The sequence below is a fragment of the Homo sapiens genome, chromosome 1 (assembly GCF_000001405.40).
Source record: "Homo sapiens chromosome 1, GRCh38.p14 Primary Assembly".
NCBI lineage: Eukaryota > Metazoa > Chordata > Mammalia > Primates > Hominidae > Homo > Homo sapiens.
In genome coordinates, this window is record NC_000001.11 from 238,209,739 (window position 1) to 238,498,096 (window position 288,358).

Genomic DNA, 288,358 nt, shown 5'->3' on the forward strand with positions numbered 1-288,358 from the left:
TGAACAATGAGAACACATGGACACAGGAAGGGGAACATCGCACTCTGGGGACTGTTGTGGGGTGGGGGGAGGGGGGAGGGATAGCATTAGGAGATATACCTAATGCTAAATGACGAGTTAATGGGTGCAGCACACCAGCATGGCACATGTATACATATGTAACTAACCAGCACATTGTGCACATGTACCCTAAAACTTAAAGTATAATAATAATTTAAAAAAATAAAGAAAGAAAGAAAGAAAAAGAAAAATTTTAAATGTTTTTTTGATATTGTGTACGAAAGTTATAGAAAAAATTTGAGACTTTAGATGATGTCAGGCCTTCTAGATGACTTTAAGTTGCTGGCAGTCAAAGTAGGGGAAGACTATGAAACATGGAATTTCAGTGGTTTGATGATGTATATCACTTTTTTTGAAGGCTTATGTATTTCAAACTTACTGCATTTTTTAGGGTATAGCTTTGCCAGGGTCCTAACTGGAATTCTGCTTTTTGTTTGCTTTATGCCTAGTAATTCTCCTCCTTCTTGACCGGCTCTGTTTTGTCTCAAGAGCCATATGAAATTACCAAATGCTCTGCTCATCTTCCTATCCTCTTGGCTGAAACATCTCAGCTTCATTACTTCTCGGCCCTAAGTCACAACCACCTCAAGAGGAAAAGTAGAACAAAATATTGGGTTTATCTCAATGCTGTTTTAATCTCTCTGAATCTCATTCTATCACATTTACAAACGATTGATTCTATAAACATGTGAGACTGCCAAAGCTTTTAGCCACTGCTTAGAAATCAGCAGATGACTCCAAAATCATTTGGCTCTTGATAGTTGCGGGGAAAAAATTGAAAAATTTCAATACATATTTATGATTAAAACAACAACTGGTTTATAAACTTGTTTTATAAAAGAATTTCTTTGATTTGGTGAGGGTTATGTACCAAAATCCACATCAAATACTCTTAATGAAAAACAGTAGTTAAATTCATTATTTTTAAGACTGGGGCTGGGTGCGGTGGCTTACGCCTGTAATCCCAGCACTTTGGGAGGCTGAGACAAGCAGATCACCTGAGGTCAGGAGTTCAAGACCAGCCTGGCCAGCATGGCAAAACTCTGTTTCTACTAAAATTATAAAAATTAGCCAGGTGTGGGGCACGCCTGTAATCCGAGCTACTCAGGAGGCTGAGAAAGGAGAATTGCCTGAACCTGAGAGGTGGAGGTTGCAGTGAGCCGAGATTGTGCCACTAACTCCAGCCTGGGCAATACAGCAAGATTCCATCTAAAAAAAAAGACTGGGAGCAAGAGTAGAATGCCCATTATTTTTCCTTCTGTTATACATATTGTTAGATATCTTGGACACTGAAAATTAAAAAGAATTATATTTGAAATGAATATCTAGATAGAGAATACAACCAAATCAATAAGTAATAGACCTCATAAATGAATTAAGCAAGGTTGCCGTATTTGAATCAATAAAAATTAATATTTCTCTACACCAGAAAAAACAACTAAAAATTGTAATGAAGCATGTCACCTTTCTTACTAGCAAGAAACAATAAAAGTGCCTAGGTATTAACTTACTCTATAGTGAATAGGACCTCAGTGGACAAAATGTTAATCCCTAAAAGATACATGGCAAATAATTTGAATAAGTGGGCCGGGCACGGTGGCTCACACCTGTAATCCCAGCACTTTGGGAGGCCAAGGCAGGTGGATCACGAGGTCAAGAGATCGAGACCATCCTGTCCAACATGGTGAAACCCTGCCTCTACTAAAAATACAAAAAATTAGCCAGGTGTGGTGGTGGGCACCTGTAGTCCCAGCTACTTGGGAGGCTGAGGCAGAAGAATCACTTGAACCCGGCAGGCAGAGGTTTCAGTGAGCTGAGATTGTGCCACTGCACTCCAGCCTGGCGACAGGGTGAGACTCCGTCTCAAAAATAATAATAATAATAATAATAATAATAATAATAATTTGAATAAGTGAAGAACTGTTTATTTTCTTACATGAGATGACATCATATTATAAAAAGACCAATTTTTCTCAAATAATTTTATAAGTGCAACTCAATTCCAGATCACATTTCAGTTGTATTTTTTGAGGAGTTTCACAAACATACTTTAAAAGTTCTATTGAAGAATGAAGTCCAAGAGTAACTCAATGCATCTTAAAAATGGAAAGTTTGAGGGAGAATCAGGGCTACCAGATATTATATACTTATATGAAGCAATGCAAGTGTGACAGTGTAAAATTGGCACCAGAACAGACACATGAAAAAAAAAGGAAGACAACTGATAGCCAACAGATAGAATCATTTATATTTGGAATTAAACATCACATAAACAGGGCATCTTCCTCAAATCCATAAAAAAAGACAACTTGTCAAGGAGATCAGGGTGCCCAACCCTTGGGCCATGGATTGGTACCAGAAAGTTATACAGATAAAACAAATATCAAATATGGTTTATTCCATGGAACATGTTAGACCCTCAGCAATCACCTTTCTTTTCCTTTTCTTGATATTCTCCTTTCCCATCCAGTATGGCACTTCATTCAACCACAACTGCTGGAAATGGAGACTAAAGTCACACACCACTATTTTAGACATTAAGACACCTATTTCTTTGGGAATATACAAGTTTACCCTAGTAGTCTGAAACCGGAAATAGTACCAGTCCATGGCCCATTGGGAACTGAGCCGCACAGCAGGAGGTGAGTAACAGGCAAGTGAGCATTACCACCTGAGCTCCACCTCCTGTCAGATCAGCAGTGGCATTAGATTCTCATAGGAGCAGGAACCCTACTGTGAACTGCGCATGTGAGGGATCTAGGTTGCATTTTCCTTATGAGAATCTAATGCCTGATGATCTGAGGTGGAACAGTTTTATCCCAAAACCATCCCCCACCCCAACCCTGTCCATGGTAAAATTGTTGTCCATGAAACCAGTTCCTAGTGCCAAAAAGGTTGGGGACTGCTGTGGAAGATGATAATAAGAAAACTATTTACTAGATTAAGAAAAATAAAGCTGGCTCCTCACTTAACACATACAAAATGTGAGCTCTAAAGGATTAGGTACTCAAATTGAAAGGTAATTTATAGGCCTAATAGATTATGTATGCAGTTATCTATGTGGGCTAGAAAACAAAGATTTCTTCAAAGAAATGACTCCCAGAGTTCAAACACAAAAGCAAAAAGTTGATTAATTTTATTTTATCAAAACTAAGGACTTCTATTACTATTACACAAAACTCCATGAAGAAAGATAATTTTTTGAATTAAAGAAAATATTTTCAATGTCTAAATTAAACAAAATATCCATATCTACAATCTCCAAGGCACTCCTGCAAACCACAAGAAAGACAACAAACAATCTCAACAGGGCAAAGGACATGAATAGGCAATTTATACAGAAAAAAATTCAAGGCCATTAAGCACATGTTATAAGTCATTACTAATTTGAGATATTGAAATAAAATATATAATAATGTATACATTTTAGGCTGGTGAAAATTAGTAATCTTTGTGTTGGCAGTTATGTGGGCTATAGCAAGTCCCCTGCACTGCCCTTTTGATTGTGACCCATGCATTCCTTCTGGAGAGGTACAGTCTTGCCAGAGCCCTACTGAGTTTATTAAATATGCACATATTGTTTTCCTGAGTATATGTATTAGTCTGCTTTCACACTGCTATAAAGAAATACCTGAAACTGAGTAATTTGTAAAGAGAAGAGTTTTAATTGACTCACAGTTATGCATGGCTGTGGAGACCTCAGGAAACTTACAATCATGGTGGAAGGTGAAGGGGAAGCAAGGCACGTCTTACATGTTCACAGGCAAGAGAGAGTGAAGGAAGAACTTCCAAACACTTATAAAATCATCAGATCTTGTGAGAACTCACTATCATGAGAACAGCATGGGGAAACTGCCCACATGATCCAAACACCTACCTCCCTCAACACATGGGAATTACAATTTGAGATGAGTTTTGGGTGGGGACATAGAGCCAAACCATATCATTCCTCCACTCACCCTTTCCAAATCTGATGTCTTTTTACATTTCAAAAACATTCATCCCTTCCCAACAGTTTCCCAAACTCCATTTCAGCATTAATTCAAAAATACACAGTCTGAAGTCTCATCTGAGACAAGGCGAGTCCCTTCCACTTATGAGCCTCTAAAATCAAAAGCAAGTTAGTTACTTCCTAGATAGAATGGCAGTACAAGCATTGGGTAAATGCTCCCATTCCAAATAGCAGCAATTTGCCAAAACAAAGGGCCTACAGGTCCCATGCAAGTCCAGAATCCACTGGGGTGGTCATTACATCTTAAAGCTCTGAAATAATCTCCTTTGATTCCATGTCTCACATCTGGGGCACACTGTTGAGTAGGCTCCCACTGCCTTGGGCAACTCCTTCACGGGCTGGTGTTGAGTGCCTGTGGCTTTTCCAGGTGCACAGTGCAAGCCATTGGTGGATGTACCATTCTGGGGACTGGAGGATGGTGGCCCTCTTTTCACAGCTCCACTAGACAGTGCCCAGTGGGGACTCTGTGTGGGGGCTCCAACCCCACATTTTGCCTTTGCGCTGCCCCAGCAGAGGTTCTTCACGACGGCTCTGCCCCTGCAGCAGACTTCCACCTGGACATCCAGGTGTTTCCATACATCCTCTGAAATCTAGGTGGAGGTTCCCAAAGATCAACTCTTGTGTTCTGTGCACCTGCAGCCCCAACACCATGTGGAAGCCACCAAGGCTTGGGACTTGTACCTTCTGAAGCAATGGCCTGAGCTGTACCTTGACCCCTTTTAGCCACGGCTGGAGGTGGAGCAGCTGGGATCCAGAGCACCATGTCCTGAGGCTGCACAGAGCAGTGGGGCCCTGGGCCCAGTCCAGTAAACCATTATTCCCTTCTGGGCCTCCAGGTCTGTGATGGGTGGGGCTGCCATGAAAGTCTTTAACATGCCCTGGAGACGTTTTCCCCACTGTCTTGGCAATTAACATTTGGCTCCTAGTTACTTATGCAAGTTTCTGCAGCCTTGAATTCCTCCCCAGAAAATGGGTTTTTGTTTTCTACTACATGGTCAGGCTGCAAATTTTTCAAACTTTTATGCCTTGCTTCCCTTTTGAACATAAGTTCCAATTTCAAACCATTTGTCTCAAGTTGAAGGTTCCACAGATCTCTAGGGCAGGGGCAATAGGCCACCAGTGTCTTTGCTAATGCATAGCAAGAGTGATCTTTGTTCCAGTTCCCAATAAGTTCTTCATCTCCATCTGAGACCACCTCATCCTTGACTTGGTTGTCCAAATCACCAACAACATTTTGGTCAAAACCATTCAACAAGTTTCTAGGAAGTTCTAAACTTTTCCACATCTTCCTGTCTTCTTCTGAGCCCTACCAAACTGTTGTAACCTTTGCCCATTACCCAGTTCCAAAGTCACTTCCCCATGTTCAAGTATCTTTATAGCAGTGCTCCACTCTCTGTGGTACCAATTTCCTGTATTAGTCTATTTTCACACTGCTATAAAGAAATACCCGAGACTGGGTAATTTATAAAGGGAAGAAGTTTAATTGACTCAAAGTTCTGCATAGCTGGGGAGGCCTCAGGAAGCTTATAATTATGATGAAAGTTGAAGGGGAAGCAAGGCATGTCTTACATGGTGGCAGTTGAGAGAGCAGGAAGAACTTCCAAACACTTATAAAATGATCAGCTATCATGAGAATCCACTCCCTATCACAAGAACAGCATGGAGGAAACTGCCCCCATGATACAGTCACCTTCCTCCCTCAACATATGGGGATTACAGGTCCTTCCCTCGACACATGGAGATTACAATTTGAGATGAGTTTTGGGTGGGGACACAGAGCCAAACCATATCAGTATACATCCTTGTGAGAAATCTCACATTTGTCCATAAAGGACATGCACAAGAACATGTTCATAAAAGAAATGGGGAGGGAGTGACAGTCTAGGACTCTGTCATTGGGAGTGGATATGGTGGATGCACCTAATTGCAGGAGTATGTGGGTTAGCCACCTGCTATTGTAAAGTTTATTGCCACAAAGCCAAATCTATTTGTTCATGTATTGTCTATGACTGCTTTATGTTACAATGGCAGAATTCAGTAGTTGTGACAGAGACCAAATGGCCACAGAAGCCTAAAATATTTAATATCTGGCCCTTTCAGCAAAAGTTTACCAATCATTTTATCATTCTTAACCCTGATCTTTATTAACTTACAGTTGGCCTAAATTACTGAGGATAATTCCTCTGCTAGATAATTATCTAGTAGGGTAAAAGCATGAAGAGAAAGTAAAAAGTACCTTTTATTTGAACACTTACAGTGTTGCTGGCATTGTACTAAGAGCTTTACCACTATTACACTATCAGATGCTCACACTCCATATTACACAGGAAGAAATGAAAACACAGCAAGGTTAAGTGCATTGCCCAGGGTTAAACAGCTAGTGTGGTGTAAACAGGACTATAATTTAAGCAGTTCCAGAAACAACAGGTTTAATCACTAAACTACATTAACATTATATACATTTTCCTTAGGGGACAAAGTGAATGTTAGACAAGAACGCATGGCTGTAGATTAAATCGCTGTGTCATTACTACACAAGTTATGCTGTGATCTATCTCTGGGGCCTCCAAAATAATTTAAGGGTACAAAAAGTAATCTCTTTAAAATGTGTGTTAGTAGGCACTATTCCTTGCAAAGCAAAAAGATCCTCCTATTCAAGTTTACAACCATGGGTCCTACCTTGGCAGAAACTGATAAACGGTAGTTTCCTAATTGGGAGCAGGAAGGTACTGAAATGAGAGGGGCTACTGCAGTGGTCATCTATTTATGTAGAAGAGCACAAATAAAAGGAATCTTAGCAATGGCTCATTTCAAATCCCTCATTTACTAGATGAAGAAAAGGAAGTCCCAAGATAAGAATTGCCAAAAGCTTATTACTATAGTGCAAAAGCTGGGGCAAGAACAAGGTATCCCAATGTTCACTGTATTGACAGTGGGGAAGGAGTAGAGTAGGGGGGAGTTCTGGAGAAAAAACCAACTACCTAATATGGTATCTGGTAGGACTAGAACAAGATATCCTGCTTATTCCATTGAGAGGATGGGGAGGGAGTGGAGAAGGAGAAAGTTATATAGATAAAATAAATACCCAATATGGTGTCTTGCTTGGAACATGTTAGACTCTCTTTTTTTCCTTTCCTTGATATTCTCCTTTCCTATCCAATATGGCACTTCATTCAACCTCAACTACTAGAAATGCAGACTAAAGTCACTCACCACTATTTCAGACTTTATGATACCTATTTCTTTGGGAATATACAAGTTTACTATAGTAGCCTGAAACCAGAAATAGTTTGACATTTAATAAAAAGATATTACTATAAAATAAAACCTATAGATTATAGGACTTGACAAAACTATAGGTCATATACACTTAAAAATAAATATCAAGCCAGAGTTTATAAATGCTTTGCCACAAACCAGGTTTAAAATGGCTTTCCTTGGTATGCTTGCATAGTTACATTAACAGAAAAATCAGCATATCATTTACTTGCTTAGTGCCCATAGTCATGTTGATAATTTCAATTCATTTTAATTTCTGAGTTGAACTGATTAGTTTCTGATGCTTGAATGGGCTGTCAGCATGTAAACATTGGGTAAAAAGATAAACTGTATGGCATGGGTTATTATGTTTTTGTAATGCTATCTGTTTAATTCTGTTTTATACTTTCCAGGGAAAGCCTCACAGGTAATACTTCTCTTCAAATTTCTGTGTGTTTTAGTCTTTTTGTGCTGTTATAATGGAATGCTTGCAGTTGGGTAATTTATAAAGAAAAGAGGTTCATTTGGCTCTCAGTTCTGAAGGCTGTACAACAAGCCTAGTGTAGCATCTGCTTCTAGTAAGGGCCTCAGGAAGCTTCCAATCATGGCAGAAGGTGAATGGGAGCCAGTGTGTGCAGAGATCGTATGGTGAGAAAGGAAGCAAGTTGGGGGGAGGTGCCAGGCTCTTTGTAACAATCAGCTCTTAGGGGAAGTAAGGGAGCAAGAACTCACTCATTCTCTCCCTCCTCCCAGGGAAGACATTAATTTATTCATGAGAGATCCACCGTCATGACCCAAACACCTCTCATTAGGCACCACTTCCAACATTGGGATCAAATTTTAGCATGCAGTTTGGAAGGACAAACATCCACACTGTAGCACTGTGCAAATAAATTACTACCATGGAATAATGTATTTTATGTTAAAATATTATAAGAAAATCATTTTAAAGGCTACTATAATAAAATAAAACTACCCACCCAGGTAATGTTTTAAATTCTTTTTTATTTTAAAACAATAAGTTAATTGGCACTTTTTCAATTTACTTTATTATTTTAACATTTAGACTCATTAGGAGGTAATAATTGTCTAGTGAAAAGATGTTATTCCAAGAGGTAGTGACTTCTTCCAACTTCCTTCTTCTCAATTTGTCTTCTCTGTCCACGTTATCTTGGATGTCTGAAGAGAATTCTGGTGGAGACCTATTTTTCTGTGTTCGGTGTGAATAAACAATTTAAAGGGCAACACCTAGAGCTTTCTATATAAGGGGTGAGGGATAATTAGTCATTTAGAAAGGTGCTTTGCAACACTGCGTAACACTAAAGAAAATGGGCATAGCAATAAGTGTAAAAGGTCAGAGCACTAAAATGGAGGCAAGGAAAAAGGCTGAGTAATTCTGCAAGCTAAGTAACTTTGTAACTTTGGTGAGAAGCTTATCCTTCGTGGCCGTATTTTTTCACCTCTAAAATAAAGGAATTAGGATAGATCATCTCAGTGAGCCTTTTGGTTCTAGAATTCTAAGATTCTCAACTGAACAAAAAAGTAAACTATTAGTAGAGATTTTAGCAGTTGAATTTATACTAGGATGCAAGTGTCTTTCTAATGCTATTTACCTTTAATCAGATCCTGAATGTTTTTGTGTAAACTTTCAGGTAAAACTAAGTTGAGTCTTCAATATAACTTGGTTTGTGTGAACTTCTTACCATTATCTGTTTTTGATTTTTATATGTAAGGAAAAAAGAGAAAGAAGACAGCTTGCCTTCTCTTTATCCAGTCTCTGGAGAGAAATTAAAGTGGGCACATGAAATGCATTGATTAGTAAATATAGCCGATACCCACATATTCCAGCTGGTCTTCTCTCAGCTTCTTGTATTCCAGTTCCACTGAAAAAAAGTTTGACATTGGGTATATATGTAGTAGATTGAAAAATGGTCTCCCGAAAGATATCAGGTCCTAATCCCTGGAAACTATCTGTTACCTTACTTGAGATACAGGGTCTTTGCAGATGCGATTAAGCTAAGGATCTTGAGATGGGGCAAGTGTTCTGGATTATCCTAGTGGGTCCTGAATGCCATCACAAGTGTCCTTATAAGAGAGAGGCAGGCTAGATTTCATAGACAGATGAGAAAAAGGCAATGTGAAGATAGAGGCAGAGATTGGGCTGATGTGGCAATGCAACAAGACATAGCAACAGCCACCTGAAGCTGGAAGAAGCAGGCAACAGATTTTCCCCTCAGTCCTCCTCAGAGACCATGCAGAGACAAAGCAAGAGACTTGAAGATTGGAGTGATGTGGTACAGACGAAAAGAATGCTGGAAGTCACCAGAACTGAAAGAAAGCAAGGGGATGGACAGAGCCTCTCCTAGACCTCTGAAGAGAGTGAAGCCCTGCAGACACCTGGATTTCAGCCCAGTGATACTGATTCCAACTTCAAGTCCCAGAATGGTGAGAGAATAAGTTTCTCTTAAAAACTAAATTGGTGATTGTTTGTTACAAAAGCCGTGAAAAACTAACACTGTGTGTAGAGAAACAAGTGATTCAAAAGGTTAGACAGAGGGCAGATGCTGAGACATGGTGGTATCCCAAGCAAATTCCCAATCCCTAACTCTATACTAGAACCGACAGAACACCTGGGACTAACTCAAAGGGGAAAGTAAGGACCTGGATCAGCTGGAAGGACCCTTTCTAATTGCAGATGTGTTGCGAATTTTGTTTCTGAAGAGTTCCAATAGTTGAGAGAACTCTCTGTAGAGCAACAGACTTCAGTAGTCTATGGGGGTAGTGGGGATGGGACTGTCAGGAAGAATGCTTTTGGAGACCAGACTGAGAAGCTTTTTTCACTATGTTTTTAGAAAGAAGAGTCTGACCCAAATTCTTAAAAAAAATCAGAATAGATTTGCCAAATTTCTTTATGTGTCTGGGACTATGTGAAATGTACGTAAGTAGATTTACATTTGCGGAATCAAGCTTTCTATTACTTAAAAGCTGCAGCAAATACCCTAAATGAAGACATATAAATAATCATTTGGTGATATGATAGAGACTGTTAGTTGTTTACCAAAATCTAAAACGAATCTATTTCTTCTACTGGAATACGAATAGATTACATTTCCCTGCTTCAACTGAACTTAGATGTGAGACCCAACTCATGTCATTGAGTTCTACTGAGTGGATGCAGATCAAGATAAATAGTAGAAGGAGAAGAGATCAGGAGAAGACACACAAAATGACAGTCATTTCCACTCAGATTCTATTAGATAGAACTCAAAGATGATGGAGCCACAGGTGGATGAGATGTAGGTCTCTAAATCACCATTTGGAGCAAAACCACTGATGACCTGGAAAACCTGCAGCAGAGTATCGTAAAATAATAAATTTCTATTGTAATAAGACACACAGGTATTTTAGGTTCATTTGCTGCTACAGTCTTGCCTAATATACAGAAATAGGCATTTTTATATAAGCCGCTGCTCTAACAATAACAATATGGATAACTGAAAGTGGAAATGGATATCATACTCTGAAAAGTTGACAAAGTTTGGTCTAATGTTTAGTAAAACAGTCACGTGTACTAACTTGCAAGGCAGGCTGGGTGACTCTAGGAGAAGTGGTTGGAAAGTGTAGTATGGACTTTTACTTTTTACTTTAGTAAGGCATTACATCTAAGGTGAGGTGAAGTGGGAATTTGCAGGTTTGTGGAAGAAGAAATAAAGAGTAGAGATATTTGGGGCCTTACACAATTGGAAAACAAAGTACTTTGAACTTCCAAACAGTGGGAGTTAAGGAAGCTTTCTCTCTTTACCAGCCTATGTTTTAGATGGTTTTAAAGTAGCTGCCATTAAGGTGAGAACTAGAAAGGTAGAGATGGGGCAAAAAAAAATCAGGATAATAGAGAAGACCTATTATCTTTTTCCAGAAAGGTAATTTGATTATGGATAATGAAACATGGAACTGATTGGAAGCACAGAGGAAATCTACTAAACTTTAGAGGGATTCACATTGCTAAAGAGACCACAAGCCTGGCTTTAAAATCTTGTGACTGCTTAAGCCTTAAAATAATCTGTAGGCCTTTGTACTTGCACAGGGTCACTTAGAGACATCATGAAAATGCAGATTCCCGGCCTCAACCACCAAGGATACTACGTGGCACATGAAAAATGCTGCCCTTCTCACCCCAAAGATGTCCAGAACCTAATCCCCAAAACTGTGACCATGTAATATATAATATGTAGTAATTTATTTTTAATTTCTCCCAAACCTCCAATATTCAAAAACTAAACTAACCTCTTCTTTTTTTTTCTTTTTTCTTTTTTTTCTTTTTTTTGAGACGGAGTCTCGCTCTGTCACCAGATTGGAGTGCAGTGGCATGATCTCGGCTTACTGCAACCTCTGCCTCCCAGGTTCAAGTGATTCTCCTGCCTCAGCCTCCCCAGTAGCTGGGATTATAGGCACCTGTTGCCGCACCCAGCTAATCTTTATATTTTTAGTAGAGACGGGATTTCACCATGTTGGCCAGGCTGATCTTGAACTCCTGACCTCAGGTGATTTACCTGCCTCGGACTCCCAAAGTGCTGGGATTACAGGCATGAGCCACCGTGCCTGGCCACTAATCTCTTCCTTATACCTGTAACAGCTCTGTGCCAACTACATGCATATATCTGTGCATACACAGGCAGACACACGTTGCCTTTCTTGTACATTTCAACACTATTAGCACCCAATTTCTTGTGATCAGTGCCACATAGACACAAACCCACTGCTGAATGGCTTTTCTTCACAACAATCTATGGCTCGTGCCAGCATGAGGAGAAGCCCATGCAGACAGCTGTGCTCACTTCACTCAGTGATCTGAACACTTCACTGACTGTCTTCGGCTCATTTGTTGAACACTAAACCTTTTGGTCATGCATTGAAGATCCTCTGCCATCTAAACGTAAAACATTCTTCCAGTTTCATCTCTCATAGTAGTTTCTAAAAACATAGCTAACATTGTAGCCAAATTTGATGACTCTCAAGTTCAACCAAAATTCCTTTCCTGTCTCTGCATTTTCTTAAGTCATTTTCTCTAGTTCAATTATTTTTAAATTTACTCAAGTTAAACTTTCTCCTTTCGCCTTTGGAACTGTACACATTTTTTAAGCCCTAGCTTAGGTGCCACATTCTCCATGAGCATTTTTGAAATTTCATTTATTTGAAAGAACAGTACTCCCTTGGCACAGTCAGTTGGCTTGTAATTATTCTGGCTTTCATAATAGTTGGTTGTATAACTGTCTTATGTCCTTTAATGGATTGTAACCTCTTTTTGGACAAGCACCAGTCTTAATTATTTTTAAATCCATCAATCAGCCCAATGGCTTACACAAAAAGCTCAACAAATATTTGTTGAGTAAATTAATTGTTGGATGAGTAAATCTATAAATGAACTTAATGAAGGCTGGAATTTTGTACCAGCAGCCAGTTTTTATGGTGTTCAAATGTAATGACATTATAGTTATATGTATCCATGTATGTGGATATATTATATATCCACATATGTGGGTATGTATGTACACATGCACACACATCTATATGCATACTTATATATACATATGCATACATATATTTACATATTTGTAAGGTGACATTGAGGAAGTTCAAGTTTTTCAAAACATATTGTAAAACTTATTAAACATTACTTGTATTTCATGTATAAATTAGTTAATAATTTTAATAACATTTTTTGACCATATGATATAGTCTGTAAATATGAATACATGTTTAAAAGTGTATTTCTTTTAAAATGGTCTCTTTTAAACTGTTATGTAAATAATCACATAGGAGATATCAGAAGTGAGGACACGTTCCACCCAGTGTCCTTGTTTTCTCACTTGTCTTGATTAAGAGAATGGGGCTCATTTATTAGTCCCTTTCTTTCTTCCTTTATGGAAAGTGTAGCATTTGTAGAAAATAATCATGTATCACTGAAGCAACTGAAACTGAAGCAAAATGTATAGCCTATTATGACAGTAATAGTCCAGAAGGGTAATGCAGTCCTGATAAAATAAATATGAGATTGCTGTTGTTTTGTGTCACAGAAAATGTAAAGTCCCCTTTCTATAGCTGGGCTTATAGCCTTGTTTATCTCTTGTGCCATTTTGCCGTTCAATTTACTGTGTAGTGATTGTCTAATACAATGAAAACCAGAAAATCTTCCACTGAGCAATGCCATGCTGTCACCTAGCTCTTTCCAGGGAGAAAATAGGATTGGAAGAGATGATTACAGTGAAGAAGCACTGTTATATATTGGAAGATGGTGAATATGGCATTTTTTCAGCTACATTGTGTGACTAACAACAGCATAAAACCTTAGGCTTTGCCCTAGCAGAATGAGTGACATATATGACTCACTAACTGCGTGGTATGTCCTAATTTCTCCTGCCTGCTTGAAAACCAGACTGCCTAAAACAGTAAAATGGGTTATTAGAGCACGTCTGAGTTACAATTAAGTAAAGTGAGAAACACTGAAGTGGAAAGCAGACCAAGTTCACCCTTACTTTGACTGGCTGTTTCACATCACAAAGATACAAAGCAATTTTATATTCTTTAATATTGAGAAGGACTGTAAACTGTTTGTTCTTTTATACCAAATCTCCCATGGCCTGCAGAATTTGGTAACCCGTAATTCGTTTATATGCCTTGCTAGTCCAACCCAAGACTGGGGCTTGAATCCCTCACTGAAGTGTTCATTAGCATTATAATCAGCCTCACTCTCAATTTATGTGTTGATTTGTTTGTATTTTAGTCTCTCTTTACTTTGAGAAGTAACTTGAAACAGTTTATAATGTAAATACACATATGGGAGTTAAAAATAAAGACTAAAGGTAAGAAAATATCGAGAAAAAAGTAAAATAAATACTAGAGCTTCCAAAGTTTCACCAGGAAATGAGGAATTCAGGCAAGGGATGGTTTTTTCCCTCATGGAAAAAGAAGCAGAATGAGATCAGAGATCTTGGGAGTAAACAGACCTTGATTTGAGAGGATCTGAAACCACCATGTTGTAAGACACACTGCTGGGAACATTTATACATTTTCTTTATTTTCTCTTTGGTCTTAGTATCTAGTTAACTATTTTAATGAAAATATCCGTCATGACTAGACTCAGGCATGGCACACCAAGGGGATAGCTGTGGTGACTGGCCAAACTGGGAAATGTCTGCACATCACTCTCTTCCTATCTCCAGAGACTATTTTCAGATTGAAATCTGCAGGGTCTGAATTCCCGTCTATTTTGGGAAGCCACATTCCACTATTAAGGTGAAAGACCACCCCTAAGCGATTGATAACAGAAGGTTATTAGCTTTGTGTTTCCTGGCAGCCAACAGATAGCAACACAGCTTGCAAGAGTTATCTGATAAAATACACCGTAACACTTTAGAAGAAACAAACTTTTACTTGGCACTACATTCTAGTAGAATTTACCTTATATTTTACTGACTTTATGAAAAGGATTCTCCATCTCCAATAGCAGGTTTGCAGGATATGCAAACATCTTTGATTTTGGTTTTAATTTTAATAAAGTCGAGGGTCACACTGTTAAATTATAATTTACTAACCTCCTTTGCTCTGTTATTATTGGCTGTGTCTTAGACCAGCAGTCTCCAACATTTTTGGCACCAGGAACTGGCTTCATGGAAGACAATTTCTCCATGGACTGGTAGGGGGGCGGGGTATGGTTTCAGGATGATTCAAGTGCATTACATTTACTGTGCACTTTATTTCTATTATTATTCCATTGTAATATATAATAATTATATAACTGACCATAAAGTGGAATCAGTGGGAGCCCTGAGCTTGTTTTCTTGCAACTAGATGGTCCCATATGGGAGTGATGGGAGGCAGTGACAGATCTTCAGGCATTAGATTCTCATAAGGAGCATGCAACCTAGATCCCTTGTATGCACAGTTCACAACAGGGTTTGCACTTCTATGAGAATCTAATGCTGCTGCAAATCTGACAGGGGTCAGAGCTCAGGTGGTGAAGGGAATGATGGGGAGCAGCTGTAAATACGGATGAGGCTTCACTCACTCACCCACTGCTCACCTCCTGCTGTGTGCTCCTTAGACCATTGTTCCTAGAGGCATGTGTATTTAGCAGGCACTTTAAATTGTCTTTCTTGAATATTAATTATCTCATCAGCACTTAAGGATAACTTATTTATGAGAAAGAAAAAATAAATTAGGAAATAAACATTTCCTTAATTACAACAAAGACTACATATAAAAAAGATATTGGAGAAAGTGCGAGAAAGAGAGATAGGTGGGAAACAGGTTTTAATAATATTAATATTTAAATGCTTTATTGTCACATGCAATCTCTTTCTCCAGATCTGCTATTTTTTTCTTGGAAGTCTTCCTGGTTTGGCATGCTCCAAGGAAGATCAACAATATAGTATTAGCATATTTCCAAAAGCCTATGGACAAGATAGATTTCTGAGAAGTGCTGCTTATTTCTAAGTGAGTACTCTCTTATAATATTGGCTCTTTCCATTACTATTTATCCAAAGCCTATTTAGATGAATATCCTTTCCTTACATTCTCTAAAATAGCTGCATTTAAAATATAACACCCCAGTATACCCAAAGCCTCTATAAGGTGAATATGAATAAAATCAATTTAAAGTATAATTACTGCAATTTCACAGTGAAGACTCTTTGCATCAAGATTTCAGTTTTTGAAGACTATAAATGTTGAGGGGATCATAAAATAACAATCATTTGGTGAAGGCCCAGATTTTATGCTTTCGAAATAGCATGAGGTTTATGACAACATTACACCAAAGGTATCTAAAACGAAAACCAAAATTTTTGCCAGAGTTGATTGTCTCATCAACAGGTGTCCTAATAAATTCAGTTAGTTTTCCCTGAAGGTGGTGAGCAGTGGGATACTAATTTTATGCTAATTTTGACTTTGATTCCTTTATATCATTAATTTATTCCTCAGCAGTGACATGTCCTGAACTTCACAGTAAAGTCAAAGATCTCTAGAGATTGAGTTAATTAGGTCAACAGAAAGGAGAGTATGTAAAGCTTAGTTTTAGGTGTGAAAACTCATAATTAACCCCACTTATTTTAAAGGTACTAGTATCCAAGTTTTTTCTTTGTAGAATAATTGTATAATGCATTATTGAAGAAAAATTCCTACTTCTTTACAAAATCTTTCCAGTAAGGGGTAATATTTACAAAAGTTGTTATCAGTGGCCACAATAAACAGAATTCTTCTTTGGTTTCATATTTTCCCCTATGGACAATATATGATGTATTAAGCTATTCTCAGGCTGCTGATGAGGACATACCTGAGACTGGGTAATTTATAAAGAAAAAGAGGTTTAATGGACTCACATTTCCACGTGGCTGAGGAGGTCTCACAATCATGGCGGAAGGTGAAAGTTACATTTTACATGGCGGCAGACAAGAGAATGAGAACCAAGTGAAAGGGGTTTCCCCTTATAAAACCATCAGCTCTCCTGAGACTTATTCATTACCATGAGAACAGTATGGGGGAAACCTCCCCCATGATTCAGTTTTCTCCCACTGGGTGCCTCCCACAACATGTGGGAATTATGGGAGCTACAATTCAAGATGAGATTTGGATGTAGACACAGCCAAACCATATCATATGTCTTACAAGTGGGCTTCAAGTGTGAAAGGTTTTGTTGTAGCTCTCTCTCTCTCTCTCTCTCTCTCTCTCTGTGTGTGTGTGTGTGTGTGTGTGTGTGTTTTGTATAGTAAAGAATTTAATCTTATTCAAGGAGAGATATGGCTTTGTCCTTGTCTTCTGGAAGGTAATATCTAAGCCCTTGGAACATTGTTTCTGACAGGAGTGTAACAATGTGATTTAGGGCAGGGGGTTGGCTATGCCAGGCATTCCAACAATGTGATTTGATGTGGGAGCCTTGGGTCACCGAGTAACAGCTTGACCTCTAGAGGGGCTGGACACTGGATGAGCCATGTGTGTAGTCAGCTGTGCCTGCAGATGGAGTGCCAGCAAGGACTCTGGGCACCAAGGCCTGGGTGAGCTTCCCTGGTTGGCAACACTCTGACCTTATTGTCACACTTGAAGACAACACTTTCCATGACTGTGCAGAAAGGACAACCGGAAGCTCTGAATTTGGAACCTTCCTGGACTCTGCTCTATGTGCCTCTTCATTTGGCTGATTTTATTCCCTATCCTTTAGCTGTGATACACTGTAGCCACGTGTATAGCAGCTTTATGGAGCCATCTATCATTCACCAGAAGCTGTGTCCAAGGATACATAATTTCACTCTTAAAATCATCTATGGTTTCGGCTGGGGTAGGTATTGTTGAAGCATTTCTGTTCTGAACTCAGAGTGCATAAAATAAAGATTAAGAGTAATGGCTTTAAGAATTCACTAAAAATTCTTGAACTTTACGCCTTCCTCAGTTTCATATTGTAGTTTCCTTCTTTCTTTCTTTTTGTTGGGGGACAGGGTCTGGTGCTATCGCCCAGGCCGGAGTACAGTGGCCCAATCATGGCTCACTGCAATCTCTGCCTCCTGGGCTCAACAGATCCTCCTGCCTCAGCCTCCTGAGGAGCTGGGACCACAGACAAGCACACTCAGCTAATTTTTGTATTTTTTTGGTAGAGATGGGGTATTGTCCAGGCTGGTCTTGAACTCCTGGACTCAAGCAATCTGCCCACCTCGGCCTCCCAAAGTGCTGGGATTACATGTGTGAGCTACCATGCCCAGCCTGTAGTTTCTTTTTGATGATTATCCGGGAAGGGATTCGAGAGGAGCTACAGTCAGCACATCTAAGTCTGCAACTAGTCCTGAGTGGGAGCAGCTTATTCAGGGGAGAAGTAGGGTGGCTGAGTCCTTTCCCTTAGCAGCAAGGTGGATATTGGAGCACAGAACAATTGCCACGACATGGCTTTAAGGCTTAAGTCTAGGAAGAATTGGGAGGATTTCCCAAAGGAAGTTCGGTGGCAAAAATGTGTGAGTTTTAATGTACAGGAAAAAAATTACAAAATAACAAAAATCTGTCTGTGGTTATCAATCAGCCTCCTATTTGTATTTTCATCCCTACTTTCTGTTATCCAGTTTAAGGGTCATGCATGCATGTGGCTCATGGGACATTGAAGCCACACCTATCACCAGAGCTTCACTTCATATCACGAACTTTATTCCCACACATATTCTTCAGAGCATAGTATAGCTTCTCAGGTAATTTAAAATCAGTGGTTAATTAGATAACAGACTATTCGTAGGTGATTCTCCCATGGAGATTTAAACTCAAAGATGTTTGTGTTGTTAAATACTCTTGGCACTTCTCCTTCCAGGTACACAGTAGGTTTGTATTTTCTAGCCGTATTTGGTGAGGAGGGGGCATGTAACTAGTTCCGGCTCAAGGTGTGAGCCGAAGAGTTGGGTGCCGCTACTTGGCTAGAGAATGTAATTACCAAAGTAAAACCATCAAGACCTCTACCTCTAAGGCATTAACTGAAGGAAATCATGATAGTAACTGGCTAATGACACTGTTGTAAAGATTGAATTTTCACAGTGTCTACTAAGTGGTTAGCATAGAGTTCAACAAATATTAACTATTTAATAAATATTAGTCATTAACCTGTCACAATTTGATATGATAATATAGCAACATTTTATAAATAAGCTGTCACAAAAAATTTATTCCATACATCCAATCATGTCTTTAGAGTGAAGTCATGATTTTCCACTGTCAAACAATTGAATAATTTTAAAAATATTAATGTTGGGTGAATAAATTAGTAGTAAGTAAATATGTACAAAAAAAGATTTTTTGGGCTTTATGAATAAGTTGACTCTTTGAATCACCCCCGCACACATTCTCTTGTCCTCCCTGGGAGGCTGCCTGACAAAGTTGAACTCAGAACCTTCAAAGTTGAACTTAGAGGCATATAAATGCAGCTCCCTAAATTAATAGTTTTGTGATGCTGGGAAAGTTGCTTAAACTCTTTGACAGGTAGATTCCTCCTTTTTTAAATTTGGCTGATTCAAAATGTATTGTGATGTTTATATTAAATATATAAGCACACACACACATTAAATTTGCCAAGTACATCTCCTGTCTTCTGAAAACAAAATCTCCTACATTATGTTTTGGGACCCATTCTTCTCCCTAGTCCAACCATGATTCAGGTGGCCCCTGCCAATCACAGAAGCCATTCCTAACTCTACCTCTCCCATCCCCAATCCTGGCCACAAAGACAGCATATTACCCAAGATGAACCAGTCTTTCCCTGGCATTTTTTACATTAGAATAATGGAAGAGAGTCTCTTCCTTTCTGATAACAGAGTTAGAAAGATGAACCAGTAGCTGCCAGCAGCCAAAGTCCCAACTTCATGGCAACAGTCGGTCAGAGATCGAAGTCCAAGGGAGAGAGATGGAGAGGGCGTGAGCGTGTGTGTTTTCCAACTTTCTTTTTTTTTTTTTTTTTTTTTTAAGACGGAGTCTCGCTTCTTCGCCCAGGCTGGAGTGCAACCGCGTGATCTCAGCTCACTGAAACCTCTGCCTCCCGGGTTTAAGCAATTCTCCTGCTTCAGTCTCCCAAGTAGCTGGGATCACAGGCATGTGTCATCCACCACGCCTGGCTAATTCTTGTATTTTTAGTAGAGACGGGGTTTCACCATGTTGGCCAGGCTGGTCTCGAACTCCTGACCTCAAGTGATCCGCCCGCCTCGGCCTCCCAAAGTGCTGGGATTACAGGCGTGAGCCACTGCACCTGGCGCCAACTTTCGATTATTCTTGGGTTCCTGTGGTACCCCTTCCCTGGCCTCAGTTTTGTTGTGTGAACTAATGCAGTCCCTTTTTGCCTTAGCTAATTTATTAAGAGTTTTATTTTTTGTTTGGTTTATTTTAATTGTTTTCATTTTTTGATAATTTTCATGTTTTGATCAGTTAAACTAAATGAACTGTAATGCTCTTTAGTCCCTGGTACATAGAGGTTGCTCAGTAAATTTCCTTTTTCATGTTTCTTTTGTTCTATTTTTAATTTTATTTAGAACAGCTGTTCCAAAGGATGGTATTCAAGACCCACGCAGGGGGTGTGCACAATCAAAGCTGGGCATTATTGGCCCTTCTGCTATGTTGGAACTTGCACCAACGGTTCAAAAATAGTGGTGGTTAAAATAGCTGGGGCCTGAGCACCAATCAAGGCAGAAGTACCCAACTATGCATGGGGCCATTATATTCTTCTGCACACACTGCAGAAAGGAAACAACAACAACAAAAACAAAAAAACAACAAAAAACCCAGCCAGTTTCACGTAAGAATGTCCTGAAAAAAGTAGTATAAAATTACTAATTTTATGTAATCTTGAGTACATGCTTTAAAAATATTCTGTGTGGTGAAATGGGACGTACACATTAAGTACTTCCGCTACATACCAAGGACAATGATGGTCCTGGGGAAAAGTACTTGTAAGATTGAGTTGCAAGCTGTGCTTGCTGCTACTTTTCATGGAACACCATTTTTACTTTAAAAACATGACTGACAGACAAACTAGGTATTCAGATGTGGTTTGTCACTGTAAGGGAAACAACTGATAAAATTAAAACTTTCAAGCAAAAATTAGAATATTGCAGAACTCATATCAACCACTGAACTTGACAGTTTCTCAGCACTAAAAGACTTTTTCTGATAAAATTAGTGGCGACTTTAGCAAATGTGACTTTTTAGTATTGTACGATTAATATGACAACATTTGGAAGATCTGCTTAACTGAGTGAAACAGTATTTTTCCAATGACCAATGTGTGATGTTACAAAATCATTCATGGTAAAATGTCCATTCACAGTGCAGAACAGACCAGTGGATTTTAATGTAACTGAGTTTAAAATGCCTTTGCATATAGTTTCACATTTTTATTGCAAAAATATTAAGAAACTACCACTTGTATAATTTTTGGGTCATATTGAAGAAGAATAATCACAGTTATCTGTAAAGGCAATTGAAAATCTCATCACTTTTCAGCTACCTGTATGTGTTAGACTAGATTATTTTTTACATACTTGAACCAAAACAACATATTGCAACTATTTGAATGCAGAAGCAGCTATATGAATCTAATTCAGTTCTTAAGCAAGAAATTAAAGAAATTTTCAAAAATATAAAGCAGTGTGACTCTGTGCTATTTTACTCCCATTATGGAAATACAGTTATTTCCATGTGTTAACATGTTATGTGTGTTTAAAAAATGTCTGTTTAAATTTACTTAAATTTAAAATACAGTAAATAGCATAGGTATAACCCACATAAACAGAAGCTCTTTGGTGTCCCCAGTAATAGCAGTGTAAAGATGTTCTGAAGCCACAAAGTGTGGTAACCACTTACATAGAACATCCTTTCCTTGTCTGGTCATTCCTTTAATGTATGCCTAATGCCCACAAATGCATTATTGTCCCTCCCTCTGTTTGTTCCTTACTGGGATAATATTCCTTCACTTTTGTGCCCAAATGAATTATTTTGATCTTTAAATAGTCAACTAAAACTTCTTTTTCCAGATTTCCCCTATTTTCTGCCATAATAATTTGTACAAGTGCTTATTATAAAACTTGCTGCATGTAATAATCTGTTCACATAGCTGATGCTTCACTGGACTGTGAGATCTTAAAGGACAGACACTCTTTTAGTCATTAATGCATCAGGACCTGGAAAAAGGTCCAGATCCCCGTAAGCACTCCACTGAAATTTTGTTCTTGAAAGACTGAGTTTTTCAGCTTCAGAACTCCATGCTCTTTTGCTCCCTTGCCATAGAGCACAGTAAGCAAGATGCCAGGAATGGAGGCTCATGGCCAGGCTTCAAAGAGAAAGCAATCAGAAGGAGAAAAGCCATATTTTGGCTCTAGGGATTCTGGAGATCCTCAAAGATTTCCAGCATTTCTCAGGTGCCTGTGGTAGGCAACATCCACTTTCCATTGACAGCTTCTACCCATAAAATTACAACAAACAAGAGCTATCCCGAAATATTCGGAGCAGCTAATGAAAACAGGAGCTATCCTGAAACACTCAGACCAGTTTATGAAAAGATAACTGCCAACTGGCATTATCTACTGGAAGCAACACAGCCGCATGGCACGGGGGCTTTTCCAAAACTTTTCTAATTGGATGAAAGTGAGAACATTTCTCAAGATTAATAAGGGTGTCAAATCATGTCCAGCTGGCAGCCCCAGGGCCTCACCAAGTGTTTAATCACACAACATGTGAGCATAAAAGCAGCATTAAGCAGCAGCCTAGAGACCTTACTTCTAGGAAGTCAGCACCTCTTCCCAGATGCCACGTTTACTCTTACCTGTCATTACTAACCACTGTCTAAGACTGAAATTGAGAGTAAATAGCAACCTCTTTTCTGCAGAAAACCTTGTCCAAAAAAAGCAAATATTACTTACACCACAAGCAAATCTGACATCTTCCATGCTGTTCCCATCTGCTTCAGATATTCATACTGGACAGTTTTCAAATGACAGCAGATGTCCCAGCTAGAAAAAAAAATTTAATCAGCTGAAAAGTATGTCATTACCTAGCTAATTTTATAGTTTCAGAAGCCAGAAATGGTATTGCTTTTGGTTATCACCCTGATTCCTCAAATTATAATCAGCTCTTTTAAAAAATGAATGGTGTTTGCTTAGACACCTAGAGTTTATTTTATAAATACATCTTTACACATAGGTTCCAGATGAGGATGCTGCACTGAATGTTTGGTCTTTAAGTAAGCTTAGGAGAAAATTCTTCAAATCCGTAAAAAATTGTGTATAATGACAAAAGAAGGCAGTGTCAGATGTAAAAGACAATAACTTTTGATTATTTAGTGTAGCTCATGCCTAATAATCAACTATAGAAAACGTCCTCTTTCTTTCTTTTTGTTTATTTATATTTAGCCACCATTAATCAATATCTTTCATTTGTGTTTTGTGTAAAATGAAAGTGATCATCAATAGGCAAAGCTGATATATCCTCTCCTCCTTTTTTACTTGCATTAATTTGAACAATTTGGCTACAGTAAAGCGGTGAACCCCACACCTACTTGAGAACATGTAGTAGACAAAAACTGCTTAAAATGGACCGAATGTTCTTTTGGATGTTGTATTTCCTAATAACCAATTGTAATAATATGATGTCATATGGGCACTGTTGTGTAACTCAGGATAAGTTGAAAATAATCTATTGTTTTGCTATCAGGTTGTGGTCTGGGAACCAGCAGGCAGGACCACCATACATACCAGCAAAATAATGAGACTAGATGGGATATATAAAAAGAGATGAAGCCAATGAAAGGAAGTAGCTTAGTTCATATCACTTAGTAGGTACAAAATAGATAGTTCTAAGTTGCAAATTCTATCAAGCCCACAATATACAAGGTTTGATAATTCAGGTACAATATAGTGGAAGGCCCCAAATCTACCTGGTTGGGCGTGTATAAACAAAGACTGCTTAATGTCTAGCAAGTGTTCTTTCTGACATTGAGTTAAGGGTCCACTCCTTTGGAAGGATGGTGAGGAACAATGGCTTTTACCTACAGAATGGGGGAAGGTTCATTCTTAATAGACTGCTATGGGTTTTCCTCAATTCTGTATTTGTCAGTTTGGCGTCTATTTATCACAGGATCAATTATATTAGCTATATTTTCTGACTCTTTTGTATTGTCGATGATCTAGCATTTGAGGGCCTTGCAGAACAAGGAAAGACTAGCCTTCCCAGAGCTAGCTAACTCCTAAAGAGAAGAACAAACTGCCTAAGAGCACATCCATGATATGCAAAGCACTCAATCCTGAGTCTATAGTCCCAACAATCCCCTTACCTCACCCTCACACACCAAGCCAATATTTCCTCCATCCAAATCATCCTAGGGCCAGGTACAGGCCACTAGAGACCACTCCTGTAGCCCCAGTCCTGCTGGAATTCATTCAAACTAACCAACCCAAAACTCTTTTCCCTGCCCTGCCTTACATTTCCCACCAAAACCTCAATTAAGGCTCTGGTATTGACTGTTTCCTGTCTTGTCTTCTGCTACCTGATCAAAACCTGGTGCTTCCTTTGAGACACTGTATGGTGTCCAATGACCCCCTCTTCAGGTAATGTCAGAAATACGTTATCTGAAATAAGAAACACCTCAAACAGCGTTAACAACACATTAGGCACTGTGGATCAGTGAACATAAAGCCATAGCAAGATAAAGTATCAAAAATGAAGCTCCGAAAGATGAAAAAGTAAACAAAAAGTGAAACAATCGTCAGTGAGCTGTGGTATATCAAGCAGGTAATCATTTATAAAATTAGAATACCAGCATAAGAGGCAGAGGAAATATAGTTTTAAAAATAATGCTCCCAAATTTACAAGATTAATAAAAACTGTAAAACTACAGATTCGAGATGCTCTAGTGAAACAGGATAGTTTTCTGACCCCTTTGCAGGCAGGAACTGGAGTACATGAGTGCTGGAGTCAGCTGGTCATTCTGGCACCAGCAGGGAGAGACTCCACCCACCCGAACCTGCTGTGTTCCACCCCTCATGGGAGGGAAGACACAGGTGAGCAGGTGCAGGACCTGGGGCAAGTGCTTTTGGGTGCCGGCTTGAGCCAACTCTGTAGCAGCCCTGCAGCAGCATCTGGGAGGTACCTGCGCCTCCTGAGGCCCCAGAGGAAGTGTTACAGTGCTCTTTTAGCTTGGCCATCCATGGACAACTTAACTGACAACAGCTCAGTGGACCCTCTGCCTTTTCATGTGAGGCAGCTGCCTTCCACCAGCGAGAGCAAAGGGTTAGTGTGAGAGCCTTTTGCATCCACATTCTTGGCCCCTGAGTTCTTGTCCAACATCCAGGAAGAATGAGGTTGCACAAACGAATTGAAGATGGTAAATATGAGGGATTTTATTGCTGATGAAAATGGCTATCAGCAGAAAGAGGAGCTGAAAAGGGGACGGAGTAGGAAGGTAATCTTCCCCTGAAGTCCGGCTGTCCCCAGCCAGACTCCTCTCTGAAGCTATGCCATCAAACTGTCCCTCTCAAGTCAAGCTACTTCTCTCTGGCATCCAACCGTAGCGTCTGATGTCCAGTGACTTCTCTTCTCTGCCAACTGAGTTCTGGGATTTTTATGGGCACAAGATGAGGGGTGGGGCAGGCCATGGATGGTTTTGGAAAAGGCAACATTCGTGTGGGAAAACAGGGATATAAGTTTTCACTTTGGGCTGTGGTATCACACTTGAGGGTGGGATTTTTTCAGGGACCCGCCCTTTTCTACCTAGAATTTCCCTGCCTCCTGCCTCTATCATTGTATCACTGGGACCTCCAGGTGCAATAATTGTCTTCCTTCCAAGCCTCATTCTCAGTTTCTCCTGTGGCCTCACTAACTTTCCTATTCTATATCAAACATTTACATGCTTAGAATAAGACTAATAATATGTGTCCACTTATGGTGAACAAAATACACCCACCCACTCCCCCCACAACAAGAGAAGTTAATGCCCTAATCCCTGGAAACTTCAAATATGTTACCTTACAGGGCAAAAAGGACTTAGCAAATATAAATAAGGTCACAGACCTTAAAATAGGGAGAAAATCCTGGATTCTCCAGGTAGGCCATATTTAATCTGTGGAGTCATCAGAAACAGAGAACTTTCTCTGGTTCTCTGGAGTAGAAGAGACACAGCAAAAGAGGAAGTCAGAGAAATCCAAAGCATGAAGAGAACTCAGCCCTGTGCCATTGCTTGTCTGAAGATGGAGAGGTCAATGGGACAAGGAATGCAGGCTGCCTGGAGGAGCTGGGAGAGACTCCCATGTGACAACAGCAGGCAAAAAAAAAAAAATGGAACCTCAGCCTTATAACTGCAAGGAACTGAATTCTGCCAACAACCTGAATGAGCAGCTTGGAAGTGGATTCTCCCCAAGAGCCTCCAGATAAGAGCCCAGGCTGGCTGACATCCAGAGTAAGGAAATCAGTCAAGCCAATGCAGACCTCTGACCTGCAAAGTTCTGAGATTGTACATTCATGTTGTTTTAAGCTTCTAAATTTGTAGTAATTTGATACAATAGCAATAGACAATGATATGCCATTCTTAAAGGCAAAAACAAAAACAAAGAAATCCAACAACTCCAGGGCAGGCAAATCCTATGTTTCTCTTAAGGGTCATGGTTTCTTTGGGAATTATGCTTTAATTTCTAGGCATAAGAACAATATTATTTTCTTATTGGGTACCATTGCACACATTTAGAAAAAGAAGAAATGAATATGGAATATTGATGTGGTCAATGATCTTGTCTGTTATTAGATCACATTTCCAGTGGGCAGTGTGGAAGGAGGTATTGTGAGATAATAAAACCCTGATTAGTATATGAATATAATATTTACACAAAAGTTATCATTAAGGTGCAATCTCAGTGTAAATTGGAGACTAGACTGTGCCCTACCACATGAAAATGGGATATGGGCTGTAAGCTTTTATATTTCTTTGTGGCAGACACCATAATCCCATTCAGCTTCTGTATATGAAAAGTTTAAGAAGTAGAATTAGGTATGAAGACATTAAGTAAGTAAAGTGACAAAGCATTATTAGGATGCTCAAAGGGTGTTTCTCAGTGGTGAGAAGGGGATGAGTTTCAGCCAGGGATAGAGTGGAAAAGCAGACAGCCCAGTTATAACCTACGAGTCTCTTTTTTTTGGCTAGAATGGAATATACCTCCCACACCGTCAGAAATTCAAATATAACTTTTGATTCCCCTAAAGCTTTACTAATAGCCTACTGTTGACCAGATGACTTGCCAATAACATAGTCAATTAACACATATTTTTATGTGTTATGCATCGTATACTATATTTTTACAAAAATGTAAGCTAGAGAAAAGAAAATGTTACCAAGAATATCCCAAGGAAGGGAAAATACACTTACCATTCGTTAAGTAGAAGTTGAGCATCCTAAAGGTCTTCATCCTCCTTGTCTTGACATTGAGAAGGCTGAGAAGGAGGAGGAAGAGGAGGGGTTGATCTTGCTGTCTCAGAGGTGGCAGAGGCAGAAGAAAATCTGCATGTAAGTGGGCCTGCACTTTCAAACCTGTGTTGTTCCGAGGGTCAACTGTGTATATATTTTCAAAGATTTACTTTGAAAATCCTTTGTAAACTATTTGTATTGTTTTCTATGGTTTTCTTTTTTTCTTCCTTTTTGTTATTAATGAATTTTCCATTTAAAAATACCTTTTGGTGGCTGGGCACGGTGGCTCACACCTGTAATCCCAGCACTTTGGGAAGCCGAGGCGGGTGGATCATCTGAGGTCAGGAGTTCGAGACCAGCCTGGCCAACATGGCGAAACCCCATCTCTACTAAAAATACAAAAATTAGCTGGGTGCGGTGGCGGGCACCTGTAATCCCCAGCTACTCGGGAGGCTGAGGCAAGAGAATCAGTTGAACTTGGGAGGCAGAGATTGAGGTGAAGTCGTGCCACTGCACTCCAGCCTGGGCCACAGAGTGAGACTCCGTCTCAAAAAAAAAAAAGTAAAGCAATTTTCAGTGAGCTGTGGCATATAAAACAGGCAATCATTTATGAAGCTGGAGTACCAGCATGAAAGGTTAAGAAAATATAGTTTTAAAAATAATGGTCCCAAATTTACCAAGGTTAATAAAAACTGTAAAACCACAGATTCAAGAAGCTCAGAAACTCTATATAGAAAAATAACAACAAATTCAGGAGAATCACAATCAAATTTCTAAAAACTAGCAATAAAGAGAAAAGTCTTACATGTAGCTCAAGGAAAAGGACATATTACAGAAAGGGAACAGAGTTATGAATGAGAGCAGACTTATCAGGAACTAAGCAAGCCAACAGAAAATTGGGTGACACTTTCACAGTATTGAAGGAAAAATATTAACAATATGCATTGTGGGCTGTATAGCAAATATAAAAATAAAATATGCAACATAATAATACAAAAGATAGGATAGGGTGCATGGAAGTATACCATCATAAGGTTCCTAAACTGTAGTGAAATGGCTTAATATTATTTGAAGGTGGATTATGATAAGTTAAAGATGTATATTATAAACCCCAGTGCAGCTATAAAAAATAAAACGAGAAGATCTAACTAGTGAGCCCCTAGTGGAAGTAAAATGAAATCACAAAAATTACCCAATTAATCCAAAGGAAGGCAGGAACAGTGAAAAAATAAAAATTGGGCCAATAGAAAACAAATGGCGATACGATAGATTTAAATTCAATTGTATTGATAATTAAATTATATTTAAATGATTTAAATGCGCTAATTAAAAGTAGAGATTGTACGATTAGATAAGAAAGAAGTTACAAATATATGTTACCTGCAAGAAACCCAATTTATAAAGACAAAGGTAGGCTAAAAATGAATGAAAGGAAAACGAAACGTGCACACACTAATGAAAATCGGTTAGCTATATTATTATCAGACAAAACTATTTCTGTTGTATTTTCCTCTAGTTTGATCTTGAGTTCTTTCTGGAGAGTGGCAGTAAACTCTAGCCCTATGCAGAGCGTTTAGAATTTAGCCATGGAGGAGTGTACCTTTGTAGGATACTTCTTTATTCTGGTGCATGGCCTAATGCCCGTGTCTGACCAATGACCAGGCGTCTCTTTCATAGGAAGCTTGTTTAAACTGGCAGACCCTCTGGTGGCTCTTGTCCTAGCCACTCTCTGAAAGAGTCCTGACCCAGAGAAGCTATGTCTGGGTGTGTGTGTTAGGTGAGACACAGAGGGGGGCAACTGAACAAAACACATGAAATAACAGAAGCAGGGTCTTCCTTACAGATCCCAGCCAGCAGAGGGCAGCACATCTTGCAAGGCAACAGGAAGAGGGGCGCTGTCTGAGACACAGGCCCTCAACCATTGAGTGGGGAGCAAGAGAGAGAGCAAGGGACTACAACTTTATTGGGATCCCGGGCATTATCCAAGCAGGTAACTACCCATGCATGGGAGTTCTTTTTTTTTTTTTTTTTTTTTTTTTTTTTTTTTTTTTTTTTTTTTTGAGACGGAATCTCGCTTTTTGGCCCAGGCCAGAGTGCAGTGGCGCTATCTCGGCTCACTGCAAGCTCCGCCTCCCGGGTTCACGCCATTTTCCTGCCTCAACCTCCCGTGTAGCTGGGACTACAGGCGCCCGCCACGGCGCCTGGCTAATTTTTTGTATTTTTAGTAGAGACGGGGTTTCACCGTGTTAGCCAGGATGGTCTCGATCTCCTGACCTCATGATCCGCCTGCCTCGGCCTCCCAAAGTGCTGGGATTACAGGCGTGAGCCACTGCCCCCGGCCGCATGGGGAGTTCTAATTGGTGAGTTTCCATCAAGCCTGCACGAGCTCCATGGAGTCACAGTGTGATTGAGGGTGGTTACTGTGGCAAAACTCTACAGTCCATGTCAGGTATGGGGATCAGTGGGTCAAGTCAAGTAGGTTGTATCTAGCTCTCCCACAGAAAGGTGGTCACCACGAAGTGGTTGTATAAGGCAGATAACTTGAGGAACTGAGAATGTCAAGTATAGTCATATGCTTCATCTCAGTCAATGATGGACTGCATATGTAACAGTGGTCTCAAGATTATACATACAGTATAAAATACATTTTACTATACCTTTTCTGGGTTTAGATACACAAACACTTACCATTGTGTTACAGTTGCCTACAGTATTCAGTACAGTAACATGACATACAGGTTTGTAGCCCAGGAGCAATAGGCTATGCCATATAGCTTAGGTGTGTATTAGGCCATACCATCTAGGTTTGTGTATACTCTATGATGTTTGCATAACAACAAAATCACCCAACGACACGTTTCTCAGAAAGGATTCCTGTTTTAAGCAGCGGATGGCTGTATTTGTGTATGAAATATCTAAACATAGAATAGGTGATGAATTGCATTACTAAGTTATGATAGCTATTACATCAACAGGTAATAGGAATTTCCAGCTCTGTTTTAATCTTATGGGACCACTGTTGTGTATGTTGTCTATTGTTGACTGAAACGTCATTATGTGGTACATGACTGTGTTTTGGATTTTCTCAATAATCCACAAATAAGGAGGTATATAGTTTTTTCAGTGGTTTTATCTTTTTATCATATCTCAGTGGCTAGGACTTCCTATACAAAGCTGAATATAATTGGTGAGAATAGGCATCCTTGTCTCATTTCCAATATAATGAAGAAAAATTATTTTATTATTGGCACAATGTTTGTTATAGAGTTTGTGGTGGTTCATCGTTATCACAATAAAGGAGATCCCTTTATTTCTGATTTGTTAAGAAATTTTATTATAAATATGCACTAAATTTTATCAATAATTTTTTGCATCTATTAGAAAATCTATATGATTTTTGTCCTTTCTGTTTTACGGTGTGAAATTACACCGATTACCTTCCAATGTCAAACCAATCTCTTGTAGAAAAGGAAGAGAAGGCATAAAGCATGATGGTGTCAGAGGAAAATAAAAATAAAAAAAGACTAGAGCTAGAGATCTGTCTATCTATCTGTCTATCTAGAAGTAAAACCACATGGTAGTAGACAGTAGAGAGAACCCATGGAAAGGCTGAAACAGAACCAGTTCTAAAACCAATCCTGTTAAGTTTCAGTTATAACTCGGTAATCTATCTTGCAGTTAATGCAGTCCTGCTATTTGGAATGCACACATATTAATTTAATTTTATTTTATAACATTTTATTCAACATATATTTACTGAATACATACTAACTACCATGTCCTTTGTTAAAAGTGATGGTTTCTGCCGAAACAACTTTCCTCTGAGAAAAGATATCATGCAAATCACATAATCATGTAAGCAAAGGTAAAATTGCAGTTGAGACACGTGGTCACAATATGCTACACTGAGGGCTACACAGAGCAATTTGAGCCCATAGTGGGTGATTTCAACTGGTTTGAAGGTTAAGGAAGGCTTTAACAGAGAAAGAGGTATTTGAATTGAGATCAGAAGTATGGGCAGGTATTAACTAAGTCAAGAGAGGAGGGTAAATATTGCAGACATGGGGGATAGCATATTCAATGACCCCGTGAGGGAGAAATGTCAAAAAAAAAAAAGCGGGGGTAAGTGATGAAGTAAATAATGTGACTGAATCAGAGAGAACAAAGTTGCATGTTTTCAGCTAATGCTAATGAGGAAAGTAGGGACTAGATCATGTGGGGGTTCATAGGCAAAGTTAAGACTTTTTTGCATGCCAAATTGCACTGGAAAGCCTTTGATAGATTTGAAAAGAGGTGTATCATCATCAGATTTATGTTTTGAAAAGATGATTCTGATTGAATTGTGGAGTAAATTTAGTTAGGCATTCAAACTGGTTGTGTGTAGACAGTAAAGAAGCTATTTCTAGAGTTGAAGCCACGGAACACAGACATTTATAGTAGGTGATGTGGAAATGGAGAGAATGGGGTGGATGCTCAAGGTACATTGGGGTAAGAGCAATAGCACTTGGTGGAGGATTTATGTTGATGTGAGTTTCTGGCTTGCACAAGAATCGTTTTTCATGGACACAGGGAACTTTAGAAGAACTCCAGATTTGGAGTGAGGGGTGATGATGGGTTTGATTTTGGACATGCTGAATTTGACATGCTGATGTCACTTCACACAAGGCATATCAAATATGCAGTTCATTAATGTGTCTGATGGTCCAAAGAGAGGTCTGGGCTTGGAATAAAAATAAATGTGAGTCATTTATGTAGATGTGGTAATTGAAGCTACAGGTGCAGATGAGATCATTTACAGAAGCCGATTCGGAGTGAGATAAAAAGAGATTATAGAAACTAGACTTGTAGATCTTTAGCATCCAAAGGCCAGTTAGGGAAGCATGAACCTTAAAAATAGAAAGAGAAGAAATAACCAGAAAGGTCAGAAGAAAACCAGAAGAACGTGTTATCAGAAACCAAAGGGGGAATATTTCAATCATTGAATGAAGACAAAACAACAGGGTTGAATTTTGATGACAAAAAGTGAAGTTGGATCATATTGGTCAATATTTTAAAGTATTTATTATGTATTAGACACTGTTTAGAGAGTTTTTATTTGCATCAATTCTTTTAATCCTCACCAATGCTCCACACCCAGTAATCCAGAGCTTTCACATTATAATAAAATATTGTTTGGTGTTTTTTGTGACATATAGTTATTGGCCATCTTTGCTAGCACTCTTTTAGTGGATTGGTGGATTTAAAAACCTGTTTCAATGAATTAAGAAGTGATTCACAGGCAAAAACTGGGAGGCAAGTAATATAGACAACTCACATGAAGGTTGACTATAAAAGGATTGAGGAGATGAGTAATAGATGTTGAAATCTAAGACATTATTTTTATTTATTTGTCTGTTTAAAGCCAGTGGGTCCTGACCAAGGTAATGAGCTAGTTTGCATTCTCTCTCCTTCCCACGTGATTTGCCCTGAGGAAGTAGAAAGGAGAAACAGAGAAAATGTCAGAAATATGTGGTGGTGGTAGTGGTGGTGGTGATGGTGTGTTTGTGTGTGTGTGTGTGTGTGTGTGTGTGTGTTGTTTGTGTGTGTATTTAGAGAGACAGAGAAAGAAAGAGAAAGATTTTATGTACATATTTATAGAGTATCGGCTTTGTCTTGGGGCAGGAGTCAACCCTGCACTTCTGTGTTGTATAAAATAAAAGAATTTTTGGAAGCATTTGTTTCTCCTCTGACCCTGCCTTGGAACAAATAAGACTGGCCTCTACATTTGCTCTAAACAACTCTAGTCCACGTGTCCTCAGGAATAAACTTAGCATGGTGCAGAAGCCCTCATTTTCTCACTGTGAGAAAATGAGAAAAACCAGAAAACCAGTAGTCAATAACTATATACAATTGCTTTCTGACTCTCTTCTTCTCCAAACTGGAGGATTTTAATCTAGCCTGAGCTACCTGAAATGTGGTCTAGGACCAGCAACATATAAGCACCATCTAGGAGGTTGTAGAAATGCAGAATCTCAGGCTTCACCAGGGCCTCCTGGAGTAAAATCTGCATTTTCTCCTGGTGCCATAGGGATTTACTTGCCTCTGGTGAAGCACAGGTCTAAGGAGTAATCCTCCTGTGGCTGCTTCTTCCTGTGGGAGCAAAGGATGGAACTGGACCTAAGAGTTTTTACAGAATATAAGTATTTCTCTGGTAGGTCATGTGTACTTAGCGGTATACACAGGTACATAAGGGTACCATTGGGCTCATCTGTCCCATACATATGCTTGAAAGAGTAGCTGCCATAATTTCTTGTTTCAAATTTTCTTATGTCTCTTAATATGTTTGTTAAGATAATCTGAAGTTGCTGGTCTCTTTCCTGCAGCTATTCAGGCAATAATTCCAGAGTAAATCTTTCCCCGTTCCATAGAAACACAGACACGTATTTCCGCAGATTCCACACTTTATCTCCTGGGATAAAAATGTGCTGATGGGTCAAAATAACAAGACATTGGAGGAGCACAATCAGTTAAAAATAGTGCTGGATTACAAATTTGAACAGAAGCAGAAATATTAGAACAGATGGACTATGTGTTTTTAAAATAGAATTGAAAGAGCATAAAAGAGATTTATGCATTCAACAATGAAAGAATGCACATTTTATTTTAAGCACACATGGAATATTTATGAAATTGATTAGGTATTAAGACATAAAAGCAATTTATATTTCAGAAAATAAATTTCATACAGATCATCACTTTTGATCACAAAATAATTGAGAATTTAAAAATAAAAATTAAACTTAAAAAATCACTGAATATTTAGGAAGAAAAAGAAAGCTCTTAACTAAGGCATGAATTTAAGAAGAAATCATCATGAAAATTAAAAAATATTTAAAACTGAATGATAATTAAAATTGTGTGCATCGGCCGGGCGCGGTGGCTCATGCCTGTAATCTCAGCACTTTGGGAGGCCGAGGCGGGCGGATCATGAGGTCAAGAGATCTAGACCTTCCTGGCTAACATGGTGAAACCCTGTCTCTACTAAAAATACAAAAACTTAGGCGGGCGTGGTGGTGGGCGCCTGTAGTCCCAGCTGCTCAGGAGGCTGAGGCAGGAGAATGGCGTGAACCTGGAATGCGGAGCTTGCAGTGAGCCGAGATCGTGCCACTGCACTCCAGCCTGAGCAACAGAGCGAGACTCCATCTCAAAAAACAAACAAACAAACAAACAAAACCTGTATGCATCAAAATTGGGAAGGGCTATAAAGTAGTATGAAGATAGAAAGTTATAGCTCTAAATACTTTATAAAGTAAAGAAGAAAGCCTCCAAGTTAGCTGTGTCTATATTTAAGTTTACATGGAAAATCATAAAGAATACACAGATATGTTATTTGAAAGAATGAGAGTTTGCAATATTGGTAGGATATATGATTAATATAGAAACACTAATAAACTTATGTATATATCAGCATCAAACTACTAGAAAGTATAATTAAAAAGGAGGCACCATTATGCAACTACAACTTAATATGAAATACCCAGGAATTAATTTAACAAAATATGTTGAAGACCTTTCCTGTGGAAAATTATAAAAGCATTATTGGGAGATACAAAAGGATTATTGAGAAAAAGACTAAATAAATTGAGAGGTAAGCGATGTATATATATATATATATATATATATATATACATATATATATATATACATATATATATATACACATATATGTGTGTGTATATATATATATATAAAGACTTTAAATTATAGAGATCCTGTTTCTTTTTAAATTGATCTCTGGACTCAATGCAATTTGAAACAGGATTTGTCAGGGAATTTAAGAAGATAATTGTAGAATGGCCTAGAAGTAAGAGAGGAAGAGAGTGTGTGTGGAAGAATTAGAACAGTTACCATGACTTTTATGAAGTGGTGGCAAATATGACAGTGTGGTTTTGGCTCACAATAAGCAAACTCTGCACCATAATGGATTCCAGAAAATGACCAATGCATGTATGTATTGAGTTGTATTGAGTAGGAAGAAATAATTTACATGAAAAAAGTTGAAACTGGATTTCTACCTCACACCATTTAGAACCGTCTCCTCTATATAGATTTAGGAATAAATGTAAAAAATATAACATTCAAGCACTGAAAAAAAGTGAGTACTTTTAGACTTCAGTATATGAGCAGTGTCAAACAAGGCATAAAAAGAATTTTCTTTAAAATGGAAGATTACTAAACTTAAAATATTAAAATTAATCCCTTTTCTATATCCAAGGTTAATTTTGAAATTAAGTGAATTTCAACTCTAAGTTGCAAACTCAAAAAATATTCAAAACACACACAATTAAATGAGTATTGACAAAATATAAGCACAAATAATGCAACAGCAACATTGGCGGAAGATATAAACAGACATTTCACCAAAAATATATGTTAAGAAATGTATGGAGAAAAGTTAATATTATTGGTCATGAGGGGAATGCAATTCAAGACTGCAATTATATATGATTTTATGGCCATCCTATTGGAAAAAATGAGAAATTATGTCCATACCAAGCATAGGAAAAGATGTGGATCCACAGGATCTGCTGTTGGGAAAGTGGATAGATGCAGCCACTATGAAAACATTTTGAAGTTGCTGCCTAAAGTCAGGATTCACATATGCTATGGTTTAACCATTCCATATCTGGGAACATATTCAAGAGAAATTCTTGCATATGCTGATAGGAGATATATAAGAATGTTGATAGAAATGTTTTTATAATGGCAAAAACCTATAAGTAACTTCATTCTTCTAAATGGAAAAATGGAAGAATAAAAATGTGATAAATTCTTACAATGGAATATTATACAGGTAGTCAATATGTGTAAGCTACAATGAAACACAATAAAATACTAGCTCCATAATTTAAGTGGAGGAGGCATTGGACTTGAACTACATCTTAGACCAAATGGACTAATAGACAAATACAGGATATTCCAACTAATGGCAGCAGCATACACATTCTTCTCAAGTGCACCTGAAACATTCGCTAAGACTGATCATATGTTGGGTCACAAAACAAGCCTTAACAAATTTAAGAAGATTGAAATCATATCAAGTATATTTTCTAACCACAATGACATGAAACTAGAAATCAACAACAAAAAGAAATTAGGAAAATTCACACATACATGGGAATTAAAAACATGCTCCTTAACAGCAGATGGGTCAAAGAAGAAATTAAAAGGGAAATTTAAAAATACCTTAGGACTAACAGAAATGTGAACACAACAAGACAATTTATGGGATGCAGCAAAAACAGTTTGAAGAGGGAAGCTTATAGCTGTAAACACCTACATCAAAAAGAAAGAAAGCTCTAAAACAACATAACACTATACTTCAATGAACTAGAAAAAAAACAAACTAAACCCAAGTTAGTAGAAAGACTGAAACAAGAAAGATAAGAGCAGAAATAAATAAATAAATAGAAACAGCAGAAAAGCTCAATGAAATGAAACATATGTTTTCAAACCTAAACAAGATGGATAAAACTTTAGTTGGACTAAGAAACAAAAAGAGAAGAGACACAAATAAAATCAGAAATATATGAGGAGACATTGCAAATGATACCACAAGAATACAAAGAATCCTAAGACACTACTATGAACAATTATTAGTTAACTTAGAATAAATGAATAAATTCCTAAAAATATGCAACCTACCAAAACTGAATCATGAAGAAATTTGAACTGACCAAAATGGGTAAGAAGATCAATCAGTAATAAAAACCACCATCAAGGAAAAGCCCTGGACTAGATGGCTTAAACTGTTAAAGAACTAATGCTAATCCTTCTCAAAGTGTTCCAGAAAATTTAAGAGGGGGAAATACTTCCAAACTGTTTTTATAAGGCCTGTATTACCCTGATACCAAAGCCAGACCAGGACACTACAAGAAAAGAAAATTACAACCTAATGTCCCTGATGAACATAGATCCAAAAATCATTAGCAACAATAGTAAATAGAATTTGCCAGCACGTTAAAAGGATCATTTGCCAAGATCAAGTGGGATTTATTCCTGGGAGGTAAGGAGAGTTAAACGTACCCAAACCAATAAATGTGATGCCACATTTACAGAATAAAGGGCAAAATTATATGATCATCTTAGTGGATGCAGAAAAAGCATTTGACAAAATTCAACATCCTTTCATGATAAAAACTGTCAACAAATTATGTACAGAATGAATGTAACTTAATACCATAAAGGCCATATACAACAAGCCCACAGATAGCATCGTACTTAATGGTGAAAAGTTGAAAGCTTTTCCTCTAAGATCAGGATCAAGATAAGGATGCCCACTCTCACCACTTCTATTCAATGTAGTACTGGATGTCCTAGTCACAACAATTAGGCAAAACAAACAAACAAACAAAGACATCCAAATCAGAAAGGAAAAAAAAATTGTCTCTGTTTGCAGATGACATAATCTTGTATATAGAAAATGCTAAAGACTCCTCCAAAAAGCTGCTAGAACTAATAAATGAATGTTGCAAGTTACAACAACATACAAAACTTGCAGCATTTCTATGCACTAACTGCAAACTATCTGAAAAAGAAATCAATAACTATTTAAAATAGCTAAAAATAATTAGAAATAAATTTAACCAAAGAGGTGAAAGATAATGTGTACTGAAAAATTGTAACACATTGATGAAAGAAATTAAAGAAGACACCAATAAATGGAAGAATATACCACGCTCTTGGACTAGTAGAATTAATATTATTAAGATGTCTTTATTACCCCAAGGGATCTACAGATTAATTGCAATCTCTATCAATATTCCAAAAAGATTTTCATGAAAATAGAAAAAAATTCTAAAGTTTGTATAGAACCACAAACGACCCTAAATAGTCAAAGCAATCTCAAGCAAAAAGAACAAAGCTGGAAGCATCTCATTACCTGATCTCAAAATCTACTACAAAGCCATAGTAATCAAAACAGCATTATACTGGCATAAATAAAAACAGATGACTAGGCCAGTGGAACAGGATAGAGAGCCCAGAAATAAACCCATGCATTTATAGTCAATTTTAGTGTTTACAAGTAAACTTGTATTGGCACACAGTCATGGCCATTCATTTACTTATTTTTTATGGCTGCTTCCCACCACTATGGAGTAGTTGCAACAGAGACTCTGTGGCCTGCAAAACCCCAGGTATTACTCTCTTGCCTTTTTACAGAGAAAATTTGCCTATCCTTGATTGAGGGGATTCAAATTTCAGATATTGTGCATAGAAAAGATTACATTTTTAATCAAGCTTTCTTAGGACAAAAATATGTCACTTAAAAGATTGAAGGTATCCCATTATTTCCTTGTGGAATGCCCTTTTATTCCTTAGGTTGCTGAGCTTCAATATCAGGGTCTCTTGGCTACTTTATGTTTCAGACTTGAAAATTATGATGGTGGGTTTGTTCTTATAATTTTATATAGATACTTCCTGAATCAATTTCTCCAACCCAAATGTTTGTATCTGTTTTTAACCACCTTCCCACTCACATCATTACACAATAAATTCTTCCTCTTTTAGCTATAATTATTACCATCCAAATGTAGCTCCATTTCACAATGCATGTTATCCTGTTATCCATCATCAACTCGGCGGTCCTATCTCGTCCATCAATTTTGTTTTTTTTTTTAAGAGGATCTGGCTCTGTTGCCCAGGCTGGAGTGCTGTGGTGCAATCTCAGCTCACTGCAGCCTCCACCTCCTGGGCTCAAACAGTCTTCCTACTGCAGTCTCCTGAGTAGCTGGGACTACAGGTGTGTGCCACCGTGCTCAGCTAATCAAAATTTTTATTCAACACTAAATTTACATATAAATGTTTCTCTTTTTTCACATCCTTTTACAAATTTTTATTTTTATTTTTTAATTTTTTGGGAGATAGAGTCTCGCTCTTTTGTCCAGGCTGCAGTGCAGTGGCACAATCTTGGCTCACTGCAACCTCTGCCTCCCCAGTTCAAGCAATTCTCCTGACTCAGGCTCCTGAGTAGCTGGGACTACAGGCGCCTGCCACCACGCCTGGCTAATTTTTGTATTTTTTAGTAGAGACAGGATTTCACCATATTGGCCAGGCTGGTCTTGAACTCCTGACCTCAAGTGATCTGCCCTCCTCGGCCTCCCAAAGTGCTGGGATTACAGGCGTGAGCCACCATGCCCGGCCTACAAGTAATTTATAACACATAAAGGATAGGGCTATAATGGTGATCACACTTTTCTTATGGGGGCTTTAACATTTGTATGATATCAGTTGCTGATTATACTCTAATCATATCCTGAAGATATTGTTCACTGACTTGTAGTCTTCGTTTAAAGAAAAATACCTAGAATAAATATTTTACTTCACACTGGAAATAGTTGAGTTTCTACGTAGCAGTTATTCTGCCCCGGTGTTATAGACACTGTTGAATGAGTACTGGATTTTAGTTCCTTTTTTGCCTTGACTGCTAAAAAGTGTATGGATATATATTCGTCTGTTAGAAAACTTCTGTTCTGATGTCTTTTCCCACTTATTTTTATTGTAACTTATTTTAGATGTATTTATAATCCACCATATAACCTTGCCATAACATGTTATGTTATAAATAAACAACTTAAAATACACAAAATAATACATTTATTGCAAGCCAATTATGTATAAAGAACTTTCTCTAGGTTATATATAATTTATTTCTCACATGCTGGTAATAATATCTATTATATATTCATGGTAACAACAAGTTTTGTGGGCCCTAAAGCTCATTTAAGAGACATTTCTAAATACAAGTAATATAAAACTATTATTTTTGCGAACATTACAAAGACATAGGACCCATGTTAACTCATTGGTAGGGCCTCATGCAGGGCCCTGGAAGGGGTAGATGCAAGCAAGAGCCCTGACTTAAGCCTCCTTAGCTTCAAGGCCAATCTGCCTCGCGTATATGGACTGCTTATGCTGTGCAGGTCACTTTTCACGCACTGTACTATGTGATGTTAGAACAAGCTTCCAGGGAAATTAGCTGAGAGAGGTAAAATGTATTTCTCAATGCCAAAGGGTTGGCGTACAGTAGATGTGTATTTGAACACTAATAAACCCATTTATTACAACTATATTTATGGGGCACCTTATCTACCAGGCATTGTCATAAGCACTGGCATGCTGTGACAACCCAGGCAGGTGTTGTCCCAATCCTAATGAAGCTTCTTGTGTGACTTCCATCATAGCAGTTGGTCATTCCACGGTTTATTTCTTCTTTAACCATCATGTTAAGAAAGAACAGTTTAACTTTGGGAGGCCGAGGTGGGCGGATCACAAGGTCAGGAGATCAAGACCATCCTGGCTAACCTGGTAAAACCGTCTCTACTAAAAATACAAAAAAATTAGCCCGGCATGGTGGTGGGCGCCTGTAGTCCCAGCTACTCGGGAGGCTGAGGCAGGAGAATGGCGTGAACCCAGGAGGCGGAAGTTGCAGTGAGCAGAGATCGCGCCATTGCACTCCAGCCTGGGTGACAGAGCGAGACTTTCTCAAAAAAAAAAAAAAAACAAAAAAAAAAACAAAAAAAAAAAACAGTTTAAGATAAATTTTAAGGATTTCTGTACATTTGAAAATTAGTGTGCCTTTTAAGTTTTACTCGCTTGACTGGAATAGCTGAAGCTCTCATTTCCTTTTGTTATTTATTGTCAACATAGATTATCACTTTATGAGTCTTTTTTGATCATTAAAAAATAGAGAAAATGGCTCCAAAAATGAATCTGTTTTGTTTTCCAAACATATTACCTTTACAATAGGACTCAGAAACTGATGGCCAGGTTGGTCTTTCTTTTACAGTTAGCTATTTTCTATGATCTTAGTCGGAGTACCTTGCAGAAAGTAGGGTTAAAGAGCTTTGGTATCTTAAATCCTGGTTTTCTGTTGCTTTCCTCATTTTAAGAGAGTTCTTAATTCAATCTTGTGAGGAAGTAGGATTAACATGCACAGTTATGCCTGGAGAGTCAAGAAACCCGCATTTCTGGATCCCCAGCTTAGACCACTGACTCACAGTTTCTAGATACAGAAGCTGCATTTCAGACCACAACCCTAGGTAATCACGGCGCATGTGGACCACACTGCACATTGTGGACAGCACAACTCCAAGACAATAATGAGATCCCAATAATTTTGATACTTCCAAGTAAAGAACAGAAGTCCATTATTTAAACTTATAATTGTTAAATTGTTTGACTTTGTAAATAGTTTTTGGAAACTGTCCCTTCCTGCCCTCTTCCTGTGTCCTTCTTCTCTCTTCACTTCCACACAGCATTCTCCCTGAATACCTCTTTTTTGCATGTTCTTCTGCCTGGAGTCACTAATCCAATGTCTTTGTTCCCCAGGAATTCATCCTTGATTCATATATTTTATCACTATTTTTGGACCTTCCTATTACATCTGTCTTCAACTACTGCTCAAACACAGGACCCAAATTTCTATCTCATACCCAGACCTCTTTTCTGAATATTGGATCCCCAGCTCTAGTCAGCTGTCTTATGGTAAGTTCAATTTGAATGGCTCCAAAGACCTCAAAGCCAACATGTCCAAAGTTGAAATTAATGTTGCCCCAACAACAAAAATACATCTGCCTTCTTCTGAATTCTCTATTTCAGTTTCAATGTATGCACCATAATGCATTCATTTGCTCAGTCCACATTCTGGGAGGTTATCCTTTCATCCTCTTTAGAAAAAATCCTTTTAGTTCTTTTCTTAAATATACATATTTTTTATATATAAGATATATAATATAGTTTATTAATGCTAATATTACTTATATAGTTTATTATAATATATAATAAACTATATATTATAAACTATGTAATATACATATAAATGATATATAATATAAACTAAATATATAAACTATGTGTGTGCATATATATATATATATATATATATAATTTTCATAGCTTCTATCACACCTTGGCCCAAGGCATCATAATTTCTTACTGATATTATTATAACGACTTCTTTTTTGTACAACCTTTTACTAGTACTGTTTTCCTCAAAACGATTCCCGCACTGCTGCCGGGTTGATCTTTCTGAAATGCAATTCTGATCACTCACTCCCTTGCTTCAAATGCCTCCATTGCTGCCAGAATGATAAAAACCCCTGGGTATGAGGTACATGCCCTACTTACTGTGAACCTGTCTGGTCTCATTTCTCATCATCCTGCCTCTGATGCAGGATGCAGCCTCGCTGAATTCCTCTAGGGTCATATGGAGAATGTACCATATTTTTAGAACTTTGCACATTCTGTTCCCGTTGCGGTGATTGTCCTTATCCCCTTCTTTGACAGAAGAACACCTACTTAGCTTTCAATCCTCAGTTCCAGAAAACCCATCGTAATTTCACCCGTTCTCTCAACTTTCCTATGTTCTCTCATCTTAATGTGATTAACTGCTGGAGGAAGTCACTTAGAGGATTTCAGGGCCGATTAAAAATATGTGGCCAGGAGGTGGCAGCAGCAAGCACGAACTTTACTTCAGTAGGCATGAAGGCAGGGAAAGTACCTCCCAGCATGATACCTCGAGAGGGTAAGGTGTGGGAGCCACCATCTAGAAAAGGAGTGGGGGAAGGGGACTCCTCGGGGTGAGGGGATCAAGAGGAGGTTTATGCATCTAGGCAAAGTTGCTCAGTAGCCTGGCAGGGCACTTCTGAGTCAGAAAGCTCCGAAGGGGAGCAGTGGTTTGGAAATTGCTCTAGTCCCATGGTTTTATCGTATCCATGGGTATGAGATACGGGTATGGGTAGCAGATATTGGGTGTAGTATTGCAGGATATAAGAAACCGGCAGATTCTAAATGGCTAAAAATCTGCTTCACTGGGTGATAGTTAAAACAATTGGATGTGTGAAAATTTGAGTTTGGTACTGGTGGGCTTTTGAGTAAATAAATGGATCTCAGGCTGCTGTGAAGAAATAAATAATCTAGTGACCAATATAGACGTACCATATTTATTTGGTGCATTTATATGACAGATGCCTCTGTGAGGCAACACTTTTACCACACTGCACTATTATTACATTTTACCTCGTTTGTGCTTCCCATAACATAGATTCCTGGAGAGAAGAGGCAAGTTTGTATTATTCTTGATATGGACTTCATCAGATCCAGAATAGTGTTTGATGAAAAGTGGAATGCTAATAAATGTTGGTTTCATGAATAATTCCATATATTATTGAACTTGTCCAGAAGCGATCATCCTACCAGGTGCTAGAAGAAAGTCTCATCTCCACAGACACACCTGATTCAAGCTAGTTTGAAGTTTGTATTCATACAGGACATAGGCAGTGATTTAATTTCAAACCTGAAATCTTTAGATTTGAGGTAATTTATTTTCTAAAATACAACCCATTTCTAGAAAAATCATAGCAAACTCAGAACGTATGGCAATAGGCCAAGGTCATCTTATTCAGATTTCAATCCTGTTATATTCTTGGAGAGATTTTTTTAAGTCATTTTCACTATAATACTTGTCTCAAAACTTGTAGGATCGGAGGATGTGCAGTCTGAGGCCCAAGTGAGTCCATGAGCATCAGCCTGGTTTGTTCATTCATTTGGGTTATGATGCTGCCTCGCTGAGCAATTCCTTATGGTAGGAGGGTCTAATAACCTTCACAGGCCACGGAGATGGAAATAAAGTGTAAAGCTGGAGAAAAAATCCAGTTGGCTACACAGGGGAACCAGAGTTATCAGAAGGGACAGTTAGTTTAAATATGGAGAAGACTCCTAACAAGAGGCTAGGTCGTGAATACAGATAAGACATTTTAAATAGCAAACATAACTCAGTTGTGTTAAATAATCGTAGAAATCGTTGGCTCCACTCAGAGACTAATAACTGAAACGTGTACAAGTGGTACAAGTTTCAGAGTAGTTTGATTAAGGCTCCAGCTCATATCTCCAATTCACTAGGCTCTTCCCTTGTTCTTGTATTCTTTTCACGTATATAATAAAATAGTTACAGTGGTTTCTGTTTCACTGCTACATATCACACCAGTCATAAAGAGGGTGAGCATCTGGGCTCCCAAACACAGAGAAAAGTCCTCAAACTTCACTCATTGCATCCGTTTAGATGATGGGGCTAACCCTAAATTTACTTTTGTCCAGGGGGAGTGGAGTGCTCTAATTGGCCTCACCTAGATCATGGGTTTCACATCAGAAAATATATATTTCTCCTACACATTATGAAATCCTCTATAGAAATCTGGCGTTATAGCTGGTGGTAGGGACAATGGACGGGGAAAGGCGACCAATAGGCCTCACCAAAGGTAGGGTGTCCTTCTGGATATTGAAGATATTTAATCTTTGTGGCAACTCAAGCAAACCAACCAAAATTTGCATAGTAAATATTTGTAGTTAGCCTCCAATTTGTTTGTTTACTTCTTATCAGCATTTCAAATGTCTTCCAAAGGCATTAATACAATCTTTTATCTTGTTTATCATGTTCATTTTCTAGGCACACTGCCTTTTATGAATCAAATTAAACTTCATTATGCGTCTAGTCTGTGCTCACATTCCAAATTTGTGTTGTCTCAACGAAGAAGACCTGGCTTTATTTGACACGCTAGATATAATATCCGAAGAACTAATAGAGTATAAAATGTAAACTGTCATGAAAATAGTGGCAATAGCTAACTAATTTCCAAACATCAGTTTTCAGCGTAAATATTCCTTTTTCAGAGAGATGTTTGCTAACCATTCTATCTAGGAGAAATCTCCTTCTATTATTCACATCAGTTCTTTATTTGTATGCTCATGCCACTCATCAGTGCCTTCTTCTCTAGATCACAAAGTAGCTACTTTGTTTCTTCCTTCTTTCCTTCCTTCCATCTTTTCCTAGAATGTAAGTTCCATCTGTCTTATCCATGGGCACATTTCTAGTAGTACTCAGCACAGTGCTTACCTTATAGGAGACACTCATGAATATTTGTTAAGTGAGCCTGTTGAATTACCTTTATTATGGTGTGTCCTGTGTGGCCCATGGCTATGTAGGTAATGGACCAAGACTCAGTTTTATAGGAGATAATTGTGCAGCAGAGGAAATCCAACCTGATGCGTGGGGCTGAGCCCCAGGAATGTGCTGCTCTTTGTATTTTGTTGTAACCAACTGAAACAGCCTTGGCTGACATTTGTAACTGTGAGCCTCTGAATAACACAAGTAAGTTCCTCCCAGGGGGGAAATCATATGCAAGAATGAAATGTATGATACATCTCGCCCAAACTGTTAACCACATATGAAAAGAAATCATCTCGGAAATTGGAAGTTTGTATTTGAATATTAGACACCTGTTTAATTATGGAGTGAAATGTCAAGGAAAAAAACCACAATTACTTTATACTCGGAACATAGAAAATATAGCCGAGATTTGACAGTCTCACTCCATCTGATTTTTCTATTCTGTCTTTCTCACTCCTGTCACATTTTATTTCACCATTTATCTGGAACAAATAAATGTGAAATTGCTTTCAACATTTTCCTGACCTTGTTCGGTAGATGAGTATTGAGGAAAAATGGGACTTTGGTTTTCTACATGGAATGAGCTTATTGTAGCTCTTTGTGTTACGGCAGTTCCTTTTAGGAGAATGTGTCACTCTTTATTGAATGCAAATGAGCTTCATGAGTAATGTTCAAATCCAAAAAAAGATGAATGCCAGTGGAAGCAGCTAGTGTCTCTCTATCCTTTTTTCTTTCATATATTTTGAGATTTTTGGATAGTAGAAAAGAAAAATGTTATTTTGAAATATCTCTTTTTTCTTGTAATGAGAGAAGAAAGCTAAATTCCCTGTATGTAAGAATATAAATTTGATAGAAGTAATAATTTTAAATTGGGCAGTAAATGAGCCAGTGATGTGGTGTTGTGGTTATTCTGCCTGAACTTAATAAGACTATGAAATAAAAATATCCTCCACATAATAAACTAAGAGAATTAAAGAAAGAGTTTTCCCTATTAATTCTAACATGAGTCATATGAACTAGTTAGGGCTTGACTATATAATTGCATTTACTAATGAAAAAGTGTCATAGCGTAAATCCCTTTACCTTTACTCTGTCTTGTATCTTTAGAATTTAGTTTCAATAACATCATAATACTTTACTCATACTAATGAGTGATAGAATAAGCATGCAAAATTGTATTTATACAATGGATTACAGTTTTAATTTCATTTTGTCCTCCCAGCCATTGGTAGCAGATATTATTCTTTCATTAGATTCCAAGACATTGAGAGGCAAGATGGTCAAAGACCAGCTCAAAATGACACTGGTGAATCAGTGGCAGAGATAAGGCATGAATCTAGGAGTTCTGAACATCTAGGAGTCTATTTTTCCCCCCACTACCTAAAGTGCTACTTTCCATTCATGGTGAAGTCAAATGAGTCAGAAACAGACTGAGATGCCCGTCCTCAGTGTCATACTCTGCCTGCCATGTAGATGCCTCCATTGTGGCTGTATGTTTTTATTCCAATTTGCCTTTCCTGCCTTCCATTTTCATTGTATCGTATTCTTGAACATCATTCCCTGGCCATCTGGACAGATGTCCTCCAATGGCCATAGCAGAGCCCTCATTGCCAGCTGCTGCACACCTGTTTCCTTCCCTTCTGCACTTCACCACTACAAGTAACCTTTTCATGTCTGTCCTTGACATTATTTTGATTTTTGTATTCAAGAAGCAGTAAATTATATCATAACTATCATAACACACATAAGAAAGAGGCTTTGTTCTACTCTAAAGAAACTTGTTAGATAAAATACAAAGTACTCAGGTAAATTTGAATTTCAGATAAAAAACAAAAAATGGTTTTTACTATAACAGATATTGCACAGGTCATACTTATACTAAAATATATTCATTATCTGGAATTTGAATTTAACTGTGTGTCCTATGTTATTATTATTAAATTTGGCCACCCGAACTATAAGTAGTATGAGTCTTAAGTCACCTGAGGCTTCATTTAGTAGTTTTAGTATGGGGCGATTATACAGATAGAATTGGAATATGTGCAAAAATCCACAAGTGAATATACATAAGTAGCATTTTTCATGTCAAAAAGATACTTGCTTCCGCTCCAGTGACTAAGTCTTGCAGAATTCACCAAGATCACATGTAGAGGCAAAATGCTGCCTGACAGATGGAGCATTAGCCTGCTTTCCATTATTAAACTGGGAAGTAAGTATGCTGTGGTAGTTGCAAATGTCTGCAATAAAATAAAATTATGCTCCGACATCTCAGCAGATTTCAGATGATAAAATTCATGTCATGCTGCATGGCAGCGCGGCTTTCCTGTTAACATATTAATTCTGAAAATTATTGTGTGCTTAATATCAACATCTGACTTTAATAAATAAAATCCAAGCAGCATCCCTTGAGTTTCAGGCTACACTGTATTAATCTAGCACATTCGTGTGGCACCGTCCCTGGTGTGACCTTGGGGCAGGTACTGTGGGCCATACAAGGCTGGGGTTGGCAATTGAGAAGTTTATAATTTAGATGGAACTCATAATAAAAAAATGTACAAAGTCTTTGTCAAGTAAGGTGTCAGTAAAATTCCTGATTAGATCACTTTGTCTTTTCTATATCCTGTTTCATTTTTTTGTACCTTCAATTTTGTTTATATGAGCTCTCATGTCTGTCTTCCATAGCTGTAATGTTCATTCTAACACCTAAAACGTTTATCTTCTATATAATGGCACTTGCTTCTCACTCCGATTCTGCATGTCTTTTACTGTCTTTCTAGCCATGATCGTTATCTCTTGGGCAGCTTCCAATGTGTCTTTCACTGGTGTGATGATTCTGATATTCCCTTCCACATATTCAACCATGAGGTTTGGCATGAAAGTGACATATTTATTCAGTTTATCAACTCTTAGGCTCAATAGATATTTGTAACCCATTAAAAACAACAGTACCGTATTTTTGCTTATACTATATAAACAATCTTATGATTATTACCAGGAAGATCACTGACTGGCGTGTCTTTGAGGGCATTTGTAAATGCGAATTCACATCGTTTGTTCTAAAACGTAGGAATCTGTAATTTTACTTATTAATATTGGTGCTGTTTCCTTAATGAAATTTTTAACAGATTTTTTAAATCTACCTTTTACTTGGCAATTATACAGTTAATTGCCGTCAAACCCTAGATTTGGGAGGTATCTTAATAGAAATTTGAGTCCACAGATGACAAAGCTAGGGGAATCTACTCATCATTAGTTCCATGAGGGATAAATCCTTAGTATGACTGTGTTAACCAGGGCTCTCCCTAGAAGTGGAATCAATATGTATCATATATATGACATATATTGTATAATATATTTTGTATAATACATATACATTTTAATGTATAATATGTATTATATATAAAATATACACATATAAAACATATTATATATATATATATATATAAAATGCCCTTATATATATAAAATAAGGAATCAGTTTTTAATAAGGTTCCATTGTGGAGGCTGGCAAGGCCCAAGATCTGCAGGGTGAGTCAGCCAGCTGAAGATCCAAGAGATACTGTGTTTCAGTTCAAGTGCTAAGGCAGGAGAAAAGCCCATGTCCTAGGTCAAAGGACATTAGAAACATTTCTCTCTTACTTTGGGGAGGGTCAGTCCTTTTGTTCTATTCAAGCCTTCCACTGATTGGATGAGGCCCACCCACCTTAGACAGTATAATCTGCTTTACTCAGTCTACTGATTCAAATGTCAATCTCTTCCAACAACATTCTCAAAGAAACACCCAGAATAACATTTCAATATCTGGACACCCAGTGACCCAGTGAAGCTGACACATAAATGAAATTGACCATCACAAGTACCAAAAATTCAGTTGTAAAAATGGCTGCTGGGGCTCTATTATCAGTTCCCTTCTGGGGGATTCCTTTTGCTGTATGACTTCAGCTATGGTGTACTAGAAATATTCAGCTGAATTTTGTGGAATTATACTTTACACACTAAAAGCTAAAACCAAAGCAGACAATGATTGGCCTTGCCAAATTAATCAACTAAAATGCCAAGAGAATTGGCTGTTTTTGTTTGTTTGTTTTTCTCATTTGTGGGTAGAGGAGGCAATAAATTAGATAATATGGAGATGAAATTATACATTCAGTCATCTTAATAACAGGCCCTAAATTGCCTATAACCGGTACAGTCCAGTGATGAATATGATGTAGTACTACAAAGAACACAAGAAAGTTTTGTATTAATCATGTTGTATATTTTCTACATTTGATGATGTTTTGAATCATCAAGCTGCCATTTGATAAGAAGATGAGTATGCACAGAAGGAAGCCAGATGCTATTCATCAAGACAAAGGCAGGAATAGCTCTGAAGGTATTGCAGAGATCTTTGAGATTCCCACTCCCATCTCAGGCCCAGAGTTCCAGGGCCTTGAGAGCAGAACAGTTTCAAAGGTGAGGCCCAGGGAGCCTTGTGGGACCTTGAAGCTTGCTGCCTCTAGCTGCTTCTGGGCTCTGCCCCCTGCCTTCTGATGCAGCGTTCCTTAGCAACCCCAGTTTTGGCATAAGTGTGCCCAGGTGCAGCTTGGGCAACCACTCTAGAAGGCACAGTTGGTAAACCTTGGTGGTGTCCATGTGTTGCTAACTCTTCAGGCACTCAGAGTGCACGAGCTGTGGAGGCATGGCTGTCTCTACCTAGATTTCAAAGAATGTCTCTGAGAGCCTCAGGGGCCCGGGCAGAGAACTGCCGTAGGCATGGAGCTGCCAAAGAGGGTCCCCACCAGGACACGGCCCAGAGGAGTCATGGGAGCGGGGGCAATGTTTAGTGAAGCCATGGGAGTGGGGCTGCCCCTGATCCCTGAGAACTGAAGAGGCACCAGTGTGCAATTTCAACCTGGGAGAGCGGCAAGCATATGACGAGAATGCATGAGATCTGCTGTAGGGGCTGCACCCAGCAAAGCCATAGAGATGGGGCCACTCAGAGCCTTGGGGACCAAACTCCTGCCCTAGTGTATCTAAAAAGCACGACATGGGGTTAAAGATTATTCTCAAGCCTCCAGATTTAATAATGTTTGCTGTGTTGGGTTTTAGGCTTATTTGGGACCTGTTTCCCCTTTCTTCTTCCCTATTTCTTCCTTTTGAAATAAGAATGTCTATTCTATGCCTGTCCACCATTACATTTTGAAAGCAATAGCTTGTTGAATTCACAGGTAGAGCATATGTCTCAGGACGAATCATACCTTGAATCTCACTCATACCTGATTTGGATGATATTTAGATGACACTCTGGACTTTTGACATTTGAGTTGCTGCTACAACAAGTTAAGACTTTGGGGGCCATTGGGATGGAATCAATGTGTTTTGCATGTGAGAAGGACATGAATTTTGGGATGCCAGAGGCAGAATGCTGTGGTTTAAATGTATGTGTCTACCTCAAATTTATAGGTTGGAACCAAAAACCCAAAGCCATAGTATTAAGGGATGGAGTCTTTTAAAAGAAGTTGAAGAGGGTACCCAAGTGCCTTTTGTCCTTTGCTTCCCCTCTTTCACCATGTGAGGACACAGAGCTTGCCCCTTCTGCCATGTGCAGACCCGGCAAGAAGATACCATCTCAGAAGCAGAGAAAAAGCCCTTACCAGAATCTGCAGGTACCTTAATCTTGAACTTTCCAGCCTCTAGAACTCTGAGACATAAATTTCCATTATTTATTTTATTTTATTTTATTTTTTGAGACAGAGTCTCACTCTGTCGCTCAGGATGGGGTACAGAGGTGCAATCTCAGCTCACTGCAACCTCTGCTGCCCAGGTTCAAGCGATTCTCCTGCCTCAGCCTCCTGAGTAGCTGGGATTACAGGCGCCTGCCACCACACCTGGCTAATTTTGTATTTTTAGTAGAGATGGAGTTTCACCATCTTGGCCAGGCTGGTCTTGAACTCCTCACCTCGTGAGCCACCCGCTTCGGCCTCCAAAAGTGCTGGGATTACAGGCATGAACCACCACGCCCAGCCAATTTCCATTATTTATATATTAACTAGTCCCTGGTATTTTGTTATAGCAACAGGAATAGACTAAGACACAATAAATATGTATATACAAAAAGTGTGTGTTTATGGCTGTGGATTTGTAGTGCATGATTACATAAATTTCTCCAATAATTTGAATCATGTAATATTCTTGCACTGATAAAATCCTCTTCCCCAGAATATCCAGAAAAATTAAAATACAGATCCATAATTCTTAAAAGATGTACAAATGCATTATATTACACAAAATAATACATGAATAATGTATTTGAATATTAGCCTGGGATTCCCTGAGCAACATTAGCCATCAAAATCTACTCATTTCACCCATAGATTCTCATGGCAAATTCTTTTCTCATGCAGCTTAGGAAAACTGGAACATACTTCCTTAATTTACATCTTATATCTCACAAATTTTTCCAGATTTCCACTGAATGCATTTACTTCAGTCTTTTCCAACACTATAAGTTTGTATCTTCTCCTAGACAGATCATTCTCGCTGAACCGTGTACAGGCTTTTGTGTTTAGCCAGAAGAAATCTCATGGACTGTCAATATCTCCCTCTTTCTTCCCTACTCCCACGTTCTCCTCCTTTTCTTTCCCTCACTGGCCCTTTTTTATTCTCTTTGTTCTTGGTCATCTTTTCACTTTCTTTCTTGTTTCCTTTGGATAATCTGCTGGAGAAAACAAATATGTTTCCCAGAATTGCAGACATTCTAGACCTTATTCCCTGGACCAAAGACTTTTTTTCAGTTTTTTTTTTCTGGTTCTTTCTTTCTTTTTCTCACATTCATATACCCATACCCACAAGTACGTATCACACAAACACTTACTGTTCATTTTCAATTAGTTGTATTTATTAAGAAAGCCAGGGGAGGCTGGGTGCAGTGGCTCATGCCTGTGATCCCAGCACTTTGGGAGGCCGAGGCAGGCAGATCACGAGGTCAGGAGTTTGAGACCAGCCTGGCCACCACCATCTCATGACCAGATGGCCACCCCATCTCTACCAAAACTATTAAAAAAAGTAGCTGGGTGTGGTGGTGTGTGCCTGTAATCCCATCTACTTGGGAGGCTGAGGCAGGAGAATCACTTGAACCTGGGAGGCAGAGGTTGCAGTGAGCCGAGATGGTGCCACTGCACTCCAGCCTGGATGACACAGTGAGACTCCATCTCAAGAGGGAAGGAAGGAAGCAAGCAAGCAAGCAAGCCAGGGGAAGACATAGGAAGACAGAATTTGTGGGTCCTGAAATAAAAATTTGAGGGTCCTCTATACAAATATTTAAAAAAATATAAAATTAAACATAGAAGAAGCAAATATTTATTTATATAAAAGAAAATTCAAATGAAATTGCAAATTTTGGAAAGCTGCCTAATTCCACAAACATAAAATTCAGAAAAATAACATAATTTGATCAAATGCCTAACTTATCTCTATGTACTTTTTTCTACATTTCTGGAGTGCAAGAATTTTATTGGCCACTTCATGTGACAATGATGCTGTGGTACTATTTTTAGTAGAGAGAATACGCTGGGTGTGGTGGCTCACACCTGTAATCACAGCACTTTGGGAGGCCAAGGCGTGTGGATCACCTGAGGTTGGGAGTTTGAGACCACTCTGGACAACATGGAAAAACCCCATCTCTACTAAAAATACAAAAATTAGCAGGGCCGTGGAGGCAAGTGCCTGTAATCCCAGTAACTTGGGAGGCTGAGGCAGGAGAATCACTTGAACCCAGGAGGAGGAGGTTGCAGTGAGCCGAGATCGTGCCACTTCACTCCAGCCTGGGTGACAGAGCAAGACTCCATCTCAAAAAAACAAAAACAAAAATAAAGTGGAGAGAATAAAATCAGTCTTTAACATGGTTTATCAATTATTTTTTCACTAGTGATAATTGAGAAAATTTTCACCCTAACAACTCAGTATTAGTGGTGTCAAGTTAATTTTTGGGATTGCTGTCAAATTTGGGAAAACATGTATCAAGTTTCTTTTATATATGAAGAGTAAGAGGTTTCAAGGCATTTCAAGTTTTTGTACAGAGAACACTCTCAAATAGTCTTTGAATTATCTACATTTCAAGTTTATCATTAATACCCTCATTATAGAGATATATTATACATTTTATGTTATTTTCTTCAGTCGGTATTGAAAATTAAAATTTCCACTGTGATCATATGACTCATTTCTCTCCATTAATTGGACTTGTGGAATAAGTCAAAAGCTTCTTCATTACTTTGGTTCACAATTTATCTCTTCTTTTTAATGAATTATTGTTTTTGGCAAAACCCGAAAATTTTTTTTGTTATAATTAGCTTCTTGCTATCAAACCATTTATTTTAATTTCATCACTCATCCTTGTTACCTTAATTTCACATTACATTTTTATCAAAATATTGTTTTTGTTCTTTAATAAATAAATGTAAGGATGGCAAAAGAAGGTACTTTCACAGAAGTCTTTAATTTCTTTTTTTACTTGATTTTTATTTTTACTTTTTTCTGAGATGGAGTCTCACTCTGTAGCCCAGGCTGGAGTGCAATGCCATCCGTGATCTCGGCTCACTGCAGCCTCCACCTCCCGGGTTCTGGTTCAAGCAATTCTCCTCCCTCAGCCTCCCAAGGAGCTGGGATTACAAGCACGCACCACCATGCCCAGCTAATTTTTGTATTTTTACTAGAGACAGGGTTTCACCATATTGGCCAGGCTGGTCTTGAACTCCTGACCTCATGATCCACCCGCCTCAGCCTCCCAAAGTGCTGGGATTACAGGTGTGAGCCCCCTCACCTGGCCTTTAATTTCTTTGGTTCGGGCGTGGTGGTGGCTCATGCCAGTAATCCCAGCACTATGGGAGGCTGAGACGGGCGGATCATGAGGTCAGGAGATCGAGACCATCCTGCCTAACACGGTGAAACCCCATCTCTACTAAAAATACAAGAAAAAAATTAGCCGGGCGTGATGGCGGGCGCCTGTAGTCCCAACTACTCAGGAGGCTGAGGCAGGAGAATGGCATGAACCTGGGAAGCTGAGCTTGCAGTGAGCTGAGATCACGCCACTGTATTCCAGCCTGGGTGACTGAGCGAGACTCCGTCTCAAAAAACAAAACAAAACAAAAAAAAAACCCACACAAATTGAAATACCTAAATGTCTTTCTAAATTGTAGTTTATATGGTGTATTTTCTGCTTTACTTAGCTGGATTTAAAAAAATGCTTGTGACCATTTCAAGGCCACTTAATATGAGGTAAGTGTATCAGGGAAAGTGTGAGTGGAAAGAAACTGCAGTGTTAGTCAATCGCAGAAAGTTATTTTACATTTGCAAACTTTACAAATATATGTGAGCATGGAATGTAGTGCTAAGATCTTTCCCAGGGTGTTAGAAGGAGCCTATAAAAGCTTGTGGTCCTGAGTCTAAGCTTCATTAATTTCATGAAAGAAATTTGCCTCTAGTGAGACATGGTATAAGATAACAATTTATACATGGATAATTATGTCAAAGAAAAAATTAATTCAGATATATTATTTCTTTATGTCTTAAAATGCTCCTGAGGAAAAAGAGGACACAAGTATGATTCCCATTTTAAAGTCTTAAAGGGTCTCTGGCACACAGTGTGTTGGTAGAGATGTACACTAGCAGTAAAGAAAGTTGCTGACTGCTAGCACATCTTATGTACAAAAATTAACTCAAAATACATGAACAAGTTAAAGACATAGGAGCTAAATCCATAAAAATCTTAGAAGAAGTCATAGGAGTAAATCTTCATGACTTTCTATTTGGAAATGAATTATTTGATATAATGCCAAAAACATGAAAAACAAAAGAAAAAGTAGATGAATTTGATTTTTACCAAACTTTAAAACTTTTTTGCATAACAGGACATTCTCAAGAAAGTAGAGGCATTCAACAGAATCGGGGGGATGTATTGCAAATCATATCTTATAAGGGCTTAATACCTGGAATATATGAAGACTGCTAAAACTAAACAACAAAAAGATAAACAAGCCAACTACAAAATAGGCAAAGGACTTAATAGAAATTTCTCCAAAGAAGATACACAAATGGCCAATAAGCACATGAGAAGCACTCATTAGTCATTAGGAAAATGGAAATCAAAACCACAATGAGCTACCATTTCACACACACTCTGATGACTGTAATTTAAAAAAAAAAAGAAATGAAATGTAACAACTGTTGACAAGGATGTGGAGAAATTAGGAACTTCATATACTGCTGGTGAAAAAGCTAAACAGAATTACCAGAAGACCCAGCAATTCCACTCCTAAGTATCTAGCCACAAGAATTGAAAACAGGACTTAAAGAGATAATTGTATACTAATGTTCATTGCAACATTAGACACAATAGTTAAAAGATGGAAAGCACCCTAATTCTATCAACAATTGAATGGATAAACAAAATGTAGTATATCTATAAAATGGAATATTATTCAGCCACATAAAGGAATGAAGTCCTGATATATGCTACAACATGGACAAATCTTTAAAACAAGTGAAAATGAAAGAAGCCAGACAAAAGGATAAATATCATATTCCACTTGTAAGACATATCTATAACAGGCGAATTCTGAGACTCTTAGTAGAATCAAAGTTTGCAGGGACTGTAACGAGGGGAGGATGGGGAGTAATTAATTAAGGATGACAGGATTTCTGTCTGGGGTAATGAAAAAGTTTTGAAAATAGATAGTAGTGATGGTTGCATAACATAGTGAATGTACTTAATGCCACTAAATTGTATGCTTAAAAATAGTTCAAATGGCACGTCATGTTATATATATTTTACCACATTAAAAACATTTTAAAGAGAAAATTGTGTATTAGAAATACATTAGCATGCAAAAAGCTCATATAAAAATGTACTAAAGTATCTCACTTTGTCTTTACCTTGAATTAGAACCAAATAAGAGTTTTCAGAAGACTAGACATGGTACATGGATCTTGCAAAGGTTCTCTCTGGTGGTTTCAATCATTTTGAAATCTGTGGTTGGTAGTTGACCATGGCCTGGGACTTCCTTTATTTCACATCCAGCTATTTTCATAGAACACGATATTCTTTTTGCTGCAATAGTCATAATGATTTCAGAGATGCAAATCAGATGCAAAATTTTAAATATCCTTAATTTTTTGAACCAAATTATTGCCATTTGTAGAAAATTATGTGAGTTTTTGTCTCAGAATCCACATCTGGTAATGTAATTGATGACTCACTCTAGTTTCTTTGTAAAAAATTGCAAACAAATCAGGAAATATCCTTCCTTATTTTCATTTCAGATTGGTATGCATTGTCAGAGTTAAACTTTGTATATTTGTGTATATTTATATACTTGTGACATTTACAAAATAAGGCAGCCAAAATTAATTCATATGGGCACGTCCAAACAACCACTCATTGCTTTGACTATTAAATACTTATATATGGTAATAATTACCAAATTTGTTATTTTATATATCTTGAAATTGAATATTTTATGTTTTTTATGTATTTTAAATATTTTTTCTATTTGTTATTTGGTAAGACACTATACATGTATATCCTCAATAGAAAGTCCTTTTCTCAGTTCTCTAGGCTGTGTTAGGTAAAACCATGAAAACCTACACATATTTAAACTTTTCTATTGATGGAGTTTTGGGGTTTGTTTATTCCCTTTCCATTAAAATTATAAGGTAATTGAAGTCAAGAGTGCTATGTCTGTTATTTATCTTTAAATATCTAGTGAAATCCTAGCATTAAATAGAAAACACAGGGGAGAGTTCAATATGGCTGACTAGAAGCAGATAGTGTGGGCCACCCTCATGGAGAGGAAACAAAGTTGCCAATAAGTAGTGACTCTTAAAGTGGATCGTCTGGAGACCATGTTGAGATTCACCGAGGAATCAGGGGATCCACAGAGAATAGAAAGGAGCGAAGCTGGCAGCCACCCTTCTGGGAACAGCATTAAGAATCTTTCTCAAATGTGGAAAGGGCGAGTGAGAGTCCCCAGGGGATCCACACGTCCCCACGTGGTTCTTCAAAATCCTGGACATGGGAGATCCCTCCGACAACCCTGGGCCTCTAGACTGACACAGAGAGCCTCCTGGAGTTTTTGCAGAGGCACTGCTCAGTCCCATGTGGAGCCTCACAGGTCCTGGATCTCTGAGCAGCCCAGCGCCAGCTGCCATATTCTCACTAGAGGCCGTAGTCATGGTGCCTTATTCCTCGTTGCTAGGCAAGGCTCCGCTCAAGCTTCCAGCACAGGGACCAGCTCTGCCTAATCTCTGAGGGTGGGCACAGCTCTGTGCTCCCTCGGGAACTACCTGGGTGGAAGACCATGCCATGGCCCCATTTCTGCTGCTCCAAGCCAGTTTGGGCTTCCAGCCTAGCAATTCACTGCATTAGTCCATATCCGCAATATTATAAAGTAATATCTGAGCCTGAGTCATTTATAAAGAAAAGAGCTTTAGATTCACAGCTTAATTCTACAAGACATACAAAAAAGAGCTGGTACCAATTCTATTGAATCTATTCCAAAACTCTGAGGAGGAGGGACTTCTTTCTAACTCATTCTACAGAGCCAGCATCACTCCGATACCAAAATCTGCCAGAGACAACAAACATAGAAAACTACAGGCCAATATCCTTGATGAACGTAGATGCAAAAATTCTCAACAAAATACTAGCAAAACAAATCCAGCAGCATATCAAAAAGGTAATTCACCACGGTCAAGTAGGCTTTATTCCTGGGATGCATGGTTGGGTCAACATACGTAAATCAATAAATGTGGGCCAGGCACAGTTGCTGACACCTGTAATCCCAGCACTTTTTTTAGGCAGGTGGATCACTTAAGGTCAGAAGTTTGAGACCAGCCTGGCCAACATGGTGAAACCCTGTCTCTACTAAAAATACAAAAATTAGCTGGGCGTGGTGGCAGATGCCTGTAATCCCAGCTACTTGGGAGGCTGAGGCAGGAGAATTGCTTGAACCTGGGAGGCAGAGTTTGCAGTGAGCTGAGATCATGCCACTGCATTCCAGCCTGGGCAACAAAAACGAAAATCCATCTCAAAAAAAAAAAAATGTGATTCACCACGTAAACAATTAAAAACAAATCATATGATCATCTCAATAGATGCAGAAAATGCTTTTCATAAAATGCAACATCCTTTTATGATAAAAGAAAAAACCCTCAACAAACTAGGCATAGAAAGAACATACCTCAAAATAATAAGAGCCATCTATGACAAACTCATAGCCAAGATTATACTGAATGGGCAAAAGCTGGAAGCATTCCCCTTACTAACTGGAACAAGACAATTACGCTCACTCTTACCACTTCTGTTCAACATAGCACTGGAATTCCTAGCCAGAGTCAAATTGTCTCTCTTTGCTATTTACATAATAATACACTTTAACATATATTTCTATTACCTATTATATGCTAGGACCATTATAAGTGTTACTTATATTACTCCCATAATGTCCAGCTGTTGGAAGGCTTGCTGAAGGAACAGGCTTTGTTGAGTTTTTCTGGGTTCTGCTCAGCTAGAGTGATCTTCAGGTGGCAGGTGATGTGTTCCATATTATCACAATTCTCTTTTTGCCAACTTGCAGAGAAAGCTTATATGCATGTGGGGAGTTGTGTTGGGGGCCTTAAGATCACCCCCAGGTTTGGTGATTCACTGGAAAAAGTCACAGGATGCTGCATATAGTCATACTCATGGCTAAGATTTATTACGTGAAAAGACACAAAGCAAAATCAGCAAAGAGAAAAGGCGTATGGGGAAATTCTGGAGGAAATTAGGTGCATGCTTCTTTTTTTTTCTTTTTTTTCTTTCTTTTTTTTTTTTTTTGAGACAGAGTCTTGCTCCGTCACCAGGCTGGAGTGCAGTGGTGCAATCTTGGCTCGCTGCAACCTCCGCTTCCCAGGTTCAAGCGATTCTCCTGCCTCAGCCCCCTGAGTAGCTGGGATTACAGGCGCGTGCCACTACGCCCAGCTACTTTTTCTATTTTTAGTAGAGACGGGGTTTCACCATGTTGGTCAGGCTGGTCTCAATCTTGTGACCTCATGATTCACCCACCTCGGCCTCCCAAAGTGCTGGGATTACAGGCATGAGCCACCGTGGCTGGCCAGGTGCACGCTTCTAAGAGTCCTCTCCCAGTGCAGTCATAAAGATCATGCTTACATCTTCAAACCCTGAATTGTGACAACACATGTGAAGGGTTTTCTCTTGGGGAAACTGGTTGTGTAGGCACCCTTGGAAGCATTCCAAGACTTCCAGAAGGAGACATCTAGACTCCCAGAAAGAAGGCAGTGTGCAACACAAACCACATTGTTCGCACTAACAGTTTATATATGTATATATGGTAGGTGTCATTCTCATAGGTTAGAACTTGGGAACTTTTCTGAAATCAAAGTACTCAGACATTAGCCAAGGGCTAATCTTGCCGGCAAAGGAAGACTTTCTAAATAGGTTTCTCAGAAAGGAAGACTTTCTAAACAGGTTTCTCAGGCCTTGTTGTGTTAACTCCTCTCACAGGAGTGCTACATATAACACTATGTCAAGAACCCATAAAGTGAATCAAGAATCAAAATCTCAAAATTGGAAGTAAAAGACACTTTACAGGTGGGCTTTTCAGTTATATCCTGATAATATTATCTAATTTTGTATTTTTTGTAGAATGTGGGTTGCTGTGGTAATTCTAGATAAGGTAGGCAATTGCAAACTTTTTGCAAAAGGACGCTTTTTCTTGATTACATAAACCTTTGTTTGAAGTGGATTTCGGGTATTATATCAGCACTTTCTCTGCTCTATTTTTCTCATAGTACTTATCACATTTGATGTATTCTATTTTTTACTCACTTGTTCATCTGTGTTTTGCAGTGCTGTAATTCACAAGAAACTAGACAAGTGCCTGGCCCATAGTGACAATATGTATATATAAATGCTGAATGAATGACACCACACAGTACCATGAAGGATTACAGTCCCATGTGATGATTAATTTCTGCCTACTTTATGTTATCTTAATGGTATTTAATGAATTTTTAGTTTCTTTGTCAAATTGATATTGAACTAATTTTTGAACACATGCTTTTTATGTATTTATTTTTCTATTTACTAGCTCCCCTACCTCCTAAGGCATATCAAGAGCAATGATGACAACTAATTTGTCATACCTAAGCTTCTTGAAGGCAGGAATCCTTCTATGAATCTCTAACCCCTATATCTATGTCGTCTATCTATTAAATGTATGGATAAGGTTTTCTTGTTTTTTTTTTGTTTTTTTTTGTTTTTTTTGAGACAGAGTCTCGCTCTCTTGCCCAGCCCAGGCTGGAGTGCAATGGCTCAATCTTGGCTCACTGCAACTTCCACCTCCTGGGTTCAAGCGATTCTCCTGCCGCAGCCTCCCGAGTAGCTGGGATTACAGGTGCTCGCCAGCATGCCCGACTAATTTTTGTATTTTTAGTAGACACAGAATTTCACCATGTTGGTCAGGCTGTTCTTGAACTCCTGACCTCGTGATCTGCCTGCCTCAGCCTCCCAAAGTGCTGGGATTATAGGTGTGAGCCACCGCGCCCAGACGGATAAAGTTTCTAAAAAAATTTCTCTGTGGCCTTTTGGATTACAGTTTTGAAAACCAAGTTCATCAATGTTGGCTGGTATCTTCTCTATTATTATATCCTCAGCTTCAAATAAATTGTCGGGGACATAGAGGACCCTCAGTGACATTTTCTAAAAAGGTGAATTTGTGAATATTCTTAGAAACTTTTGACCTCTCCTTTAGGCCAGTGTGATATATCCTTTCTAGCTCTATCCTCAAAGGAGAAAGGCTGTAAATATGATCTATTAAAACTCAAGTTCTGATTGACATAAGTTTCAGCGAATGAGATCACTGTGCCTGGAAAGTCACAGAACCACACTCTAATACTACTAATACTATTACTACTGCCACCAGTATCACTACTATTAATACCACTGCTACTAGCAAATACTTGCATAGTGCTCACTACATGTTAATCACTGTTCTGGACCTTTTATAAATGTTAACTCCTTTAGTTGTTACAAAGTTAATGTAGGTATAATTTTTAGGTAGGTATAAGGTAGGTATGCTTTTTATCCCTATTTTGTGGTTGGGGAAACCAAGGAAAAAGTGCCAGTAACTTACTTGTTGAAGGTCACACAATATGTTGCCTAATTGCCTAATCTGCCTTTAGAATCCACGTGGCTAACCACATGGGTATCCTGTCTGTTTTCAATCCATGTGTCAGGATTATTAACCCCTCCCATGTTGTCCTTGAGTCTAGTCAGGCCTGGATGCATCCATAGCAAGGAGGCAGCAAGCTCCCCTTAGACCTATGATGTATTCTCAATGCACATAAGGTTGTCTACTATATCCTCAGGCATGTCACAGCAGTAAACACAGCGGTCACTTGGTGTTTATAGTGCTACTGTTGTTCCCCCATAGCTTTTTAGAATGCTGAGGGGAGAAGAGGGAACTGGAAGGAGAGGGAAACATTTCTAGGTCTACTGGCCATATCACCGCATGGAAAGGCATGCTTGCATGCACACACACAGAACTTGATTCCTAATAAATGCTTCTTCATGTGTGTGTTTGAGACTGTTTCCTACACAACCAGGGTCCCCAAAAGGCTTAATATATTTACAGTCTATTTTCATGCAATGCCATGACACCTAGATTAAATTCTAAAATATTTAGACTAAAAAATGGGAAAATCATAACACATAACCCATTTTTGTGTTCCACTTTTACATTTCAGAATAACAAATGGAAATAAATATATGAAAGAAAAAATGTTTTTTATCCTTTGTTTCTTATTTTAAAATGTTTCTACCTTTGATAGAGATTTCAGGTTTCTTTCATATTTCTACATTCCCTAAAAACAATATTTTCATCTGTGACATCTTAATTTGACTCTTACAATAGAAATAGCCATTACCTTTGCAGCTTACCAATTTTCAGTAGTTATGCCTTGAGTGACAGAATAACTAACATTATTTATAAAATGAAAAATTCTTATAAAAATATGGTACATTTCGGCAACTGTAAAATACTTGTGACTGTTACTAAACAAGATAATGCCTATACTTCTCTCTCCCTTTAAAAATAATATTTTAGAATGAATTGGAAGAGACAAATTTTCTATATGGTGAAAACTCCTCACAACATTAGAGAAAATTACCATCCCATCAATGCATGATCATCTTGTCATATTCATAGTCTTGATAGCACTATTTATAGCTGGCAGAGAACAAAACTGCCTAATGTTTTCTCCTTAGAGTAAAAAATTGTCATTTCAAAATGTAAGAGAGTTGAGAATCTTTGTTTACCTGTGACGCGTATTGATTAATTCTCTCTTATGTCAGCAGAACTCTGGGCCACCCAGGAGACCTGTCAGTTACTCGGTCCTCTGAGGGTACTCTATGTCCATGAAGGAAACTGAGAATAACAAGGTCTTCCAGCTTCCCAACCATCCATACAGAGAGAGAGCACCAATACTGTCCATAACAGAATCATTTAAATTAGAGTGGGTCAGTTTCAATGGGTACATTTCAATTTAACCTAAAAGCATTGTCAGTGTGGAAAACCATTTTTATTGGTGCTGATCGTTGTATGCTATTTTCTTTTTCTTTTCTTTTCTTTTCTTTTTTTTTTTTTTGAGACGGAGACTCTCTCTGTCACGCAGGCTGGAGTGCAATGGAAGGATCTCAGCTTACTGTAACCTCTGCCTCCTGGGTTCAAGCGATTCTCCTGCCTCAGCCTACTGAGTAGCTGGGATTGCAGGCACCCGCCACCATGCCTGGCTAATTTTTGTATTTTCAGTAGAGACGGGGTTTCACCATGTTGGCAGGCTCGTCTCAAATTCCTGACCTCAGGTGATCCACCCGCCTCGGCCTCCCCAAGTGCTGGGATTACAGGCGTGAGCCACTGCGCCTGGGCATATGCTGTGTTGTTGATCTAGCTGAGTAGCACACAGGTGGAAGACCTGGTAACCCTCTTCACTATTGCCAAGTTCCCTCACTAATAGCTGCGGCCACAGGAGGAGGAAAGGTTCCTGACTCAAGAAAAAGGTGTAGCCTCCTGAATTATGCCCCCTCTTCTCTGTGAGAGCTGTAAATGGCTGCTCTGTGGATCTCGGTAATGGCAGTATTTATGCCATTACACATATGGGTAATAGTGGCTCAACAGTGCGGTTCCTGAGCTGGGAGATGAGACTCAGGGACATTCGGCACTCTGTTCTCTGTTGGTGTGCGGCCGTGTGGCCTGGTGCTCACGGTTTGCTGATGGCATCAAATTATAGTTTCTAGTTTCCTTGATGAATATGGGTATGAATTGAATGTATTTTGATTATGATACTGGAAATTAGAATACTTTTGGAATGAGTCACCCATCCCTACACCTTCCTTGTTTTATTTAGAATTATGCTCCAATTTTACCACTTGACTGTTTAAATGATTTTTAAACAAAAGAGGATAAAGCTGAACACAGTATAGGAAAAAGGTATATGCTTTAGCAACAGACAGCCTGGGTTTATTCATGTTAATTTATTCATTAAGCAAATATTTATGGTAATCCTAATGTGTGCCAACATTATTTTAGGCAAAAATAAAGTTTTGTTCTACTCATGATTACAAAAAATCACTTCATCTTTATGAGCCATAATTCTAACATTAATATGGGATTATAATACATACCAGCTAGACATTATGAGATATATATATATATATATATATATATATATATATATATATATGATACATCTATTGGTCCCAGCATATAATAGGTAACAAAAATGTAAGTTAAAGAGTATTATTATTTAAATAGTCCTAGCCATGTACTATTGTTATTATTATTTCTAGTGTATTAGTAGTGACATAAAGGGAGAGAAAAGTAAAAATCTTGAATTATTTATATTAAAAATGGTATAAATAACTTGTACTTATTTGTCTGATTAAACAAAGCTGGCACAAGTTTAGAAAAACTCATTTAGGCATTATTTAGTATCACTTTAGAAGGAGGCTTTTTGTATTTCAACAATCAAAACATCACATTGTACCCCATAAAGATATACAGCTATGATTTGTCAGTTAGAAATAAAAATCAAAAAATATTTTTGACCCTTGTGTGAATAAACTTCTAACCCTATGGAAAGCAATGGAAGACGATTTTTCTGAGACCTTATTTTTAAGAGTTTGAACACAAAAGGTAAAGTGTTATAATTTGTTTCTTAGATGGGGGTTGGTTTTCATCCCATCGGGTAGGGGATGTTATATTAAGTATGTTAAAAAGTACTGGGTGTGTTCATAAACTTTTGCAAAAATCTTGTGTTGGCACTGATATTTAGTTATAACAGTTTGTCAGATATCAGATTATTTCAAGAACTTTCAAAAGTCCTGATTGTGCTGATTTCTACATTTGGATTGGAACATAACTGATATTCAGTCAAAGTTCTTCTTTGGGTATTGACAGAATCTGAGTAACTACAGGAAACTGACAGATTAGATTCCAGACTCAGAGAAATGGTAAAAATTCATAGATTGTTCAAATGCATCCAGTTTTATTAAAATTATAGATCTTCTGCTAGTCACAATAGACACGATCTCAGGGCCACATTTTATTTATTCTTGTTTAACTCACTGCTTTGAAGTAGGGGAACCAGAGAAAAAAATGGATGTAGCAAATTATTTCCTCAAGATTGAAGAGAGAGCATGTCTCTTGCTAAGGGAAGTTTTGTGGTTACACAAGAAATTGAGTCTAAACTGAGCTGTTGTTGTAGCAGGAAAATAAATCATGTGAATTCAGTAGAAATACGGTGGCAAGTGTGGGTGAGCCGCCAGGGCCAGGGGTAAGGGCGTTGTAGTGGAGCAAGAGAGGTGACTTAGGTTGGTGCCAGGGCTGAAGGTTTCTCATGTAGCAGTTTTCAAATGTTCCTAGAGGGCATGCTTATGGGCAAGCTGAACTCATTTAATGGGCAACTCTGAAGGATTATGTTCGAAATAAGGCTTGGAGTCACAAAGAAAACAAACACTTAAACAAAGGATTTCTCAGCAAGGCAAACTTACTTCTCTAGAAGGGTGTTACTTGCAAGCTTGGTCGCCACGAGAACACACGGAACAAAGGAGGGAAGGGGTTTTTTATTCCTAACTCAGCTTGTCTCTACCACTGCATCCTGCATCCACTGGCTGGAGTTGGACTGCACAATCTAAGCTGAACTCAACAGGCTAACTTGAAAGGTGCAGGAATGTAGTTACACTGGCGGGAAGGGCAGTTTTGGTGGGAGAGGTAATTTACAGAGTGGGTAGCAGATGTGGGCTCTGTAGATAAGGATTGGCAGGAAAGTTGTTTACTGTGAAACCAAGACAGGAGGCACAAAGGATAAGGAAGTTAGTTTGGCCTTGCAAGTAGGGAACAAAGAACAAGGACACTGAACAAGCTAAACCTTTGAAGAGGAAATTCTTTTGTATTTGACAGATTACAAGTTAAAACTTTTTCTGGCCGTGCGCAGTGGCTCATGCCTGTAATCCCAGCACTTTGGGAGTCCAAAGCGGGCGGATCACAAGGTCAGGAGATCGAGACCATCCTTGCTAACATGGTGAAACCCCATCTCTACTAAAAATACAAAAAATTAGCCGGGAGTGGTGGCAGGTGCCTGTAGTCCCAGCTGCTCGGGAGGCTGAGGCAGGAGAATGGCGTGAACCTGGGAGGCGGAGCTTGCAGTGAGCCGAGATCACGCCACTGCACTCCAGCCTGGGCGACAGAGCGAGACTCCATCTCAAAAAACAAAAAAACAAGAAAAACCTTTTTCTATCTTAGGAAGTCCTTCAAAATCAAGTACCAGGTCGCCTTAAGACATCATTCAGAACTTGACAATTTATGCCTGCAGGTTTGGTATCCTTGGGGTTCTTACAGGTCTACCCTCTCTGCTTCTGGAGATCTCCACTTCCTCTTGGTTGCATTGGATTCTCATTGAAAGTCCTATTCCATTCTGTTGTTTTTCCCAGACTCATTTCAGTGGCAATGTAAATTTGGGAGAACGAAATTATCATCTCACATCTGCCACCAACTGCTGTTAGCTGTAGAATGTCATACGCGTCCATGTGAAGAGACCACCAAACAGGATTTGTGTGAGCAATAAAGCTTTTTAATCACCTGGGTGCAGGTAGGCTGAATCCAAAAAGAGAGTCAGCGAAGAGTGGTGGGATTAGCATTAGTTCTTATAGGTTTGGGATAGGTAGTGGAGTTAGGAGCAATTTTTTGTGGGCAGGGGGTGGATCTTACAAAGCACATTCTCAAGGTGGGGGGAATATTACAAAGTACCTTTATAAGGGCAGGGGAGGATATTACAAAGTACCTTCTCAAGGGCAGAGCGGGGGTGTATCATACAAAGTACATTCACAGGAGCAGGGGAATATCACAAAGTACATTATTGCAAGGGTGGGGAGGGTGTATTGTCACAAAGTCAATTGATCAGTTAGGGTGGAGCAGGAATAAATCACAATGGTGGAATGTCATCAGTTAAGGCAGGAACTGGCTATTTTCACTTCTTTTGTGGATCTTCGGTTGCTTCAGGTCATCTGGATGTATACGTGCAGGTCACAGGGGATATGATGGCTTAGGTTGGGCTCAGAGGCCTGACATAGAAAAGTCACTTGATCTGGGCATGAATGGCCTCAACATTGGGAAAGGTTGCACTGGATAATCTCTTGGATATTTTTAAACAGCAGAGGGAAAAAAAAACATATCTTAATGCTGCATTCTTATTGTATATCCGAAGTATTGATCCATAAAAAGTAATTTAGGTGCTGATTGCTTTTCCTTATTCCATTTGTAATTATGAAGAGGATTCTGAGAAGTTGGGTACTACTGTTGCAAGTTTCCACTTTATGCCAATCAGCTATAAGGTACCAGATAATTATACAGTATTATTTAAAACCAGGGAATGGATTCAGATTTTGTGAAAACTGAAGTGGACAAAAATTTGATAATACAAAATGACAAACACTAAATTATGAATAAAGTTAAAAATTTATGTAAAATGAGAAAAGAAATAACAATATATCACCAGTACTAAATTGATGGCAATTATCAAAACATCAAAAAATCCAAAATAGGCTGGGCACGGTGGCTCACGCTTGTAATCCCAGCACTTTGGGAGGCCGAGGCAGGCAGATCACAAGGTTAGGAGATTGAGACCATTGTGGCTAACACAGTGAAAACCCGTCTCTACTAAAAACACAAAAAATTAGCCAGGTGTGGTGGTGGGTGCCTGTAGTCCCAGCTACTTGGGAGGCTGAGGCAGGAGAATGGGGTGAACCCAGGAGGCAGAGGTTGCAGTGAGCCGAGATCGTGCCACTGCACTCCAGCCTGGGCGACAGAGTGAGACTCCATCTCAAAAAAAAAAAAAAAATCCAAAAGAATACATAATTTAAGTGCTAAAGCACCATTTTCCTACATTTTTCTTCCATGCTTAAGCTGCACACATTTGACTGCTTCTTTATATGATAACAATTTTTTAATATTAGTTGAAATAAAGGAATTTATTTTAAAAGAGAGAATAGAGTGATTCTTTTTGGATGACAGATTTTCTTTTAAAAATTACTGATAATTTGGGTAATATTTAGCTTTACAGCTCATTATTGGCAATCATTGTAATTTTTAGAACTGTTTTAAAATTTGGTAACAAATGTTTTCTAGGCTGGGCGCAGTGGCTCACGCCTGTAATCCCAGCACTTTGGGAGGCTGAGGCAGGCGAATCACCTGAGGTCGGGAATTTGAGACCAGCCTGACCAACATGGAGAAACCCCATCTCTACTAAAAATACAAAATTAGCAGGGCATGGTGGCGCATGCCTGTAGTCCCAGCTAATCGGGAGGCTGAGGCAGGAGAATCGCTTGAACCAGGGAGGCAGAGGTTGCGGTGAGCCGAAATCACACCATTGCACTCCAGCCTCGGCAACAAGAGCAAATCTCCATCTCAAAAAAAAAAAAATGTTTTCTATTTGTTTTTATACAGCATAATCTTAAACTGTATGATTACAGGATTTCAAAATTCTTTCCTCCCAATCCTTGCCCCATTGTCACACACTTCACTTTTACACATGCTGTTAGCAAATAATCTCTTTTTGATCTTCTTGATTTAAACAGTCAATTATCTTTTAGAACAATTACAATTTTAAAAAGACATCATTATACTTTTATTCACTCCTTTGGTGACATTCTTCATTTCTTTTTGTAGATCCAAGTTTCTGACCTAGATCATCTTCCATCTATTTAAAGAACTTCTTTTAACTTTTCATAAGAGTAGGTCTCCCGGCATTGAATTATCTGTTTTTGTCTTTGAAAAAGCCTATTTCTGGCCGGGCGTGGTGGGTCATGCCTGGAATCCCAGCATTTTGGGAGGCTAAGCCCAGACGATTGCTTGAGACCAGAAGTTCAAGACTCCTGGGCGGCATAACAAGATGCTCATCTCTACAAAAAATAGAAAATTAGCCAGGCACAGTGGTGAGCGCCTGTAGTACTAGCTAGTTGGGAGGCTGAGGATGGAGGATCAATTGAACCAATAGTTTGAGGCTGCAATGAATTATGATTGTGCCACTGCACTCCAGCCTGGGTGACAGAGCAAGACTCTAATTTTTAAAAAGTCTATTTCTGCTCCTTATTTGAAGAATATTTTCAATGGGTATGTCATTCTAGGTTAACATTTTATTTTTCTTTCATCAGTTTAAAGTATCTTGCCCTCTTACTTGTATGATATCTGATGAACAAGTCTGCTATAATTTTTATCCTTGATCTGTAGGTTATACATTTTCCCCCTCAGATTGCTTTAAATATTTTTTTCTTTGTATTTGATTTTCAGCAATTTAAATATGATATGCTAAGGTGAGACTTTGTTGAGGGCATTTATCCTGTGTGGTGTTTTCTGTACTACTTGAATCTTTGGTTTTGTGTCTATCACCAATTTTGAAGAATATTCAGTCATAATTTCTTCAAGTATTTATCCTTCCCTATTCTCTTTTTATTTCCTTCTGGGATTCCAATTATATGTATGTTAGACCCTTTGATGTTTATTTACAGCTTTTGGATGCTCTGGTTCTCTTTCCCTGCAATTTCTTTTCCTCACTTCATTTCAGTTTGGTAAGTTATATTAACTTGTCTTTAAGCGCTGCGATTTATTGGTTTTCTTGAATCATCTGATGAGCATGTGGAAGTCATTATTCATCTCTATTACTGTTTTTTTTTATTTCTAGCATTTCAATTTGATTTGTTTCTTATAGTTTTCATCTCATTGATAAAATTATTTAGCTGAACTTGTATGTTGCTTACTTTTTCCATTAGTACGTTTAACATATTAATCATAGATTTTTTTTAAGTCTCTAATAGTTCCAACACATGTGATATCTGAGTCTGGAGTTTTGTCTCTTTAGATTGTGCTCTTTTTTTCTTGTCTTTATGTGTGCTTCATAGTTTTTTATTGTAAGAGACATGCTGTATAGGACAATAGATACTGAGGCAAATATTTTTTATGCTTAAAGGTGAAAAAGTTTTTTTTTTTCTGCTAGGTCTTTAATATGGGACAAGTGGTTATTTGTAAAACAAGTAAACATAACTATTTTATGTTCTGTGAAATCTTAATTTTCTTCTAAGTTTATACTACTTTTGTATTGGAATATAAGAGACAGGATTCCTAAGAGTATAAAAAGTATTCTTTTTAAGTATAAATTTAAAAGTATAAAAAGTATTTTTTTAAAAAAGAATGTGTGTTTGACCATGGGCTGAGGCTGGAACAGGACACAGTTATTGCTTAAAAGAGTACAGAGTTTCCTTTTGGAATGATGAAAAAGATCGCTTCTTGGCCTTTTGGCTAGGACCAAGTGTGGAGTGATAAAAAACTTCTGGAAATGGATACTGGCAATGGTTGCACAACCTGTAAATGTACTTAATGTCACTAAATTGTACATTTAAAGTAGTTAAAAGGGCAAATGTTATGTTATGTTTATTTTACCACAATAAAAATATTTTTAAAATAAAAAGTGTGTTCAAGAAGCATCAATTTTGTGCCTCTTGTATTATGCACTTAGATTCTTCGTAGATATTATTTTTATCATGATTTTAAAAAGTACAAGCAGTACTTTATTAAGTATAGGAGAACGAAGTCATTACTCATAATACCAGGCCTTAGCAACTGATCACAACACTTTTAGTGAAGTAAAACTGAGGTTGTTGGTTATTTTGTAGATGTTCTATTAACTTTACAAACACTTAACTTCATATTCCATCTGTTTTAGATTTCTGCTTAGGAGTGTTCTGATTCTTACAATTGTCTTATTTCTTCTGTTGGTATTTTAAGCATCTGTTTTTTTAAATTATTTGGCATGACTCTTTTTTTTAATTTCCATGATTTTGACCATCATGGTATTTAGTCTCTACTATGCTATAAGAATTTTGGAAAATTTGAAGGTTTGGACAATTTTCTTTATTTTACATTTTTGGCTTCCACAACAATACTTTCTTCCTATAATGTTTGACTATTTGGATTGATTAGTAACTCTGGAAAAATATAAACATAATCTGAAAATAAACATATCCAAGAGTGATATAAATATTTTTCAAAATTGCTGTTCTTTTGTATTGAACTATGTAGTTATACAAATTGTTCTTATGCTATGTACATTGACCCTTTAGTTTGTGTTGATTGGTAGATAGAGGGGGATAGATAGGAGGATAGAGGAGGATAGGTATAGAGACATGTTTTTCAGACTGTTTTGCTGCATTGATTTAATGTTGCATGCCATTTCGTCTGAACCCTCAAGACTTTTTCAGGTCAAGATGTCAGATACTCTAAGATGGGGTTTAATATGTTGCTGTGCATAAAAATTGTAAGTTCCTCCATAGATACACTTTCTTTTTTTTTTTTTTGAGATGGAGTCTTGCTCTGACGCTTAGGCTGGAGTGCAGTGGTGCAATCTCGGCTCACTGCAACCTCTGCTTCCCAGATTGAAGCAATTCTCCTACCTCAGTCTCCTGAGTAGCTGGGATTACAGGCATGCACCACCACGCCCGGCTAATTTTTGTATTATTAGTAGAGACAGTGTTTCACCATGTTGGTCAGGCTGGTCTCGAACTCCTGACCTTGTGATCCACCCGCCTTGGCCTCCCGAAGGGCTGGGATTACAGGCGTAAGCCACCGTGCCTGGCCCATAGATATACTTTCTAATTGTAATATTGTGAAGCGGTTTGTGTCCTGTAAGGACAGACATTTTGTTTGAGTCTATTTTTCATTATTCTAGTCTGAAAAATATATGGTACACTTATGGTCATATATGTTATATCCCCAATTTATTCTTGTTTTAATAATTTTTCACAGGCCACATGCATTTCAAATCTTGTTTCTCCTCCATCAGCACATACTACAGGTGACAAGTATTATGAAGCATTAGGAAGCAGGAGTAGTCTTATACTGGATCAAGTAGCAATAACATAAGATTGCACAAAAATGACTTTAAGCCACAAATATATATCCACTAAACCCAAATTAAATGTATCCTCAACTCAACTTCCCCTTCGCTGGACTCCAGACTATTCTAAGCCATTCCAACATCATTAGTCATAGGAGGAAATATGCTGAAGGCAAGATGATCAGAGTGGAGAGAGTGGTCTTCACTAATTATAGTTAAAACTTATTACTTTTGTAACTTTTGGAAAAATATAGTCCATGTGACTATATAGAGTTCTCTCACAATTTTTTCAAGGGACTGTGCAAGTGAGATCCTCTGAATCTTAAACTTCATTTGACCAGGGTAAGTTTGCTTTTCTTAAAAATACTCATTAGAGTAGTTTTCTAGAATATTCTAGAAGGATATCTATTCTATTTGAACAGATTTGTATCTGTGTATCCATTAGAGAATACTCATAGACACATTTCTTCCCTGCTTATTAGTTAAGTCTGATTGTGGCTAATATTAAATCCAGAAAATGGTTATTGGGTGATGATTATAGCTCTTCTTGGAATAACACCAGTAATTACTTCAGGATTCTCTTCAGAATTCTTCCCACACTGTCTTGGCAATTGCAATTTATCACATCTCACATTCTAACCAGATTTAGGATGGGCTTTTCATGTCCCTGTCCTGTTCTCTTCCATTGCTGCACCAGCCAGGGTCCCAGACAGCCCTTCCCTTCCTTTCCCCTGTAGATACTATGTCTGTTTGGCACATTGTAGGCAATTAGGGAGGGTGGAGTTATAGAAAAAGCTGCCCGTTGTTAGAATTCAGAACAGGTGGTAGATTATGAATCCAGATATTGAAAGTGAGGTAGTGAAGTCTCCTACTCTTACTGTATTGCAATCTATTTCTCCCTTCATATTCTTTCAGATTCTTTAATATTCACTTTATGTATTTAGGTGCTCCAATGTGCATACATGTTTACAAATGTTATATCCTCTTGATGGATTGACCCTTTTATCATTATATAATGTCCTTCTTTCTCTCTTTTTACAGGTTTTAACTTGAAGTCTGTTTTTTTTTTCTGATATAAGTACAGCTAAACTTCCTCTTATTTGGATTTCCATTTGCATGATTTTTTTTTCCATTTCTTCACTCTCAGATTATGCTTGTACTTAAACACAACAGTGAAGTGATTCTTCAGAACACAGCATACAGTTGGGTCTCTTTCAAGCCCATTCAGTCACTCCGTGTCTTTTTACTGGATAATTTAATCCATTTACATTGAAAGTAATTATTGATTGATAAGAATTTATTACTGCTATTTAAAAAAATTGTTTTCTGCTTGTTTTGTAGATGCTGTTTTTTTTTTTTCCCCTTCTCTCTCGCTGTTTTCCTTTGTGGTTTGATGGTTTTCTGTATTGGTAGGCTTTGAATTCTTTCTAATTTTTTTTGTGCGTCTACTATAAGTTTTTGCTTTGTGGTGACCATGAGGCTTACATAAACCATCTTACAACAGGCTGCTTCAAGCTGATAACAGCCTAACTTTGATTTCATAAAACAACTCTACAGCTTTACTCCTACCCCTATCATATTTTATGGCTTTGATATCATTTCATAATATGTATCTCTGATCATTTATTTTAGTTACAATTGTAATTAATAGTTTTGTCTTTTAACTTCTGTGCTAGGGATAAAATTCTTTACACACCAACATTACTGTCCTAGTGTGTTCTGAATTTGGCTTTTCATTACTTCGAGAATTTGTGCTTTTTTAAGTTTTATTTTATTAATTGGTAGCCTTTTGTTTCAGCTTACTGAGCTCCCTTTAGCAATTCCTGTAAAACGGGCCTAGTGATGATGACCTCCCTTAACTTTTGTTTGTCTAAGAATGTTTTTATTTCTCTCTCATTTCTTAAGGACTGTTTTGCTGGGTAAAGCATCTTTTTGTGGTTGTTGGCAGTTTTTTTTTTTCCTTCAGCACTTTGATTATATCATTCTATTCTCTTTTGGCTTGCAGGGCTTCTGCTGAGACATCTGCCAATAGTCACATTGAGACACCTTTATAAATGCTATGTTTCTTATCATTTACTGCTCTGAGAATTTTTTCTTTGTCTTTGATTTTTAATAGTTTAATTATTAGATGTCTTTCTGAACTCCTCTTGGTGTTAAATTTTATTGAGATTTCTGTACTTCCAGTACCTAGATGTTGGCATTTTTGCCCAGATTACAAGTTTCCAGCTATTATATGTTAAAATATGCTTTCTGTTGTTTTCTCTTTCTTTTTTTTTCCTGAAATACATATTATGTGAAAGTTAGATCTCTTGATAGTGTCCCATAATTCCTGTAGGCTTTCTTCATTCTTTGTCATTTTTTTTCTTTCTGTTTCTCTAACTTAATAATCTCAAATAGTCTGCCTTTGAGCTCATTGATTCTTTAGCTTGATTAAGCCTGCCCTCAAAGCTTTCTATTGCATTTCTTGGCTCATCATTGTACTCGTTACCTCTGAGATTTCTATATTTTTAAAAATTTTTTACCTGTTCCTTAGATAAATTTCTCAGTTGATTTCTGTATTCTTTTTCAAATTTTATGTAATTTTTTAATTGATATATTCTTGTAGTTCACTGACCTTGTTAAGGATTATTCTGAATTCTTTGTCATTTCATACATCTCTTTCTTTAGGGTACATTGTTGTAGCTTCATTAGTTTCCTTTGGATGTGTTATAATTTCCTGAGTCTTTGTAATCCTTGTATTCTTGTATGCTTGTGCATTTAAGGAGACAGCCACCTCTTTTGGCTTTTACAGGTGTTCTTCAGCAGGGAGAGACCTATACTATTTAATCTAGCCTGTAATTCTCTATGGGCTAGCTGGTAATGACCCTGAGCAGGCATAGCTTGCCCTGTGGTTCTCTAGATAGATGGACTGCTGCCTTTTCTCTGAGTTCAGGTGGGGAAGCAGCTGGGCTCTGCTTTCTGGCAAGACCACTGACTAAGCTCTGTTATCAGGCTGCATTGCTGTATGGACACTGCAGTCAGTTCTGATCTGGCTGGACCACAGGGTGTATTTCCTTGCCAGATGTTATTTTAGCTCAGCAGTTGAGCAGGGTTGCAGGAGAGGCTCCAAATTCAGGTGGAGTTGCTGACCTGGAGGGATGTGACCAACTACTCTGCTCAGTAGAAATTCACGGTTGAAGTTTGTCTCTGCTTCGGTAGGCCCTCAGGGTGGGCTTTGAGGCTTGTCTGAGCACTGTTCAAACTACTGGATGTGGCAGAATTAGCCCCTACATTTTTCTGAAATGCACGGTGGTGGTAGTCTGTCTCCTTGGGCTGAGTATGAAGCTGGTCCTGGAGGCTGACGGTCTAGGGATTCTAGCCAGGTTGAACTTCCCACACTTCTGGGAGCCACCAGCTTGGTTTTATAAGATGGATTATGCTGTTTCCTGTTACCTCTCCTCAGGTGCCGTTGCTGGCAGGGACACAGAGGTACCATCAAGATCTGTGAGCTGGTCACTATGGGCTCTGTCTCCTTGCTTTGTTTTTACCTGATCCCAAGTGGTCTAGCTGTGCCATTTCCTCCCATTCTCTGTAAGCTGAGACCAGAATGGGCTTCCTGGAAAAAGCATTTCATAATGTTCGGGAAGCTGGGTGTCTACCTCTAGTTCTCTTTCCCATTGTAGAAGCTGGACCTCGGGGAATTATTGTGTGGCACTGTGCTGACTTGGGGGAGAGGGACTTGGGTCTCATCCAAATGAGACCATTTCTCTCACCCATTAATAAGTTTTTATTCAGTTCTGTGGATGACAAAGATGATTTGGGCTTATTACCAACTTTTGGGATTTCAAGCAACACATTTTTAACCGTGAATAGTTGCTTGTTGAACTTTCTGTGGGGGTAGTGAAGTCTGAGACCTCCTATTTCACCATCTTACTGACATTCTCTTCATACTCTTTAAAAATATTTTTAAAAAACTTCAAAAATAAGAATTTATATATTGTATCTTAAGCACTAATTTTTAGTGAATCTTAACTGCTTATAAGACCTTTATTTCTTCCTTTTATGATATAATTTTACTGATGTGGTGGCTAGTTGTACATATCACCTTAAGTGCTTCACTATCTTTTTTAAAACATATATACTCCATTCTTCACAAGGCACTTTTTCTCTTTGTCTCCAATACTTCCCCTTAAAGAAAGACTTTGACTCCTTTGCTCACTGGGGTTTTATTTCCAAAGCTATCTAGATAGGTATTTAATGCAAGTGAGGCATAGCAATTTTTAAATTTTGGATGAGGATGGAAGACTTCATATTGTGTATATAAGTGGAATGTCCCTTTATCCTCCTTTCTACCCTCTTGTTACTCACAGTAAGTTAAACATCAGGCTTCACTTGGCAGATTCTCTGACAGTTCCTTTGGCATGGAGAGCTGAGCCTATTTGGGAATTCTTGAAGTGGCTCTAAAAAATGGTCAGTTCCAAATCCACCTGCAATTCTGAATAGGTCTGTGAATATACAGACTTTTTATTTGTACATATTTTAAACTGGATTTTCAAAAATCAGAGCATTATGTCTGCATTATGTTAATTTGAATATATAGTTGGAAAAAGTCCTCACATGGTTGCTGTTATTGACATCTTAATTGTGTACCAGAAACCCAGGGAGTTGTGATGATTCCTGAGGTCTTGAGGCCAAATAACTTCAAATACCTCTAAGTTTTCTGGGACAAGAAAAACATTAAAAAACAAAGTGTGGATGAGTACTACTGATTTGCTTTCTGATTTAGGTGAAAACTATTTTCAGTGATGATGCACGTGTTACTTGAAGTCAATGTTTCTGAGTATGTATCTTTTGTTTTTGTTTTTGTTTTTTTTTGAGAGGGAGTCTCGCTGTGTCGCCCAGGCTGGAGTGCAGTGGCATTATCTTGGCTCACTGCAAGCTCCGCCTCCCGGGTTCACGCCATTCTCCTGCCTCAGCCTCCCGAGTAGCTGAGACTACAGGCGCCCGCCACCATGCCTGGCTAATTTTTCGTATTTTTAGTAGAGACGGGGTTTCACCATGTTAGCCAGGATGGTGTCGAATTCCTGACCTCATGATCCGCCCGCCTCGGCCTCCCAAAGTGCCGGGATTACAGGCGTGAGCCACCACGCCTGGCCCTGAGTCTGTATCTTGATGCACGTGAGATACTATGGAAAGTCCTTGGATGGAAATTATAACAAAAAAAAAAAAAAAAGAAATTGCCTATTTGTAACTGTTAACTTGAGTGTTAAACCTGTACTAATTTGATTTTAGGGTAGAGGAGATGAGAAGGTAGAATAAAGAAAAATAAATGAAAGGTAGAATTAGTGGAAGAGTGGAATTAAGGTCATCAACATAAATATGTAACAGCATTAAAATAGCAAATCAATGATGTATATATAATTACTGCCTGTGTGTATGTTGATGCAGTTGTTTTGATCTGAATCTATCTTTAGATGGAGTGCAGATATTTTCATCCAGAAGTTCTTAGATGATGTGTTCCAATCACTTTATAGAGTGGCTTCTTCTTCAGTAAGTTGAGAGGTATCCTTGGAGGACAGTGATGTATAACACCACATATGAACAGTTGCTAAATAGGTCCTTTTAAATGTTATCATATTCTAGACCAAAATTAAAATTTAGGACATCCAAATAAACATTCAAGGCTCTCCTCTCCCAGTTGGGAATTACTATAATTATTCAGTCTCATTGCACATTTCGATCTGCTCATTGAACTACTGACAGTGCTTCAGTTCCCTGAACTTAGCATGCAGGCTATAGCAGCGTTGAGGTAAAATAAGACTTTCCTAAATTAGATATAGTTTTTGTGCTTTATTCTTAAAAACTGACAGAATATTATTTTGAGATTTTTCTCTGGGTCTATTACTTCAGATATTCTAATTATAATGGTCAAGTCCTCTTTCAAAATGGCTCACAGAACTGAAGGTGTCTTATTCATTGCATAAGAGGCTTTATAGGGAAATAACAGAGTAGGCAGTCTTATCATATAATAAATATGGGTCTGTCATATTTCATATTGTATAATAATAAGTAGATGGGATAGTATATTTGCAATGTGGCCCAGGTAATCTAAGAATATTACTGTTTATTTCCTCATTTATGATTTTTGTCTTTTTTAAAATAATCTTTTTCATGTGTTTTGGGTAAGAAAATGACTCCAATTTGGTTAATAGCTATAACAATTCATGTTTATATTCTAGGAATAATTCCAAATCCCAAAATAAATAAATAACTTTAGTCTTTAGATTGAAGATAGAAAGTGAATCATAATTTTCACAAAAAAACACTTTCAACTAACCTAATTCTTATCTCAGTTCCTCTAACTTTTGAATAATAGGTACGGAAAAATAAGAAAATCATTTTTCTTGAAAGAAATTGATATTTTGTACTCAGCTAATATCTCCAAACCATCTTAGTAACATACAAAATCTTCTTAATCAATACTTTGTACTTGAAACACATAATTAGTTTCTATGTTTAGGAACTATGTAACAAGTTTACCTCTGGCATTCAAGAGTTTTCACAACATGAGACAATTTCATATGTTTTTCATCTTCACAACTGTACTCTATTATTTAATTGACAGGCCTTACAACTTCTGCAGACAAGGATCCTGAGAAATGTTGATTGGATTGCTTAAGATGACATGGGGATCCAGTAACTTGGGGATGGTGGCTAACATTTAGCTTTGCTTATTTAACCTCATAAAACTGTTGTGTGAATCAGCTCAAATAAAGTATTGAATGTGGAAGAGCATTGGGAACTGTAAAGTTCTGTACCTTTTTCTCTTTCCATCCTCTTATCTCCTCTTCATAAGTAATATCTATGGGTTATATTGCTATACATTTTAAAGCTATGTAGGGCCATATATCTTTTGCCATACAGAAACTTTTGGAACAAATTTTCTTTTTTTCTGGTTCCATAATGAAAACATTATACATCATAAAGGAAGACAGCACTTGCTGCTTGATAGCAGATGGTGAGTGTGTATTTTTGTTGACTGTAGGGGCAGAGATGGGTGTTGTCATTCACCCACTCCTGAACATGAGTGTCATGAAGTTACAAAGGCCTCCTTTGCTGGGCAGTCAAGAGGAGAAGCTAGTGCAGAGCAGAGAGCAAAGCTAGCAGCCACGTGGCAGGCAACTCCACACCCTCTCCTATGGCATATTTCAGCCACTTTGGGGTGCCCTAAGAAGGCTATTTTTATGAGTATTTTGGAAGCACCTCCTTGCAGAGTAGACCCTCCCTCACTGAACTGAGTATCAGCAACTCAGCAAATAGTTCTTAGCTAGAAAGGGAAGTAGGTGTAAGTACTACATCTTCATTCTGACTTACCAATAACTTTTACTCGTCTGTATTTCTATTTTGTTTTGCATTTGTCTATGGAGAATTAATTTTACCAGAGGGTGTTAGAGAATACCCTCTGTATTTTTATATATACAAAAAATATACAAAATATATTTTGTAAATAACTCTCTACCTATTGTTTGCATTAGGCAGTACTCTCTTTCACAAGAGAAATTCCCTTGACCTTGCTGTCAAAAGGGCTATTTTCAAATCTGAGCTGCCAAACAGCAGGTCTGGTTGTGGATGATAACTTTTATGAGGAGGAAATAGAGTTGAATATGCCTGTAATTCTTAAACTCCCTATCATTACCAATACACTGTATTTCATTTCCATTTTTTTCTAATTGAATTAGTATACAATTAGCTTCATAGACACTTTTATGTCTGTTTCAGCATTAAAAGCATACTAGTAATAGGCGATACTTTTATAGCACTTGCTTCGAACTACATGCCAGGCCCTTAACCAAGTACTTCATACATATAATTAAGTCATTTAACTCTCTCAACAATTCATGGGGTAAGTATTGTAATTATCAAACCACTTTTATAGAATAGAAAACTAAGACACAGCCAGTTAAAGTAACTTGCCCAAGGTCAAACAAGTAGCAATTTCTGAATGAATTAGAAGCCTACAAAGGATCAAGAGTCCTTCATTTCTACTGCTATGGTAAACTGCCTTGAATGCTTTGGAGAACTTTCATGCTGATAACTCATGGGCTAGGATTTCAAAAGCTAAACATTTTAGGAGAATTCAAATTGCGCCATGTGTTATTTAATTCATCACTGAGCAAATTAAATTTCAATGAGAGAAAGCTCTTTGACCATTATTTTGATTTACGATTTTTTTCCTGAACTTCATATAATATTGTATTTTCATTTTCATTTTTCACTGTTAATATAATATGCCCACACTACAAAATGTTTGAGAACTATGAACAAAATCAATACAAATGCAATCAGTATAACATGTTGATGGTTTTGTTTTTATTAAACCACTTGTAGTGTTTATCTCTTGGCATACTTATGTCTTATAAATGTAACCATAATGTATATGTGAATTTTGGGAGCTATTTCCTATAAATACTGTAATATAAATTGGTTATTCCCAACTTTTTCCTATAATGAAAAACAAAGAAATTATATTTGTACAATAGAATATAAATATTTCAGCACGTCTATAGCCTTTCACAACTTACTAGTTTCTCTTTCCCAACATAGGTTGGGATACTTTGTTCCTTTCCCATGAATGCAGTGGTATTGTTTGACTGATCGACCAATAGAATATAGTGGAAGTTAGGATATGCTAATTTCAAGAATCAAGTCTTTAAAATCTGTTAGCTTCTGCTTCCTGTTTATTTAAACACTCTCTCTGGGACCTCCTGAGATTCCATTTAAGAAGTCCAACTCCCCTGAGACTGTAATGCTCAAGAGGCCAAATGTAGATACTCCAGCTACAGACACAACTGAGTGCAGTCTTCCAGCCATCCCTGCCAAGAGATGTGCGCAAAGCCATTCTAGACTCTTCAGACCAGCCAGCTCATCAGCTGGGTATTGTATTAATTAAAATCAAGTGGAGCAGAAGCAAAGCTCAGCTGAGCGTTTCCCAAATTTCATCCAGAAATTGTGAGCTTTAATAAAATGGTTGTTTTCAACCACTATGTTTTGGAGGTAATTTGTTTTACAGCCATAGCTAATCAGAAGACTTGATATATCTCTCCTTTACGGTGGCTACTTCACTTCCAACTTGTTTGCATAGACTTATTGATGCTGGAAAGCAGGACGTATAATGGTCCTAAGAGAGGAATGTATTCTAAATTTGCCTTTGCGGGAACTTCTGCATTGGAATTTTCAAAGGTGGCAGAAAGGCCAGTCAGCCAGTAGATGAATACTACATTGGGTGGTAAAAGAAATCAAAGGAGTCTCAGATCGCTTAACTGTTATTAGTTTTGGTTTGGTTTGGTTTTCAGGAAAATTATAACAACGCCCTTTCAGTAAGTTTGGCTGAAGGAAGACATTTCGTATTTTTTTGGTGATACAGATAAAAACAAGAAGATACAAGGCTGATCATGTATTTGAGATGAAGAAGACCAGAGCCTGTTCTCTTTTGGAGAGTTGATAAATATTTGTGAATTTATGGCTGTGTTGAGCAAAGTTGAAAGGAGAGAAGGATAAAAATCGACCCATAGCTAGGATTAATTTTAATGATTTCCATACCATCTATTGGTGTTTGAAATTGTTATGATTAAAAGAGAAATCATAAAAGATAACATTTTTAAAATTATCATAGAATAATTTACTTTATGTCTTTCTTCAACATTGCTTCTTTATCAACATTTGCTAACCCAATAAATGTTTTGGTAGTTTTATAAGAGACAAATACACAGTATTGAGCAAAACGCAATTATTTCTGCCCTTAAGGGACTTACAGCTTAGTGAAGGAGACAATAATTATACAAATAAGTGCACATATGACCGTGCACACATAGTACTAACTAAAAGCTAAATTGCTATGAAAGACAAAAAACCCAAATGGAGAATATCTAAGAAGTTGGGAGGAGGGATTATTATGTTGTGAGGTTTTAGAAAGAGCTTCTCTGAGGAAAGTACTCAAGTTTGAACAGAGACCTGGAGGATGAATAGAATTTAGTCAAATGAAAAGTAAAGTGAATGATGATGATTCCTTGCAGGAGAAATATGTGTGACGATCTGAAGGTAATGAAGAGCTTAAGACACTGGAGGAATCCGAAAATGTCCAGTGTGAAGGGAACAAAGTGAGATCAGGAGACAGTGGTTCTGGATGAGGTGGGAGGGCAGGCAGGCACCAGATCTCTTAGGGCCTTGTAGGCCATGGCAAGAATTGGATTATTGTAAGTGTAGCAGACTTTATCGAAGAATTTTAAGAAGGGGACACATAAGTCCCGGGTTTGCTAATCTCTCTGGTAGCTACAAGGAGAATAGCTTGGATGAGGGTGAGTTAGCACATATTGTAATATTTATATGAATTCACGATCTGACTCAGCAGGTCTGGAATAAGGTTCAAGAGTCTGCGTTTCAATAGGTGCCAGGTGATACCAATGCTGCTGGTCCTTGAACCACATTTTACATAAGTGATGCAGGCAGCAGTAGAGAAATTTCCCCGAAGCCTTACCCTTCCTGTCTATTGAGACAAAAGCAGCTATTTATCCCCTAAATATCTTTTCAGTAACCTTGAGTGAGTTGACCTTCTCCATGTTTTTGTTTCCCTATTTTAAGAGACTGCTTACATTTTATCAAAAATGAAAGAAATATAATTTTCTTCTAGGCAATCTTTTTTTCTTTTTTTCTTTTTTTTGGTGGGATGGAGAAAAATGCACCTCTTTTTGTCCGATTTTGTTCTCACTGAATTCTAATTTTAGAATTAATACTTAATGTTTTTCCTTGTTTTCTCCTGTATAAAAATATTCACTTACATTAATTCCCCCAACATGAGGATCTTTGCTTGGACATTGAAACAATTAAATTTAAAACCTCTGCAGGATAGATGTAATGATTGTATAATTCACATCCCACACAAAACTAATTTCCCATTATGAGAGATTGCTTCCTTAAAACACATGACTTAAGTAACATTATTAAATTAAAATGCATATTATGCAAATGTGACATATTTGGAAAATGTCACTTAAACCATCTATTTTTCTTAAATATATTTTGATTGTTAAAAGGTTACCATATTAATAAGTAGCTGTCTATATAGTGGCTAAATGGGTCAATGTGAGGATTAAATGAAATAAATAATGCTGTATAACAGCATTTAGAAAAGGATCAGTCTCATGGTACCTCTGTGTAATTAGATCCCATTTTCATTACTGTAACAGTTTGAGTCTATGGTTGTAATTAAGATAATAAATCTAAATTTTACCTTATAGTATTTGTTGTAAGTAAAAAGCCACACTGGACAAAAATATTTACTACAGTTTAAAAATATATTTTAATTATTATTGTATGATGCCTATTTTGGCAGCTTAATGGTATTTTCTTTCTAAATTAGTCCAGGACTAATAATTGCAAAGACTGATTTACTCAATGTCAAAAAAAATAGAATGTCTGCAGCAGTTATTCAGAAACTTTGATGATATATACATTTTGCATTTCCTCTCAATCTGATTTTACTTTTTGCTATGGAATCTAAAAATACTAAAGAAAATCCCTCTGAGCTATGCGTATTTACCTGAAATAGTCAGAGTGGAGTCATATTTTTGATGTAGTGTAAGGCTGCCTTGCCCCCAAATATCTCCCACAATATCTGTTTGTATGCCATCGTATCAGTTTCCCTGTGCTATCTGAAATTCCACCACTGACAGACATGTTAATTTTCCTCTTAACACCTAAAGGAGGTCCGTCAAATGGCAGGGAGGAGGAGGTAAGAAAGGATTTGGTAATGAAGAAGGGCAAGGTAGGCCTGGGATCCTTGGTGAAGCTCCCCGGGCTGCTTGCAGGCAGTACTAGGCTGATGAATGCTTGCTGCTAGGAAAGGGAAGGCAGGGTTCCAGCACTTTAGAAGAGACAGGGAGAGGATTAAGTGGTGCCCAGAACTACCTTCTCTTACAATTCAATTTTCTCTAAGACACTCTCCATTCTTTTTTTTTTTTTTTTTTTTCAGATGGAGACTCGCTCTGTCGCCCAGGCTGGAGTGCAGTGGCGCGATCTCGGCTCACTGCAAGCTCCGCCTCCCAGGTTCAGGCCATTCTCCTGCCTCGGCCTCCCGTGTAGCTGGGACTACAGGCGCCCGCCACCACGCCCGGCTAATGTTTTCTATTTTTAGTAGAGACGGGGTTTCACTGTGTTAGCCAGGATGGTCTCCATCTCCTGATCTCGTGATCCACCCGCCTCGGCCTCCCAAAGTGCTGGGATTACAGGTGTGAGCCACCGCGCCCGGCCAACACTCTCCATTCTTACACAGACATTATTCATTTTCAATTATAATGGTCCTTCTCTTTTCAGCACAAAGCAATTAGCAGGGTCACGGAAGGGCCATGAGATGGAGAGAGGTGGCTATGGTGGCTTCCAGGTGGCATGCCTACGGATATGAGGTTCAAAGCAAGAGATGATGTGGGAGGTGTAAAGACCCCACCCCCCCCCACCCAGCAGTTTGCCTACCAATGTCTGAGGGTGCAGAGCTCTGTGGTAGGCAGCCTGCTGGCCTTGAGATAAAAGGCAGCCTGCCGGCCTTGATCATGTTAGTTAATGTAGTGAAGATGATGAAGAGAACCAGGTTTAACACTGTTAGAGAAGGTATTTACAAACAAGGCTAAAAAGAATCATGAAGTTTTGGATTAAAATTGGAGGTATTGATAGGAACTCATTGTTAAAAGTATATACCTATAGATATTTAGTTGTGGAATTATTATTATTACTATTATTTTGAGAAGGAGTTTCACTCTTCTTGCCCAGGCTGGAGTGCAATAGCACGTTCTCAGCTCACTGCAACCTCTGCCTCCCGGGTTCAAGTGTTTCTCCTGCCTCAGCCTTCCGAGCAGCTGGGATTACAGGCACACGCCACCATGCCCAGCTAATTTTGTATTTGTAGGAGAGACAGGGTTTCTCCATGTTGATCAGGTTGGTCTTGAACTCCCGACCTCAGGTGATCTGCCCGCCTTGGCCTCCCAAAGTGCTGGGATTACAGGCGTGAGCCAACATGCCTGGCCTAGGTGTGGAATTATTAAAGATACATGTATGGATGTGTGCGTTAAGTCTGTGCGTGGTGATACACACATGTTTTCTGGCTCCGTCCACTCCATAGGTCTAGAAGCATCGACACCGTAGAAGCAATGAGCACAGTAAACACAGAGCACATTGTACACTGAAGGAACCAGGGCTCTTTGGAGAAATTGTTGATTAGTTGGCTAGGGCATGGAAAATTCAAAATAAGCTTGGAATATCTTATTGTGCCAGAAAGTAAGAAAATGCTGAAAAAATGATAGAAACATGTCATGATATGTGAGCCACTTTGAAGGCCTCCACTGGCCAAATTCGGGACAATTGGAATCTCAAAATAGATAATAATAGTGATGGGATATAATCTATTGAATAAAATAGAAATCTATAGGTCTATACTGATATAACTAAATGAATGAATCAATAAATAATTGGGGGAAAAGAAAAGCTCTTCCTTACGGTAGAATGCTACTAATCAATGTAAAAAAAATTGATGAAATGGGAAAACACCACTTGCCCACCATCATTGTGGTAATTGATTCAGGAGAGGGTTGTCAATGCAGGCCAAGGCTGGTGAGTGGAGGTTAGATGAGGAACAGGATATTAACATAGTCCTGGACTAGCTCCCTATAAAATTGAATATATCAGTTACCAGGAGGAAAAATGTGACATTGTGGAGAAACCTAGTTAAAAAAACATGACCACTGATTTAAGGTTAACTACTTCACTGGCAGGTTGTATTAACATCAAGGGCCCCTGATGTGCAGCTTGGAGAAAAGTGCACAATTTCTGTGTTGTTGTTTTTCAACCAAGAAAGCATGACCTGAGTCTAGTAATTAGGAAACCTCAGGTCAAGTTCCAGTTTTTCCAGTTCAACCAATAATATTTAAAAACTGTGATGCTCAAGAAGAATATAGAAAGATTCAGGAAATCTTCCAGTTAGAGGAAAACTGAAGAGGTAAGAAAATTAAATGCAATGTGTACTCTTTTTCCTTTTTCTTTTTTTGAGGTGGAGTCTCACTCTGTTGCCCAGGCTGGAGTGCAGTGGCATGATCTTGGCTCACTGCAACCTCCACCTCCCTGGTTCAAGGGATTCTCCTGCTTCAGCCTCCCAAGTAGCTGGGATCCCAGGCATGTGCCATCATGCCCGGCTAATTTTTTTTTTTTTTTTTTGTATTTTCAGTAGAGACGGGGTTTTGCCATGTTGGCCAGGCTGGTCTTGAACTCCTGATGTCGGGTGATCCGCCCACCTCGGCCTCCCAAAGTACTGGGATTACAGGCGTGAGCCACTGTGCCCGGCTGCAATGTGTACTCTTGAAGGTAATCCTGGAACCAGACAGAATAAAAAGATCTCACTGGAACAGTTGGTGAAATTTGAATGGCCTTTGTGCGTTGGAAGGTAGTGTGGTATCAGTTATGATTTCCTAACTTGAGGGTTGTCTGGTGACGGTGATGGGACATCAGGACTGCAACTTGCTCAAATTGTTTTTTAAAAATGCTAGTAGCACACAATTTACCCATGTAACAAACCCGCACCTGTAGTCCCTGAATCTAAAATAAAAGTTGAAAGAAAGAAAAAAAAGGTAATAATGGACACACACAAACACACGTAGTAGTGTGTGAAAGAAGAGAGTTAACACCTGGGAAATTCTTTGTACAATCTACTTAAAACAAGGTGCTATTGACTGAGACCTATATGTGCAATGGTGACTTGAAAATCTAACTGAGGATCAATAGTCATTACTGCATTTCAGCACAATGTGTACGTATTTTTGTTAGCATTTGCTCTATTCTCTGCAATGCCTTTCCTTATTTCTGACTCAGTTTTTAAATTGGATCTGAAGCCTTCTTGACAATGTGACTGTATTTCTTGAAGGTGTGATCCATCAGACTCTGACCTTTCCCAGCCATACACAGGCCAAAGTGTGTGAGGTTATTTCTGTGGACTCGTAATGGTATATTCCTCACTTCGTGGCTGGTAATCGCTACATTACAGCTGTAAAAGACTTGCTGGGGTTGAAATTGAATGTTGAAGCTGGAAGAAAACCTATGAGATGTTGTAATCTAACCCATTCATTTTTTGCTGAGCATCGTGGGCCCCAGAGAGGTCAAGTAATTATCCTAACACAGGCATATCTCCTTTTATTGCTCTTTATTGCACTTCGCAGACACTGCGTTTTTTACACATTGAAGGTTTGTGGCAATCCTGCGTCCAGCAAGTCTATTGGAGCCATTTTTTTTTTCAAACAGCATATCCTCACTTTCTTTCTTTGTGTAACATTTTGTTAATTTTCATAATATTTTAAACTTTTTAAAAATTATTCTTATACCACTTATGGTGATCTGTGATTTTTGATGTTACTATTGTAATTGTTCGTGTACCACGAACCACACTCGTATAAGATGGCAAACTTAATTGACGAATGTTGTACATGTTCTGACTGCTCCACCAATCTGTTCCCCATCTCTCTCACTTTTCTCAGGCCTCCCTATTCCCTGAGACACAACAATAGTAAAATGAGGACAGGTAATAATCCTACAATGGCCTCTAAGTGTTCAAGCAAAAAGAAGAGTCACACATCTCTCATTTTAAATCTGAAGCTAGAAATGATTAAGTTTAGTGAGGAAGGCATGTCAAAAGTACAGACAGGCTGAAAACTAGACCCCTTGAGTTAAATGGTTAGCAAAGTGATGAATGCAAAGGAAAAGTTCCTGCAGGAAATTAAACATGCTACTCCAGCAAACACATAAATGATAAGAAAGCAAAAGAGCGGTATTGCTGACCTGGAAAAAGTTTTAGTGGTCTGAATAGAAGAGTAAATCTGCTACTAAATTCCTTTTAGCCAAAACCTCATCCAGAGCAAAGCCCTATCTCTCTTCAATTACATAAAGGCTGAGAGAGGCAAAAAAGCTTCAGAAGAAAAGTTTAAAGCTAGCAGTGGTTGATTAATGAAGTTTAGAGAAAAAAGCTATAACATAAATGTGCAAGGCGAAGCAGCAAATGCTGATGGAGAAGCTACAGCAAGTGATCCAGAAGATCTAGATAAGAGAATTAATGAAAGTGGTGATGCTAAAAGACACGTTTTCCAAGTAGATGCAACAGCCTTCTATTTTAGGATACCATCTAGGACTTTCATAACTAAAGAGAAGAAGTCAATGTCTGGCTTCAAAGCTTCAAAGGACAGGCTGACTCTCTTTTGAGTGGATGCTGCAGCTGGTGACTTTAAGTTGAAGCCAATACTCATTTACCATTCTGAAAATACTAAGGACCTTATGAATTATGCTAAATACTCTGTCTTTGCGTTATCAGTGGAACAACAAATCCTGGATTATATCACATCTGTTTATTTCAGAGTTTACTGAATATTTTTAGCCCACTGTTAAGACCTACTGCTCAGAAAAAAAAAGATTTCTTTCAAAATGTTACTGGTAATTGACAATGTATCTAGTCACCCAAGAGCTCTCATGGATGTGTACAAAGAGATTAGCGTGGTTTTCATGACTGCTAACACCACATCCATTCTGTAGCCCATGAGTTCAGGAGTAATTTTGACTTTCAAGTCTTATTATTTAAAAAATATATTTTGTAAGGCTATAGCTGCCATAGATAGCAATTTCTCTAATGGATCTGGGCAAAGTAAATTGAAAACCTTCTGGATTTGAGACCAGCTAGCCTGGTCAGCATAGTGAGACCTGGTCTCTACCGAAAAGAAAAATAAAAAAACTTGGCCAAACATAGTGGAAAGGAGTTGCCATTCCAGATGCTATTAAGAACATTTGGGATTCACAGGAGAAGGTCAAAATATCAACATTAACAGGAGTTTAGAAGAAGTTGACTGCAACCCTCATGGATGACTGAGGAATTCAAGACTTCAGTGGGAGAAGTCACCACAGATGTGGTGCAAATAACAAGAGAACTAGGATTAGAAGTAGAGCCTGAAGATGTGACTGAATTGCTGCAATCTCATAATAAAACTTAAACAGATGAGTTGTTTCTTATGGATAAGCAAAAACAAAAGTGGTTTCTTGAGATGGAATCTACTCCTGGTGAAGAAGCTGAGAACATTGTTGAAATGACCACAAAGGTTTTAGAATATTACATAAAATAACTTGAGGAAGCAGCAGCAGGGTTGGAGAGGACTGACTGCAATTCTGAAAGAAGTTCTACTCTGGGTGAAATGCTATCCAACAGCATCACATGCTACAGAGAAATCTTTGTGAAAGGTAGAGTCAATCGATATGGAAAAGTTCATTTTGTCTTATTTTAAAAGTTGCCACAGTTTGTCACCCTAAACTTCAGTAAACGCCATCCTGATTAGACAGCAGCCATTAACATCCAGGCAAGACCACCCTCCACCAGAAAAAATATTACAACTCACTGAAGGCTGAGATGATTATGAGCATTTTTTAGCAATGAAGTAGTTTTTAAAGTATGTACATTGTTTTTGCCCCCATAAGACATAATGCTACTGCACATTTAATAGACTATATTCTAGTATAAACATACCTTTTCTATGCACTGGAAAGCCAACAAATTTGTGTGACTTGCTTCATTGTGCTATTTGTTGTATTGTGGCAGTTTGGAACTGAATCCACAATATCTGTGAAGTATACCTATATGTAACTAGTGGCAGAATCATTATGGGTACCCTGATCTCTGACTTCCAGTCCAGTGCTCCTCAAAGCTGCTGTATAGTAATCCCGCTTTTGGTTCATATGTGCATAATGTAATTAGGTGCATAATATAAGTTCCACATGGTCAGGGATTTTTGTTTCGTTGACTAATGTATGCCATGTGCACAGAACAGTGTATGGCACATAATATGTGCACAATAAATACTTAAGAGTTTATAAATCAGATTTATTTCACATACTCATGACTAAACTAATCACTGGCAAAGAAAACAGAATTGCCTTGATTGATCTAGACAAGTTATTCCCAAAGTGTGGTTCCCAGATTAGCAGCATCAACATTACTTGGGAACTGGTTAGAAGTGTCCATTCTTTAGCCCCACCAGACACCTACTGAATTATAACCTCTGGGTTTGGGGCTCAACTATCTGTGTTTTAACAGGTTATCTGGATGATTCTAATGCAGGCTGAAAGCACTGGTTTCAGATTGACCCCTAACAGCAATGTGAACAAAACCAGAGGCAACTGGGGAGGCATCAACAATGAGTGCCACTGGTATTTCCATATTTTAACATTTGTAGCTAAGAATGATATTCTATTAGAAGGCAGAGAGTCATGCTCCATGAAAAAAAAGAGTTGAGGAACATCTTTCAGGGTTGGGGCTGTGAGGAGAGACCTTGGCTGCTCCCACTGCAGTAGTTGCTGCAGGAGAATAGCTGGTGCTGAAACCTACCAACCCTTCTCTCTGCCCACTTCAAAGTTTATTGCACGCTATAGCGTGCCCAGCCTCTGCTTTGACTCCAACAGGAGAGAAGGTCCATTGCACCCCTGAATTAATCATTTCATATTGCTGAGCCCATTTTCTCATTTGTAAAATGAGAAGTTTGGATTAAATGACTTTGAGTTTCTTCAAGTGTTTATATTTTGCATCTGTATCACTTCAGGGCAATACGGAGAGGAGGCTGCATGTAAGCACTCCTGTTTGAACTTGACTCTACATTTTAATCAGAGATGGAGACACAGCCCAGCCTTTCTTTTGGAATACAAATGTGGTATTATTAGTTTCTTTAAATCTATTCTATCAATACAACAATTATGTCTGAGAGTCCATCATTGTCAGTCATTTTGCTATCTGAAGATGCTAGATAAAAGAGTCTGCTTTCCTGAAGGAACACCTAGTCTAAAAGGAAATTATATAAGTAAACTGAAGTGTGAGAAGAGGGTAAAATTATTAGCAAAAAGGACGAAACAAACATAAATGGAAGTTACACTACAGGGAAGGCATGTCACTTGGGTGTTGTTTATTAAGGAATGTCAATAATCATATTGATATTTGAACAACATTGGGGATATTTAGCTTGATATTTGAACAACATTAGGGATAATTCAGTGAAGGCAGAAAGTTGTTAAACTTTCTTCTAAAATCAGAATGACTTCAAATAGTGTTGCAATTAATTTTCACTCTTTCTGATGCTCCAATTCATTGACTTAAAAGATTTCCCCTGTTTCTCTTATTCTACTAATAGGAACAAAATAATACTGATAAATGGACTTTAGGTGAACGAGTAACTGCAAATCACTATGATGGTTGTGCCCATTATGGAAAAACCAAAGGGCAGGAGGCTCAGAACAAGACAATGTCAGTGGTGTTTCCTTGGTCTCCAGGCACAATATTAGAAGAGTAATGGGTTTGGGGAGATGCACAGACGGTTGTCAGGCTGTTTCCTGTGCGATGGTGAATTGCCCCATTAATCACATGTTTAAGCATATTTTCATCAAACATGTCTTTCTATTGCTTTTATTTATTCAGCAATACTGAGAAGCCATAGTCACTTATAAAAAGGAGTATTCGGTATAATTCTAATTCTCTGTTTACTAGCCACTGAAGAATCCTCATTATTTTAGAAATTTTCAATTTATCAAAAACTTAAATTAGCTTGGGCAACACAGCAAAAACCCATCTCCACACAAAATTTTTTTTTATTAGCCATGCATGGTGGTGCACCTCTGGAGTCCCAGCTACTTTAGAGGCTGAGGCAGGAGGATTGCTTGAGCCTAAAAGTTTGAGGCTGCAGTAAACTGTGGTCATGTCACTGCACTCCAGCCTGGGTAACAGAATGAGATCCTGCCTCAAAAAAGGAAAAAAAAAAAACTAAACTAAACTAAATTAAAAAAAAAAAAAAACCAACCAAACTAACAGAAAACAAAATTTAATGGAAATTTTCCATTTAACTGTATTATGAATGTACATCTAAGTAAAATACCTAGTTTATTTGATTTCAGATGAAAGGATATCAATTGATTGTGGTAATGTTCAAGTGATAAGAAATATGACTGGTTATTTGTAAAATCAAGGGAATTAATGGGATATCTTTGATGAGCCAAACACTTGCTATAATCAGATACAATTTTAAGGGTTCTTTCAGGAAAATAACTGTGAACCATTGCCAAAAGGATGTTTATTGGGACAGCTTGAGTATTGCTTCAAGGGACAGTGATTGGGAAAAACAAGGGACACCAAAGGCAAATGGTTAGAAATAAAACCCTCCACTTCCTTAGAATAAAATTCCCGTTCCTCATTTTTTTTGTGAAAGTTTGCCACATGATTCCAACTCCAATTTCCGAGAGGCTAGGCTACTGGGCTGCTATGGGGAGTAGGTCCCAAGTTTAGGACTTCTGGGGTGACTAGAGTTGGCAGGAATGTCTGTGGCACATGAAGCTGACTTTACATCTTCCCATTTAGACCAGCTGTTTGATCCTACGCGGAAGGCTTTCCTTATTCTTTTCCATTTAAAAATTTCTGTACCTTCTGAATGGACGCTAGTGAATTATACCAGCATCTAGGGAGACTTTGTAGGAAAAAGTCCTGTGCCAGCCCTCTAAGGCAGAGGGAACTGTGTTCAAGTGAAATTTTGATGTGCGCATACATACATAGACGCACACACACTCACACGCCTTCCTGGTGAACACTTCTTGCAAATGCTCCTGCACTTGTTGGTCCTTATTGGCCCGTTGAACAATGTTTATTAAATACTCTATCAGGTTCACAAAAGGTATTGATGACATCACTAAGGGACTGAAAGTCAGTTCAAACCACTTACTCATTCTTACAACAGAATCAGGCTACAGTAACCATAAAGCCATTTATTAACACAGCAAAATTAAGAATACATTTTTAATTCCGATGGTAATGATATTTTGTCTAGAGGACATTGATTCTGTTTCACCATGCTGCTTCTGTAAACGGAAGGAAAACAAAATTATGATTCAAGTTACTAATATAATGAAAAATCATTTGTATTCCTTTTTATTACTTGGACTGACACCTGGTGAATAAGATAACCACATACTATTTAGAGGAGCTCTGCACAGAGAGGGAAGACAAAATCCTCATTAACCATCTGTCAAGGGTTTAAAATTATAATGTCACGGGGGCAAAATTTAATTTTACTAATAATGCAGGACCTACTTTAGCTAAGATAAATAACAAATTTTGTAACATGGAAAAGAGCTGTGTATTTCTTACTTAAAGGGCTTTTGGAAGGGTTATAGTTACAGGTAGTTCAAGAATGTTGACAAGGGAGGTTGGCATAGCTGAACATTTGAGACCTGTCAAAGTTAACAGATTCAGAGCATGACATGCTGGGACTGAAAGGAGGTGAAATGTCTTTAATGGATGTGTTGTCTTTTTTTCTCTCTATCAGTTGACTGAGCTTTGCACAGGGTATAAATAAGTATGCTGTGTGCAGCCTGTCACAGTCTGATGCCTCACATTGAATGTGATCTGGGTATTACATTTGAAACTTTCCTAATAACTCCTTTTATTCTTTATCTTAAGTGTGCTGGATATTGATATAAGGCCTTAGAGACCCAACCTGAGCTTTAAAGTTCAAGTTCTCTCCTCCAGGAAGAACTTTTGGGAGGTTAATCAATTAGGGTTCTTATAAGAGGCACAGGAAACATGGAGATCACATTCTGAAGAAAATTTAATGAAGGATAGTTTACAGAGGCATGTGCAGGACTTAGGAAATCAATAGGAGGTGCTGAGGTATCCAGAGACTACTAAGTGTGGAAACTAAGAAGCCATGTTCACTCCTAAGACCCCATGAGGTGGAAGCTGGAACCATGGAGAAGTGGCTGCCCTACTAGGAATATGAGTCATAGAAATACAGGCTTTTCCAGACCATGATGCCAGAATAGGGAAAGAGCTGAGGAAAAAAACCCATACTCTGTGTTTGCCACTTTCTAGTCCCTTGCTGACTTAGAAGCAAGAAGGGAAGGTAGCCTGGGTGACGAAATCCAAAGAGGCGTCCCAAGAACATGGTGGGAAGAAAACTGTAGAGAATACGAAGAGGTGATGTGCCAAAGAAGGATGAAAAGTGTATTAGTCTGTTCTCATGCTGCTGATAAAGACATACCCAAGACTGGGTAATTTATTAAGGAAAGAGGTTTAATTGACTCACAGTTCCACAAGATGGGGGAGTCCTCGTAATCATGGTGGAGGAACAAAATCACGTGTTACAGGCAAGAGAACTTGCCCAGGGGAACTCTCTTTTATAAAACTATCCCATCTTGTGAGACTTATTCACTGTCAAAAGAACAGCATGAGGCCAGGCACAGTGGTCCATTCCTGTAATCCCAGCACTTTGGGAGGTTGAGGTGGGCAGATTGCTTGAGGACAGCAGTTCAAGACCAGCCTGGCTAGCACGGTGAAACCCCATCTCTACTAAAAAATGCAAAAAGTTAGCTGGGCATAGTGGCATGCACCTGTAGTCCCAGCTATTTGGGAGGCTGAGGCACAAGAATTGCTTGAACCCTGGAGGTGGAGGTTGCAGTGAGCCAAGATTGCAGCACTGCACTCCAGCCTGGGTGACAGAGCAAGACATTGTCTCAAAAAAAACAAACAAACAAACAAACAAAAAAACAGCATGGGAAAGATCCACCTCGATGATTCAATTACTTCCCACCAGGTTCCTCCCACAATGCGTAGGAATTGTGGGAGCTATAATTCTATAATTCAAGATGAGACTTCGGTGAGGACACAGCCAAACCATATCAATAAGCACAGTGGATATGATTAAATGAAAGATAAAATGTATAAACAATTCAGCCTCCTTGCAGATGTTGTTCTGAAGAAATAAGTGATATGGTTTGAATGTTTGTCCCCTCAAAATTTCATGTTGAAATGTAATTCCCAATGTTGGAGTGGGGCCTGGTGGGAGGTGTTTGGACCATGATGGTGGATCTCTCATGAAAGGCTTGTTGTCCTTCCAGCCCTAATGAGTTTATGCAACATCTGGCTGCTTACAAAGGAGCCTGGAACTTCCCACTCTCTTGCTCCCTCTCTCTCTTGTTCCTGCTCTCTCCGTGTGATGTGCCTACTCCCCCTTCACCTTCTGCCATTATAATAAGCTTCCTGAGTCCCTCACCAGGAGCAGATGCAGAACCATGAACCAATTAACCCTCTTTTCTTTATAAATTATCCAGTCTCAGGCATTTCTTGATAGCAACACAAAAATGTACTAACACAAAAAATTGGTATCGAAGCACAGAACACTGCTACAAAGAAACCCGAAATGTAGAAGTGGCTTTGGAACTGAGTAAGAGGCAGAGGTTGGAAAAGTTTGGCGGGCTCAGAAGACTGGAGCATAAGGGAAAGTTTAGAACTTCATAGAGACTTGTTAAATGGTTATGACCAAATGCTAATAGAAATATGGACAGTGAAAGCTAGGCTGATGAGATTTCCTATGGAAATTAAAAAGTTATTGGGAAGTAGAGCAAAGGTCTCGGCTGCGTTATGTCCATGCCCTAGGGATCTGAGAAAGTTTGGACTTAAGAGTAATAACTTACGGTATCTGTTGGAAGAAATTTCTAAGCAGCAAAGTGTTCAAGATGTGGTGTGGCTGCTTCTAACAACCTATGATCAGATATGGAGCAAAGAAATAAAGCTGGAATTTAAGTTATTTAGTATCATGTTTAAATTTGGCTCAGGCCACTGCAAGCCATAAGCCTTGGCCGCTCCCAAGAGATGTTAAGTCTGTGGTTGCATGAAATACAAATGTGAAGGGGGCTTAGCAGCCTCCACTTAGATTTCACAGGATATATGGGAAAGCCTACATGATCAGACAGAAGCCTGCTGCAGCAGCAGAGCCCTCACAGAGACCCTCTACTAGGGCAGTGCCAAGGGGAAATGTGGGGTTGGAGCTCCCACACAGAGTCCTCACTGGAGCACTGCCTACTGGAACTGTAGGAAGAAGGCCACCATTCCCCAGACCCCAGAATGGTAGATCCGTCAGCAGATTGCACCATGCATCTGAAAAAGGTGCAGGCACTCAACTCCAAGCCATGAGAGCAGCCACAGGGCCTGCACCCTGCAAAGCCACAGGGGAAAAGCTACCCAAGGCCTTGGGAGCCCACTCCTTGCACTGGTGTACCCTGGATGTGGGACATGGAGTCCAGGATTACTTTGGAGCTTTAACGTTTAATATCTGCCTTGCTGAATGTTGGACTTGTGTGGGGCCATTCTCCCTCTTGAAATGGGGATGTCTACCCAATGCCTGGACCACTATTGTATCTTAGAAATAAATAACTTGTTTTGATTTCATAGGCTGATAGGTGGATTTGAGTGATGCTGGAATGAGTTAAGACTTTTGAGGACTATTGGGAAGAGATTTTTGTATTTATGCAATGTATTTTTACAAATGTTTGCAACATTTTTGCAATGTTCTTCTCATGAGAAGAACATGAGATTTGGTGGGGGTTGAGGGATGGAATAATACAATTTGGGAGCTGTTTTTTCCCTCCAAATCTCATGTTGAAATGTGATTCCCAATGTTGGAGGTGGAGCTTGGGTGGGAGATGTTTGGATTTTGAGGGTGGATCCCTCACAAATGGCTTGGTACCCTCCCTGTCCTAATGAGTTCATGCAAGATCTGGCTGTTTAAAAAGACTAGCACCTTCCCTGCTCTCTCTCTTGATTCCTCTCTCTCTTGCTCCTACTCTCACCATATGATATGCCTGCTCCTTCTGTGCCTTCCACCATGACCAGACGCTTCCCAAGGCCTTCACCAGGAGCAGATGCCAGTGCCATGCTTCCTATACCACCTGCAGAACCATGAGCCAATTAAACCTCTTTTCTTTATAAATGACACAATCTCTGGTATTCGTTTATAGGAACACAAAGCAGACTAAGACAATGAGCTTGCTAGATCAGGGCATATTGCATGTCAGTTGAGGCCCTTCTCTTTGGCTTCATGTGAAGAGATTATTTTCACTTTGCAGTTTATAAAGTCAAAAGGATCTGTTGAGAAGAACTAGAACCACATGGTTAAAAGAACTACATATACTGGTTGTAACAGTTCATCTACTTTTCTGTCTACTCATTTCTGTCAACCACAAATACAAAAGGTTTAATCTAGAGAGTTGACGAAAATGCCAAATCATTGTGGGGCATAGAAGTGCTTTTGAGGAATCTCAGTTAATTGCTGAAGTTAGTTTGGAAAGGAAAAGGGAAACAATGTGAAGACCCTTGAATATACATGAAGGCCCAGGGCTCATGCTTAGTGATTTGAGTACCAGGCTGATTGGAAAATTAACTCAGACCTCTTCAGTTGATGGGGGCTAAAGTGGTTCCTGGCCTGGTCAGGATTGGTTTAGCACCAGGGGAAGATTAGGCCTGGGGCTGAAAGTCACCAGTTGCCAGAGCTGCAAATTTTTTAATGTACTAGCATCAACAGTAAGAATATCTCTTTTTATAAAGCATAATTACTGTCTAAAATGGAAAGGGGGGCTTTATAGTAAATTAGTCCTGTGACAGTCTCAATTCAAAACATTCAAACATCTTAAGCATATTTAAGTAAATTTTCTTATACTGACCTCTGAAGATAAAAGATAACAATTTCATTAATATTCCTAAAAGTGAATGCCATATGATTTTTGACCTAGGCTACATGTCTAGTATTTAAATAATTTGTTCTTGGAGAGTCTAGATGCCAGTGTTTCGATTTTAATATTATATTTTATATTAGAATACTTGTTAAGTCAGCAAGTGCAGCCTTAAAAAAGATACTATCATTTAATTGAAATATTCTGGTTCCTAGCAAAGTATGACAAATCCAACTCAAATTAATTATACCAACAATGAGACATTGCTGAATGTGAGTTCTGTCTCCTTGTGCTCTAAATTAGATCAGTAGAACAAAACAACTCTTTTGTTTTGTAAACAAAAGGATGCAAATTGGCCTAATTGAAAAAAAAACAAACAGAATGTACAACAAGGTACATATCTCCTTTTATTGAAATTAATTAACAGATGTGTAATAAAAGTTAAATAAAATTTTATTTCTTACAATAACATCTCTTTCTTAAGACACACATCCAAATATCAGATTTTTTTGTGAAATGCTTATTTGTTTAGAATTGCTACATATGTTTGTGCTGTTTTATGTTTTTATTAATTCAGGCATCACAGAGTTTGCTAAGTCTGTATTTCTTCTCGTTACTTTACCTATTCTAGGAAATTATCATGTATTCATAAATTCTAAGAATGTTAACATTTTAAAAGACACATTTTGCTACCCATTCTCTTTGAGAGCAAAAGGTTAAATCAAATGACACATTTTCCTGATTCTAAAAATATTGTAAATCAGTAGAACAAAGCAATTGCTTTGAGTTTAAAATGTGTATCAATTAGAAAAATATTTTTGTTTTCATTTGTAAAATATTGCAGCCAACTGCCAACAGTTTGGCAGTTTCTCAAAAAGTTAAACATAGAACCACCCTACCATAGGACTCAGTAATTTCACTCCTAGGTATATATCCAAAAAGAATTGAAAGCAAGGAATTGAACAGATATCTCTATACTAATGATCATAGCAGCATTATTACCAACAGTCAAAAGGTAAAAATAACCCAAGTGCCCATCAACAAATGAATGGACAAATAAAATGTGATATATGCAATGAACACCAGTCATTCAAAGAACGAAATTGTGATAAATCTACAACATGAATGGGCCTCGAAAACATTATGCTTAGTGAAATAAGCTAGACATGGAAGAACACATATTGTATGATTCCACTTGCAGGAGATGCCTATAATAAACAAATTCATAGAGACAGAGAACCGAATGGAGGTTACATGAGGCTACGGGGAAGGGAGGAGTGGGAATTATTGTTTATTGGGCATAGATTTTATGTTGGGAATAATGAAAAAGTCTTGAGTATAGATGCACAGCATTATGAATATAATTAATGCCATCGAATTGTACACTTCCAAATAGTGAAAAGGTAAATAATATATTACATATATTTTATCTCAGTAAAAATAAAAGGAAACACAAATCCCATTCCATTTATTTCAACAAATATTTGTTAATTAGTACTATGCATGACACTTAACAAAATAGCCTCCATTCTGTTTTCCCACTAGATACTTATATTCTAATATGATGGATGACAACAAGAGCTATGAGGAAGTTAAGGAAGAAGAATTGTGTTGATATGGGTAGGGAGTTGCATAAAGGAGAAAGAGGTTGGTGGATTGTTAAATTGCCAGCGATGGATATTGAAAATACCAATGACAGGATAGACACATAAGGAGAAGGAAGGGCACGAGGAGAAATACTGATGCAGGAGACAGCACAATTGTGCAGAAGCACAGGGCTGCTTAGCAAAAGTGGAGTGAGAGATCAGGCTACAGGCAGAGAGGCATTTTGAGAAACTGAGATTACGGGGTTCCACTGTTGATAATCTAGTGTCTTTTTGACCTTGAACCATTTTTACTTGTTACCTTTCACTCAGGTCTTTGGGTGGTCAGGCGCTCTATTCTCAGTATTAAGAGAAAAAATGAAATATAAATTTCCTAGTTCAGTGTCATGAATGTTCAGATGCTTTTATGATATTGTGTAATTTGCTTCTTCTGAGCCAGCATAGAAGTCACCTAGGTTCCTTACAAATCAGTGACTGTGGCAGGCAGAAAAACAGCCCCTCACCCCAAAGATGTTCATGTTCTAATCCCCAGAAAATGAATATGGACATAGGTATAAGGGTGAATTAAGTTTGCAGATAGAGTTGAGGTTGCTAATCAACTGACCTTAAAATAAGATTATACTGGATTTTCTGGATGGCTCAATGTGATTACAAAGGTGCTTTCAAATGCCAGAGAGATGGCACCATAGGACTTTACTGGCCATTGCCGCCTTAGAAGATGAAAGCAGGCCCTCACCCAAGGTTTGCAGGCAGCTTCCAGAAGCAAGGAAGTGAATTTTCTGCCAGGGCCTCTAGAAGGAATAAAGCCCTGCAATAAGCTTGAGTTCAGCCCAGTGAGGCTTGTTTTAACTTACCTCTAGAACTGTAAGATAATACATTTATGTTGTTTTAAGGCACCAAGTTTGTGGTAGCTTGTTAACAGCAGCAATAGTAAACGAATCTAGTGACAGATCAAATACAGGAACAGAGACCTTGATGATCTTTCTCTTCTTTACTCTTGAAGGTTTTTCTCTCTGTGGTGACATACAACTGCACTAAGGGTTTCTCAGCATTGGCACTGTTCACATTTTTGGCTGGGTAATTCTTTGTTGTGGGGGCCATCCTGTGCATTGCAGCATGATTAGCAGCACCCCTGGCCACAACCTGTTAGGTGCCAGGAGCTTTCTTCCTCTAGTGTGACATTAAACATGTCCTCAGATCCTGTCAGGTGTTCCCTGATGAGCAAATTTACCCCCAGTTGAGAACTGTTTACCTGGACTTATCCTTAGGGATATGAGTTTATCACCAGCATCTTTGAGTTTTTGACTTTCAATTCAAAAATGCTGCCTGAACTTTTAGACTATGGAGAGATTAAGACTACAGATGGTTCCCTAAAAGTAAGTATCCTCAAAACAATCCTAAAACGAATTAGACAGGTCTTGCAAGGAAAAGAGGATAGGTGGAGAACAATGAGCTCTGTGTGTATGTAGACCACATGCCATCTTCATATTCTACAGAAGTCCACACAAGAAAGAGAAGTGATGAGTTTCCATGCGGGGAGAAGAGCTTCTCTTCACTCAGGGAATCATTAGAAATTTAAGAATTGTGAATTTAAGGGATCTGTGCTCAATGATTTGTCATGAAATATACCAGTCGAGACTGCACAGAACATTTTATTTTTTTGAGATGGAGTCTCATTCTGTCACCCAGGCTGGAGTACAGTGGTGCGTTCTTGGCTCACTGCAACCTCTGCCTCCTGGGTTCAAACAATTCTCCTACCTCAGCCCCCCGACTATCTGGGATTACAGATACCTGCCACCACACCTGGCTAATTTCTGTATTTTTAGTAGAGACGGGGTTTCACCATGTTGGCCAGGCTTGTCTCAAATTCCTGATGTCAGGTGATCTGCCCGCCTTGGCCTCCCAAAGTGCTGGGATTACAGATGTGAGCCACCGCGCCTGGCCAAGACTGCATAGAACATTGACTTTCCTTTGGTTACTTGAACCATATCTGTACTGCTTTGATTTTTTGACTATGGTTAGGTTGTGTAAGCCAGGACATTCTTAAACTGTATAAACATATATTATTATGGTAACTGTATTCTCAGAATGAAGAATCAGTCCATTTACCGTGCTTTGAGATTCTCCACTTTGGGAATTGTCCGTGGCTTCCACTGTACTATCTATTTGGATTCTGACTGCTGGCAGGAGGAGAACCAAGCCAGTGCCAAAGTCTTGCCAGAGTGGCAGAGTATATGGGAGTGTGTGCATGTTTGTGAGTGTTCAGGTGACAATGTGCTCAGTTGAGAGCAGCCTTCTCGTTGCAATTCAATGCCAACTAGAAAAGATTTAGAATATTCTACTGTTTATTTTGTCACCTCCACAATTGAAGAAGATGGAGGATGCATTGCTAAAGACCAATAAAATTGCATAGGGGTGTGTGCGTGTGTGTATGTTAGTTGTAGCAAAGGAGAAGTAAAGCACATTTTACCAATTGACTAGTTGCCTTATTGAACCTGGTTCATTCTTCCCACGCATAGCAAGCCAATCACTGAGATGACAGAGTTTGCAAAAGAGGTAGGGATTATTCATGAGGCAGCCAAGCAAGGAGGCAGGAGAACAGGTTTCAAATCCACCTTCCTAAAGATAGGGCTTAGGGATATTTATGGGTTACAGAAGTGGGGTGGTCTAAGACATAGAGAAAGGTGACTGGCAGTGGGAAAAATGAACTAATCAGTTATCTATACAAACATCGTGTTCATGGCATTTCATGGGATGTATTTTTCAGAGAATGGCAGCATTAGCATGATGACAGGGTGAAGTATTTGTGTCTGTGAGGTCAAAAGGCCACCACTCAGGTATTTCCACAGCCCCAGTTGAAGGGTCAGTGGTCTCAACCAGTTTGACCTGGATGGGAGCTACCCCTAAGCTCCTAAAGAACAACTTAAGTGATTGTTACCATGGTGACTTAAAAAGGTTATCTATAAGGTACCCAAGGAAGGTTAAGTTACAGTGTTCAGCAGCATAGCCTTCAGCTACTGCAGCCTTCAGTTTCATGGAAAAAAAAAAAAACTGCAAGACACCAAAATCAAGCAGAGCAGGCTAAGTTTGGCAGACCGCATCAGATTAACTCCTCAGTGTCAGTTGTAGCATTGCATAGTAGGGAAATCTCCAGCTGATCCAGGCTTGCATTCACAGGGTTTCAATATTAGGATGCTGAGATTCTGATAGGCAGAGAATTGTAGAGGGCTTATTACCATACAGAAGCTGCCAGCCGGGCACACTGGCTCACGCCTGTAATCCCAGCACTTTGGGAGGCCAAGGCAGGAGGATCAAGAGGTCAGGAGATTGAGACTATCCTGGCTAACACGGTGAAACCCTGTCTCTACTAAAAATACAGAAAATTAGCCGGGAGTGGTGGTGGGCACCTGTATTCCCAGCTACTCGGGAGGCTGAGGCAGGAGAATTGCTTGAACCTGGGAGGCAGAGGTTGCAGTGAGCTGAGGTTGCACCACTGCACTCCAGCCTGGGCAACAGAGCGAGACTCTGTCTCAAAAAAAAAAAAAAAAAGTTACCTCCACTTCTCTTCCCAGTCTCCTGGTTTCTTAGTCCACTTGGTCTGCTGTATAAAAATACTATGGACTGAGTGGCTTATGAATATTATAAGTTGATTTCTTACGTTTCAGAAGACTTGGAAGTTCAAGATTAAGACAGCAGCAGATTCACAGACAGCCACCTTCTCGCTGTGTCCTCACATGGTGGAAGGGGCAAGGGAGACTACTGGAATTCTTTTTATAAGAGCACTTTCTCCATTTGTGATGCCTTCTCCCTCGTGATCTAATAACCTCCTAAAGGCTTTATCTCCTAATACCACGTCCTTAGGGGAGATTAATGGGGTACATTTGAATTTTGAGGAGACACAAACATTCGGTCTGTAGCACTTGGTGATGTTTAGGTAACATTCTGAAGCTAATTCAGTTTGCTTTTGCCAGCTGGGACTTACACATTTTGGTATCTATCAATAAGAACACGGAGACACAGGCATGACCTACTTTCTAACACGAGGCCAGGATAGCTTCAAAACCTCCGAACTTAAAAAATAGAGTCCACACCGTTCTCTGAAACTAATTCATGCTTTTTCGTCATTAAAACGATTTGCCACAGCTGCTAATTGGTTCCCAACATCAAACCTTTAGCAAGGCCTACAGGAAAGACTTTCTCTTCTTAACAAATGACTCATAGGACCTGTGGGATTTTTGTTTTAACCAGACTTCAACTATAAGAAAACTGGTGGACCTCCCTCCTACCCAGCCACCAAACTTTGAGAATTTACTTTCCCTTATGTAATGTAGTCATTTCAGAGATGAAACTCTTGAGTGAACCCCATTTGCCTTTCCCTCAGTTCAGCACATTAGTTTTCTCTAAAAGGCCTTTCTGTTCAAAAGCTGTCTCAGGATTTGAAGGCCATGCTTACAAGCTGCAGTGGAGCTAATAGGTAGGTCTTCCATCATCACTGGGTTGTTGAGTTTAATCCATTAAATGTAAGCATTAATCACTTTATTTCATCAGCTGTGCTCCCATCTGCTAATAGGTCAAGCTTGCCCTTGAAGCAATCCTTTGTTAGATATAATTCCATGAGTTGTAGGAGCAATTTAATTTTTGCAAGAAATCCTAAACATGTTTGAAGCTCAGTTGAGAATTTTCGTCTCTGCAAATGGACATGTGAGTCAGCAGAGCAGATACTGAGTGGAAAGCTGATGTTTCCCCTCCTATTATCCTTTTCCTCTCTAAATAAGCATTTAGCAAGTAATCAATTTGATGCTGAATTTAACATTTCTTTTTGAGAGTGAAGGGGAATTTTGAGTGGCCCTCAGTAAAACTCCTGGGCCTAACTTTATTTTCCCTTACTTCAAGCACAAAATTTTTACTTTCTATGTTTTCTCCTCTCAAGCCTTTGGTCTTTACTGATTGAGAGAAAAGAGACCTAACGTTGTTTGATAGTGCTTTGTTTATACTGTGAAAGTAATAAAAATGTCTCCTATAGTAGAGCATTTCATAAAGGCAAAAGACTTTCACTTGTGCAGTCTCATTTGCTTCTCTCAACCATCCTGTGGACATGTGTTAGGTGCAAAAAGTCACCTGTCAGTGTGATACAGCAGGAGGGGCACTGGCAAGGAACTCAGAACCTGTGTTTTATTTCACTTCTGCTACTTTTAGGTTTTGGCTTCGAGCAACTCAGGGACCCTCTGTGGGTCTTGATTTCTCTGATGTAAAATGGAATGTCTAGGCAGCAGGGTGAGTGTGGTGGTGTACCAGTCATGTCGACTTCTATACCCCTAGAATATCTAGTTATTTAAATGTCAGAACAGGAACCAGAACCCAGCTCTTCTGATTCCTAGCTGCTTTTCCATTCCACTATCTGTGGTAGGCAGAATAATGGCCCCTCAAAGCTGTGCACATTCTAATCTCTGGAACCTGTGAATGTGTTACCTTACATGATGTATTGAGCAGGGTTCTCCAGAGAATCGGAACCAGCAAGTTCTCTCTCTCTTTCTCTCTTCTCTCTCTCTCTCTCACTACATCTATATATAAACACACACAGATATGTATATGTAATGTATATGTATGTGTTTGTGTTGTGTGTATTTGTGTATACATATAAAGATTTATTATAAGAATTGGCTCATGCAATTATGGAGGCTGAGAAGTTTCACAATCTATCATCTGCAAGCTGGAAAACCAGGAAAGCTAGTGGTATAATTCCATTTGAGTCTGTGGGCCTGAGAATCAGATGAGGGGTTCCTAGTGTAACTCCCAAAGTCTGAAGGTCTGAGAACCAGGAGCTCCAATGTCTGAGGGTAGGAACAGATGGATTCCGCCTCAAGAAGAAAGAGAGTAAACTCATCCTTCCTCTGTCTTTTTTTTTTTTGGTGTGTGTGTGTGTGTCGGGGGGGGGGGGTTATTTTGTTTTGCTTTGTTTTGTTTTTGTATTCAGGCCCTCAGAGGATTGGATGATATCCACCTACATTGGTGAGGGTGGATCTTCTTTACTGGGTCTACAAATTCAAATACAAATCTCTTTCGCAAACACCTTTACAGGCACACCCAGAAATAAAATTTTATCAGCTATCTGGGCATCCCTTAACCTAGTCAGGTTGACATATAAATTCAACCATCTCACAGGGCAAAGGAATTCTGCAGATGTGATTAAGTGAAGAATTTTGACATAGGCAGATTATCCTGGATTATTCAAATGTCCCTAATGTCATCACAATGGTCTTTGTAAGAGGGAGGCAGGATCAGTCAGAGGGAGAAAATGTAAGGATGGAAGCAGAGGTCAGGAAGGAGAAATGATGATACACTACTGGCTTTAAACGTGGAGAGTGAGGCATTGAGGCTAGGAATGTAGGTGTCCTCTAGAAGCTGGAAAAAGTAAGAAAAATGATCCTCTCCCAGAGGCTCCAGAAGGAATGTAGCGCTATAGACATCTCAATTTTAGCCCACTGAAATGGATTTTGGACTTCTGACCTTCAGAAATGCAAGATAAATTCCTGTTGTTTCAAGCCACTAAATTTGCGATAATTTGTTATAGGAGCAATAGGAAACAAATACACTACCCCATTCTTCAAGCAACTGAAATTTTTCAAGATATTGCTATCACTTACATTGATTTTATATATATATCTTCTGTATGTTAGATGCTAAAGGAAATGCCACTTTTAAATAGCTTTATTTTCTACTCTCCCGATAGTCATTAAATTGAGGAGTTTGAGGAGGACCCTAGCGGTCTCAGTTAATACAATTTACTTGATTAATTCAACTGGGAAACAATAGAGGATATAGATGATAAAAATAATTATAGCTGTGGAAGACAGAATGGGAAGGGTGATACTGAAATCTTAATTCTTTCAAGAAAAAAAAATCTGATAGAAGATGGTACCAAAACTAGAGGAAACTAATTTGATAGTGCAATTATTTTTGTACATGTGAATTGTTCCCATGGATGGTGATTAAGGCCATAATGTCCATTTTAACTTTGGATACTAAAAACTTTTCTTACCAAAATTCCTTGAAATTTTCACATGATTGAAATTTGTTTGACAGAAGACATGCAGCTGATCTTAGAGAACATTTCTTGTGTAGTTAATTCCCAAGAAATAAAATTAATCTAAAACAAATCATTTTACATTAAAATTGACATAACAAAGTAAATTGCTTTAAAGCAGTGGAAGGATGACTGAATAGGAGACAGAAGTGTATTTTGACTAAAGAGCAAGCCCACGTAGATTAAATATAATTTCTTTATTATAAAAAAGGAACTTCATAAGCAGGAACTTCATAAGCATATCAGCATCTTTTGTGCTTTTTAATAATTTTTTTATGGTTAAATTTTAATTTATTTGGTGAAAACACCAGTGGAAGCACCATTTCTCTTGCATGCTCTCAATTTCCTCAGCTCCCTTGGGCCTCAGAGTAGTGACTTAATAAAAATGTAAGCACCTGGTGTCTTAGCCAAAGGCCCTCTGTAGGGAGGGAACTAGAGCTTTGGGGGAACTAGAGCTTTGGGGAAGCAGTTGGTTCCGGAATCTGATTGTGTGGAGTTGAATCTCGCTCTGCCATTTTCTAATTGTGCACCACTGGGCAAATCTCTTCACTGTAATGGGTCCTTTTTTCTTCACATTTAAAATAAGGACATAAAATCAATATTTCCCTCACAGATTACATATCTTGATATGTAACGACTTAATGTACTCTTGGGCACATGATCAACATTCAATAAACCAGAGATATTGTCCTCATTCAAGTATTGTTGTCAAGTCTTCTGTAGATATTTCAAAACTGCTGCACCAGTTTCTCCCCTCATTGATTCTCCTGTTGTGCCATAGTACTATTTACAGCAGCGAAAGCCATTGTCCCTTGTTCAGCCTTGCTTGATCCATCTGAAATTGTCCTGTTCTTCCCTCTTTAAATATCTTATAATCTCCTTTTATTCATCAAAGTGTAATTAGATGAAGTCTGAATTCTTTACCTTTGTTCTGAAACAAGCTTGTGTTTGTTTGTATGCTTAACTAGAATGTCTTTCAACCAATGTTAGACATATTACATTTGTGATCTCAAATCTCAAATCGGATGTTGCCGCTATCCAGCATGTCTACTAAACTCCTCAGTGTGTTCACTTTCTCATTCGCCAAAATGACAAATACATGCCTGCTTTCCTACTCAAACATCCTATACCAAACTCTCCTTTCCCCCCTTCCTAGCTTATAAACTTGGGCCATTTTAAAAAACACACATTTAGAAGCTACCCCAGTCTTCTTTCTATGAAATCTACCGATCCATTTGTGTCCCTAGCACACTTTCAGCTTTTCATCCTGTGAATACTCACTAAGGTATGTTGACTGCTGAGAGGAAATGCTCAGCGTCTCAGTGGCTTCTCCCATGATAGTTTGCTTATCGCTCACTTGAAGTCCATGCATCTGTTCCTGGTCATGTAGCTTTCCTGGACAGCTTCTCTTCAAGCAATGCTTTAGAGATTCAGATCACTTTCTTGATATGAGGTCATCTGCAACATGTGGCTTCTGTGATCACCATAGAGGCAAAAGATGGTGGAGAAGGCATAACTGCTTCAGCTCAGAAGTGACACTTTCTTTCTTTATTCCCTCTGTGGGAATCAATCTCATGGCCCTACCTGGGAGAAAGACAGCTGTAAACAATAGTTGTCTGATGGGGAAGAGGAGCTGCCTTGGTTGCATGGTCAGTCACATTATGAATGAATTCTTGTTCGTATAAAATGCAACTCCTTCTTCACTCGAGTTCTGTGCTCTATTCTCACTCAACTTATTGGACCTCCGTTCTGGAAATTATTACTTCTCCTGTTGAGCAATTTCTCTTCTTCTATTAGATCATTACTATTAGTATATAAACATGCTCTAATATCACCTACCATAAAAGACAAAAACATTGAAAAAGAACCCTTTTTTGGTCCCTTTTTCCTTTCCAACTACCACCTAATTTTTTAATAGCACTCAAACATCTTCAAACATAATCCCATTTCAATGTGCTTTCTGTTTCTTGGTAGTACACTAACTTATAGAAAAATTTGGTTTGGTAGAAACCAGCTTTTAACTTTTCCCCTCGTTCTCACTTGGCTACATTTTAGAACTTACCTTTTTTCCCCATTTTGTCTCTGATTTCCATTGTAATTTCCTTACCTGTAAGAATAAATGAATGTCTGTTTTTATCTTCATAATAAATTATACCTTTTAATAGTTAAGAAATAAGAATTTCATAGGAATCCTTCAATATTTCTGCTAGAATAAATGTTATATTCATTTGTTTTCATTTAAACAAATCAAAAAAAGTAAAACAAATAAATGACTAATTTTTATCTTCTTAAGCTAACTTTGGTGTGTACATGTGATATGGTTTGGCTGTGTCCTCACCCAAATCTCATCTTGAATGGTAGTTCCCATAATCCCCACATGTTCTGAGAGGACCTGGTGGGAGGTAATTGAATCATGGGAGCGGTTACCCTCATGCTGTTCTCATGATAGTGAGTGAGTTCTCATGAGTTCTTATGATTATATAAAGGACTTTTCCCCCTTTTGCTCAGCACTTTTCCACGTTGTTGGCATGTGAAGAAGGACGTGTTTGCTTTCCCTTCCACCATGTAAGTTTCCTGAGGCTTCTCCAGCCATGCTGAACTGTGAGTCAATTAAACCTCTTTCCTTTATAAATTACCCAGTCTCGGGTATGCCTTTATTAGCAGTGTGAGAACAGACTAATTACAACATGGTACACTGGACCTTTGGCCTCTCCATTTCTTCCTGCTCCTCCCACACTGGCCAGCATGCTGCCCTTTTGCATGTTTAGTAAGTGACATATTGAAGAAGGAAATGTACTGACTATTTGCTTCTTGTTGGCAAGACTAATAAAAGTCACTCTAGTAAAATTGTGATGCATTTGCCTAAAATGAGGCTTTCTGGATTACAAGCAGATTTCATTTATCATAATATCCCTGTCCTCCATAACCATGAGTAACATAATTGACTCTGATTTAATCCTCTATTTCAAATATGCAGGTCATTCCAGAGTTAAACTCCTGTAAGTAAGAAAAATGAATATTGCTGTAATTGAATAGCTAAATTGGCAGAGCATTCAACATGAGATAAATTAGGAAGAAATTGACAGTAAGAACTATCTTTTCCCTGACACCAGAAGCACAACATGAAGAAAGCCAATTAAATCGAACATCTCATCAACCCATTAACAAGTGTAGAATTACACTTTAGGGTTTATTTTTCCAACGCAACACTTCATTTAAAGCACAGTGTTAGGGAACTGGAGATATATTTTTAAATACACACACACATATGTGTGTGCATATATATCTATATTTTAACTTATAATAAACATACATGTATCTATATTTTAACTTGACAGTCTAAATAATTTGTTACTATTCAGCTTGGAGATTTAAAACAAATTAAGCCAAGCTATAAAAATATTATCCATGATATACCAGATAAGGGTAGCACACTACAACCTTCCATTATACATTAATAACATGTTGATCTCTGACCATACCAGAGTTAAAACCAACTGGGAATCTGAGTGACTTTAAATAGGACATGCACTCTTTTACACCCTCAAATTTCATTCATTTATATTCTCTGACCCCTGAAGTTGTTTGAGTTTATACTATCTGTTTCAGATAATTCAGGTCTTCATGAAATAATTCAAAGCCCCATCTGCTATTTCTTTGGCAGGGGTTGGGCGTCAATTGAAACTACCACAGTTCCTCACCTAACCCACCTGAGGTGTAATTTTAATAGCCAAAAGACGAGAGCAAAGTATTATGTACTAGAGCATGGCTTAGAAATAAAAGGACCTGAGGGAAGAAAAAAGAAAACATAGCGAAAGTTTAATTCCGTTCTTTGAACTCTTCCAGACTAAACAAGACAGAACAAACTCCCTTTTCCCTTGATAAAAAGGTAAATAGTATAATTAAACACTTATCCAAAGAAAAGTGTTTATATAAAATATAAAATACTTATCCAAAGAAAATATAAAATCCTATTTACTTATCTGTTTCTAAGTTCTAGGTATCATCCTTACCACTGAAGCTATAAAGACAAGCAAGACTCTCATTCATTCAGTCATCATTCAATCATTTACACATATGTATTTACTATGACTAGGGTTTTGGGTAGCATAGTGAGCAAAACCAGAAATGGATCCTGCCTTTGTGAAGTATACAGTCCCTAGGGCTTTGGGAGGCTGGGGTGAGGGAATGACTTTAGGCCAGGAGTTTGAGACCAGCCTGGGCAACATAGTGAGACCCATGTCTCTAAAAAATATTTTAAAAACTTAGCTGGGCATGGTGGTGCATGCCTGCAGTCCTAATTGAAAGGAGTCAGTCAGCTTGCTTTAGGCAAATAGGAAGGAAGGGGTTCCCGGAGAACCTCCAACCTGTGTTTTGTGCAAATAAGGCAACCTGCACAGGAGCTTGCCTAAACATGCCCACGGCCGACTAAGGTCCTGTATGTGCACTGGGGGAATGGGGTGGTGACACCAGGAATTCGCGCCTTATACAAATAGGGAATCCAGCCCCATTGGCTTATATGTAAAAGCCCTTGTATTCAACTGTTAAGGAGGTAACAAGGACCCTGCTTTCAGGTCCCCACTCTTTGCTGACAGCTTTACTTTCACTTAATAAACTCTACTCCAGGACCGGGTACAGTGACTCACGCCTGTAATCCCACCACTTTGGGAGGATGAGGCGGGCAGATCACAAAATCAGGAGATCGAGACCATCCTGGCTAACATGGTGAAACCCCGTCTCTACTAAAAATACAAAATATTAGCCAGGTGTGGTGGTGGGTGCCTGTAGTACCAGCTACTCAGGAGGCTGAGGTAGGAGAATTGGAAGGCGATTGAACCTGGGAGGCAGAGGTTGCCATGAGCCGAGATTGCACCACTGCACTCCAGCCTGAGCGACAGAGCGAGTCTCTGTCTCAAAATAAATAAAGAAATAAAATAAAATAAATAAACTCTACTCCACTCACTCTCCGGTGTCCGTGTGCCTAATTTTTCCTGGTTGTGAGACAAGAACCTGCACCTAGCTGAGCTAAGGAGTAAAATATCCTGCATAATTTCTACTTGAGAGGCTAAGGCAGGAGGATCGCTTGAGCCCAAGAGTTCAAGGTTGCAGTGAGCTATGCTTATAGCACTGTACTCCAGCCTGGCTGAACAAGCAAGACCCCTATGCAAAAAATAACAATAATAATAATAAGTGTACAGTCTAGCTTGTGAACTGTATCTAGGTGATACAAGTGAAATTAACATATGCAATGAAATAAATGCTCAAGTGGTGGTCAAATGAAAGTCTATAATAGGGAGATTTGACTCAGGGAAGTCAGAAAATGTCTTCCCTGAGAAAGTGATACTTGAGCTGAGAGTTCAAGGATAAACAGGCATTGAGTAGATAAAGCCAGGTATTTTTGATGAATAGACATTGGCAGGTTGAGCTCAGAATTTGGATCTCCATCATTAGATTAACAGGAAATAATTGCTAGAATTTAAACATAAGTAATAGTGAAGTTTTTTATTTTCAGAAAGAATACTCTGAGTGAAATGTTGAGAATAGTCAGAGTATCTGCAGCCAACCTGGTTAGAATGCTATAGATTCAGTCTATATAAGAGATGGCTATTGCTTGGACTTTGGTGGAGATAACAGAAGTGAGGATTCAGAAGGTAAAATCTAAATTTTGTGATAGGGTGAAGTGGGAAAAGGTGAGTGAGAGAGAAGAGCCAAGAATGATAGCTGGTTTCCAACTTTTTCAGCAGAAGCTCTTGTTTCTGTTCTTTGAGATGGGCAGTGCTGGAATCGGACTAGGATTTTTCTTGGAGGAGGCTGAGCTCATAAATGTGTTCTTTTGGACATATTTAAACATATTCTCAAAGATCCGAGTCTGATGAGGGACACAGATAAACCTACACGTACAGTAAAATGCCACAGATGCTACAGTGGAGGTGTGTGAGAGGTGTGTGCTCACAGAACAGGAATGAAAAGCTTATTCTCCAGGCGTGGACAAGGCCTTTAGTGAGAGTAGCACCTGATCTAGGATTTCAAGGGTAAGCTGGAGCTTTCCAGGTGGATAAATGGGTATAGGGTTAAGGATGTAAAAGAAGACTTAAAAGGCTGTGAAAATAGTGCACGTTGGGCAATAAAAAGAATACAGAAATGGAACTACTTGATGTGTTCCAAAATTATGACACGTTCCACACGTCTGAAGGAGTTTTGAAGGAATAGCAGGATATGAGGCTGAACATGTATGAGATATTAAAGTCTTTAAATTTGTGATGACTATGATTTATATCCAAACTGCTCTGCTTTTTAGGGTGAAAGTGAAAGCTATAAGTAATTTTGACAAGATAGTCAGTGTGAACTGAGACTGTCTGGGGAAAACTGGGATGTGAAGCTACTCTACACTCTGAAAGTGACTGATTCCCAGAAGCCATGGGGAGCTGTCGGAGATCTTTTAAGCAGGGCAGGGAAGCAACTGGATGAAAATTTTAGGAAGGTCACGTCACTGAGATACCTCTGTGCAAGTGGATACAGAATTGGCTTGGTCCTTTTAAGATCTAAATGATTATTATATAAATAAACCTTTTTATCATGTGGCTATCACATACTTTCTCAGGTTCTATTTATTGTGATGCAACCAAAATTAACACTTGTTTAGGCCGGGTGTGGTGGCTCACGCCTGTAATCCCAGCACTTAGGGAGGCTGAGGTGGGTGGATCACGTGAGGTCAGGAGTTCGAGATGAGCCCGGCCAACATAGTGAAACCCCATCTCTACTAAAACTACGAAAATTAGCCAGGTGTGGTGGCAGGTGCCTGTAGTCCCAGCTACTTGGGAGGCTGAGGCAGAACAATTGCTTGAACCCGGGAGGCAGATATTGCAGTGAGCCAAGATTGCACCACTGCACTCCAGCCTGGGCAACAGAGTGAGACTTTCTCTCCAAAAACAAAACAAAACAAAACAAAAAAACTTGTTTATTGTTTAAAGTGGCAAGATCATTTATTAAGGCATTTGAACATTAAGAACAAATGTGTATGTAAACTTGCATAAATCTTAGTCAGATATCTGGAGAGGACAACACAGTTTTAACCTACTTTGGGGTTCTATAGCCATCTGCCACTCTCCATTGTGGTCCAGGCTAATCTATGTTTTCTAGTCCTTCTTCATAAGCACCTTTTGCCTAGTTGCAGGGCAAGCTTTCATATGTCTTGAATACCTGTGATTCTTACCCCATTGTTCTCTCCATAATCTGCGTTCTACCACTATTCTGGTATATTGTAGCATCACAATGATGCTGTTTTGCTCTGTGTGTTAGCCAGAGGCTGGGGAGGGTAGAAAGGACTGCCAAGCAGGGAGGGTAGAAAGGACTGCCAAGCAGAGAAAGAAACATGAATCAGAACCAGCTAATACAGGATGGGAGAGTACATGTGCCATTATCAAACACACAGAGGAGTGAATAAGAAGCAAAGGTAGCAGATATTAAGAACTAAGCTTTGGAGATATTGATATACTTTGAGTCCAGAGAAGGAGCTAAGATGAGAAGCTGGGGGAGTCCGTGTTGTGGAAAAGGGCATAGTTGGGTTGGCGTGTGCATTCATTCTCAGTTTCTGCCCTGACAGAATGTTTGCACGTTTTTGCAAGTCCTTAAATTCTTCAATTTCATTCAAACTGTGTCCCTCAGTCAAGGTGCCTCCAGGGACCTTGGCCACCCCCTTGATTGCGCCATGAAAACATCCCCCCTTTTACCTTTGCCAGCTGTTTTCTCCCGCTAACTCTACTCTTTATTGCCTCTCTCACCCCTGATCTGTCATCTCTATTGCTCTAGTCTATCAATTGCCAAGTCTATATTTAACCACAGGTAAGCACCTCTTCTAACTGATAGTCATTTAAAAAAGCATTTTGCAGCATTTCTATACCATGCCTTATAATTGTTACGCAATTTGTTTTTCATGCCTCTCAAAGGACGAATCCTATTTTCCATGATAGCATATTTTACTATCCCCACAAAAAGAGAATGAAGCAATTTGATTTGAACATTTAGAAGCTTTTCCTTCTTCTTAAAATTCCCCAGTATCATTACCATTAATTTAATTACTCTACCTTTCTTGTTTCAAAAAAAAAAAAAAAAAAGAGAAAGAGGTGTTTTCCATTCTAAAGTTTAGTCACCTGCTTGTGCTTTAGCTACTCTGGACCTATATCCACCAAACATTCTCCTTTTTTTCTATTAAATCTTAAACTTTGCTTTGCCCCTGGCTCTGTACCAAGCTGTTCGAGTTTTCTCCCTCCTTTCCTCTGTACACAGGCACAAAAACTTCCCTTGATTTTAGCAAGCTTCCCTTTGAGGTCATCACCTTTTCTTTCCCTTTAACCACCTGCTTTCTTACAACAGTTTTACATAATGTCTTCTCTTTTCTCTCCTTAGAAAATCAACATAACAGAAATATTTTCCCTTCTAGCATGCTCCTCATTTTAACTGCACGTTCTCATTATATCAGCAAGTAAGATTGTTCATATCTTTTCCGTTTGTTCTTCCCATGTTTTCAGGGCTTTGGTGTCTCTCCTCACTGAAGTGGGAATTGTCATGATAAAATATGACAATATAGATAGCATTTGAGTTAAAGAGGAAGGAAACATATGGGTAGTTGACAACACACATATGTCACTTACGCCAGGACCACACTGGAGAAGCCAGTTCTCTCAACTACGGTCACTGGTTTTATACAAGATCAAGCTAATTCTTTTTTAGGTGGGTTTGGGAAATGACTTTGAGCAAATGTATTTATTCTCAGTGTATTTTCAACAGATAGTTTTGTTCCAAAAAATAATCTTGTGGCTGTTCTTCTAGACAAAGCAGAATCACTAATAGGTATTTGAAGGTCTGATCTGCCCACGGCATAAGCATACAGCTGTTGGGCCAACAGGTCTGTAGTTAGTAAATGAGGCAAAGGTCAACTGAAATGTCTTTTATGTAGTATCTAAGCCTGGAAAGCACCCGGACAGAACAAAGAAGACCCGTTAGCACAGCAGCAATCCCAAGTGGGGATGAGTCCAAGGGCTCCGGACTTATTCCCTGAGACGCTAAGGCTCAACTTCTGTACTTATTTTTCTTCTTATTTGAAAAGCCTCAGTGACTCGTCATTCTCTGTTTTTAATCTTTTGCCACAGGGGAGAAGCTCCTTTAAAAATATATATATATTATATATATATATATACACACACATATATAATTTTTGAGAAAAAAATATATATACACATTTTTGAGGAAAAAATATAATACATATGTATTTTTTGAGGAAAAATATGTATACATATATATTTTTTGAGGAAAAGTATGTATACATATATATTTTTTGAGGAAAAAGTATATATACATATATATTTTTTGAGACGGAGTTATAATTGTTACTTGATTTGTTTTTCATGCCTCTCAAAGGCACCTAATCTGCCTGAAGTGTAATTTTAATACCTTTAATACTCTTCAAGCAATGCTTTAGAGATTCAGATCATTTTCTTGATGTGAGGTCATCTGCAGCATGTGGCTTCTGTGGTCACCACAGAGGCAAAAGATGGTGGAGGAGGCATAACTGCTTCAGCTCAGAAATGACACTTTATTTTTTTGTTCCTTTTGTGGGAATCAATCTCATGGCCCTACCTGGAAGAAAGACAGCGTAAACAATTGTTCTCTTTTTCTTTTTTTTTTTTTTTTTTTGAGACAGAGTCTCGCTCCGTCACCCAGGCTGGAGTGCAGTGGCATGATCTTTGTCACTACAACTTCTGCCTCCCAGGTTCAAACAATTCTCCTGCCTCAGCCTCGCAAGTAGCTGGGGTTACAGGTGCCGGCCACCACGCCCAGCTAGTTTTTGTATTTTTGTGTGTGTGTGTGTGTGTGTGTTTCTATTTTTATTTGTTTCAAGGAATTTAACATTTTTAAAACTTTTTTCATTTTTAAAAATATGGATCACTTCATGAATTTGCACTTCTCCTTGCAGGGGTCATGCTAATCTTCTCCATCATTTCCACTTTAGGATATTGCCACGGTTTCTACGGGACTGAACAAAGGGGGACCCACACAGGAATGAAAACTTAAAACAAAAGTAAGTATTTTAAAGGAAGGGGCCAGGGGAAGAAGAAGAGCACTCGCAGCTTCCAGTGAGCATGAACAGCACCTGAGCTTCCACAGCCCTTCCTATTTGTTGAGTAGAATGAGCAGGGAGGAGGAGGTAATGATTGCTCAGCTGCTTAATTGATCACAGGTTCATATTATTACTAAGAGGCTTCAGATGTGCCCTGTAGATAATCACAAGAAACACTTGTGCCTGGGTCGTGACTGCCTCAGCATTCCTTCTGGGCGGTAGACGCAGTTTGTCAGTTTACCAGTTTGCCAACGTTCTGCTTTTCTGAGAACAGTTTGCTGTTTACTCATATACCCTCCAGTGGTATACTGAGTTGATCACAACCCTCACTTTCTGCAGCAGCCACTAAGGAAGGCGCAGAGGGACTTCCTTTCGGCCCGAAACAGTATCTGTGCTGCCAAAGTGAGTATGGAATTTTAAATTTTCATTCTTAATCTCTTCCTTCACCCACTGGTCATTCAGGAGCATGTTGTTTAATTTCCACGTATTTGTATAGTTTCAAATGTTCCTCTTGTTATTGCTTTCTAGTTTTGTTGCACTGTGGTCAGATAAGATACCTGGTATGATTTTGATTTTTAAAACATTGTAGAGACATGTTTTGTGTCTTTTTTTTTTTTTTTTTTTTTTGTATTTGTTGATCATTCTTGGGTGTTTCGCGGAGACGGGGATGTGGCAGGGTCATAGGATAATAGTGGAGGGAAGGTCAGCAGATAAACACGTGAACAAAGGTCTCTGGTTTTCCTAGGCAGAGGTCCCCGTGGCCTTTGGCCCTGTTTGTGTCCCCGGGTATTTGAGATTAGGGAGTGGTGATGACTCTTAAGGAGCATGCTGCCTTCAAGCATGTGTTTAACAAAGCACATCTTGCACCGCCCTTAATCCATTTAATGCTGAGTGGACACAGCACATGTTTCAGAGAGCACGGGGTTGCGGGTAAGGTTATAGATTAACAGCATCCCAAGGCAGAAGAATTTTTCTTAGTACAGAACAAAATGGAGTCTCTTATGTCTACTTCTTTCTACACAGACACAGTAACAATCTGATCTCTCTTTCTTTTCCCCACATTTCTCCCTTTTCTTTTCTCCCCCTTTTCTTTTTGACAAAACTGCCATCGTCATACTGGCCCGTTCTCGATGGTCGCTGTCTCTTTGGAGCTGTTGGGTACACCTGCAGAAAGGCTGTCACTTCACACTTGGAAGATTGCACAGCGGCCAGGCAGAGGCGCTCCTCACTTCCCAGACGGGGTGGCGGCGGGGCAGAGGCGCTCCTCGCATCCCAGACGGGGCAGCCGGGCAGAGGTGCCCCTCACTTCCCAGACGGGGCAGCCGGGCAGAGGCCCCCCTCACTTCCCAGACGGGGCGGCCAGGCAGAGGCGCTCCTCACTTCCCAGACGGGGTGGCGGCCGGGCAGAGGCTGTAATCTTAACACTTTGGGAGGCCAAGGCAGGTGGCTGGGAGGTGGAGGTTGTAGCGAGCCGAGATCACGCCACTGTACTCCAGCCTGGGCAACACTGAGCACTGAGTGAGGAGACTCCGTCTGCAATCCCAGCACCTTGGGAGGCCGAGGCGGGCAGACCACTCGAGGTCAGGAGCTGGAGACCAGCCCGGTCAACACCGCGAAACCCCGTCTCCACCAAAAATACAAAAACCAGTCAGGCGTGGCGGCGCGTGCCTGCAATCCCAGGCACTTGGCAGGCCGAGGCAGGAGAATCACGGGAGCCCGAGGCAGGGAGGTTGCAGCGAGCTGAGATCAGGGCAGTACAGTCCAGCCTCGGCAACAGAGGGAGACCAAAGAAAGAAAGAGGGGGAGGGGGAGTTTTTGTATTTTTAGTAGAGAGGGGGTTTCACTATGTTGGCCAGGCTTGTCTTGAACTCCTGACCTCAGGTGATCCGCCTGCCTCAGCCTCCCAAAGTGCTGGGATTACAGACGTGAGCCACTGGGCCCAGCCTAGAAATTCTATTTTATTGTATATATTTAAGGCACGCAGCATGACGTTACAGGATACATACAGACAGTAAAATGGTTGCCATCGTGAGGCAAATTAACACATCTACCATCTCAGATAATTACACCTAATTTTTTGTGTGTGGCAAGAGCAGCTAAAATCTACTCATTTAGCAGGAATCCCACATACCATACAATTTTAACTGTAGCCCTCATCTTGTGCCATAGATCTCTAGACTCTCTCATCCTAGTAGCTGCTACTTTGTATCCTCTGACCTAAGTGTCCCTATTTCCTCCTCACTACCCTGTCCACTGTTTTATTCTCTGTCTCTGTGTATTTGACTTTTTTTAAAAAGAAAGATCCCACTTAGAAGTAAAATCATGCAGTATTTTTCTTTCTGTGGCTGGCTTATTTTACTTAGCGTAATCCTTAGCGTATACTTTCTCTCTTCTCTTTACTGCCTCTCCTGTGAAGAAAGGCCTCCTGTAACTTGCAGTAAAAGATTTTAAGAGTATCATTAAGAAAATTTGTTATTGCCTCCAAAAAGTTTAGGATATCAGGGTAGTAAGACTCCTAGAACTATAAAAGGTTGATTTCTTATTCTATTTTACTAAAGGTTATTCAAATAATTAAAGTAGCTGGGAAGAAGTTTTTGGTGAAAAACCCCAATTCACTTATCTCCTGTAGATAATAGTTTTGTCATTTCCCTTAAAACGTTACAGAACTCATTCAATACATTCCAATTGCTTTTTCTTCCTAGCAAGATATCATAACACTGGCTTTTTTTTTTTGGATGGGAACCCCTTTGATGATCACCCTGTGTACACTTTTCATTTAGAAAATAATTCATTGAAAACATTTTCTAGGGTCAGGCCCAGCGCTGCTCTTCTTTCTGTGTTCTTATACTAGGAGAATTTGCCAACTCCCCAAATTTCAAATTCCATGGTCGCCTAAGAATATGATCCTAACCTTCATATTTTAGATAATTTGCACTTTTATGTAATTTTTTTCTCCATAGGATCAATATGTGTAAAATGAGACAATATTCTTCCTTGATCAGTGGGGATTACAAAATGATAAATTGTGATTCTTAATGAGAACATTGATTGAAACCTTTTAGTAAAGATATTTATTAAAAATATTTACTCCTGGCTGGGTGCAGTGGCTCATACCTGCAATGCCAATACTCTGGGACACCTGGGTGAGGGGATCACTTGAGGCCATGGAGTTCCAGACCATCATGATGAGACCCTGTCTCTACAAAATAAAGATAAAAATAATTAGCCAGGCATGGTGGAGTGTGCCTGTAGTCCTAACTACATGGGAGGCTGAGGCAGGAGAAGCACTTGAGCCCAGGAGTTCTATGATCACCCCACTGCACTTCAGTCTGGGCAAGAGAATGAGACCCTATCTCTAAAATAAAGAAAATAAGATACAATAAAATAAAACTATTTACTCCTATAACAAAGGATAATTTTGTTACATGTGGACAGCGGGAAGGTCTGAAATAAGTTAGTACTGAGGTTTGGCTGTGTAACCCCCAGTCTCCTGTACCCTGAAGCTGTATCAGGTCCACACCCTACTGAATGCAGCCTGTGTGAAGTGGGTTTGCCAGGGTGAGAAGTAGCATCGTGTTACCAAACCACCTTTTAGAATAAAATGCTCCAATATTAGGTAGAGAGACTGCTTAGAAAGTCAGAGCATTTTTCCCAAGGTTACTTCTCTATTATTAGAAAATAAAAAATTTAAAAAAAAACTCTTGCACATTTGCACCAGATTGAAAGTTAATAGAAAGTTCATCCTCCAGACGTCTCTTTAGGTGAATCTGCCATATATGCTCCAAATTAGATTCTCTCTTCAATTTCCTTGTCTCTTCTAAGGATATTACCATTTTTCCAATTACTTTCACTCAAAACCTTGGAGTTCTCTGTGACAGATCTCTCTCCTTTACTCACTCTGTCAAAAATTAAAAATTTCTTGCAATTCCCCCTGACACCTTCCAAATCCCAGCCTGCAATGATTCATTTTCATGCCACTCAGCAAACCACTTGACTGGATTTCAAGAATGTTGTTCCCACACCACAATTCTTCTCTAATTATGGCACCAAATAAGAATCTCTCAAGGAACATGTCACTCCTCGGCTGAAAAATCCAAATTGTGTCTCTGTAACATTTTGAAAACAAAACCCTCCTTTCAGAGGTCCACATGTTGTCCCTTGGTCCTTATTTTCCATCTTATTTCTCACTGTTTTCCAAAGTGAATATGAGGTCATATCACTCTGATATGACCACTATCTTTATTCTCCTTGAATTCATCGTTTTCTCTTTTTCATTAAATTCACTTACTCTGATTTTATCTCATTTCACATTTGAAGCTTAGACAACTAGCCAGGTTTTCAACAGTCTCTCATGGCTTCCAACTCTGATATTAACCCCAGCCTGGCTCTCAATAGGCATTAAATTATACCCTTAAGATAGTGCTAGTATTAAGATAGTGAAGATATTAAGATAGTGAAAAGGTTGCCTGAGCACATGTACTTTAACCTGGGATCCGCTGGATTCTGGAGGTTTCAGACCCTTGTATCTTACTTGCTGGTGACCTTCCTCTTGAGCCCTATCCGTTGTTTCTGAAACCGCAGCCTGTTCCTTCTCTTTACTAAATTTGATCACATCTAAAAATAAAATTCCTTTGAGTTCCTCCTTCTCATCCCAGCTTCTGAGCCTAATCTAGAAACATGATTTTACCCTACAACTGTGTCTGATGTGAACTATTTTGGGCATAATTAGTCAATAGGACGGTATGATTGTTTTCCTGTAACCGACCTAGGCTGAAGTCTTTTGAACAAACTGGATACATTGAAAACAAGACAAAACAAAACCCTAATATATTAGTTAAAGTCTGAAGCAACACATCAAAATGAGATGAAGTCAGATTAAGTGTGGTTTCCTAATTCAATTTAGATACTAAGTCCAAGGCTAAAATTTAAGACTGAAATCTTGGTATAATTCCTTTAACATAAATCTTGTACATTGGTAAACTCTTTGCTTTTTGTGTTTGTTTTTGAAAGCAAGAAGCGTCCATTTTCCATGTATATGTCTTCGTAAGTTCCAGCACAGAGTGTACTACCTTTTCACTATTTTATATTTTTATATTATTTATCTAAGATGGATGTTGTTAATCTGTAGCTTGCAAACAAATTCTGACTATCTGATTGTTTTTGTAAATAAATTTTATTGGAACACAGCCATACCCATTTAATTACATATTATTGTTTACATATTGTCTGTGGCTGCTTACCCTGGATTGCACAGTTGAGTAGATGTGACAGAGCTGATGTGGTTGCAAAGTCTAAAATTTTTTCCATCTAGTTCTTTAGAGAAAAGTTTGTCTACCCCAGATTTAAGAAGACACTATGACAAAAAGAATCCGTATACCTTTGGCCTTCTGAAATTGAAATGATATGCATCACGAGGCAACAATTTTGAGTTGGCAAGTGTAAAATGAATAACAGTGCAAATAATCACTTGGGAACCAAGTCAAATCTTTCCTCCTCCATCAGGTTTTCCTTCCTATCCCCACAAAGTTAATTGCCCCCCTCCTTTGTGCTACAACATGTTGTTGTAACAATGAAAACATTAATGATTGTTGATGTATTTGGCTTCCGAATTAAATTATGATCTTTACAGGGGCAAGGAGCATATTATATTTATCTTGACTCACTCTAATGCCTACAGTTGTGGTGTGTATGAGCTCAATAATCTCTCATTGCTAGAAAAGATAAGTGGATGGTTTTTGTAAGTAAGAAATTGCAGTCCAGTGAAAAACAGCTTTTAGCATTTCTACTTATTTTATTCCCTTGGAATTAATACTTACTTTATTCTCTCAGAACTTTGAGAAATATTCTCAATAAATGGGCTAACCATGCAGGGTTAGAGATGATGATGCAATCTTACTTTTTAAATTTTTTTTACAGACAAGGTCTTGCTCTGTCACCCAGGCTGAAATGCAGTGGCTTAATACTAACCCACTGCAGCCTCAAACTCCTGATCTCATGTGATCCTTCTGCCTCAGCCTTCCAAGAAGCTAGGATTATAGGCACACACCACCATGCCTCACTAGTTTCATTTTTTTATTTGTAATTTTTTGTAGAGACAAGGTCTTGCTACATTGCCCAGGCTTATCTCGAATTCCTGCCCTAAAGCAATCCTCCTGCTTCAGCCTCTCAAGGTGCTGGGATTATAGATGTTAGCCACCATGCCTGGCCATACAACCTTATTTACAGACATTACCTGAAGAGAAGACACAGGTTGAAATCACTAACAGTTTTGTAATAAAAGGTTTTAAAAGGCTTGTAGATAACTTCAGTTAATTTAATACAGGATATTGGTAGGATATACCTGTCCTACTTTGAAAATAGCAATTTGTCTTTTTGTCAAGCAGGTTGACTGTAAATATCAAAAGCAAATTACTGATTGGGATAAATATTGTTCAAGCCTAATTGTAGAAACCTTATGTTCTATAAATTGGGCCATGTGTCCAATCCCAGTCACTTTCCATTTGTTTACTTGTCTATTTCTTTATTTATTTAACCATCAAGGATGGATTATGTATCCTATATCAGGGACTGGATTATGTGCATTTACTTACAAAATTATCCAAAAACTCTGAGAAGTAAATGTGCTTAGTTTTTGTTTTTAGGATGGAAACCCTTATAAAATACATAATTTCCTGTAGGTGTAGTGGCTAGAGAGAGATCAGATGTTACTATCATCACGTGGTTTTTGCTATCACTGTCCATCAAGGTAAATTCAGTTAATTCATTTAATCCTACTGGAAAGGTACATGTCTCTTACTAGTCCATGCCCATTACTCCTTAAACTGTAAAATCAGTATACTATTTTTCTTATCTCTGTTATAACAAATTAACACAAATTTAGTTGGTAGAAAAGACACAAATGTATTATCTCACAGTTCTGGTAGGTGGGGATGTTGGATACAGTGTGGCTCAGCAAGGTCCTTTGCTTGGAATATCATAAGGCCCAAATCAATGTTCCTTGATTCCTACATTCTTCTGGAGGGTCTGGAAATTAATCTGCTTCCAAGCTCATTGAGGTCATTGGCCAAATTCAGTTTCTTATTCTGCTAGGTCGAGGTCCCTGTTTCCTTGTGGCTGTTGGCTGGGAGGCCATTTCTCCTGGCTGGCTGCTGACTGGGAGGCCATCTTCTCCTTAGGGAGGGCTGTGATCCCCTTTATTTGTCTCCTGTCTCTTTAAATGGGCACTGACCAGAAGAGTCCTCATGCTTTGATTTAACTGTCTAACTTCCTCTTCTGTTGCACCCTTCTTGCCTCCAAAGAGAGAAACATCTTTGTTTTTAAAGGCACATGTGATTAAATTGTGCCCACATGGATAAGTCACAAAAACCTCCCTTCCTTAAGGTTCATAGCTTCAGATGACATCTGCAAAGTCCCCTTTGTTATGTAAGGTAACATTTTCACAGGTTCCAGGGATCAGGGAACATCTTTGGCATGGACATCTTTGGGGGTCATTCTGCCTACCACGTTTGGTAGGATCCCTTTCTTAAAGAATTCTTTAGACTCAGTTATATAAGCTAGAAATGGCTTGATTGTGCTGTAAGAATAAATGACCTCACAGTCTCATGGAAACATAGTTTATTTCTTGATCATGCTTCATCAAAGTTTGGTTTCTTTTCTGCTCTGCATCATCTTCTCTCTAGGACCCAAGGTGGCAAAGCTTCCTTTATCTGGAACATTGTTAGTAATCGTGGCCAAGTAAAAAGGGATAAACCTTCTGCCCAGAAATGACAAGCACACATCGCTTCTCACATGTCATTGGCTGAGGCATGTCACATTTTGCATAATGCCTACCTCCCCCATGAAAGTCAAGGCAAAGAGGAAAATTTGATATTTTGTGCAAAATAATATAATCTACCCTAAAAAACAAGCTTCTTATCATTGCTAAATCTTCTGTTGAAGACTAGTATTGTCAGGCAACACCAATTCCTTACTATTAGGTGAGAATACATAGTGTTACAAAGGAATTTTATTTCTAGTACTGAGACTCTATGTAGAATATTCAGAGTATTCATAGCAAACTAGTACCCACGGGATAAAACAATGAAAGAAATAGAAGGAAAGACTTCAGTAAGGACACCAAAGAAGTCAAAAGTTACAGACATGTTGCAAGTACAAACAACATGAAAATTATTTTGCTTATATTTTATGAAGTCCTAAATAAAGACACACACAGAAAATACCAAAAAATAATTGAGAAAATGCTGACAATCCTCCAAATTAAAGACATTTTAAAATGTTAAGGATTAGAGTTGAGTTGTTCTATATGTTATCCAAATAGTCTTCCCATTTTAACTTTTGATATCAAGACAATTGCTCTGATCTCAAACAAATACTAGTTTTTCTTTACAGAGAGAAAAAAAAAATCCAAAAGGAGTGACTAACATTTACTTAACACCTCCCGTGAGCCTTGTGAATGGAAGGAGAAGTTTTTGTTTGCTCCTTCTGCTTTGCACCAAGTCCAGCTGGTATTATTCACACATTATGAGATGATTACCATCAGTTACAGTCCACTTTAGTAGGGTGGTTGCAAGATTCATACCTATGTGTTTGACAGTAGGTGGCCATGAGAGGAAACCATTGAAGGGAGGAGCTACTGTGTATCTTTGTAATAGTCAATTGATGTTCTGCTAGTATGTGGAAGACCTGGTTGTTGTGGAGGTTGCAAAGATAAATACGCAACTGTCCTAGACTTTAAGAAACATTTTTATCTCTACTATCTTGAAGTCTTTGGTAGTTCATGTCAATTGAGTTGCTACCATTTTGTGGATCATTGTTGCATATTTATTAACTATTATCTTTTTGTGAACATGCAGGAAAACCTGGCTCAACTGTCCCCTCTTTTGACATGCTCTCTGCCTCCCTTGTCACTCTGAGTGATGAAGACTCACATCTTCTCTGCTCCTTTAGGACCATTTATCAGCTGCCTCAGCCTCCCAAAGTGCTGGGATTACAGGCATGAGCCACCATCCCTGGCCAGTTGCACCCTTGTTTTAGGCATTCGGCTCTATCTTATGTAGGTCAATTTCAAAGAGTTAATCATGACCCATACTTAGTACTCCTTTTGATTTGATAGTGCCTCCAGATGTGGGCCACCATCTCTGCAATTCTGCATTAATGTGGCATTTGATTCCATAAAAAAGGCAGTTGAATTTAACATTGTTATTGTTGCTATGGCTGTTTTTAAGTACAAGATATTTTGCCAGCACTAGTTGTTGATTCCAAGATTGTGCCAGAGAGCTCACACTCTGGGTTGGGCAGGGAGATATCAGTATGTATAACTTCACAAGACAGACAAAGGTGGAAGAACTCACTTGTTCATGCCTGTTGCTGTGCATGCTCATGCAGTCCATTAGTGGGAATCCTTTTCGAAAGCCTCCCGCATTTCTTTTTGTTTTCATTGAGACGGAGTCTCGCTCTGTCACCCAGGCTGGAGTACAGTGGCGTGATCTTGGCTCACTGCTAACCTCTTCTGCCAGGTTCAAGTGATTCTCCTGCCTCAGCCTCCCCAGTAGCTGGGATTACAGGCGCATGTCACCACCCCTGGCTAATTTTTGTATTTTTAGTAGAGACGGAGTTTTGCCATGTTCGCTAGGCTGGTCTCGAACTCCTGACCTCAAGTGATCTGCCTGCCTCGGACTCCCAAAGTGCTGGGATTACAAGCGTAAGCCACCGCGCTCAGCCCCTCCACCTTTTAAAAACAGAAAATGCAATTAGTCTCCTAAAACATATTTCTAAAGGAGTAAGTTGTAAGTGTAATGTTTAAGGCAAATAAAGTTTAATGCAATTCTAGTAGCAATTTCTGAAGCTCTTTAATTAGTGGAAATAAGCTAACACTTTTCACTTGGGATAAGGTCCAAGAGTAACTTCTTTAAAGACTAAACAGTGAGAAAATAGTTCATGTATAAAAATAAAATGTCTGATTACCTATTTTAATTTGGAGTCTGTAAGAAAATCTTGATTGTAAAGGATAATTGCAGCCATAGGTGTATGATAATACTGTCACTTAAAATCATTCTGATAGGGAAAACTAGGATAATGGATTTGGAATGGTGACAAATCACAGGTCACAAAGTGCTCTGTGTCTTTTAATTCATTTTTTTCATTAATTGTTGAGTGCATGTTAAGTCACAGGCACTGTTCTAGGCTCATAATATTAAAAATAATAATAAAATATGGGCCGGGCGTGGTGGCCCACACCTGTAATCCCAGCACTTTGGGAGGCCGAGGCCAGTGGATCCCCTGAGGTCGGGAGTTTGAGACCAGCCTGACCAACATGGTGAAACCCCGTCTCTACTCAAAATACAAAAATTAGCTGGGCGTGGTGGCCCATGCCTGTAATCCCAGCTACTCGGGAGGCTGAGGCCCAAGAATTGCTTGAACCTGGGAGGTGGGGGATTGCAGCCTGGGTGACAGAGTGAGACTTTGTCTTAAAAAAAAAAGTATAATAATAATAAAATATGGCTGTGTCTTAGAAGATTACACACTGCGGTGGGGGAGCAGGTAAATAATCAAGCAGTTATAAACCAGCATGGAAAGTGATACAGTGAGGGTGATGAAAAGTCTGGGGATCGGTAGATGGAGCACCACCAATTCCAGGCTGTCCAGATGTGGTCTCTGGAGCACCAAACAACCAGACAGAAACCTGAAAGAGAGTTGGAGATTGGCAGCCAATGGCATTGGAGAAGGGGGATGGGAGGTGTCCTTGGAGAGGAAGCCATTTCAGAACAATGTGACCTTAAACGAACTGCACGTGCACACTGGGGCTGGAAATCCAAATAGGAGTTGTATCAGGAAGGGCAAGCCATAACGAGCTTTCATGCATGAAGTCGTGAGTCACGGGAAGATTTCAAACAAGAGAATGAAACAATCGGATTTGTGACTTTGACAGATCGCTTTGACAGTTGAGTGAGATAGGAATCAGGAAGATAAATTAAGAGGTAATCTCTGTAGCCCAGTAAAGAAACACTAAAATCTTCAACTGAAGTTTCAGCAGTGGAAGCAGAGATAAGTGATTTGTTTAATGAGAATTCACATCACTTGGGCACATAGAGAAAGAATTGAATTTGGAGAAAATGAGCCAAGATTATTCCCAAAATTCTGGCTTGAGCAACTCAGTGGGTAATATTACTGTTCACCAAATAAAGGCTATGAGAAGAGATGCAAGTTTAGGGGAAGGGAAGAGAGTGTGGGTATGAAAGTAAGAAATAGATAATTTAGAATAATTTCACGTGTTTAATCATATTTAATAATTACTTGTCTATAATAGAGTGAATAAGGGTGACTTTCTCACTACATTTAAAATAAAATAATTAATTTTTATATGGCTCTACTAGTAAAATCGAAGTTGACATGAAATAGTCATGAAATTAGTCAACCATTTAAATCCATGCAACTTTTAAACATTTAAACCCAATGTTTGTCATGTATACACAAGTGATTCTGAATTGGCATTCATTTTCCATAGCTTTCTAAATAGATGTCGAATTGTGTTTTCACTGAATTATTTAAACTTACTTGTCTTGTGCAACACCACCACAGTGATTTTCTTGTCCTGCAACACTTATTAGAATTGATGTAGCTCAAAATCAGATTTAATTTTTGTATTTATTGCTGGATCTTGCCTGTGGCCATTATTACTAGGATGTTTTATTGGTGATTTTCTTTTCTTTTCTTTTCTTTTCTTTTTTTTTTTGAGATGGAGTCTCACTCTGTCGCCCAGGCTGGAATGCAGTGGCACCATCTCGGCTCACTGCAAGCTCCACCTCCGGGGTTCACACCATTTTCCTGCCTCCGCCTCCTGAGTAGCTGGGACTACAGGCGCCCGCCACCACACCCGGCTAATTTTTTTGTATTTTTATTAGAGACGGGGTTTCACCGTGTTGGCCCGGATGGTCTCAATCTCCTGACCTCGTGATCTTCCTGCCTCGGCCTCCCAAAGTGCTGGGATTACAGGCTTGAGTCACTGTGCCCGGCCTTTAGTGGTGATCTTCTATTTTTTGTTTACACTCTTGCTCTTCCTCTCTCTCTCTCTTTCATGTATCTATATCTATCTCTTTTTCTCTGTCTCTATATGCATTCCATTTTTTTAACACTTCCTTAATGTCTAGTGATATATTTTCTCCTGCTGCAGTTCTGGAATCAGCCACTTCACATGAGCCCTGGCTCCTTTTGCTGGTGCCTGGTATTTAAAAACAAAGATCCAGGCACCAGCTGTGTTCATTGCTAGAGTGGCACTGCCTCTATCCCCTCTCAGTGAAGAAAGCTGGGACACACCTGTAGCTAAACTAACTCATGCATACACACACAACTATATCTGCATCTATGTATTGACATATATACTTTAAAATATGAGTCCATATTAAGACCTCTGACCACAATTCAGCACTGCAGAGTTCATTTTAGCCCTTCTCCTTTTTTATTTGTAACTTCCTTCTTCAGTAGTGAGAAACCTGGCTTTATTATTTATCACATCTTTACTAATCTGTTCAACTCTAGTGTACAACTGAAGGAGTTTCAGAATTCTTAACCAAAACTCCTGTGAGAAACAAATTTATCAACTAGGATACAGTGTTTGTGTACTGTTCCTTTTTCCCCTTAGCCTTACAGTATCCAGTCAAAACAGCATTTTTCCAGAGTTAATTACATCAGTTTCTTCCTCCTGCAGCCGCCTTAAGTATGATCATGTGGTTCATTTGTAATACAATTTCTTCACATTCCGGTAAATTTTAAAAATTAATGTGTAATAAAATTCACTTTTTGTGGTGTTCAGGTCTGTTGGTTTAGACAAATGCATAGAGTTGTATATCCACTGCAACACTTCAAACAATTTTTTAAAAATCTCTTTGTTTTTTATATAAAGATGAAGTTTCACTTTGTTGCTCAGGCTGGAGTACAGTCGTGCAATCATAGTTTACTGTAGCCTCAGACTCCGGGGTTCAAGCAATCCTCCTGTCTCAGCCTCCTGAGTAGCTGCAGACTACAGGTGTGTGCCATCATGCCCGGCTCAAACAAAGCAATTCTATCACCCCAACCCCAGCAACCACTGATTGCTATTCTTTTATAGATTACCTCTTGCTTCCATCCCCCAACCCCAGCAACCACTGATTGCCTTGGGATAATTCTTCCTTTTTTAAAGAGTATCATATAAAATTGAATCATATAATATGGAGTTTTTCTGGTCTTGCTACTTAGTTCACTAGCAGAATGCATTTAAGATTCATCTTTGTTATGTAAATCAATAGTGTGTCTATAAAGTCTAGTATAGCTGTATTAACAGTTTGCTTTTCCATTCACTAGTTGAAGGACATTGGGAGTACTTTAAAGTTTTGTCAACTATGAATAAAACTGCTATAAATCATTGTGTAAGACTTTGCGGGAACATAGATTTTTATTTCTCTTGGTTGTATAGTTAGGTTTGGTATTGCTTTTCTATAGATCCTTTGAGATTTTCTATATAAACAGTCATGTTGTCTGTGAATCGAGAATTTTATTTTTTCATGTTCTTATCTGTATGATTTTATTTTTATTGTCTTGTTGCATTGACAAGAAATTTTAGTACAATGTAAAATAGGAGTTTAGAGAGAAGATTTCCATCCCTCATTCCCAAACTTAATAGAAAATTTTCAGTCTCACCATTAAGTATGATGTGAACTCTAACTTTTTAAAATTGTATTTTGTAGATGTCTTCATCAGATTAGGAAGTTCCCTTCTATGCCTAGGTTGCTACAGAATTTTGTTTCTTTTACCAGGAATGTTAAATTTTGTCAAGTGATGTTTTGGCATCTGTTGAAATGGTCATTTATTTTCTTCTTCAATAGTCTGTTAGCATGGTGAGTTAATTGATTGATTTTTTGAAAGTTAAAGCAGGATAGTTTAAATTTACTGTTTTTACTTTCTTACTTCCCATTCTCCTCTCAACAGATGGCTGTCTATCATCCATACCTCTCATGTCACATAGCTCTCTTGCTAAGCTAATGCTCTTCATTTTGTATAATGTTTTCAATCTTTATTTTACATGATGTCTATTAAACATGGCCACCTTCTAGAAATATACTTTCCTGGTTTTCTTTTTTTATTTTATGGTCACTGCCCCCAATTTCCCTTGTCTTCCTAGAGATGTGTACCCCCTTGGATTTCATTTTCTTGCTTTGTCTATATATCTATTTATCTGTCTATTTTCTCTGCAAGTCTATGTTTCCAATAATCATATACACTTAGGTGACTGCCAAATATAAGTCTCCAATCTAGAACTGTCTCTGGTGAGATCTATGTCCAACACATTTACCTGCATATTATTTTGTAATCAATGTGTATTACCAAATTGACCATGTTGCTCTGCCTCAATTCTTCAAAGCCCCTTACTACTTTTAGCCTAAAAGTTATTAACCTATGAACTCTAAGCCCTACTTAACCTTTCAGATTTATGTCTTGTTTCTTCCCTAGCTATACTGTTAGCTTAATTATACGGAATATTATCTGTTTCCAGATCAAATCACATTATGCTATGTCATGACTCTGAGCCTTTGTACATATTGTTTTCTGTCTGTGTAATGCTCCTCCCTCTTTAAATTTCTTCTCATTTTTCAAAGTTTAGTCTATTTCACCCTTTGTGAGGCCTCATATCTACACCTCTCTGCACTGTTCAATGTCAGGCCACTGATGATTTACTTATCTGTGCTTTCATATCATCTATTCACAACTCACACTATTATGCTGTAATGTCATAATTGGTTTACATGTTTGTTTGTTTTTTTCCACACCCTTCTCCCTATACATACATCTCAGCTACTGGATTTTGATAGCAAGGACTAGATACTGATCCTTTGGCACCTATAAAGGCCCTGATACATAGCTGGCAATAAATCCACATTTGTTGAATGAATAGTCTTAGACAATCTTGAGTCCTAAAAATTTCACCACTATAGGTTTAAATAAGACCTTTGTATGGTAAATTTTTGGCAGAATATAACCAGCAAACTAAGGTGGGAGGTTCTGGCTGTATGCTGAAAAAGAGAGAAAACATCAGTGACGAGGTGGAGTGTTGAGGGCTAAGTCCAACCTTAAGAAACATCACATAAATCTGGGTCAGATGAGGGCTTTGTAGGAATTGAATATCACCATGCAAAAATTTTTCAGATAAAGAGGGCACCGGAAATGTGATGGGGCTCTGCCAATGGAGAACAGCATAGAAGATGTCAACAGTATATATACGTCAATTTAAAATGACTGTTACTCAGCTAATGGCTTCCTATATCGTATGCCTCTATGACAAATTTGTGGAGGCTACGAGTATGAAATGACTCACCTCCTAAGGATGAAGTACCATTTCTAATGAACTCTTGATGACTGATCATCGTAAAATCGATGCTGCATGACAATCCAACTTCCTTCTTGCAAAGGTTTTGGAGGGTCATTTCTTAAACTTTACCCCTTATGCCGAAAGAAAGTTAAACTTTTGGTTTAACTTTTAAAATCTATGTTTTTAAAAAAAATACGATTTAAATACAGAAGCCACTTTGGAAAGCATTTGCTTAATTAAATTAGGCTGTAGGCCAAAGACAAAATAAGGGTCAAAGATCTCAGACTGGAAAAGCAGCAGAGCATGAATCAGCATCTTATTTATAATCACACTTGAAAATCAAGGTCATTTTTGTTCTGGTAGTATGAAGGAAGCTCTGGGTTTCAATAAGAACTGTAGTAGAAACCTCTTAACTGTCCTCCACTTAATCTACTTTCTGGAGTAACTGACGCTTTGTGTTCCCTGTCTAAAATGTAATGACTGGGGCCACTGACATGCTGAAGCTTGTGACTATGCCCCAAAACCAGGGTTAGCAACTATGGCCCATGAAGAAAATCTAGCACACTGCCTGTTTGGCTATTATTTCATTTTCTTAAAAATTGTGATGAAATACACATGAGAGTCACCATCTTAAACATGTTAAGTATACAGTTCAGTGGTATTAAATGTATTCATAATATTGGACAACCATCACACCATTTATCTTCCACTTTTCATTTTATAAAACTGAAACTCTGCATCCATTGAATAATGACTTTCTAATGCCCCTGTCAACCACCATTCTACTTGCTGTCACTGTGATTTTGACTACTACAAAACCTCATATAAGTAGAACCATACTACAGTATTTGTCTTTTTGTGACTGGCTTATTTCAATTAGCATAGTGTCCTCAAGATTCATCCATGTTGTAGCGTGTGCCAGAATTCCCTTCCTTCTTAAGGCTGAATAATATTTCATCGTTACGTATATGCCACATTGTGTTTATTCATTCCTTCATCAACAGACACTTGGGTTTGCTTCCATGTTTTAGCTACTGTGAATAATGCTGCATGAGTGTACAAATATTTCTTCAAGATGATGCTTTCAAATCTTTTGGGTACATACCCAGAAGTGGAATAACTGGATCCTATGGTAGTTGTATTTTTATTTTTTGTTTTGTTTTGTTTTTGTTCCTTTTTTTTTTGAGATGGAGTCTTGCTCTGTTGCCCAGGCTGGAGTGCAGTGGCGCCATCTCGGCTCACTGCAAGCTCTGCCTCCCAGGTTCACGCCATTCTCCTGCCTCAGCCTCCTGAGTAGCTGGCACTGTAGGCACCTGCTACCATGCTTGATGAACTGTCATGAGTAATTTCCATAGTGGCCATGTGATAACATCCTGATAAACAGTGCAGGAGGGTTTCAGTTATGCCACAGCTTTGCCAATGCTGTCATTTTCACTTTTTAAGTTTTATTTTTGATACTAGCCATCCTAGTAAGTGTGAGGTAGTATCTTACTTGTAGTTTTGATTTGTATTTCTCTAATGATTAGTGATGCTAAGCATCTTTTCATGTGCTTATTGACCATTTATATATCTTCTTTGAAGAAATGTACATTCAAATCCTTTGCCAATGCTTGAATCAAGGTGTTTTTGTATTTTTTTTTAGTTTTAGAAATTGTCTATATGTTGTGAATATTAATCCTTTATCAGATATATTATTTGCAAATATTTTCTTCCAGTCTGTAGGTTACCTTTTTACTCTATTGATACTTATTTTTTTGTACAATATATTAGAAATTTTATAAAATCCAATTTATTTTTGTTGTTGCCTGTGCCTTTGATACACATCCAATAAATCATCACCAAATGCAGTATTGTGAAGTATTGTCCTATGCTTTCTTCTAAGAGTCTTACAGTTTAAAATCTTACACTTAGGCCTTTGATCCATTTTGAGTTAGTTTTTGTATGTGGTGTAAGGGCTCAACTTTATTCCTCTGCATGCAAATATCCAGTTTTCCCAGAACAATTATTGAAGAGACTGTCCTCTCCCCATTGATTAGTCTTGGCACACTTGTCAAAGATCATTTGACTGTATATGCAATAGTTTATTTCTGGGATCTCTATTCTATTCCATTCCATTGGTCTATATGTCTGTCTTCATGCTAGTACCACACTCTTTTTACTACCCTAGCTTTGTAGCTTTGAAATCAGGAATGTGAGTCCTCCAACTGTTTTCTTCTTCTTTTGAGATTGTTTTGGCTGTTTGGAGTCCTTTGGGATGCCATATGAATTTTAGAATGTGTTTTTCTGGTTCCCCCCAAAATTTATGGGATCTGGATAGGAATTGCATTGAATCTGTAAGTTGCTTTGGTAATATTGACATCTTAACAATGTTAAATCTTTCAATCATGAACATAGAGTGTTTTTTCCATTTGTTTATGTCCTCTTTAATTTCTTTTAACAATTTTTTTCTTTTTTTTGTTGTTGTTGTTGTCCTTGTTTTTGTTTTCTTTCTTTTTTTAGTTTTCATTGTGCGTGTCTTTCACCTACCTGGTTAAATTATTCTTTTTTGATGTTATTGTAAATGAAATTCTTTTCTTAATTTTGGGGGGGTTGTTTATCATTACTCTATAAAAATACTACTGACTTTTGTGTGTTGACATAATATCCTACTACTTTTCTGAATTCATTTATTTGTTATAACAATGTTTTGTTAAATACTTAGGCTTTTCCAAATACTAGATTTTATTATGTGCAAACAGAGATAATTTTATCATTTCCCATTTAATGCCTTTTATTTCTTTTTCTTGCGTAATTTCTCTGACTAGAACTTCCAGTACTATCATGAATAGAAGTGACAACATAAAGGCATGTTTGCCTTGCTCCTTATCTTAGAAAAAAAGCTTTCAGTCTTTCACCATCGAGAATGGTGTCCATTGTGAGTTTTTTACAAATGGCTTTTCTTATATTGAGATAGTTTTCTTCTATTCCCAGTTTGTTGGGTATTTAACAGTCATGCAGAGGTGTTACATTTTGTCAAATGCTTTTTCCGCATCAATTGAGATGATCATGGTTTTTGTTTTCTTCAGTCTGTTAACGTGGTGTATTACATTAGTTAATTTTCCCATATTGCATCTTCCTTGCATTTCAGAAATAAACCCCACTTGGTTACAGTGTATAATTCTATATGCTGCTGAATTTGGTTTTCTAATATTTTATTGAGAATTTTGCATTGATGTTCATAAGGGATATTGGTCTATAGTTTTCTTTGCTTGTATTTTCTTTTCATTCTTTTTTTTTTTTTTTTTTTTTTTTTGAGACAGAGTCTTGCTCTGTTGCCAGGCTGGAGTGCAGTGGCGCAATCTCAGTGCACTGCAGCCTCTGCCTCCTGGGTTCAAGTGATTCCCCTGCCTCAGCCTCCCAAATAGCTGGGATTACAGGCACGCACCACCACACCCGGCTAATTTTTTGTATTTTAATAGAGACGGGGTTCACCATGTTGGCCAAGACTGTCTCGATCTCCTGACCTCGTGATCTGCCCGCTTTGTCCTTACACGCGTGAGCCACTGCGCCCGGCCTCTTTGCTTGTATTTTCTTTGGCTTTGGCATCTGGGTAATAGTGGACACAGCATAAGTTAGGAAGTGTTCTCTTCTTCATGTTTTTTTTTTTTTTTGGAAAAGTTTGAGAAAGTTTGGTGTTATGTTTTTCTTTAAATATTTGGTAGAATTCATCAGGGAAGCCATCAAATCCTGGGCTTTTCTTCTTTGGGAGATTTTTGAGTACTGATTCAATCTCCTCACCAGTGTAAATCTTTACAGATTTTATATTTCTTCATGATTTCATCTTGGTAGGTTTTATGTTGCTAGGAATTTGTTCATTTCATCTAGGTTATTCAATCTGCTGGTCTACTTGTTTATAGTTCTCTCTTATAATTCTTTTATTTATGTAGAATTAATAATAATGCATGTCCCACTTTCATTTCTGATTTTGGTATTAATAATTTGAGTCTTCTTTTTTTGCATGGTTCATCTGAACTATAGTGTTGCCATTTTTTACATCTTTTCAAAGAAGAAAACTTTGTTTTATTGATTTTTTATACTGTGTATTCTCTATTTCATTCGTCTCTCTCTAGTCTTTGTTATTTCCTTTCTTCTACTTGCTTTGGGTTTAGTTTGTTCTTTTTATAGTTCCTCAAGATGTAAAGTTAGGTTGTTGACTTGAGAGCTTTCTTGTTTTTTAATGTAAGCATTTATAGCTATAGATTATCCCTTCCACTGTGTTCCATATATTTTGGTGTATTTTCTTTTCATGCCTCTCTAAGGACACTGCACCAAAATAGCAGAGTTGAATTCTTGTGTCAGAGACATTCTTGCTCTCAAAGCCAAAAGTATTTATATATGAACATTAACAGAAAGTTTGCCAATACTTCCCCTAGAAGATTTCCACTTTATGAAATGTATGAGGCAGTTGTGTTGTTCCTAATCCTTAATATCACTTGTGTTTGCTATTGGAGGCATGCTAAGTTAAGTAAACATTTAAGAAACTGATGATACATGAGTGCAACAACAAAAACTGATATTAATTATTTGAACAAAATGAGTAGTGATTTAGAAAAATACAACATAAGCAATTGCCTAAAATATTGATATTAAATTAGGTATAAAATCATGTTAAAAAGCTACGATTTTAAGATTCCTTTACAACTTTCTCCTATTTTCACTCCATACCATAGATAGAAGCTGAAAATTGTAAACAATACATTATAGATGTAATTTGTTGGCACACACAAGAATAATGTGGAATTGAATTAGTAGAACTATAGTCAAGGAACAACCTTTGGCCTGTGATTATCGATTGCCTGGGTCAATGTTTAACATCAAAATATCGTTGGTTTAGGCATTAGGCGAAGTTCATTGAGCACTAATAAGATAATAAAATTATCCACGGAATTACCTGTGCTCAAGAATAAAATTTGAAGGTGATTAATCTGCATTGAATGTTAAAATATGAACAAATGAGAGGTTCTTCGCTTCCTAAATAATAAAACAAAAATCAGAGCAGAATAAAAAAAGTGTAAATTATAAATCATAGTAGCCACTGGAAGCAATGCTGAACTCACAAGTTATAGATTTGTTTTTTTTCTTGTTTTGTATTGTTATTGTTTTCAGAAAAATCACTAAATCTTAAGGCTTTTAAAACTTTTTATTGTTCATCTTTACCAATTTTCTGTCCTTACAAAAACAAGGATGAATTGAGTCTAGATTATTCAAAGATAATTGTATCAGTCCTGTTTTCACACTGCTATAAGGAACTGCCTGAGACTGGAAAGGAAAGAGATTTAATTGACTCATAGTCCAGCATGGCTGGGGAGGCCTCAGGAAACTGACAATCATTGGTGGAAGGGGAAGGGAAAGCAGCACCTGCTTCACAAGGCAGCAGGAAGGAGAAGTGCCAAGCAAACGGGGAATAGCCCCTTATAAAATCAACAGATTTTGTGAGAAGTCATCACTATCATGAGAACATCATGGGAGAAACCACCCCCATGATCTAATTACCTCGACCCTGTCTCTCCCTTGACATGTGGGGATCATGGAAGTTATAAGTCAAGATGACATTTGGGTGGGTACACAAAGCCCAACTTACACAAGTCTATGTGTAAGTCATAGACTTAAACATTGTGTAAAACACTTGAAGAAAAAATAATTTCAATAAAAAGTTATTTCTAATTAGCACTTTCTTTTTTTTACCCGTGAAGAACTAAAAAAAGTTATTTATTTATCATAAAATATAGCTGTTGATTTAGCTAGTTCAAGAAGCCCTGGAAATGTTGAAAAAGATGATGTAAGTAAGAATGTCTGAGGTCTATAATTTTTAAATTAGAAGAAAATTTTACAGACTTATTGAAAAGTCATCAAGATACAACAATTTGTTTACTTTTGTTACCTTAATGGAGAATGAAATTCAAATAAATTTGTTAAATCTTATGGAAAACTTGGGCTGAGGTTGAAAACTACAGAAAATTCTGCACTATAAAGAGATAATCAATAATGTAATGTTACTCATCTCACATAAACTGGAAGTTCCATTTACAGAAATATGGCACACAATAATGGATTGGTGGTAATACTTTTTTTTCTAAAATTAAGAATGAAGTTGGAATCATGTAGTTTGTGATAGAAACAAATCAAAGTATGGAAAGTAATAATAAGAAGAGGAAGTAAAAAGAGGATGAGGAGAGACCAAATAAGGTAAAAGATTTATAAATTAGGAGCTGGAGACAGTCCAGATATCACTTTATTTTAAATTGAACAAGAACACAAAGCAAGTCAATAATATTCATTTTATAAATGGAGATATTATGTTGGAAAAACTGAATTTAATTCATAAGCAGCTTTACTGAAATCTTAATATATGGAAACAATAGCCAAAATCACCACTTTAAGGTATATAAGTATGTAAAGTATAACTTTAAATAAATCAATTAGTTACTAGTATCATTTAAGAATTTGAAAACTAGGCCAGGTGCGGTGGCTCATGCCTGTAATCCCAGCACTTTGGGAGGCCGAGGCGGGCGGATCACGAGGTCAGGAGATCGAGACCATTCTGGCTAATACGGTGAAACCCCGCCTCTACTAAAAATACAAAAAAAAAAAAAAAATTAGCCGGGCGTGGTGGCGGGCACCTGTAGTCCCAGCTACTCGGGAGGCTAAGGCAGGAGAATGGCATGAACCCAGGAGGTGGAGCTTGTAGTAAGCCGAGATCATGCCACTGTACTCCAGCCTGGGTGACAGAGCGAGACTCCGTCTCAAAAAAAAGAAAAAAAAAAAAAGAATTTGAAAACTATTTTCAGTAAAATGCAAGGAATACTAACTATAAAATGATAGAACCTTACACTGAGTAGGGACTTTGTAAGTTACCTAAATCAATCTACTATATAGTAGTGTCAATACAATCCCATTTAAGTGCTGGCTCATGAGACTGCATCATACTTTATGAAGGACTTTCCAGAGGGGAAAGAACCACCGGGACTAGCCCCAGCCCAAAGGACTGAAGGAGAACAAGAAGTCAAATTCTGGGAATGCAAATGTTAATATCAAATACAAAGACAGGGACCATTCTGAATGGGAGCTGGAGCCAGGAGTGAGAAACCCAGCATATTTGGAGCAGAAAAGGAAGGCTGTCTTGCATTGGATCAAAGAGGCTTTGTGACGTTGGTTCACATTTGTTACTCTCTGGGCACGTCGGCATCTCTGGGTGTTCTGGGCTGGCTTAAGGAATCTCAAATCAGAGTAGACAAATGTAGTGGTTTCCTTCATTACGTCTCTAAAAATCATGCAGCCTCTGCTTTCACACTTCCAGTAACAAAATCACAACTTTTTCTCCTTTGTGAGGAAGGTGTTTGTTACATTGACCCCAAATTCTCACTTTGACACTCCTTTTACCTGTGAAGAACTAAAAAAAAAAAGTTATTTATTTACCATAAAATATAGCTGTTGATTCAGCTAGATTGGGAATCCCTGGAAATATTGACAAAGATGATATAAGTGTAAATGTCTATCAGATAGACATGTCTATCTGAAAGAGGGATACAAAATAAGAACACTTTTAAGTATTAAATATTAACATATAATATTTAACATTAAATATTAACTGTTCTCTGGATTTTTCATTTATCAGGTTAAATATCTTGATTCTTTTTCAGTAATCCCTAAAATGAAATCTGTACTCATATTTTATGTTTGTATAAATACTCTTTGCCTATACTTCAGTTTCTCTATATATTATAAAGAAATGAAAATCATAGAGTTGTACCTTTTCAGAGGAAGTAGAATTATTACTTACAATAAATTATAGCATATGTTATTAGGAGTCAGGCAACAAAACTGTCTCAGATTGAGCTAAATGTTCATATCTTTTTTTTTTTTTTTTTTTTTTTTTTTTTTTTTTGAGCTGGAGTCTTTCTTTCTCTGTCACCCAGGCTGGAGTTCAGTGGTGCGATCTCGGCCACGGAAACCTCTGCCTCCCGGGTTCAAGTGATTCTCCTGCCTCAGCCTCCCGAGTAGCTGGGATTACAGGCGCCTGCCACCATGACCAGCAAATTTTTGTATTTTTGGTAGAGATGAGCTTTCTTCGCCATGTCTTGAACTCCTGATCTCAAGTGATCTGCCCCCCTCAGCCGCCCAACATGCCATAATCATCTTTTGCATTAGGCCCTATTCACACACTGCCACTGCTCAGGAAGCTAAGTTTCTCTCATCCTGTATATATGCTGCTGAACATTTGAGCATATTGACTTCACTTGAGTCAATATGTAAAAAGCCCTTAGGAATATTAGTTTGTCAAATCCTATTAAAATTCAGAATTTTGATGTGCCTGTCAAGAAAGTTAATATGATGAAAATAATTGAGGACATTTTTTCTAGATAAATAAAGAGGATAATTTGTCTTCAAATATTGAAAGATGAGTCAGATGAAGAGGAATTAAATGTTTAATTTTCCTTAGCATCAGAGGATAAACGTGATAGTAGGATATTTGGTTTTAATAACGTATCATGTTCTCTTACCCTCTTTGTACATTTGAACAGTTCATGTCCTCTCTGAGCTTTATTTTTCTGGTTTGCAAAACAGAAACTGAAAAAGATTAATGCCTCAAAGCATTGATGAAATAATGTACTTGAAATTGTTTAACATAATGTAAGCGTGCTTATTGGGCGTCACGTGGCTTCTCTAAGCGTGTCTTTCTCATCTGCCAAATACTTGTTCCTTCATTCATGCATTTATCTAATACCTTTCACCTTGCTGAACAATGCTCCCTGTCTCTTCAAATCACAGAGACCACCATTTCCTCCTGTGTTTTCTTCCTTCATGCAGTAGCCTGGAACAACGGCAGAAATCATAGCTCCTGCTATGATTTTTTCCTGGGTTACTAGTTTCTAAGGGTCGAGAGTAATTCTGTCAACTTTTAATCCTTCATGGGCAAAAGTGGAAGTCTCTGGTATTCTTTATTGACGTATATATGTGTAAATGTATGTTTAATGTATTTATTAATAATTCCTTACCAAACGTGGCAGTGTGCTGGCATATTTGATGGAATGTGAATAAGATACAATTTTTTTTCCAAAAATCTTAAAATCCTAGGAAGAGAAAACCAAAACAGGCAAACACACTAATAAGTATAATATGATGCATTATATACCAACTGGCCTATGTCACATGTAAAATTATTTGCAAAAAGAGTGCCATAGTGTCACTGGATTGAAGATCTTGGAGAAGCCTTCAGAAGGAGGTGATATATTTGATACAGATCTTGACACACGAAAAGCATTTTAACTGATGGAGAAGAAATGGAAAGCTTTCCATTAAGCCTTCCCCAATCCCTTCAGTCAGAATTTGCTACTCACTCTGTTGTATTTTGTTTTCAGATTTATTGTGTCAATTATCTGTGATTATAGTGTAAGTGTGTAGGTGGATAACTTTATCACCTCTATAATAGCAGCCTCCTTCAAAGCAGGAGCTAGAGTGAAAGTGATTCATCTTTACATCACTCTCCTTCAAATTAGAGTGTAAAGTCCTCTTAATCTAGTAATGCATCTTCTGCCTTTTTGCCAAATGCAACAAATCTGAGAAAATAATATTTATGAAATGAGACCGAAACTGGGTGTTAAATTGAACTGGGGAGAAAGGCTTAGGGAAGGATTGATAACATAAAATGTCACTAAATTGCAGGTCAAATCTCATTATAATATGCTTGAAGGGAATTGGCCAAATTTTCTGTATTGTATTGTATTTTGTCATATTAAGAACTACTTGAAATAAGTAGATCAGTGATAGATTTTTGGTATTTTTTTCCTAACCAAGGATGTTTAATGTTGTGGTATTTGTTTGAACTGGTTTGATCTGCACAAAACTTGGTTATTTATGTGAGATATTTTCTATAAAAACAGACATATGCTTGTAATGACATGAGAAGGTTTGAAAATGAGGTAGGAGTTCCCTCTAGCATCCTTGAGGGAATTTGGAGGAGGAGTAATCAGGAAAAACATACACACAACTATAGCCTTCAGTTTGTCTAAACTTTGAAGTTCAGGAAAAATGTAACATAAATAAATTTAAAATGGGGGAATTACAGATTAGAGTCCTAATAGAGCAGGAAAGTTATGTATTAGGCTTAAAATTGTAACTCACCAAACATTGCAATCAGTAAATATTTAGAAATTAGTGCATTTTATCTAATTAAAAAAATGACGCATACAGTTTTGAACAACAGTCAATAATGTCATTAATATAGGGGTATTATAATTTTGTTTTAGTGAGAGAAGCTGTAGTAGGTTGAATAATGGCTACATTAAAATATCAAGTCTTAATTTCTGGAAAGTGTAAAAATTCCCCATTTTTAATTTTTTATATTACATTTTTAAACATTTTACATTTATAAACATTTTTATACATTTTACTTTTATAAAACTCCCATTCTGAGTTTTATAAATTGAAGATAATGTGAACAATTACACTCAAAATATTAAGATAAAATTTTAAACAACACTATGTAACATAAACATCAGTAATATTATAGGCTTTTATTATGAAGCTTTTGATATAGAGAGTCATTTATTGTATCATGAGTGTGTGGTTTTCAGTATGAGATTAGATGAACTGAAGTTTAGATTGGGGAAGCTAAATGGCCTATAGATCTGATATGAAAATCTTCAATGAGAAGCCTACCTTGGCCTTTCAAGGGCATATTCTTGAAAAGTTCTGTATATGTTTAATATTATCAATCAAATCATGTTTCAATTGTCTCATGGTTAAATCTGGGGTAAAATGTCAAATATATTGACTATTTAATTTTCACTAACTATATTGTCATTTGAAATTTTATATAAAAATGTTAGGCATAAATAGGAACATAGATATTTGCAAAGTTTTGATCTAAGTTTATGAGAATGTTAGTCTATCAAAATGGTACCATTTTAATTAGCAGTTCAATAAACACCTGTAAGTTACGAAATGGCTGTCAATGAATTTGCTTTCTATGAAATATTTTATCAGAAATCAGTTTTGTTCCATAGTCCAGGATTAGTTTGAGATACCCAGCTGTGCATAGTTTAACGGGTTCAAAAGGGACCTGAAGTCCTAGGGCTGATAATGCACAGGCTGGTCTTCATAGAGAGGAGATGGTTGATGTGAAGAATAATGGTGCTGCTACTGTGTTAACTTTGTATACTTTGCATGGGATAGATTGTTTTAATCTTTTAACTGATACAGGTGTTTGTTTTATTATTATTTTCCCCTTTTTCAAATTTTATTTTAGGTTCAGGGTGTACATGTGAAGGTTTGTTAAGTGGGTAAACTGCAGGTAGCTGGGGTTTGGTGTACAAATGATTTTGTCACGCAGGTAAGTAAGCATAGTACTTACAGGTAGTTTTTTGACTCTCACACTCCTCCCAGCCTCCATGCCCAAGTAGCCCATAGTGTCTGTTGTTCCCGTTTGTGTATATGTGTACTCAATGTTTAATTACCACTTCTAAGTGAGAACATACAATATTTGTTTTCTGTTTGGCATAAATTTGCTTAGGATAATGGCCTTCAGTTGCATACACGTTGCTGCAAAAACCGTGATTTCATTCTTTTTTATGACTATATGCACCACATTTTTTAATCCGGTCCACCAGTGATGGGCATCTAGTTTGATTTCATGTCTTGGCTCTTGTGACTAGTGCTGTGATGAACATATGAGTGTGTGTATATTTTTGGTAGAACAACGTATATTTCTTTGCAGCCCAGTAATGGGATTGCTGGATCAAATGGTAGTTCTGTGTTAAGTTCTTTGAGAAATCCCCAAGCTGCTTTCCACAATGGCTGAACTAATTTACACTCCCTCCAGCAGTGCCTAAGAGTTCCTTTTTTTGTACAACCTCACCAGCATCTGTTTTCTTTTGTGGTTTGTTTTTGTTTTTGTTTTGGCCCTTTGATAATAGCCATTGTGACTTGTGTGAGAGGATAGCTCATTGTGGCTTTGATTTGCATTTCTCTAATGATTAGTGATGCTGAGCATTTTTAAATTTGTTTTTTTGACCATGTGTATGTCTTCTTTGTAGAAGTGTCTATTCAAGTCCTTTGCTCATATTTTTTCAGAGGTTGTCTGATTTTGCTTGTTAAGTTTCTTATATATTCTGAACGTTAAACCTTTGTTGGATGCAAAGTTTGCAAATATTTTCTCTCATTCTATAAGTTTTCTGTTTACTCTTTGATAGTTTCTTTTGCTGTGCAGAAGCTGGCTGGTTTAATTATGTCCCATTTGTCTATTTTTGTTTTAGTTGCAATTGCTTTTGAAGACTTCATCATTAAATCTTTGCTGAGGCCTATATCCAGAATGATAGTTGTTAGGTTTTCTTCTAGGGCTTCTATAATTTTAGGTTTTTGATTTAAGTCTTTAATCCATCTCTAGTTGATTTTTGTATATGATGAAAGGAAGGAGTCTGGTTTCAATCGGCTGCATATGGCTTCCCAGTTATCCCAGCACCATTTATTGAACAACGAATCCTTTCCCCATTGCTTGTTATTGTTGACTTTGTCAGAGATCAGATGGTTGTAGGGATGTAGCTATATTTCTGGGTTCTTTAACCTGTTCCATTGGTCTATATGTCTGTTTTTGTAATAGTACCATGCTATTTTGGTTACTGTAGGCTTATAGAATAGTTTGAATATGGGTAGTGTGATGCTTCTGGCATTGTTCTTTTTGCTTAGGATTTCTTTGACTATTTGGGCTCTTAGTTGGTTCCATATAAATTTTAGAATAGTTTTTTCTAATTCTGTGAAAAATGTCATTGGTAGTTTGATAGGAATACTATTAAATCTATAAATTGCTCTCGGCAGTATGGCCATTTCAACAATATTGATCCTCCCTCAAGAGCATGGAAAGTTTTCCATTTGCTTGTGTCATCTCTTATTTCTTCAGCAGTGTTTTGTAATTCTCACTGTAGAAATTTCTTACCTCTCTGCTTAGCTATATTCCTATTTTATTCTTTTTGTGGCTGTTGTGAATGGGATTGTGTTCTTGATTTTTTCTCAGCTTGGATGTTATTGATGTATAGAAATGCTACTAATTTTTGCACATTGATTTTTGTACCCTGAAACTTTACTGAAATTGTTTCTCAGTTCTAGGAGCCTTTTGGCAGAGACTCCAGGGTTTTCTAGCTATAGAATCATAATGTCTGTAAAGAGAGGTAGTTTGACCTCCTCTCTTTCTATTTGGATGCCTTTTTAAAATTTATCTTGCCAGGTTGCTGCAGCTAGTGAGAGGTGGAGCCAGCTGGGCGTCTGGGTCAGGTGGGGACTTGGAGAACTTTTCTGTCTAGCTAGAGGATTGTAAACACATGAATCAGTGCTTTGTGTCTAGCTAAAGGATTGTAAATGCACCAATCAGCACTTTGTAAAAACGCACCAATCAGTACTCTGTAAAATGGACCAATCAGTACTCTGTAAAATGGGCCAATCAGCACTCTGTAAAATGGACTAATCAGCACTCTGTAAAATGGACCAATCAGCAGGACGTGGGCAGGGAACAAATAAGGGAATAAAAGCTGGCCACCCCCGACAGCCAGCAGCAATCACTCGGGTCTTCTTCTGCACTGTGGAAGCGTTGTTCCTTGGCTCTTCACGAAAAATCTTGCTGGTGCTCACTCTTTGGGTCCACACTACCTTTATGAGCTGTAATACGTTACCTGTATGAGCTGTAATGCTCACCGCGAGGGTCTGAGGCTTCATTCCTGAAGTCAGCAACACCACGAACTCACCAGGAGGAACAAACAACTCTGGACATGCCACTTTGAAGAGCGATAACACTCCCTGTGAAGGTCTGCAGCTTCACACCTGAAGTCAGCAACACCACAAACCCACCGGGAGGAACAAACAACTCTGGACGTGCCACCTTTAAGAGCTGTAACAGTTACTGCAAAGGTCTGCCACTTCACTCCTGAAGGCAGCAAAATCACGAACCCACCTGAAGGAAGAAACTCCAGGCACATCTGAAGGAACAGACTCCGGACACACCATCTTTAAGAACTGTTAACACTCACCGCGAGGATCCACGGCTTCATTCTTGAAGTCAGCGAGACCAAGAACCCACCGGAAGGAACCAATTCCGGACACACTAGGACTTTCAGTACTATGTTGAATAGAAGTGAGAGTGGGCATCGTTGTCTTGTTCCAGTTAGTTTTTTTAAGTAACTACAGTTGAGCCTGGAACAACATGGCTTTGAATTGCATGGGTCCAACTATATGTGGATTTTTTTAAATAAAAGTTACACCAAGTATGCCTGCCTCTCCTGGTTCCACTTCCATCTCCTCCGTGTCTTCTGCCTCTGCTACCCCTGAGACAGCAAGACCAACCCCTCTTCTTCCTCCTCCTCCTCAGCCTACTCAATGTGAAGACACTAAGAATGAAGGCCTTTATGATGATCAACTTCCAAATAGTAAATGCATTTCCTTTCTTACAATTTTCTTAATAACATTGTCTTTTCTCTAGCTTGCTTTATTGTATATAAAGAAATAGAGTATATGATAGATAACCAGGATCCTTTTTAAAAGAATAATTAGGCCGGGCGTGGTGGCTCACGCCTGTAATCCCAGCACTTAGGGAGGCTGAGGTGGGTGGAGCACAAGGTCAGGAGTTCGAGACCAGCCTGGCCAACATGGTGAAACCTTTTCTCTACTAAAAATACAAAAATTAGCCGGGTGTGGTGGCAGGCTCTTGTAATCCCAACTACTCGGAAGGCTGACGCAGGAGAATCACTTGAACCCAGGAGGCGGAGGTTGCAGTGAATTGAGATTGTGCCACTACACTCCAGCCTGGGCAACAGAGCAAGACTCCATCTCAAAAAAAAAAAGAATAATTAAATATAAGAATACAGTATATTATACGTACACAAGATATGTTAATCAACTCTTTACATTATTGGTAAGGCTTCTGGTAAATAGGAAGATACTAATAGTTGGGGGAGTCAAAAGTTATATGTGGATCTTCAGCTGTGCAAAGGTTCAGCCTTAACCCCCATGTTGTTCAAGGGTCAAACTGTAATTAAAATTTTCTTCTTATGTTAGATTTGATATGGTAGAGTATTTGTTTTTTACATTGAATGTGTATTAGTGTGCTAGAGCTGGTATAACAAATGCCACAGACTGGATGGCTTTAACAACAACCAAAAATTACTTTCTCAAAATTTTGTATGCTAGAAGTCCAAGATAAAGATGTCATAAAAAATTAGTTTCTTCTGAGGCCTTCTTCTTTGGCACATAGATGGCCAGCTTCCTAGTGTCTTCACATCACCTTCCCTGTGTATGTGTCTGTATCCTAATCTCCTCTTCTTATAAGAACACAAGTCAAATTGGTTTAGGGTTCAGTGTAATGACCTCATTTAACCTTGATTTTATCGTTAAAGTCCTTTTCTCCAAGTATTATCACATGCTGAGGAGGATTAGAACTTTAGTGTGTAAATTTTGGGCAAACACAAACCACGCAGATAGTTACCTTCGGATAAGAAACATTTGTATTTATGTACTGTAAGAGTACACAGATCTACTATACAAATGTAATTAATCATGTAAAAAGGGTACATAGATATATGGTTCTTTCTATCACATGGAAAAACACACTAGAAAGATAGTAGAATTTACTATATATTTTCCCTCCCTTTATTGTATAGGTTATGGAAATGCCCAATTTTATAAAAGGCAACAATATTCTTCCATGATGTGTACTATAAAGAATACGTAAATCTTCATTCACCACAAGATATGAACCAGTGTCTCTTCAGATCAAATTATCCTTGGAATTCATAGTGTACTCTATGATCAATGGGAGTTTCAACTGTGCTTCTCCCAGACTGTATTAACATGAACAATGATACCATTTAAAGTCTGTCGCCATTTTCAGGTGGTGTATTATCAGTGTTTCAAAAAGAGCAAGTTGGGGCAATATTTCATGAGCCATATGCTGTGAGATACTAATACATGCTACATGAAAAATAGTTTCTGTTGCCAAGTAATTTTGGAAATTCTTCGTTAAAGATGTTTCCATGTGAAAGCATTTCTTATAGTTTAAAATGTTCTAAAGTGAAATAATATGGTGGAATATAACATGGAACATACCTGAAACTTATTTTATCATAGAAAATTTTGTGGAATAAGCATCTCAGAACACGTATTTTGAATCAGGAAGGATAGGAAGTCTTTCTGTTACTAAATACGATCCCTCCCTCTTTAAAAACTTTCTGGGTATTCATCTTTTATTTATTTTACTTATTGTATGATGCCTTTTATTATTAGCATCTATGCAGGCAAAATGATTTTGTAATTGACCCAAAGCCAAACAGCCACTAAAACACACAAGCAAAATTTGAATACAAGGTTAGTGTTTTATTTTGTTTTAACTTTAAAACCCTCACTCTTTTCAGTCTACTATTAATCTGGGCTTTCACGCCAGCCCCTGTGGGCATACTCCTGTATTCTCAGCTACTTGGGGGCTGTGTGGCAGGAAGATCCTTTGAGCCCAGAAGTTGGAGGTCAGCCTAGGCAACATAGCAAGTCTCCGTCTCAAAAAATAAAATAAAATAAAAATAAGTACTTATAGAGCTACAAAAATCCTAGAGCTTCCTTATAACATACACCAGCTAGTTACACTAACTAGTTAATGGCTAGGTTAACACTTATGGCTTTCCTACAAAAGAGCACTTCCATACCTTGAAGAAATATTATCTAGTTATGAAGTGCTATATTTGCTAGAGAGCATTGCCACTCAAATGTATTGTTTACTGTCTATGAGTTTTTAAGAGTCTAAATTTAGATAGGATTTTGAGACTCAGTGAGCTCCAATGATTCATCATAGATAAATTATATAAAACCTACAAAAATTTGAAGACACAAGGTAGAAACATTTTTGAAAGATGAAGGGGTTTTGTGATACAAAGACTGTAAAATTGGGACTTTGTCTTCAAGAGACGATGATGACATGAACACTAGAATGTGCTCATTTTTCTGGAATAATTCTGATATTCCTATTTGTTGACATAACATCTCTAGTTATCAGCTCCACCTATTCAATAGTATTGCTTCAATGAGCAAATATGAACGACTAGAGAAAAGAGACTTTAAGATTCATAATTATTCTCAAACTTTAATTATGTCAGTTCATATTTATTACTGTGCCTGAATTTCAGCTATGATTGAGGAAGCAGTAGTATTTATTATTACATTATGATTTCCAGTAATTTATAAGATTCAAGTCGGCCACATAAAGACTGCTAATAGTAGTATTTGTAAAAACTCACCAGAATGCCTCATTTAAAATCTAATTAAAGCAATCTATGAAGTAATTAATATAAACTTACAGTTTTGAACAAAAAGAGAGGAAAAAGGAAAACCTTTCTCAGTTTGACACCTCAAAGTAGAAGTAATTTCAGTCCTTTTATCAAAATAGAGTCTTTTGCTTAATAAAGACTACATTAAAAAACATGAGGTTTCCTATTTATTTCCTTCTATCTTCTAAGGTCCTTATCATTATGCATGAGGACTTCAGTCTCCAGAATCCACAGGATCAGGACAGTTAAGAATGAAATAACTGGAACATCAGGTTAGACACAGGCTACAATTTACAGCCGCAGCCGAAATAGTGTTTGTAATAGTTTACTACTTGAAATTCAGACTTAAATTACTATTTAGCCACACACTGAAATATAACAATTTAAATTCATTAAATTACAGTTAATAGCATCTCAATACCATCTATCATAAATCATTGCATATTTAAAATGACTCTGGTAAACCATTCAATAAATATTTCTTCCTCATATTTTTCACAGCTAAAAATGGATGTTGGGGCATACCAATTCATATACGCCTATTTCTAATAAATGAAGCCGGAGAACAAGAAGTAACTTAACTAAATTAGCTCCTAAATCAACTTAGTGGTAATCTGGGTAGCTGATTGAAAATAAAGTCCCAAAGAATACTCGTGTATGACAAAAATCAAGAGCCCTAGAAAAGAAATCAGGACAGTGGGGATCTAGTTACTAAACATGTTTCTCTTTTCTTTCTTTCTTTTTTTTTTTTTGGCGGGGGGGATACATTCTATCTCTGTCACCCAGGCTGGAGTGCAGTGGTGCAATCTTGGCTAACTGCAACCTCCGCCTCCCGGGTTCAAGCCATTCTTGTGCCTCAGCCACCCGAGTAGCTGAGATTACAGGTGCAGCCTCCATGCCCGGCTGATTTTTGTATTTTTAGTAGAGAAAGGCTTTCGCCATTTTGGCCAGCCTGGTCTTGAACTCCTGACCTCAAGTGATCTGCCCGCCTCAGCCTCCCAAAGTGCTGGGATTACAGGTGTGAACCACCGAGCCCAGCCCTCTTGACTATGCTTCCGTTACTGGTGTGAAAAGGAAAATCACTTCAACTCCCTGAATATCAGTTCTCCATCAGTCAGATGAAGAGGGTAAAGTTAAGTTTTCTGATGTCTAGTTCCAAAGACTCTATCTTCTTAACTGAATTTTTTTAGTGTTCTGAGTATCGAATTCTATGTATAGCATTTAACTTTGTGACAGTGACTCTTATAAATATGAAATGGGCACATTTGTCATGACTGTGTTTTCAGACAGGTTTGTTAACTGAGAAATAATTCACATATCCAATTCACCCATCTAAAGTGTGCAGTAAATGACTTCTAGTGTATTCATAGAGTTATGCAGACATCACCACAATCAATTTTAGAACCCTTTCATTACCCAGAAAAAAAACCCTGTACACTTTGGCCGTCACCCTCATCCCAAAATTTCCCATCCCTCCCAGCCTTAGGCAACCACTAAAGCACTTCTGTATAGATTTGCCAATTCTGGTGTTTAATATAAACGGAATCATGCAATATGTGGTCCTTTGTAAATGGTTTATTTTTTAATGACAAAGTATTTTGAAGGTTCATTCATCTTCTAGCATGTTTCAGTACTTTATTTCTGTTTCTACTCCTAGTTATATACCCAAAAGAAATAAAAACGAATACTGCCAAAAAAGCTTTTATGTGAATGTTCATAGCAGCATTATGAATGGAAAAATAAAATGTGAGTATATCCATTTGGAATAATGGAATATTATTAGTTAGACAATAATTATTAATTATAATTATTATTATTGTAAATTGTAACATTATTAATAGCAATGGAACATTATTTCTGAATAATATTCTCAATGTTATTTCTGAATAATATTCTCAATAATCCATTATGTGGATATACTCTCATTTTATTTTTCCATTCATAATGCTGCTATGAACATTCACATAAAAGCTTTTTTGGTAATATTTGTTTTTATTTCTTTTGGGTGTATAGGTAGGAGTAGAACTGCTGGGTCATACGGTAATTCTGTGGTTAGCTTTTTGAGGAAAATCTTGTCTGTTTTCTAAAGCGGCTGCTCCGTTGTACATTCCTGCCATCAGCATACCAGAGTTGCAGTGTCGCTACATTCTCATTCTTGCCAACGCTTGTTATCGTCTTTGTTTGTTTACTGACATCTTAGTGGTTATAAAGTGGTATTTCACTGTGGTTTTCATTTCCATTTCTTTGATTAATAATGTTGAATGTCTTTTCATTTGTTTTTTGGCCAATTATGTATATTCTTTAAAAAATGTCAATTCGAAACCTTTGCCCATTTTGAAAATTAGACTTTATGTCTTTTCATTATTGAGTGGTACGAGTTCTTTATATAGCTTAGACACAATTCTCTTATCAACCACATGATCTGCAAAAATTCTCTCCCGTTTTGTAGGTTTTCTTTTCACTTTCCTTATGGTGTTTTTGGAACCAGAAAGTTTTTTATTTTGGTGTGAAGTCCAGTACACACACACACACACGTATACATACACAGACACACACCTATATAGACACTCTCATTTATATGTGTGTATATATATATATATGTGCCTATACTTTTGCTGTCATATTAAAGAGAGCTTTGTCCAATTGAATTTTCAATTTTCACCTCAACATGAACTTGGAATAAAAAACTCACAATACCAAACATGTGCTTCAGACTGTCAGATAATATTTCAAGTTTACACAATGACATAAAACCTCATGTTATGTTAATTTATGTATAACTTTTGGTAGTAAAATGCAAATATAGATGTCTTATACGTATGTATTTTGAGATAATTTAACCGTCAATAACTTTTTATGTTTTATTTTTTTTTATTTTAGAAGTTTTAGATTCACAGAAAAGTTACTAAGATAGCACAGAGAGTTTGTTTGTTTGTTTGTTTTTTGAGACAGGGTCTTGCTCTGTTGCCCAGGCTGGAGTGCAGTGGCACGATCTCAGCTCACTGCAACCTCCACTTCCTGGGTTCAAGGGATTCTCCTGCCTCAGCCTCCTGAGTAGCTGGGATTACAGGTGCATGCCACCACACCCAGATAATTTTTGTATTTTTTAGTAGAGACGGGATTTCACCATGTTGGTCAGGCTGGTCTCGAACTCCTGACCTCGTGATCTGCCCACCTCGGCCTCCCAAAGTGCTAGGATTACAGGCATGAGCCACTGCACCTGGCCTTTGTTTTTTTTGTTTTTGTTTGTTTGTTTGTTTGTGTGTTTGTTTTGAGACAGAGTCTTCCTCTGTCACCAGGCTGGAGTGCAGTGGTGGCATGATCTCAGCTCACTGCAACCTCCACCTCCCAGGTTCAAGCGATTCTCCTGTCTCAGCCTCCCGAGTAGCTGGGACTAAAGGTGCCCGGCACCACACCTGGCTAATTTTGTATTTTTAGTAGAAACAAGGTTTCACCACCTTGGCCAGGGTGGTCTTAAACTCCTGATTTCAAATGATCCACCCACCTCGGCCTCCCAGAGTGCTGGGATTACAGGTGTGAGCCACCATGCCCAGCCACACAGAGAGTTTTCATGTACTTTGCACCCAGTTTTCCCTATTATTAACTTCTTAGCCAGGTGCACTGACTCACACCTGTAATCCCAGTGCTTTGGGAGGCTGAGGCAGGAGGATTGCTTGAGTTCAGGAGTTAAGAGACCAGCCTGAGCAATATAGCAAGACCTGATGTCTACTTAAATAAATAAATACATAAATAATAAAAACCTGTCCAGGCATGGTGGGACAAGCCTGCAATCCTAGCTACTCAAGAGGCTGAGGCAGGAGGGTCACTTGAGCCCAGAAGGCCAAGGCTGCAGTGAGCTATGATCACACTAGCCTGGGTGAAGGAGGAAAAGGAGGAAGACCTTGTCTACAAAAAAAAAAAAAAAAAAAAAAAAGATTCTTATATTAGTATGTTGCATTTGTCTCAATTAATGAGCCAACATAGATATAGTATTATTAGCTAATATTCACATATTATTTAAATTTCCTTAGTTTTTATGTAATGTCCTTTTTAACAGAAAACCACACTGCATTTAGTCACCCTGTCTCCTTACGCTCCTGTTATCTGCAACAGTTTCTCAAACTATCCTTGTTCTTGATTACCTTGTCCTTTTGAAAAGCACTGGTCAGATAGTTTATAGAACAATCTTTAGTTGGTATTTGCTTAATGATTTTCTCATGATTAGACTGAGGCTCTGAGTCTCTGGGCGGAAGACTACAGAGGTAGAATGCCATTTTAATCCATTATAACAAGCATACATTCTATCAATGTGATTTCTTTGTCATGGCATACTGTTATCCTTGATCACAGGGTTGGGGTAGTATTTATCTGATTTCTCCACTGAAAAGTTATTCTTTTTTCACCTATTCGTACTGTAATCTTTGGAATAAAGTCACTATGCGTGGTCCACCTTATGTTCCACTACCTTGAGGGCAGAATATCCTCAGATATTATTTGGAATTATTCTGCATAGAAGATTTGTCTATTCTCTCCCAGTTTAAATTACCTGATCATTTATTTGTAGCAGTATGGACTCACGCATATTTATTTTATACTTTGGGTTATAATCCACTACTACTTTACTGATTTTTGTCATTCAATTTGTTTCAACTTTGAACATTGGGAGCTTTTGCAGTTGGATCCTATGTCCCTTAGACATATTATTGTGGGATTTATTTATTTATGTATTTATGTATGTGTGTACATGTTTAGTGCTTTCTTCCTTTCTGGCACTATGCAATACTATAGACTTACCATGTATCCTCTCTGTCCATTCCTACAATCAGGCATTTCTTCCAAGAGCCCTGGTTTCTTTTTATTGGAAAATGGTACTAGACTGGGCGCAGTGGCTCACACCTGTAATCCCAGCACTTTAAGAGGCTGAGGTGGGCAGATCGCCTGAGGTCAGGAGTTTGAGACCACCCTGACCAACATGGTGAAACCCCGTCTCTACTAAAACTACAAAAATTAGCCAGGCATGGTGCCGGGTGCCTGTGGTCCCAGCTACTCAGGAGGCTGAGGCAGGAGAATCACTTGAACCCAGGAGGTGGAGGTTGCAGTGACCTGAGATCACGCCACTGCACTCCAGCCTGGGCGACAGAGCAAGACTGTCTCAAAAAAAAAAAAAAAAATAGTACTAGAAAGGATCTGGGCTCTAGGTAGACTGGTTGTGAACAAGGGTCTTTGCTTCTGGAATCTATTAGCTGATATCCAATGATGTTTTGGTCAGTGACCAACTGCATTTATGATGGTGGACCCATAAGATTATAATGGAGCTGAAAAATTCTTAGCGCCTACTCACATTGTAGACATGGTAACGTCATAAGGCAATGCATTACCTTTTCTGTGGTTGATACATTTAGATACACAAATACTCACAATTGTGTTACAGTTGCCTACAGTATTCGGTGCAGTAACACACTGTACAGATGTGTAGCTTAGGAGGAATAGGCTATACCATATAGCCTACATGTGTAGTAGGCTACACCACCTAGTTTGTGTAAGTATATTCCATGATTTTTGCACAATGATGAAATGCATTTCTCAGAATGTATCCCTGTCACTAAGTAATACAGGAATGTATATGTATCCATATGTAACTATATTAAGCTAAACATGGGGTAATATTAAGGTCTCCAACTAAAATTCACCACCACATTGATCATCCTAGCTTTTTTTCTTGCTTATCTGTAATCTCCCACTCCAGCAGTCACAAAACATGGCTGTCACCATCTGTGATCCATTTATTTACTCAGTTCTGGTGTACATGTACAGTGGGTTCAGAACTCCTTAGCCATACATTTACAGGGAATACCCTTATTAACCACAAATGATTTCCAAAGTTGCTTAGGTCAGCACTGATTCCCTTTAGTGAGATTTTAATAGTATACATAGTAAGATCCTTTTGTCACACTCTCCATGTCGTACTGAGAACCTCCAATCTTCTAAATATATATTTTAAATTTGCATACATTAATAGTCACTCTGTGTGTAAAGGTCTATGTGTTTTGACAAATTCACCATGCCGTGTGTCCACATCAGGCTCCTACAGAATAATTTTCACACTCTAAAGTAATCCCCTTAGCTTCACCAAGTTAACCCGACTGTACTTTGAACCCTGCCAAACACTGCTCTGTTTACCATCTGCACGGTTCTGTCTTGACACAGAAATGTAATTATAAAGGATATAATTTTTTCATGCTGTCTTCTTTCAATGAAAAATAAACATATAATATGTATCCATGTATTTTCATGACTTGGTAGCTCATTCCTTTTTATCTATGAGTAATATTCCACTGTATGGTGTACCATAGTTGTCCATCAACTTATTGTAGGACATCTTTGTTGCCTCCAAGTTTTGGCAATTATGAATAAAGCGGCTATAAAATTTTGCTTACAAGCATTTATATGAACATAAGTTTTCAAATAAGTTGGGAGAATACCAAAACGTGTGATTGCTGGATGTTATGGTAATACTATGCTTAGCTTTGTAAGAAACTGCCGATAACCGGGTGCGGTGGCTCACACCTGTAATCCCAGCGCTTTGGGAGGCCGAGGTGGGTTGAACACAAGGTCAGGAGTTCGAGACCAGCCTGACCAACATGGAGAAACCCCGTCTCTACTAAAAATACAAAAATTAGCCAGGCGTGGTGGTACCTGCCTGTAATCCCAGCTACTCAGGAGGCTAAGGCAGGAGAATTGCTTGAACCCAGGAGGCAGAGGTTGCAATGAGCTGAGAGTGTGCCACTGCACTCCAGCCTGGGCGACAGAGTGAGGCTTTGTCTCAAAAAAAAAAAAAAAGAAACTGCCAAACTGCTTTCTAAAGTGGCTGTGAAATCCCACCACTTCAAAGTCCCGTTTTGAAATCTCACCACCAATTAATGAAAGTTCCAGTTGGGTCTTCACCAATTAATATTTTCTGTATGTTTTGTTTTGTTTAATGTTAGCCATTCTATGTAGTGTTATTTAGTTTTTGTTTTTATTTGTGGTTCTAATGGCAAATGATGTTGGAAATCTTTTTTTTTAAATTTTTTATTTATTTATTTTTTTTGAGATGGAGTCTCGCTCTGTCACCAGGCTGGAGTGCAGTGGCACAATCTTGGCTCACTGCAACCTCTGCCTCCCAGGCTCAAGTGATTCTCCTGCCTCAGCCTCCCGAGTAGCTGGGACTACAGGCGCCCACCACCACGCCCGGCTAACTTTTTGTATTTTTAGTAAAGACGGGGTTTCACCATGTTGGCCAGGATGGTCTCTATCTCTTGACCTCGTGATCCACCTGCCTCGGCCTCCCAAAGTGCTGGGATTACAGGTGTGAGCCACCACGCCCAGCCTGGATATATTTTTTAATGGTTATTTTTTATCTATCATCTAACTGTTTATCTATTGATATCATGTTGCTGATGTGGATAGTTAAATTTTTGCCAATTGTTTAGTTGTGTTGTTCATTTTTTATTATGGAGTTTTAAGAGTTCTTTCTGTAGTTTATACACAGATCTTTTGTCAGATATATGTTATTCAAATATTTTCTCCTAGTCTGTGGTTTAACTTTTCAATCTCTTAACTCTGTACTTCATTTGTCAGAAGTTTACATTTTAATCGATTCTAACATCATTTTCCCCTTTACTATTGAAATTGTTGTGTTGAATCTAAAGTCTCATCACCAAACCAGAGGTCACATAAATAAGTTTTTTCTCCTTTGTTTTCTTCTAGAAGTTTTCAAGTTTTGCATTTTCAAGTTAATGATTCAGTTTAATTTTAGTATAAGGTGTGGATTCTATGCCTAGATTGATTTATTTGTTTTTGCATGAGTGTCCAAGTCCAATTGTTCCAGTAGTTTTTTGAAAACACCATACTTTCTCCATTGAAGTGCCTTTGCTCATTTGTCAAAAATCACTTAGCTATATTTTTATCAGTCTATTTCTGGGCTCTCTCTGTGTTCCACAGTTGTGTGTCTATTCTTTCATCAAAACCATGTTGTCTTGATTTCTGTAAGTTTTACAATGTCTTAAAATCAGGTAGTGGGGGTCTTCCAACTTTGTTCTTTCTAGATATTGTGTTAATTATTCTTGATATTTTGTCTTTCCATACACATTTTACAATCAGTTTGTCCATATTTACTCATAGTTTGCTGGAATTTTGACAATGTGTGCAAGGAGTCTACAGATGAAGTTGGATAGGACTGACGTTTAACCAATCTTGTGTCTTCCAATCTATTTAGTAATATTTAATTTTTTCATCAGTGTTTCATAGTTTCCACATATTTATTTTGTTAATACTGTATTTTGGTGCTACTATGTATTTTGTGTTTTTTTTTAATTTTCAAATTTCAATTATTCATTGCTGGTATATAGAGGAACAACTGACTTCTGTATATTGACCTTGTTATTTTTCCTTATTTATTTCAGTTTTGTTTTGTTTTGTTTTCCTGGGCAGAGATTTGGGTAGGGTAGATACTTTTGAGTTTTCTATATAGACAATAATATCTGTAGGATGTTGAATAGGAATTGTGAAAGAGGACATCATTGCTTTGTTCCCAGTCCAGAAGAGAAAGAGTTTCTCACTATTAAGTATCATATTAACTATAAGATTTTTATATATTTTAAAAATCAAGTCGAGAACTTCTGTCTATTCCTAGTACTCCAAGAGTTTTATTATGAATGGACGTTGAATTTTTTCAGATGATTTTAATGTCAAATTATATGCTTATGCAATTTTCTTTTTTAGCCTGTGGATTACATTAGTGATTTACTAATGTTGAACCTGTCTTGAATACCTGGAATAAATCCTGCTTGATTATGGTGTGTAATGATTGTCATACATTATTGGATTTGGTTTGATAATTTGTAGAGGACTTTTATGTCTGTATGCATGAGAAAGATTGGTATGTAGTTTTCTTTTCCTGTAATGTCTTTATCTGATTTTTGTATTAAAATAATTTGGAATTAAGACAATTTTGGAATTAAGATAATTGTAGCCTCATAGAATAAGTCAGGAAGTATTCCTTTTGCTCCATTTCTGAGGAAAATTGGTATTATTTCTTCATAAATGTCTGATAGAATGCAGCAATGAAATTATTTGGATCTGGTGTTTTTTTATTTTTAAAGCTTATTACTTTTTGATTCGATTTATTTGGCAAGTATAGAGCTGCTTATATTAATATTTCTCCTAATATGAGTTTTGATTGTTTATGTCTTTTAAGAAATGGGTCCATTTAAGTTATCAAATGTATGGGAATGTAATTGTTCACAATATTCCTTTATTAGTCCTTTAAAATCCCTGAAATTATTAGTAGTGATGCCTCCTCTTTCATAACTGATTTCAATAATTTATGTCTTTCTCTCTCGTCATGGTTATCCTGGCTAGAGGTTTATTTATTTTATTGATCTTTTCAAAAAACAATGTTTTAATTTCCTTGATTTTTTACATTGTTTTTGTTTTAAAATCATTGAATATTGCTTGATTTTTTTATTTTCTTCTGCTTGCTTTAAGCTTTATTAAGTCTTTTCCCTCACTTTCCTGAGAAAGAGGCTAAGTTGTTAATTTTAGATCTTAATTATTTTTAATTTATAAGTTTAGTGCTATAAATTTCTATCTAGGCACTGTTTTTGCAGGAGCTCACAAATGTTCTGTTGTACTTTTGATTCCATTTAGCACACTATATTTTTCTTTTATCTTCAGATTATCTTATTTACTTAATATCTTATTATCTATATCTTATTTAGAAATATGTTGCTTAATCTCTATTTATTTTTGGATTTTCCAAATATCTTTCTGTTACTGATTTTCAGTTTAACTCCATTGCACAGAAAGTACATACTTTGTATAATTTCCACAGTTTTAATTGGCTGAAGGGTCTTTTATGACCCAGGATGGGCTTTATTTATATTGGTGAATATTGTATGCAAGCTTGAGAATGTATATTCTGCTCCTGTTGAATGGGATATTCTACAAATGTCAATTAGATTAAATTCATTGATGGTGCTTTTCAAATCCCCTGTATTCTTACTGATTTTCTGCCTGCTTGATCTATTGAACACTGACTAAGGGGTGCCGAAGTCTCTAATTATAATAGTGGAATTATCAATTTCTCCTTTTATGTATGTATGTATGTATGTATGTATTTTGAGACAAAGCCTCACTCTGTTGCCCAGTCTGGAGTGCAGTGGCGTGATCTCAGCTCACTGCAAACTTCACCTCCTGAGTTCAAGTGATTCTCCTGCCTCAGCTTCCTGAGTAGTTGGGATTACAGGCATGTGCCACCACGCCCAGCTAATTTTTGTATTTTAGTGGAGATGGGGTTTTGCCACATTGGCCAGGCTGGTCTCAAACTCCTGACCTCGGGTGATCCACCCACCTTGGCCCCGCAACGTGTCATTTATTTTCATGTTCTATTGTTAAAGGCATATACATTTTGTAGCGTTATGTAGATCCAAGTCTCTTACCTGTATCATTTCTTTCCATTTGAAGAACGTGTAACTTTATTGTAGAAAGATCTGCTGGTAATTAGTTTGTGTTAGTCTGAATGAGTCTTTATTTCTCCTTTAATTTTAAAGCACAATTTCTGTAGGTATAGCTATAGATCTAGGTTGGTGGGGTATTTTTTTCTTTTAAGAAGATAAGCGTTCTATTCTACTCTCTTCTTGTTTACATTGCTTCCAATAGATGTGTAACTTCCAATTCTTTCCCTTCTACAGTTAACATTTCTCTCTTCATCTCAAGATATTCACTACTGGTATTTAAGTCATACCCATGTTACACCTTTTAAAATTGTCCTAAAATGATTTCATGTTCTATCATGTTTTTCCCCATTCTTTTTTTCGCTTTGCATTTCTGTTTGGGAAGTTTCTATTGACCTATCTTCAGGTTCACTGACTCTTTCCTTGGTCCTGTCAAATCTACTAATGAGCCTGTTAAAGGCACCCTTTACTTCTGTTAGTATACTTTTTATTTCTAGTATTTCCTTTTAAAACCTTGTTAGAGTTTTCATCTTGCTGTCTGCTTGCATTGCCCATTTGTTTTTAAACTTTGTTAATTTTTTTGTTAGAGCCCCATATTAGTTTGTTCTCACACTGCTAATAAAGACATACCCGAGGCTGAGTAATTTATAAAGAAAAAGAGGTTTAACAGACTTACAGTTCCACATGGCAGCGGAGGCCTCACAATCACGGCAGAAGGCAAAGGAGGAGAAAGTCGTGTCTTAAGTGGTGGCAGGCAAGAGAGAGCGTGTGCAGGGGAACTCCCCTTTATAAAACCATCAGATCTCATGAGACTTATTCACTATCACAAGAACAGCCTTGGAAAGGCCTGTCCCCATGATTTAATTACCTTCCACTGGGTCCCTCTCATGACACATGGAAATTATGGGAGCTGCAATTAGAGATTTGAGTGGGGATACAGCCAAACCATATCCAGCCCTTGACCAACTAATCATAATTTAAAATATTTATCTTATAACTTCATCATCTGTGTCATAGCTGAGTCTGGTTCTGAACCTTTTTTGTGTCTCCGATTTTTTTTTTTTTTTTTGCCATTTAGCAAGTCTTGTAATATTTTCAAGTTAATATACTGTTTAGTTAATAGGAACTAAGGAACTGAGGTACATAGGTGAATAGAGGGGGTACTTCTGTTAATTTGTCTAAGATTTAGCCTATATTTAGTATCTGCTGTAGCTAAGGTGGCAGAGGCTTCATCTTTCTCTAATGTCCCTATCTGTATTCCCTTTTTTACCTTTCAGCTTCCGTAAGTACTCTTCTTCCGAGAGTCTGTCCTGCAGCTCTTTCATCTATAATCTTGTTTTATTTTACTGAAGGTCTGTCACTGTGGTGGAAAGTTGTGGCAGAGGGGGAATGTTTTATAATCTTATGAGTAATCTTGGTCTTTAAATGGGCCTGTGTCTCTGGCCTATAACCTTCACATATGTTTCTCTGGTGATTTTTGTTTGTTTGTTTCATTTTTGGGCCCTCATTCCCTCTACTCTCTTCCCATACTGCAGTCTTCCCAGTCTATTTTTTTGAATTTTTGCCTTCCCATTGACTATATTTTTATCCTTCCATAAGAGAGACAGAAAGGCTAAAGTGGACAGGAGTAGAAGGAATAATGGATAATCCTTGGCCAAAGCCATTTACCCTAGAAAGAAGGTCTCTGTTAAGGAGAAAGGTCAGATATGTTTCACAATGATTACTCTTTCCCTCCCTCTGACAGAGCCAGGAGGTGAACTTTGTTCTTCACTATGAGAGCCTGGTGTGGTTCCTAGAGTTAAAACCCATGGAAACTTGGCCTACAAGCCTATGGTCCTCTGGAGACTCTCACTTTCCACACCAGTCCACTTCCACACCAGTCCACTTCCACACCAGTCCACTTCCACGCCAGTCCACTTCCACACCAGTCCACTTCCACGCCAGTCCACTTCCACACCAGTCTACTTCCACACCAGTCCACTTCCAGTGATTTATCACACCTGTCCACTTCCAGCAATTTATCAAAATTACCATTTAAGTGCTCACTGGTTTATGGCTATGGTAGCTTCAATTCCAGTTAAGGAAATCTCATCTACGTCTCTCTGGATGAATCTGTTTCTCCAGATTTTAGAATGGCTATTTGCCCTGCAATCTCATTTCTTTGATAGGTCCGTGATAAGTCATTGCCCAGTTTTTTTTTTATATGAGAAGGGATTACTTCCAAGGACTTTGAAGCTAAAACCAATAGTACCACCATGATTTTATTTAAAAAAAATAAGAGAACAGTAAAGATAAGGTAATATGTATTCTTGATCCTCAGCAAGATACAAAGAGACATAGAAAGAGAGATGAACACACAGAAAGAGAGAGAGATCCTTTAAAGGTACACACACAGAAAGATAAACACACAGAAAGAGAGAGAGATCCTTTAAAGACTGTGGTACTTTAAATACTAAAACACTAGACACCACAGGCTTGATCAGGCTTCATCATGAAGTCATGATTATTTGTGGATATTAATAGAGTAAAATGTGAATAGCTCATAAAGAGTTAATTTATATAATGAATAGAAATATAACAACAGGGATCTACAACGTGTAAGTCAAAGACATAGGCAGATGAGATATAATAATAGAAATAAATAATTTTTATATTCTACCTCTGTTGATTTGATGGACACACTGTAAGCTGATCCTTGATAATTCCTTTTTCCTAGTGTCTACATTTGATTGTAATTCCTTCCTATTAATGTGAGTGGATTATGTGACTTCCTTCTAACCAATAATATAGATTAATAGTACAGGTGATAAGATGCCACTTCCATGATTCCATTATACCTTATAAAAAATACTGTCTTTGCAGACTAGTGGGACACTCCCCTGCTGAACCTGAAAAAGCAAGGTACTATGACATACTACATACCACCTATGCAGAGGAACATGTGACAAGAAGCTATGGTAGTCTATTCCAGCCTTAGGCAGGACCTGAGGGTGACCCCCAAGCAACAGTTTGCAAAAAGCAGGGTACTCAGTCCTGCTGAAGACATGGATGCTTCCAACTCCCTGGTTTAGCTTGGATATGGATTCTTCCCCATCCGACCATCCAGATGAAAACACACCCAGGCTAATACCTTGATTGCAACTGCAGCCTTTTGACATGTTGTGTAGAGAGTCCCGCTACACCATGCCAGACTTCTGACCCACAGAAACTGTGAGGGGATAAGCACACATTTTGTGGTATGTTTGTGGTAATTTGTTACACAGCAATAAAAAGCCAGTGTAGTTGATAACATAAATGTTTATGGGATAGTCTTTTTGAGAAAATAAAAAACTTAAATTTAAGGGAAAGAAGGGAAAAAAAAGAAAATTAGAGATCCAGTTTGACTTTTATATTGTGAGATTATTGTTTATATTAAAAGGAAACCGGAAAATAAGTGTAGTATACATTAAAATCTAAAGACTATAAATGTAAATTTTGTTTTTATGCTGTAGAAGACTCAGTTGCTTTATGCAGTGATTATGACTTTCATGGCATATTGGAAAGAGGAACGCTACAGGCTCTGGGTAGATATGACCTATAGGAGCTGTCATTGCTGCTTCCCAAATGTTTCCAACCTTCTGAATTACGCTTCCTGACCTCCCTGTGAGTCAAGAATGGGACCATACAACCTCATTGACCGTGATCATATGATTGTCAGGGTAAGGGACATGGTTCAGCTGTATGCTAAAGCATTTAATTGCTGTTTTAAGATTACTTGTTCCCTCTGTTACAAAAAATAGTGGACTTGGAGATGTTACGTTCTCTATTGCCCTGGATCCTTAAAAAATTGGGATAAGCAGGTGTCTGTTATCAGTCCATAATGGGCATGTCACATGAAATTACTCAACTTTTATTATGTTTCCTCAAGGATACAGTGGGAGAAATAATAATATCTCACTCTTAAGGTTATTAGGACTAAATGAAGTAAGTCAAATTTTTTAGAGTAATGTCTTCCAGGCTCATACATGTTGTCACAATGGCATGATTTCCTTCTCGTTAAAGGCTGACTAGCATTCTATTCTGTATATATGCTATATTTTCTTACTTACATTTAAAGTATTGTATTCCATTCTAAAGTCAAGTATTCCATTCTGTATATATGCCTTATTTTTTATATGCTGTTCATCTGGTGATTAGCACTCACATTGATTCTATCTTGGTTATTGTCAATAATACTGCACTAAACATGGGAGAGTAGCTAGCCCTTCAACGTATTGATTTAAGTTTTATTTTATATGCCCCCAGAAGTGGGATTGCTGGGTCATATGGTAGTTCTATTTCTAGTTTTTTGAAGAACCTCCACAGCATTTTCCTTAACGGCTGTACTAATTTACATTCCCACTATCAGCTTACAAGTGTTCCCTTTTCTACAATTTTGCCAACACTTATCTTTCGTCTTTGAGAGAAATAAGCTAAGCACAGAAAGACAGATATCACATGATCTCATTTTTATGTGGAATCTAAAAAAGTCCAACTCATGAAAGTAGAGAGTAGAATAATGGTTACCACATGCTGGGGGCAAGGTCAAGAGGAAAGGAATAGGAAGCTGTTGGTCAGAGGGCACAAAGTTTCAGCTAGATAGGGGGATGAGTTTTGAGATCTATTGCACACTGGGTTGAGCACAGTTAATAACAATGTGTTGTATATTTCAAAATAACTAAGAGTGCACATTTCAAAAGTCTCATCACAAACATGGATAAGTAAGTGAGGTGATGAGTATATTAATTAGGTTGATTTAATAATTCTACATTGTATCCATGTATTAAATCTTCACATTGTACACCATAAATTTATGCAAGTATGATTTGTCAATTGAAAATAACATTAATAACAAAGATAAATTAAAAAATAGAACAGTACAGTTCTTGGTATGTAGCAGATATTGTTGCTGTTGTCATCATCATAGTACCCTGACACCCGCTTGCTTCTGAAATCTGGTATTTGGCCAAGATAAAAAGACAAAGAATTCAAAGAGCACACAATTCAAACCAGCGTGTCTGAAGTTGCCTACAAAGGAGTTCCTAAAGTTGATTTTAGAATATCCTTTCTTATTCCAGGGACTTGCATTTGATTGGATTTTATAAACAGTCTTGAATTGGCTGTTGAATTCCAAAGAAAAGAACGTGTGTGTGTGTGTGTGTGTGTGTGTGTGTGTGTACACGTTTATTTATTTATTTATTTTTACTTAGTTTGGGAAATATTTCTATCTACATACATTTATATAAAGAAAATATATAGATCTCTCTACATATATTTAGTTATTTTGGGAAATGAGGACTCCCTTGTGATAAGGAAGATAAACTAAATAGTCAAGAAAGGGAAAGAGAGTTCCAGTGTTTTGGCCACTTGAGGCAAAGGCTATGCTTTGGGTGCTTCTTCAGGCTTTTACCCTCTGAAGTGCATTATTTTCCTGCTTCTACATATAGTATTGGCCAAGTAAGATCTGACATTTTATAATCTCATGTAAATATATATAATACTCAGCTGCATTTACTTGTTAGAAAAGTAAAAACATTTTCTGGCAACTTCTTAGATGTTAGCATGAAAAAAAGATAGAAATAACTTTGCATAATAAAAATAACTTAAAACTGTGTGAAATAGATGTATCAAAATTTTTGAAAATTCACTTGAAGTTTGAAGAACAGTGCAACCTTCTAACGTATCATCAGATATATTACAAAATATATATATTACCCAAAATATATGTACTACCCAAACTGATCTAAAACAAATATCTGGATACAACTTTTCAGTATTAATATTTTCATATCCACTCTTTTATCTACTGTTTACTTGCTAGAAAAGTAAAAACATTTTCAGGCAGTTTCTTACATCTTAGTATGAAAATAAATGATAGAAGTAACTTGTATAATAAAGATAGGTGTTAAAACACATAACTTTTAAAGAAATAGATGAATTAATTTTCTTTTGAAATAGAAAACCACCATGGGAGGTGGGCAAGGCATTCTTCTAATTTTACAGATAAAACAGGGTATTTAGAGATATGAGGTGACTAGCCCAAGGCCCCAGGAAGAATTAACCTGAAACCGCTTGGTTCCCTTCTCAAGGCTTGCAAGCATGTGGGTCAAGAAGGGCCTTTTACAGATGGAAATGGGGGAATAAGATTCCCTCAGAACATAAAATTACCTTGGATTCCTTATCCAGCCTTCCACCACCAACCATAGCCTGTCAGTCACCAAATTCTTCTGTTTTACCTCCCAAATATTTTTTCCACTCTATTGTTTTCATCTCCCTTCTGAGGTCCTGTGAAATAAAAGAAGTAATGAAGTGCTTGACTTGGTCTAAGCTCTGGCTCTCAGTTAACTTTGGTTTTGAGGCAGTTCATGGAATGTTTAGAGCATATGCTTTGGTGTCAGGAAGACTTAGTTGGAGTCTGGCCATGATGGCTCACGCCTGTAATCCTAGCACTTTGGAAGGCCAAGGTGGGCAGATCTCTTGAGCCCAGGAGTTCAAGACCAGACTGGGCAACATCATAAAACCCCTTCTCTACCAAAATATACAAAAATTAGCCAAGTGTGATGGTACACATCTGTAGTCCCAGCTACTTGGGAGGCTGAGGTGGGAGGATTGCTTAAGCCAGGATGTCAAAGCTGCAGTCAGCCGTGAGCTGCCATTGCACACTAGCCTGCCTGACAGAAGAAGACTCGGTCTCAATAAAAAACAGACAATTTTTTTTTTAATTGAAGGAAGACCTATTTTGGGTCACTAACTACAGATAAAATTGTGAGATGAACTCATCATTCGTCTTTCTAACTCTGTTTCTTCTATTTTAAACTGTAGCTAACATCTAGTACACGCAACAGGGGTTGTTTTAAGAAGTAAATGAGATTCTAGGAGATGAAGTGATTAGTAGAGTGCAGATGAATAGTGAGTGCTTAATTCATGTTACTCATTTTTATTATTTTATCACTGGTTTTGATTACCTCCCTTGTTTCCTTGTTTATAATTTTTTAATGCATTTTTTTTGCAAATTTACTGCAAATTATTTGATCATTTATAAAGATTCCTGACCTTTGTGGAAGTAAACAAAGATCAACCAAATGAGATATCAACGGCTATTTTATTCATAACTTGCTATAACAAGAGAGTCAGCTGCCATTCATGTGTTTGGCAGAGGCTGAAAAGCAGGCAGAGGAGGAGGAAGGCTATTTGGTGGGTGAAAGGGAATCCTCCAGGTGTGCCCCGATCGGAGGCTGTTGGCCTGAGGAAGTTGTCTGCTAGCAATGGGGCATCCCATGTGATTGGTTAGGAGAACAGATTCAGCCTTCTCTAGTTGGTCCCAAGTTGGAAGTGGGAGCTCAAATTAGGGAAGCCGCCAGTTATTAATCAAGTCCTGGCCACTTAGAGACAATTTTATAGATGTTATCGCTTGCCTTCATGGACTGCTGCTAGAGACAGCAGTCTGAGTATCTACAACTTGACTTCAACAGGCTGGCTTACTGGGCTAATTATTGAACACGAGGTTGGTTTAATATGCAGGTTGCTGCAGGTTGCAGGTTGGAATTCTAGTTTTGTACATGGTTTAGCTGTTGTCCACTAGTATGTGTAGACTCTCACCTTGCTGTCATGCTGATACATCCAAAGCACAAATCGTATTGGTGATTTCTCTGCTTAAAATCCTTCAATGGTTTCGTGTATCTCCAGGATAAGTTCAAAGGCCCTGAGCAGGACACTAAAGGTGCTCAATGGTCCCATCTTTTCCTGTGTTTGTGGTTTTATCCAAGATCACCGTTGGCAGGAGATTGTGCTTTATCCTAGAGGAATAACAACATCATTTGCATTTCCAGTGCATACACTTGACTGCTTGACAGCTCTGTTGATTGTTGTTCTTGCAGGGAACACCCTCCACCTACTGCTTTGCTCTTTATTGCCTTCATTTCAGCCTGTTTAGCCACCACCATCTCTGGAACCCTGCAGTGAAGGTGTTCAGCTCCTCATCTGTGCTCCCAGAACACCACGTGCCAACTTCGGCCCCAGGACTCAGTGCATCACATTCCAGTTCCATCTTCATGTATGTCTCTCTCCCATTCCAGACTGTGAGCTTCCCAAAGGCAAAATCTGTTTTATTTGTCCTCTTCCCTGGCACTTTGAGCAGGTCCTGGCACTTATTTAATGTTCTGTGCTGAATAAGAGTGGTAGGGGATTAGGACCAACATTTTCCAACTTCTGTTTGAGAGTTCTTTCCAGTAAGAAACGTCTTATGAAAATGTGACATTAAAAATGAATGCTGGAAAGTAATTTCGAGTGGTCCCATGGAACCAAATATGATTAAGGCATTTTCAATCTGTCCTCCGTGGCATTTCAGAAAATGTCTCTATCCTGAGCTTAAGTGTGGTGAGTAGTCTGCAACAGCTATTGTAAGGCAAATCCTATTCTTTGCCTGACAATAAAAACTGGATAAAGGAGCTCTTTTTGAAGCATCTGTTTGTGTCCTGGAATGTAAATATCTGCCACTTTTCTAACTAAGACTTCAGTAAGAGAACTCTGACACTCTCAGCAAAGATCCAACCTTAAGACAAAGAGAAACAGCAAATCTCAAAGATAAAAGTGGTAAAAATGGCCCCTAGAGTTGACGGAATACTTTTGAAGTGGTACCTTTCTGCTGAGGACGATAGCTGCAGGGAATGTGAAGGTTATTCTCCAAGACTAGGGGAATGTCACCAGGACCTTTGTCTCTTAGAACTGCCTCCTGCCGGTTGGGTGTGGTGGCTTATGCCTGTAATCCCAGCACTTTGGGAGGCCAAGGTGGGGGTGTGACGAGGTCAGGAGATTGAGACCATCCTGGCTAACATGGTGAAACCCTGTCTCTACTAAAAAAAAAAACAAACAAACAAACAAAAAAAAAACTGCCTTGCTTGTGCTGTCCCTCCTCCCTGACTCGAGATGAGTGCTCTCTCCCAAAAGGCAGTTACAATTGTTCTGTAAGCTGGTCTTTCCATTTCCCTTCTTGCCCCACCAATCCAAAGACTGACGCTTCCTAAGGCATGCTTTTGTTCTTGTCATTCATCTGCTCAAAGTGTCAGTTTCTAAAGGCCCAACCAGTAGGCATGCGTCCAAGACCATCTGTCCTGAGCCCACAACTTGCCTTTCCATTTCTAGTTCACTCTACAGTCTTTGAGTCGTACTCCAGCAATTTCAGAATATACCTTGCACGGTCCCACGTCCATAAGTTTCTTGACTTGAAATTTTCTACATGTCTATGATGGTTTTGCTGATCTCTTTATCTTAGAGGTTTTTAGACTCACCTGAAGGGGCTGGGGAGAAAGAGTTTATTAAATATGCAGATTCGTTGGTCTGATGGCAGCTTATTCTACAAAAAGTGCGCTTAAAGGAAGCAATATTTTGGGGGAAAACGTTTGTGAGTGGAAATGCCTAAAGAACCTGTCTTCAAGTGGTATTGGTATATTATGAAAATTGTTTTTACTTGGGTTGAATGACACAGATTAATAAAAATAGCAGACTCTCCAAATGACATTTTATTCAGACATCATAGGACAGCGATCAGTGACCCACATCAGACATTATTATGATTTTCATTTGGATTTGGTGGGTTTTAAGAAGATTGATTGCAGCATCCAAATCTATAGCACAGACTTTTGGGGTGTGTCTAGGTGCTGCATTTGTAAGAAGCACCCAAAGGGATTACTCTTTTTTTTTTTTTTTTTTTTTGAGACTGAGTCTAACTCAATGCAGTGGTGCAATCTGGCTCACTGCAACCTCTGCCTCCCGGGTTCAAGCGATTCTCCTGCCTCAGCCTCCTGAGTAGCTGGGACTGCAGGCGCCTGCCACCACGCCTGGCTAATTTTTTGTATTTTTTTGGTAGAGACGGGGTTTCACCGTGTTAGCCAGGTTGGTCTCGATCTGACCTCATGATCCACCCTCCTTGGCCTCCCAAAGTGCTGGGATTACAGGCGTGAGCCACCGCGCCCAGCTGGATTACTCTTTAGACTAAATTTTAAAGAGTCCTTGTGGGAAATAATCCAATATTTTTCATAACGTTTTTTGTAGTTGGTAAAACTTTATACCTGGGTAATTATTTTTTCTGGTGGATTATCAATACAACAAAAGACCCTGCATTACTTATTATTTGTATTTATTTATTTATTTTCTTTAGAGACAGGTTTTGCTTTGTCATCTAGGCTGGAGTGCGGTGGTGTGATCATAGCTCACTGCAGCCTCAAACTCCCGGTAACAAGTGATCCTCCTGCCTCAGCTTCCCAAAGTGTTGAAATTACAGGCATGAGTCACCACACTTGAAGACCATGTATTATTTCCCTTGAATCTCCACAGAACATGCCAGTGTTCCTTTTAGACCAGAAATAAACCACCAAATGTTAATTTCATGCGCGTCCGTGTGAAGAGACCACCAAACAGGCTTTGTGTGAGCAACATGGCTGTTTATTTCACCTGGGTGCAGGCGGGCTGAGTCCGAAAAGAGAGTCAGCGAAGGGAGATAAGGGTGGGGCCGTTTTATAGGATTTGGGTAGGTAAAGGAAAATTACACTCAAAGGGAGTTTGTTCTCTGGTGGGCAGGAGTGGGGGTCACAAGGTGCTCAGTGGGGGTGTTTTTGAGCCAGGATGAGCCAGGAAAAGGACTTTCACAAGGTAATGTCATCACTTAAGGCAAGGACCGGCCATTTACACTTCTTTTGTGGTGGAATGTCATCAGTTAAGGTGGGGCAGAGCATATTCACTTCTTTTGTGATTCTTCAGTTACTTCAGGCCATCTGGGCGAATACGTGCAAGTCACAGGGGATGCGATGGCTTGGCTTGGGCTCAGAGGCCTGACAGTTAACTTCTGGACTATGGCAGTTTGAGGGAATACAGGTTGTTTGATATTGTTACAGAGCAATAATTTGGGGGTAATAACAGGGTATTTTAATGCAATTTTATTCAATTTAGAAGATACATTCCTGAAAAAATCCAACTGTGCTCATCATTTGTAGCCTTACTGGAAAAATAAAGTTTAGTATAAGCAGGCATGTTAAATGTGCAATTTAACAGAATGTGCACTGAAATGCTTTGACTCAAAAGACTCTCTACTTTAATTTCTGAACTCTCAGTAATTTAGGTGACAGATATTTGTTGAAATTCATTGTATTTGTAATGGCACAAGAATATTCTCAGTCCAAGCTGAAAAGCATGTATCATCCTGGAACATGGAAAATCACCGACAATATGCAGGAAAAGAAGGAACCAAAAGGACATAGATGGTTTTGAAGTAACAAACATTCTTGCTTCAGGGAGTTACCAACTGGACGTAAAGCCAGGCTGAATTGTCTTAAGGAATGTATGTTAATTGTGATTTGAACCCTTGCTTTGTCAATGATGTGTCTTTTCTTTTTTAAATGCAGGCACTTATTTAAATAATTTATAGATGACCTTAATTAGTCATTGGTCTTCTAGTGGAGATGCTTGTTAAATTTGTAAAACAGATAGATCTACAGAGAACTGTTTTAGGTAGATCAAAGGAGATCCACAAAATTTTGGTCGGAGAATGAACTGAAAGTACAGTGGGCGTTCCACAACAGGGAACACTCATTGAGCTGCATAGAATTTCTCGGTGTTGGGTGTTCTGATTTGAAGCCTCATTACTTCCTCTGTATCATTAGGTAGCAAATTTACTTCACCCAAATTAAATTAATCAGTTATCTAATTAATACTTATACAATATTTTTAACAGTTGAGGGAAATTGAGGGAGGGGAGAGGATGACAGATGTCGCTATGCCGTAATTGGTAATGCACCAATTAAGGCAATCAGATACAACAAATTGGATTAAAACCTAACAGATCCAGTGATGTGTTTTGCCTTTTTTCTCCCCTGCAGCTGTAATGCAAAGTGAAAAAAAAAAAATTCAGTGTGTACAAACAAACCTTCGGATTAGTCATGACCGTTTCACGCTGTACTGTACAGTTGAGCCACATCTTTAGGATGCGACATTAATTGGGAGGGAAAGAACAGTTATTTGTTCTACCAAGGCATGGTGTAACATGTGATCATATGTGGCTCCTACATGTTGTTCCATGACATGCAAATCGTCCTACAACAACAACGTGGTTTATTAGGAATGTTCCTGACTCTAAATTTGGTGAATCCTTATATAAATGGTGATCTAAACTGCAGAAAAATGGTAATTTGGTTTTAAGTAGACAGATAGGGACAGCATGAATCTCAAAAGTTGCTCTTATTTCACCAAGTGTAAAAACAAAGATGGCAGATTGTGACTAGAGCTTCTGTCTGTCCCTCTCTCACACACAGCAGGCGTGGCCACTTGGCAGCAGCAATGTTTTCCACCAGAGATTAATATCATTTTACAAATCTTCTACACACAGATTTCCAGGGAGCCACTACCCACCGGGTGGACCCAGCCTATTTTGATTGTGAATTTACTATCAAGTTTATATTACATTAGTAATATAAGGACTTAAGGCTTAGGGGGGAATGGAGAGGGCAGGAAACATTATGACATTATGATGCCCGAATGTGAAATATGAATATCACATACCTTTTCACCACTTAGCTCCACGTCTGCTAGTGGCACAGATGAGACGTTAGGGAAAGAAAGTCAGAAACATTGTTTGGTTCTAATTTAGTGGATATTACTCAATTGCTGCAGGCCTGAGTGTGAGCCACCACACCCAGCCCAACCTATCAAAAATCACTCACGTCCTCTGCTTGTGTATCCTCTAGCATTTCTTGTCTTCATCAATACACTAGGTGTTGACGATGGTGGTTGAGTAACTCTAGAAGTCATAAATAGGTGAGAATGACCATATAGAGTTTATGATTGTAATAGGTTGGGAGAAGACAAACTGCAAAGAGCTAATGTCACTTCAAGCCTCCTTTTTTTTTTTTTTTTTTTTTTTTTTTTGAGATGGAGTCTCTGTCTGTCACCCAGGCTGGAGCACAGTGGCACGATTTCGGCTCACTGCAGCCTCCACCTCCTGGGTTCAAGCGATTCTCTTGCCTCAGCCTCCTGAGTAGCTGAGACTACAGGCGTGTACTACCACACCTGGCTAATTTTTGTTTGTTTGTTTGTTTTGAGATGGAATCTCCCTCTGTCACCAGGCTGCAGTGCAGTGGCATGATCTCGGCTCACTGCAACGTCCACCTCCCAGGTTCAAGCGATTCTCCTGCCTCAGCCTCCTGAGTAGCTGGGACTACAGGTGTACGCCACCATGACCAGCTAATTTTTGTATTTTTAGTAGAGACAAGGTTTCACCACGTTGGCCAGGATGGTCTCGATCTCTTGACCTCGTGATCCACCCGCCTCAGCCTCCCAAAGTGCTGGGATTACAGGCGTTAATTTTTATATTTTTAATAGAGCTGGAGTTTCATCATGTTGGCCAGGATGGTCTCAAACTCCTGACCTCAAGTGATCCACCCAACTCAGCCTCCCAAAGTACTGGGATTACAGGCGTGAGCCACCACGCCCAGCCAAAGCCTCATTTCTTGAAGAAAATCTTAGCTTCTAAATCGTTTTGTGTCCAAATTCCATATATCAGGCTTTGAGGGAAGGTGGGGGGTATGTACATGTGTGCTAAAGATAACATTACAGTGGCGCAGTCTGCATACACTCAGGCCTGCAGCAATTGAGTAATATTCACTAAATTAGAACGAATGTTTCTGACTTTCTTTCCCTAACGTCTCATCTGTGCCACTAGCAGGCAAGGGGCTAAGTAGTGAAAAGGTGTGTGATACTCATATTTCACATTCTGGCATCATAATGTCATAATGTTTCCTGCCCTCTCCATTCCCACCCTGAGCCTTAAGTTAGCCAGTACCAATCCGGACCACCCAGCTGCCAGAATCCCAACAGCAATGACAGCTCAAGAGTCCTGCTTTATCTGTGGCTCACATCCCAACCCATGCCCCTTGCCAAGTTTCATACTCTCTTTACCTGCTCTGGTTGCCCTCTTTGACCTCCTTTCTCTTTTGTGTCCTGCACACAAGATGCTGATTTTCTGGCATTGATGACAGCTCCTCTCTCCTATGTCACACTTTCCCCTTGCCCTTCAGTTTGTGCTTGCTTTTGATGTCACCGTGTGTAACACAACTGGAGTTCCTGGCTTCCCTTTACCCCGCCAGTGTTTCCCCTGAGTTTGCCATTCATCTCACAGAAGTTTTTCTTGTAACCTTAAGAGTTTTTCTTTTCTTCCCTTTGTACAAAAAAAAAAAAAAAAAAAAAAAAAAAAAAAAAAAAAGGTCACTTCTCAGGTCCCAACTCCTTCTTTTCTGGTGCCCTCATTTGTCAAAGTGACATCTGGTTATTGGAAAGTGGCAGTTCCTGCTATTCCATGAATAATGTGAATGGGCTAATTTGAGGGGTACTGCCCCATTTCCTGTTTAGAACTTACCAAAGGGGCACGTGCTTTTTGAAAATTGCTTTCAGAGAAAAACCTTCTAGACCAAGCTTGTCCAACCTGTGGCATGCAAGCTGCATGTAGCCCAGGACAGCTTTGAATGCAGCCCAACACAAATTCCTAAATTTTCTTAAAACATTATAAGATTTTTTGTGTGTGAATTTTTTTTAGCTCATCAGCTATCATTAGTATTAAGTTTATGTGTGGTCCAAGACAATTCTTCTTCTTCCAATGTAGCCCAAAGAAGTCAAAAGATTGGGCACCCCTGTGCTAGACTTTTATTAAGCTGAAGTTCATAGGTTTCCTTAGTTATTCAGGTTTCCTTGGTTTTTCACCCTAGTGTTATTTTTCTGTCCTGGGATTTGATCCTGGATACCATATTTCATTCAATCATCCTATCTCCCTAAGCTCCTCTTGTCTGTGGCAGTTTCTCGGAGTTTCCTTATTTTTGATGACTTTGCCAGTTTGGGGCAGTTGTGATCAAGTATTTTGGAGTGTCTCTTAATTGAGATTTTCCTGATGTTTTTCTCATGATAAGACTGAGATTCTGAGTTTTGAGAAAGCTCACAGACTTGTTAAGTTCTATTTTCTTCACATCACATCAAGGGTACATAACATCAACACAGCTTTTCACTGTTGATGTTAATCCTGGTCACCTGGCCACAGGAGTGTTCGTGAGGTTTCCCCAGTGTAAAGTTATTCCCCAGCCCCTTTTCTGCAGTGTTTGGGATTCTGGCATAAGTCACAGATGTTGGCCTCCTTTGGATTGTCTCCGAGGCTTTCAGTATTGGTCCCTATGAACTGGGCAATCACATCGTGCTTAAAACAGGTCTGTTGTCTAAGAAATTAGGATTCTAATATTCTTACTTTGTTGCAGACCAAAAAAAACTTCTTTGGGTTGTTGTTTATTTTTATTTATGTTTTTAGTAGATGCCAGGTAAGGAAGGAAAATAGCTGTGATCCTTGTGGTGAAACTCTGCATCTTGGCTGTAATGGTGGTTACATGAACGTACACATCTGATAAAATCACATAGAATGAATCATACACACACACAGACATACACAAAATTGCATGTAAAACGGACGAGATCTGAACACAGTCAATAGTTTGTGTCAATGTCAATTTCCTGCTTGTGACGTTATACTCTAGTTATGCAAAGTACTACCACTGGGGAAAGCTGAGTAAAGGATGCATCTTTCTGTATTATTTCTTACGACCTGCAGGTAAAGCTACAATTATCACAAAATAATAAGTTTAAAAAGATTAAACTATTAAATACAATTTAAAGTATCTGTGCAGTTCTTTTTGTCTTTAGAATACACTTCACTAAGCCTATATAGTCAAAAAATACATATTTTAAAGTCACGTGAAAAAAATGTACTATGGGCTTATATTATTAATGCAATATTCAGTTAGAGTTATTTGCTCATTTACTTTTATTTGTTTTCAATATCAGGGATTTCTTACTAAACTGAGTTGTGTTTTCTTAATAGGTAATGTATCTACATGATTCAAAAGTTAACAATAAAATGAAGAGATGCCTAGAAAATCCTGCTTCCTTTAGTGCCTCTTCCTTTGTTTTCCCGAGGTCTCAACCCTTTATAGATAAATATTTTCTTATGTCATACTTACCCTTCCAGAGTTTGTTTGTATGAACGAATAACTGCCTTATCTTACTAAAGAAATCAACATACAATACATACTATGATGCATGTTGCTCGTTTTCCCGGTATATTTTAGAATAACAATATATTCTGTCTTTATCATAATACATAGAGAACGTCCTTATTCTTAAAAACTATATGATATTAGATTCCACCACAAGAATGTACCATAGTTTACTCAGTTTTCTTTTGCAGAACAGTAAGCTAACAGATAATACCACAATGAATAACCTGGTACGTATGAGATTTCTTACTTATTCAGGAATATCTGTAGTGGGCATTTCTAGAAGTTTGATTGTCAGGTTTAAAAATTAAAGAATTTGCAATGTTATTAGATACTGTCAGATTTTCCTCCATAGATATTGAACTATTTTGCTCTTCTTCCAGAAATTACAAGTGTCTCTTCAACACCATTATTTTCAAACTCCTGTATTTTCTCCAATTTGATAGCTAAGAAATGATTATTAACGTAGTTAATTTTTATTCATTTTATTATGAGTGAGGTTGCACATCTTCACAAATGCTTAAATGCTATTTGTAATTTGTTTTTTGTGTGATTTGTCTTTTTATATCCTTTGTTTAGTTTTTTCCATTGGGGTGCTCTTCTATTTCTTCTCAATTTCTAGAAGTTTAAAATGTATATATTACATATAAATATATACTATATATAATTGATATATATTTTAAATACATGTATTTGTTTTTAAATATATGTTTATTATAAGTTTATTATATATCACATATTTTATAAATATATGTATATATCATACAATATATTATATTATATAATATATAAATATATTGTATATCAATATATTATATAATATATATCAATATATTATATATCAATATATTATATAATATATATCAATATAATATAATATATATCAATATGTTATATAATATGTATCAATATGTTATATAATATGTATCAATATGTTATATAATATGTATCTATGTTATATAATATATATCAATGTTATACATATCAATATGTTATATAATATATATCAATATGTTATATTATATAATATATATCAATATATGCAGTTATATATAATGTATATGTGTAACTTACATATTATATAGCATAGTATATATTAATAGGCTATATATAGGAAACGCTTAGAAATTTAGGTATGTATACATATATATGTAGTCATATATATACACATATGTGTATATATGTGTACATATATGTGTGTGGGTGTGTATATGTGTACACACATACATTTACTTCTTTGGGTTTTTAAACCGACATCCTGTGGCTCAAAAGGAGATAGAGCGAGCATTGAACAAGTCAAATCCTCCATTTTTAACCATTCCCAAACTAGAGGATGAACACAATCAATACATATGTTATGATTAGACAACAAAGGTTAACACAATCAGTTCCAGATATTGATCTCAAAGTTCAGAATAACAAACACATTCCATCATGAATCATAAAACATTCCATTAGGTAATAAATGAACCCAGTACAATGCTTGGTGATGTAGTAGATACTTAATAAATATTTATTGAAATAATGATATTTGGAATGATTTATGTTAAAACATATTACTGATTGACTAAAATATGTTACCTATGTTAATCCAAGTTCTTTGTGTCCCAGTTATGAGTTCCTTGTACCTTGTATTAACTACATCAGTTCTTCTAGGTAGACACCTAACAATTGTTATTGTTGACATGATTGCAGCTATGTAAAAAATGTACATACAGCAAAGAGTCTTCTATGAAATACACCAGAATGGTTGTCACTTTTCTAGATGCCGAGACAATAGATGATTCTCAACTTCATTCTTCTTTTATACATTGTCACATTTTCCATAATAAATTTCACTACACTGTCAATGGTTAAACATTCCTTATTTTTTTAAAAATGGAAATGTGGCTGGGTGCAGTGGCTCATGCCTGTAATCCCAGCACTTTGGGAGGCTGAGGCGGATGGATCACCTGAGGTCAGGAGTTCGAGACCAGCCTGGCCAACATGGTGAAACCCTGTCTGTACTAAAAATACAAAAATTAGCTGGGCATGGTAGCAGGCACCTGTAATCCCAGCTACTTGGGAGGCTGAGGCAGGAGAATTGCTTGAACCCGGGAGGTGGAGGTTGCAGTGAGCTGAGATCACGCTATTGGACTCCAGCCTGGGGTACAAGAGCAAGACTTCATCTTAAAAAAAAAAAGAAAGAAAATGCTTCTACTACTGATACATTTGGGCGGTCAGCCATATATGGGCAGCTATTCCATATTTTGGCAGTTGTTCAGTATTTTGGTCCCATTGCAGTGGAAGCTATAAAACTTCTAACTGGGGAAGTTTAGGTAGGTAACAAACTATTATAACTATTGACAAGACTTTATCCCCAGTGCAATGGGTTTATTAAAAACAAGCAATACAAGGATATGATTATATATCTTAGTTTCTGATAGCCATTCTCGATATGAAAATAGCTGAAAAGAGATCCCAGAGTAACTAGGGATTCTTCTATAATAAACCATGGCTGTCAAGATTAAAGCAAATTCATCCATTCTCTGCAGAGTAACTCTCATTAATTATATGAGCATGATTTTCTTCCTGGAGAGTTATTTAAGTGAGCAATTTCTCCCATCACTGTGGGATGTGGTCAGACACACTTGAACTTTGAGGAGTGTGCCTTTGATTCTCTTATTTCTGACTAAATTGCTAAAAGTCAGACATCGTGTGGAAATGGATTTTGGTACCAACCTACATGAAGAAAGATCACTTAGCGTTCTCCTAGTGCACCGAGGTTTTCCTTTGAAGTCTGTTCAAGGGAAAGGTTTTGCTTTCCGACAACATAAAAATTATTCTCCTGGACTGTGCTTTGAGTTTATCAATTTGTGGAGGTCATATCCCCAGCAAAACTACAAAGAATTGCATTCAGCAAGCATCGAAGACCTTTGTCATGTAGAAACACTATATGCTGAGATGATCTAGGGTAGAGGGGAAAGGGTATTTTTAAAAAAAGGGAGAATCAAGGGCATGATAAACTTTATTGCCCTAAATGCATACTTTTCTTTTATTCTTCAATTTATACATCAAAGTATTAAATTATAAAAATATTTATAATCCTCTCGTTTGCAAGTCTTTATATTGCTGTTGATGGTGCTGATGACCATGATGATTGTATTTTCCCTAAACACTATGCATCCCTAGAGTTCTTTGAACATTTTCATACTTCATACCGCATAATGTTAGGGGTTAAAATTATGCCAAATTAGTGATAGCTCTTATTATTTCAACACTTATTTTCACTAGCCCTTGCTGAGCCTCCAAGCTTTGTGCAATACCTGCATTTATCTTTGTGAGTCCCCAGGGCAAGCTTTAAGGATACTCATGAAGAGACCTGATTAAATTCCCAGTGTAATCACGAATTAATTCTCCCATCATGGCCCTAGTCCTGCTTTTTTTGATGCCACTATCAACTCCACTAAAGACACATTAAATTTTGGAGCGTGTCAAAGCAGCACATTCTTGGTCTCCATACCCACCTGGTGAAGATGGAGCTGAACTGTGAGACGAGAAGGCTGCCTGCATTATTGATTTGTTTGACACTTTTATACATAGACCTATACCCTAAAGTTTCATAAGAGGAGCATGCCTCTTGATATGGATTTTTAGCCCCTTTCTTCACTAGGGTTTAAAAAGCAGCTCCTGGAGTCTGGCATAAGGAGATGACTGATTTCTGAGACTGACCTGGGCTGCATTATCTGCTTTCATCCCATCCAATGGTCAAGCCCCTTCCATCTGAGTCTCACTTCCTTCTTTAGGTTTAGCTTGCCATCCCCTAGGGTTCCATCATCAAATGCTTTGACAAAGGCAATGGGTCACTTTCTAACTTCCTCTATGTTGTAGCATGAGTTATATGTTGGAAAGCATGGTCTTATTCTTATCTTTACTAATTATTCACTTCCATGAGCCTACACAGTTTTTTACCTCTGAGTTTCTCTTTTCTCATTTGTAAAACAGGGCAGAAATACCTCCCCAAGAGAGTTATAAAAATGACATGATGTAACATATGCAACATTTAAAATGCCCTTCTACCCATTATAGACCCTAATATGGTAATGCATTAGTATTGGGTAACTTAGTGAGCTGAGAATCTTCTGGATGAAAGCAGGGAAAATAGGAAGTTCTCTGGCCAAATGAAGGAAAGGATTAGGTCAGAAAATTTTCAGTTCTCAGGTATGCCATATCTCTCTCTACTCCAGAAAATTCCCTTCTGGAGGAAAAAGTGAATATAGGTAGGAAATAGATACAAGCATCATAGTAGTTTTGAGAAAAGGGAAAGTGATCACCCATAATGCAACTAAGGACATGATATCAACCTCAAGTCTATGGAAATTCTGGCGATTCTCCTTCCCACACTTGTACAATTCTACACATTTTATGAATTATGCCAGGTGAGTGGGACTCTAGATGCTTTAAGATTTCACATCCTAGAAAGGTGGGAAAATATCACTGGCAGCAGCAGAGGTGAAAGAGAATTTACAATGAATCATCTAGAAGGTCTCAACATCTGTATACAGTCTTGGATTTGAGATATTTCCAGGACTGCTGAGAAAGGGAAATGTCTCCTCAAATAAAATATATCAACAAAGTAGCTACCTGGGAGCATGATAGCAGGTTGTGTGCATTATGGCATTGTCATTATCTCATCTCTGTTGTAAGAGAGAAAAAACCGCATCTTAATTATCTTTGTTTCTCTCAAAGTATGAGCTCATAGCTCTGTGCATAATAGGCTACAATAATTTTATAATTGTTGAAATTAAACATCCAAGCACTACATTTGCCTTAGAAAAGTCATTTGACTATTGCGTATCTGACTATGACAATTCCACATCGTACTTTTGACAGCTTCTTAAAATTGTCCCAGCACTATGACTATTCCATATCATACTTTTGACAGCTTATTGTTCCAGCAGCTACCTCCAGACCTGCTGCCCGGCAGTCGGCTGCATCTAAAACTCACAGGGAGTGAGGCTCTTTGGCACAGAGGAAAGAGTCAATGTTCTGAGCACTCTATGAATGGAGTAGAGTTGCCCTGTGATTTCTTCATTATGAATATGCTGGTGACCTTGGCTGAATTATGCTGCTATGATGTGTTCCTTACACATTTCTTTTTCCTGGCTTTTGTCTAATTACCTTCATTCCATTCACCAAGGTGGCTGCTCCTGTATGAAGGTTTTATCTTATTTTTTTCTGCGTTTAGTATAGCGTAGCCAGAGGCCAATAAACATGTCCTTCATTCTTAGAAACCAATGGCAATTCAGAACCTCATTTACTGAGGGCTTTGTCCTGCCACTTTCTGTTAAATGGAACTGGTAGAAAAGCAGGGGAAAGTTGGCCTGACTCTGGTTTTGACACTGCATTTTCAGAGCTCGCATTCTGTTGGAAAGAACAATCATTAAATGGGTCAGCAAGCTCTGGATTTCAATTTGGGGAGTTTCACTGAATTTAAATTAGTTCTAAGGTTGTGAGAAAAATGGTTTGCTTGCTATTCCATACCAGCAGTATAAGTCTGAGAAGACAGTGGCAGGCTGTTGGGGAAGAATCCTAATGGGAGTCTATTGATTAAAGAAACTTTTCCGTTCTTAGGTATGCCATATAAAGATCTTCCTGTTTTAAAAATCCATCAAAGGGTCATAGTTTGTAAACTCTGCATACGTGCAGAGAAGCAAATTATAAGTAGTCAGTACATTGGGGCCAGGCGTGGTGGCTCACGCCTGTAATCCCAGCACTTTGGCAGGCCGAGGCAGGCGGATCACGAGGTCAGGAGATCGAGGCCATCCTGGCTAACACAGTGAAACCCCATCTGTACTAAAAATACAAAAAATTAGCCAGGCATGGTGGCGGGCACCTGTAGTGCCATCTACTCACAAGGCTGAGGCAGGAGAATGACATGAACCTGGAAGGCGGAGCTTGGAGTGAGCTGAGATTGTGCCACTGCACTCCAGCATGGGCGATAGAGCAAGACTCCGTCTCAAAAAAAAAAAAAATTAGTCAATACATCAACATTTTGTATAGTGCCTACTTAGAACAATGACAATGCCAACTTTCAACAAATTTTATTCATGAATTCTTGCTGTATCCAGTCTGTTCTTAATGAAATGTGATGTGAAATGGAGACAAGTTAGATTACTGATAGTCAAGAATCCCTGAAATACTACCTCACCTCTTGAAGGTCAGTTTTTGTAGGGATAAAATGAGATAATCATTCTTACTTTGGTTGTTAAATGAGACTTTTTCTATTGCCTTGGAGTTTCAGCAAAAGTTGCAAAGCTGAAGACAATAGATGGTAGTTGAATCCTTCCTTATTCTAAAGATTCAGCTGAGCAGGAGGCTGGGAGCCTCTCCAGTGTTTACTGTGACCCTCCACCTCCCATCGCAATAGAACAAGAGAGAAGACTAGAGAATTTGGGAAACACTCCTAGAATGTGAACCCAGTAGAAGTACTGGGGCATTTTCTCTCCTCCCTCTGTCAGGGAGTGGAGAGCGTGATCCCCAGGTCAATTAGTTGGAGGGACTTTAAGAGGATGTTCAGAGAGCTGTCCTGGCTGCAGGTGTTTTAAGTTGTGCAAAATCATGGTGAGGTGAAAGTGAGAGGCTTCTGGGAAGGCCTTGAGTTGTTCCCTGAAAAGTGAGGCCCATAGAAGATGCAGAGACTCTTTGCTGGAAGAATGCTGGAGTGGGAGGCATGGAGAGAGAGGAGAAAAGGATCAGGGTGGGGCCTGCCCTTCTCCCCATTTGGCAAGAATACATACATTGCCTGTGAGCCAGAAGGATGCTGTTAAATTCAGTCAGTCCTGAGACAGGGAGATTTTGGTAATAAGTAGACAGTTGGTGGCAGGGAAGCCTACAGAGGCCAGAGAGAGACCCCTTTGGGACTCTTTTGGGAAACTGCAATTTAAAAGACAGTGTGTGTGTGTGTGTGTGTGTGTGTGTGTGTCTGTGTGTTTGCGAGTGCCTCCTGAAGAAATCCACCTGCCCTCTGGCAAGCAGCCTTTCATTTGTATTGATAAGTGAATACATCAGTGTCCAAAACTTTTTGTGATTTTCTTCTAATTTGCAACACATGCGCCCCTCCTGAAGTGCAGACCCACCAGCACTGGTCAGTACGTCAAGGCCATGAGTGTCACGATTTTCTTCTAATTTGCAACACATGCACCCCTCCCCAGGTGCAGGCCCACCTGCCCTGGTCAGTACCTCAAGGCCATGAGTGTCAAGACTGAATGTAAAACCCACCAGTGCTTAATGAGCGCTGAGAAAGGAAAGCTCTTGTGAGCATGATCACAAGGACTCTGTGAAAGAAGATTGTGTTACATAAATAAAGTCATCGTAAGCATTTCCATGTTACTCTGATAGAAACATTTCTGAAAAATCCATCAAGTAGTGTTTTTTCCTGACAAATAATCAAACTAAAATTCTATGGCCCTGAAAACATTTTCCCAAAGTATTATGAAATCAAATAAGTAATTTAATTTAATAAGTGATTAAAATCATAGAAACAAAAATAGAGATAAACAAGTTGTAAATGTTTATTATTTTAAATCATTTCAGTTCACTTTCAGTTCTGGTTCATTGGCACTAAAATTTAAAGAAAAATATGGGCTAGAAAACATTGAACAGAAAAATCACTTATCTGCCATAATATCTTCTGAATTATTCTTGGTTGTTTTTCACACCCCCTTTTCCAATATTTTAAAGCTATATTTTCATGATAGCATATTCATTTATTCAAATACAGATTTTTCCACGTGTGTTGTAACTTGTGTTTACGCTACACCAAAAGAGTGTGGGGAGAGAGAGATGCAGAGAGGGCAAGATAGTAATTCAAAAATGCAGCCAGGGATTACTTGAAAAAATGCAGAACTCCACAACACAATGGGTAGCACTTTTAATTAAATTTATAGCCGAACTGATAATAAAATTGGTAATTTGACTTGTATTTTCTTTTAAATCTCCTTTAATTCTTAAAAATAAGATACAGTAGTATAATTTTCTATTCTGAGTTATACTTGTTCAGATTCAAGCTCAGGGCATTGTTGTTTCTGAGGCATCTGCCACAGAAAAATACATAGGACACATATTCTAAACCTTTGCAATAATCTCCACAAAGATGTATCTGATCAGTTACATACAGCTGGAACTTACATGGGCCTGCAGGCCCTTTGTTCAAAAAACTAATCATTTTTTCCTGGTGGTATCAAGTGATAAGGGTAGAAATCACTCCTTTTCTTGACACCGGGTCAAGAGAGGCAGGCTTATTTCTTTAAGCCTGTAGAGATCTACTTGGAAAAGAACTGAATCGTATGCAGCATTTTTCAATGCCAAATGGCCTATTTAAGATTTTTATCAGAGATTCTTATTTCTAGTAATGTCAAGTTTTGATATTCAGATCAAACCCTCAATGAAAATGCCTGAAACTCCTTAGACAGAGTAAAGAGCTGACAAGAAAGGAGAAAGCTCCCTGGCCAACATCTAAGAGGAAATGAGAGAAAGAGAGTGCACCAGGGCATCAGATGGCTAGAGCCACTTTAGCCGGGAGGGTATCTGTGGAGCCCAGTGATTTGGGGCCCACAGATGCTCAAGGAGAGGAGTCAAATGGGGAATGCTCTGCATTAATCTGAGATCCCGAAGGGCACCCCTCTCAGAGTAGAAGTGAATTAGATTTACACCTCCACCTCACTATCACAGGGAACAGCAGGGAAATGGCTGCTTCCGGTCTTAGGTTGAGTTTTCACACAGCTGACTTCAAAGACTGTGTTAGCAATCTAGGAGAAATGGAACCAATGAGAGATTATCTATGTATCTATCTATGAATTATCTATTTCAATATCTATTTATTTGTTTATTTTTGAGATGGAGTCTTGCTCTGTCACCCAGGCTGGAGTTCAGTGGCACGATCTCAGCTCACTGCAAGCTCCGCCTCCCGGGTTCATCCCATTCTGCTACCTCAGCCTCCCGAGTAGCTGGGACTACAGGTGCCCACCACCACGCCCAGCTAATATTTTGTATTTTTAGTAGAGACAGAGTTTCACCGTGTTAGTCAGGATGGTCTCGATCTCCTGACCTCATGATCTGTCTGCCTCGGCCTCCCAAAGTGCTGGGATTACAGGCGTGAGCCACCACTCCTGGCCTCAATATCTATTTATTATAAGAAATTGTCTCATGTGATTATGAAGGCTGGGAAGTCCAATGATCTGCCTTCTGCAAACTGGAGACCCAGAAAAACTGGTACTAGAACTCAGTCCAAGTCCGAAGGCCTGAGAAGCAGGGAAGCAGAAGGTACAAATGCCAGTACAAAGGCTGGAGAAACTGACAAACGGTGTCCCAGCTCAAGCAGTGGGGCAGGACAAAAAGGGACAGATTTTTTCTATTTCTGACTTTTGTTCTATTCAAGTCCTCAACAGATTGGATGATGCTACCCACATTGGGTAAGAGTGATTTACTTTACTGGGCCCACTGCTTCAAATGCTAATCTCATCCAGAAACACCTTCACAGACTCACTCATAAACAGTGTTTAATATGAGCACCACATGGCCCAATAAAGTTGACACAAAAAATTAACCATCACAGAGGCAGATTTGAGTACAAATAGTTTATTGGCAACCTTGGCAGATGCTGTGTTATGCAACCTATATTCCCCCTTCATGAAAGACACACTCACTCCCTACATCTATGAGTGTGGGTTGCAGCTGTCTCTCAGGTGAATGCCTCTCTAGGACTTGCCCTCAGCTGAAGAGAGCTCCTCATCCATGGTCACCCCTTCCATGGTATCAGCCACATCCAGTGACTTGTTTTTGCAGGGGATATACAGGCCTGGCCTCCTTGTCTGAAGGTGAGAAATCTCTGAAGGTCATTCCTATTCTGAAGCTCCCTGTGGGGTCATTTGAGGCCTCTGCTGAAACTGCATTGTGGTTTAGTTTTTCTCTCTGCTCAATTCTGCTTAATCTGCCTTCACAGATCCTTCAATAAGCCTCTTTTATATAAAATCTCAGAGACTTGGAGTTTGTTTCCTGGGGAACCAAATGACAAGAAACAATTCCAGAGAATGTGGATATAAGCTAAGAAAGGGAAGTAGATGAACAGATTATGTTAGGCAACCGATTACTGCTCGGGGAAACTGCAGCTCAATCCCACTGCAGAGCCCTGTGAGATGGCACAGAACATGCCTCAGAGGGACAAGGACATTTGACTATTTTTCACCAACTTTCTTTTTTTTTTTTTTTTTTTGAGACGGAGTCTCGCTCTGTCGCCCAGGCTGGAGTGCAGTGGCACAATCTCAGCTCACTGCAAGCTCTGCCTCCTGGGTTCACGCCATTCTTCTGCCTCAGCCTGCCGAGTAGCTGGGACTACAGGTGCCCGACACCACGCCCGGCTAATTTTTTGTATTTTTAGTAGGGACAGGTTTAGTGTTAGCCTGGATGGTCTCGATCTCCTGACCTCGTGATCCACCCGCCTCGGCCTCCCAAAGTGCTGGGATTACAGGCGTGAGCACCCGGCCCCAACTTTCATTCATCATCAATTGAGAGTTGTTCTCAGGACTGTCCACTGTCATGTCCCGAGCATCACCAGCCTGCCTGGAAAATATGCCAGCACTCTTCCATGATCCCAGGAATATCAAGGGTCATGGAGTAAGAACCACTTCAGGAATGGAAATGAGTTTTGATGGGATGTGATCAGAACATCAATGACAGCCACTATAATTTGATTCTGAAGGAGCACAGTAAAATAGGAAAAGGGAAATAACCTCAGTAGTTGTGGCAAAGATCCAGTTCCAATGTGAATTCACGCCCCTTGCACACACTACCTCTCCATGGTCCATGGACTTGACACCCTGTAAACTTGCTTCAACTGGGTCTAGACTAGTACTGACTCCAACAGCCTGAAAGAAGGAAGTTCAAACCTGCTATAAAAGAAGAATCCATCATCCTAGGTATTGGTAAATACCCACGTATATATTCTTAAAGAACAATATAAAGAAAAAAGTAAACATAAATTCAAATTGAGAAGTTGAGGAGGCACAAAGAAGGAAAAGCTGTTGAAGCAATAAAAAGAAAACCTAGACTTATAAGGACTCTGGCTATTGGACTTGTAAGAGATTGCACAACAACTAGTTTATTATGCACACAGGGAAAAACATAAACTTGAGTTTATTTGCAGCAATAGAACTTTATAAGATGACTAGGCATATTTGAAAAAATAGAATGTCTGGAAATGAAAATAAAAATTTCAATCAATCTGAAATTCAATACTCAGTAGAAAGATTAACAGCTGACTAGAATGTGCTGATAAGAGAAATGACAGATGTGTCACAAGAAATTATGAAGAATATAAAATTGAAGAATATTAAAATGTGTGGTAAGAAGACAAGGAAAGTATGCTTGTAATTGGAGTTCCAGAGTAAAAGAAGTGGGGCCAAAATCATTTGAAAAATTAGTTGCCCAAATTGTGCAAATTTGCCGAAAGCTAAAACCCACAGATCAGAAAATCTCAATAAAGCCCAAGAAGAATAAATATAAAGAAAACCACACCAAGTCACAAAAACTATTGCTTAAACTATGTGATAAAGAAAAATATCTGAGGCAGAAAAAAAGACTAATTACTTATAGAAAAGTGAAGATAACAATTATAATCTGACTTATTACCAGAAACAGTGCAACCCAGAAAAAATAAAAAATAGAATATTTGAAGTTCCAGAAAAAAGTAAAGGTTGTCAAACTAGAATTTTATACCTAGAATGAATAATTTTTAAACATGAAGGTGAAATAAAGGTGAGAGACTCCTTTGCCAGCAGATCTGTACTACAAGAAATGTTAAGGAAAGTTCTTTAGGCAGTGAGAAAATGATACCAGATACAATTTAGATCCATGCAAAAGGATGAATAGTGTCAGAAATAGTAAACTGTGGCATATTCATACAACAGAATGCTATTAACAATATAAAGGAACAAACTACAAATACACATAAAATGTAAATGAAGAATATAAAATCCTTAAAAAGATTTGCTGAATGGTACATATTCATACTGAAAATTTTCATTTATGTAAAGTTGTAAAACAGGCAAAACTATGGTGAAAAATATCAGAGCAGTAATTTTTTTGGAAGTGTGGGTGAAGGATTGGCTGAGAAGGAACATGAGGTTACTTTCTGAGTTCATGGAATATTTTATATTTTTATAGAGGTTTGGGTTTCAGAGGTGTATATGCTTTTCAAAATTCAATAAATGTACACATTAGATGTGTTCATTTCATTTAAGTAAATATACATCTAATGATAAAACTAAACAAATATTGGATTCTGGTTAATAAGATGCACGCTGATTATCTCTGGGGAGGTCTGACATCTGCAATTTACTTTGAAATGTATCAAAAAGAATAATTAATAAATTGATAGAAAAGTAAATAGGCATATAGTAATATGGGAAGATAGAATAAAGATGGAAGCTATACAGGTGCTCACTGACTTCAACTTTGCTCTATATTGGAAATTGTTCATCATAAAATTTTAAAGAACAATGAGGGCCGGGCACGGTGGCTCATGCCTGTAATCCCAGCACTTTGGGAGGCTGAGGCGGGCGGATCACGAGGTCAGGAGATCGAGACCATCCTGACTAACACGGTGAAACCCCGTCTCTACTAAAAATACAAAAAATTAGCCGGGCATGGTGGCGGACGCCTGTAGTCCCAGCTACTCGGGAGGCTGAGGCAGGAGAATGGCGTGAACCCGGGAGGCGGAGCTTGCAGTGAGCCGAGATCGTGCCACTGCACTCCAGCCTGGGCGACAGAGCGGGACTCCGTCTCAAAAAAAAAAAAGAACAATGAGGAAAAATGTTAAAACCCAAATTATAAATCTAATATTGAAAAATGCTTCATGACATTGTGGATTTCTTAATGCAAGGCACAAAGAGAATGAACCATAAAGTAACAGAGTAATGAATTCAACTACATTGTACTCAAGAACTTCTCTTCATCAAAAGACAGGATGAATAGAGCACAAAGATGAACTACTGGGCACAGGATGATATCTGCAACATATAACTGACCTAGTTTCCAGATCCTACAGAGAACTCCTACAAATCAAATTATTGGTTTAATTTAAATCAATTAATGAAGAAAAGTCAGGAAGCATAACAGAAATATTGAGCCAAATAATTGCTTGGGAATTTCACCAAAAAGGCAGTCCAAAGAATGCTTGGTAACATGTAATTAACAAATGTTAATTAACCCCCCCAAATACCATAAATATCTCAACAGACCATGTATATGTACAAAGTCTAAAACACATCATGCTCTTGAAGACGTGGACGAGTGAAACTATCCACTGTTGCTGTATTTGGTAAAATTACATCAAGAAACTATCTGACATTATCTAATAAAGTCAAATATGGAAAAATATGAAAAAATAAATTCATCCCTACATGTATAGAGAAAATCTCACATATATGTGCCAGTATACTGGATGTAGAATACATTTCATTTCAGGCTTGTACCTCCCTTCCCTAAAAATACAAAAAAAAAAAAAAAAAAAAATCAATCCACCAACTTGGAAAGAAACAGAAACATAATGTTAAACAAGAAAATCAAGATACAAAGGAAAACACATTGTATGAGTCATTCATATAAAGTTCAAAATGAGGCAAAACAAATCCATATTCAGAATGCATATCTAATTGGTGAAGCCATGTAGAAAAAATAAGACATGATCATCAGCAGCGTGAAGATAATGGTGCTCTTAGAGGGCAGCGACGTCCCTTGTGCCTGGGCAGGGCTCGCAATGAGTGTGCTCCTGGGGCGCTGGCGGTGTTCTATTTCCTCACCTGACTGGCAATGACATGCTTGGTCATTTTATTAGTTAAAATATACAGATATGTAAAAACACAAATATGTTTAATTCACTTTTCTATAGTCATGCTATATTTTTCAAGGAAAGAATCACGCCAGGCGCAGTGGCTCACACCTGTAATCCCAGCACTTTGGGAGGCTGCGGCGGGCGGATCACTTGAGATCAGGAGTTCAAGACCAGCCTGACCAACATGGAGAAACCCCGTCTCTATTAAAAGTACAGAAAATTAGCCGAGCGTGGTGGCACATGCCTGAAATCCCAGCTACTTGGGAGGCTGAGGCAGAAGAATTTATTGAACCTGGGAAGCAGAGGTTGCGGTGAGCCGAGATGACACCATTGCACTCCAGCCTGGGCAACAAGAATGAAACTCTCTCAAAAAAAAAAAAAAAAAAAAAATCAAAATACTGCTTTTCATAAAACAATATTATTGATAATGATTCTATATTTTGACATAAGCACCACAAAATGGCGTTTTTGTTGAAAAAGAGTTTATCCTCTGACTTTTGACAATCTCTTTAATGTCTTTTAGTCTCCTCTATCTGCACTCTCCCTCTGACACACTTTTTCCATAGGATATTGTGAAGAAGAGGGGGTTCAACCCAGGAAAGGATACCCCCAAGACACACACTTGGTACTGCATCAGTTGATGATTTTCCCCAAAGAGACACAGTTTGTCTATAAATCCTGATGTACGCCTCCAACACAAGACGAGGCGCTCTGTTACACCAGTGGTTCTGTGTGATCTGGATGACGCTGGCACCTTTCCACCACTAGGGTTCTCTCTCACATTTGATTCAGGGTCATCAAACACAAGAGAAGGTGGTAGGCATCAAGGATGCATAATGAGATAGTAATAACCAAGCCATAGTAATAATTATAAAAACAACAGCTAATTCTTATTAAGTACTTATTATGAGCAGTGTATTAGTCAGTGTTCTCTAGAGGGATAGAACTGATATGAGAGATGTATATATGAAGGGGAGTTTATTAGGAGAATTGACTCACACGATCACAAGGTGAAGTCCCATGAAAGGCCGTCTGCAAGCTGAGGAGCAAGGAAGCCAGTCCGAGTCCCAAAACCTTAAACGTAGGGAAGCTGACAGTGCATCCTTCAGTCTGTCCCGAGAGTCCCTGGCAAATCTACTGGTGTAAGTCCAAGAGTCCCAAGGCTGAATTTGGAGTCTGATGTTCGAGGGCAGGAAGCATCCAGCACGGGAGAAAGATGAAGGCTGGAAGATTCAGCAAGTCAAATCCTTCCAATTTCTGCCTGCTCTATTCTAGCCGCGATGGCAGCTTATTAGCTGGTGCTCACCCGCACTGAGGGTGGGTCTGCCTCTCCCAGTCCACTGACTCAAATGTTAATCTCCTTTGCCAGCACCCTCACAGACACACCCAGGAACAATACTTTGCATCCTTCAATCCAATCATGTTGACACTCAATTATTAGACATCACAGGTATGCAGTGTTGTAAGTACTTCATGTATATTACTTCATTCCGTCCTTAATACTTCTTTGAAGTAGGAGCTATTGTATTTCCCATTTTTCAGCTCAGGAAACTGAGGCACAAGTCAGTCACTGGAGGTAATAGAGTGTGTGAGTGTCACAGCTGGATTTCAGAATCAGACGTTTTCCCTCACAGTTCCTGCTCTTGACTACCATGCTATTTGGTAGGAAACAAGTTTAAAAATATTATCTACTTGTGAAGATTGTGTTACTGTTATTTCTAATACAACACAGGGAATTAAGTAATGCATACATGTCTTTAAATCTTCAACAGTGTTGCACATAACATATGTCTTCAAAATCAGTAGTTGGGTGATCAGAAAGTATATATGGAAGAATAAATAATGAAGGGTGAGTTTTGAATTGAGATGAATATAACGAAATCTAGATAACTTTACTGCCAAATGAATATTTGATTCATTTGAATCAATGGATGACTATAAATAGCTCTATAGTCCCACAAGTAATTCGATAAACTGATCTTCAACTCTATGAAGAAGGGTGAAATGTAAAATTGAGTAAGCAAGCTATTCCCAATTCAGATCAGTCACAGTTTAAGATTTTATGCTTTTGCTTTTACTCATCTCTACTTTATTTTTCAGTTATAATACAAATATTCTTTTTCCAGCATTACTTTTAGAGTTGCCAAAATGTTAATTTACAGTTGGATTTTTTTTTTCTGTTATCATTATTATGACACACTTGGCTCCTGGCTCTGTACTCCCAGATACTAATGAATCTAGCATTGCTGCACTGTTTCCAAACCCAACATGAGTATAGTAACTGTGTACACTTCTCAATAGGGCTCGAAAACTCAACCAGGGTGCAAATAAGCCAGCTCTAAGCAAAAGCTCCTCTTACGAGGTGGAGAGGCAGACAGCCAAATCCTACTTGCCGGAGGGATATAATTCATGCATAATGTTTCTATGAAGTGTGGGAACTAGGAGTCAAAACTCCTTAACAATTTTGTTGCAAGCCAGCCCCCTCCACAGGTTTCAAGTTAACTCCAGCTTCAGTTATGTGGCTGCCGATCCTCTGAAGGCCTGAGAACTGAACTGTTGTGAAATTAAAGAAGAGAGTTGTTTTAGTCAGTTCTTGCACTGCTAGAAAGAAATATTTGAGACTGGGTAATTAATTTATAAAGAAAAGAGGTTTAATTGGCTCATAGTTCTGCAGGCCATACAGGAATCGTAATGCTGGCATATGCTGGGCTTCTGGGGAGGCCTCAGGAAACTTATAATCATGGCAAAAGGCGAAGGGGGAGCTGGCACCTCACACAGCCGGAGCAGGGGGAAGAGGGTGGGAGGAGATGCCGCACACTTTTTTAAACGACCAGATCTCCCAAGACTCACTCACTATCACACAGAACAGCACCAAGGGGGAGCTCCGTCCCCAAGATCCAATCACCTCCCACCAGGCCCCACCTCCAACATTGGGGATTACCATTCCTCAGGAGATTTGAGTGGGGACACAGATCCAAACCATATCAAGAGTGAAAAGTTCTTACTCATTGATTTGTGGAGAGGCCACAAAAGTTAAGTGCCACTCTTGAAACATATGTCTAAAGAAAAAAGTTGAACTTTAGAAATCAAGCAAAATTGCTGGCTGTCAGCCAATGAACAGTCGAAAGATATAACTGGCAAGGGAAAGGTAGTCTGAGTTGAAATGATGGAAAGAAACATTGCTACCAATAATAAAAATCAGAGGAAAGATTATATTTTTAGACTGCCAACTCTGTTAGCATATGTTGTTATTTTTAATCTTTAATATTTTTACAAATGAAGAAAGGGAAATTAATATTTATACCAGAGAGAATGAAACATTAAGCACACATTCGGTCCATGATTGAACTCAATGTTCTCTACCTCACAGTATGTTATACCCACTCCTTTAATTAATTAATTATTATTATTATTATTATTATTATTATTTGAGACGGAGTTTCTCTCTTGTTGCCCAGGCTGGAGTACAATGGCACGATCTTGGCTCACTGCAACCTCCACCTCCCGGGTTCAAGCGATTCTCCTGCCTCAGTCTCCCGAGTGCCTGGGATTACAGGCACCCGCCACCAGGCCTGGCTATTTTTTTATATTTTTAGTAGAGACGGAGTTTCATCATGTTGGTCAGGCTGGTCTCAAACTCCTGACCTCAGGTGATTCACCTGCCTCGGCCTCCCAAAGTGCTGGGATTACAGGCATGAGTCACTGCGCCGGGCCCACTCCTTTAATTTCAGGAACACTAACCTCACAGAGGGCCTCAGTAGGCCCTGCAGTCCTCTCATACTTTCTCTTCTCTTCACCTTTCTCTCACCTAATGGTTGTCCCTGACTAGCAGTGTGACTTTAAGCAAGTCATTTAACCTCTCTATGTCTCAGTTTTCTCCTCTGTAAACTGAGGATAATAACAATGCCTCACGTGATTGTTAAGAGCATTAAAGACTATTAAAAATACAGCCCTTAGAACTGTGCCTAAACCATAGCAAGAGCTATGGAAATTTGTGGCTGTGATTCTTACTTCACCGACAAAAGTGCACCAGAGGAGCATTTCCTCGTGCTCTGTCATCTGACCATCTGTATCTTATGCCAGTCCTCTTAATGCTGTGGTAATGGTCTTTATCCCTATGTAGGGTTGATCTTTGCACTTTTAAGCTTAATGTGTTCCCTGAGCAAGACCATTTCTTCAGCAACTCATCCTTGTTTCATTGAATTTTCCTTCTCCGCTGGATAATTGCAAACAACCTAAAAGCATACTGCAGCATCTTTCATCTCAAAAACAGATAAGCAAACACAAACTCCATTTCCTCCAGCCTTTGTCCTATCTGTTTTGCCCCAATCCCTGCAACAAAACTCCATGAAAGAGTTAGTGTTATGGCATTTCACTATTCTAACTCGTCTCCTTTCTCGATTGCATTCCAGTTAATTTTCCTCTTTCTCTTTCTGTCAAACTGTTCTTTTCATCATCACCCTAACACCTATGTTGCTAAATCCAATAATTAATTTTTCTCTTTGTGACTTGATTTCTCGTCATGATGCATGTAACTAGTACCTCTCAGGCCCCCTTGAAAGACTCTTTTTCACTCGGCTTCCAGGACATCACAGTCTTCTATTTTTCTCCTACTGATCTGGTTTTGCAGGTTTCTCCTCATCTCTTCTAAATGCTCAAGTACCATAGTGTTGAGTCCATGAATTTCTGATTGTTTTCCTTTATCCATGCTCACTCTCATGGTGACCACATCCAATCTAATTGCTTTATAAAATGCTTTTTCTAAACTGGTGGCTCCCAAGTATACAGCTCTAGCCTGGCGCTTTCCCGGAACTCCCAGCAAATAATTCTAATTGTGCAGTCAATGTTTCCTCCTACATATCTTTTCAGCCCTTTCCAATTTATATATTCAAATCCAAATTCTTAAGCCTAATCCTTTCAGTTTCACCCTTTTCAGTAAATGACTACTCAATCTTCTTGTTGCTCCATCCATTGGTGCTATCTATGATTCTTACCTTTTCTTCAAAGGTCACATGCAGTCCACCAGGATATCCTCTTGATCCTATTTTTAAAGTGTATCTGGAGGCCAGACGCGGTGGCTCACGCCTGTAATCCCAGCAGTTTGGGAGGTCAAGGGGGGTGGATCACAAGGTCAGGGGATCAAGACCAGCCTGACCAACGTGGTGAAACTAACAAATACAAAAATTAGCTGGGCGTGGTGGCACACGCCTGTAATCCCAGCTACTCAGGAGGCTGAGGCAGGAGAATCACTTGAACCTGGGAGGCAGAGATTGCAGTGAGCCACGATTGCACCACTGCACTCCAGCCTGGTGACAGAGAGAGAATCTGTCAAAAAAAAAAAGAAGTATATCTGGAGTCTAAATCACTTTTCACCACCTTGAATGTAGCCATCCTGATCTAAGCCACCACCATCCCTCCTCTTGGTTTTTGCAATAAATCTTAAGTGATCTTCTTATTTCCACCTTTGTCTCATTTCAGTTTATCAACACAACTGTCAGAGAGATCCTTTAAAATATAAAAAAAGATCATGTCTCTCCTCGGCCTAGATATCCTCTGCTGGCATTCATCTCAGGGAAGGAAAATGCAAATCTTTACAGGAGCTTCCAAGGACTTATGAAGCCAACATGAGTTCCCCAGTGGTTCTGCTGCAGCAACACTGTCTTCCTGCTCTCACTGAACACAGGAGGCTCATTCCCAAGTCAAGGCATTTGCATTTTCTGTTTCCTTTGCCTGGGATTTTCTCCCATCAGATATCAGCATGACTTATTCTTTATCTTTTTCCATCTGTGGTGAAATATCATTTCACCCTCTTTCTTTCACCCACTTTAAATGTGCAAACCTCCCTAACCTCAGTGTTTGTTATCCCCTTTCCCTGTTTTAAAAATAGAGGCTAATACCGTCTGACATGCTATGTGTTTTACTTACTTGTTTATTGTTACTTTCATCCTCCAGAACCTAAGATCTTTGAGTGTAGAGATTTTCATCTATTTTGTTCATTAGTTTATCTATCAAGTCTAAGACTATTATGCAACACAGAACAGTTCTCAATAAATATTTGCTGTAGGAACGACTCCAAAAAATTTTGTATCTTTTCTTCACATCTTCTTATGGTGTACTCTCTGATTTGTTAACATTTTTACAACATGAGCTTATTCTATTCTCATAACAAAGCTGCAACCTACATTATGCAAATGTATCTCCATTTCACATATAAATGTTATACTTTAAAGGGATTAAGCAAGTTGCTTAAGATTAGTCAGACCTCAGTGCTATCATTCTAAATCCGTGCTACTGCATAATTCAATAAAAATAATGCTAAATTTTTGCTTTATGAAATTTGTAAAAAAAAAACTCCCCTAAACTTTTTGTCCACTGGTTGATAATAAAAGAAAAAAGAGTCCTACAAATACAAATAACTCAGATTTTTTTCATTTCTTTCTTTCTCAGCATTTATGATTGATTCATGAAAGATTATTGAGTACTACATTGAATTATTCACTGGCATTAGAACATATAATGTATGGGGGTTACTGCTTTTTATGTCCACATACAACATCACAAACTGAATATTCTGGTAGACGTCTAACAGTATTGTATTCATGATCATATTCAAAATGATTAGTTGTAAGCTAAGCCTTTGGATTTGCATGCTTATTTGGTTTTAAACCAACTGAACACTACAATTTGAATGCTTTTTGTTTTAGCTAAAGAATAACCTATTAACTTTTCCTGGAAATGTATGGAATCAGGCAATACAAAAAGGAATAACGCTGAGAAGCACTATTAGAGTCAGGATGCGTAAAGGACTGGGGTGAACTCAGTATGATTTGGGAGCAGGTGTTAAATAGACAAGAATCTACCATAGTCCCTTAAAGCAGTATTGCAATACATCTCTGGTTCCCTCACTATTTATATTTCCATTCCTTTCATATTTTCTCAGATGTTTCTATCTGCTATTACTCAAGTCATTCCCAGTTATGAATTTTCCTATGACTTTGATTACAGGATGTAATCTGCTGCATTATATAGTAGACATGAATATAATCTGCTGCATTATATATAGCTACTAATAGGAGGTTCTCACTATTTTTAGGCAAATTCTTGTTGTTCCCTGTTCTTTTTTGACACAAATCTTTGACCTCCCTTTAATTGCATTGATTGTTTCTAACCCTGGCTGCCTTCTCTGTACCCATTGTCTTATAGGCCAGTGCACTACAGCTGTCTCATTTGTATAATTCAACAAATGTTCCGAGAGATAGAATTGTGAACACCATTGTTTCTAGCTGTAAATAGAAGCAAGTTGCTTGGTGTGTTTCTGGGTAATTTCATCTGTGGTTTCCATTCAGATACTCTTACAAATGGTCTTGTTTCAGAAACAATTTAGTTCCTCCCTCCTCAGCCCTATCTCACTAAAATGTATGTGATACATAAACTTAGCAAAAACTCACTTCTATTTAAATTTGCCAGTTCTAGCTCTTTGTTCTATTCACCTTTATTGTCTGCTTACCTCCTTGTAATGCTCTAATTTATATAAGTAAAGATCTTGAACACTGGAAGGCAGCAAATTACACAGGACCTGTCTAGTCTTGAAGAGCAGATGTGATGTCTTACTTTTGCAACCCCACAGTTCCTAGCACGGTGTGTGCAGATTGAATAAGTAGATATCTGTGAGTTATATTACAACATTTTAAAATTCCACCACGCTTATCAAAGTGGGAACAGGATGCACATTTCAACCTGCAGCCTCATTTTTTCTTTTTTCTAATTTGTTTACCTCTCAGTTATCACTTTCAAGTTTTCACTTTCACAGTGTAAGCCTGTAACAGTGAGCAATAAGCTTTTCTCTCTTTATTATTACCCAAGCTAATGCCATACATATTGATTAAAATATGAAAGGTGAGAAACACGTCATTCACCTTGTAGAATTTTTGAGAAATATTTGAAGTGTTAATCAGTCAAATGATAATGAATACCAACTATCTAGTAACTAATAACTTCATCTAGTGGTAGTAATAATACTTTACATATATTATTCCATTTAATCCTCAAGACAGCTTAGTGTTGAGTATAATATTATTACTGTTATTTTACCAATGAAGTAAATTAGGTTTATAATGGTTAAATAACTTGCCAAAGATCACAGAGCAATCAAAAAAACCAAGTTGAATTCAAACCAAAAGTGTATCTGAGTCCAGAGCCTGTCCTCTTCCAAACTGTAATACTTCAAACAATATTACATTAAGGTTTATGCTTTTGAGTGGCTTCATAGGTTATATATAATGTGTCCAAATCCAAGTTGGAAAGAACAATTCAAGTTAATAATTTCTATTTTGATAATGTGTGTAGCACAGTACATTCCTCAAGAGAATTTATAATCAATAACCTTTCCATATGAAGGTTAAAAAAATTTGGACAAGGCCAGGCGCAGTGGCTCACGCCTGTAATCCCAGCACTTTGGGAGGCCGAGGCAGGCAGATCACGAGGTCAGGAGATCGAGACCACCCTGGCTAACACGGTGAAACCCCATCTCTACTAAAAATACAAAAAATTAGCCAGGCGTGGTGGTGGGCGCCTGTAATCCCAGCTACTCGGGAGGCTGAGGCAGGAGAACGGCGTGAACCCGGGAGGCAGAGCTTGCAGTGAGCCGAGATCGCGCCACTGCACTCCAGCCTGGGCGACAGAGCGAGATTCCATCTCAAAAAATAAAAATAAAAAAAAAATTTGGACAAGGACAAACAGGGCTCTGGTAGAAGGCAGATTGTGGTAAGTTTGATTAAGGATATTTGTAATGCCCTGGGGAATCTTGAGGAAGGAGAGAAGTGTCACTATCTTTTAGAGAGTGTCACTCCTTGGGCATTGGGGTGAAGAAAGAGGAAGAGACAGGTATCTTTGCTAACAGTGGTGGAACATCTCACTAAATGGGCAGGAGTCTAACAAAAGGGAAGAGAAAATAAAGCGTGAAAAAGCATTTCAGACAGAAGAAAGAGGATGGAGTGAGGTACACAAATAAGAAATTTGTAAACCCTAAAAGCATAAATTAGGCAAGAGACTAGAAAGAGCGAAGAGCCTAGTTTTGGAAAAGAAAGAAAAATATCTGATAGTTATTTTTTAATGTGGCTCAGGAAAGAAGAAGCAAGTCAAATCCAAACACAACAGCCAGATGCTTCATGTAGTCTGTGATAGAGATCAAGGCTATGATTAGAAGATGTTTCAGGGTATTGAGAAGAGTATACAACTTAGAAATAACTCTAGGTTGTATACTCTTCTCAATACCCTGAAACATCTAATCATAGCCTTGGTCTCTATCACTTAGAAATAACTCTAAGCCAGGCACGGTGGCTCACACCTGTAATCCCAGGACTTTGGGAGGCCGAGGTGGGTGGATAACTTTAGGTTAGGAGTTTGATACCAGGCTGGCCAACATGGTGAAACCACATCTCTACTAAAAATACAAAAAGTAGCCAGGCATGATGGCACGCACCTGTAATCCCAGCCACTTGGGATGCTGAGGCACAAGAATCGCTTGAACCCGGGAGAGGGAGGTTGCAGTGAGCCGAGAATGAGCCACTGCACTCCAGCCTGGGTGACAGAGCAAGACTCTATCTCAAAATTAAAAAAAAAAAAAAAAAAAAGAGAACTCTAGCTTTCATAAGACACATAGTGTTGAATATGAAATGATATTCATTTAATGCCAATTTTATTGACATCCATTAACTTTATTAAATGCCAAGTGTAGTTTGACATAGCCAGTTACACTTGTGTTAATAAAAACAGCAATTACAACAACGCAACTGTTCCACGGAGCAGATTTTAGGATCTGGAACCAGTAGCCAGTAAAGCTCTTTGAAGGAAGATGATGGTTCCTATCTCCCTCAACTGAAACCACCTTTGCAAAATTATGACAGTGAGAAAAATCTGACATAGTTGACTCCATGTTGCTTCTTACTCCCAAGCTGTTCATGGTTATTCCTGGACATGGACCAAGCTGACTTTGGGAGTAATTTAGTTTATAGTTTAACCTTAAAGCAAGGATGATGATAGCCCTTCCCAAAGCTAAATCAGTTTTGTAAAACTAATAAAAGTCCGCAAGGTTAATATTAGGAGAGGGGCCTGAATTCTTCTAAGATGTAGGTGTAGTTAAATGATAACCAGCCATTGTTCTGGAAGTCACAAGATGTGTAACTTCCCCAGTTACTCCTGTAGATAACGTCACTATTGTAGAATATACATTGGCCTTTTGAGAGGTCTTTTCAGACTTTTTGCATTTCTGATGACCAGCTGACTCTACCCAGGCCAAGGATTCATGATTCAATCATTCCTGTGGCTCCCACCCGGAGGCTGAGTCAGCCAGTGTGGACTGTTTTCCACACCTCTATGATTTCATTCCCAGCCACACAACATTCCCCATTCCCTAGCCTTGACCACCAAAATATCCTTGAGAAACCCTAACCTCCTGAGCCTTCTGTGAGAAATTGATTCAAGTAAATAACTGTCTCCCAAGTGGTATTGCTGGCCTTGCCTCAATTATACTCTTTCTTCACTGCAGTGCCATGGTCTCAGTGAACTGGTTTTGTCTTTGCAGTGGGCAGGAAGATCCCACTGGACGATTACACAACTTGGATGTCACAGCCACTCAGGGACTGCCATAGGTGGGTGACTCATTTCAGTTTCTGAGGTCACCCATTTAGTGGCAATGAAATCATTTCTGCTTTTCCTTCCTGTGAATCCACTACTCCCACTGCTGGAATATTAATTCAAGTGGAGCTACAAGATGCAAAGATCATAGAGCAGGCTTAAAGCTGATCCATGCCATTCTTTTAAAAAGGTTGGAAAGTGAATTTGTAACTTTGGCAACAGAAAGGTATTTTTCAATCACAATTTACAGAATTGTCTTGGTTGTATTGTTGTCCTTTGGTAAGTTAAAGCATGTTGTGCTAAAATGTTACTCCCCAAGGACTAAGAATTGCCTCAATACATTCTGTTTTATGCCTATTGCACGTACTCGCGTGGGAACTTTATAAATATTATTCTAATTAGAAAGCCTTGAATATCTATTGCTCTAGGAGACTCAGGATCCTTTATTAATTCATGATGTGGTTCAAGCTAGCTGTGAAGTTATGGGAGTGTGAATAAGTATCATCAACTCCAGATGTCTTATGTAATACAGACCACAGTGATGAATGAGACCTTCCTGCAGTCATGCCAAACAATCTGTTGAGAGATGTTGATTTAATAACTTTCTTAAGGAAAGCACAGTGCAAGCTACCGGCCGGGGGAGAGGGAGAAGAATTAGTTGCAGATCCTACCCCAGAGAAATACAAACTAGTGCAACAGAGAAGTGTGCTTCTGTGTTTAAAATGGCACCGATTATTTTCCCCCAAGCACTATATTAAATGTGAGGACTTTAGTAAACCCATTGTTTGCTTCCTTTTGGATTGTTGAGAGTCCAAAGCAATTAATGCAACTTTTAAGGTATTCTAGGCAAATGTTTTACCTAATGAGAAAAAACAACAACACATTTGTATTTGCACATTTATTGAGGAGAAAGCAATTGAACTCTAGTAAGTTTTTTTTTTTTTTCTCAGAGTACTGAATATTTTATCTTTAATTCCTAAGTCACAATAACCTGGAGAATGTTAATTAGTTCATTTGGTTCTTCTATAAATATTTTCTTTTTAAGAGGTACAATGGCCTGGTGCGGTGGCTCACACCTGTAATCCCAGCACTTTGGGTGGCCGAGGCGGGTAGATCACGAGGTCAGGAGTTCAAGACCAGCCTGACCAATACGGTAAAACCCTGTCTCTACTAAAAATACAAAAATTAGCTGGCGTGGTGGCACGTGCCTGTAGTCCCAGCTACTCAGGAAGCTGAGGCAGAAGAATTGCTTGAACCTGGGGTTGCAGTGAGCCAAGTTTGCGCCACTGCACTCCAGCCTGGGTGACAGAGTGAGACTCCGTCAAAAAAAAAAAAAAAAAAGTATAATGTTTGAGGCACACAACACTCTGGTTCAAGGTAGAAATTCTACATACACACACATATTAACAAAAGGAAACATGACGATGGGGTCCTTGATGGACAACAATATCAGTTGGGTATGCTACCATAAGCCAGTTTTCCAGTTTGTTCTGTTTAATTATTGCTCTATTAAAAACCCATTCTATTTTAGTTCAGTGAAGATGGTAAAAAATGGAAAATTTTATTTTGAACCCTTGAAAGAGCATTGGTTCTCTCACAATTACTACTGATGGAAAGAACGGAATGGCACTCATAACTTGTGACAGATAATGTGAAATACAGGGTAACATTAGCGGGCTTCCTCATATAAGTTCACACCAGACATCTTACTATTGTGGAAATGATATTTTCAGACTTTTAGTGCTAGGAATTCCATTAAACTAACCTAAAGATGCTTAGAGGATGCATACATATTAATAAAACTCATAAACAACAAAACATGTATAAAATTCCCTAAATTACCATGAGAAATACAACTTCCATGCAACTGGTTAACCGTTTGTTTCTCATTCTCTCAGTTAGCAAATACATCCTTTTAAGATATCAAATAACCATTAATTGCTTGATAGCATCGAATATTCTGAATGGACAGTCTCATCATGCATGCATATTCAGGTCGGGATAGTTATACTGAAGTCCTGTATCTGTTCATCAAAACCTTCACCTAGTCATCTAGAGATACACTGACAGATATTTACTGTCAATCCTCCTAAAGATTTGCTTCATGCATACTTGCTCACCCTTCAGTTACTGTCATAATACTTAAAATGATGAACCGCAAATCAGTTTGTTGAGGGAGGCACTGAAGTAGAGTGTTTAACACAGACCACCATTTACCGATTAAGTGACCTTGGGCCCATTACATAACTGCTCTTGACACTAACTCATTCATCTGCTTACTTAATAAGCATTTACTAAGTGGACTAGGTTCTAAGTACTGTAGGAGGCACTTGATGAGGTGGTGGGAGTGAGAAGATTCTAAGATGTTCTTCCTTTATGGAGAACACACTGTCATTGAGGAACAAGTGTCAAATACAAGTTATGTATAGTAGAACGTACTAAATGCAATCATAGCTCAACACAGGCAAATTTCTAAAAAAATTATACCCATCATCTTTGACTTGCACCTTCAGCACTTCCAAAATCTCAGCTAAAAACATTCATGAAATATCTCCTCAATTGTGTTTTCTCTTTAAGATAAATATAATGCATTATGTATTCCCTGAGTATCATATCCAGAAATATATGATGTTAATTTGTCCTTATTGATGACATTAATTTTAATCACTAGGTGATGTGTTGTTTTCTCCATTTAATAGTTACTCTTTCTTCCTCAAAAAATCATCCTTACTTGGTATTCTCAAATACCAAATGCTAAATATCCTTTACTAACTGCATCGGTTATCTATTCAATAACAGCTGGCAGCTATGCAAGAGCGAGAAAGACCAATCATGCAGACTATCTTCAAACCTCTACTTCAATCATGTTTGCTGATGTTTCATTGACTAAGGCTAGTTCCAGCCTGGGTGCAGAGTCAGTTTGGGAATGCACTACAAAAATATATGACAGAAGGAAGGAATATAGGGAGGGTAAAGAATTGTGGCCGTTAATGCAATCAATCTACCACATGTAAAATTAACACCGAATTTATGTCGGCACTGAGGACATTTCTCATGTAAATATTCTAAGAAAAAATGAACTAGTGTATTCACACTCTATAATTGTGGCCTACAATATAATACAGTACAATATAAAATACACTACGTAGGAATGGGTACAGTGTTTTATGTCAACTCTCTGGGTTGTGAACTCATTTTACTGTTGTTTATTAAGTTTTTAAAGCTCTAGAAGGCATGATTCTGGTATGATGTTGACTACCATGATGGAACAAATATAAATTATATCTTTCAAACTATGTTTGTTCTCAGAAATGTCCACTGACAATGAGACAGCAAGGTGGGAGGAGATCCCTGGAGAAACTCCAACCAGCCTGCCCACTGGGGTGGAGCCTCAGGAAGTTCACACGTTTGCGTTTGCAGTGAGGAGAAGCCTGGCTCCTCCTCTTCCTGTGTGGAACCTGGGATTCTAATGGCGGGCGGGAAGCTCTCTGACAGGTACTCTGGCTTAATGAGAGTCCCTGTTTCCCCCTTTTCTTCCTTTTCACCCAATAAAACCGTGTCTTACTCACCATTCAAATGGTCCGTGAGCCTGAAGTTTCGTGACCGTGGGAGAAAGAACCCTGTCTTTAGCTGAACTAAGGAAAAGTCCTGTAACAACAAGTTTGCCACAACTGAGTATCTATAAAAAACAGCTTTAAGAACGTAACAGACTGTGGTAGATCAATTCCTACAAAACATGATTGTCACAAATTCCACAAAATACCCCATTTTTTTTTTCCCCACAGTGTCCCTTTTAGTAACCATGGTCTTTTACTATGATGTCTCATAGTAAATTACAAGAAGACATTTAGATAATAACAACTTTGCATATATTATCTTGTGTAGCATACAAAATGTATATATATATATATATCCTTGTGTAAAGTCCAGGTATGAGACATGCAACTGATTTCCTCAAAATGTTTTAAAAATGTTTCATTAAAGGCCAAGGTTTAGACAGCTTACAAATGCCTCCTTTACTGTAATAGAACATTTTATTCTTGCCTTACCATTCATTTAGCAAAGCAATAGGGATGACCCAAATCGCCGATACTGGAGCCCTCAGTGTAACAGCAAAGCTTCACAAAAGCCCTGGGAATATGAAGATTTGATGAGAACAGATGGAAATCGACCTGCTGCCCATGGACATTCGCTCCCTACATTCCTCTCCAAACAAACTAAGTTGGTCTTTACAACCAAAAAATGTGAGACTCTCTCCAGCCATTATCTCTTTGCCTTGAGGGTTTAAAGGCATAATCCTAACCAGGGTAGTTGCCTAAAGGAGTTAACAACAGTGTAGCAGAGGTGGTTTTGGCTCTTTCCCCTGGGATGCGTTCCTTTCCTTCTATTTAGATGGGCTTTCCGCAATATATAATACCAGATAGAATAGCTATAGCTCTAAGGATCATAGGCTGATAGGCCAAAATAATCACAATATTAAAGAAAAGTACTATATACGTCAGAATAGAATAGGTTTTGCTGTGTTAAAAAAAAACATAAAAATCCCAAACTAAACATTCTCATACCATATGCTCTCTCAATCTTGATCCTTAGAATTTACCCAAAGAAGTTAAAAAGCTATGTGCACAAAAAATCCAACAGGATATTAATAGAAGCTTTATTCATCATTGCCAAAACTTGCAAGCAACCAAGATGTCCTTTAGTAGGTGAATAAAAAACAAACTGTGGGATATCCAAACAATGGAACATTGTTCAGCACTAAAAATAAATGAGCTATCAAACCATGAAAAGACATGGCATCAACCTTAACTGCATGCGATTGATTGAAAGAAGCCAATCTTAAAAGATTACTTATTGCATCATTTCAACTATGTGACATTCTGGAAAAGGCAAAACTAGAGAGAAAATAAAAAGACTGGCCAGGTGTGGTGACTAACACCTGTAATCCCAGCACTTTGGGAGGCCAAGGCGGGAAGGTCACCTGAGGTCAGGAGTTCAAGACCAGTCTGGCCAACATAGTGAAACCCGATCTCTACAAAAATACAAAAAATTAGCCGGGCATGTTGGCAGGTGCCTGTAATCCCAGCTACTCGGGAGGCTGAAGTGGGAGAATCGCTTGAACCCAGGAGGAGGAGGTTGCAGTGAGCCAAGATCACAACACTGCAGTCCAGCCTGGGTTGAGTTGAGACTCCCTCACAAACAAACAAACAAACAAAACCAAAAGAAAACAAAAGATCACTAGTTGCCAGGGGTCAAGGTGGAGGTGGCGGATGAAGAAGTAGGTCTCACACAGGATTTTTAGGGCAGTGAAACTACTCTGTATGATACTATAATGGTGGATACGTGTCATTATACACTTATGCACTTATCCAACTCCATCTCTTATGGAGATACTGTTAACAGCAAAGGCTATTCATATGTGGAGTCAGGTGATATGTGGGAAATATTTATCCTTCCTCTAAATTTTGCTGTAAACCTAAACTGTTCTAAACACCAAAGTCAATTAAATAGTACAAAAATCTTAGGCAAAAACAATAAAATAAAGACTATACTAACTTCCAGATTTTCTTCATTGCTTTGATGAAAATATGTTTTCATGTATTTGTGAATTTCTGCTCCTCTCTTGTGTGCTTGGCAGGCTTTCAGGTACTAGAGACACAGCAGGGAGTAGAACAAGGACTCCCCATGGCATTTAATTCTAGTCCAGCAAACAAAGAAAAACTGAACAAAGAAATGGGCACAAAGTTTACTCTTAGTAATGTGTGCTAGGAGGGAAACATTTTTACTGATCTGTGTTTCTCTGCCTAATTGTTCCTCAAGTTGTTGTTTCATTAATTAGAAAACATTGAGGGCTGGGCTCGATGGCTCACGCCTGTAATTTCAGCACTTTGGGAGGCCGAGGCAGGCAGATCACTTGAGGTCAGGAGTTCGAGACCGGCCTGGCCAACATGGCGAAATCCCGTCTCTACTAAATACACAAACATTTGTCAGGTATGGTGGTGCGTGCCTGTAATCCCAGCTACTTGGGAGGCTGAGGCAGGAGAATGGCGTGAACCCGGGAGGCGGAGCTTGCAGTGAGCTGAGATCACACCACTGCACTCCAGTCTGGGTGACAGAGGGGGACTGTCAAAGAAAAGAAAAGAGAGAAAGAAGAGAAGAGAGAGAAGAGGAGAGGAAAGGAGAGGAGAGGAGAGATAAGACTGAGGCTTTTATAAAGCTGGACTCATTCATTAGGAAGCACATGGAAATGGGTGTATGCACGCATGTACACACACACACACACACACTCGCGGGACTTTTTCAACATTTCTTTTAAAACGTACATGATTTCACTTATTTTGTATTTCATCTCAAACTCTTCAGGAAGCTAGTCTCAGCCAACTAGACACTAAGGAAGCAAGCCATCCATCTGCAGTAATGAGGAAAATCATTAGATAATTCATGCTATTGTATGTTCCTACACATCAATCTTCTCTGAAAAGCCATTAAGATTTAATCCAAAAATTTATTCTCAAAGGAAGGTAATAGGACTTCAGAGCACAGAAAATAACTAAGTTAACAATAAGAAAATATATCATTTCTAAAATACAGGGCTTTGTTGATCTGACATTTAAATCTCCCTTTTAACCACCAGTACAGAAATGTGTTCTAAGGGCTGAAATGCACACTGCACTAAACCACTGGATTTGGAAACGCCAATAGATATCATTGGACTTTTACAATTTAATTTCTAAATTGAACTATTTTCTATCCCTTTTCTTCATATATTTCTCCATTCTTTTGTTTCCTTTTTATTTTGGTGCCTATCCCTAGTTATGAGAAGCAATCACTAGTAGATATGTATATGCTTTTGACATGTATATGTATAGTAATAACTACATATATAGTGTGTATAGAGTGTTTATGTCATATATATGTTTATATATATCTATATAGATAGCTATATATGTGTCTGTATATATGGCTCAGGCCAATATATAAATACGTATGTGTGTGTCTATATATATATGTGTGTGTGTGTGTGTGTATATATATGTATATATATAAAACTATCTTCCAGCAAACTGTTTCCAAAATTATACCTTAAAGGACACTTAGTCAAAGGAAAATCTCCAACACCTCTTTCCTTTCATCTCTTCTGAACAACAAAAGGTGTAATTTTTTTGAGCAGATCAATAGTTGTTTTTAGGTTGTTTTTGGAAAATGAGTCTAATCTGAGGAACCCTTGTTCAATCTACTTTTGTTGTTCATTTTCATTAATTTTTAAACTCAAGCTATTTATGCAACACTTATGGAGGAGAAAACAGTTGAAGAATAATCTCAGAAACTGACAGGACATGATGAAATGCGTTGTCAATCCTTTTGGTATGTTTTTTTCCTTTTGTAGTCAAATTTCCATGTGCCTTTTCTAAGAAGAAAGAAGTAATAAGAAACAACTGTCATTTCTAATTCCTTATAGTGAAAAAATGATCTGCCATAGGATATTAATTTCTCACAATAGGCTTCAATAATTTTGACCCAGAATGGAGCGCAGGATCACCACCCAGAAACTTAAGAGTAAATAAACACCAGGTAGGCATTTATAACTGCCAAAGCTCACGTGAGGATGAAATGACACAGCACACGGCCAGGCATTAGAAGGTCCTGTTAAAAGCAGAACAAATAACTATCTGTTGGCTCTAGCACAGCTATCTGTCCTAATTAGATGTCCTACTGTCCTTGTAATATGGGTTGGCTGTGTCCCCACCCCAATCTCATCTTGAACTGTAGCGCCCATAATTCCCATGTGTTGTGGGAGGGACCTGGTGGGAAATAACTGAATCATGGGGCCGGTTTCACTTATACTGTTTTCTTGGTAGTGAGTAAGTCTCCCAAGATCTGATGGTTTTATAAGGGGAAACCCTTTTGGCTTGGCTCTCATTCTCTCTCTTGCCTGCTGTGATGTGAGGCCTGCCTTTTGCCTTCCGCCGTGATGGTGAGGGCCCCCAGCCACATGGAACTGAGTCTATTAAACTTCTTTTTCTTTATAAATTACCCAGTCTTGATTATGTCTTTATCAACAGTGTAAAAATGAATTAATACACCTTGCCATGCCTTCAATTTTGTTTTTAATAAAGATCATTCTATTTTATCTTTCATATCCAAGCTCCTATTCTGATCATTTTAGTATAGGGAAGAGGCAGCTTGGGGGTCTGGAAGAGAATCCCAGGATTATTAAGGCTTAGATTTGGCAGTAATTAACAAAACTAGGAGAAAACCTGTATTCTTGTTTTAGTCCCGATTTGATATCATATCTTCCTTTCAGTGTCATATTTCCCTCCTTCTCTCTCTTTCTTTTCTTCCATTCCTCAATGAACGCCTGCTATTCTACTGTTCCCTTTGCTTTCCTTCTATTACCTAAAGTCTCATATCAATGCCCACACTCCATTCACTTTGCTTTGAAATTATTCCTTCTTCCACTCTACTACTGCATGGAAAGAAGAAATAATTCAATAAATCATTGATGGCAAAGTATTTGACTAAATAACATTTCATGAACATAGGCTTTTAGTCACAATTTTTAGTTTAATGTAAGGAGTAGATTTGCAAGAATAAGCTTTGAGAAACACTTATGTATTTAAAGAGTTATTTCCCAAAATATCTCATGATGTAAGCAAAATATTTTGAAGCATGAGGACTTTTTCATACACTTAAGTCAGAAATATTGGAAGGGAGTTCCTTCTACTATAAGGAAATTTGGTCTAGTCTAGGACCATAAATGATCTTACATTTATTGGGCATTAAATACAAGACAACATGCACACATCATTTCTTTGAATTTAAAAAAAGATAAAGTAAGAATGTCAGTTTATCTTCCGCAGGTGTATACCCAAAATAATAATTTCCTTATTTAAAAAAAATCAGCTTCTTTCTGATTTTCATCCTTCATCTGTAGCTGATGATTCTGTGTTGAAGGGAAATTCAGTCTCAGTCATATTGTCGTCTTCGCTACACTCTGTCCCTGAATAGTTGGTTTTCACTAAGTTCCCAGGGTATTACTCAAACCCATAGCACTGGCTGCCAGAGAAGCCATGTTATGTTGTCTAAGGCTACTTAACCCCACCACAGCTTGAAATTCTCTGCTTGAAAGCCACCCATAGGAAAGAGAACTCTTTGATGGGATTGACAGCATCTGTACCAGGTTACAGCCTCCCTAAGGGTGTCACACAGGCATTCTTGTTGAGGGGTTGCCACCTCACTACTGGGATTAGGATGGGGAAGAGGGTGGCCAGATGCTGGGGGAAATTTGCTGATCTGTTTCCCTTGTTCCCACGCGAGTTTCATTCAGGGAAGGTCACCTTCCTGCCTCTGACTTTACAACATCACTATCGCTCCTAATCTACCTCCAGAATAACCAACAAAAAGTCTTTGACAGCATTAGGCCCTTCTAAAATGCAGGCAGAGCCACTGACCTCAAGTTGATTCTTCTTTATACCTTGGCTAAATCATAGGAACAACAAATTATAAAAACTCACTGCTTGCTTGAAATGGAAGAGAGGCCATGGAGAAAAATAACGTTTTACCTGTATAACACAAGATTTGTACAAGATAACATAAGAGACTGACGGTGTCTTCCTAGCTTCACTTGGTGCCAGAAATAAACATCTGGAAAGTGCAGGGAACACTCAAAAAAATCATCTTGCTCTCCATATTGTGTTGGTGCATAATACAAAGTAGAATTCAATACTGTGGATGGCTCTTTTTCTTGCCATATTCTGCCCTCTTGCTTCTCTGATGTGCACCCAGTATAAGAGCTTACAGTTTCTCTTTGTTGCTGTTCCTTCATGGTTTCTGTTGCTGGTTTTCATTTTACTTGATCTCTATATGTCACAGCTCCTCAAGGCTCAATCTTTACCCCGTGCTGTTCTCTGTATTGTAATATCATCAATCCTATGATTTTAAATATGATATATAGTCACGTACCATATAACAATCTTTCAGCCAGTGATGGACCCCCTATACAATGGTGGTCCCATAAGATTATAATATCATTTTTTACTGTACCTTTTTATGTTTAGATACACAAACACTTACCATTGTGTTATACTTGCCTGCGGTATTCAGAACAGTAACATGCTGTACAGGCTTGTAACCTACAAGCAACAGGCTGTACCATGTAGCCTAGGTGTGCAGTAGCCTATACTGTCTAGGATTATGTAAGTACATTCTATAATGTTCACACAATGAACATTATAGGAACATATAGGAAGTTGCCTAATGATGCATTTCTCAGAACATATCCCTGTCATTATGTAAAGCATGACCTTATATTTTCACAATTCCTAATTTTATTTTTCCCTCCAATGCTTTCTCTAAGATTCCAATTAATGAACAATTGTCTACTTAAAATGTCCGATATAATTCCTCCAGACGCTTCAGTCTAAATCCTTGAGACGCTTCCCTCCAACACCTTTTCCTCATCATTTTCATAATCTCGTTTGTCTCTTACTTTTCCTTTCCTCACGCCTTATATCAAATCATTCAATAAATCCTTAATTTGTCTCCCAAAATACATCTCAAATCCATCCATATTTTTGGTCTCCATGAGGGTTGGAACTTGACTATTTTGCTTACTATTGGGTTCCCATAGCATAGAAGAGTGTCGAATACCTAGTAGTTAATTAACAAATAATTTTTAAATGAGTAAATTTAAGCAGCAAATAGTGTTGTGAACTATATTAGAGAAACTCTGCTCCAAAGATTCTCACATTTTTGCTTTCCAGTTAGAGTTTTGCACTGAATAAGATTCATCTCAGGTTCTGTAACTTTATCTTTCCCCTTGTAGAAACTAGTGTAGGTGCTTTTAAAAATTCATATATATGTGTATATGGACATATATAATTTTCTGTATTATACTGTGTCTCTAGGCATCTATCCATCTTCCAATCTGCCATCTCAATATTACATTGGAAAATAGAAATTTTGTCTGAACTGCAATATTAAAACTGATATTTCCCTTGAGGAACTAGTAGAATAAATATTTATTCTATTATAAAATATATTTAGGCATTAAATATTTAAAAATTAAAATATTAAAAGATCATTCTTTAGATGTCATGGGTTTCCATCTGTTTACTTAATCCGTTAAAAAATGTATCCTTTCTTGTTGAGAGAAGAATGGGGAATAGAATATGTGACACTGACCTAATTAATAAGTATGTGGGATTAGACTAGGAAGTGGGTTGAATTCGAGTCACTTCAGATTTTTATTCTAAAAATAAACTTTCACTTACAATTGAACCAGTTTTCCAGAGATTGAGCATCTTGGAATTGGCCACCTTTCCCTACCCTTCCTGAATGATATCATATTCCTTATATATGCATTATGAATCTTTTCATCAATAGGAAATGTAGGAGAAGTGGTATTAATTAAACAACAGCATAAAAATGAAATACAAAAAATAAACTTTGGAAGATTATTTCTACATGTTTGGATAAAAGATTTTTTTAATGTATTTTTTTAAGACAGGGTCTTGCTATGTTGCCCTTCAGATTTCCCTTTTCTGTTGGAAGGAAGGAAGGAAGGAAGGAAGGAAGGAAGGAAGGAAGGAAGGAAGGAAGGGAGGAAGGGAGGGTGGGAGGGAGGGAAAAAGAAGAAAGAAAGAAAAGAGAGAGAGAGAAAGAAAGAAAGAAAGAAAAGAACAGACGAACTAGGTATTTCCACACAAGAAAATACTACTCAGTGATAAAATGGACTGATATACTCACCAGCATATGTAATAAATGCATCATGCTAAGTGAAACAAGCAAATAAAAAGTATACATATGTATTCCATGATTTCATTTAAATGACTTTCTGGAAGAGACAAATGCATAGAAGAAGCAGAAAGCAATGCAGTGTTTTCCAGAGGACAGAACGGGGATAAAGTTGACTAAAAAAGGACATGAGATAATATTTTGGGTGATGGAAATTTTCAATATCTTGATGGTGCATTTGTCAAAACTCACTGAATTCTACACTCGAAAGCATACATTTTACTGGATGTAACTTATATTTCAGTAAAATATACTGGGAAAGTCCATTTGTTAAATCAATCAATCCTACAATCAGTAAGTTAAGAAATACTGATGTGTCACTCTCAGGTATATGATTGATATTTTGGCAGTAATATTATAGTGAAAAATCAATATGATAAAATGTGTGACAACATCTCAATTTATATGAATTTCAGATTATGTTACTTTTAATTATCTTCCTACAGTAAAGTATATCTGGTGCAAATATATAAGGGGACAAGAGAAACTTGGATGGTAAATTGCCCAAATAAGAAAATGGGTTTTTGTGTTGGCTTTAAATCATGGATACACATAGCAGAAAACTCAGTAATGAGGACTTTATCTAAAAGGCAATCCATAGCTCTGCTAGAGTAATTCTGAGTCCTTCTGTTGCCTGTGCTGGGTAAGAGGGGAAGGTCTATTTCTCATGAGAGAACCTCAATGTTTAACATGTGAATACAGTGACAGGCAGTCTGGAAAGTACATACATGCATCTATTAAATATATCAAATATTGGTCTCTGTGACCTTCAAGAGATGATATTAAGAAAAAAAATCCAAAAAAGTTGTAAAAGAAGAGAACACTCTTCGCTCCTGTACACTCCCAGAGCAGTCATGCCGGGAGCTTTGCTTCAAGCAACACACTTACTCACAAAGCACAGGCAAGTTTAATTGCTCCCCTCAGGCACTAGAGATCTGAAGGCTTCAAATTTCCCTTTCCTATTTAAAATAAAAATCTGAGCATTTTCTATTTTATAAAATAATGAATAATTAAATGTTGACATTTATCTTCCATTGACCTTTCTGAAGCACCAACAGATAGACACCTCCCTCTGCCTTTCTCACTCTCTGGTGTTCCAGGTTTTCCAAACAGTGTTCTTGCTTGGGGTGTTCCGTGAAGTGGACAGGATACAACTGCATACAAATAGCAGTTTTTTAATGCTTTTGTTTTTTTTAGCATGAAATCAAGCTTAAATCAACAAATTATAATCTGACAAAACTTTTAAAATAATCTTTGTGGTACATAATATTAAAAGTGTAAAAATTTTTGTCATAGTAAACATATGTGGCTCAAAAGATAGGTATGGTAACGAGAAGGCATGAACATAATCTCTATTTTTGGGTTGCAATTTTTGAAACAGGGTCTTGCTCTGCCACCCAGGTTGGAGTGCAGTGGTACGATTATGACGCACTGCAGCCTCGACCTCCTGGTCTCAAGTGAGCCTCCCACCTCAGCCCCAGAGTAGCTGGAACTACAGGCATGCACCACCATGCCTAGATAATTTTATTTAAATTGTATTTCCCAGGATTAAAATCTCTATTTTTATTAGCCATCTCTGAATAAAACATCCTTTGCTGTCACCCAATTCCCTTTGTTTTGGACACCATGATCATAAGTAACTGTATTCGTATGAAGCTTTTCCAGATATAATACAAAATAAAACATGGATTTTTACACCATCTCTAGTGGGTTTCATTAGCAAGTGCCACTTCCTAAGGGCATGAGCTCCTCTTAGAACACTGACACAATTCCATTTCTGGATGAAAAATTCTGAAGGACGTACCATGGTTTCTGGAGACAGCACCAAACACTGCAGCCATAAATGGCCTTGCCAGAGCAGCAACAAGTCCCCCATAGTAACCCATTCTCTTTGGAAGTGCAATGGTATTCTTGCTTTCTTCACTATAAATATACATCTGTACTGTCAAATCTCATGCAACAATAGTATATTTTTATTGCTTTCAACAAAAATGTAATGACAAAAAAACTATAGGAAGGAATTTTTGGCTTTCAGATATAAATATGGATGGTGCATATAAACACTTCATTTGAAAGAGAAAAAAAGCAAAACCTCTAAAATCAATAAAACCTTTTGCAAAATTTTTGCATTTTTCTTAAATTGATGTGAAATTCTCATGCAACAGTACAGAGACTTTAAGAGTACCATGCAATGATTGTACGTACACTCTTGTAACCATCTGACAATAAAGATATAAACCATTTTGTTCATTCCAGAAGATTCTCTCATGCCCACCTTCTAGTCAGTTTCTCTACTCCATACATAGAGGTCATTACTGTTCTAGTTTTTTTCTCCATAGCTTAGCTGTGTGTATCCCAGAACTTCATACATATAGATTTTATAAGCATGTTCTCTTTTGTATTGGATTCTTTTGCTCTAATGTTTCCAGTCATCATCCACGTTGTTGGGTGCATCAATAGGTCATTGTTTTATTGCTAAGTAACCTACACCAAAGTTAGTTTATTCATTAAAATATTGATGGACATTTGAGTTATTTCTAGTTCATGATCATTTAAATAAAGTTTCTCTTTGTGGGCATATGTTTTCATTTTTCATGGGTAAATGCTAAGATTGGAATTACTGGATATGTGTATGTTTCACGATATCTCATTGTGGTTTTACACTATGAGTAATGAAGTCTTTTCAGAATTTCTCTTGTGCAGTGTCTGTTCAAGTATTTGATTGTTGATTATATTGAGTTGTGTCTTCTTATTTATTTTTAGAAGTTAATGATAAATCCTGACTACAATATGTATGTACATATATACATACACACACACACACACACACATATATATATATGAAAAGGCAATTCATGGAATGGAAGAATATATTTACCATATATTGTGTGTCTTGAAGAGCTGAAATTTTAAATTTTGATAAAGTCTTTTATGGTTAGTGCTTTTTATATTCTAAGAAAATTTTGCTTACCTGTGTTCATAAAATTTCTGCTGTGCTCTCTTCTAACTGCAATCTCCACCTCATGGGTTCGAGCGTTTCTCCTGCCTCAACCTCCCGAGTAGCTGGGATTACAGGTGCGCACTACTACACCCAGCTAATTTTTGTATTTTTAGTAGAGACAGGGTTTCACCATGTTGGCCAGGATGGTCTCGATCTCCTGACCTCATGATCTGCCCGCCTTGGCCTCCCAAAGTGCTGGGATTACAGGCGTAAGCCACCATGCCTGGCCAAGGCTTCATATTTTTAACCTTCAGTGTTTGGTCTGTGATCAATGTCTAGTTATTTTTTGTGCATGATAGGAGATAAGGGTCAATACTTATTTTGTCCTATATGGTTATCAAGGTGTTCCAATGCTATTTATTGAAAAAGCTATAGTTTGCCCCTGGAACTACCTTGACATTTTTGTCAAAATCAATTGATCATAAATATGAGAGCCTATCATTGAATTCATCTCTTTCATTGACACACTTATTATCATTGTGCCAACTCCATATTGCTGCTAACTGTAATATAACTTACATGTGAAAAAAATCTTGAAATTATATTTTGAATTTTCATTCAAATTTGAGGCATGAAATTGCCCTAGTTTTATAGAAAGAAGTGTAAAGATGCATCTGTATTTTGAGTCCCATGCATGATCTGTATATCCGACAAATAATGGAAGGAAAGAAGAGAGTAAAAACAGTGAATATGAGGGGCTCACAGGACCAAGAGGAAATACAAACTAGCTACCTCTTTCCTAATGCTAGTGAGTCACTAAAGCATTAGTCAATTAATTGTCTTGATATAAGTCATCAATAGTCTTCAGAAAACTTCTCTGGGGAGCAGCTTTTATATTTTAATGCAGAAACCAAAAGTGGAAATCAAAATTAGGTGAGGACAATAGTGTTTTCTCATAATATGTAGTATATAACAAATGTAACATAAACTTTTTGATATGAAGAAGATTTTCATTTACCATTGTAAAAAATTTGTGATATCTTCATAGTTTCCATCTTTTTAGGTTGTTTTCCTTGTGACTCAAATGAGGAAGAATAAACTTGGTTTAGGACTATTCAATGCCAGTGTTTTCAGATGGTGAGTAATTGTAATTATCAAGGACTCTGGAGTCCTGGTTTAAGGGGATATTGAGTGAACTTCTGAGTGAGAATCATGAACCTTTTCAGCATTTTGGTTTTAAAATATTACAAGTAAATGCCTTTTCTTGAGAAAGCATTCCGCAGAAGGTATTTATGTATTTTTTCCAGGTGAATTAAGCTCTAGTTTGAATGACTATGAGCCTGCCTCTGCTAGACATCAATTCCTACTTCATAGTTCTTCTCTTTTTGTTCTTTTGTGGTTTATTTAATTTTTTAAACTTTATTTTTAATGATAAATAATAATGAGCTATATTTATGGGGTATAATGTGATGATTAGATATGGGTTTACAATGTGGAAAGATTAAATCTGGCTAATTAACAAATTAATCACTTCACAAACATTACTTTTTTATAGTGAAAACATTTAAAGTCTACTCTTTCAGCAATTTTGAAATATGCAGCATATTATTATTTATAGTAATCACCATTCTGTAAAATAGATCACCAAAGCTTATTCCTCCTCACTAACTGAAACTTTGTACCCTTTAATAAACATCTTCCCCTTCCTCATTGATTCTTCTCCCCCAGCCTCTGGTAACCATCATTATACTCCCTATTTGTGTGAGTTCAACTTTTTTAGATTTCACATATGAGAAAGATCATGCAGTATTTGTCTTTCTGTGCCTGGCCTATTTCACCTCCGGGTTCATCTATGTTATCCCAAAAGACAGGGTTTTCCCCCTTTCCAATGCTAACTAGTATTCCATTGTGTATATATGCTACATTTTCTTTATCCATTCATTTGATGATAGACACCTAGGTTGCATCCATATCTTAGCTATTGTGAATAACATTGCAATGACCACAGGAGTTCAGTTATCTCTTTGGCATACTGATTTGATGTATATTCCTTTGGATAAACACCCAGTAGCAGGATTACTGGATTGTGCAGTAATTCTATTTGTAGTTGGCTGAGGAGCCTTCATCCTATGGCTTTGTTCATTTACATTCCCACCGACAGTATACAAGGGTTCCCTTTTCTCCATACCATTGCCAACCCTTGTTACATTTCATTTTTTAATTAATGCCCATTCTAACAGATGTGGTTTTAACTTGCTTTTCCCTGATGGTCAATGATAATGAGCATTTTTTTATACCTCTGGCTTTTTTTGTTTTATGAATGCACTTTTTTTTGATATTTATTTATTTTCTTTATTTTTGCATGTTTTGGGGTACAGGTGGTATTTGGTTACATGAGTAAGTTCTTTAGTGGTGATTTGTGAGATTTTGGTGCACCCATCACCCAAGCAGTATACACTGCACCATATTATTTAGTCTTTTATCCATCGCCCCCCCCACCCTTCTCCCCAAGTCCCCAAAGTCCATTGTATCATTCTTATGCCTTTGCGTCCTCATAGCTCAACACCCACACATCAGTGAGAACAAACAATGTTTGGTTTTCCATTCCTGAGTTACTTCACTTAGAATAATAGTATCCAATCTTATCCGGGTCGATGCAAATGCTGTTAATTCATTCCTTTTTATGGCTGATTAGTATTCCAATATATAAATATAACACAGTTTCTTTATCCACTCGTCGATTAATGGGCATTTGGGTTGGTTCCACAATTTTGCAATTGTGAATTGTGCTGCTATAAACATGCTTCTGCAAGTATCTTTTTTATATAATGACTTCTTTTTCTCTGGGTAGATACCCAGTAGTGGGATGGCTGGATCAAATGGTAGTTCTACTTTTAGCACTTTAAGGAATCTCCACACTGTTTTCCTTAGTGGTTGTACTAGTTTACATTCCCACCAGCAGTGTAGAAGTGTTCCCTGTTCACCACATCCATGCCAACATCTACTGTTTTTTGATTTTTTGATTTTGGCCGTTCTTGCAGGAGTGAGATGGTATCACATTGTGGTTTTGATTTGCATCTCCCTAATCATTAGTGATGTTGATTATTTTTCCATATGTTTGTTGGCCATTTGTATATCTTCTTTTGAGAATTGTCTATTCATGTCCTTAGCCCACTTTTTGATGGGATTGTTTGTTTTTTTCTTACTGATTTGTTTAAGTTCATTGTAGATTCTGGATATTAGTCATTTGTCAGACGTACAGATTGTGAAGATTTTCTCCCACTCTGTAGATCTGTTTCCTCTGCTGACTGTTCTTTTTGCTGTGCAAAAGCTCTTTAGTTTAATTAAGTCCCAACTATTTATCTTTGTTTTTATTGCATTTGCTTTTGGGTTCTTGGTCATGAAGTCCTTGCCTAAGCCAATGTCTAGAAGGGTTTTTCCAATGTTATCTTCTAGAACTTTTACAGTTTTAGGTCTTAGGTTTAAGTCCTTAATCCATCTTGAGTTGATTTTTGTATAAGGTTAGAGATGGGGATCCAGTTTCATTCTCCTACAGTGTCTTGCCAATTATCCCAGCACCATTTGTTGAATAGGGTGTCCTTTCCCCACTTCATGTTTTTGTTTGCTTTGTCAAAGATCACTTGGCTGTAAGTATTTGGCTTTATTTCTATGTTCTCTATTCTGCTCCATTGGTCTATATGCCTATTTTTATACCAATACCATGCTGTTTTGGTGACAAAGGCCTTATAGTATAGTTTGAAATCAGGTAGTGTGATGCCTCCAGATTTCTTTTTGCTTAGTATTGCCTTGGCTATTTGGGGTTTTTTTTTTTGGTTTCATATGAATTTAACAATTTTTTTTTCTAATTCTGTGAAAAATGATGGCTGTATTTTGATGGGGATTGCACTGAACTTATATACTGCTTTTGGCAGTATGGTCATTTTCACAATATTGATTCCACCCATCTATGAGCATGGGATGTGTTTCCATTTGTTTGTGTCATCTATGATTTCTTTCAGCAGTGTTTTGTAGTTTTCCTTGTAGAGGTCTTTAGCCTTGTTGGTTAGGTATATTCCTAAATATTTTATTAATTTTTTTTTTGCAGCTATTGTAAAAGGGGTTGAGTTCTTGATTTGATTCTCCATTTGGTCACTGCTGGTGTATAGAATAGCTACTAATTTGTGTACATTAATCTTGTATTTAGAAACTGCTGAATTTTTTAATCAGTTCTAGGAGTTTTCTGGAGGAGTCCTTGGGGTTTTCAAGGTAAACGATCATATCGTCAGCAAACAGTGACAGTTTGACTTCCTCTTCACTGATTTGGATGCCCTTATTTCTTTCTCTTGTCCAATTGCTCTGGCTAGGACTTCCAGTACTATGTTGAATAAGAGTGGTGAGAATGGGCATCCTTGTCTTGTTCCCAGTTCTCAGAGGGAATGCTTTCGACTTTTCCCTATTCGGTATTATGTTGGCTGTGGGTTTGTCGTAGATGGCTTTTATTACATTGAGGTGTGTCCCTTGTATGCTGATTTTGCTGACAGATTTAATCATAAAGGATGCTGGATTTTGTTGAATGCTTTTTCTGCATCTATTGAGATGATCATGTGATTTTTATTTTTAATTATGTTTATGTGGTGTATTACATTTATTGACTTGTGTATGTTAAACCATCCCTGCATCCCTGGTATGAAACCCACTTCCCACTTGATCAGAGTGGATTATCTTTCTGATATGTTGTTGTATTTGGTTAGCTAGTATTTTATTAAGGATTTTAGCATCTAGGTTCATCAAGAATATTGGTCTGTAGTTTTCTTTTTTGGTTATGTCCTTTCCTGGTTTTGGTTTTTGGGTGATGCTGGCTTCATAGAAATAATTAGGGAGGGTTCTTTCTTTCCCTATCTTGTGGAATAGCGTCAAAAGGATTGGTACCAATTCTTCTTTGAATGTCTGGTAGAATTCTGCTGTGAATCTGTCTGGTACTGGACTTTTTTTGTTGGTAATTTTTAAGTTACGATTTCAATCTCCCTGCTTGTTATTGATCCGTTCAGGAGTACCTAATTCTTCCTAATTTAAACTAGGAGGGTTGTATTTTTCCAGGAGTTTATCCATCTCTTCTAGGTTTTCTGATTTATGTGGGTAAAGGTGTTCATAGTTGCCTTGAATGATCTTTTGTATTTCAGTGGTGTCAGTTGTAATACCTACTGTTTCATTTCTTAATGAGGTTATTTGGATTTTCTCTCTTCTTTTCTTGGTTAATCTTGCTAATAGTCTATTAATTTTATTTATCTTTTCTAAAAACCAGCTTTTTGTTTCATTTATCTGTCGTATTTTTTTTGTTTTAATTTCATTTACTTCTGCTCTGATCTTGGTTATTTCCTTTCTTCTGCTGGGTTTATTTAGGTTTGGTTTGTTCTTATTTCTCTAGTTCCTTGAAGTGTGACCTTAGCATGTCAGTTTGTGCTCTTTCAGTCTTTTTGATGTAGGTGTTTAGGGCCATGAACTTTCCTGTTAGCACCGTCTTTGCTGCCTCCCAGAGGTTTGGATAGGTTGTGTCATTATTGTTCAGTTCAAAGAATTTTTTAATTTCCATCTTGATCTTGTTTTTGACTGAATGCTCATTCAGGAGCAGGTTATTTAATTCCCATATATTTGCATCGTTTTGAAAGTTCCTTTTGGAGTTCATTTCTAGTTTTATTCCACTGTGGTCTGAGAGAGTGCTTAATATAATTCAAATTTCTCAAATTTATGGAGAGTCATTTTATGGGCTATCATATGGTCTATCTAGGAGAAAGTTCCATGCACTGTTTAATAGAATGTGTATTCTGTGGTTGTTGGATGAATTGTTCTGTATATATCTGTTAAGTCCATTTTTTCCAAGGTATAGTTTAAATCTATTGTTTCTTTGTTGACTTTCTGTCTTAATAACCTGTCTAGTGCTGTCAGTGGATTACTGAAGTCCCCCACTATTATTGTGTTGTTATTTCATTTCTTAGGTCCTATTAGTAATTGTTTTATAAATCTGGGGGCTCCAGTGTTAGGTGCATATACGTTTACGATTGTGATATTTTCCTGTTGGATAAGGCCTTTTACCATTATGTACTATCCCTCTTTGTTGCTTTTAACTGCTGTTGCTTTAAAGTTTCTTTTGTCTGATGTAAGAATAGCTACGCTTGCTGGCTTTTGGTGTCCATTTGCATGAAATACCTCTTTTCACCCCTCTACTTTAAATTTATGTGAGTCCTTAAGTGTTAGGTGAGTCCCCTGAAGGCAGCAGATAGTTGGTTGGTGAGTTCTTATCCATTCCACAGTTCTGTATCTTTTAAGTGGAACATTTAGACCATTTACATTCAATGTTAGTATTGAGATGTGAGGTACCATTGCATTCATCATGCTATTTCTTGCCTAGGTGTCTTGTTTTTTTTTGTTTTTGTTTTTTTCTGTTTTTGAATAGAAGCGGTGAGAGTAGATAACCCATCCCAAATCCCCTCACGGGCTGCTGCTTGTCCTGTAGATGGAGAGCCGGAGCATGGACCTGCCTGACCCAGACCCCACCCGGCTTTGCCTTCCTTCCACCCTAGTAGCTTAACACAAAAGACAGAAACTTTTGGGAATTGATGGCCCTGTCCATCACCCCAGAAAACAGAGTACCCCTCTGGGTAGCATAAGGCAAGCACAAGTCCCACCATGGCTACTGCAGCTGGTGTTCTTTTGCAAGTCCCACTTTCTGGATGGAAGCCAACCAACATAGTCCGTTACAGCATCTCTAGGTAGAATAACACCACACTCAGGAAGGAGAAAACTTGTGTGTAACCTCAGCCATCACCATTGCCTGCAGCACTGTGGCTAACTAGGAAGTCCTCAGTGTGTCCATGTGACCAGATCTTTACTATAATCAGCATCTGAGAAAGCCAACACACTAAGGCTGGTTATAACCAAGGAATATCACAGAGCCTACATCACTCCCCTACCACCTCTATCAGAGCTGGTGCTGGTACCCACTACTGGGACACTTGAGGACAGGTCACATCACTGGATCCCCAGCAGACATTCTTCAGCACCAGCCTGGAGTGTGGCAGCCCCACTGTGTGGCTAGATCCAGAGGAGGAGCAGCATTCACAGTAGGCTGGCTCTCAGGGACTCTCACTCCTAGGGGAAGGGGGAATGCACCATATCAAAGAAACATCCTCTGGGGAAAAAAGAATCCAGACAGCAGGCCTTGAGTCCCAGAATTTTCCACAATTGGGAAGTTTATTTCAGCAGAGGCATAGGTGCAGTGCTGGGCTCTGTGGCAAAGTCTGCAGCTCTACCCCAAGTCAGGTAGGCTTGGACTCAAGGGATCTTGGAGAAGAGGACTTCTCTTCCCTCTTATCCACCACTGCAGACACAGCTGTAGTTTCTCCCATGGGATCTCAGCATGGGTGCACCTATAGACAGCCTTTCTGGAACATTTCAGGGTGACTGCAGGTCCACAAAAGTGATGTTCCAAGTAGAGAGGAATTGTCACTCTACCCTTTGTTCAAGCTTGCACAAGGGGCAGAGTCACAATTCCTTTCTATTGGAACATCAACATTCCTGCAAATGAAAAGAGGTGCCTGTCCGATCTGAATTGCTGAAGCACTGGGTCAGGAGTGTGTCTTGGAAGTAGATCACTTTGTTGCTCGGCTGGCAGGGGAGCTGAGATGACTCCCACCGTTCCCCCTCATAAGACTTCAGTGTGTTTCATTGAGAGCTCCCCCAGCCACCTCTGTCAAGGCTTGGACCTCTGTCCACCATTGGGTATTGCAATTTCCCATCTGCTTTAGCCACATCTGGTCTCTACCCAAGGACACCTTCCCTACTGACCCAAAGACTGAACTAATAATCAATAAATAAGTGCACACCACAGGGTAATAAGATAATCTTCAAGTGATCTCTGCCATTCCAACCTTGGAGGAGACCATTAAATTGCTCACACACTGAGCACATTGCTACCACAACCAGCATCTGAGAAAGCCAACATACGAAGACTCTCTATAACCAAGGGACCCATACAGAGTCTTCACCCCTGAACGCATCAAGAGTCAAATTAGGCTACAATAAACTAAAACCATTAAAATCACATCCTTAAGCAAGAAGGAAGGAAATTAAACAAAAAACACAGTTAAATAAAAAATGAATGCAAGAATATTTAGAACAAATAGTCTACCAAAATGAAAAGAAACCAGAAAAACAATTCTGATAATATGACAAAACAGGGCTCTATAATATCCCCAAAAGATACACTAAGTCCCCAGTAATAGATGCAAACCAAGAGGAAATCTTTGAAATACTAGATAAAGAATTCAAAACGTTTATTATTAGGTTACTTAAAGAGATGCCAGAGAAAGGTGAGAACCAACATGAAGAAATTTAAAAAGCAATTCAGGATATGAATGAAACCTTTCCTAAAGAGATAGATATTTTAAAGAAAAACCAATCAGAACTTGTGGAAATGAAAGACACATTTAGGGAATTACAAAATGTAGTGGAAAGTAGTAATAATAGACTAGACCAAGTAGAAGAAAGAATTTCAGAGCTCAAAGACAAGGCTTTCAAATTAACCCAATAATACAAACATAAAGAAAAAAGAATGAAAAAACAAGCAAAATCTCCAAGAAATATTACATTATTTGAAATGTCCGAATGTAAGAATAATTGATGTTCCTAAAGAAGAAAAGAAAGCACGATATTTGAAAAGTTATTTGAGGGAATAATTGAGGAAAACTTCCCTGGCCTTGATAGAGATTTAGATATCCAAATACAAGAAGTTTAAAGAACTCTTGGGAGAATCATTGCATAAAGGACATTTCCAAGGCATATAATCTTCAAGCTATCTAAAGCCAACATGAAGGACAGTATTCTAAGAGCAATGAGACAAAAGCTTCTGGTAACCTATAAAGAAAAACCTATCAGACAAAGAGCAGACTTTGCAGCAGAAACCTTACAAGCCAGAAGGAATGGGGTCTTACCTTTAATCTCCTTAAACAGAAAAACTGTCAGTCAAGAATTTTGATTCCAGCACAATTAAGTTTCATAAATGAAGGAGAAATAACAACAACAACAACAAAAATGCAGAAGGAATTTGTTAGTACAAGACCAGCCCTATGAGAAATGTTAAAAGGAGTTCTAAATCTTGAAAAAAAGTTTGATATGCACCAGAATAGAACCTCTTGAAAGCATACAATTTGCAGACCGTATAAAACAATAACACAACAAAGAAAACAAAGTACCTAGGTAACAAGGTGATGACTGGAACAAAACCTTACATTTCAATATTAATGTTGAACATCAGTGGCCTAAATGCTCCACTTAAAAGATGTAGATTGGCAAAATGAATAAAAATCATAAACCAAATACCTGCTATCTTCAAGAGACTCACCTAACATGTAAAGTTTCATATAAACTCAAGGTAAAGGGTGAAAAATATATTCTGTGCAAATGGAAACCAAAAGCAAGCAGGAATATCTATTCTTATATCAGATAAAATACACTTTAAAGTAACAACAGTAGAAAAACGAAAGGTCACTGCATGATAAGAAAAGAATCAATTCAACAAGAAGATATTAGAATCCTAAATTTATATGCACCTAACTCTGGAGTGCCCAGATTCATAAAACATTTACTGCTAGACCTCAGAAATTGGATAGACAGCCACACAATAGTAGCAGGGGACTCCAACACACCACTGACAGCACCAGACGGATCATCGAGACTGAAAGTCAACAAAGAAACTATGAATTTAAACTACGCTCTGGAACAAATGGACCTAACAGATATTTACAGAGCATTCTATCCAAGAACTGCAGAAAATCATACAGGATGTGAGGTGAGCATGCCCTGGTCTTTCTCTCTAGGTAAATTAGGAAAAACAAAACAAAAAAAACCTGGCGCATAGTCTCCCCAAAATCTGACCTTTGGTAAACTACGTTTCTGATGCTGCCTTAACAGATTATCACAAACTTGGTGGCTTCAAGCAGCAGAAATTTATTCTCTCAAAGTTCTAGAGGCCAGCAGTTCAAAATCAAGATGTCAGCAGGGCTGAGCTCCTTCTGGAGATTCTAGGGGAGAATTCTTCCTTGCATATTCCAGCTTCTGGTGGCTCCAGGTTCTCTTGGCTTCTGGCTGCATAATTCCAGTCTCTCCCACTATTGTCACATGGCTTTCTTTTCTCTGTCTGTGTCCTCTCCTGTTCTTATAAATGCAACTGCCATTGGATTTCCCTGCACCCACCCCACATTCCGGGATGATCTCATCGGAAGATCTTTAAAGTAATCCTATCTTCAAAGACCCTTAGTTCATATAAGGTCACATTCATAGGTTTCAAGTGGACATGACTTTGGGAGTTGGAAGTGAGGGGGGCCAGGCAGTGTTGCATAACTCAACCCATTATGGGAAATAGAGCTCCTCTCTACAGAAATATGGTAGAATAGGGAATGAGTTTTTCTGCAAGTTTGGGGCAATCAAACCCTACTGACTGAAGACAGAGTTTACATTTTTCCTTGTCCCCAAACACAATAAAATGTGGGCATTCAAATGTTCTTACTGGGTCTCCATATCTTTAATACTTCTGCCAGGGGAGAGAAATAAACTGAGTCAAACTAGTATCAACAGAATAATGTAATTGTCTGGATATTGTCATTAAGGAATAGAGAGGAGCCAAAAAGTTGCTTACGTTTCTTGCTTGAGAAACACAGTTCACCAAGGCCTGAGTATATTGCAGAAGGCACATCGTTGTAGGGCTTTGTGTATTAAAGAGCAGAATTTAGGAATGGTATTCATGAACTTACAAATTCATTGAAAAATCAAATTGATTCTACAATTAAAATAATTTCCATTTAGCTAAATAATTAAAACTTTAATACTGTATACTTACAGCCTTCCTCTAAGTGGTTCTCAACTATTGGGTAATTTTACCTCCAGAGGACGTTTAGCAATGTTTGGAGACACTTTTATTTGCCATGACTGGGTAGGACGTGCTACTGGCATCTGGTAGGTAAAGGTTGAGGGCGCTGCTAAGCATAGTTCAATGCATGGGCAGCCCCCATATAGAAGAATGATCTGCTGCAATATGTTAGTAGTGCTGAGGTTAAAAAGCCCCCATCAAAGCTTTGCTGTGAGACACAGATATTTCACATTTGCAGTAGTTAAATCTTGCATTAAACCTCTACTTTCCTCTAGGACAAAGTCATTCATTCTTTCTTTTAGTCAGTTACTTAGAAATTAAATATTTACTGAGTGTTGAATATGGTGCCAGGTGTGATTCCAGGAGCACCAGTGAACAAGAGAGATCAAAATATTGTTGTGGCAGGAACAACATAGTAAAACATTAAGGAGGTTCAAAAAGCGAATGCATACATGTATGTGTGTATATTAACACATATAGCATATATAAGTATATATATCTCTATATATATGCTAGTGTACACTCACATACATATATCCTTGTACACACTTATCTATCTACCTTATTTTCTCTGTGGCTTCTCAGATTAGCTGTTCACATCCCCTTTTTATTACTGCAATACATATAGGAGATGAAGTTCCCCTTGTAATGCACCCAGGTGGGTAAAGCTAAATTCCAGGACACTTTGTTTCCAGAAACAAAATAAAGGTTAAGGTAGGTGCCAGTTTGCAGCATGCTAGCTCTACCCAATTGAGAATGTCTTTTTAAGAGACACTGCTCTGAAACCATTTTAATGGAAGGAACTCTTTAATTTGTAATCTGAATATTTTATGAGTTGTGACAAATTAGTCCCAATATATCTTACAAATGAGCATAATACATCAGAATGTCCCAAAGCCATGACTGAGATCTGCTGAGGTAAAACACAAGATTTCTCAAATTCTTTTGAGTCAAATTTGTAAGTAGCTGAGGTACAGATGTTGCAGCCAACTCTGATCAGCCTGCCTACAGATGTGGGGCTTTGCTCTGGAGTATCTGGTACTCCTTCTGATGCTACTCTGAGTATTAGAAACAAACAGAACAAGCAAGCAAACAGAAACACCTGGAGAGCTATGTCCCATAGAGGTAATTTAATAACATGATTCTCATTCACTGTGTGCATTTCTATGGAAATCTCAATCTTGCAAAATCTAGAGCTAATGATCTCAATTATTTTTTTTTCCACATCCATTATTAGGCATGGAGTCATGGATGAGTAAAATAGCTTTCCTTGGAATTCACTCTTTTTATATTTTGTTTCCTGCAAAATAAATTTTTATCTTCCTCCTTCATTTTTCTTCCTACCTTAGCCAGTAAGCTCCATTTCTCTAAACTTCCAAAGATCACCTTGAAGGAAAAAAATATGGAATGTGTCAACAGGCGTATTGTAAAGGTTAGGTGATTACATGCTATGGTTTACTCAGATACATTATACATGGGTTATCTGCTCGCTAAACTCCCAAGAGGGTGTAGAAAACTGAATAGGAAATCTTGCAGACTTTTTTATTCCTATAAATTTTTCTTTCTGTTTCAATTTGTGATAAAATAATGTGAGAAAACCCTTATTTATTTTTTTTATCAAGTAGTCAGTGACTCTCAGTAATTCTTAATGACAAATAAAAGAAATTGAGGGAAGGATAAAAATCCACAGATGTAAAGATTATTTGGTTAATAACAATCTAAATAATTCTTAATTATCTCATAAGCTAAGCTCAAGTGGATATTTTAATGTATTTTATGTTTCATTTGAACTAGTTTGCTTATATATAAGATATTTATATGGTAATTTATATACATATAAATCATTGTTGAATTTACAGTTATCCATTTAAATTATGCCACATTAAATAATGTTTACTTATGCTTGTATGCAATTTTTCCAGTGGTATTATTTTCTGAGGTTGAGTTATCACCATATACAATTTGCAAGAGAGGTGTATACAGATATGCTTAATATGTAAAAATATTTAAGTATACAAATAATTACTATGCCTACACTTATCATAGTATAACTTACAAACTGATAAAAAGAAAAAAAATGAAGCAAGTAACTGACAACGTATTTGGCAAACTTTTAAATGATAATGTTAGATAAAATATTTCCATGTATATGGAACTCTGTGAAACAATAATTATAAACATATGAGTTTTTTATTATATGAAAAGCCAGCTGGTTATGTATACAGTATAAATATAATTTTATATTATAAATATGGAGTCTGGCTTATTTAATAAAAGATCTATTTGTTGTTTATTTCCTTCTTTTTGTTTGACTTTAATTTTAACTGAAGCTGTTATTTACAGATTCATCTGCATTACCTTGTGTTTAAATTTTCAATTACTCCATTGTTTTTCACATTGACTGCTATATGTACATGACATCTTGAGTTTTCTACAGTTAGGAAGTGTCTGTAATTATAAGTAAATTTTTTTCTCATTACAAATATAATACACATTCTACTTTATACATTCTTAATGTATATGAATGTATATAAGATATATATGAATGTATATAAGAATGGAAGATTTTCTATTCAGTTTTCTACACCCTCTTGGGAGTTAATGAGCAGATAACCCATGTACAACGGTATCTGAGTAAACCATAGCACGTAATCACCCAACCTTTACAATACGCCTGTTGACACATTGCATATTTTTTTCCTTCAAGGTGATCTTTGGAAATTTAGAAAAATGAAGCTTACTGGCTAGGTAGGAAGAAAAATAAAAGATGAAGAGAAGGAATAGAATACATATTCTATTTTATACTCAGTATAACCTTTTTCCTTATTGCATAAAAAATGGTTTGCTTTGTATTCTCCCTAATGCAGACCAATATGGTATTTTTTATAACACGTATTTTAAACAAATTATAAAAATCTAGACATGGCTTCAGTAAAATTACCTCCCGACTAGTTTAGTGTGATCATCATTCAGATATATGATTGACCAGATCATACTGTTTGATAAAGTCATCATGATAAATAATACACACAAAGACAATTAGTTTTTTTCAGTAACTACAAAAAAGGGAAAAATGTAATGATTAATTTTCAATACAGTATACAGATTGAAATTCAGTTATAATTAACTACCAAATAGTGTGTTTCTGTGCACACACACACACACACACACACACCCGGGTTGCAGGAGAGGGTGGTTAATCAGTAAGAGAATGGAGTTGGCATGTATTCCTCACAGCAGGAGGAAAAGAAGCAATGGCCCCTTAAATTAAAATTATGTAAACCTAAAAGTAAATTGGAGCCTGTGGGGTTTTGGAATTTACTTTGAAATAATTCGTTTCTAATACCTTGTCTTCAAAACTGAGTTGGAGAAATTAAAACAGGAAGCTAGTATTATATAATCGTTTTGTCTATCAGAATTTGAAACAGGAAATTTCAGATAATTTAATAAACATAAAATGGAATGATAAAAGGAACTCAATTATGAGAACGAACTCTCTCAACCATCAGCAAGGAATACCAAGATAATTGAATAATTCCAAAGAGTATGAATGGCAAACTTTAAATAGCAAATCATTTAATGGTACTTCAGAATGATTGAAAAATAAAGAGAAATTGAGGAGAAGGTTATTTGACTGTTTACAAAACTATAAAGTTAACTTCTGGGAAAGATAATTTACGAGAATGTAAAAATATAGATGTTCTGCTTCAGTGAATATGAAGAGCAAAAACACAATAAGTAGATAGCTAATGATGGATTTGTTCTGGTCACTGAAGTCACTCTGGTTAATCTCCAACTAAATTGCTCATTTCCATTTTGCTTTGCTCTGCTTCCTTGCCTACTTCTCTTCACCAAACCTATGTAAAACAACTAATCTTATGATCCCTATGATTTTTATTTGTCCACTTTTGAACTTTTTCCTATTTATATTTTGCCTGTCAAATTCCATCTACTTATGGAAATATGCTACCTTCTATTTCCATGCATTTTCTCGTGTGTTTCAGCTCTTCCTTAAATATGTAAACATTTTATCAAAGGCAACTATGTACATGACATAATTCTATTTTATACTTTTCCCCCTTAAGTTGAAGTATCAGGATATTTCCTTACATAATCCAGAAATTCTATTCCTTGTCTTTTTTGGGAAAAACACACAGACAAAAAAATCCTAAACTTTTCTCATTTGCACATTCAATGATTGATTAAATTCTATTTTAATCAAAAGCCCTTTGAGGGCTTTCACTGTAACACCATGAATTGATTCACAACCAACCTAAGAATAAGAGATCTTTGATATTATAGAGGGATTAGCAGGCACACTGAGACACATTGCCCCAGACCAATTAAGAATAGCAGTTACAGCATGCTGACTACCTCTGCCTGCCAGCACCTCAGCCTGCCTAATCCCATAAGATCAGGGCAATCTGATTGCTTTCAATTCATTGCTCTGACACAGTTGATTAACACATAATTTTGTTCTATTTATCAACCCAAATCTTTGTTCTTCATTGTAAAGCCCCATATTTAATTATGAGCTAGTTACTTAAAAAGGTGAAGCATACTAAATTATCCACAGGTTTTTTTATGAAGTAGTTGATTAAAATAATTTCAAGCTTATATCACTCCCACTGTCTTGTGGACAGCTGAAATTCAATAAACTATCTAATTCTAATTATAAACATCAAAATGCACTTGGCCAACTTTTCTCTAATAGTTTTATGTAAATGTCCTCATCTTCAGATTGGCAAGACTGTAGTCATGCACACGTCATTAATCACATTCCAATTATGTAATTGAAATATAATTTTAAGTGATTTTTCTTCTTTACCTTTATTCCATGACTGGCTTGTTCCCCTTCTTAATGAACAAAAAAATTGATCTAATGTCAACATGAAACTCCATCAGATGCCCAGTGAGCTTTAGGCTAATAGTACTCTTCTCTCTGTCATCAGTTGACTGTTGCCTTTCCCTTAAGAATCCTTCACATGTCCCCATTGCACTGTGGATACTATCATAGATCTTCCTATAGATTTCTTCTTAATTGATGCTCTTCAAGATACTATATGTACTCTAATACTCTTTTCATCTTCTATATCTTATACTCATTATTACTTATTCTGAATACATTTGTTTTACTTCTTACAGTGTCTTTTGGTAATGTTTATCTGTGATCCAAAGACAGTTGTGTGTGTGTGTGTGTGTGTGTGTGTGTGTGTGGCGTTGGGGGCTGGGGGGAGGTATGGTTCAGTGGCAGATGAATATCATTCACCCATCCATCTTTAATTATATGTATCAAAGTAATTTAAGCACTTTAGACATTGCTTTTAGTGGAACACTTGAAAGCAGTTATTTTATTTTATTGAAGAAATTTCATTTAATTATTAATTTTTCTAATCCAAATGCTACCAAACTAAAGAAATGTTACTGGAGATAAGACTAGTTTTAAATGAAAACTCTCTTGGTAATGAAATAAAGGAGATGATAATATTTACACAAACTGCTTAATGTCGTTCCTAATACTGAAAACTCTAGGAACAATTTGATAATAAATTAACCTAACATGTAATTAATAGCAGTGAACCTCTTTGACAGTATTTCCTAAGGCACTAAAAAAATCAATATACGTAAAAATGATTATATTGGGAAGGCTACCATTATGTATATCACACTAAATATTATAAGGAAAAACACAGAGGTATTGTTGAAAGACATACTGAAAATTTATATAAGGCCAAAAGAATGTGATTTTTCAAGAAAAGAAAAAACTTCATTCAAATTCCCACTTTGTTATTTGTCATTCTCAGTCATTTTATTTTGAGCTTCCTGAATTTCCTCATATGTTAGTTGGAGATAAAAATATCTAAAAAACTGTAACTTCAGTTGTGTGAAAATTAAATGAATTAAGCTGCATAAAATCCCTTTGGAAAATTAAGATGATATGAATATATTAGTTATAATCAAGTTTGTATGTTGATATTTAATGAGTGCTTCCTGCATTCATTTTATTTATTTTCCATCACAATTGCATAACAGAATCTATGATATTCCATAATAAAATATTATAAAGACAGAGAAATGTGCGTATATTAGTATAGCAATTCCGGTTTATTCTCTCATGTATCCATCTGTCTTTCCATCCATCTATATACTCATTAATCAAAGCAATCATGAAGTCATCTATGTTTTCATCCAGTTGGTGTTTATTGAGCACTTACTCTATGCAAAGTTCTGATGACAAAAAACTATGAATATGATTTTCTCTCTACCTTCAAAACTAGTCATGGACCCATTTTTATAGAACAAGGATATTATAAGACAATAAATGACCGGTGGAAAGTTTTAGCAGAGGTGTAACAGAGCTATTTTCTGTTTGTTTGTTTTGTTTGTTTTGTTTTTGGAAGCAAGTAGAGGATGGGCTGAGTGAGAGGACAGACACAGCACTCAAAGTTTGGAGACGTTATCAGTAATGAGTCAGTGTAGCATAGAAACTATTCTAGGTATTTTAATCAAGAAGGGAATTAGTACAGAAAATAAGGGCTTACAATAACGTTGGAAATTGGCTAATGGGGCTTGTTCTAGGCAAGGCTACCACAAATGATTTCCAAAATAATAGAACTTTAAGATTGCCTCTAGCCCACATTGTCCTTGATTGACAGCAACACTAACCAACTGCTAAAAGTAAGGGATATTGCCTCTGCCACACTTTCGCCTTCCTAAGATCATGTGAGTGCATCCAGTTGGCTGATCCCATGGAGATTCCAGACTCCTGGCTTCAAGGAAGTCTAGGAAATGTATTTTCAGCTTTCTAAATTCTTCAGTCAGATTGAAGAAAAAAGTTGAAATTGAGTTGGGTCAGCCAATCAACCTTCTCAGCACAGAGGACATAGGATGGGTGGGAGATCATGAGTGCCTGAATTAACCTAACAGTAGTTGAAATGAAGAGGAAGGAATAGATTATTGTAACATTTTTTAGTGAGATACTTCTTGGAATAAAACAGAGGATTCAGGTAGACTTTGGGTTTCTTATCGGAACATGAAGGCATTAACTGAAATAGAGAATGTATAAAATGGAATCATGGCAGACTGTGAGTTCTCCATTTGCAAAACATTTTAGTCAGATAAAAGGATAAATCATTGACTTTTTTAGTTACCTATTGCAGTGTAACATCTTACCCCCGCACTTACTGGCTTAAAATAACACACATTTAGGCTGGGCGTGGTAGCTCACGCCTGTAGTCTCAGCACTTTGGGAAGCCGAGGTGGGCGGATCACGACGTCAGGAGATTGAGACCATCCTGGCTAACACAGTGAAACCCCATCTCTACTAAAAAAATAATACAAAATAATTAGCTGGGCACGGTGGCGGGCACCTGTAGTCCCAGCTACTCGGGAGGCTGAGGCAGGAGAATGGTGTGAACCCGGGAGGCGGAGCTTGCAGTGAGCCAAGATGGCGCCACTGCACTCCAGCCTGGGTGACAGGGCGAGACTCCGTCAAAAATCCAAAAACAAAAACAAAAACAAAAAAAAACCCCACATTTATTATCTCACAATTTCTCTGGATCGAGAATCCAGACACAGCTTAGCTGGGTCCTTGGCTCCAATCTCTCCATGCCCTTAATTGAGGATGTTTGGTACATTTGTACTGCCGTTAGATTCTGTTGTCACAATCTGCCTTTCTTCCTGAGATATTGTGGCCTCTTACTGATTTTTAAAACTTCCATACATTACTAATGGTTCACCCTTTGTGCTATAAACATTATGGGTTTTGACAAATCTATTATGTCATACATCCTCTGTTAAAGGGAAAACTTTTACCGGATTAAGTGTAAAAGAGTTTAATGGAGCAAAGAACGATTCACCAATTGGGCAAGGGTAGGCTCAGAGACTCCAGCACAGCCATGTGGTGAAAGATTTATGGACAGAAAAAGGAAAGTGATATACAGAAAATGGAAGTGAGGTACAAAAACAGCCAGATTGGTACAGTTTGGCGTTTGCCTTATTTGAACATGGTTTGAACAGTTGACTACTTTTGATTGGCCAAAATTTAGTGATTGGCACAAAAGTAGACCTCAGTCTGTATAAAATTCCATTTAAGTTATAGTTCATGATGTGCAAAGAAACTTTTAAGCCAAACTTAAAATATGTAAGGAGGCTCTCCTTACCTATTTGTAATGTAGCTCTTTCAAGCTGGCATCTTTCACTTTGCAGTATGAATGTAAAGTTCCTCCAAGTCTTTGTGTGACTTACTAACTCCTTTCTTTGTGTCACTGAATAATACATTGCATAGATGCGCTACAGTTTGTTTAGCCTTTGACTTATTGAAGGATATGTTGGTTGCTTCCAGATTTTGGCAATTATAAACAAAGCTACTGTAAACATTTGCATGCAGGATTTTGTGCTTCAAAATTAATTCAATTTATTATTCAATTGAATTATATACCTAGAAGCACAATTGTTGAATTTTATGATAAGACTGTGTTATCTTTGTAAGAAACGTACAAGCAGTCTTCCAAAGTGGCTGCACCATATTGCATTCTCATCAGCAGTGAATGAGGGTTCCTGATGCTTTTGGTCCTCACTAGCATTTGACAATGTCAGCGTTTTTTTGAATTCAGAAACTGTTATAGTTTTAATTTGAATTTCTCTGATAACAAATGATGTTAGGTATCCTTTGCCATCTGCACGTCTTTGGTGACGTGTGTGTTTATATTTTGGCCATTTTAAATTTCGGTTGTTTGTTTTCTTGTTGAGTTTTAAAGTTTCTTCGTATATTCCAAATGCAAGTTCTTTATCAGGTATGTGTTTTGCAAATACTCTCTCCCCATATCTAGCTTATGATTTTATTCTCTTAACACTGTGTGTAGCAGAGCAGATGTATTTACTTTTAATATAGCCTAATTTATCAACTTTTTGTTTCATAAATTATGCATTTGAGGTTACATCTAAAAACTCACCACCAAATCCATGGTCACATTCTCCTAGATTTTCATCTGCAAATATTGTAGTTTTGCATTTTACTTTTAGGTCTATGATCAACTCTAAGCTCATTTTTTGAAAGGTGTAAAGTCTACGTCTAGATTTTCTTTTCATATTGATATTCAACTGTTTCTGCACCAATTATTGAAAAGACTATTACCCAATGACTTACCTTTCCTCATTTGTCAAAGAGCAGTTAATTATATTTATGTGAATCTATTCTGATCTCTCTATTTTAGTATATTTATTTATGCATTTTCCCCGTAGTGCTGATAGGGACAGGTGGCAGAGATATTCCAGGCAGAAAAGGGCAGGGTCCTTGGTGAGAGCTCCCCTCCACTCAAGCCTGGAACTGTGGCCCAGAGTGAGAACTTTACATCCCTGTTTTCCCATTGGAATGTTGCCTTTTCCAAAACCACCCCTCACTTGCTCTGCCCCCAATTCTGTACCTGTAAAAACCCCAGGCTCCACCAGCAGAGAACAGAGAAGGGGAGAAGAGGAAAAGCAGCTGGACGTCGGGGACTGCGGTTTGACGTCGGAGAGAAGCAGCTTGACTTCAGAGGGACAGCTTGACCGCTTTGCTTTGGAGAGGAGTCTGGCTGGGGATGGCTGGACTCCAGGGGAAGATCGTCTTCCTGTTCCATCCCTTTTCCAGCTCCCCTCCCACTGAGAGCCACTTTCATTGGCAATAAAATCCTCCATATTCACCACCCTTCAATTCGTTCATGCGACCTGATTTTTCCTGGATGCCAAACAAGAGCCCAGGTGCCACAGGTGTGGATACTAAAGGCTGTCACACTGACCCTTTGCCCTTGCTGGCAGAGAGCAACCACTTCATGCAAAAAGGCAGAGGGCCCACTGAGGTATTTAACACTTAAGCTGTCCGTGGACAGCCAAGCTAAAAGAACACTGTAACACACTCCCTCTGGGGCTTCTGGGGTCCCTGGTATTCCTGACGAGACACTGTCATGGGGCCTGCAGGGAGTTTTGCTCCTGCCAACACCCAAAAGCACTCTTTCTGGCTCCTGCACCCGCTCACCTGCGTGCTTCCCCTTCCCTCAAGGGCTTGAGAGCTGCAGGCTGAGTAAGTAGGCACCCTTGTCACGAGGTCCAAAAAGGGATCAAGGAAAATTTCCTGTTTCAGTGCTTTGGCAAAAACTTGAGTCAATGATACAGAAAAGTTATGAGAGTTGAAATCCTTGTCTAGTTCCCACTCATAATTCACTGATTTTTATTTCTGTAGTTTATAATCTGAGGTTAATTCTATCCAATAATATTTTCATTGTAGTAATTGGGTAATTTTTATATTTAGATATTGCTTTTGGTTTCTTTTTTGTAACGTCCAGTTCTCCATTTTTTTGGTACATATAAATAAATATAATAACTCTTTTAATGTTATTATTTGATAATTTAATCATCTCTGTCAATTCTATGTTTCTATTGACTATTTCCCCCCCAATCGTAAGTCTAATTTTCTTGTTTGTATGTGCAGTAGTTAAAAAATTCAAATTAAAAATATTGCAAATTTCTGGCCAGGTGTGGTGGCTCATGCTTGTAACCCCAGCATTTTGGGAGGTGGAGGCAGGCAAATCACTTGAGGTCTGGAGTTCTCCAGCCTGGCCAACAAGGTGAAACCTGTCTCTACTAAAAATACAATTAGCCAGGCATGGTGGTGGGTGCCTATAATCCCAGCTACTCAGGAGTCTGAGGCTTGAGCCCAAGAGGTGGAGATTGTAGCGAGCCAGGATCGCCCAACTGCACTCCAGCCTGGACAACAGAACAAGGCTCTGTCTCATATACATATATATATATATATCTGATATATATATATGTGTGTGTGTGTGTGTGTGTGTGTATGTGTGTGTATATATATGTGTGTGTGAGTATATATGTATATATATGTGTGTGTATATATATGTGTATATATATGTGTGTATATATATGTGTGTGTGTATGTGTGTGTGTGTGTGTGTGTGTGTGTGTGTGTATATATATAGCAATTTAGAATATTTACCTTCTAGAATATTTTCTGGCCAATAGATAAGTGACTTCTAGATTACCTGTATGCTTTTGAGGCTTGCTTTGAAGCTGCTTTTTTGGTGGGTTTGGAATAATCTTAACTCTAAGGCTAAGTTAGTTATATTTCTACGATGTGGCCATTCTGCTGTGTCTACTATAGATCCCATGTGCTCAATACATTTTAATTTAAATTATTCTTGGCCGTCTGTGTGCTATGGGAATTACTAACCCTACACTTTCCAGGTAATTGTTTTTTCCTCAGAAATATTTCTTGCTAGGTGGCATGGGTTTTCATTCTATGCATGCACAGATTAGTGGTCTGCTAATAACTCAGTGACACACTCTGATAATGTCTGTTCCTCAAATCCTAGATATCTGGCCCTCTCCTTGTCTCCTAGGGATGCTAGATTTCATTTTGCGCTGCAATGCAGCAGTTTTCTCCAGTTTGAAGTATCAGCAGTGGCAAAATCTTCTTCATTTTCTTTTGTTTTCTTAACAGTCACATAGTCCTATGATACAAATTGGCCAATGTTTGAGTTCTTTCTTAATATTTTTCAGCTTTCTAGTTGTTTCCAGTTAGAGGACAATTTGGTGCTTTGTTTTTCTCCCACAGTTGGAACTGGAAATTGCCCTGAGCACTTCCTTTGAACTTCCTTCACGTATCAGGAAAATTTTGTCCATTATGAATGCAATTGTTCAAAATTTGAAACAATAGCTCATTTCTCATTTTTAAAAATTATTGCATAGACATGAGACTTATATTCTGTAAATAGTGATTTTAAATAGTAATGTAAGAACATCTGTATTCAATGAAATCCATTTTCTGGATAAAGTTAAATAGACATTCTGAATTTAGGGTGTGCTATTGCCGGAGTTTCTGACATTCAAAGCCAGAGTAGTTGCGGAACTATCTACAGCAATGGAGTTTTCCTTGAACAAGTACAGCTCAAAAATGGAATTAATATTGTATTTGGAGGGCTGATGAAAACAGTAATTTTTAAAATTACACAGTATATAGTAAACTATCAATAATTGGTAACTTTTATTGCATAATTGATAGGATGATGGTGTTTAGGAAAATAAACCTTAATTTTCAAACAAAAGCTAAATTTTGTTTTGTCTGTTCTGTTACCATTCTTTATTTCTTCCTCACTCTTTCCCTTTCCCTTTCCTTCCTTTTTCCTTTCTGTGCTCCTTTAATGAAAGCTGTGGATTGGTTCCTTTGTGCCTCTTCTGTCTACAGCCTGTGAAATTAATTAAACTTTGCAAATTTAGCATGAATTCCAACTGAAAGATGACACTTTTTTACTTAGTATGCTATTTTCCCCAAATACAAGCAATGCAAAGTAAAGCTTCACCTGAGTGGTGAATAGAAAAAGCTCTGAGACCAGCCTGGCCAACATGGTGAAACCCCATCTCTACTAAAAATACAAAAATTTTAGTAGAGATGGATCTTCGGATTTAGCAATCCAGTACTCCCATTGTTCTTTGAAGAGGCCGTCTTATACTGTACAAGCCCCTTTATCCTGCCCTGAGTAAGTTCTCTGCCTTGTTAACTCTAGGGTCCCTCAAGCTCTAGTGTCCTATATTGACGGTCTTTTAGATTGGAGAAAGATGGGGCAGGCACATCCGCATTAAATCATATACTTGCTACAACACAGTTATGTATGAACTCAGGCATTGGATTTTCCACTCTTTCATAAGGTCTCTTTGAAGTTTCAGTGTGGTTATCAGTCCTGGTGAAGATCTATCAAAGCCTTATATTCTTTAGTTTCCTTCACAGCATTGGGAGAAGTTGACTTTCTTCATTAAAGATCATTTATTCTGTAAGAATCTTAGTCATAATTTATTGTTAATTGAATTTTTGATTATTGAATAAATTCATTCATGCATATATTCATTTCATGCGCTCATAAACTGTGTACATTATTGTAATGTAAAAATAATGAAAAAACATAAAATACAAATTCCTCAGAGGAGTTTGTATTTTACGTACTCTATATTAACTTAAAATAAATTTTGTTTCATTCTATAGGGATTTCCAAATCTCCCTTTCTTTTTCTGTGTGTGTGTGTGTGTGTGTGTGTGTGTGTGTTCCTGTCAAATTTATGTCACAATATTTTTACCCTACATTTCAATACTTGATCAAATAATGTCACATCCAATCTATATTTCTTATTATCTCATACAAAAATTCTCTAGAGCTGCCTTATAAAATTTAAAATGATTCTGACATATTTTGAATAAAATTGATCAAAAATGTCTTTTTTCTCCTAAAAATGTTTGACATCATTTCTATGCACCTATAAATGTGATCTATATATGTATGTGTACATATATATACATTTTTATATATTATGGATATATGTAAAATATTTCATGTATATGATATATAACACATACCTATATGTATATATCCATACACACATATATATTATTTACATATCTATTTTTCTATAGCATTTGCCTCTTTCTAAGTTAAAATTTATCATGTTAAAATAACTATTTATTTATAAACAGCATTTAGTAGTGTTTCAAATGAGAAAATGATGGCATTGCCCTAAGTGAATTAATTCCCCCTAACACAACCAGTCTGGTGTTTCAAAAAGTGTATAGTTCTCCTGAGTGTGTTAATGTTTTTAAATTCAATAAGAAATATCTGGCAAATAAAAATGCAAATAAACCATACATATGATTTATAAAATAATCCTATTCCATTGAAAACATTTTTTCTGCTTAAGAAACTGAAGATCTGCACAGAATTAAGAGTTTAGAATATATTTTTCTATTTCCTAATCAAACTTTATATTGTTTATATTAATTATAATGAGTCTCAGAACCATTTACAATAAGCTGTTGTTACTTTCTTTCATATTAATGCATTCTCTCCAAAATGTTACATCTCCTCTTTTCTGCTAATCTGTTTTTCCACTAATTATTTACATTTTTCCTAGAATGTTCAACATAGTAAGGGACTATATATTCAAAATGATAACTTTGTATTATGAGGGATTCTGAAAGCATATTCCTCATACTGCAGAGTTATACATATACACATATATATTTTAATATATGCATATATATGTATCCACATTAATCCTAGGGGAGTATGGGTTGCAATTTACATGGAATGAATTTTAAAATTGGAAGTAGTTTTGAAAGAAAGGCAACATATCACATCCTACATGCTAAGCATGGATAGACAGCACTAGAACATAAAATGTCATAAAATAATTTTTAATTATTTGCAATCTAAATAACCAAATTGTTAACTAAAGCAACATAGTAATTAACAATTGTATTGAATACAAGCAATAAATGAGTAAAGCCTCAAAATGTGGCATTCTTTTTATACTGAATCCTTGATATCCCTGATACATTGATTCTAACTCCTAAATCCTCAATACACATTATTTTGTCATTACAATATTTTGTGCTATATTATTTTCAATAATATACTCATATGAGCATCAGTTTTCTAATTTCTTAGTGCCACACATTACATCCTGAGCTATCGTACATAGTCTTCTCTACCTGTTCTTACCAAGCTGGTGAGAATGCTTTTCACTTTTCCTCCCAATACTTTGTTAAGACCCAAGGTTAGTTTGAGATTTAAGGAAGGCATTCTTGGAATAGGAAAAGGATATCTCTGTTTTCTGTGGCTAAGCACATTGAACTTCTACTGTGAATTTTGAGGAAAGGTTTCAGCTATTGATAAAGTGTGACTTTATTTTTTATTAGGTGGTGCTATTCCACATACAGAACATATATACATTTACAAGTTCTGTATACATATGTTTACATATTTATACATTTCCTCAGGGGCATTAAAACAAAAATAATTTGTTTAGGATAAACAAAATTCTATTGTCTGCTATTATCACATAACACTAGTAGTCCATTTTGTATATTAACAATGAGTAGGATCTATCTATACATCATATATATATTACTTATATATAGTATATGTATATATAATAAGGTTATTACAAACCCTACTCTGACTTAATCTTTTTTCTATTTCATTTTTTTCTTTCAATATTCTAACGTTTGTTTGCTTTAAATTTATCTAAGTTTAGTTATAAAAATCAAGCTAATTTATTTAAATATTAAAAAATTATACTTATAAATCTCAAATTCTTGCCTCAAGTATCTAACATGAGCCTCACCTGCAGATTACACCAAATGACAATGTGGGTACAAATAAAATAAGAGACAAAGTCTATGCTTCCTAATTATTGGATTTCACAATGTTTAAATGATGACAAGTCGAGGTCTCACAATCTAAGAGGAATTCAGATATGGTTGCTGTTCAGGTTTTGTCATAATGTCTTTGTTTCTAAAAAGAAAAAATAAAATTAATTTTAAGTAAGTCATTTTGTTTGATGAAAGAGTAACTCTAGATATTATTTATGGGGAAGTTATTAAAATGGATGTAGAAAGTTAATGAATTTAAATGAGTAATATTATCTCTATGTCTTAATTATAGCCAATGCATTTACACATCATCAAGAAGTTGATAAAAAATGTTTGTGGCCAATATGAACATTACAATAAGTTATTTAAAATTATTTTTATTAAATTTTTATTTTGCTTACATAATCCAGAAAATTTGACTGATTGCACTGATCTCTTAAGTCTCTTAAATTCACTTATGGGCTGAAATGACAGCTGAGCTAATGAAATTTATGAATACTGCCTCAAAGCATGAGCAGTGGGTGCCATAGCCAATTTCTTCCATTTGCATAGTTTCTATATAATTTTGTCTCTAAACTGTAAACAGCAGTTACAATGGGCCATAACTTATTTTTCTACCATAGGAGATCACTGAAAGTATAAAATACAAGTTGTAAAATATGCATTCAAGTCAAACATGTAATGTATGTAATGCCTAGCCACATTAATACTTCCACTGTCAGGCATTCCTAAGGGGTTGCATCAACTATGATGCATAATCAGAAATGTAAAAATTATTCTACATTAACACATGAATTATTCATGTTTGCAGCAATAAATAGATGTTTTTTTCTTACCATCTGAATTAGTAAAATGAGAAGTAACATGTTTGATAATTAAGATTCCTGTGTTATTATGTTGGTGTACCATTAATACATAAAGTTAATCTGTAGAACTGGTAATACATGCGTGATTATGATTTATGAGCATAAATCAATTTACAGTTTATGTAGTATTGATTTATTTCAAAAGAAAAATAACTAAGAAATTATCTCAGAATTATTTATATAAGGAAAAACTTACATAACACATAGCAAAAACATTTCATTGAATCCTTTTTAAAAATGGAACTATCTAAATATTCTGAATCTGTAGTCTGTTATGGAACTGGTGCATACATATTTTGAAAACTTCCACAGGTAAATGGTAACCATAATCTAGGTTGGAAACCACAGCCCAGACATAGTGTCCAAAAGAGAAATTCTTAGGTGGAATGGTCTTGAATAAGATATAAAATATAATCACATGTAGGAGACCACAAGAAGAGGGGTGACTTTATCTTGGCCAGAAACAGATAGTCTGGCTATCATTGCAAGCTGCCAGGAAAATAAAATATTCATTTAGTACAATAATAAGACATTTTTTTCCTGGTGAAAAGAAATCAAGGAGCAATTATATGCTTGAGGCTACCGCAGATATTGCAGCTTCATCTGCCAAGGGTCCCTATCTCTAAAAGCATAATACAGTAGTTATCGACCATATGTTTAATGAATTGAATATATCTGAAACAGTGCCAATAGTTATGTACATTCTACAGAAAAAGACTGCTGGGCAAACATGATAAGTGCCAACAGAAGTTTGGAAATTTCGCAATATATTACAAAGTTTTCCAACTATGAATTAAATAAGCTTTAATTATTAACTGTAAGACTCAGAAATCTGGAATTATACGTTTTATGAGAGTAAAATATAGCATTTCTTTTATGGTGAAATGAGATTTTCATAGAAGAAGTAGGTTGGGAATTTTAGTAATTTCCATTAATTTACCAAACAATCCAGGGCACAAGTTCTCCCCAACCATCTTCATAAGAAGATAACCTTTTTTTCCTTAGCCCCACTGGAAATGGACCAAAGAAAATAGAAAAACTGTGAAATGTGGATTTGCTTTGTGGGATAATGTGGTTATATGATTTAATTTTACATTGCTGTGCTATATTTTCTCACTTTGATTCTTTTAAAGATTGGAATGGGCTACAAAAGGCATTTCAGCCCCAATATTACAAAAAATGTTTTTGAGTTTGACAGGGTAAAAAGTACAAAGCTACATGTGTAAAATTAGTAATTTCATTAAGTTATTCATACCAATAAAGTATAGCATATATTAAGCATTTATTGATTATTGAGAAAATGAGTTCTTTAGAAATTTAAAGTAAGGAGCTGTTTCAGAGAGTTGAATATATTTAAATACATATGTCTAATTAAACATTCGAACTGGGAATCCGATAACAGGTAGGACTAAAGTAAATGTTTCTTATTAAATTGTCACCCTTCCCCTTTTTATGTTCTAATGAATAAAAAAATTCTTTCACCTTTTGTATGTTTAAATTAATGTAATTACTGAGATGATGACCAGAGGCGTAGGGTGAGCCTAAAATCTACCAACCGACTTCGGTAGAGTCGGTTCAGTTTTTGTCCTTTATTTTCTTGGGTTACAATAGTAATCTAATCTATACATTTGTGATGAAAAATATATAAGATGTGACTCTGTTAATTGGGGCTAATCCTAAATTTTGTGGGCAACAGTGATACCCCACATTTTAATCAAAATGATTATATCTCAAACATAGTCAATCTCTTTATCTTAACTACCTATACAGTAATCCATCAGGTTGCCAACAACACTAATAAATTATACACTTGTATAGATAGATAGACAGTTTGATAAATAGTATTGACTTGCTATTTTGACACTGTCCCATCATACTGCTGTAATCGTATTTTCACAGTTTAAATGCACCCTCTTCAAAAAATTGTTAGATTCAATATTCTCCCCTGGCAATCCCCACAGATTTTTAAAAAATGTTTCTTTTAAAATGTTAAAAATATTTGGACTTCAAAAATAACAATGTTTCAAAGAGAAAATAGTAGCCAATAAAAACTATAAAGGAACTATTAGGAAAACAGTAACCATCAGAGAAGATTGCCTTTATGGTATGTTTTTAGTTGAATCTGTGTCTCTAAGGTTATGACCTCAGGCCTTGATAAGCAAGCTATGTTTTGATTGATAGCTTCTTTCTTTTATCCTACAAGTATGTATCATGGACCTATTATGTGCTTATATTCTAGTGGGGTGACACAAAATAACTCCATTAGTCCACAAATAAATGTGGAGTTTCTCAGTGAGAAATCTGTAAACAAAACAAAACAAAAGGAAAATAATACAGATCAGTTCCAGCTAGGAAAATGGATTCCTCTTTGTTTTCAATCAATCATTAATATATTTTTACTAATGATTTTTCAATAAGATCGTGAGTATTTGATTATGATGATGGATATGCTTTGGCTGTGTCCCCTCTCAAATCTCATGTTGAATTGTAATAATCCCCACTTGCCAAAGGTGGGGCCAGGTAGAGATAATTGAATCATGGGGACAGTTTCCCCCATACTGTTCTCATGGTAGTGAATAAGTCTCTTGAGATCTGGTTTTATAAATGGGAGTTCTCCTGCACAAGCTCTCTTGCCTGCCGCCATGTAAGACATGACTTCCGCCATGATTGCAAGGCCTCCCCAGCCATGTGGAGCTATGAGTACATTAAACTTCCTTTTCATTCTAAATTACCCAGTCTCGGGTATGTCTTTATTAGCAGCATGAGAATGGACTAATACAAAGATGATAGTTACGGCACATGGCTTTCTTATTTTCTGATAGAAAATAATATTTCTGAAGAGAATTCTGAGATTTGTGAGGACAGTATTTTTTTCCCAGTGATTAAGTCAATGATTGACATTTAGTAGATTCTCAATAGTGTTTGTTTGTTGAATAAATGGATCTAGTGTGTTTTGTGATAAATAAAATACTCAGCTATGTACATGTGAAGGGCATCCATTTTTATTTTATAATGTCAATAAGAAATTTCAATTATATAATAATTCACCCTGTTGTTAACAATCATAACAATATAAAATGAAAGTAAAAGGAAAGTTTTTTACATAAAATATGTATTCAAACTGGTTCAATAAATTCTATCATCAAATTCTATGTTTATAGAATTTGTTATTGTACTTTAAGAAGTTCTTAGAAACTTTGGACATAATTATAGCTTTAGAAGTCAAAGTGGACTATGGCTGTGACACAATATATTATTAGTATCCTAAGTAGCATACCCTAACTACCTAGACTTTTAAAAATTGTTTTGTAAACTTAAATATGGAATACAGTGAAAATGTTTTGCATGCCAAAAGTATATGTTGTGTGAGCTTTTAAGTTAGCTAAAAATGAGCTAAACAAATGTAGAAACAAATATTCATTATTCTGCAATAAAATGCAAGATCATAATACACTAACTATTCTTTGCAGTCTATGTTAGTCTTGTATTCATCCTTATTCATATAAATGAACTTATTACTGTTATGAAATGTATAATGCATTACAATGTATGATTCTAAAACTTTTCTGAATTTCCATTTATAATGCAGCTTCTAACTCATTTTTAATTGCTTAGAAAACTATGACTAAAAAGAAAAATGCTCCAAGAGGCTCTTTTATTTCAAGTCACTGACAATATGAATTCTCAGTGTAAATATTCATTATTCAATGACAATCAAGACAGAGGAATGTTCAACCAGATCGCAATTCTCATTCAGTATCTCACACTGCCTCTGTAAAAGCTTTTAAAACATGGATATTTAATCATTGAGAAGATGTTGCAGAGGCTGAATATTTGAGAAAGAATATTTGGATATTAGAATGCAAGGATGCGTTATTATGCAGTTATTTTTCGTGAATAAGTCACTCGTGCATTTTTAGTGTTCTAATTTCAAGGCTATAATTCCTTTGTAGAGCTGTATTTAGTAAGTGCAAGCCTGAAAGTTCTGTCAAATTTAAAGAATTGTCACATAAAAACTCTTCAAGTATACCATGGCTACACTCCACTGAGGCTTATGTTCATTTTATCATTTAATCACATAATTTCAAAGTAAGCAAAAAATACTTTTAATTCTCTAGACTGTGGATTTCCAAATTGCTGATGACCATTTCCTTGCCCATATTTCAACCATATATAATGTTGCTGTATGTCGTGTAGAACATAAACTGTGGAAAATCTAGGTACATACATATCTATTCAAAACCAAGGATAGTATTGGTGCACTTTGAAATCCTTAAGATGAATTTCTAAAAATAATAAATTATTTGTAAAATACCATGTGACCCCAAGGAAACCAGATAGTAAAATGTGGTGCAGCCTTTGATTTAATGAGGAATCTTTTTATCACATGAATAAATCTCTTCCAACACATCTCTTCTGTAAAACTGATATTTTTTAAAGGAGAAATATTGAAAGACAGAGACATGTATCTTAAAAGCAGAACTGGGTGATTCTAAGATCTGGGCCATGTTGCAGCCATTGCAACAAAATCCTCCACGTCACCTTCTGTGAACCTGAGAGAGGCACCTAATAATTTATGCAAATGCATTATCAGGAAACTGCTACCCAATTGCTGCTACCAGTGAATAAATCAGGCCTCCAAGGTGTATTTCCTATTTTCTCTCTGATATTAGACAGAAATTTTGATGCAATGGGAGGGTAGGTGATGCATTCCAGCACCATCCAATGGGAATCAAAAATTAAATTTAACATTCGAAAAAATTAGATTATTTATCACATTTTGGCCCTGCTGCATATTTACTGTTATTGAAATTCAGGCTGCTTATTGTGATCTGCAACTTGAGAGCAGGTTTGCAAGGAGTTTCCAAATAGAATTATGTGTACAACTATTAAAATAACCCACACTATTTGCTACAGTGGGCTTGGTGTTTGCTCTCTGTAGCTCATTTGTCAGTAATCTCCATCCCCTTTTGCACCTATTTATATTTTTACCCTGAAGCATTTGTTTGAAAACAATAGGAAGACATCAAATTTTAAAAATTATGCTGGAATATTAAAGTACCAGCATTATATAAAGCTGTGGAATCCTATATATGGTATGTAGAAATCCATTTAAATATTTGCTAAATTAGAAGTAATGTGAAGTGAACTTTGGTTCAGGTTTTTGAGAAACATACATAAAAATAGTAGAAGAAAATGCATTTTATCAGCTGGAAACTTCCATGACTTTAATTTTGATGGTGGTAATGCAGATGAGCAATAATGGACTATGTGACTGGACACATGCACCTTTCATGCCTGTGTCAAATGAGAATATTGATGAAGTTACTTCCATTACTGAAAGCTTGTGACTCATCTCTTCCCCATTCTTACTTTGAAAATTCAATTTGAAAATATTTGAGAGAATCTTATAAAATGCAACCCACAATTTTTTTGCCCTATAAAAATACTTTATCTCAATACAGAATGAGATAAAATGATGTATGAAATCCTGAGGAATAACAAATGGAAAAACAATCTTTAAAGAGATAGGCTTACATATGTTTCTACAAATAGAAAAGTGTGTTGAAATACCAACTACCTAGCATACCAAATATTCTTTGATAATTACTAAACATTAACGATATATAATAGGTTGCATTTTAAAAATAAAATTCTAAAGCACTGTTTTCACGTTTCCTTAAATGGATAGCATTCATTGTAGCCAAGTGTGTATTTGCTTAAGAAGCTTAATGTGCTGAGGGAAAGTAGCTCCTTTCCAAATCTTGAGCTTTGATTTATCTACAATAGTAACCAAGAGAGCAAAAATTAACTTGTGTATGTTAATCCCAATAAATTAAAATTGACAGTTTTCTATGCTGATATGTTAAGAGCCTACTTTCCTTTCCCATCTAAGCTCAGACATGCGAGCTAAGCAAACATGCCAAAATTGCTAGTCCCGTAAATCTGGACGTTACTAATGAATAAACCGTGATCCTTATAGCAAGGTGAATAAACCTATTTATATTATATTATATTATATTATATTATATTATATTATATTATAGAGGAACATAAGAATAAATATAAATCATAGACTGAGAGCATAACCTATTCTAGAACACATTATTTTCAAGTACTCTGGAGGAATTTTAGTTCAAAGAAAAGCTAATGAATATTAGATATATCGTTTGATATTTTAATTTAAATTCAGCATATGCACTTTAATAACCAATGAAGGAAGTAGGCTTACTTCAAGATATTACATGTTGTAAAAATAGGTAGGTATTATTTTAGAAAGTCAAAGGAAAGTCCCATTTCTTTCCATTAAGCAGATCAGGAAAAGGATATGATGAAGGAAGAACCTGACTAGTACAGATTACTTCAAGAAGACATGTTGGTGCCTGTTGCTTCTCTCCCTTGTCATTTGAGTGTTAAAGGAAAATGTACTAATCTTTTTTCCCTCAAATTTAATTGTACAGATTTGCATCTTTGAGCCAATATTTGTTCCAGGCAACAAAAGAAAATTGAAATAACAAATGCATTACTGTCTCAAGAAGATTACATAATACCTAGAGTTGATGAGTAAGAAAGATCAAAGATAACACAAGACACATCTTATACTAATAAAGCATTGGCAAGTTTAAAGAAATAATGAAACCTTTGGAATTTATTATTAGAAGTTCTCAAGAGCTAAATCAACATTTTCTAACATAAAATTTGGTTGTTCTGAAAACACACAAAATCAAAAGTCTGTCTAGAACACTCTCAAGAAGTGAATTAGCATCCTCCACACAGAACTCTGTGCTCTTTAGGGATATAAGTAATCAATTTATCTTCTGTTTACTTGTGAATGTATTAATTATTTACTTAGTTTTCTGTCTCACTGAAAGAATCATATTTCCTCTTAGCAAATCTAAAATCACTTTACCTTTTGTTTTGACCTGATTCTTTCTGTCACATAAAAAATATTTATTAGCCTCATATGTTCAATATATGTTAGCACTGCTATCTATCAGAAAAGAAAAACAAATCCCAAACCATTATTCCATTTTTTTCACATGATTTCAGGCCATGTCCAGAATTAGGAAAGTAAGAGTTTGAATACTGTACTTTAAATCAACTAGAACTGGAATAACATTGATAAACATACAATTAGATTATATTAGGTTCTTGACTCGCCAAAAATACCCTCCGTAATAAATATACAGAAATAATTTTATACTTTGAACATCTTATATGTCCTTTACATTACCTTTGCTGTTTCCATAAGCTATATTTCAATAGCATGCATATTGGAGTCAACTTTTATTATGTGAGAAGAATCAGATGCTTAATATTAAGCAAATGTATTACTTGAAGGAATTTTATAGTCTTTCAGGCAAATAGTTTTTAATTTAACCCCCCAACAAGACTATTAAAAATTAAGAAATGTAATTTTCCATTCTTACCAAGAAATACTGATATTTGCCAGCAAATACGTGAGTAAATACCAGGGTTGCTGAATTGTTTGTATTAACAGCATTTTCAGCAAGCATTGCTACAGAGATGTTTCAGGCAAGAAAACATTTCTCAGCAGCCGAGCATTTTTGAACTTGCCCACACTGCTTACTCTATTCTACAGGATCCTATGGGAGAAGGAGTGTGTATGAAAAAGATAATTTGAAACTATTGTAAGTGGTACAATGGAAATAAATTCAGTTGGAACTGGTTCATTTCAACATTAAGCAGGCTTCATGGGGTGCTTCCTCAGCGACAGAAAAGATTGCCCAGGGAACAAAGCCTCATCACAATGCTGGTAAGGGAAAAGCGTTTCTATGCTACAAAGCTGCAGCTGAAGTATTTACTGGTCGAGAGAGGCAACTTACCTTTCCTAGAGTCAAGGAAGACATCTGTTTTTCTACTGTAGAAAGCAAGCATTAAATTGCCTAGTTACTCTCCGGTTAGCTGAACATCTGGCATCAGTTGTATAAGTTGATCAGAAATCATTTGTTTCTCTTGGTCAACTGTTTCACATACTCGAAAATGCTTGATAGTGCCAATGTCTGAGAGAGTATTTGAGTGACAGAAAGCCATTTCTTGACCAGAACAGCCATGGCACTAGTAGATATGTTACTGTATAGATGTATATCGATATGTTACTATATGGACATACAGCTGACCCTTGAACAACGTGAAGGTTAGGGGCTCCAACTCCCATGCAGTAGAAAATCCACGTATAATTTTTGACTCCCCAAAAATGTAACTACTAATAGCCTACTGTTGACCAGAAGCCTTACTAATAACATAAACAGTCAACACATAGTTTGCATGTTATATGTGTTATATTATTATAAGAAAGTGAGCTAGAGAAAAATAAAACATTTTTAAGAAAATCATAAGGAAGAGAAAATATATTTACTATTCATTAAATGGAAGTGAGTCTTCATATACATCTTCATCCTTGCTGTCTTCACATTAAGTAGGCTAAGGAGGAAGAGGAAAAGGAGGAGTTGGTTTTGCTGTCTCAGGGGTGGGAGAAGTGGAAGTGGAAGGGGAGGGAGGAGACGCAGGCACATTTAGAAGTTTTATTGAAAAAAAAATCCCCATGTAAGTGAACCTGCACAGTTCAAATCCATGTGGTTTAAGGGTCAACTGTTCTGTACGTCTAGAAGAATCACTAGTGAATATTGGGCATGCTTTATCTTATAAATAAAGGGTGGGGGAGAAAAAACACAAACCAAGGCCCATTATGTTAGGCTTTTACAAAATGCAAATCTGTCTTTTCATTCAGAGTTGCTTCTAAGACCCTTCTCCGAGCGTGTCCCTTTTACCTGCTCTTGTTGCCCAGTACTGTCAGCCATAGTCCTCTAAGAAGGCAGATTGAGGTGCCTTCTTATTCAGAGAGATTATTCATGTGATGATGGGCACATGCCAATTCTTATAGGCATCAGATAAAAAAGTAGAAAGAGAGAGAAATCCTGAAGAATTAGTGTCCTCACTTTTGCAAACCAGTATTTTTAAAAACTTAAAGGAGAAAAGTTTTCACCAGTAAACTCTGGTCCTTTCCTACTTTGTATTGATCGCAAAGAACATTCAATTGGAAAGGCAATCAGATTTTATTCAGTGGCCAAAGAATGAAAAGGAGCTTATGCTCCAAAGGCACCTTCTCCCCGGGCAGTGGGAAGTATGGGAGTTTTAAAGAGTTGGATGCAGGTTCGGGTAGGAATGTAAGTATGTACAGGGTGGAGTTCCAGATATTCAGGTCTAGTTAATGACATGCTTCTTCATACATCACGTGTACACAAAATGGCAGCAATCTTCTATTGGGGAAGAGCTTTTTGGTATTATAATAATATGTTAATGATCCAACAGTAACTGAAGGTCACCTTCTCTGGTGTGCAGCAATATCTAGCAGGTCTGGACGTTTGATATTTCGCATGGGGTCAGGAGAGTTAGGCAGTTTCTGGCATTCAGGCCACCTGGTTTCCATAAACGGCTGTGTCTATAGATAAACAGACTAAAGAAAAACTGTTAAAGTTTTTCTACAGTCTCTGCTCTGGTTTGTCCCAGTGACAAGGTTAGGTTTGACTTTACTTAGGATTTGCTTTAAAGTTTCATTGCTGGTCATTTGGGGACAATAAATAACCTTCCCGTCGACTCTGGCCTGAATGAATCTAATAAATAAATAAATATTGGAGTTTATTTAATTTAGTTTTTTTATAATTTATTTTTTTGAGATGTAGTCTCGCTCTGTTGCCCAGGCTGGAGTGCAATGGCATGATCTCAGCTCACTGAAACTTCCCTCTCCAGGGTTCAGTGATTCTTCTGCCTCAGCCCCCCGAGTAGCTGGGACTATAGGCATGCACCACCATGCCTGGCTGATTTTTGTACTTTTAGTAGAGATGGGGTTTCACCATATTGGACAGGCTGTTCTTGAACTCCTGACCTCGTGATCTGCCCGCCTCGGCCTCCCAAAGTGCTGGGATTACAAGCATGAGCCACCGCACCCAGCCATTTATAATTTGTTATTCTTTTCAATTGCTAATTGCATTTGCCGTAAATTGCACTTATCTGCAAAATTGATGGCTATTATAATTTATTTTTGAGTTTAGGAGTGGAGGTTTAACAGGCAAAAGAAAAAAAAGGAGAACAACCCTCTCTCTTCCAAGAGAGAGGGGCAGCCAAATGGAAATCTGGCAATTATAATTTTTAAAAATGTATCTATCATATTTTGGACACCACTACACACCAGACACTGTGACAGGTCCTTTGCATATATTTCCTCTAAGCTTCTTAACAAAAAAATTAGGTAGGTATTGATAACCTCACTTTAAATATCATAGGCCAACCAGGAAATTGGTTATTAATTTATGTATTCATGTACTTCTTTCATTTATATTAATTTTTTTTGTGATAGACGAGGGATTTAATAGGAAACAAATGTTTGTCTTCATGAGGTTTGCATTGTTGTTTTTGTTGGGAAGCAGAAATAACTCATAGTCAAGCAAATGAAATAATTACAAAATATAATAAAGGCTGTAGAGGAAATAAAATGGAACTCAAAAACTTTAATGGGAGCAACTTGTTAATATGAAAATGTTTCATATTAACCCATTTTCATATTAACAAGTTAATGTTCATATTAACAAGTAACATTTAAGGGAACTAATAAATTGATAGCCAAAAAACAGGTTGATATGTAATTTGGGGAGAAGGAAAGTATAGGCAATGTAAATAGCATGGACAAAGACCCTGACCTATACAAAAGCATGGCAACCTCAAACAACAGAAAGAAACCCAAAGTGGGTGAGGAAGAGTGGCACACTATGAGGGATTATTAGGATAGTAGGATGTGCTGTCAAGCCGGGCCCTCTAGGCTGTAAAAGTACTTCAATTTACTGAGGCCTTAATTAGGACAATGCTATGGTCTTATTCAAATTTTTAAAAACATGGATCTTGCTACTTGGTGGAAAATAGCATGACACAATCATGAGGTTAGAGGACTTACTAAAACAAGGGCCTAGGAGCAGTCCTTGAAGAGTAATGTCATGTAAAAGTTGGATGGAGTGGAGAACAAGGGAGTATCAGGAAGAACAGGAAACAGAGGTGACATTAAGACCAAAAATCAATAATATTTTAAGGAAAGAGTGGTCATCTGTAACATTATGCTAAGGTCACATAATAGTAAGATAAAACAATTTACAGTAATCTCCCCTTCCCCAAGGGAAATACGTTCCAAGGCTCGAAGTGGTGACTGAAACCTTGGATAGGACCAGCCCCAGTGTACACTATGTTTTCTTTCAATCTGAGAACCAAGAGAGCTGCTAAGTGACTAAGGGGAGGATAGCATCTAGAGAGTGGATCCACCGGACAGAGGTAGTTGACATCCTGGGAAGGACAAAGCGGGACAGTGAGAGATTTCATCATGCAAGTCAGAACAGAGTGGAATTTAAAACTTAGGAATGGTTTATTTCTGGAATTTTCCATTTAATATTTTCAGACCATACTTGACCATGGGTAACTGAAACCATGGAAAGTCAAATTGCAGATGAGAGATATGGGGGACTACTGTGCATCATCAAAGGTATTTTTACAATGAGAACATCAGTTTCAGAGACTTGAAGGTGTGCGTCTGGTAAGGCACAGCCTACTCCCATAGGATAGGATCTTCTTTACTACCCACACTGCACATGATCCCCTCCCAAACCCCGTCCGACTTACCACTTGCTTTCTTGGACACTCCTGGTACTAACTGTGGAGTGCTGGGTTCTTTGGAAATTGAAGCTGAGATAGAGTTAGAAGTGTAAAAGATTTATTGGAGATCAAAGCTCCATCTTTCATCCCTCAGAGAGATTTTTCTTTCCTTTCTTTCCTCCCTCCCTTCCTTCCTTCCTTCCTTCCTTCCTTCCTTCCTTCCTTCCTTCCTTCCTATCTTTCTTTGTAGTGATGAGATCTCGCTATGTTGCGCAGGCTGGTCTCCAATTTCTGGCCTCAAGCAATCCTCCATCCTTGGCCTCCCAAAATTTTGGGATTACAGGCAGGAGCCACTGTGCCTGGCCTAGAGAGATTATTTCACTAAGAAAATTAGAACAAATAAGAAGAGAAAAGAACTAGTTCATTTGTCCACCATCAGCATAATCAGAGTTAGTTTTTTTTTTCACTTTGCTGGTGGATCATTTCTGTTAAATAATAAATAGTGCAATGTCTACCAGTAATTTTGTTTTCACACTTGGTGCCCGTATACCTCTAGTTTTTTCCATATTTCTCCTTTCCCTTTGGAAAAAAATGTCACCAAATGTGTCACCTTACACCTGACTTTCCTCCTACCCTTCCGAGTCCCTTACATCTCCATTCCTCTAAAATGTAGGTGTCCGATGTGGTAGCCACTAGCCACATGTATCTAATTTGATTTGAAATAATTAAAATTAATCATATTTAAAGTGAGGTTCCTGAGTCACCTATGAATCACATTTAAAGTGTATTTATGGCTGGGCACAGTAGCTCATGCTTGTAATCCCAACACTTTGGGGGGCTGAGGAAAGAGGCTTGCTTCAGGCCAAGAGTTTGAGACAAGGTTCAACATAGCGAGACCCCATCATAGTGACCTCAACATAGCGAGACCTCATCTCTACAAAAAATAAAAAATAAAAATAAATAAATGAATCAAGTGCATTTAATTACCCCATGTGCCTAATGAATGCTCTATTGCCCATTTCTGTCACTGCACCAAATTCTGCTGGACAGTTCAGAATATCACCTACTCAGAATCTCAACTGATATGTTATTAAAATACCCACAGCTAATCCATCACCATCAGAAGTCTGTTTACCCCTTCGTCCAGATTGTCATGGCATCCCTATCTCATTAAATGGCACCAGCAGCTACCCAGTTATTCAACACGCCCCTCCCACAAAACAACAACAACAACAACAAAACAGGTTTACTGTTGTTTCCACTTCCCCACTTACCACCTGACATTAAATTTATCAGCAAATCTCGGGAGCTCTACCTTTAAAACATATTCAGCATTCAACTAGATCTCATTAACTTCATAGCCAAAATTTGAATTAATCTACCATTATTCTTACCTAATAACATTCTCATCTGCATCCATTCTTCTGTTCTCTTCTATACTCTTTTTCATACACAGCAGCAGAGCGATCTTTCAAAAATGTAAATCAAACTACATCATTTGCTTTTTCAAAACTCTCCAAAGGTTTGCCAGCATATTTGGGGAAAAAAATCCAAACTGTGCACATAGGTTATAAATTCTACATAAAGTTGTCCTTTCCTAAATTCCAGACATCTTATGCCACATGCGAGCTCTTGCCCAGCCTTGTGGGCTTTCTGTTGGTTCCTTTAACACTTCCTTGCTTAGGACTTTTGGGCTGGCTCTTCTCACTGCCTGAACTTTCTTCCCCTGAACTAGATCATTATCTAGTTTATTCTTTTATTTTAATTCAGTCTCTGTTTATATATTGTTTCCTCAGAGTGGTCTTCCATGAGGACACCATGTAAAATAACATTTCCTCCATTTGGGTGGGTAGCTTCACATTAGTTTACCTGTTTCATTTTTCTTCTTAGCACTCATCACTTCCTTCAGTTATATTTCCTTATTTACTGCCTATCTCTCACACTAGAATGCCAACCCAGAAAGAACTGGAACTTTCCCTTTCTCATTCAGTGTTGGCTTATAGTATGTGCTCCATAAATATCTGTAGCATTACTGAGTGAATGACAGCGTTACCATGGGATTTTAGAACCCCGGTGAAAGTATAGAGGATAGTCCAAGGAGACTTGCATCCTTGGGATTTTGTTAGACTATTAACAAAATGAGGCGTCAATCTGATTAATGCTAAAAAAGAGAAGATCAGTTCCTTTCCTGTTTGTCTGGTATAGCTTTGTGTTTCTTATTCTTACATTTTTCTAAATTTTATCTTATTAAATATTGACAAATTATAATTCTATACATTTATGGGATACCAAGTGATGCTTTGATATATGCAGATAATGTGGAAGAACTGGCCCAAGCTAATTAACATACCTTCCACCTCACCTACTTACCATTTATTCATCCTTTCTGAAACTTTGTGTGCTTTGAGTAACACTTCCCTATTCTCCCCACCCCCAGCCTCAGGTAACCACCATTCTCTTCTCTGCCTTTAAGGATTCTTTTAGATTCCACAGATTTACATTCCAAAATAAAGGTGTCCGTGCTTTGGACTCAAGGCCATATACAGTGTGTTGTTGTTTTAAATAAAAACACTAGAATGGAAGCAGTTGTTATAACTGATGAATACCAGATGTTACATTTCTCACTAGTCTGTAAGACCAGACACACAAAGACCTAATTATGTCCCATCGCTTCGAGCAGTGTCTGACTGTTTTACCCATGAACAACATCCTACAGGGATCTCCCTGTGAATAGCAGAAATTCTAAAGAGTTAAAAACTGCTGAAGTTAGAGGGAACTATTTTAAAAATATTTTATTTTACAGTGATAATTATTATTATAATGACAATGCTGTCCATACCTTATTTTCAACATGTATTATTATTAGTAGCAGACAGAGCTTTGTGTTTATGCTCACTTAGAGTCAGGTTGCTTATTTAAAATAATCTAGACCCAAATAATTAGATAGACTTCTACATTGTATTGTCTATAGGAAAGTTAATTACATCCATCCAGTGCGCACGTTTATTATTAGCTGATAAAAAGGAAATGGCAAAGGGAAATTGAATTTTTATGCATAAATGATTGCTAACAATCTAGAGGATGTGAGTGAGATTTAGGATTCTTGGCTTCTTCCAATTATTTTCTCCAGTTTCAAGATTCTAGAATCATTCATTTTCCTTCTATTACATTACTATTAAAAAGCAGACTTTAGTAACCATTTATATTCAATGGTTCATTCAACAGATAAAATAAAGATGAGTTTACTTTAAGTATTATTCCATTTTTCCATCCCCGAGACAAAATAAAACAAAACATGAAAAGAATATAGACATTCCATAATGTCAAATTTTGTTTTTAAGTTTGAAAAATGCTTTGATATTTATGGCCTGAAACCCTCATTACCACTTGTTTAATATGTGTCAACTTTTATTTTGTATGAGGAAAATCACTTGTTTAGTTTAGAACTGATTTAATATAAGACGTTGAAGCCCTGTCATATGATAGAACTTGGGAAAATAATCCATTGAATATTTTTTACAGAGCATATAGGTGTTAAAATGCAGAACCAGAAACACATTAGATTTGAAACTTAACATGCAAAATGAGGATATTTGTTTTTCTTTCTTAAAGCTACAGTTCAGAGCTTGGGAATGCTAACAGATGACTCACTCTTAGAGCCATTGGTTCTCGATTTTCTCCCCCAGATTAGATGTCTCGAATTATACTTGCAGTTTTATGGCTCCCAGTGTTTCAGTCTTTGTTTTAGCTGTATTGTGCTTGGAATGTCAAATTATTAGGACCCTGAATAGTAAATCATCGGGGGGAACCTTCGCCTGATGCACCATTGTCTACAGTTTAATTACCTGCCATACATGGTAGAAATTAGAATGAGAGCTTTACCTGCTTAAGCCTTACATTCTAGCATTTAAAACTTAGTTAAGATGGAACCTAAAAAGCACAGAAATAATGCAAATGTGAGAATCATGTAGTGACAACTCCATTGTAAAGCTTCTTACCCTACCCCCACGGGTAATACTATACAAAATGCATAAAGCTCATGAAATGCATACAACAGTTTAAAACTTTTATACAGATAAGGATGTTGCGTTAGGAAGAGTCCTGAAACAAAGTCAGAATCCCTGGGGTCCAGTTCCATTCCTGCTTCTGAAAGGGTATATGGCTGGGTAAGATGTTAAGCCTTTCTTTCATAAACTTACTTTATGAAAGAAACTTTCATGAAAACTTTGTTTTCATATGAGCTGTGAGTTTTCACATGAGTAAAATAAAGGGGGTGACTAGATTTCCCCAAAGGTTGTGATCATTTTTAGAACCTAGTGGGTACATTTAACTGAGCCCGAGGCTGCACCTGTGCTATCAAGAACACAAATGGTGGAAAAAAGAAAATGAATACAATCTTGGGGTTCTCCTTGTGACATAAAAATGTATTTCAGACTTGGAAAAAGATAAAACGAGGCTAACAATATATGTTTTTTATAAAGTTCATGCATGTTCTGATAAGTCTGCTTGTGTGTCATCTGATATTTGTTGTGACAGTTAATTTGGCCAACAGTCCATAGTCAAGGTTAGAATTTAATCTGCAGAAATTTATAAAATGCTGTGATTTCACAATCTGTAAAAAGTCAACCAGTCTTCTAATTTAGCAATTTTGTTTACACATCCCTTACACAAATGACTATATAGATCTCAATTTTTTCAAATGCTGTTGGATATTCCCCTTAATCTACCCTCTGGTTCTTTCATTAATGAGTTACATAAAGTGTTGACAAGCACAAACAAATACCTTTTTGCTTGAGAACTGTACTTTATCAATATTCTGGATCCACTTTGCACCAAATGCCATTTAGACTCTATTCACTAAATAAATTAACCTATTGTCTTAGCATAATGATGCTTTGGCATGATGACATTTGCCTTATTATAATTTATTTAAATATATGCGTGTGTTAAAATATTTCAGGGAGCCAAAATGTTGTTCCCTAAACACATCAGCACAGGCCAGATACCAGGGCCACTGTGTGTGAATTTGCCTTTTCTCTTTCAAAGCTGATTTTTTGATGCTGAGAGCTTGACCGTGGTGTTGTGATACGCCAATATTTAATTTACAAATAGCGTCATGTGTTGATTCTGTCACCCTGCATGTCTGGAGGTGAAGGACTGAGGTATGGAATTGAAGTAGATCCTTTCCACATACGGGGATCCCCTCCACATTCCTGCAGTGCTCAGCCATCTGTGAAAAGCATTATCTTGCTGTGTTGTGAAATGTGCATTTACTATCTGTTTTCCCATTGCTAAATTGTGTAACTTCATTGTATAATGAGAAACCAAGAGCTTTGTAGTGGTAGCACGGAGAAGAAATACTTTTCTTACAATTTTGGACTCTTCCCATTGTTCGTTCATTTTTTTTTCTTCCACAGAATCAAGGGTGGCCACCCTGTTTTATGAAGAGAGTGAATTAGGTGTGAAGTACTGGAATACAACACACCATTACAGACATGTCCCCCTGGCTTCCTGAAAGCCTGATTTGACTTGCCATATGGTCAACATGACAGAGAGAGTGATCATTGAATACTGATAGAGCCCTGACTGCAGACTCCACTCTGCCACTCCTGGCTCAGTGTCCTTCTAATGACACAACTTTTCAGTGTATTTCCAGGCCAATCAATTTCATCTTCTCCTCTACAGTCACATGTGTGCATTTAAAATGTCAAGTATATGTTCTAGATTGAGCTTCCTATCTTATCTGTCTTATTTCTCCTTACCACCCAATGTTGATTCATCGTCCAAGCAAAAATGTTTGTGGAACCATAATGATGACAGGTTCCCTCTGTTTTCTTTATATCTGTTACTGTAGGAATAGAGTAGAGTTTATTGCGGCAACCCTAGTACCTCGTTCAGTGTCTTCCATTTAGTGTACCTGATATGTATAAATTAAATTGAATTTAATTCTCTTTTCTATAGCAATGGTTTTTGTTTTCTTATTGCAATGTCATATTTTTCTAATTATCCTCTGTCTACTCTTCTGTGTCTTTTACCTAGGCATTATTGGCATGGAATGCCAACTTTGGATATGTTTTTCTCATTTTGTACTTGTTTCTGTGTTTTATGTTTCTGCTTATATTGCAAAGGCTTTCAATTCATGACACTATCTTTAGCCCTCTCATTACTCAGTTTAGTGCACACTGTATAATGGCCATTCTGTATATTGTCAGGATGACATACTGCTGTATGAACATAACCCAAGCTTTTTCATTCCCAAGTTTCACTTTCATTTCCTTTCTGATTCATTTCAAGTCCACACAATACTCCTTATTTCCAGGAATCGTTTTCTGAAGCTGTGGATAGACTTCAGGAGACAGCTAATTTAGTATGCCTAAAGCAGCATAATTGAACTGTGGAAGGCACTGTTTTTGTATTCAGTTGGTTAATGAGTGTACTTTTTCAATGCTGAAGCAGGAATAGTGCCAGCAAGCAAACTTTACGGAGAGTACATGACATGCTTTTCTGTCTTCTAGTTTCTACTGATTCATCAGAACGGGGCATTGTTCTGTGATCCTTCCTGCAGTTTCAAAACAGATCTACATTCCATAGCTTCCTCATTTCAAATGGCCAATTTATCGCTAACTTCAAAAACGTGCTCTGTGTCACTTTTTAAAACAAATCAGCAAGTCACATCTTACATGGATGGCGGCAGGCAAAAAGAGAGCTCCTCCTTGCCTTCCGCCATGATTGTGAGGCCTCCCCAGCCATGTGGAACTGTATAAGTCCATTAAACCTCTTTTGAAAATTAAAAAATAAATAAATAAATAAATAAAACAAATCAGAATCTTCCATGTGCTAACTTTTCCATGCTTTTGAAGTTGCTAGAAACTTGATAACATATCTTCTGTAACTCTTAGCTCTCTTTATTTCTAGAGTACAGCATGGTATTGGCAAATACAACCATTTAATATTCTAACACTTTGTAGCTAACTGAAAGAAGGGGATCTGATTTTGCAAGGAAAAACCCAGAAAATGTATCACACATCAGAGGATAAGCAAGTTCTGCCTGAAAGCATTTCAAATAATATTTAATGGAAAAGTTAAAAACAAAACTACTGAATTGATCTCTCAAAGCAGATTTCTAAGTTACAAAATGCAAAGGATTAATACTGTGTGAAGTACTAGAGTTCTGTTGTATGAATATGGTAGCTCAGAGCTCAAAACCCACAGTAATGTGGATTTCACAAAAGGCCTTATCATTTATTTGGGGAGATTTTTTGCACAGCCGACAGTGTTCCATTAAGGTGTGTTTGTGAATGCTGTCCGATCACCCCACAGACGGTGAAAATGTGTCCTCCTTCTGAATACGAAGCAAGCACTCTGCAGGGGATATAGGAGGGTTTGAGTTCTAATTGGAGGCAAGTAGTTCTATATCTCCTGGTTTACCAGCACATTCATGGAAATCTTTTTTTTTTTTTTTTTTTTTAAGAGAGAGTGTGTCACTCTGTCACTGAGGTTGGGATACAGTGGCACAATCACAGCTCACTGCAGCTTTGACTTTCTGGGCTCAAGCGATCCTCCCACCTCAGCCTCCCAGGTAGCTGGGATTATAGGCACAAGCCACTGTTTGTGGCGGGAAATCAATTTGGAGACAAAAAGCTACAAAGTTGACCTATTTTCTTATCCAAGGAATCAATAGTATTTCAAAAACCAGTGAATATTTATGCGTGAGAAAAGTGTTCCTCATTTTTTCCTTGTCTCTCTCTGTGCTAACTGAACTGAGAATCTAGGTCTGAACAACTGCAAAGGACCTTTAAAGTTAAGCACTTTTAAAAGCCTTGACATTTGGTATAATTATTCAGATGGACTGCTTGTTCACATTTTTTAAAGGTATTGATAGTTAACTGGATATCCGCAAGTCTGATTCTCTCTACTATAAGTGGAAAAAGAGACTGGAGAGTAATGAGTTTCTACAAGACTTAAAGGAAACCCTCTATGTATTGATCTATTCTCATACTGCTGAGTTCTTTGATAAGTTCTTAGAGACACAAAGAACTCTTGGGCTAGTTGCATAGGAAGTCTGCAGTGAGCTCCTGAAATCACATCTTTAAGAAGGCAGCTCAGAACATTGGCTGTTTGTAGAAAGCACGTCCTCCTAGGGAGAAAGGGCAAAACTTCTCCTGAGCCTCATACTGTTAGATAGATCCCCAAGCAACGGAAGCAGCTTCAAATGTACTTGCTATCCATAACTGGTCATTTTCTCCACAAAGCAAGGTGACGTGATTTGGAACTCTCTATGAGAAGCCAAGGAGATAATTCTGAATCATGTCATCTCACAAAGTTATGGCAAGAGCATTCTGTAGGGGAGAACACATAGTTTCTTTTCTTTCCCTTTTTGGGTTCTTAGTTGAGACACTCTGCTGAAAACAAAAGTCAGTTTAAGAAAACAAAAACAAGTGGCCGGGTGCGGTGGCTCACGCCTGTCATCCCAGCACTTTGGGAGGCCAAGGCGAGTGGATCACCTGAGGTTGGGAGTTTGAGACCAGCCTGGCCAGTGTGGTGAAATCCCGCCTCTACTAAAAATACAAAATTAGCCGGGCGTAGTGGTGGGTGCCTGTAATCGCAGCTACTCGGGAGGCTGAGGCAGGAGAATCACTTGAACCTGGGAGGTGGAGGTTGCGGTGAGCTGAGATGGAGCCATTGCACGCCAGCCTGGGCAACAAGAGCAAAACTCCGTCTCAAACAAAACAAAACAAAACGAGCAGACATTTATTAACCCATGTTGTACCACCCATCATGCAGGAGAGAGAGACCTCAGCTCAAAAATTGTTTCTCTTTCAAGTCAGTGGCTTAAGGGCTTTGCTCAAATAGTTTTTTTTTCTATTCATTTTTAGCAAATGATGCTGGAACAACCAGATAACCATATGCAAGTAATGAATCTGGACCCCTGTCTCATAACATATACAAACCTTAACCCAAATTGATCAAAAAGCTAAATGTAAGAGCTAAAACTATAGAATTCTTGGAGAAAATATTGAAGTAAAGACAACACTGAATTCCTTTTTTTTTTTTTTTTTTGAGACGGAGTCTCGCTCTGTTTCCCGAGCTGGAGTGCACTAGCGTGATCTCGGCTCACTGCAACCTCTGCCTCCCAAGTTCAAATAATTCTCCTGCCTCAGCCTCCCCAGTAGCTGGGACTACAGGCGCCCGCCACTACACCCGGCTAACTTTTGTATTTTTAGTAGAAACGGGATTTCACCATATTGGCCAGGCTGGTCTCGAACTCTTGTCCTTGTGATCTGCCCTCTTTGGCCTCCCAAAGTGCTGGGATTACAGGCGTGAGCCACTGCGCCCGGCCTGCACCAATAGTATTTAAACAGAGAGCCATAAAATCCTATATAGCAACAAGACAAAGGAGAGAGCAGTTCGAGTGTTTTAAAAGATAGTAAAATGTGGGAAGTTAGTAAAATCTGTTCTCAGATTCCTCCAGTGCCTGCTGGTACCTTTTTTGGGTCAATAAACAAGTGCCGTCTCCAGTAAGGAAGGATTGGTGTCCTGTCATCAGGCAAATAGAGGCTGAAACAGTGTCCCCCTATATTTTCTGTGTCTTTAACAGCCCTCAATATGTTGGGGAGAAATATTTTGATTTCTTTCCATTCCTAGCGATCACTTTTACCAAGTGAAGAGTTGGAATCTCAAGATTCTGGGAGACTTTCCCATGGCCGCACTGTTAGGGAATGTTGAAGGTTTTCAGTATCCTGGTCTCCCAAGGCAGGGCTGCTTCACCACATCATGCCCATTTTCTTACCCAGAAGATAGTCTCATGTAAATTAAGAGAAACGTCTCTTCCAGCAAATGCTTGTCTCCTAAGGCTGTCCACTTCCTTAGTTCAGGCATCTGTGGGGAGGTTTTGGAATCCTGGAGGGAAGAGTTGGCCAAGCTTTAGGGTGGATCAAGGAGGCCACATCTCTACATAGTTACCTGCTTTGTATCCATTGCTCCAATAGGGTCTTCTACCTTCTGGTAGTCTCCATAATACCAGAGGGATCAGGATTACTTCCTTGTATGCAAATCTTCACTAAATCCCAATGCTTACTGAAGGAAGTGGCAAACCTCTTAAGCTGATTTTTAGTTTTTTAGTTTAAAAGACCTCTCCAGCTACTTTCTTTAGATAAATTATCGTTTAATATGTTGGTTTTTGCTCCCACATCTTACCATAACTTCCGTATTCTTCTCTCTGTGAATTCTATAAAATAGTAAGAATACACAGTACAAAAAGGCACACTCAAAGCCAGAGAGAGACAGTGAAGAAGAAGAAGAAGGAGGAGAGAGAGAGACAGATTGAGAGAGAGAACTTAGGAGAGAGCTATAAGATGTTGTAAAATTGTGAAATGATACTTACACTCTCCCAAAAAAAGAGTGTGGCAGATATGAATACTTCCTATTCCTCATGCACCCACAACAGACTATGATCCCTTTGCCTTTCTCAATTTCCCTTGAATTTCTCTTGTATATTTTCTGACATTTGTGCAAATTAAGACAAATTATTGATACCCAACATTCTCAAACTAACAAATAAAAATGCTTATATATATATATATATATATATATATAAAGAGCCATAACCGGGTAGATAAAAATTATATAGATGTTTGTGTTTGCAATGAACAGATAGAAATATCCACTGATGTTATTATCTAGAAAAAAAATTTGTGATGACCTGCCTAGTTTTCCAAAAATTTACAACACAAACAACAAATCGATTTCTTTTTGCATAATTCACAGCTTATTTTGGCATCACACAAACTGCATATTAAATCAAACGTAACATTTTGTCATTGTAGTGAACATAACATTAAATTAAGTATGTTCCTCTTGGGCTTCACATTATAAATAATAGCATCAATGATATTCTAATTCCTGGTTTATTATTATTTTTTTAAAATGAACAATGATATGAAAATTTATGGTAGCAAGACCATATCACCACATAATTCTGTTGAGTGATATAAAAGATCCATTTATTGATTGTGATAATCTTAGAGGCCTGTGTTACTTTATCGTCAGAATTTTAAAATAAGTAAGAAAGGAGAGATTTCTCATTGGAGCCTTACTGAGACAGTTTCAGGCATATGAGAATTAAAGGAATGCATTAAACTTGAAAGTCAGGCTTAATCTATCTAGTGGAAAAAAAATCTTTTTAAAAGGTTCCAAAATACTCAACACAGATCAACTCACTGATAAAGTTATAATATTTCTCATGTATCCTATTTTATTCACCCAGCAATGGGGATCCCTGAAATCTTGGGTCACCCTATTATGATTGCAGTAGCTGCACATGGGCGGGGTCCACTCTTTTTTTTTTAAAAAAATAATTCTTCTTAAACAGCCTACCAGGAAAGAATAAAGACAACCCAGTGAAATGTGTGACAGACGGAAACCCAGATGCAAAGCTAAGTCACAGAGGAGTCAAGATTTCATTGGAGATGAATTTGGTTGTGCTCCCAGGGACAGAGATTAAACCACTCAACCATAGCACTCAGTGCCCAGATAAAGGATTCAGATTCATTTCAGGTCCGCAGAGGTGGAGGAAAAGATTTCAGAATCTACCAAACAGGCATAAAAAAACAGATGTAAATTAAATATGTTAAATACTCAAAATACCCAATGAAGAGATTAAAATTTGCTTGTATTAGAATATACAGAAAATATTTTTGCATCACTGTTCTCAAAGGAGGCCAAATGTTTAAAATATTGTGTTAAAATAATTTTTCCCAATTATTCCCTACTATACCAACTGCAAAATTTCTCCCGTTTCTGTGTTTAATAATATGTAGTCAAAAATGATAAAAATTCTAAAACCAGCATCTACACAGAAGCTCTTTTAACATCAAATTGAAAGCTTGATCCTTATCATTTAATAGGAAATGAACGATTTATTTTTTGAGTTAAGAAACTGTTTCTTAAATTTAATCTTCTATTTTTTAAAACAATGCCATGAGTAAAATTTACTTGAAGCAATTCGTTGCTAGAATCATCATCTCTTGGCATTTCAACACAATGAAGCCTATACTTTGTAATAAATATGTCAATTCTACAACTTTTAAGAGTAGATACTTTAAACCATGTGCAAAAAATGAATCTCTACAATGTTTTCCTTTAGTTACACTTGTGAAGCATTTCATATTCTCAAACTTGAGGTGGAGAAAACTCTCTGATTTCCTTAAAACATCTTAACATTTAACAACTTTAGTCATACATGCAATGTGAATAAATACAATCTCTGAATAAATGTAATATTCAAATGCCTTTCATAGTACCTGGCACATGATATATGTTCAATAAATGCTTATTAAAAGTAAAATTGTCTCCTAGATACAAAGATGGGAAGAGGTGGCATTAGGAAAATGCCATGTACAGAGATTTACGGATTTGTGTGTGTATTGATTACTGTGTCTAATGGGTAAAGCATTTTAGACAGCCATTTGAAGCCAAAAGAAACAGGAAACTGTATCATCTCTCTTTTACACTTGGGCCAAGAGATAAAGGGAATCTACTATCACACAAAAGGAAATAGTAAAACTTATGCCTGAGGAACTATAAACTCATATTTTACAAACAGACATTATCTTCTCTATTAAATTTGTGTGTGTGCATCTATGAGTCAATGTGCATATAATTATCTGATAAAAAATTATTTAAAATGTGTATGTATATATTAATGTGAATAATGGGGATAGCTTCCCAAGGATATATATTTGGAACCTATTTCTTTAACAAAATTATTTTAAATACCCCGTAGCTGCCTTGATAAATGGTAGTGCTTTAGAGAAAAAAGATTATTCTTTGGCTGAAGCTCATTACTGTCTCTTTATCTAGGACTTAGAAGAACTGCTAGCCGGGCTAAATCTCTCTGAATATATATCTTATGCTGTCTGAGGAATAAATCACGCCCTAACATTTCTAACTCTGTGTAACTGTTTGAAGGGTTGCATTGCATGTTGCACATTCTATAAGTGCTTCTCTTCCTTATTGTTCTTCACGAAGATGTAAATGGACCACAGGTGGACAATAGCAGGTGCCTCCTTCATGCATCTCTCCCATATGAAGAAAAGCAAACGTCTCTGTCTAGTGTACTTTGGGACTGGATAATTGCCCTCTCTTCTCGCTAAGCTAATTTTATATAAAATGGACTCAAGTATGACAGAAAGAAAAACAGAAAGGGATTCTATGAGAAACAGCACAAAATTGAAGTGGATTCTTTGGGGAACCACAGTGCTGTAGTAAATTAATGAAAATATATTTTCATTCTACTTATGTGCAAAGCATTATCTTGTGTTTCCAAATCATTACTGCGTAAAAAACTCCAGTTTATGCCTTACCTTTGCCTGCTTTAAAAACGTTACTATTAGACAATACAAATTATCAAATCAAATCAGAGTCACAGGAATCATAGATCTAACTAATACCAAATTTTACGGATAATGTGAAGGATACTGGTAATTATAACAAACAGAAAAAAAAATAGAGAAATTTGACCAACAATGCAGGTGCCCTTTCTTCTTCTATTAACACATTTTTTATTTCAAAATTAACATGTAAGGGGCTAATACATGCATCAGGACATTACTTGCACAAAGGTAACCCTTTTGTTAAGGATTATTTCCTATTAACATTTCATTAGCCTGTGTAGACCAGGTACAACCGGCTAGAAGCATTTCATATGTAAGGATTCTATTACTACCACATATTGTTACTGTATTGCCATTAGCAATTTTGCAAGAGTTTTTGAACAAATCATCTTTTTCTGTCTTTCCCAGGCACCTCCTGTAGAGAGAGGAAATAGATTAGGCTGTTAGAGCTATAAAAATACCCTAAAAGTGTTTTTTCTACTCTCTACTCTCATGCGGTCACATATCTGGTATCAGACGATACCAGACCAGATATGTGAGGCATGTTTCCCCACACACCAACCAATCAATTCTGCAGTGGATACCAGCCAGATGTCTTTTAATTTAAATCAATTGTGACGCTCTCTATATGATGAAGGCTTAGTCTCACAATACAGTCCCCCACTTTAGACCGCAGTTGCAAGTCTGGGCCACCACAAACTTCTGACCAACTGGCTATAAATCAGGGTTCCCACAACTTCCTCCTTGGGTTTGATTCATTTGCTAGAGCTGCTCACAGAACTCATGAAAACACTTTTGTGTATTGGTTGATTATAAAGGATATTACAAAGAGTGTGGATGAATGGCCAGAGAGCAGAGTTGCAGAAGGCAGGTGTGTGGGAAGAGCTGCCATGCCCTTTCTGGGCAGGCCACCCTCCAGGAAGCTCCATGAGTTCAGCTATTTGGAAGCTCATTGGACCCAGTCCTATCAGGTTTTTATGGAAGCTTAATTATATGGGCATGATTGATTAAATCATTGGCCATTGGTGATCAGCTTAACCTTCAGTTCCTTTCTGTCCCCAAGGCTGGGGATGGAAATGAATATCCCAACTCTCCAATTATGCCTTGGTCTTTCTGGTGACCAGCCCCCATCCCAAGCTATCTAGCCTCTCCTACCATCAGTCATCTCATCAGCATACAAAAGACATCACTCAAGAGATTCCAAGGGTTTTAGGAGCTATATGTCAGGAAACTGGATAAAGACCAAATCTATGCTTCACAATATCACATAGGCCTTCCACGCTAACCCTTTTTTCCACAACCATAACAAGCTTTTTTACCTCTTAAAAGTTGGGAGTTTGTAATTTTTTCTTATTGTAAAATCACTATACAAACATCACAAATTTGGAAATCCTAGAATGTATTAACACTGAAAAGTTAAAAAAGAGAAAAATCACAGTTCTATATCTATGGATAAACTAGTAAAACATGTCTCCAAAACTTGTGTGTGTGTGTATTGATTTGCTTTCTACTTATTATATCATCATTGATATCAATGACATCAAAATTTCATTGCCTTGTATTCCAATGTGTAGACCTTCTTTCATCTATCATCATTTTAGTTGGTTTGCAATATTTACTTATTTATATAGCACTCTAATGAAAACTTTCAATCAGATATCCCTGGGGACATCTCATGATTTTTATTTGATACATTCTTATATGAAACATGTGCAATTAAGGGATTTTAATTAAATATTATAGAGTGTATAAATTTAAACCACCACTAAAGTATAGTGGTACCATTTTATTATAGCCATTTTATAATCGTATATTCTCTTTGTAAAATATCTAAAGATTTAGAGTGTTAATACTTTCCATTATGGCTAAAGAATGTGGATAATTAGTTTATTCTTCATGGTCTTTCCTAAATGAGCCTTGAAGATGCTACATCATTTTCATACTAATTTGAAAAAACACCACATATTTTAAAATGTTACAATTTTAATAAGTAATATTTTATAATGTTTTATATACAGAGAAACCTGATTTAACAATAGTTTGACTTACAAGTTTTCAGTTTTACAAAGGTGCAAAAGTGATATGCATTGAGATGCTCCTCAACTTATGACGGGGTTATGTCAGGATAAACCCATGATAAGTTGAAAACGCTATAAGTAAAAAAGTGTACATTTGATTTAGGATATTTTCAACTTCCAGTGGGATTATGGAAGAGTAACCCCATCAAAGTCAAGGAGCATCTGTATCTTCATAACAGTATATTTTATAATAAAATGGGATGCTTTTGCATAATCCATTGTATAATGGTGCATAGCATATTTATATATCATAAAGTGATATATGTATTTAATGCTTATGATATATTGTATTATATGCGGTACATATGAAATATGAAATAGGTATTATATGTTATTTTATGTATTGTCTGTTTATGATCTATATTTTATTTTTATTGGTAATAACAATTTTACATAATATAGGCTACATAAAATATTTCACTTTTACAATAAATTTTGCAAATTATTTTTCTACTTATTCTATTGCTATTTAATTGATTCTTTTTTCACATACTTACAAATTTTATATATTTAAATAAATAATTTTGTACTCTGTTCCCTTTGCATTTCTTCTTTAAAATTTATTCAATTCAAATAGCTTTAAAAATTTATAATTATATTTGAGTAATATAATTGATTCACTAGTCATTTTTATTTTTATTTTTATTTTTTTGAGACAGGGTCTGGCTCTGTGGCCCAGCCTGGAGTGCAGTGGCGGGATCTTGGCTAACCGCAACCTCTGCCTTCCAGGCTCAAGTGATCCTTACGCTTCAGCCTTCTGGGTAGCTGGGACTCCAGGTGCACACTACCACGCTTGCCTAATTTAGCTATTTTTTGTAGAGACAGGGTTTCACGATGTTGCCCAGCCTGGTCTTGAACTCCTGAGTTCCAGTGATCCATCTGCCTGGGCCTCCCAAAATGCTGGGATTATAGACATGAGCCACCACACCCATCCTGTGATTCACTATTCTTAATGCTGTTATTTCGTTGGAAATAATTTGACTGCCATTAGCTAGGGAATATTTTTTCAATATCATTATAACTATTGTTTTTATTACAATATTTATAAGAGGTTACCTCTCACTATTCTAAAATCTTATTTGATTATACACTTGTGTTTGTTTCTGGGATTTTTTTTCTATTTTATTTTTGTCTGTGCAGCATTTCTACAGTATTGATAATTGCTGCTTAATAAAATATTCAATATCTGGTATTAGAAATTTATTATTGCTTTTATTTTCCAAAGTGTGTTAATTATCTTTAAGTCCTTCTTTGTCCAGAAATTTAGAATTATGTAGACATGTCTTCCCCATTCCTTCTACCTTTAAGACTATGTTGGAACTTCCATTACATTTCTGAATCAATTTGAGGTAAAAAATTACAAACAGAAAACAGTACTGTTGACTCTGGTGGGGTTTAGATTTCATCTTGAAGATAAAGCTGGTTTTCTTTCAAAGGGAGGAGTTGGATGAAAATTGGGAGACTTTAGAACAATGTAAATTTGAAATCATAAGTTGTTTTCTTAAAGGAAGCTAAAGATGCTTCTCCTAACTCTCAGCTTTAAAGTATGGGAGAGGAAGGAGTTAGGGCTATTTGTTAAAAATAGATCAGCATTCTAGATTCAAACCCCTCCCCTTCCTGTATGGAAGGAGAAATGAACAAGAAAGAGACTCTCAGGAAGTTACCAGGATGATGGGGTGTGTGTGTGTGTGTGTGTGTGTGTGTGTGTGTGTGTGTGTAGCAGGAAAGAGACCACTATTAGTCAGTAAATATTTAGCTCTAGCTAACGCAGTGAGTATGCCTTTTTTCATACCATTACATCAAAAAACAGGTACTGAACCTCAGAAGGGAGAAATATTTTTCAGGTAGAAATCCAGCACAAGAATGAAAAAGTCATACACATTTCAAAAATCTTCGAAGAAAATTAAGGATAATGCATTTTTATTTTAATTGAGGAAATATTTATTTAAAAGTTATAATAATTATAGCTATAAAACATGAAACTAATTTTACTGTTAAAATTGTAAAAGTACTAAATATGAAGAAGCTATACAAAATAAATATATTTGTAACACATACAACAGACAAAATATTGGTTTCTAGAATATGTTTCAAAACCACTACAAATTAATAAAATCAACAGAAACATTAACTGAAATTCATGAGAAAATTAACAGGAATATTCAGTAAACATATGAAAACATATTCAACCTCAGTAATAATCAGAAAAATTTAAATTACTACCAAGTAAATTAGTATTTTTTACATATTGATTTTAAAATAAAATGTGTGATAAGACTAAGTGTTGGCAGGTTATGTAGCCACAGACATCATTACATACGGCCAGAGCGAGTCTACCCTGGTAATCTCCACCTTAGACAAATAATTATAATCTAGCATTGCAAAAAAGAAATAACACATATCTACCAGAGATATACACAACAATTTCATACCAGCATTGTTAGTAATTAGAAGAATTATAAGCAATCTATGTTGCAACAGTAGGAAAATGGATAAATGAGCTGTAGTATATGTATAAAAGAGTCAAAACAGAGAAAATGAATGAACTAGAACTACATCTTTAACATATATGAATACTTTTCAAAAGAAAACAATCTGCTTGAGATTATATACAATATTTTCCTATTTATACAAGGTTTAAAACAGAGAAACAATATTATAAATGTGCAGTGATACCTGTGTTGCAGGACTTTTCCTCAGTCAGCTAAAGGCATCTTTGTCCGTCCCACAGCCACAAAAATTTAGGCTTGCAGATGGTTTGAAGGGTGAGTGAAGCAGGGTTTTATTGGGTGAAAAGGGAAAAACGGGGAAACAGGGATGCTCTGCAAAGCCGGAGTCCCTGCTAGAGCGCTTCCTGCCAAGCCGGTGGAATTTCAGGTTCCACACAGGAAGAGGAGGGGCCAGGCTGCTCCCAGCTACAAATGTCATCAACTTCCTGAGGTTCCACCCTAGTGCACAGGCCAGATGGAGTTTTCCAGAGACCCCCTCCCACCTGGCTGTCTTATTCCCCCGTCTAAAGAAGTACATATAACTGCTGTTAGAATAAGGATAAGCGTAAGAATGAAGACCAGTGTTAACTGCTTCCTGATGACAGGGGGCACTGTTTTGGGGAAGCATCAGTCAGAGGCCCATGTAAGGGTTCCCCGCAGAAGGGGCCATCCTCAGAGGCTCTGGTTGGGTGACTGGTTGGAGTTTGATGGCCTGAAGGCAAGAACAGACGAACCAGGTTATTAGAAAACATGTATCAGAATGAAACAAGGGGAGGGGTAAGGAGAGCTCAAAAATCCCGAGGCCTTTTACCAGTTTGCAAAGGGAGAAGGAGGCCAAAAGCTTGACCGGTAAAAAAAAACTTCACCCTTTTGCCGGCACACTGGGCTTCTGTGTTCCCTTCCCCTGAGCCTAATCTCAAGCCAACCAGTTCAAGGTTTGGGAAATTAACTCTTTCCAGTTTGGAGGATGCATCTGAGATGAGTGTCCCATAGTACAGGGACACAATTACCTATCTGTGAAGAAAAGACAGAGAAGGGGAAAGGAAAAGAGAAGGCATTTTTTAAAGGAGTCCCAGGGATTCAGGATGCATTTGAAAGGGGTACAGAGTGAAGATGAATGGCTACCCATCTAGAAAGGTGAGCAGGCATCCATGGTTCCCTTCACTTCCTAACAGATACCCGGGGTACTTCAGGGAGTGATGGAAGAGCGTCCTTTTTCCATCTGCTGTCCTTGCATCCCCAAGTTCTGGAGAACTTGGCAAGTGCCACCATGAGTACCAAAGCGGCTTGCACCCATGAAGCTGGGGGGCCTAGAGAATAGGAATTATCTGCTTTCACCTATACCTCTATCACCCCTACTGTAAGTAGCCTTGGAGTTCCCTAGACCTCTTTCATGCCATGGATATTAACGTGGCCTTTATCCATGAAACAAGAAGCCTGGGTTGGCTTAATGGGCAGGAATCAGCTACACTCACTTGTGCTGTGCCTTTTAACTTCCATTATTGTCTGCCTCCGGATCCCTCAGATCCAGTTTGACCCAAAGCTTGGGATTGCATGGACTCCTTATGATAAGCTGAATGCTAAGGTAAAGCTGTGGAAGTGAGTCCTCTTCCAACAAGGGAGAGAAAAGGATGTCTTGTGACACACCCAGATAACTGGTGGCTATGGTTATGCCTGCTAGGGTTTCGGTGCGTGGTGCTTGGCTTTGGTTAGGGCTCTTGGTCTTACTCTCCCAAAAAGGAAACTTGCTAGTGATGGACATTCTATTTATTCCCATCACCTGGCAGGATTTGCAGGATAATTGCTCAGAACTAGAATATTGATCCAGATTTCTACATTACCAGATAACACCCCTCTTGTTCTTTCTGAGCTGCAGCTGGGGATTGCTGGTTGGTTCACAGGAATAAGCAGGGTTAGTCTAAAAATGTAGGCAAAAACTTAAAAACAACTAGTGAGTTTAGAATTTAATGACAAATGTATAACTTTTGAAACATAATTTCTCTCCAGTCCTCACTTTTGTTAAGAAAAAAAAACCATGATAAGACCGAGTGTTTTGCAAAATAGACTTTAGCCTTATACTTGGCCTGATTATTTGCATAATAATTATTTCTACACAGGCCTTTTAGATTGGCTTTGATGGAACTCTGTTCCTCAAGGGATCTCAGATAAGACCTTTTAAAGCCATCCTAGCCATGGGTTTATTCTCAAATACATGTGAGTTGGGTCATCCTCTCCTCTTACGGTCCCAAGATAAACTTGGAGCTCCTGGACCTGTTAGAAAGTGACACTCTTTACTGATCACAGGTCAGGAACCCTATACAGGGACTGAGTATGAGGACAGCTTCCGCATGGGGCTTTTATTGGCTCTGCAAGTCAAGATTGACTCCGTAAAGGGAAGTATGCCCTTCCAGTCAAAGCCTTGGTAAAATAACCAGTTTTTCCAATTGTTTTCTGTTGCAAAAGAAAAATGGATTCTTATTGCACTGATGCAAACAACTATATTGCCATAAGAATACTCACAGGTAGTTTCCAAATTCTAGAGGAACCAGGCAGAGAGAAACAAACATGCTACAAATTTTGATCACAGGAGTGTATACTTTCCTTATTAATGACTGTAAATAGTTCAAAATAAGTTTCCTTGACTGTGAAAAACAAAACAAGGATCAGCAATATTCCAAGCAAAAGTCAAAAAGATTTGCTTCAGCTTCCTGAGTTCAGTCCATCTAGTTAACTCGTTTTGCTTGGTATTTGTGAATATTTCAGCTCTTTATGAGCCCCATAAATTTTCCTTTATTTCAATGTTACAATCTCAAAAGCTTTCAGAAGCCTGTATTTGAGAGCACCACCTAAAGTTCTATAGCTTATTATAAACCATCTTTTGAAAAGGATTAAAGCAAGACAACAATTGTCTGTGAATAGCAAAATGCCCAGGGTAGTGACAGTTAGAAACACAACTGACAAAAATGTTTGGGTATCTCTGTGGTTTGCAATAACTTAACCTTAATTATGATTGGTAGCATATACTTAGACATTAGAATTTTAGAAATCTCATACAATGTTGGAACATATATTAGCATTATTTACCAAGATATAACCTAAAGAAGACTGAACATCATTTTGGCAATCCCATGTACCTAAACATGTCAAATAATTCTGTTTACCTCTCTTCTCTGGACACTTCAGGGGCCCTGTCAAACTACTCAAAAAGCCAGGTGCCGGGGAAGACAATTTTGAAGCTCAAGTTTGATTTTGGGAAGGCTGTTAAATGTTCAAGGTTTAAAACACTTGATATTATGAAACAGAATTCCAGATTACCACAAATTATTTGTTTTGCAAAAATGATGACTCAGAAAACGTAAAGAAGCAAAAACCTTTTATAACCCTTTACAGATTTTGCCAAAGAGCAGCTAATGCCATAGGAAACCTTTGTTAGGCTTTTATTTCAATGCTCAATTTACAGAAAAACCATATAATACGGTTTTTTGAATTTAGTCAATATGTTCACACAGAGAACCTCTTCGGCAAGGTTAATTTTCACAATTCTTCCATCACTTCTTTGAACCCTCAGCTTTTTAATAATTTAATTCAAAACAATCCTTTAACCCTAGGCAAAAATTTACATTTTCATGCCTTCTTATAACCTTTTACTAAAAAACATACTTCACTGTTCTTACACTCCTTGCATGCAAATCTATTTCCAGTAGTCTCAATTACATGTTATAATGGTAACTCCTAGTAATTTTTAACAATAATTTAAAACCTGGTAAATTGTTTTAATTGTGTGCTAACTGTAGCCAAGGTTTGCCTTCTTAGTTAAGGAGGTGATTAGTTCCATATGTCCCCAGGCCCTACCAGCCGTGAAGCAGAGGAGACAGACAGTTTTCAAAACCCAAAAAGCAGTTTGTAACCTTGAAACACTTAGCAAACCTTGCATCTTACCTACATTTTACCAATAATCTTTAGGGGCTGTTTTGATTTCTCAAAGATTAAAGTCATGCGAACTGAAAGGTACCACAGCTTTTAACTTCCCTTAAAAAATACTTGATCCAAGTGCTTGTCTTCTTTAGGACAAATTAATTAGAGATCTTTTTAAAGACAGCACACACAGTATACACACACACACACAGGCATTAGAAAATCCAGTTGCTGGGTGAGGCCCTTTAAGAGACAGGGCTAGGAAAACATGCAGATATCAAACCAGAGAGGGCTCATCCTCTGAGGCAGGATTGCTCAACAAACCTTGCCAAGCAGTTACTGGTCACGCCCCCAGGATGTAAAACAAGATGGAGGCTTGCAGCACACACCATACAGACATGCAAAGCACACCAGGATTGGCCACGGCCCAAGACTAGCCCTACAAATCCTTTTCCACAATTGAAGCTTTACAGAGACTAAGTTCACTGCTGACTGGGTGTGAAGAGGAGAAAAAAAAAGGGGTTTAAAAATGCCTGGGGAAGAACCTCTTACTCTTACCCAAGTGGTTCCTCCACCAGGGAGACAAGTTTAATTGCTGTGGGTCAGAGCTGGCCTCCCCGGTGCAGGGAGGAGGAGATCCCATGAGTGCGTGGCAGAAAACGCCAGCCACTCATGACGCCTTGAGCCAGGTATCCCAGCCCCGGCAGGGAAGGGAGGGCGGTGGGGAGCCGCTGCTCACCCGTTCCTTCCAAAAAAGGGAGAAAAGGCTGTGAAAAGGCCCCTAACCCTAGGAGTAATAGGGGGTGGTGGCATGGTTTCCTCTACCCTCAGAAGCCGGAGGATGAGAGGGCTCAGGAGAGAGAGGGAAGGGAAAGAATTATTGGCATGCATTTCACTCACTGTTTGTAGAGCCTCCACAGTGCGTACCAAAGATGTCGCAGGACTTTTCCTTAGTTCAGCTGAAGACGGGGTCCTTGTCTGTCCCATGGCCACAAAAATTTAGGCTCACAGGCTGTTTGAAGGGTGAGAGAAGCAGGACTTTTTTGGGTGAAAAGGAAAAATGGGGGAAACAGCGATCCTCCATAAGGTCAGAGTCCCTGCTAGAGAGCTTCTCACCCACAGCTTGAATTCCAGGTTCCACACAGAAAGAAGAGAGGCCAGGCTCCTCCCCGCTGCAAACAGCATGAACTTCCTGAGGTTCCACCCCAGTGTGCAGGCCGGTTGGAGTTTTTCTGGGGATCCGCTCCCACCTGGCTGTCTCGCATGCTTTTTTTCTTTTTCCTTTTTTTTTTTAGTGAAAGTTCATACTCTGGCTAAATGTACAGGAATTCCAGAATATTAAATTCCAGTGGTGATTGCCTGTCAGGGAGGTAATGGGAGGTGATAGAGAGTGAATACAGTCATGGCATATTTTTTCTTTAAGCTCTATATCTTGTTATACAATTTGTTTTCCTGACCTATCTGGAATTTCCCTGCTCTCATAACAGCTTCCCCATGATCCATTCATACCAGCTGGAAAATTCTACTTGGACTTGTTAGTGTTAAGTCTTTGAGGAATAGCCTCCTTAAGGAAACAGCAGAAATGTCATTTTGTTTATTCTTATGGCATCCAGAATCCTGTTTTACTGAAAAGTTTAATGCCACGTTCTTGGATCATTGTGGCTTCCATTCCCAGAGCCTCTGCTGCTTGTCCTCAGGGTGTTTCCGTGGCTTGAAACCCTATTAAAAATCCTTCCCTGCTTAATTGTTTTAAGCAGCTTCTTTTGAGGATCTCTTATCTATTAGTTAGTAAAGACAAATCTTCCTTCCCTTCACATTCCCTTGTTTGAAACAACTCTTTATGTATTTTTGGCACTTAATTATTTAATTATAAGTGAATATAATTTTTTAAAGAAAGTCAGTTGACAGTTTCTTTGGGGGCATTTATTTTTTTTATTTTATTTTTGGTCGGAGGATGTTTATGCTGGGATTCATTCTGATTTCCTTCTCCTTCCTTGCCCTGACATGTCCCCAGAATGCCTCCTCTTCTAAAGTCAAGATGATCACCTTAATTTCCTGCCCTTCTATGGCAAGTTAACACAACCTTCTCCAAATCTGGGCCCAGGCCCTGAAAAGCTCTTGATCACTCCTATAGTAAGAAGGCTGCAGATGTTTTCCCTAGGCTTGGGCTTGGGTAGATGCTGTTGATGGCTACAAGTTCAGAGCTCTTTTCTAGAGATGTAAACTCATTTTTAAGTTTTCCTACTCACCCACCAGGAGACTTTTTCTATTTACTAGGAGCGGGAAATTAATGCAGAAAAGACGGTGAGGGACTGATTTCTGTAGTGTAGCAATGTAGGGGGTAGGGGAAATGTGTAATTCTTAGTAGCCTAAGTGCCTGCAGTAGAAACGTTATGGACCGTACCAGTGTGCAAATGAAAAACTCTGCATTAATACCCATGCAATGTTCATGTTGTCACCAGATTTGATTCTAGAAACATTTCCTACAGGACTGTTTACTGCATTTTATTGTTGAATACTCTCAGCTTCAGGTGAAACACACTGAAGTGTGAAATGGTCAATTATAACTGGATAAACAAAGTTGCTTGGATAAAATATTATTAAACTGGGTGGGTGGTTGTTTAGTGTTCATTTTTCTTTATCTCAGGGCAGGGGGTATACGGAGTAGAAGAAGGGTTTGGCACTTTAGGAAGATGACTTTGTGAGCAAATTCACAGTTACCAAGACCAAAAAGACCTTATAAGTCAATTTCATGCTGAGTTGTTTAAAACCATTTTCACATCAAATATTTCATAACTTCCCTACTCTGTAGAATCTTTCAAAGTTTGAATTTCTATGAGGTAGACCTTACACGATATTCCCCCTTTAATACCATTGGAGAATTAATTTAATCTTGGGAAATACTCTCAAACATTGATACTTTGGAAAGTAAATTCAGAAGGGAATATCAGGAACATAATTTTAAATGGTTTTTAATACATACCCCTGAAGCTTGAGATAGGTATCACACTTTGATGCATATCCTGTGTTTGCTGAAATATCACTTATGAAACCTGTGATTCCTTGACTGAGAGCTTCATTTAGTATCTTATTTATGATTTGCTAGCTGATGGTGCTCCAAAGAAGTGCTTATCTCAAGCCGTATGAGTAATATTTCTGAAGTATTTTTTGAGATCATAGCAGATAGGAATTTCTGACAGTATAGACTGGTATTTTCTGGGACATCTGCCTGCAATTAGAATTTTATTTGGGACTAAATTTACCCAAGATTGGGAAACAAACTTTCTCCTTGTAACTCTCCTATTCATTTTTCAAGTAGTAATGTCATCCTTCAGACACTTTCAATTAGTGGTCTTTGTGGTGTTTTGTGGAGTTTGATGGCTATGGAGGCTAGGAACATAAAAACTTTATGTAAACCATAACTATCATTTGTTTTTGGTGTTCCAAAAGAGATTTGTGAGCAAACAGTGATGGCAAATAGAAATTCCCTTCCCAATTTGTTGGCTGGTGTGCCTAACCTTCTACGTTTCATGGCTGCAAGAGACACAGAGTGAAGGTTATTCAAGTGCACGGGTATATATGACAAATAGAAGAAAAGAGGAAGGTAGGGAGAAAGAGGAGAGAGAGAGAGAGAGAGAGAGAAAGAAAGAGAGAGAGAGAAATTAGAGTTAGAGCTGCCTGGTGAGATGAAACAGAAAAGATGACCTCAGTTATTACTTAAACTCATGGCTCTTAACAAACTGTACCTCCTGGAATCAGATAAGCATCCTCTTGAAGTGAAGCCTAAAGTCACCATACTGACTCTAGATGTTTCTTAGCTATCAAGAAAGCCCTGTTGATTGCTCAAATGCAAAAATGTTTAAATGTTGGTTCCAGGGATTCTATGTTTATATATGTTGTCTTTCTTTTTTTTTTTTTTGACATGGGTTTCTTGCTCTGTCACCCAGGCTGTAATGCAATGGTGTGATCATAGCTCACTCTAGCCTCATACTCCTGGGCTTAAGCGATCCTAAGTAGCTAGGACTACAGGTGTGTGCCACTACACCTGGCTAACTTTTTTTATTTTTGATTTTATAGAGACAGGTTCTGTGTTGCCCGGGCTATGTCTTGAACTCCTGGCCTCGAGTAATCCTCCCACCTCAGCACCCTGATTAGCTAGGACTACAGACATGCACCACCATGCCTGGCTAACTTTTTATTTTTTATTTTTACGATAGGGTCATACTATATTGACCTGGCTGGTCTGGAACTCCTGGCCTCAAGCGATTATCCTGCCTCAGCCTCCCAAACTGTTGGGATTACAGGTATGAGTCACTGCACCCAGCTGTGCCTTTTACATACACTAAAAAAACTCAACTCATGATGAAACATCTTAAATATTGGCAAAAAAATTCATTTCTCTGGAGCAACAATTTAACTTAGGTTGAAAATACAATCTGCTTTTGAATGTTTATGTCATCCACCTGGGATTATTTCTGGCTGTTCAACCAGCAGCTGGTATATTATACTGTCATTAACTTGTTTCCAAGACAATTACTTCTGCAAATATTGTGGGCAAATATGTGCAAGTGTGTACAACCGCGTGTGTGTATGTGTTTGGGGCAGGGTACAGAGTATACAAATGTACATGTGAACACACAGGGCTTGAAAATAAGAAAAGAATATTTTGTCACTTTCTTACATTTATTTGCACAGGGATAAAGGAAATAAGTCAGGCTTATGTCCTTGTCTCTGTGTAAATTATCTTTGCGCTTCAAATGGTTGCTTGCATATGGTGACTTAACCTTTCTTCAGCTCAGGAAAAATTTCTGCATGTTGAAATATATAAAGGCTGAAGCTTATATTATTAAAAATAGACATTTTTTATTTTAGAACCTAATAATCAAATGTCAAATCAGCAACTTTAAAACGTAAATAAAACCTTGAATTGAGATAGGACTTTTCCTGTTTTCCTATGTCTATTGCTTATTTATTTTCATGTAGAAATAATTTTATTATATTTAATAAACCAAAACCCTCAAACTTAACAAATATATTTTGAACATGAGGATAATAATTTTGTCCTACACTAAAGTAAATTTTATTCTTGATTAAGGCCTTTCTTCTGGTGTATAATTTTGTGAAACTTTTAAAGTTAAAAATTATATTGCAAAACTCAAGATAGGTTCTAGTTCAGCCAAAAGTTAATTTATTTTCCTGATATCTAGCTGAGCCAATTTGGATGATGTATATCTCTGAACCAATTAATTGGTGAAGGCATTAGAATTTTCAATAAATGTATAGTTCTATGACAGAATCAATAAACTCATATATTATGAATTAAAGTGTTGAAAGAATGGTATTATTGCAGCAAAACTTTTGTGCTGTTTTCAGAATATGGTAAATGGATACTGGGTAGCAAATATAGAAAAAATTCTAACAAATGCATTGACACAATCTTGTTTCTGCCTTATCCCTCGGCCATTGCTAAAAGCACCAAAACAAAAGTAAACAGCACAAAAACAACGCACGTATCTTTGGGGATTTTTTCTGTGTGTGTGGCATGAGGGGGTGGAGAGTTTATCGAAAACAACAGAGCAATGAGCTTCTTTACCGACCTCTTTCTCCCATTTAATCAAACTCTTCTCCATTCTCCTGTGAGTACCAAGGCCCTCAAAGACAGTAGCAAATACGTAAGCTGTCCGTGAAAAACCAGCACTGCTGAAGTGACCAAAATGAGTGAATATCCAAACATTTGTTGACAAATATGTACTATTATATTTTTGTTTTTAATTTGACTTGTCCTTCGTGTGATACAATAAATATTTTTCCAAGTTGCCATGTATTTCTGTCTCCCAAGATGTGCTATTAATCAGTCTACTGATTATAATCCAATTAACCAATTAAAGGGAGAGCTGCACACCAAGAAAGGATAATTTATCATAAAGATAAAGTACGCGGGTAATTCAAAGTAAAACTTCAGGCTCGTTGAATAAGAACTGCATTCATTTAAGGATCATTGAATAGCTTTTGTTGACCAAAGTCTGATGCTGCAACATAGTTCTAACTTTGAGGCCTTTAGAAAGGGGCAATTAATTGGTAACATATTTGGGACACTTACCTGAGTTGCCCAAGCAAAAACATAAACTTCATTTTTATAAAAGAAAGGTTAAAGAAGTAGTTAAATCAGGTTAAATATTATTTCTTTGTCTTAATTTAATTTTATATCTTTTGTAATTATTAAGTGTGCTTCCACCTGATTCTATAAGACTTTTCTAATCTTTATACCACTTATGTGACAAATAGCATATGCTCTGTATGCTTATTGTCTGCCTGCCAGCTAGGTGATAGCTAAATTGGTTGGATCTATCTGTATAAATAATATCTACAATAAGTGCAGGGAAAGTGGATGAAATGAAATGAAAACAGTAGGGCAGAAAGGTCGTCGGCAAAGCCTGAGTCTTGTCCTCTCGCTCTCTTCACCAGACAGCTTGAGCTTCACCACTGGCTCCACCTTCTCCACAAAATACCAGTCCCTGGGCTCTGTCCAGGCGCCCAGCGAGGCGCCCAGCCGGTCAGCAGTGCGGCCAGCGTCTATGCAGGTGCCGGGGGCTCTGGTTCCCAGATCTCTGTGACCCGCTCCACCAGCTTCTGGGGTTGCATGGGGTCCAGGGGCTTGGCCATGGGGATGGCTGGGGATCTGGCAGGAATGGGAGGCATCCAGAATGAGAAGGAGACCATGCAAAGCCTGAACGACTGCCTGGCCCCCTACCTGGACAGAGTGAGGGGCCTGGAGACTGAGAACCAGAGGCTGGAGAGCAAAATCCCGGAGCACATGGAGAGGAAGGGACCCCAGGTCAGAGTCTGGAGCAATTACTTCAAGACCATCAAGGACCTGAGGGCTCAGATCTTTGCAAATAGTGTGGATAATGCCTGCATCATTCTGCAGATCGACAATGACCATCTTACTGCTGACGACTTTAGAGTCAAGTATGAGACAGAGCTGGCCATGCGCCAGTCTGTGGAGAGCCACATCCATGGGCTCTGCAAGGTCATCGATGACACCAATGTCACTTGGCTGCAGCTGGAGACAGAGATCAAGGCTCTCAAGAAGGAGCTGCTCTTCATGAAGAAGAACCATGAAGAGGAAGTAAAAGGCCTACAAGCCCAGATTGCCAGCTGTGGATTGACTGTGGAGATAGATGCCCCCAGATCTCAGGACCTCGCCAAGATCATGGCAGATATCCGGCCCCAATATAAATAGCTGGCTGGGAAGAACCAAGAGGAGCTGGACAAGTACTGGTCTCAGCAGATTGAGGACAGCACCAGAGTGGTCACCACGCAGTCCACCCAGGTTGGAGCTGCTGAATCAACACTCACGGAGCTGAGACGTACAGTCCAGTCCTTGGAGATGGATCTGGACTCCATGAGAAATCTGAAGGCCAGCTTGGAGAACCAGCCTGAGGGAGGTGGAGGCCCGCTACGCCCTGCAGATGGAGCAGCTCAATGGGATCCTGCTGCACCTGGAGGCAGCGCTGGCACAGACCTGGGCAAAGGGACAGTGCCAGGCCCAGGAGTACGAGGCCTTGCTGAACATCAAGGTCAAGTTGGAGGCTGAGATCGCCATCTACCGCCGCCTGCTGGAAGACAGTGAGGGCTTCAATCTTACTGATGCCCCGGACAGCAGCAACTCCATGCAAACCATCCACAAGACCACCACCTGCCAGATAGTGGATGGCAAAGTGGTGTCTGAGACCAACGACATCGAAGTTCTGAGGCATAAAGCCAGCGGAAGCAGGGTACCCTTTGGGGAGCAGGAGGCTAATAAAAGGTTCAGATATTAAAAAAAAAAGAAATTAATATAAATCATCAATAAGTTAAAGACTGATTTTGTCAAGAATAATTGAGAAACTGCAAAAACATCCGATCCCCAGTATAAATGATTAAATGCAATTGCCAAATTCTACAAAGAAATGGGGATCTATGTACAGTGCAGAAGATGTTTATATAAGACAGTATAGGGAGCATATTTACTCCAGTAAATTTTACAAGTTAGATACTTTTTCTAACCAATACAAATGACCAATATTGACTCCACTCAGGATGACCCACCATTTGATTTGCATGGGACTGAGGGAGTTCACAGGTGTGGGGCTTTCAGCACTAAAACTGTAAAAGTCAAGTGGAAAACTAGGATGCACTGGACATTCTAAATCATATGAAATAGGAGAATTGTATACATCACTGTGTGTTTAAATAAGTGAGTAGTCTAAATACTCATGCGCTTCACCATCAAACGTATCAGACCTGTGTCATTTTACAGCTGAGTTTTACCAAACCTTCAAGAGATAGTCCTCAGTTGATATAACTGTTTATGAAAGAAGAAAATAGCAAATTTTGCCTAACTGAATTATTAAATATATAGCAGAATATGAATAACAAACCTGGAAAATGACAGTATAAGGAAAATTTGAACAATTTCACTTTGAACATTTATACAAAAATCCTAATGACATATTAGCTTACTTAAGCCACAATATAGATGAAATATATATTATAATTATGTAAGATGAATCACAAATGTGAAAAAGTTACATCAGAGTTTATATCAATATAATTTACAACATTACTAGATTATAGGAAAGAAACCTATAACCATTTCAGTAGATGCAGAAAAAGCATTTAAGTTGTATGCTCACTTTGGAGTAAACCTGTTAGTAAATTAGAAATAAAAGGGAGTTATCTGATCTGAAATTTCTCCTATCAAAAGTCTATGAACAAATATTTATATAAAGCACTACAGGAATTAGCATTAAAGTCAGAGATATATTGTTTTACAACATTATAATGGTGGTACTAAACAATGCAATATGATAATTACATACATAATGTAAGAGAGTAAGAGATGAAGGTATTCTTAAGTAAGACATGAATATAAACACAGGAAATACAATGTAATAGAAAAAGTGATAGAAAGTATAAGAGAGTTTTGCAAAGTTACTGCACACAAGGTCAAATTACAGAATTAATCAGTGCTCTGCCCACCAGCAATATTCATTTAGAATATTTGGCAGAAAAGTTATCCCATACAAAATAACAACAAAAAATAGAGCTTCTAAAAAAGATGTAATAAATGTGCATGACATTGAAAGCAAATGAGCAAATAAAATCCAGGTGAATTAAAGACACAAATGTAAAAAAATAAAAATTGTATAATTTTTGAAGAAATTATAAGATACTTTGTCTTTGGGATATGGAATGATATCTTAAAGAAGATGAAAAAAGAATAAACCACAGGATAAATATTAATACATTCTATCACATTAATATTGATTATATCTTTGTCAAAAATTTCTACAAAAATGGAAAAATAGAAGGCCAGAAAAGAAGAAAATATTTTAATGCACATAAATTATAAAATGTGAATATTGAGAAGATATAAAAATTTACATATTACTAAATTAAAGATGACTAAAATCGTCAAAAATATTACTATGCAATTCTTAGAAAAGAAGTTCAAATGGTCACCAGTAATCATTGCAAGGTAAACTAAAATAACAATAAAAAATAATTGATCTTTTATCAGTTTAGCAAATATTTAAAAGTCTGAGCCAGGCACAGTGGCTCACGCCCGTAATCGCAGCACTTTGGGAGGCCAAGGCGGGCGGATCACGAGGTCAGGAGATCCAGACCATCTTGGCTAACACGGTGAAACCCCGTCTCTACTAAAAATACAAAAATTAGCCCGGCTTGGTGGCCGGCGCCTGTAGTCCCAGCTACTTGGGAGGCTGAGGCAGGGGAATGGCGTGAACCCGGGAGGTGGAGCTTGTAGTGCCACTGCACTCCAGCCTGGGCAACAGAGAGAGACTCCGCCTCAAAAAAAAAAAAAAAAAAAAAAAAGGGTCTGACAATAGCAAGCTTTGGTCAGGACATGGAAAAGAACTACTCTAATTTGCCTGTAGAAAGGTAAGTTGGTAGCACTTCGTGAACACAATTTTATGATACTCTCATTTGGCCCAGGAATTCTACTTCCAAACAACCTAAGGAGATACTCTTAAGAATGTTGAAAGTAAGGCTGGGTGTGGTGGCTCACGCCTGTAATCCCAGCACTTTGGGAGGCCAAGACGGGTGGATCACTTGAGGTCAAGAGTTCAAGACCAGCCTGGCCAACATGATGAAACTCTGTCTCTACCGAAAATACAAAAAAATTAGTCCGATGTGGTGGCACATGCCTGTAATCCCGTCTACTCGGGCGGCTGAGGCAGGAGAATCGCTTGAACCCAGGAGGCAGAGGTTGCAGTGAGCCGAGATTATGCCACTGCACTCCAGCCTGGGTGACAAAGCAAGACTCTGTCTCAAAAAAAAAAAAAAAAAAAAAAAAGTTGAAAGCAGAACTATTTATAACAGCAATATTTGAAAAAAACTATAAAGACCTGTTAATAGGAGATGGAGAAAATGTGATGCAGTGATGTAAGAGGTTACTTGATAATTAGTAAGAATCAAATAGATGCAGGGGTATCAATAAGAATAAATCTAAGAAACAAAAGAAATTATATTTAAAAGGCCGAGCAATTCAAATTGTATGATTAGTAATAATATTAAGGGTAAAGATAGGCACACCACTCTTAAAATTTCATGGATGCATATGTATGTCATCATTGTAGAAAAGCAACGTTAGACTGGGCATGGTGGCTCACACCAGTAATCCCAGTGCTTTGAAAAGCTGAAGTGGAAGGATCACTTGAGCCCAGGAATTCGAAGCTACAGTGAGCTATGATCCTGCCACTCCACTCCAGCCTGGAAAACAGAGTAAAATTCTGTCTCAAAAGGAAAATAGTGATAATCATATTTTTTTAAAAAAATGGCTAGAAAATATCCATGCTAATGTCTGAATGTTGATTACCATTTGAGGGAACGAGAGGCTGGATGTATATGGGCGCAATAAACTTTAACTCTATTTATAAGGTTTTATTTATTAAATAAAATCTGAAACAAAAAAGATAAAATATTAATGTAATATTTTAATTCTATGTGTTAGACATAATGAGAAGCATCATTTTATTCTAGGGATTTTCTGTTTATAAGATGTGACTCAAAAAGTGTTACAAAAACAAAAAGTAGTCTAAAACCTACATAACTTATATGCACCTTTAAAATTAAATTAATTCTACTAATATAATTATATTAAATATATCAAATATATTAATATTAAATATATTTAATATTATATTAAATATAATATATTAATATTTAATATATTTAATATAATATTAAATAAATATATTATAAATAAATTATAATATATAAATATATATTATGTATTTATGTATAATATATAAAAATTATATATAATATATATATTTTTATAAATATATAAATATATAATAAATAAATATATTAAATAAATAATAATATATTAAATATTAATATATTAAATATTATATATTAAATATAATATGTAATATGAAATATATTAAATATTATATATTAAATATAATATATAATGTGAAATATATTAAATATTATATATTAAATATAATATATAATATGAAATATATTAAATATTATATATTAAATATTATATATAATATGAAATATATTAAATATATTAAAAATAATATAATTATATTTAATTATATTAAAATTAAATATAATCCATTGAATGGATTATAGCTAAAGGATTGAAGAAATAATTCACATTGACTCCCACCCAGTCTCTCAGATTTCTTCTGACATACATTTAAACAAACAAAAAAAATGAACTGCTCCCTGGATACCTTTGTCTAAATGTTAGCAATCCTACAAATAATTTTCTTTCTCCTAATCTTATTCCTTCAAAGAATATTATTATTCTTCCTAATCTGATGGTCTTCTTCAGTCATTTCAGCTCTTCAGTGTTGTCTGGAAATTGCTTAGGAAATGCTTTGAGTTTTATATCAAAAATATCTCTGGAAAATTGCTTAGGAAATGCTTTGAGTTTTGTATCAAAAATATCTCTGGAACCTGGCACTTTGTTACCACTCGTGCTGCACATACATTAGTCAGAACCTAAACATTTCATCTATCTCTCTTCTAAATATAGGTGTTATAAAAATATAGAATATAATTTATATGTATATTCTACATACATTTATGTTATATATAAATTCATAGAATATGTACATTTATATTATGTCTAAATATACAATATCATGTATAATACCTACAAATGTACAAATACAGAGAAAGAGATATGGATAGTACAGTTGTCTCTTTTTAAAGGTAAAATGACTATAATGATTATAAAAATAACATGTATTCATTTTGTGTATTTCTAAACTTAAGCAATATAGGAAGGTTCAAAGAAGACAATATGAAATAACCTGTACATCAAACACCTATGACATGCAATTTGCCTGTGTGACAAACCTGCACATGTACCCTTGAACCTAAAATAATAGTTTAAAATATAAAAAAAAGAAGAAAGTAGAACCTCCCCAAATCTTCAGAATTCTCCTTCCGGAAATATTTTAAGCTTTAGTTTGACATTATTGATATGGTTTGGCTGGGTCCCCACCCAAATCTCATCTTGAATTGTAGTTTCCATAATCCCCACCTGTCATGGGAGGGACCCGATGGGAGGTAATTGAAATGAGATTCATGCTGTTCCCTGAGCTATCCTCGTGATAGTAAGGTCTCATGAGATTCGATGGTTTCATAAGGGGCTTCCCTCTTTGTTCGGCTCTCATTCTTCTTGCTGCCACCATATGAAGAAGGACGTGTTTGCTTCCCCTTGCACCGTGATTGTAAGTTTCTTGAGGTTTCCCCAGTCATGCTGAACCGTGAGTCAATTAAACCTGTTTTCTTTATAAATTACCCAGTCTCGGGTATGTCTTTATAAGCAGTATGAGAATGGACAAATATATAAATATGGAGGTATCTATCTATTTATCTCTCTATATATTTAGATTTTCCAAAATAGGACTATACTAATATGACAACGCTGCGTTAATAATGTATGAGTACCTTTATTTCCAACTTTAAACAAAAAATGATCTGCGGCAGAAATTAAAGAGCTGCTGAATTTCAGAAAAAGATTTGTTCAAAGGGGATTACTTTCAACAACTTTTTTGCTACTGTTAATGAGAGAATTATGCAAATCACTAAAAAATATGAACTCAGGTGTTTTAACTACAACTTTAAACATTATCTCTTAGTTCCTGTTTTTCCCATTTGCCCATTTTTTAAAGTTCG

General features: G+C 37.7%; 2 long non-coding RNA genes and 2 pseudogenes across 3 annotated transcripts, besides 2 other annotated features; 2 read left to right on the forward strand and 2 right to left on the reverse strand.

Annotated features, from left to right (window-relative positions):
• Positions 1-113,338: 113,338 nt before the first annotated feature.
• On the forward strand, positions 113,339-235,245 carry LOC105373220 (uncharacterized). 2 transcript variants are annotated; one of them, XR_949308.3, is made up of 5 exons: positions 113,339-113,470; positions 116,027-116,095; positions 116,474-116,536; positions 215,700-215,773; positions 234,998-235,245. It is a non-coding gene; the product is annotated as an uncharacterized LOC105373220 (long non-coding RNA). The 2 variants fall into 2 exon arrangements; XR_949311.3 differs by lacking the exon at positions 116,474-116,536 and having other exon boundaries at positions 113,350-113,470; positions 215,685-215,773.
• RNU6-725P (RNA, U6 small nuclear 725, pseudogene) lies at positions 115,949-116,050 on the reverse strand (annotated as a pseudogene).
• Positions 169,519-170,337: an enhancer, noted in NCBI's record as "OCT4-NANOG-H3K27ac hESC enhancer chr1:238542557-238543375 (GRCh37/hg19 assembly coordinates)". NCBI's record gives its function as "activates a minimal SCP1, AML or CMV promoter by ChIP-STARR-seq in naive H9 embryonic stem cells {active_cell/tissue: H9 hESC(naive)}" and the evidence as "EXISTENCE:reporter gene assay evidence [ECO:0000049][PMID:30033119]".
• Positions 170,338-171,157: an enhancer, noted in NCBI's record as "OCT4-NANOG-H3K27ac hESC enhancer chr1:238543376-238544195 (GRCh37/hg19 assembly coordinates)". NCBI's record gives its function as "activates a minimal SCP1, AML or CMV promoter by ChIP-STARR-seq in primed H9 embryonic stem cells {active_cell/tissue: H9 hESC(primed)}" and the evidence as "EXISTENCE:reporter gene assay evidence [ECO:0000049][PMID:30033119]".
• Positions 235,246-270,645: 35,400 nt separating the features above from the next.
• LINC01139 (long intergenic non-protein coding RNA 1139) lies at positions 270,646-276,279 on the reverse strand. Its single transcript, NR_015407.1, has 2 exons — positions 276,047-276,279; positions 270,646-271,943 (listed from the first exon to the last, which is right to left on the reverse strand). It is a non-coding gene; the product is annotated as a long intergenic non-protein coding RNA 1139 (long non-coding RNA).
• On the forward strand, positions 281,567-282,963 carry KRT18P32 (keratin 18 pseudogene 32; annotated as a pseudogene).